Consider the following 287,147-nt stretch of genomic DNA (forward strand, 5'->3'; position numbering starts at 1 on the left):
AAAGGAGGCCAAAGACCATCTCCTTTGCCAGAACAGACTAGAATGAACCAGCATCGCTTTCAAGGTCATCTGCCACCTGCCACTCTCTTCCTTTCTTTCCTTTCTTAATTTTTGTGTTTCTTCAGGAAGAGAAACACTTTTGGTCCAGTCTTTCTTTTGAATCATTTATAACGTTACAAATGTAATAAAAATCTTATAACAATATAACAATAACTCCAGTTCAGGTGGAAGATTTTCTTTTCTTGTTCTTCTTCTTCGGTTGACTTGAGGCTCAGTTATACAAAGTCTTGGTCATTTTTAAGCTATTCATTTTTAAGGTTCGTTTTCATGACACAAGTTATTATTTTTTTTAAATCTGTCTTGGATAAACTTTCTCTAGCATCCCAAAAGACTGTCAAAAAGAATAACAATATTGTTTTCATTTCAGAATTTTGGCCTTTGTAGTGTTTGGTATTCAGAACTTGGAGTACAGAATTGGTAGATACCACTCCCTGCTCAACTCTGGTTAAATGAAGGCTAGGACGGGCACAGAGCACATGATTTAGGGGCTGTCAACGCATCAGCTGTGCTTGAGTCAGACTCAGGATAAGATGTGAATGAAGCCAAGGCATGCCAGCCTCCTGAGATGCTGTGGACAGCTAGCCACACACCCACAGGTCCTTGCTGTAAAAAGTTCAGGCTAAGAAAAGACAGGGAAACTTCTGCGGCCTTCTTTGGCAGTTGGATTTCTCAGGGTCAGTGATCTCCTACCACCATGGTCCCTGGCTGCTATTTAAATGTGCATGTAATTGTAAAATACATATTTGCTGGGCCTCTGGAAAGCCTGGGTCCCTTGAACACCAGGGTCCTGCTCCCCAAAGCTCTTGCACCTCAACACACAATCCCTTAAAAAAAAAAGTGCTGGACATGCTCTAGCCACCTCGGAGCTCATTCTTAAGGTATTCTGACCTACAGGAGCAGCAGATGGCACACACATGAGATTTGGATGATTTTCTTGCTGCCAGGGGAACCTAGAATGCAATGTGACAGGAAACCCACACCGGGCCTTCTGGGAAGGGCGGACATATACAGAGCAGGCAGAAAACCACCCAGCCTCAGGTACACCCCAAACCAGCCTAGAGGTCATCGTGGAAGCCTTCACTTGCTACAGGTGGGAAGGAAGTGGTCATGGCGGTTGTTGTTTGAGACCTAGTCTCACTAGGCATGGCTGGCCTGGACCTCATAAGAGCTCCACCTGCCTCTGCCTTCCAAGTGCTGGGATTAAAGATGTGCATCACTATGCCTGGCAGCTGTCTTAAGGTCTGTTTGACTGCATTTGTATGACTAATTTTTTTTTTTTTTTTTTTTTTTTTTGGTTTTTCAAGACAGGGTTTCTCTGTATAGCTCTGGCTGTCCTGGAACTCACTTTGTAGACCAGGCTGGCCTCGAACTCAGAAATCCGCCTGCCTCTGCCTCCCGAGTGCTGGGATTAAAGGCGTGCGCCACCACGCCCGGCTGACTAATTTTTAAGAATGACTTGGACATACAAGTGTCGTTATACCCTTCCACAGGACACGTTCTCCCAGAGCAGACTTCCTTCAACATCTGGTCTGCCATACTGGTTCCCAGTTTCTGGTCATGGCCATAGATGACTCTGTGTGTCACGCCAGCTGTCCTGGCACTGGCAATCCCAGAACCAGAACAGCAACAGAGAAGAGCACAGGCAGAGAAGGCACCAGACTGTGTCTAGAACACTAAAGGTCGAGGAAGGTGTCTGGGAGGGACATCCTGCATCATCCAAACCAGGTCACGTGGATCTGAACCACATTTGCTTTAGCTGAAAAGCAGTGCATGCCTCACTACTGGGGATCTTTTGCCAAGAGCTCACGGGTCATGGTTTGGGGAGGCCATGACTCCATGCTGCACTCTGTATCCATGCTGCTTACAAAGTCTCCTTGGCCACAATTTCTTTTATTATCTGGCTATAGAATATGGAAGTCTTTTCATAACTGAACAACAACAGCATTTCTGGTATTTTAAAGCTCCTGCCCTCCCCTCATCTACAGGGGAGAGTGTCTCCTGGATGGACATGGTATCTTAGCAGAGCACCCAGTTTCTGGAGAAGCAAGGATACAGCTACAGCCTTTACTCTGAAAGCCCAAGGCAGGGAGGTGCTGGGTAGAGAGTCCATATTGACACACAGGCTGAGGCTTGATGCTGTCTCAATGGCCTGGCCTGGCCTGGCTGGGGAGGCTCTGCAGGGGGCCGCAGGCTAAACAGGATGTGTGTTTTTCTGAGACAAGGGTTAAGTCACAGAATCCTTCCAGAAAGCTCTTCAGCATCCCAGGGAGGACACAAGGCCCCAGCCTCCTAACACCATGGTCCCTGGCTGCCATTTGAGTGTGGATGTAATTGTAAAATAAATAAACATTTTTTTTCCACTGTAAACACAAGGAAGTAGTTCCTAAGTATTTCTGGCATTGTATCCTTCCCTTCCAGAGTAAGGGGAAAACACAGCCAAAGATGGAATAAACCTTCTGTTCCAACTGAGAAGGAAATTGAAACTCAGGAAAACTGAGTATTTCTGATGAACCGGAGGGTCATTCAGCCTCTAGGAGGGTGGTATCCAAGATGGGAAGTTGCTGCTGTGGTTCTGGGTCAGAGACATCCCAGTGATGGGAGGATTTCCACAGGGACACAGGGGCAGTGTTATCTCTCATGTGGCAGTAGTCACAGGATGGCTTTGTGTCTCAGGAGGGCATTGTCACTAGATGGATCTGTCTCTGATGGGAGCCGTCGCTGTAATCACTCTGTGCCCTAGAGGGAACTGTCACTACACAGTGACTCTGTCGCACCTTTCCCAGAAGCCAGGAGGAAGCTGTGTCTCTGAGGCTCATGAGAAGTCTTCTGGTGTAGTCCAGCATCTGGTTTCTCAGTGAGCCTCATCTTAAAATGCCCAGGGCTGCGCCAAGCCAAGCCTTACTCCATGTCTCTCCTCTTCCTTCTCCTCGAGCTGCTCCCTTTGAGTCCCTTTAAATGAGAGGCGAGACCCACAGTGGATTCCAGTAAAGAGTGGAACAACGTTCTCCTCTCTGGCCCTTCACCAATCATTTCTTATGAGTTTACTTATTGACTAATTGGCACAGCTCCAACCAAGGCAACCAGATAAATCTCTAATGCCGAGTTTCTTTTTATTTTCTTTTTTATGCGTATGAATATTTGTGTGCATGTATGCCTGGCCGCAGTGCCTGTGGAGGCCAGAGGACGACACAGGATCCCCTGGGACAGGGGTTACAGATACTTATTTTTATTTTTGAGACAAGATCTCACTACATAGCTCAGGCTAGCCTGGAACTTGATACGTAAATCCTGCTGGCCTTAAACTCACAGAGTTCCACCTACTTCTGCCTCTCCAGGGCTAGGATTAAAGGTGTGCTTCCTCATGCCTGGCCAGAAATGCTCGTAACGGCTAAACCATCTTTTCAGCCGAGATACTGGGTTTCTGAACTTCAACACTGTCAGCATCTTTGGGCCAAGTGATGGTATAGAGTGCCCTGCAATATGTAGGATGCTTGGTGTAGTCTCTCCAGTCTACCAGTCTATGCAGGTACTAAAGAGCTGTCTGGGAGAGGGAGGCAGTCTCCCAGTCTACTGGTGACTAGCCTGGATGGAATTCCAAAGCAGCTCACTCACACATGTAGCAAGACCCTCTGCTCAGAATGGCTCCAGATGGGGCCTGGGGAAGGCTTGAGGGGGGAGGGAAAGGTGGTCTACATGATGTGCTCCTCAGAGTGAAGGGCTGTGAGGATGTGCCAAGCAGAAGATGTACAACACATAGGAAACGATGTTGTGACTGCTACCCACCACTGTTAGATCCTCAGCAGACTCAGTGAGCTCCTAGCACCAGACTACAAGTGGGTGTCCTTATAGGGAATCAGTGTGGCTGCAGTTGGAGGCCAGCAGACCGAGTGTTTATAGCAACAGTACCAGGGACTATTAGGAATCATATTGGGGCTCAGGATGCATATAAATTCTGCTTTGTATGTCTGAGCCAAGAAGATTGCTGGGGACCAGCTCAGTTTTGACTGTCAGGCAAGAATATATCTTGTCTGAATGTGCAACAAAGATGTCTAATTCTACATCCTACCCTCTACTCTAACCTGATGCTCTTGGGGAGATCTCTCACCTTTGGGCCATTGTCTCCTTTATGGAAAGACAGACACGTCTTAGGGGTGTTGGGAGAACTAAATAAGCCCAAAGCTAAAAGCACATTTAAAAGAAAGTGCCCCTCCCCACCCCCCCAAATCGCAGAATCGAGGGATGCAGGGCCTTGTTACCACCTGCGTCTATCTTCTTGATTCAGATTCTTGATAAATAAATTGCCACATCATGGTGAAACTCGGCCTATCAAAAGAAACACATTAAATTTAGGGGCATCTTAGGCTTGGAAACAATATAGATGGGCTGTGTTTATAACTCTATCTATTGCTGACCCAGAAAAACACAGGTGCCCTTCCACACAGGCGACCCCGACAGTGTCAGGCAGCAGTTGTGGTGTGGAGTCTCCCTTGTCTCCTTCCTCAAGCTAAGCCATCTATCTCCTTTACTGTTCCTTGTGCAGTGAATGAAGAGTCTTTTGAAGTAAATTCTTAAGTGAAAGTAGAGGTGGTGTGCATGTGCGCGAGCGCGAGAGCACACACACACCAGGGTTTGTTTGGGGGTCTGATGGGTATTGGCCTTTGAAGAGGAGCTTTTATGTCCTAGGAGGAGACGCTGGGTGTGGTTTTCAATTCACCTTCCCCTCCCTGTACACAGTGAGAACTTTTATTAGTGGATGTAGTTATTCTTGTGTACAGCATAGAACAAGGGATGTTGCTTAGAAGTACAAATAGAACCTTGCCTCATTTCCCATACAGAATATGTCCCAGCAGTGGAGGGCCAGTTATCTGGCCTCTGGGTTTAGTGGGAGCCAGGTTTCTCCAACTGGGACGTCTGCCTCTCCTTCTTTGTGGCAAGCTTGTCTTCTCTGTTCCCTTTCTGTCATGTTCAGTGTATCTGCCCAATTCTCAGTCCCCCCGCACCCCTCCCACCCCCACCCCCCCCAGGCTGCAGGCAATTGAATCCATGCTCTGTAGTAAACTAGACCTGTCTCTGGAACTATGATTGGCATTTGGATATAGTAACGCAGATTCACATGTGCTTGGCTCTGAGGTACTCATAAACCTGGGGTTGTGGGCACTGTCCCCAACTCTGCACAGCGGTTGGGAACAACGGCCTTCAGAGACAGTAGGGACCTGGGGGTAAGAAGCTGACTCAGAAGGCTGAAAAAGCTCCTAGTGGCTTTCCTAATACTGGCTTCAGATATGTAAGAAACCCCATCCCCTTGTGTTTATCACAGATCACAGAATCTTTCATTGAATTCAGTCTTGAACAGCCTTGGATGGATGGAGACAGACCCTATTCATGGAAGGCAGCAACACCCACTGTTTCCATCCGGGGTCAAACATGGGTGACCTGTTGACTTTCTGCCTCCCCTCCCCTAAAACAGTACCACACTCCCTAATGGAAAAATTCAGATTTCTAGTGATGAGTTTTCAAATACTCCAGAGAAACTGGGGGTGGTTTTAAAGATATTTAAGTTGACTTCCTGGCTGAAGAATTCCAAAGGGCCCAGAACTTCCTAGAGTGAGTCTCTGGACTGCTTGATAGTGATACGGCTTGGATAGAGGTGGAAGTCACTGTAACCTCAGATAAGAACCTAGTTATGTTTGGCTTGCAGCCACAGTTGGTGGGTCTACACAGTCGCCCTGAATTTAAAGACAGGGCTGTTGTCTCTCATGGGATTTTTCATCCTTCCCTACTGTTTGCCTCTTTGTGAATGAGGGGCTTTTTTTCCCCTAAAGATTTATTTATTATGTGTAAGTACACTGTAGCTGTCTTCAGGTACCCCAGAAGAGGGCATTAGATCTCACCAGGGATGGTTGTGAGCCACCATGTGGTTGCTTGGATTTGAACTCAGGACCTTTGAAAGAGCAGTCAGTGCTCTTAACCGCTGACCCATCTCTCCAGCCCCAGTTCTGACCCTTGATCCAGTAGTGTTCTCTCTACTCAGGCTCTGTGTGTGTGAGAGATGAATGCATGGGGGGCAGGTCAAAGGTGAGCTTTTAGTTTATTTTGGTGTCAGGACATGACAGTTAAGGGGGTGGGGGTGGATGGAGGGGTTTGACAGGTCTTCAGCCTAAACCAAGTTGTTGCTTTCCTTTGAGGTGGGAGGTGGAGGGACACCTGTGCCCCACTGACCCCTGGATCTGGGAGGGGAGTTGTGGGTCTACAGATCTTCCTTCTTCTTTGAAGGCTATTGGGAGCTACAGTGTCACCCTGACAACAGAAACTCACAGGGCCCTTTCTAGCCATGTTCTTGACCTCTCGTCTCCATAGGGACCACATTGGATAAGACTGGCAAATATACCAGGCATGGTAGTCCGTACTTTCAGTTCTAGCACTTAGGAGGCAAAGGCAGGCAGATGTCAGAGTTCGAGGCCAGCCTGAGCTACATAGTGAGATTATGTCTCAAGTGAAGGAAAAGATAAAGATGGCCAAATACTTCCTAGTAGTTGCCAACCTAAAGACACCCCCCCCCTTCCCCACTCCTGGCTGGCCTTTGCTCTCTTGGGTTCTGTCCTTTTCCTACCTGTTCCTGGCATACAGCCCAATTATGGGAAAGACTGTGACTTAGCAAGAAGCTGAGGAGCCAAAGTCCAGAGCCCCACAACCCTGAGTATTTTCTATTTCCTTGATGTCTCTGAGTCTGGCAAGCCTCCACAGAGTGAAAGTCCCCACTGTTTTTTTTATCAGGGCAGCTTTCCTTGATCATATTTAATATGTTGGCATTGCACTTAGCTTTATTGGAGAAAACATCTCAGAGCTAAAAGACGCTGCTCTCCACTCAGTGTGCCGGGGGCAGCGTTTGTTATTAGCAAAGCCTGTCGGGGTTTTACTTATACACGAAGCGTTCTGCTTGGGATGAAGCGGCCACATGGGCGTGTGAAGCACAGTGAGTGGAAGCCAGCAGTGCCATCACCTTCAGAAAGAAGGCTCGAGTCTGCAGGGCAGGACCAGAGAATAATGTATCTGTTTACATCTTCCGATACTCCATCTATTGCAGAACATGCCTGTGTGGCACAGCTGAGTATCAAACTTTTCTCCAGAAAGCAAATTCACTCAAAAACAAGGTGACTCAAAATGCCCAAGCCTTCCTGTACAAGCTGGGAATCCCGAGTAGATGGGCGAGAGCCAAACCTGATGGCATACAGAAAAATACAAGTGGCTGCAGCCAAAGAGGAACTGCTGGAGTTCTTGGCAGAGCCCCATCAAAGGTTGTGACCAAACATGGGCATCACTCCCACGTTCGGAGAACTCAAGTCGTCCAGTTTTGTCCCTGTTCTTTAAGGGCATTGGGGATACCATTCCAGGCCTCCTGAGGTTGAAGAATGCCCTCAGGTGCCCAGCACCAGTTCCAAGGGACAGGACAGTCCTCTGAACATCCATGTGTCCTACTCCTTGGCATGGAGAGTAGCCTCACAGAGAAAACATAGCTGGGACAGGCAATGTGACCTGGCCTGTGGGAGGCCAGTGTGGCCTCCAAAGTGGAAAGGAAGGAGAGAGCTGCGGCTCGGCTGGCAGTCAGAGCCAGGGCTGCAGAGGCCAGTCACTGAGGCAGGGTTGCTCTGCCAAAGGAACTCAGAGGGACAAACTGAGGTAGGCCCAGACAAGAGTGAGCACACAAGTCCAGTGGCCAGAAAGCTCGATTCTGATGGCCAAAGCTTCTTATTCCCTCACCAGGAAGGGGCCAGGAAGCAGACAGAAGGAGCCATTTCTCCCTAGCAGGCAGGGCCAGAGCTTCCAGCATGGACCTGGACCCAGAGAAGCTGCATTCCAATTTGAATCCATGCTCGTTGAGTATAGGGGAGGGGGATTTCTTGCCTAGAGCCGAACACATGGCCATCACCCTCAACAAATCACATCTGCAAGCAGAGACGTTTACTTCCACACTTAGGAGACCGAGGAAGGTCTCCTCAAACTGACTCCTGACTCACCTGGGCAGCCAGCTACCCAGAGCATCGATGAGAAACATCAGCACAAAACAAGGACCTACCTACTGCGGAGAAATCAGCAGAGCTGAAACACAACATTAAAAGTCAAGATTGTCCTCATAAAGATTGTTTTTTTTTATTTGCATATCTACCAGGCAAGGACGGGGGTCTTAAGTGAGAGGCAAGTTAGTCTCCGCCCCTCCCCAACCCCCCCCCCCCCAACCCCATGAACTGAACCAACTGAAGCTGAATTAATGTATATAAAGGCAGGCTTAATGGGAAGCCGCTGTAGGGTTAGTTCACTGGTCCCAAAGAATGAGGTCAGGGAAGTCCCCATGAGTCGGAGGACAGAGACAGAACTTGCACATGCAGGGAGAGACAAAATTCAGAGAAAGGGAGAGAGAGGAGAGAGGGACTAAAATGTCTGCATTGGATAGGTAGGAACTTTGTGGGAGGGGAAGCCCAGCCCCTGGGGTGGAAAGTTCTGAGTAGAGGGCAGGCTTTGCCAGCCATACCCGTGTAAGGTAGGAACTGAGAGATGCTGGGAGAACCTGGAGGCCAGATCCACTTTGGTACATTAAATAGGCAACTCAGCCGCTTGTCCTGGGCCTGAGACCCTATTGTGAGAACAGGCAGCAAGGGGGAAGCACACTTGAAAGGGGATTGCTAAACTTAAGCTCTCACAAGGGGAAAAAAATGGCGTCCGGAGTCAAACACAGGTCCCACCTCAAGAAACAGCTGGAGAAGCACGGGGAAGACTAGGGGCCAAAGGCGGGGAGAGCAAACATGGGAGAGTGAGTCTGTAAAACTTTCCCAGGGACAGAGATGTGACTCATCAGACCGAAGCCCGCAGAGGAAGCAGGACAAACTGTGAGCCCCATGAACCCCTGGGGAAGAGAGGACACCTGCAGACACCAAGGATTTGGCCTTGGACCCTATGATCTGGGAGAGGGCCTGAGTCTGGTGAACTGGTTGAGGAGAGCTGACATTTAACCTCCTTGCCCTTGCTTGTGGGAAAAGAGAAGTTCCATTGGTACCAGGTGGCAGTTGCTCCTATTTACAGTAAGTGGGAAAGTGACTGGGTGGGGGGAGATGATAGCACAAGCCAGAGGGGCCAAGAGGACCCCAGGACCCCAGAGAGCATCACCTACTTAGGGAAAGGCTGCAGTGGGCCAGCACGGGGAGTCTCCTGGGCTCTCTGCCATGATGAAGAAGCCCAGCTGGCCTGGGTCATGGAACAGTGACAGAGCACTTGCCTAGCATGTACGAGATGTGGTTTCATCCCTGGAACCACAGAAAGAAAATGGAGCAAAGAGGAAGGAAAAGAAAGAAAGAAAGTAGAGAAGGGGAGCAAAGGTCTCACCAGAAGAGACGCATCTGAGAGAAGATGCATTGTCAAGAATGGAGGAGGGCACACACCACTCCGAACAGCCCAGACCTGTTTGTTCAGGACTTTGTCACCATAACCACTCAGTCCTCCTCACAGGGACTCCTGCAAGCCAGGTGTGCCACACCATGTCTCCCAGAAGCTCCATAAACAGCTAATCCGAGTGAGGCTTTCCTCACTCTGGGATGAGTCACAGCGAGAAAAGAACCGGCGCAAGATCTATGTAAGTATAGAATACATGGAGGAAGACGTCTCCACATGAGCTTCTAGAGGAGCAACAGACAATGCTACCCAGCTATGATGACAATGCTACCCAGCTATGATGACAATGCTACCCAGCTATGATGACAATGCTACCCAGCTATGATGACAATGCTACCTAGCTATGATGACAATGCTACCCAGCTATGATGACAATGCTACCCAGCTATGATGACAATGCTACCCAGCTATGATGACAATGCTACCCAGCTATGATGACAATGCTACCCAGCTATGATGACAATGCTACCCAGCTATGATGACAATGCTACCCAGCTATGATGACAATGCTACCCAGCTATGATGACAATGCTACCCAGCTATGATGACAATGCTACCCAGCTATGATGACAATGCTACCCAGCTATGATGACAATGCTACCCAGCTATGATGACAATGCTACCCAGCTATGATGACAATGCTACCCCGCTATGATGACAATGCTACCCCGCTATGATGACAATGCTACCCAGCTATGATGACAATGCTACCTAGCTATGATGACAATGCTACCCAGCTATGATGACAATGCTACCCAGCTATGATGACAATGCTACCCAGCTATGATGACAATGCTACCCAGCTATGATGACAATGCTACCCAGCTATGATGACAATGCTACCCAGCTATGATGACAATGCTACCTAGCTATGATGACAATGCTACCCAGCTATGATGACAATGCTACCCAGCTATGATGACAATGCTACCCAGCTATGATGACAATGCTACCCAGCTATGATGACAATGCTACCCAGCTATGATGACAATGCTACCCAGCTATGATGACAATGCTACCCAGCTATGATGACAATGCTACCCAGCTATGATGACAATGCTACCCAGCTATGATGACAATGCTACCCAGCTATGATGACAATGCTACCCAGCTATGATGACAATGCTACCCAGCTATGATGACAATGCTACCCAGCTATGATGACAATGCTACCCCGCTATGATGACAATGCTACCCCGCTATGATGACAATGCTACCCAGCTATGATGACAATGCTACCCAGCTATGATGACAATGCTACCCAGCTATGATGACAATGCTACCCAGCTATGATGACAATGCTACCCAGCTATGATGACAATGCTACCCAGCTATGATGACAATGCTACCCAGCTATGATACCTATGAACCACAACAACCATGATGGCACAGGAACGCTAACGGCCCAGGAGTGGCACGTACATTGGGTGTATTCAACATTTTCTAATGAGATGTAAGGCCCACTCAACAAGAGGGAGATCATGTCTGGTCCTGGAAGCCTTGCCATCACCTCAGCGCTGTTGAAGTCATGGGTCCTGGAGGAGAACCACTACTTTACTAAGTGAGCCCCATCCTTAACTAAACTCTTAATGGCTGTCCTCACCCCACAGATGACACAGTCCTCACCCCTCGTCTAGGGAACTTTCTTTTTCCAACATACAGAGAGCGGTACAGAAAACCACAGCCAATAAAAATGCAGAGTTGTGGAGCCCAGCCCCGACAGATACCCGAACAATACAACTGCTGCACCTAAGCTCAGGGATCATTTACAAAGGAGGGAGCAGAAAGGCTGTGTGAGCCAGAGGACTGGGGAGTTTGCTCTGAGATGGTGTCTCCTAGTAACTCCAGAAACTAAACCTGAGAAGTCTCGCCCACATAATGGCTTAGACAAAAATTGAACAAAGTCAACAACACGCATGCTAACATTGATAGGGAAAGCCCAGGAGGTTTCAGCCCCACACAACGAACTACAGGCCGCTGAGGAATGTTGAGATCAGGGGAAATAGTCTTCCCTGGGGATATATATATATATATATATATATATATATATACATATATATATATCACATACATATATTGTATACATATGTATGTAACAACAATTTAAAAGTGATCATTAATTTATTTAAAAGACAACATGGAGGGATACCTGGGAGGGTTTGGTTGGAGGAAAAGGGAGAGAAAAATTATGGAATTGTAGTATAACCTCAAGAAATAAGTTGAAAAGTTAAAATGAAAGAAGAACCAGAGGCAAATAAGAGTGCAGAGAGGGAGAAGCCCAGAGAAGGAGAGAAAGGCAGCTACACGCCCCTGAGGTACAGACATCGCCTCCACATGAGGCACAGCCAACAAGGGCACACAGACACACTGTGAATGAAATCCTTTGGAGAAAAGCAAGCATAACCAGAAAATATGGTGCAAGAAATGATGGCGAAGTTCAGCCTTGCTGTGGGGTGTGCTGAGTGAGCTCAGCTCCCTGCCGAAGTGAGACGACACCGTTCATCGTCCTTGTGTAATTAGCAGAATACTCAAAATACGGAACACTTCTGTTACCCACAGTAAGCCCTGCTTTCTCTTGCCTTTCATGTCTCCCTGCTCACACAGCCTGGCACAGCCGTGGGTTTATTTCAATGACCTGTAACACTGCCGTTGTGAGGCACCGTATAAATAGAATTAGGAGTGTGGAGTTTTCATGTCTGGCTTCATCCACTCGCTGTGCTGCTTTCGAGTTTCTCCTTTGTTGATGTAGACACATTTAGTCTTGAAGCAAGAGAAACGCCTGCGGGTGACCTGGCTGTGGCGGAACCCTGTCATAAGCAAGGAATCATGGGAAAGTGTCAACCAGCCCTTTATTTGTTTCTCAACTAGGTAAGACTGGATCAGACAGTCACGGGGGTGACTGGTAGAGACCGTGATGAGGATGGAGCAGGTGAGCAGGTGAGAGTCTGGATGTCTAGCTTGGTTTTTGTTGCTGTGATAAAATGCTGACCCAAACTGAATAAGATAGGAAAGGGTTATGACTTCGTAGTCAAGGATCAAGTGACCATAGATATGTGGGTTCATTTCTGGGTCTTCAGTTCTATTCCACGGATGACCTGTCTGACTCTGTATCAATATCATGAGGTTTGTATCACGGTTGCTCTGTAGTACAGCTTGAGGTCAGGGATGGTAAGTCCTCTAACAGTTCTTTTATTGTTGAGAATGCTTTAGCTATCCTGAGTGGTTTTTTTTTTTTTTTTTTTGCTTTTCCATATGAAGTTGAGAATTGCTCTTTCCACATCTGTGAAGAATTAATTGTGTTGGAATTTTGATGGGGATTGCATTGAATCTATAGATTGCTTTTGGTAAGATGACCATTTTTATTATGAGATCTTTCCATCTTCTGAAGTCTTCTTTGATTTCTTTCTTCAGGGGCTTATGGGTTACAGTCCATCATCTAGGGGTCAAGGACTTCAGGCTTCAGGTATGGTTCCAGGTGATCTTGCAGGCTCCAGGTGTGGCTCCAGGTGACCTTTGCAGGCTCCAGGTGTGGCTCCAGGTGACCTTGCAGGCTCCAGGTGTGGCTCCAGGTGACCTTGCAGGCTCCAGGTGTGGCTCCAGGTGACCTTGCAGGCTCCAGGTGTGGCTCCAGGTGACTTTGCAGGCTCCGGGTGTGGTTCCAGGTGGCCTCTCAGGCTCCAGGTGTGGCTCCAGGTGACCTTGCAGGCTCCAGGTGTGGCTCCAGGTGACCTTGCAGGCTCCAGGTGTGGCTCCAGGTGACCTTGCAGGCTCCAGGTGTGGCTCCAGGTGACCTTGCAGGCTCCAGGTGTGGCTCCAGGTGACCTTGCAGGCTCCAGGTGTGGCTCCAGGTGACTTTGCAGGCTCCAGGTGTGGCTCCAGGTGGCCTCTCAGGCTCCGGGTGTGGTTCCAGGTGGCCTCTCAGGCTCCAGGTGTGGTTCCAGGTGGCCTCGCAGACCCAGAGCTGCTCCTGTTTTATAACCGACAGTCTCCATCTCACTAACCCCCTCAATGTCTGGCTTCTGATCTGTCCATCCACAAGCATCTCTTGGAACCTGACAACTGAGCACCCTCGTGCATGACAACATCACTGCCAAGTAGTCCTTTGGCAGCCCAGTCATCTGTGTTATTGGGTGGTAGTTGCACAGTGGGAGATAGGTGAGGGCTAAGGAGCTGCTCCTCAGGCCCTCATCCATCTGAGAGGGCTGATAGTATTGCAGTGCCCTGTGCCCAGCCTCTGCCCAAGCCTGCATCTTCCCTGTACTCTGAACACTCCTCAACCTGCACGATCTTCATTGCGACCTCTTCCAGACACGACTACTCTGCCAGGATGAGACAAGAGTCCTAATCAGTGGCTGAGGGCCTGGAAGGCACCTGTTCGGTATGGGCCAAAGGGCTGTGTCCTCCTTTCCAGCAGGCAACACAGGCGTTCTGCTGTTAAAACACTAGAATGGCACTCGGGGGTGGACACAGCTACCAAGGTGTGATCCTCCACAGGGACAGGAGGCCAGATGGCCTGTCGGCAGCAATCAGCTCCAACTCACTGGAGTGCGGCAGTGTGTAATTAAAAAGAACAGCAGGCTCTGGCCAGCAGCACTGGGAGCAAGCGTTTGGCTTTTGGGAGGGGAAGGGGGGAGAGCAGGATGCAGTGATGGATGATCTCCTTCAGCCAGGCATTGTTAAAGATGCTTTGCACTGTGTAGAAATAGTGCAAGACTGGCCACATGAAACCTCTGACATGCTTTCTTCCAGCAGGGATGCCTGTGAGGTAACATCGGATGTATGTATGTATGTATGTATGTATGTATGTTTGTATATATGTGACCAGCGATATACTTTTTCTGTGTGTCATTGTCTCACTCTTGTTTTGTTTTTTGTTTTTAGATTTATTTATTTATTTTATCTATACAAGAACACACTGTAGCTGTACAGATAGTTGTGAGCCTTCATCTGGTTGTTGGGAATTGAATTTAGAACCTCTGCTCACTCTGGCCCAAAGATTTATTTATTATTATGCATACATTAAAATCAAATTGAAACACTGGGGAATCAATCAATAGTCTGAATGAGATAAGTGTTTTCTATGACAGAGTATCATATGACTTGGAAATGACTATATTTACTAAGCTTGGAGAGAGACACACAAAGTAACCAAATTGATACAAAACAGACCAGGCAGTGAAACACATAGGAGGGTGAGGGAGTAACAGGGACAGTTTGGTGTTAGTAGCCAATCAAAACTCTTTGACAGGGATGGTGGTAACCGAGTTTCAACAGAAAAAGGGCAATTGATGTGCAGCTACCTGGGGACATCACTGCCATGGACAACCATGAATGACGGCACTGCCATAGACAGCCATGAATGACGTCACTGCCATGGACAGCCAATGACAAAGTCCTTGGGTTGTGGAGAATCTCCTCTGCTCACGGAATGCCAAAGAGCCACGTAGACTGGATTAGTAAGAAGATGGGGAGGGGAAAGATGCTGGAAGAGCATCAGCTGCTCAGACAGCATCCATCTATGTGCGTGGGGGACAGTTCAGGGTCTTTGCAGAGGACTTACACTGCCGGTGGAACACTTACATCCTACATCCCCTCTGATGTGAGTCTGAACCTAGCAAATGTTATAGAGTCCCAGCTGATCCTTGAAGTCCCTTGCCACTGTCTACACTTGAACATGTAACTCAATGTGCTGAATATGGAACTGTGGTAAAAGGTTTCTAAACATATAGCAACAACAACAACAAAATTAATTCAGAGTTAGATATGCAACAGATGTGAAGTGTTTTCCTTTCTATTTTTTCTTTTTTTTTTTTTAGGTTTTCGAGACAGGGTTTCTCTGTATAGCCCTGGCTGTCCTGAAACTCACTTTGTAGACCAGGCTGGCCTCGAACTCAGAAATCCGCCTGCCTCTGCCTCCCAAGTGCTGGGATTAAAGGCGTGCGCCACTAGCATGGCTACTGTTGCTCTTGACATAACTGCAGCCTTGGTTCTAAATGCACAGCACTGTGCACCAAGCTTCTCACTACGCCACACAACACCCGTGCATAATGCTCACAACACAGCGGATCAGAATCTAGACCGTTGCTGTATTCTCGCTATGCGTACAAAGCTTCTTGCTCTTCTAGGAAAATAATGATCTGGTTATGGAGAACAGGCTCAGTATTTTCCCTCTGCCATGCTTCAACACATCTCAGATTAGTACAGTTTGGGATTGTGTTCTATTGGGATGTTTGCTTTTAAAAATTGCTGTTTTCTTAGGTGGGAGAGATGACTCAGTGGTTAGGGGCACTTGCTGCTCTTCCAGAGGACCTAGGCTTGATTCTTAGCACCCATAGGGTGGCTAACAACTGTAGCTTCAATTTTAGGAGACCAGACATTCACTTCTTCTGGCTTTCTCGAGCACTGCACATATATGGTGTGTGCACACACACACACACACACACACTCACACACACAAAATAAGAAAAATGCTGTTTAAGCCTGTGGTAGCTCATGCCTTTAAATCTAGTCCTATGAAGGCAGAGGCAGGGCCATCTCTGTGACTTTGAGGCCAGCCTGGTATACATTCTGAGTTCCAAGTCAACCAGGGTTATGTAGTGAAACCCTGTCTCAAACATCCAAAGGTTTGTGGGGCTAGAGAAATAGATCAGAGTTGAGAGTGTGTGGTGCTCCTGCAGAAGACCCTAGTTCAGTTCCTACGACACCCACAGAGCGACTCATATCCTGTGGGCACTAGCATTGAATATGCACCCCCCCCCACCACACGCAGGCCCACACCCATAGAGTTAAAAGCAAATCTTTAAAAATTTCCATTCAAAAGCCGGGCATATGGTAGCGCACACCTTTGCCTTTAATCCCAGCACCCTGGAGGCAGAGGCAGGTGGATTTCTGAGTTCGACGCCAGCCTGGTCTACAGTCCAGGACAGCCAGCGCTATACAGAGAAACCCTGTCTCAAAAAACCAAAAAAAAAAAAAAAAAAATCCATTCAAGTTGATGATCCATCAAAAATTATGCAATGAATGTTGGTTTGGGATTAAAACAAACTTTTTAACAATTTCTTAAATGGTTCTAAATGTATTTTTGCTATTTTGTACTATACATTTATGCAAAGTAATTCCCTCAGCACTTCTGATTCTAAGATCAAAATATTTATTAACTCTGAAAGGCACTAAAAGTGTCCTGCATCCTGCTGGATCAAATATTCAGTCAAGGCTTAATTCTTTATGTAAAAATATAGACGCCCATGCATCTCATTAGCATGCAAATTTGTCCTTTATCTTTAATAAATGGTAACATGTATATGAAAAAGCTATTTTAAGATAAAATTCCTTATGATTGATTCAATGTCCTTATGTTTGCTTGTGTATCTGTTTCATATACCTACAACACCTGGGGCCGTGTAAAATTTTCTCAAGTTACAAGGGACAGCAAGTGTTAAGACTCAAGAAGCCTCAGTCTGGAGGGACACTCACTGCTCATTCATCAAAGCAAGGCAGGAAATGGACACAGCTCCTCAGGGGAGAGCCAGACACATTTTGCAAGAACCTAGAGGACTCTAGCCAGCAGGCGTGCTTCCCATGAGGAGGTGGCTGGGGCAAACTTCTAAGAAGGACCCCCCTCCCCCCCCCCCCCCGACGCTCTCAGCACACTCTCCTTTCAGAAATTTCTCTGGAGTATTTGAAAAGGACAAACAAAAGAAGCTTGGGACTTAAGCAGGAAGCCACCCCAGAAGATCAGGTGCCAAAGTAAGACTTGTTCTGCCCTCTTCTCCCGGCCAGGGAGGAAGGTTTCTAACCAGCAAAACAGCACCCAAGCCTCTTATCCTGGCCTTCAGTGGGAGTCCTCGGGAGCCCGTGGGTGCCTACAGGAGCCCCCAGCAGCCTGCAGATGCCCATAGGAGTCCTCAGGCACCCACAGGAGCCTTCAGGAGCCCACATGTCCCACTTGAATGCATTTTGTCTTAGGACAGGGCACAGCAGGCCTGCCTCCTCCTCTAAACCACAGGCTGCATTCTAAGACAACCACCTCCTAAGAGGTCCTCAGGGGCAGAGGCTGTATCTTGGGGGCATCGCTGTGCCCCACTAGAGGGCTCTCCCACACCTCCTGTATTAGAATCAAAGTGGATGAGGACAGGTTCAAGAGACTAGGGTGGAGCAGGGCACACTGGAATGACATGTGGCTGTAGGCATTTTTCCACAGTTGACATCCGTAGCCTCAAGAACACAAGGTGTGGAATTCTCAGGCATCTCAAGAGAACATAATTCAATTAAAAAAAAAAAGAAAAAGATTTATTTATTTTGTGTACATGAGTACCCTATCTGCATGTACACCTGCATGCCAGAAGAGGGCATCAGTTCTAGATCACACTACAGATGGTTGTGAGCCACCAAGTGGTTGCTAGGGATTGAACTCAGGACCCTCTGGAAGAGCAGACAGTGCTCTTATCTGCTAAGCCATCTCTCCAGCCCCATCAACTTTAAAATAATGGCTCCATTTAACCGTCTGCTCACAGAATTCCCAACAACCTAATTATCATCTCTCGTGAGCATGAACCTTCAACAAGCTGGGGGTTCACAGTCAAGTCTTGAAATCACTGTTCTAAAATTAAACAAACCATGAGCTAGAGAGATGATGGCTCAGCAGTTAAGAGCACTTGGTTGTTGTTTGCTGAGTGTACCTGGGTTTGATTCTCAGTACCTATGTGGCAGCTGTAACTATTTGTAACTCCAGTTCTAAGGGGGTCTGGTGCCCTCTTCTGGCCTCTTTGAGCACTTTAAGCAAATAGTGCACACACATGTAGGCAAAACACTCATAAAATTAAAAAAAAAGTATACTTTAAAAATTAAATACAGCAGATTTCCCTACTGAAACTAGACTAGGCTGTAAAACACTAGATGGTCGGAGTTACTCAGTTCAACTTCTGAGTGCACTGGGCTGTGGCTTCACTATACCATCTGCCTTGTGGTCCTTGAGTATTTTGAGTCATTCTGGAATGGAAACAACCGGCTCCTTTCATCCCACGGCTGGGTTAGGAGACTGGTGAACTCACTTCTATGGGGCAAGGTCTCACCTAGAAGACTGTGACTTAGTGCTAAAGTCTATGGCTTCACAACACCCTGTGATCAGAAAGTCCTGGGAGATAGAGATGGGGATGGGGATGGGAGGGACATGGGAAGGGGGAGGAGGATGGAGACAGAGATGGAGATAGAGCTAGACAGAGAGACAGACAGAGACAGAGAGATAGACAGACACAGAGACACACATAGACAGAGACAGTCAGAGACACAGAAAGAGACAGAGAGATAGAGAGACAAACAGACACAGAGAAACACACACAGAGAAACAGAGAAACAGAGACAGACACAGAGACACAAAGAGAGACAGAGAGACAGACACACACACACAGAGACAGCACAGCATTGGGGGCCCAGGCAGTTCTATGCCAGTGCAGCCCTGGCCCTGGATTCCCCTAGCTGTGTCTTCATCTCTGGATCCCACCCCTAACAGTCAAACCACCAGGGCAGTGTGATGTTCAGTGTGAGGTCTTGAGTTTCCCCGACCTCAGCTTTCCTCCTGAGACATCAAGGGCTTGGTTCTACAGAGGGCTGTACCCTGCTAGGTGGGTAAACACCGGTCACACCCTTCCTGTGCAGAGGAGGTTTGGGTTACTACTGAAAGGGCTTGGTTTCTGGAGCTGCTGTAAGAAGGGGAGACAGCAGTGAGATGACAGCTGCCCTCCGTGTCAACTGTGGCTCTAAGAATTTCAGTCTGTGAAAAAAAAATGTAGATTCCCATTCAGTTATAGAATTCAGGTTCCGTGGAGTATCTCCCATTTTCTTCCAGTGGTAACATCTTGCAAAACCAGTATTGGAATTGCCTCTAGTATTGCAATGGCCAATGACCACTGTGCTCGCCTTGCCACACATGCATGTGTGTATGGGTGTGTGTGTCTGTAAAGTATATGAACATGTATTTGTATAAGTACTGAGTATGTGTGTGAGCATATGCTAGCATATGTGTGCTGAGCATATGCACGTAAGCACATATGTACTGAGTATGCGAGCATGTAACTTCCAACACACATATATACAGAGTATACGACCATGTGGTATTAGCCTGTACCAGTGTATATGTGCTGACTATGTGAACACGTGTCTAAGCATGTGTAGGCATATGTGTGGTGATGCGTGAGCATAAGCTTTTCAATGCTACGTATGTGATCAGGTGCATGGGAACATGTGTATGTAGTCTAATGCAGTTCTATTATGTATGTGGATTCCTGTCAAAATGCAGGGCATCTCCAGGCATCAAGGGTTTCTTCTATTTTTTTGTCAGCCGCAGCTTCCTCTTTCACTAGCTGGGAGACCATCTGGGCCTGCAGCGCGATGGCGTCGTCATTGGAGAATGTTGTGTAAGCAGAATACACATGGTGGCTGCCCTGGAGACTCTACGCCTAGATGGATTTCTTGCACGTTCTTGAAGTTGCCACAAGCCATCGGTATCCCTTGTGTGTCTCCCACGGTCTGCTTGGCACATGCCTAATGAGGAGAGGTCAAAGGTCATTTTCGGTTTTTGCATTTAACCTTGTTTTGTGTGTCTAACATCTTTAAAAAAAATTCTCCTTGTAGATGGAGGGACAGATCATGGAGGTCCTTGTGATGTGAGGGAGTAAGGTCCCAGCTGTCTTCTAGCACAAAGCCGCAGAGCAGGGGACGCTGGGATCACCCAGGGCTTTTGCTGTCCACGGGAGGAGGCTTAGTCTGACAGGATAGCACTGCTCTGGAGATGTGAAACCAGGAGAACATTACTCACTTCTCCCTGTGGCCTGCTGTGAGGTCTGTAAACCCTCCAGCACTCAGTCTATAGCAGCATCGAGGTGAGAGGCCACTCCTTGCTCTCAGGGAAGATAGCCAGTGCCGGTCCAGGGGCTCACAGCACGCACTAGAGCCTTCCGCACAGCCTGAGCTCTGTCTGACAGAGATTTGGGGATCATCTAGGGCGAAGAGGAATGCTCACCTCAAACTGGAAGACAGGGGAATTGGAGAGTCGCAGACAGACGGTGACTTTCCATCACTTTTCCTGGCCAAGGGCTCTAACTTGGAAGGGGAAGCAGAATTCAGTGTCTTTGCTGTGTCTGTCCCAGAGGCTCAAAGCTGCCTCTACTGGGGGTTCACATTCTTCACTGCTTGGCCCCAGAGAGTGAAGTTTGTGAGGTGTGTGCTTTTTAGCCAGTTCAGCCTCAACAGGCTAAGTAGCAGGGCGGCTCAGTTTGGGGGAGGGGAAGGGATGTGTCAGGCCTGATCGTGGTGTGGCTAGTGTCTTTAGTGTCCCCAAGGCTGTTTTCCGTAAGAGCGGGGGCTTAGATTCTTCCATGGGTGGCCACAGTAGCTATGCAAGAAGGTCTCTGTGTGCCTCTCATCTTTTTACAAGGCTCTGTCTCTCTGTAGAAGGACAGCTCACTAGCACCCAGGGAACCACATAGGAGGGAACACTGGGGCTGGGCCTGGCTGGGTGTGTCTGTTGTCTCACAGGCTGGCAGGTTCTAGACACAGCCAAGTGCTTAGGAGAGATTTGTTAAATAAACAAGTTTCTAAACAGAGCCAAGTGTATATAAACCTTCAAAGAAACAGAAGAAACAGAAACCCTTGTGCTGAAGTGGTGGACATACACGTATAATTTTTGCCCATTTAGAGTTTTTTGCTGTGCAACTGGGTCCTTTACCAGCCATTGATAACATCACCCCCCCTTCCCCGATTTCAACAGCATTCAGCAATAGTTTTACTCGTTTTTGATTCATTGTATCTCTGGCACCTGGGACAGGAAACACCTGTCTGTCCATGGCGGACTTCCTACAGCTCTAGAATTCTTGTGCTGCTTTAAGCCCATGTGGGATTCTCACAGGAAGTTCCTGTCCTGACCTCTAGCAAGCATTTTAAACCCCTTTGGGTAATTTCGTGGAGATTTTAAATGGGATAAAAATACATACTTTCCAGGCTGTTGTTAAGGTGGTAAGACATAAAGTCTCGTTAACTACTTTCCAGCAATTTCAAAAGCTATTTGGCTAATTAGGGTAAAAATATCAAGCTAATTTCATTAAGATGAAAACCATATGGTCACCCCGAGAGAATGTTTTTATGGTCACCAGAGAGACGTGGCACACTATCCCACACAGGGGTATCCTTAAACACCAGCTAGTCCTCCCAGCTCAAGGTAAAGATGTGGGCGGGTGTAAATGGTCAAGGCTTGTCTCAGGAAGGCAGAGCCTGCTATACCCAGAATGCCTGCATTTTAATGCTCTGCACAGCTGAAGCACACTCTCACATGCAGAGGCACACACAGCTGCAGCTGCTCTTGGAGCAGGTAAGGCTATTCAATCATCAGGGACCGCCATAGGGGATCCAGGGCACTCTGTTTTCGCCCTGCGTTTCAATGTGAGGTTTGAGGCCCCAGTAAGAGAAAACAGGGGAATGCACCGGGACTCTAGGTGTCCAAAGTAGGGGAGGGGCCTCACCACCTTCATTTATACTTTCAGGTAGAGTCCCTGGCCTGGCTATGATCGGGAGATCGAGGAGTGACACCTTCACAAACCCACACAGTCCCATTCCTGCTAGTGACAGAGAGCACGGAGCACCAAGAAGGGCTGTGGTGTAGACATATTCCAGTCTCTTTTAGCTGTGCTTCCCGACTACCATAATCTGGAGGCTGTTCACCCTCTAAGACCATTTCAGCAGCATCTCCCCCATGGCCCACTAGAAGCAGCATTCACATGTTCTTTCAAGCTTTTCATGAAACGCTACAAGAAAGTCAGACTTGACTTAGAGCCTATAACTGTGTTCCTACGCTCCAGTGCCATTTAAGATGGAGAGTGTATCCCCCTAGCCTGTTGAATAACCTTTTGAATATATTTCTTCCCTTCCCACAAGGTTTACTTCTGACCTCTCTGCTCAGTGCCCCAGCTTTCCCCACAAGCTGACATCACAATTTCTTCCTTTGAGCCTCTTTTTGTAGCCTTTGAAAATGACTCTCAATTGAGTATGTTGGTCATTTATCTCATGTTGACTCAAATACTTTGGAAGTAGACTGATTAGGTATGAATAACAAATGGTCTAAGTAGCTCCTAATGTCTTCACACGTCTTAAGAATTCTCTTTAAGCTTTTTATTGATTCTTCATGATTATCACATCATGTACCCCAGTTCCATTCATCTCTCCGTCCCTTTGTAACTGCCCACTGCCATTGCAACCCCCCTCCCTACCCACAAAGAAAATAAGATAGAATTTAATAAAATTGTGTCATGGAAGCTGTAGTGTGTCATCGTGTGTCACACAGCACACCCTTTTGTTCTCACATCTTGCAAATGCTCATTGCAATGAGTCATTGATCTTGTTCAAGACTTCTGGCTTCTGCTACATTATCTATCCTGTCCCCACGGGTCTGCAGGCCTCTCAGATCAGCATGTGCCCCCTCGGCAGCACAGTCCTCAGATGTCCACATGGTCTCCGGTGACAGCCCAGACCAGGGACATCCACTTTGCCTTTGGTGGTAACTTGGGCTACAGACATCGACAGGGACCCCAGCTGTAGCAGGACCATGGATCTAGACATGACCCTGGGACCCAGGACCTCACTGTGACCTCCTCACCTCTGACTGTTCCTCACTGCTGATGAGTCTCCAGTTCCACCCTTCCCCACGGAGTATGAAACCCCCGGGCTTTGGTCTCGTTCATCTCCCCATCACATATTTGTCTGTCATAGTGGTGCCTGAGGCAGGTGCTTGGGTATCTTTCTTCAGGCTGCTAAGGGTTCAAGAAATATTTTTGAGGGGAACAGAAGGGTATTCTATCAGAGAACAAAAAAGAAATAGCAAAAAGGAGTCATAGGGCCAGGCAGTGGTGGTGCATGCTTTTAATCCCAGCACTCAGGAGGCAGAGGTAGGAGGACTCTATGAGTTCAAGGCCAGCTTGGTTTACAGAGAGAGTTACAGGACATCCAGGGACCCTATCTCGCAAAACAAAATAAAACAACACAAAATGGCTCTAAAATCCCACCTCTCATTCCTTTAAAGCAACAGGTCTCAATCTGTGGGCCTCAAGCCCCTTGGGAATTGAACAACCCTTTCACAGAGGTTGCATGTCAGATGTCCTGCCTATCAGATATTTACATTAAGATTCATAACAGTAGCAAAATTACAGTTATGAAGTAGCAATAAAAGTAATGTTATGGTTGGGGGTCGCCACCACATGAGGAACTGTATGAAAGGGTCGCAGCACTGGGAAGGTTGAGGACCACTGCCTTAAAGATTCCTATTTCCCTATGTGCCACTTCCATAGCTTGGTGTCTAGGATGTGGATTGGGGAGGCCAGTGGTGCATGACAAAACTTTTCTGGGGAGATGTAAAACTCTCTCTCTCTCTCTCTCTGTCTCCTACTTACTGAAGGTAGGGAGCCTACAACAGACCAACTTGGGGAATTATGCGTTTTCCTGTGGTTTCTTACAGGGGTATTAGTGAGGGGTTATAGGAGCAGAAATGACTCAAAGACAGCTGCATCACCAAAGCTCACCCCAGCTCTGGTGACAGCTCACAAATTTGGGAACCTGGAGCACACATAGAGCCTGCAGGCAGCTCAAGAGGTTGGAGAATGTCCTTTCCAAGTGACTCTGGTCTAAACCTCCTGTAGGCAGCTCTGCAGGTTTCTGCTTCTTCCAGAGAGCTGGTCTGGTCTTAAGAGTCTTCTTTGTAGTTTGGCTCTGAGTCTCTGAGAGGAACTCTCGGGTTTTATTGTTTACTCTGTCAGGAGTAAGGAGGGGCTTAGTGAAGCTGGTGGATTTCAGGGACTTCCTGAAGTTATTTTGAGTCTTTTACCTTTCTGCTCAAGAGTCTTCCCTGCAAGATAAGAATGTTTCAGTCTTGGAGGAAAGGGTTACGCAACACCAAGATCCACATAGTTCTTTGGTGGAGAAACCTAAGACACTCTCCATAGGCACCTGTGCTTCACAAGGGGAAGGGGTCTATTCTCTGTACGACAGACTTGTGTGTCTGGTTAAGCATGATAGATAGTGAGGGCAGCTTTGAGAGCTATTGGTCTCTCCTTGGTGACCAATCTGGGGTTCTTTGGAGTCTTGTGACATATGTTCATGGCACAAGGCTTTCCCATCAGTTCTGTCATGTGGCATGGATAATGAACACCAGATGCCAAGTTTGTGGTGGGATCCAGGAATGGAACCCTGAGACACAAACAAAGTTACTGTCACTTCTGCCTAGGTGGCAGAAGCCTCGGGTTCTGGTAGGAAGACCAAGATCCAGTCCCATGTGGTATAAGTCCTGCTGTCACCAGCTGACATAGATGCTTGTGCCCCAGCCTTGCTCAGGGCTGTCTGCAGCCTAGGATGGATGGCAGCTGGGCTTGCCTGGCACTCCTGGAGGGTATCATCGACTTCTGCTTGTGATGGCTGATAGCCTTATGGCTACATGGCTCTACTAGGGCTGAGCTGGACTGACTGGCTGTTTGGTGAGCATCATTCCTCTTTCCTATGGCGGTTCCCTTCAGAACCTGGAGGACCAGTCTGTGCTCCTCCAGCCAAGCTGCAGCTTAGAATTTTCATCCCCAGACCACCCCGGTGTTCGCTCCCTGAGTCTCGAGGGTAGTGTGAATCAGACAGCACGGTCATCTGCCATGTTGGCAGATAAGCTACAGGGCTCTCTTCTGTGTCTACCTAGAACTTTCAGCCTGCTAGAGATGGGCCACAGAAGTGACTCCAGTTTCACAATGAACCTGCTGGCCTCAGGCCCTTCTTCACAGAGGAGGGTGGGAAGTGAACATTGTCCATCTTTGTTTATGAGGGATTTCCTGAGGGCTTTGGACTCCTGGACGCTTCAGCAAGTAGCCTTCACAAGTCTGTTAACTTGCTTCTGGGCGCTTCTAAGCATGCCTCAGCAAAGTCAGCTTCTCTCTTCCTGCCTGACAACCTTTTGCTAACTACAGTGTCAACTCATGAATTAGGGTGAGGTAGTGCAGAAAAGGGCTGTGACTGGGTAGGGACAAGCTATTCCTGGAGTCTGCAGACAAACTACAATTCCCTCCATAGCAAGGGGCAGCTCCTGGCAGCCTGGGCAGATCTGACCTGGCACCAGAGCTGCAGCAAGGAGGCTAGTGGTTTGGGTCTGTGGTGATTTATTCCCCTTCAAAATCTATCTGCCTCTTCAGGAACATGTCTACTGAACCACATTGACCCCCTGTGTCTCTAGGGGCAGCACAGGTCTCTCTCCTGGGTTGTGTTATTACCATTCACCTTCTATTCTGATACGTTGACTGGCCTTCCCAACAGGGATAGCTCTTAGCCTACAGGCTGAAGGCTTGTATGGGTGTTTGGATGTCTACTAAATTTGCCTACACAAACTTCATACTCAACACAATAGTGCCTTCATGAAGCTGAGTATGAGTTGGTCTATTGTGAGCCAGTCCTATGAAGGGCTCAGTTGGTTTTTTAGCTTTACAAGTCTGCATTGCATTGGAGCATAATGACCTTGGGACTGCAAGCCCTAGCCATCCTGATCTAAGTGAAACCCTCTGCTAATCAGCTGCCTGCCCTTGGGATGCCCTTGATCATTCTAGCCTGCACCTGTGTGGAGCAGGCACCTCCCGGGTGTCCTCCTCAGAATTCAGCTTCATCTTCGGTAGCAGGCCGTCGGTGTGGAAGCTGCTCACTCTGCCTGATTGCCGTTGGTTTTATTAATTAAGCCAGGGGCAGCCTTCTCCTGGGAGTGTCTGTCTCTCTCCTGGCTGTCCTGTCCTGTTGGCCTTGATGCTACTACATCCTCTTTGATGCTGATGGTTACCAGCTTTCCTCTGTCTGCTCCTGGACCCCTTTCTGCCCCTGTCCTCACTTTTGTCAGGGCCTAACTCTGAGGCAGCTCAGGGCTAGCTCGTCTAGTCCTTCTACGGGCATCTGTCCCTGTGGGAAGAGCCAGTCTTGGTCGGGTGGTCTGGAGTGAGTAAGAAAGAAGGCTGCACAAGCCAACAGACAAGGCAATTAAGTAGCACTCTCCAGTGGTTTCTGCTTCCGTCAGTCCTTGCATCCAGGTTCCTGCCTTGACCTGATGATGAACTCTGAGAAAAATAAGCCAATTCCTCCCCAAGTCCTTTTGTTGGAGAGGGGTATACTACAGGGTTTTTCTGTGTACTTCTGGCTGTCTTTGAACTTACTCTGCAGATCTGGCTGGTCTTGAATCCAGAGATCTGCCAGTCTCTGCCTCCTGCACTGAGATCAAAGGTGTGCGCCACCACCTCCCAGTCTTTTTTATTTATTTATTTATTTATTTATTTATGATTTCCAAGTTGTTTTTGGTCATGGTGCTTTATCACAGTACAGCAGCCCAGCTAAAGCAGTCTTTTGGTGATTTTGTGTCGTCCCCCCCCCCCCCCCGCCCCCTTACCTGTCCAGTCATGTGCCTCCTACCCAAGTTCTCTACCACTAAGCTGAATTCCTGAGCCGGAGATTCAGGGTTTTAGATGTGTTAACCCAGAGGGGCTCCCTCTCTTCCCAGTCAGAGCCTGTCTATGACACAGCAGCTTCTGGAGGGTTCCAAATCAGCTTCTCTGGAGTTCCAGTACCTTCCTGGGTGTCCTGCCTATACACTGTATATCTGCTCTCTGGTTGCTGGTGAGAGAGCTACCGTATAGCACCAAGGGATTTTTGTGTCACACAAAAATCAGTTGGTGTATCAATGACCTAGCCTCCTGACTCCTCAGGCTATGCCACTTCCGTTTTCAGTCCTACTGAAAGGCAGGCCGCCTTCAAACCCACTGCAGAGGCTATCTCTACCGCCACTCCCCACCCACCAGGGCATCTGGGAGACACTTCTGTGACTACTATAAGGGACGAGTGACTAGAGCTCTTGGCCCTCTAGGAAAGCTGGGAGTTATGACAGCTGCAGGAAAAACTTAGTGGAGGGATCGGGGATAGGACCTCACAGTATCGCTGTAGAGACACAATTCTAAAGTTGCATACCAATCAAATTGCCAGTAAGCTCCAGGTTTGAAGGTTCTGGAATGCTAAATTCAAGGGCCGCGTTGAGGCTGCCCAAGCACACCACAGGGTAAGCAGGGTCTGCTTGCTGGGCACAGAGTCCACTTGACCTCACTTTGACAGCATTATCACCTTCTGATTTCTTCAGAGCGATCGGCAGGTGTCACTTTTCTCAGTCGCTGAAGCTGGGGCTAGAGGAAATCTTTTCCTTTCATACCTTTGTTTGAATATAGCTTTTTAGATTTTAAGTGCGAGTCGGTCTTACGGGACCTGGCGGTTAAAACACAGATCAATACTCACGACCTCTCTTTGTCCCAGGTCCAGAGAGACCAGACCAACCGGGGCTGTGAAGAGGGACCAGACCGCTTCAGGGGCACTCCAAGGCAAGTCCCTTCCGATCCCGCCTTAGAGTCCGCCTCCGCCTCCTTACAGACCCGACCAATGGAATGCAGTGTTTGACAGTAGGCGGAGTCGTACTACCCCACCCCTTGCAGAGCCTTAGCCAATGAAGATCGGGGCTCTGGCGGAGGAAGGCGCCCGCAGCCCCGCCCCCGAGCTCTGCCAATGGAAGGGCGCGAGGCGGTGCACCCGGGCAGAGCGCGGACCGCAGCGCGCGGGGCTCCGGGGGCATCCGCCGCTCGGCTCCGTCTGCGGGCTTCTTCCCCTGTCTTGTCCCGCTTCTGCGGCCGCGCTGCCGGGCCCTCGCGCGTTGGCGAGGTCGACAAGCAGCATGGCGGTGGAGGAAGAGGGACTGCGGGTCTTCCAGAGCGTGAGGATCAAGATTGGTGAGGACCGCGGTGGCGTGGGCAACTCCCCAGACCCCTGTTCTTGGTATCCGGCCCCGCTGGACCGGCTCCTCGTGTTTCCCCGCCTAGACTGCCCGGTTCTCCGTGGCATTGCGGGGGAGGCGGGACCTGTATTAGGGGGCGTCTGTTTGTGGGAGTGAGCGCGCGTGGTTGCCTGCGTGTGTCTGTGTGCGCAGCGCCGCTCCAGATCTCGGGCGCCTGACTTTACATGCACGAGCACGCGCGGATCCGTCTGGGTGCTCCCACTTCAGGGATCGGGTCTACTGATGTCAGTCTCCTGATGTCCTCTCCACAGTTGTGCGCAGCAACTTATTTCCCAAGGAGGGGGCGCCCCTTCACCCTTTCTCCTGCTGCAGGCTTTGAGGCCGTGCACGCGCGCGACCGTGTGTGTGTGTGTGTGTGTGTGTGTGTGTGTGTGTGTGTGGTGTGTCTGCGCGCTGCAGGCCTGGTGATGGAGCCACCAGCACCTCCCCCTCCTTTCATTGAGAACTGGCCGTGGGAGCTGTGGCTGGCAGGCCTGGCATTCAGGCTGCCCTGGACTGGTCCGGACTTCGGGACTTCGGCAGCAACGCTAGGAGCAGGGAGTGAAGTGGAACTGGAGAGATCTGGAAAGGACTTCCTGATTTTTTTTTTTTTTTTTAACCTGGAGATTTCGGTTTTCCCAGTTGTTGATTTTTTTTTTTTTTTTTTTATCTTGTGAGTGATGTGTGAGTCTACTTCCTTACAGTGGTTTTCTGAAGTGACCGTTACACATCAAGTCATTAACACACTGGGCAGGGGCCAATTTTCTTGGAAGGAATTCTGGGTCCTAGTGCACCGTTCCTGTAGTCTTTTCCCTCTGAACTGCGCCCCACATTACTGGCTTGTTCCCATGTGAAAAGGCCCCTAGTGGGTGGCAACAGTCACAGCCTGGTGTCAGTTGTTGATGACATTCGATGCTGTCTGAAGAATGCCAGCTACTCGCAATCAGCGTGTTGCTTCCTGTCCTCTTTATTTTGCTTTTGAATCATCGCCCGAGACAGTTTGATCTTTGGTTCAGAAGCGCTGCAGAGAGCATGTGGTGTTTGGGCTGGAGCAGAGGGCACGGGAGGGATTTCTCTTGCTCTTATGCCTGGAATTGCTGTCAGTTTCCATCTGAGGAAAGGGGCTGCTTTCTGTCCTCTGTGGGCAAAGACTACTTGTGTGAGGGTGGCCAGCTTCAGTTTCCTTCAGCCAGATCCTCTGACCAAGTGAGTCCACCAGGCTCCAGGGGTGCTGTGCCCTTTTGCTCAAGGATCTGGGGAGGTTGCTGTGGAATACTGCTGGGGCAGAATCAGGTCAGTTGGTGACAAGGGTCCAAGACTTTCTTTCCCTTTCAGTACAGTGTGCTTGCTTCAGTCCTAGCATCGGCTACTGCGCACACAGGGAAAGGCTTTAGTTCCATTCAAACAAAGAGGATTTATTTTCCAGAATGACATAGTAAGTAAGACAGGAGGGAAGAAAAGACTCCAGTCTGTCTGCCGGAATCGGGTCTTCACTAGGGTAGCAGCAGAGGGTACAATTCAGAAGGTCCCTCCTCCGTTGCTAGACGTTGAATAAGGGTATGACTGGAGCCTTCATTGCCTCTGACTGCATAGGGGGATGGTAGCAGTGAGTGAGGTTGGGTAGAGGCGTCCCTGCCTTATCTTTCCCCATCATTTTTTCTCAAGGGTATTTACCTGCAGGGCTGCTCAAGAGGGGTGGCCCTGTGCTCTCCGGATGGTGTATGCAGGGAACATTGTAGCTCTGCAGATAGATCCTGCCCTCTCTGGATAGAGTATGCAGGGAACATAGCTCTGCAGATAGATCCTTCCTTCTGTGTCTGAGCACAGATGTGTGCTGGGTTCACCTTTTGGAATGCAGAAAACATCGGTAGCAACTGGATTGGGTTTGGTGTTTCTTGGCTGCCCTGCTTGTCTGATATCACTGGGGTCCCCAGGGAAATCCTATCAGAAGAACAGGACTCCTAGCCAGGTGGGTTAGGTAGCTGGGCTTCCAGTGTGCTTTATAAAAAAGCCTAGCAACAGAGGAGGGACCTCTTGGGTTTTCCTTTGCATTTCTGGTTTGTGGTCATATCACTCAATGATTTACATCTGCCCGAAGTGTCACTAGTCGTGACACTAGTTGACTTGAGGGCAGAAGTATTCACCCTTTCTGACCCTGATTTTCCTTCTCAGTTTTTGTCTCTGTCTGTCTGTCTCTGTCTCTCTCTCTCTCTCTCTCTCTCTCTCACACACACACACACACACACACATCACCAGAGTCACTCCTCTCTGAGCCTTGTCTCCAGGCATGATGGCTTCCAGCAAGCCTTCTGGTGACTTCCAGGCTGACCTAGATGAACCTCTTTCATGTCACATCCATTTCCCCATCTGAATAAAGCAAGAGTCCAAAGGGGTGGCTGCATCCAGAGGGAATACACAAGACTGTCATCTGTCCTAGTCATCACTCTTCCCCCACCCAGAGAAGTTCCCAAGAAGGAAAGAGAGACAATTGCCCCGAAAAGCTTACATGCAGATAAACACCATTACCACGGCTGTGGCTACGAACGCAGGGAAGGGGCTGATGTTATGAGGTCTGCCCTCTACTTGTTGGTTTTAGAACGGAAGGTAGTACTTGGTTTCACCAGAAATGAATCTCTCTGTTCTCCTTCCTCTTTCTCATTCCATCTACATTTTGCTCATACAGCAGACAAAGCCACATAAAAGCATCCTAGTAAGAATACTGAGCACCTCCAGTCTTGTCTTGAGGGATCTGTTGCTTCTCCTTTGAAAGTTGCGTGGTTATTTAGATGTGCTCTCCCATGCACTTAGAATTGTTAAGCATCTTTGGTAACAATTACTGCTTTGTTACAACCATCTTCAGCCGTCACATGGGACTGACCCACGCTTCCTTGAGGCTGCTGTATTGAGGAAGTGTGTAGCCCAACTCTCTAGAGCCAGTGCTGGCCTGTGATTGGGCGAATAGCTGTGGCCAGAGCTCATCTGCCCAGCAATGCTATTTTGGGCCTGGTGTTCCCTAGGGTTGCAATATAGCTTTACTTCCCAGTCGCGTTTTCCTTTCTCACAGTATTTATTATTTGTTTTTTAAAAAGTGCTCCCTTGATAAAAATGTTTAGTGCAAGAGCTAATTATCATCTGTCAAGTAATAAATAAAAATTTAAAATTCCGGCTTTGTATTCCCAGGCCAGAAATGCTCTCTTGCGCTGTCACAAACAGCCTTGCTCATTTTCTTTCCGTCGAGGTCTCTACTGAGCTCCCTAAACCCCCAGGAAGCCAGGCCCTGCATTCTGCTCTCCCCTGGACTCTTGGGTGACTCCGAACTTTCTGCCTGAATAGCCTAGCAGCCATTCTGCATCCTCACTGAGGCTCCATGTTCTGGCCCTAAAGTTAGAGTGTGACTGTGGAGAAGTACAGGGGCAAGCAGGGCATAAAAATGGTAGCTCCTTCCACTGAGCAGGGTTGGGTTGCTGTGGACCAGGGCTAGTTTCCTGCCTAGGTGTTCTCCCTAGGTGTTCTTCCCTGGTGCTCTCGCTCAGTGCTCTTCCTCAGTGCTGTCTGTCAGGGCTCTCCCTCAGTACTCTCCCTCAGTGCTGTCTGTCAGGGCTCTCCCTCAGTACTCTCCCTCAGTGCTGTCTGTCAGGGCTCTCCCTCAGTGCTGTCTGTCAGGGCTCTCCCTCAGTACTCTCCCTCAGTGCTGTCTGTCAGTGCTCTCCCTCCGTGCTGTCTGCCAGTGCTCTCCCTCAGTGCTGTCTGTCAGTGCTCTCCCTCAGTACTCTCCCTCAGTGCTGTCTGTCAGGGCTCTCCCTCAGTACTCTCCCTCTGTGCTGTCTGTCAGTGCTCTCCCTCAATGCCAGTGCTCTCCCTCAATGCTGTCCCTCAGTGCTCTCCCTCAGTGCTGTCCCTCAGAGCTCTCCCTCAGTGCTGTCTGTCAGTGTTCTCCCTCAGTGCTCTCCCTTAGTTCTCTCTCTTAGTGCTGTCTGTCAGTGCTGTCTGTCAGTTCTCTCCCTCGGTGCTGTGGTGCTGTCTGTCAGTCAGTGCTCTCCCTCAATGCTTTCTGTGAGAGCCTCCCTTGCCTTTCTGCTGACAACAAAATCTAACCAGAAGCAGGAGGAGCCAGTGAAATGAGGCTGTGCAGAAGTGAAATATGGCAACAACAGGGGCATGCCCGGCTGGTCAGTCGTGAGGAGGCAGCAGATGCCAAAGCCCCAGATTAAGGGCTGGAAGCTCAGGGCTCCAGTCAGCCCACTGAGCAAAGTCACCATCTCCACTGGCCACAGTGTATTGACACCAGGGCTGCTGTGGGTCACAGCAGGCCATGGACCTGCAGGGGGCGGGTGTGCTTCATGGGGCTAATACAGTCGTCATGGCTGGCCCATGCTGGGTTCCAAGAGAAGAGGTGTTTTGTGAGTCGTGACCACGGCCTTTGTGTATAGTAGTTTCTGGGTCTGGCTTCAAGAAGATGCCACGTGGGCCAAATGTGGTTATTGGCATGAGAGACTTTAGATTCTCTTGGGCTCTCTCATGCTAAATTTAACTTGGGTATTCCATTAACCGAGCTCAGCTCAGCTGCCTGTGGTATTTTTGACTGCCTGGGACTAATGTGCAGATCTAGGCTGTACCTGTGGAAGACATGAAGCTCAGGCTGGACCCTTCACCTCACTGAGGTGGGTGGGGCAGAGAATGCAGATCCCAAGGGAGGGCTTTGTGCATGTTTCTCTCATTAAAGGTTTTTTAAAAATACTATTTTGTGTGTGTGTTTTTGTGTTTTTGTGTGTTTGTGTGTGTGTGTGTGTGTGTGTGTGTACACATGCATGCCATACCTGCAGAGGGCAGAAGAGGGTATTGGATTTCTTAGAGATATTATTGCCTGCAGTTGTGAACTGCTCAGCAATACTGGAAACTGAACTCAGGTCCTCTGGGATAACTGCAAGTGCACTAAGCCTCCCAGCCTATCTCGTTATTTCTAAATTCTCACAACCTTGTGACATGGGTGTCCATGAAGGGAGAATGAATATGAATATATATATATATATATGTACAAGCATATCCAGCCCGTGTCACCCCTGAGCATTTCCTGTCAGCTCACAAGGCTAATTACTTAAACTATAATCTTAGATTTGATTGGTGGCTACTGGAGGGCTGAGGAGGAGCCTCGGAGGGAGGAGCAGCTGCTGTTGAGGGTGGGGGATGCAAGGGGCACGGGTCCTTGCTGTAGCTACCAGGGCTGAGCTGATTTCAGTGAAGGCTGACCAGCTCTGAAATTCACTGACCAATGGCTTCAGGACTTGATCTTTGAGGTGCTGTAAGATTGAATAAGAGAGACCATCTGAGGTGACACGCAGTAGCCCTAAAGTGAGGATCCGTGGCGGCCATTACCCGAAAGGCAGAAAATATTTTGATTTGATTCCCCGAAGCTGATTATGTATTTGAATGCATAAGCTATGCATGTGTACACACACTGAGGAATTTGCTGCAGTTGGCTGAGGGCAAGCCATGTTGACGTGTGATTATGAAAATATTTAGTATGATGCATAAATTCCACTTCCTGGTGGCTACCAGTGAAATGGAAGCTGACTTTGTTTGTGGAACGCAAAAAAATAAAAAATAAAATAAAATAAAAAAGGACATTTGCAAATGGCCTTTGAAGCCCAGGTGGCTGAATGACCTTGGAGATGGGCCGGCTGAATTTTAGGACCAGGGCTGCAGACAGCCAATGAAGAGAGGAAGTGATGGTTCCATTCTTGGACCCAGAAACTCAAGATAGGGTAGTGGCTGGTTCTTGATACCACTGCAGTTTTAGATGAAGTGACATTTATCTGAGTGGAGTGTGACGCTTCTGTGAACCCAGCTTACTGACAGCAGATACACTAGGGACTAGAGCATTGAGGACAGAGGCGGTGTTTCCTGTATAAGCTGAAGCTGTTGGTTCTGTTAATCTGTATGAGTTAGAGTGCGGCCTACGCAGTGCACAAAGAGAGGACTAGACTTGATTAGCAGATAGGCTAGCAGTATGAAGAGAGGTGACTTTGCCCTTGAAGAGAGGACGCCATGCATACATGGGTCCCAGCATCTCTCCCTGCCTCTGATATTGTGAGGCATTGGCTGGTAGTGCATATAAAACTGGGCACAGATGACTCGCCTGGAGGTTCCAACATGGCGAGTAGATGGAGCCTCCCAGCTCTGACAAGACGGTGATTGCGTACAGATGAGCTCTCTGCCCATCCCCGTAGCCAGCACTTAAATGAACAGATATAAAAAGTAGCTAGTTGAAAGGTTGGCATATCATGGGGCATCCACTGAGGGACAAGGGACGTTGTCTCTGGGCCAATTGAGCACCGTATCTTGTTGCCTGGGGTCCCGCTTTGGTGTCTCCTCATCGTGACGAGGCCATGAGGGGGTGACCCCACAGTAGTAAAGCTCTTCTTACGGTTGAAGACTGTTGCTCAGTATTCCAGTTGGGCTCTTGTTAAGAAAACAATTCACTTTCATATCTCAAAGCGGTTCAGAGCAAGGCTCTCCTTCCGTCCCCGAGTCAACTCTTGGGGTTTGCTCCGATGCCAAGCCTACCATGGCAGTGCCCCAGTAGCAGCCACTGCCCTTAGAGCTTTGAGGAGCTGAGGGCACACGGATACACACGGAGGATGGTTGTGGTCCTGCCAGGTGTTTCTCACGTCTTATCCAAGGCTCAGAGAAGCCAGAGAGCCTCCCACTCAGTTGTTCAATGCTGAGTATCTGCTTTACAGGGTCTGGGAGTCTTCATGATTGGCAAGGAGTGAACCCTGTGAACTTGCCCTGCAAACAAGAGTGGATAGCCTCCCAGTGGCATGCCCTTCCTTCTCAGTACCTTTTGTCAGCAGCCTTCATGGGGCTAGTCCGTGGAGAATAGTCTCCACTGTGACCAATACTGGCGTCAGCAGGTGGCATGGAGCAGAGAGAGAGAGCGCCGAGGAGTCGATGTCTGGGGTGACCATTTGCAAATCCTGCCCTGGCCAAGCAATGTCTTGTCCACTGGAAAGCTTCAGACCAACATCACAGAACATGACCACTAAGAGATGTCTCTCTTCTCAGCCTTGGCTTCCAGGGTGCTCGATCTTACCCTCTTACCCACTCTCTCCGCCTGCCCCGTGCCAGGAAAACCCATCTGGAGAAGAAAGCATGGCTTTGGCAAGCGGAAAGCGGGTGGAGCTCACAGTTCAGTTCAGGGAGAGGAGGTACCTCAGCCCCAAGACCCACGTCTCTCTGGGCATCTGCTCTGTTTTGGCTCTGGCTAACTTGGGATTTTCCAAGGCTGGGGTCAGACTGGGGCACAGGGCTTTTAGTCCAGGAACATGAGGTGCTTCCGGAAAATTCATCCGGGTAGGCCCCGAAGGTCCTGGTCAGCCTGCACTTTTGTCTTGAGGATGGGATGAAGACCGTGGAGGGGCTGGTTTTCCCACGGCCTTTGGGGTGAGGGCCGGGCTGGGGAATTCCAGACCCTCAGAGCTGCAGATGGCATACTTAGCCTCCTTGGGGAGTCTTGCTGAGCTGGCCTGAAGCCCTCCATGCAGGCAGACTGCTGCAGGATGGAATTCTGGGAAAGCACAGCCACCACATAGCCTGGAGAGGACGCCACCTCTTGTCCCTATGGCTTATTTCCAGTTCAGAGTCTGTAACAGATTTTCATCTGTGCAGCAGCCTCAGCCGGCTCCCTGAAGAGAGAACGCGGTTGTGCTTCACATCCCTTGAGCCAGGACCTAGACTGGGGTACGGGAAGAAGGAAGCAGGCTGCCAGCCTCCAGCCAGAAGGGACAGTGAAGATATCCATTCCCGAGTGTCAAGGCTGTCTCTTGACCATCAGATCAGTGAGGTTGTTGACCTGGGAACACACAATGGGGCACTTCCTCCACCCTGTAAAGTGGAGTCCTAGTGGCTGGAGCCGTGCCCCTGGGCTTGTGTCTCCTGACACTTGACACCACTGAGGTGGGAGGTGGGGATGGAGAACTGATCTGTATTCATGAGACCAGCATCCAGGTTAGCGCAAAGGGCCATTTTGAGGTGTCATCTTATGATATAGTTAGGACCCCATTTACATATGCATGTGTGTGTGTGCATGTGTTTATGTGTGTGTGTGGCCACCTGTAGGGCAGACCGGCATGCCCCAGTATGCACAGTGTAATAATTGTATTGAGGGTTTGGACACTCAGTCTGCTTTATGTTGGTTTATACTTTTCCCCCAGGATTCCTAACAAGAGTGAGTCCGACCTGGCACTATGACATTTGCAGAGTTTAAAGTAGTCCTTATTTTCACACAGTCCATTATTTTTCCTGTCACCTGCAATGGGCGGGGCTTTTCCACCTGTGGGCAGGGCTGAGAGCCCTTCCTAGATAGAGCTTGCCTCCCATACTATGTCTTTGATGTTTGGATGCACCTGCCAGTTCTTCCACTGCCCACACCGTGAGTTCTTTTCCCACAATTGTTTTGGGATTTTACATATTTTATATTTGTGTGGCACACTCATGTTTCTTCTTCTTCTTTTTTTTTTTAAGATTTATTTATTTATTACATGTAAGTACACTGTAGCTGTCTTCAGACACTCCAGAAGAGGGCGCCAGATCTCGTTACGGATGGTTGTGAGCCACCATGTGGTTGCTGGGATTAGAACTCTGGACCTTCGGAAGAGCAGTCGGGTGCTCTTACCCACTGAGCCATCTCTCCAGCCCCCACACTCATGTTTCTAGGCTCACAGCTTAGTGGGGTTTTTTGTTTTGGATTCCTTCTGTTGGTTTCTACTCTCTTATATGGTCTTTGGCGGGCAGGAGCCAAGACCCAATCTTCTAAGCAGCTTGCTCAGGAAGCCCTAGTGAGACCCGAGTAACTGTAGGGCAAGCCTGAATCCTTAGCTCTGTGAAGGAAGCCACGAGCAAGCCATGTCCAGGGATCCCAGGCAGATACGAGCCATAGCCTCTTGGTGAGAAGCAGGAAATGGTTGCCTGCAGATCGCTGGGTTTTGACAGTCATTTTGGGTGGTGCGTGGACAGTTTCTACCCATAGGTTGTTTCAGGCAGAGATGGTGCAGACTCCTGGGTCAGGTGGACTCTTAACTCTTAAGAAGATGAATGAAGGCCCAGCCTGGACACCCGGCCTCTTTGAGCTGTGCTGGACGCACAGGCCCCTGGCTATTTCTGGGCTGTAATTCTGCTGCAGCAGTTCCCTTGAGGAGTCCCGCAGGCAACATCTGAGACATTAGTGTGGCTGCCGCGCTCCCCAGCTGGTCCCATCCGTCTGGAATCTGTGACATTCCTTTTGCTCTTCATCACTTCCTGCTCCGGGCAGCCCTGCGTTCAGTGTTTGGAGAGAGCTGCTCAGTATTGGAACCCAAGAATGTGTTTATGCGTGTCCTGACTGGAAATGAAGGGTCACGTGGAAAGAAGGAAAAAAATTTCACTGTTTTTGCCTAGTGTCTTGATTCAAATTTTTGTTCATGAAGTATCTCTCATGATTTCTGTAGGGAGAGTTTTTCCTCCTTTCTGGGTCCCATAATTTTCTCCAGAGGACTAGAGGAGCATGTCAGGAGGGTTTGGCAGGCAGAGGACGCCCACAGGGTCTCATGCCCCGAGTCAAACACCCCTTGCTTATTTCTTGTGGCTGTCACTCTCAATAGTGTAGCTCACCCTGCCCTCCCAGGCCCAGCTCCCACTCCATGGAGGCCACCCACCTCAGGGCTGGACTATAGCATCTCTGTAGCTACCCTGCCCCTAGTGGTGTTGTGGACATAAGAACAGTTTGCTGTGGTTCTGTTGCTGATAGGCCGAGAGGGTCTGGAAACTTATGGGCTGGGCAGGGTCTCGAGGCAGATCAGCTGCTTTGGCTTGGGAATAGGATGAGCAGGGTTACAGTTGTAGCTTTCTATGTTTGGATTCTGGTGCGTTTCAGACTGCCTGGCTACCTAGGGAATGCAGAGCAGGTGTTGCCTGGGAAGGTTCTGACATCATCAGGAGGCTACCCACAAGCATCATGGTTTGAGCTCTGATTCCCGCTAAGATGCCTCCTCAGCGTGCATGGCCCTTGCCGTCAGGGCAAATGAAGAGTGTAGGGCAGCCCTTCTTCCAGAGTGGACATCAAAGAGAGGGTTCAGAGGGAGACCAAGAGGGCACGGGGGTGGGGAGGGGTGGTGGTGAAGTGGAAACTTCTAGTGTCTTTGGAAAGTTAGTTATGTCAAATGATGTTTTGCTGGGGCACACAGGTGAAAGGATGTCCTGCTACAGCACACATGGGAAAGAGTGTTTTCCTGAAGCAGTCACAGGTGAAAGATATTTGGCCATGGCAAACACGTGAAAGGACATTTGATGAAGGAGTATAAATAAGACCCATCGGCACAGGGAGAAGAGCACGGAGATTTGGTGTGCTCCACCCCAATATTCTTTGCTAAAGACACACATGCATTGGTTTGCCTTACATAGCATTGTTGAACTCAACTGGTGGTAACGCTGCCATTAAGAGAAGCTCACCCAAGAACTGCGTGCGAGGTTCCTGTTGCAGCTTGGTGCTTCTGAGGCCTCACCTTAGGCCGGTTGGCAAGCCTGGCAGTTTCTTCAGGATTGAACTACATCTGCCTGGTGTTTGCTTGCTGACAGGACTGGACGGCAGCTGTAGATTCTTGCTTGGTGTCTGCCTACCTAGAGGCCTGGTCTGGAGCTGTTAAGTCGTATTTGGTGTTTGCTCAAGGACAGAACTGCTGCCCAAGAAGATTAAGCTGGCCCCCCAGAGAACTATTGCTGAACTGGTCCATTTCCCCCATAGCCTAATAACTTTTCTCTCCCACTGCCTCTGCTGGGTGGGGCCTAGAGGAGAGGCTGAGCCCTTCCTTATTAAAAGTAGGTTGCAAAAATGTATGCCTACCATGGGGTTTCCCTAGGACCTTTGCCTCGCTGATCATAAGCTGATGTCTAGGGCCCTGTCATTCTTACCTGCTGGCTCTAAGGTGTCCTGTTAGCCCCAGCTTTGCTGCACATGGCTGAGAAAGCTATGGCTTCCATCAGGTCAGACTGAAAACCTGGAGGAGAGGGCTGTTTTGGTGTCTTGTGTATACTTGTCCTTTAGCACCTGTCGCCTTATTCCCACCCCAGGAGCAGTTCCACCTAATGCACAACAAAATTGGCGCTGCCCTCTGTGTCTCTGCTGAGTACCACCCCAGTGAGTTTGGAAGGAAGCGCATCCCGAGGGGAAGTCTTTCTCTGATGCAGGGGTTTTATCTGGGAATTTTACCCACCAATTTTCACTTGGTGATGGCTGGGACTCCTGATTGTTACATGGGCATCCATGGGGCCTGGGGTCCTGAGGTGAACAGCATGATGGGAGAAGACTGGTATGGGGACATTGTTGGATGTCTGGTGAGCACCAGAAATGTATCAGACTCCAGTCCTCCTCAGGAAGTGGAGTATCACATTACTGTCAGTCATATTTTGGGAGCAGGGAGCGAAGGTCTCTCTGCACACTGTGCTGGAGAAAAGACTCCAAATCTGTGTACTATGTAACTGACACTTTGCAGTCTTGGGGTGTGGACCCAAGTGAGAGAGGTGTGTGAAGTGTCCCAGCTGGGTGACCTTCGCGTGCTGCTGGATGGCGACCTTTGCATGTTACTTGAGCTTTCTGTGCCTTGGCTTCATATCACACAATGAGAATCCTAAGTGCTCCTTCCTAGTAGCATTGCAGACTGGATAGTTTGCGAAGTGCCACTTCCGTGTGGGCACAGAATAAGTTGAGCCCGATGTTGTCATTGCTCTCTTCTGGTTTCTTATCTCACCCAGGAGCCATGTGGGGGTTGGTGAGGGCCAGTGTCTGCTCAGGGTCACAGGACTACGGGTGAGCTGAGGCCTGGGCTGTGGGTAACCAGGCAAAAAGCTTCCTAAGAGTACAGAGTTTTCTTGGTGAGTGGGCACTGTGTGTGGGCTTGGGGTGGGAGGGTTAGGGATTTGTGAGCCCCCTCCCCCAAACCAGAACCTGTCCTGTCTGCCATGCAAATCCTCTGTGTCCTACATTAGCTGACCTTGTTCAGATACCTTCCATGGTGTGCTCTGACCTACCATGAAGTGCTAACCTCAATGTGGCCTTGTGTCTATGTGCAGTGTCCGTAGAGTGTCTGTTGCAGTGCAGAGGCAGGGTGTGGAGTTGTGCATCAGGCTGCTTTCCCAGTAGCTGTGACTGGACTCCTGGACACTGGTGAGGAAACAGTGGCAAGGATACTGAAGCTGAAGGAAGCACTTGAGTGCATGTAGCAGGTAGCACACAGCCACTTAGCATGCCTTTAGATTGATTTCCTGGACTAGCCTGTCGCCATCTCTATTATGTAGGCCGTCACACCAACAGATGCAGTGTGCTATGGTAAGAGTGTCCCTGAAGGCCTGTGTATCAGACGCATGATCTCTAGGTTGATGCACCAGGAGGACAGATCTTTAGCGAGTGGGGCACGGAGGATGCTAGGGCCCTGAGTCCCCTTTTCTTGGCCATTCTCGGCTAGGAGGCAAACAGCTCTGCTTCTTCACACGATCTATCCATGGTGTGCTAACACACACCCAATGTGCAGCAGGAACCTCCAGAATGGAGCAAAGTCAACCTCTCTGTAAGGCGAGGGACATGGAACACAGTTTATTTTGCAGAATTTCAGAGTGTTCTCAAGTTGAGCCTAGCGTAGAGCAGACCCTGCATGCCATATAGCCTATGTGGAAGGCAGGGTCAGCTCTCAGCACCGGGTCCCAACATAGCTTAGAGCAGACCCTGCATGCCATATAGCCTTTGTGGAAGGCAAGGCCGGCTTTCAAAACCGGGTCCTAGTGCTGCACTGAGGCTCTTGCCTGCTTTCTCGTTTTGGCAGTCTTGCCCCCAGCAAGGCTTACTTCAATGGCTCAACCAGGATACCCAGTGACACTCCTCCACAGGGGTACAAAGGCAACAGATACCTCAGTGCCCACAGACAGGAACACAGTGCCTTGGCCACCTACAGTGAAGGCTTCAGGGGATCTGAGGAGATTTGGAGTTTGCCAGACCTTGGCTCTGTGCACCACATAGCAGCCTGTCCCTGGAACTTGTCTTTCTTGCCCAGGCCTGTAGCTGCCCACAAAGACTGGGTGACCTGCTCATAACACTTCAACTCCAGAAATACCAGGAACCTCCCTGACTAGTGTCCCTAACTCTCCGGGGCAAACTGGGTCATTTTGTCATTGATGATTTTAGAAGTAGGGCTGCTGAGAAATTGACACGGGGGTGGGGCGTGGGAGGCAGTGTGTTCCATGTGGCTTAAAGGCCACAAGAATAAACTATTATATTTTTCAGGGTAAAATAAGGTCTGGGTTCATCACGGTCTTAGCAAGCAAATGGCCAGTTTTTAATGGGTGGTGTTCATGCGGGCTGTCAGAGCTGGGAAGTGCTGAGTCCTGGCCCCTTCCCTCTTACCCTCAAATGCATAAAACCCATATGTCCCTTAGCTCTTTCCAAGATAGTTTTGGACTCAAGTCTAATAAAGGAAACCTCAGGAAATCCAGAATAGAAAGCACATGGCTAGAGGAAGTTCATCTTAAGCTCCACAGATGAGTTAGTGGTTTGTCTTTCTAATAGTGCTACACACCAGTCAGGTCGCTGAAGTCAAGGGGTGTCTCACCCACTCAGGGAGCATCCACTTGGAGCCTGGAAATGCAGGTTAAGGGTTTATGGTGTTTAATGAGCTCATGGGTATCTGGCATCAACTATTTTTCTAAGCTGGGCCTGGGTCTGTCTCTCTCTCTCTCTCTCTCTCTCTCTCTCTCTCTCTCTTTTTCCCCTCGGCTTCTCAGCAGTGCGCCGCGCTCTGTGTTGCGTTAGTACCTCCTTTTCTTCATGAGCAGCAGCTTACAGGGACACCGCTGCTGGCATGCTTGCTTCCCAGGGTGTCTGCCTGTGGCTGGAGCCTGTGCAGTAGCCCCCCGGCCCGAGTCTCCACGCCTGGGTGCCAGTGCTTCCTGAAAGTGGAGTGAACAGCCTTGTAGGAGAACGCAGTGGAGGAAGGAGCCTGAGGTCATGGAGGTGATGGCTTTAGGACAAGTGACCACCAAGAATCATTCATGGGGCTGGTGAGCTGGCTCAGGGACAAGCGCACCCGCTGCTCTTCTGGAAGTCCTGTTCCCAGCACCCACATGGTAGCTGACAACCATCTCTAAAGGGGTCTGATGCTCTCTTCTGATGTGCAAATGGACATGCAGACAGAATGCTCCGACAATAAAAGAGAACACAAAAAGCATTGCTTGTATTCTGATTCCTGTCTGCTAGATAGTAGGGCCCAGTATCCTTGTCAGGCTGCCCCACTGTTGTAATGGGTCAGCTGTTACCATAGCCTGGCCACTTGGTGCTCTTAGGGCTTCATGGCATCCCTATGCCCCTCCAGTCTTCTGTCTTGCCCTGGACACCCTCCATCTCTCATTTCTTTTTGGAGTACGAGGAGAGATCCTACTCTTTTCCTGTAACACCTACAAAAGAGACCTGCTATTCTGGTTTGCATTGGAATGACCCCCAGTGGCTCAGTGACCCTCTAGAAACACATCTGTAGCTTGTCCCTGATGGCCGACTTACAGTTAAGGTGTTTGGAGGAGCTATGCAGTTAGAAGTTATTTGGGATAAAAGGCAGTGCCTGCCGGGGTTACATTGGCGTGGTACTCTGACAGGCTGGATGCTCTGTGGGTGGGAGGTGGCATTTCCTCTGTGAGAGCATCAGCCAGTATAACTCAGTTTGTGGTCCAGTGGTGGATGGCATCAGCAGGTGCTAGTCTTGGTGGTTCTTGCAGCCCTAACAATGATGGTGTCTGTATGCATGGTGAATACATACTCTTGGCTTGTGGCTTGATCCCCCTGTGCAGGTCCTGGTCTGGGCTAGAATTTCATCCATATGGATGAAAAACTCCTCAGGTGGTCCCCCACTCTCCAGCAAGCATGAGACAGACGCGGATGTGTTGAATTCAAGTGGTAATGCTTCTGTATAGACCCTCCCATGGCTGAGCAACCATTGCAAGCGCTATCTGTGTGGGCTGGGGACTGGGACACTAGGAGCCTGTGGCTCCTCAGCCTTACTGCTGTAGCGCCATGTAAGCAGACAGTATGTCACCGGGGAAGGGTGATGATGTCTGTGAAACCTTATTTATGGACACTGACATTTGGGTTGTATGTAATTTTCAGATGCTCTGAACTGTCTTTTTGATAAGGTTATTTTTGAACTCTAAAAGCCATGTCTGGAGAGATGGCTCAGTCAAAAAAGTGCCTGCCGGGGCTGGAGAGATGGCTCAGCGGTTAAGAGCGCTGATTGCTCTTCCAAAGGTCCTGAGTTCAAACCCCAGCAACCACATGGTGGCTTACAACCATCCATAATGAGATCTGATGCCCTCTTCTGGGTTTCTGAAGACAGCTACAGTGTATTTACATATAATAAATAAATCTTAAAAAAAAAATGCCTGCCATGCAAGTATAAGGGCTGGAGCTTAGCACCCAGGGGAAGTCTGGACACGAGAGCAGGGATACTCAGTCCTACATGGGATGTCTCCATCCTCTGTTCACGGCTCAGGGAACCCCATGGAAGAGACGGTGGAAAGAGCCATTGAGGATGGAGGACATCAAGGAAACAAGGCCTTCTGCACACACCAGGACATGTGCGCACGCGCGCGCGCACACACAAACACACACACACACATACACACGAACACACAGAGTCTGTGGCAGCATGCACAGGGCCTGCACAAGACCAAGCCAGATGGGGTCCTAGAACTGAGAGGAGAGGTAGGCACAAGCCCCACCCACAATCCAGAAGCAACCACCAATTGATAGCTGCTCACAAAGGAAGAATTCGTTTTCCCCCATGGAGTCCTATTGAGTATACAGTGTATAAACCGCACTTAAAGGCAGACCCCATACCCAGCAGATGGCCGACACCTAACAAACTTGATGGTAGTTTTGGAGGAATTTTGTTGTTATTTTGTTTTTATTTTTGTTTGTCTTACAGTGCTTTGCCTTTTTCTTTTTACCTTAGAGACCTTTTGCTTATCTACTATGTATGGTTCCCTATTCAGTTTGCATGGGTGTGAGTGTGTGTGTGTGTGTGTGTGTGTGTGTGTGTGTGTCTGTGTGTCTGTGTCTCAATGTCCACGTATATGACAAGTGCTTTTTCTTTGACTTTTCTCCTGTTTTGTTTCCTGTAATAATAATAATTTATTAATTAATAATAATTTATCTTATGATTTTAGGTGCCCCTTTGTATTTCAGTGAGAGAGAGGGGGAAGGAAGGGCTATGGATTTGGATGGATGAGGAACTGGGGAGGATCTGGGAGGAGTAGGGAGGGGAAACCATGATCAGCGTATAGTGTATGAAAAAAAATCTATTTTTAATTAAAAAAAAAAAAGATAACGTCCGGGCACCGTAGGCCACATCTGTCATCCTGGTGCTGGCTGAAGGAAGACCTCTGGGCTCACTGATGGGTTCCAGGTTCAGTGAGAGACACCGTCTCATGACATGATGTGGCAGGGACTGAGGAAGATGCCTGGTGTTGACTTTAGTCCTCCACATGCATGCACATACATGATTAGGCATACCCATTCTCTCTCTCTCTCTCTCTCTCTCTCACACACACACACACACACACACACACGAATGTTTACCCTCCACACACATACACAAACAAATGAAAAAAGCCATTTTTATGTTGCTTTGGCAAAGACAGTACTTGACTTGGGGCTTCTGTCTGTCTTGCCAACCCCAGCACTAGAGTCTAGATGTAGGGCAGCCTGTGACCTGAGGGTGGGGGCCCTGGACTCCATGCTTCTCAGCCCCCGATTCTCCAGGATCTGGGCCACTGGTTTCTGCTTTCATGTTGGATTCAGGTCGTTTCTTTTTCTTGACTCACTAATATTTCTGGTTAGAGAAGGAATGTTGTTCCTCGGTTCACATTTAGACCATGGCTAACGGGAGGCCACTCAGTGTCTTGTGATCATGAGAGTCTGGCTTAAGGGCTTGTACCCTGCCCTGACATAGGCCTCTGCTCTCTCAGAGTCTAAACTTTTTTTTTTTTTTTGGTTTTTCGAGACAGGGTTTCTCTGTATAGCCCTGGCTGTCCTGGAACTCACTTTGTAGACCAGGCTGGCCTCGAACTCAGAAATCCGCCTGCCTCTGCCTCCCAAGTGCTGGGATTAAAGGCGTGTGCCACCACGCCCGGCTGAGTCTAAACTTTTTAAGGGAAGGTTCCATGCCCTGTTCTATAAGCTTTGGGACCCGGTTGCCCTTAGCTATGCCGTGAAAGCAAAACTTGGAAAATCAAAGGATTAGGGAAAAACCAGAAGCAGGGGGCAAACAATTCTGTGAAGTATGTCGGCTGGAGTTCTTGCTGCAGAAAAGTTGTGAGCCAGAAGCATGAAGATTCTTGGGCTAGTAGGAGGTGAAGCTGTTTATTTCAGTCTGGTTAAGAGGTGGGCAGCCCTGGTATAAACTCTTTGCTACTATGGTGTAAGCTCCTTGCCACGTCACCAGTATGTGGTATGTGAAGCCACCACCCACTTCTTTGCTTTCATCTTTTAGGGGTAAGTCACATGGCTCCTGAGACTGAGTGTGCTTAGCAGAGCTCAGCTTGTGAGACATGGATGATTGTGAGATAGAGTTATTGCAAAGCATGCTCAGGCCTTCCCAGAGAGGACTGTTCCTCTTTAGTACTGGAGTGAGCTGGTGGTTCCCGGGCAGGGCCAATGCTAGACAACATACTCCGCTTGGCCTCGCCTCTCCTCGCCTTATGCTGCGCGTGTTGCTTGCTGTCTTGATGCTTGCAGGGCAGAAGGCTTACAAAGCAGGTAGAGTCATGCAGGGATGTCCCTGTGAGGGTGCCATGATAGCAACCTCAGGGAGGACTCAAGTCCCCTTGCCTAACATCAGAACTACCGGAGACCCCCAAACAGCCCCGGAGACCCCCAAACAGCCCCAGAGCAGAATCAACTCACCATATCCCTGAGCTGGGCTGGGTCGACTTCCATTGAGAACTTTTGGAAAGCTGATGAGGGATCAGGTGGGAGGGGGAAGGGGGGAGAAGCAAAGTGTGTTTCTTTCCTCAGGTTCTACCCTGAGTCCTCCCTCAGTCCTACCCCAGGCAACTGTTGCTCTAGGTCTTTGCTGGACGTCTATGTATGTATATGGGGCCACAATGGTAGGTGAGGTTTGCATGATCACTGTAGAAAGTTTAGGGGAAGGCAGAGAAGCAAAGTTAAAAAAGCATAGAGCTGTAGTTCCACACTGGGGTGCCTTGTGCCTAGAAGCCTAACACTTTCTTTTGGAGCACCGGGCATTGTTTGTGGGTGTCTGAGAGCTGGGGTGTGTTCACTGGGTGGTTTGAGCCCCACTTACGGAGGTTGTCTTGTGCATTTCCAAGTTAAGCATAGATGATGTCCCCAGCTTGTGTTGAGGGAAGACCCTCTTATCTAAGCACCTTCTAAATGCATGTGTGACCTAGCTACATGCTGACCTTGCATGTGGCCAGGAAGGTACTTGCAGAGATCTAAGGCCCTGTTACTGTTCAGACAAGGACCTGCCAGGGTTTGTTTTTGGTTTTTGGTGGGCAAAGGATGAGTAAGAAGTTGTTGCATCCTTCAGTTCGTTTCTTACTTTGTCACACTGGCTGCGGGCCATAAGAGCCGTTTGGGTCATCGGCCTAGTTGCCTGTATCCCTACATCCTCCTAGCCATAGGAAGGTGAAATTGGAGTTTGTAAGCCAGCCTGGTGTCTGCTGGTTTTATTGTGTTATTCTCTGCCTTGGATGGCAAGTGTGTGGAACACTGACTAAAATTGAGCTTTCAAACCTCTGTTGATGTCTCTGATCCTGGGCCAGGTAGGTAAAGGAAGGAAAGGTTCCTGCTGCTATTGGAGTGTTCCTTCTGCTTATGACACCTCTCCCCCCAAATAAAGCCTCTTGGGCTACTCTAGCTCTAGGCTTTGAGAGAGCTCACGGTGTAGGTATGGGCTGCATATCAAACCACACTGCACCATCACCAAGCCAAAGTCTTGAGACCCTGGGAGCCTGTTTGTCAGAGTGAAGAAATCCTTTGTCCTGGAACTTAGAGTTTTACTAATGTTGCTTCCTTGGGAAACTCTTGGGATTCCGACTTAACCTAAGGTTACCACAGTTGGAGTTGGATGTAGGGGAGGTCTTTGTGACCCAGAACGTCTGTACCTTGGTACCCCAATACCCTGAGTCCATTATTTTGCATTGGGTTGGGGGATATCTGCCTAGGCTCCTGGCTTTGCCACCCTGGGACATTGCCCTGTTATACTGGGTAGTCGTTGTGTAGAGCCCAGAGGACCAGAGCTTTGCAGGAAGGCCATCCTGAGCACAAACAAGGTGCCTCTGTGTTGCCCAAGAGCTGAAATGTAAAAGGAGATAGTCTACCCTCTTGAAGTGACCCTTGACTCTGGTGCTGGCCGGAGGGATGCATAGCCCATTCCAGTCTTGCAAACCTACATTGTTGAAAGTCTGCTAGCTGTAGTTGGAAAGTGGAGGGCAGCAAGGTTGTTCATTTCATGCACAGTATGTCCCTGGAGACCTAAGCAAGCAAGCAAGCAAGCAAGCAAGCAAGCAAGCAAGCAAGCAAGCAAGCAAGCAGAGTTGGTCTACTTAACTGTTGGGAAAACTGAGGCTTGGAGCAGCTCCTATCTGTTCTGAGCTTGGTCTTCTATCTTGGGATGAGGGTCCTTCGACGATACAGGCCTCTGTTTCCAAGGACCCAGAACGGTCCTGTCAGAAAGGACAACTGTAATGTGAGCCCTTCTGCAATGGCCACTGACCCAGCCTACGTTGCTGAGACCTGTTAACATCGACTGGCTTATACTGGCTTTTGCTGCTTCTATCATAGGCTTTTTACCTTCTGAGCTGACTGGGTGCTATGGATGGTGATGGGGGGTGGAAGGGAGAGATGTTCTTTAAAATGGGGCCCGGAGCCCACCTGAAAAGGCATATAACAGAATGCCAAGGAAACCGTCCAGAGCCTCACACTGGGTATGGGGAGGAGGAGGGGAGAGAAGACACGCACCACCCTCTCCTCCAGCAGGTTGACAGGTGAGAAGATCAGATTCCACAGCCTATGCAACAGGTAAGATGCAGGAAAACCCTTCTACACCGGGACACCTTTGACAGAGCACGGTGTCTGCCGCTGTGAGCCCCACGTAACCATGGCACTGTCTCCTTATACATACTGACTTCTCTGCCCTCTGCCTTTCTTTTTGCCTGGGCTTGGTGGGATTTGAGGTCCTTGGTCAGGTCTGGAGCCCCAGACCTTCTTAGATGGACTGGTGGACGTCCGAGCTGGGGTTTCCTGTTCAGTTGATTGTAATTCACAGAAGAGTAAGGTCACTTGCTGGTTGGACAGTAGATGACAGTCTCCACTGGGCAAAGGCTCCGGTTCTGCGAGCTAAAAATAGAACCGGTGTCGGGGAGAGAATCATTTCGAGAAGGATTGAGATGAAGATGAAACCCCAGGGAGCAAGATTCAGGGCGAAATGGTTCTGTTGGCGCAGAGCTGGAGAAGATGGCCACCCGTGGGCTGCGGGACTCTTCTTTAATCAAGCAGTGTACAGTTAGGTAGATGTGATTACCTTAAATTGCAGTGTAGTGAAGAACACTCTAAATCTTGATTATTAGTTCTGTTTAAATGTTAAAAAAATGTTGAGAACCTTTTTTTTTTTTTTAAAAAAGATTTTGTTTTCATTTCCTGTGCATGCATGTCTGTGCACCACGTGAATACATTGCCCTTCGAGGCCAGGAGAAAATATCAGATATCGAGGAACTAGAGTTATAGACAGTTGTTAATCACATTGTGGGTGCTGAGAATCAGCCTGGTCCTCTGGAAGAGCCAGTGTTATTAACCATGGAGCCATCTTGCCAGTTCAATTGTTTGGACTCGTGCTGATTCTGATTGGAAGTTGGGTCTTATAGCCAGAAGCTCTGAAAGGTGACACAGTTGCTCTGAAAGGTGGACTTTGTGTTTTGCACACTGTCTTGGGATGTACCTGTGGTCAGTTTTTCACGTTGGACATAGGGGTCAGGCTTCCTGATGGGCAGGAAGTGATGCAGGAATATACCACAGTGGGTTCGGAATCCCCTTGATGGTTAAGAAGGTATTTTAATTACCTGAGAGATTGGGGTGGGCTTAATAAAGGGGGTGGCTTCATTACCTAGTTACCTTAAAAAAGGAATTACATGCTAGCTCACTCACACTGTATGAACTTTTCTATATTATTAAAGGTTACATTGTAGGGAAAAACAACAACAACAATAAAATTGGCAAGCCACCAGAGTGTCCCGAATAGCCCCAGAAACGTGGGAGAAAGTTTATTAACAGGGGAGCAAACTAGAAAGCTGAGCTGTCACTCAGGAGCCTTACCATCTTGGAATAAAAAAAAATTGGAAAACAAAATGTGCTTCTACTGAACACACAGAGACTCGACTCTTGTTGTTGTTCCATAGGCAGTGCAGTAAGACAATCACTTCCATAGATGGCACTTACACAGCTAATACAGCAAGTCACCCAGGGAGATTTAACATGCAGATGAAAACATGCATAGGCTACATATAAATATGGCACCATTTTCTTTAAGGGACTTGAGCATCCATCTCTGGAGGGATACTGGGACCAGTCCCCATGGATGCTGAGAGGACTGCATGTAAGAATTTAAATGTCTGTATGACAAGATGCTGGTAGCTGCAGATTGGAGTAGACCCTTACCCACAAGCAGCAGACATCTCTACAAAGTAGCACCAAGGCCCACGGGAACACAAAATGCAAACGGTGCTGCCTGTCATCTTGCCCACCCACACTTCCGCACACAATCAGGGAGCTGTAGTTACAGCAGGGAGCCAAGGGCTTTCTCTCCTCAGACGCCCCACCCTTTGAGGGCTCAAGCTAGTGAGCATATGAACTCTGGCCCAGGGTTGCACTGCATCTGTGTGTGAGCTCCTGTGTGCCTATGTGGAGAGGGACGCTGTAAGGAGATCAGTAGTGACGGTCCCCCCAGCATCAGTAGGTTTGTAGACAGCGGTTTCCAGCACAGCATGAGGTAGGAGCCTCTGGAGAGATGGGAGGAACAGCAAGAGCAAAAGCCAGGTGGACAGGTCACGTACTGTCTCTGGACAAGTCATGCCATGCCTTATGTCAGCCCCGTACCTTAAAGTGGATTGTTAGTCCATAGCTAGGACCATGGGGGGTAGCCTTCTCAGTAAAGCAGAGGGTGGGAAGCTAGTTTAGCACAGTGTGATAAAACTTCAGTAAAAGTAGGCTGGGCATGGTGCGGCATGCCATTAATCCCAGCACCGGGGAGTTAGAGACAGGCTAAATCCTATGAATTCAAGGCTAGCCTGGTCTACATAGTGAGTTGTGAGCTAGCCAAGGGTATATAGGGAGACCCTATCTGAAAACAGACAAACACCTGACTTTAGTAAAAGCTCAGAGCACCCTTCCCGTCCATCCATAAATACATTTGTGCCTTGTATGGTTGTATGCTCAGAGAGACAGTATTCAGAGCCACACGTGTCCACACTGTATGATCTGCTTGGTCATTTAGGTGTAGGGCGAGGTAAAGGAGATTCTGTACTGAGGCTTATGTGGTACTTACATATGTATCTTCAAAATATATATTGAATAATTACATTGACATGTAATTAAAAGTCTTGAAATACAGGAAAATTGTTTTTGTAAGATTTAATTTTGGACCCACACCAGCATGCATTGGGCTGGATCTGACCAGTGGTAGTGTGAGCCTCTCAGGACGTTAAGTGCAGTTCTTTCTTGAGTTTTCAATGTGGATGATACAGCATCCCTGCCTTCCAGGAGGCCATGGCCTGTGGCCTCTGTCCACCGTCACTGGGTTTCCTTGCTTGGCCTAGTCATCAGCACAGAGTGGGCTCAGGCGGCGTGCCCAAAGTGATTACAGAGTGAGTGGGAACTGCCTCGTTCTCTGTCCTTTGTGGGGAACCACAAATCCAAGCTTGAGCCAGCCCTGCCCCTTCTGAAGTCTTGGGGATGATTTTGGAGTAGGAGGAAACATACAATTAGAACGTTGGCTTTCTTTCCCAGATTGTATTTCACATGTGTGTTCTTCTGGGATGGTCTTCTGCCCTTGTCTCCTAATGTCTGAAACCCCATCGAAACAGTGGGTGGCTCTTACTGAAGTGGTGATCACAGAGCCTGCATGGGCCTGGGCTAGGTTTTCTGCATACATGCTATGGTTGTTCAGCTTGGGTGTCTGTGGGACTCCTAACGTGGGAGTCGGGAGTATCTCTGACTCTTTTGCTTGCCCATCGGACCCTTCTCCTCCCCCAACTGGGTTGCCTCGTCCAGCCTTGATGAGGGTTTGTGTCTAGTCTTATTGTATCTTCTTATGCTGTGTTTGTTGATATCCCCGGAAGGGCTGCTCTTTTCTGAAGGGAAATGGAGGAGGAGCGAATCTGGGGGAGAGGGGAGGTGGGGGACTGGGAGGAGTGGAGGGGGGTGGGGCTGTGGTTGGAATATGTGGGAGGGGAAAAAAAAACCCCAGTGGCTTTTTATAGAACAGATTGGCCATGTGTCTTCCCTCCAGCCTCAGCTTCCTCTGGGACCATATCTGCCGCAAGTCCTCATCTTGTCCCAGAAACCCAGAGAGATGGCTCTCTGTACCACCCAGAACCAGTGCAGGCTGCTTGGGGCTTTCCTGAGAAGAGGGGCCTGAGGGGGTGGGGTGGGGGGATGTTCGAGCAAGGTTCTGACGAGATATCCTATTCTGATGAGGTTCCGGCTGGACCTGTCAACCTGGGGCAGCACTGGGCTCGCTTGGTGGATCATAGGAACTGGTGAAGGCTGAGAGTCAAATAGCACAGAAGCAGCCTTGGGTGAGGAGCCCTTTGCCCAGAGCTCTCTGGAGCCTGGCTTTTCATGCTGCTGGTTGCTCGAAGGTTCAGCTCCATCACAGGGTCAATGACTGCTGGGCAGCTCTAGCCCCCAACTTGTTTCCCAGAGACCGGATCATTATCGGGGGACAAGGTGAGGAAACACCTCCCTGCTCAGCAGTCTCAGAGCTTTCCCCGGGGCCAGAGTCTGCTAAGCTGAAGTGTGTAGAAAAGCAAGCTCTGGCTCCAGCTCCCTCCTTGGTTTCTCCCAACACTGGCTGGGTTTCTTCTCAGCCTTCAAATAGGACACGTTTAAGAGGCCATGTAGAAGCAAGTTAATATTTTGACCCTATTCTTTAGCAGTAGTACACCAAAGTTGTAAATGATCATGTTTAGTATAGAAAATAGCATGTTACAGGATGCAGAAAGCCATGCCCTCTCCAAGGGCCAGAAGGAGCAGGGCCAGGGAGAAGCCTGACCCCGGGCTGATCTCCAGTCCTCTAGAGGTGGATGGTCTGGGGTTGGGGAGTAAGCCTAGTTGGTAGAGTGCATTGTTAGCATGTTTGAAGCTATGTGTTCTAACCCTAGCATTACATAAACCATGTGTGGTGGTTCCTGACTGCAGTCTGACTCTGGGAGACCGAGGCAGGAATACCAGGAGTTCAAGGCCATCCCCAGTCAGTTCCAAGGCAGCCTGGGATACATGAGCCCCCAGCTGGAGGAGAAAATTCAGTATGAGAAGGCTGAGAGAGAAGGGGCAATGCTGGATGGGAAGGTTGGGCAGAGAGCACAGTCCGTAGAAGACTGGTCATGTAAGCATGAGGACACAAGTTCAGTTCCCAGAGCCCTTGTATGAAGTTGAGCATGGTGCCTTGTGCTTCTGATTCCAGCTCTGGGGAGGCAGAGACGAGGAGATCCCTGGGGATCACTAGTCAGCCACATTAGCCTCATCAGTAGACCCCAGGTCCCAGCGATGGCTCCTGAGGAGCAACAACGGAGATCAGCCATGTGCCTTCACAAGCATGTGTGCATGCATGCTCAAACGAGCACACACTCTCGCACTTGCACACACAAACACGCACAGATGTACACACACTCACAGACACACACACACACACACACACACACACTTGGAGGGGTGTTGGGGAATCTAATAAGAAGATTAAACCAGAGTTAAGATGTATGCATATCCTCCGACTCTTCTCAATGCCTACCTTCCTTACTCTAACAGACTAAAGAGAAACTATGCTCAGGTGTGTGAGTCTGGTCTCCAGCCTGATAACCCTTGCTCCTTCTAATGCACATAACAATGCAGAAACCTGCTGGATTTTGTTAAGAGAGTTTAAAAAAAAAAAAACAAAAAAACCTTGGAAATTTGCTTTAGTCAACAGTGCTTTGGTCAAGTGGAGTTGGCTTGAGTGTGAACATGGAGGAGTGGCTGAGCTGTATATAGAGGTAGCAGCGGGTTGCAGTGGGCTGCAGCTATGCTGTGTTGGGGCAGTGGCTTTGTACTGTTCGGATCTGCTTCCCCAGACTCGCCCTGGGATGGGGAGACTGGGCAGTTACAGCAGTGGTGTCCCGTGTGGGGCTCAGCTAGTGGGTTGCTGAGAGTTACTCTGTAACCTACATCCGGATTTTATTGCTCAGGTAACTGAAGCAGGAAGGAAAAACCTAAGGTCATTCAGGACTTTGACCCCTAAGGTCACTCAGGACTTGACCCCTAAGGTCACTCAGAACTCTGACCCTTAAACAGTTACTGATTGGCTCTGGAGCTGTTCCAGTGGGCGTGTGATCAGAAATGCTTGGTCTCGGGAAGTGATGTCAGTGCCTAGAGATACAGCTGTTCTGTGCAGGAGCAGTGAGAACTGAGACAGAGGTGACAACCACATTGCTGAGGGAGCTTGGAGACCAAGGCTGCTCTGGTTCTGATAAGTGCCCAGGGAAGCCTGCTGGACCAGAGGACGTGAACCCGGGGTGGGGAGGTTGTAGGTATCAGCAAGAGGGAAGGGGGTGTCCAGAGGTGTGTGAGCCGCAGAGCCGAACATGTGCAGGAGAGTCCAGGGAGGAGCCAGATCAGCTGGGCACAGATGGCCATGTGGCAGTTGGGGCTTCCATGTTGGCTGCGATTAAGCTTGACTGAGACACCAGGAGAGGGGCGGGCCCTCCTCTGAGTCAGTGAGTGTCTAGGAACAGCTACATGGTAACAAAGGACAGTCCCATCAGAGACATGTGGGGTGCAGTCTGGGAGCTAGGTGTCCCACAGAAAGCCATGTCAAGTGTCTGGCAAGAAGCAGGTGACGCTGAATGGGGAGAACAATTCATAGATGTCACTGGAGGCAGGGGGATGACTCTGATCTGGCATCCATGAGTAAAATAGAATGGCTGGGTACCCTTTGGGCCTGAGACTCTCAAGGGGGTGGGGAGGAAGTCTGGGCGCTCAGGAGACAAGCCAGGGGTACTTGGTGGGAAGTGTTGCTCATGGTGTTTTCTCCCGAGTCTACTCTGAGTTCTCTGCTGCGGCAACTCTGGCAGCAGTGGAGTGAAGCCTGAAATAGGGCATGGCACGGCAGGGCCTAGAAACACAGTACTGTTAGAGAAGTTGGCTACAAAGGGAATACATTTGTCCATTTATGTGAAGCATCCGTGGTATTGGTAGCCCCACAGACATGAAGGAGTAGGGCTGATCTCTGCTTTCTCGGGTGATGAGGCTTCTGTGTGAGGCTCCGCTGCTCTGTGACACAGTCCAAGGGACCAACTTGAAAAGGGAGAGTTGTCTCCTAGTGAATTACATCTCCGTAAAACATAATTGAAAATAAATCTCAAACTAGCTCCTGTCTTTGACTGACCATTGCTCTGCTGAAACTGTGACCAGAAGGCAGTGTCTTGGGAAGGAAAGGGTTTGTTTGGCTTACAGTTCTGTGTCATAAGCAAGTAGGGCAGGAGCTGAAGCAGGGCAGGATTCTGGAGGCAGGAGCGGACACAGAGGCCATGGAGGGATGCTGCTTACTGGTTCGCTCCCTATGGCTTGCTCAGACTTCTTTTTTATAGAGCCCAGGACCACCAGCCCAGGGGTGTCACCACCCACAGTAGACCAGGCACATCTCCATCCATCAATAATTAAGAGAATGCCCTACATACTGCCTACAGCCTGAGCTTATGGAGGCGTTTTCTCGATGGAAGGTTCCTTCCTTTCACATGGCTCCGGCCCGTGTCAGGTTAACATGAAACTAACCAGCACAGATACCTTCTGAGGGCCATGGTGGTGGCGGGGTCAGTGTGTGTGTGTGTGTGTGTGTGTGTGTGTGTGTGTGTAGGGGGGTGTCATCTCAGAGGACTCAGGAAATACAAAGTAATATTTACTTGGCTCCATGACTGACTCACCAAAGCAGATGAGGGCTTCTTGCCAATTTAGTTCAGCTTATTATCATTGGAGATGAAGAGAAGCCTGTGTGTGCCTCATACTCTATTTCCATGCCTGTAAGAAGAGGCAAAGGGAGGCTCTAGAATCCTGCAATGTATGTGCTGAGCTGGGAGGGGGTGGGGTGGGGTGAGAGGTAGGTGAGGGTACTAGAGGTGGTGTCCATCCCAGCTGGAGTACTGTGAATGTATGGGAGAGTGCTTGAGCCGAGCTTACCAAATGTTTGTCAGATTCCACTGGGTAGGTGAGAGAATAATAAAGCTAATAATAATAAACCTGCTTCTTTCTTCACTTTCTGGCTCCTTACAAAGATGAGGGATAGAGTGTGAACAGGTACAGGGAGTATGAAATCGCATGTGGGTGGCGGCCACTGTCCATATGGAGGTGACTGCATGTCACACGAGGTCAGGGAGATAGCTTAGTTAGCAAAGTGTTTGCCTTGGGACCCAAGTTCGAACCCCAGAACCCACATCAAAAAGCTGGACATGGTGGCTCACGCTTTTATCCCTAGCACTGTGGAGATGGAGACAGACAGATTCCTGGGACTTTGGTCAGCAGCCTAGCTAAGTTGGTGAGCCCCAGGGAGAGAAAGATCCTGTCTCAAAAATAAGCTAAGATGGCTCCTGAGGAACGACACTCAGGATGGATCTCTGACCTCTATGTGTATGTACATACACATCCACCCACCTACACATGCATACAAAATAAAACTATAAAAGAATTTTTGCAAATGGCCCACAACATAGAATTCAGAAAACTGTGGCAGTAACCCATTCATCTTAAAGTGTACAGTTTCCATTAATCATCTGCTGCGATGGGCCGCTATGGGTATCTAGTTAATCTTTTAAAAATTCACTCCCAGAACACCCTGTCATTTTAGGTAGCATCATGCATGCCTGTCCAGATGATTGGCTGTGGTTTGTCAACTCCTGCCTCCATAGGAACGTGGGCCATTCCCACCTGCTGGGTATTATGGCTCAGCATAGCCACAATTTCGGTTCAGCATTTATAACCCTTTCTTCTTCTCTCTCCCTCCCCCTTCCTTCCTTCTCTCCCCACTCTCTTCTCTCTCCCCATCCCGTACATTTCTTTCCTTATTCCTCCATCCCTCCCTCTCCCCTCCCTCTTCTCTCCCGCCTCTCTCTCTCCCTGCCCCCTCTCTCTGTCCTCTATCTGTGGTCCAGGGTTGGTACTCATGTAACTGAAGCCCTGCGGGACCATTGTCTACTGCAACTTTGTCTCCTTTTGTCGCAGCAACAATACTCAGGTGTTCAGTTTCTCCCCATTCTCTGCTTTGCTTGTTTGTTTGTTCTGTTTTTCTCTTTTAAACTGTAGCTGCCCTTTGTGCCCTGTGTGAAGTGTGATAGCTTGTGGTTTTGGGTTGAGATTTTGTAATGACTAATGACATTGACATTTTCTGTTTCTTTGAGGAAGTATTTGTTTAGGTCCTTGGGTTGCTCTCTCTCTCTCTCTCTCTCTCTCTCTCTCTCTCTCTCTCTCTGCCTCTCTGTCTGTCTCTCTGTCTGTCTCTCTGTCTCTGGTTTCCTTTGTTGAGTTCCAAAACTGTTTACAATTGAACTCTAGGGCTAGGAGTGTGGCTCTGTGATAGAACACTGCTAAGTTTGTGCAAGGCCCTGGCTTCTATCCACAGTACCAAACAAGCACATATACTAAGCTTCTGTCAGGCATGTGACTTGACAGTCACTGTTCTCCTGCTGTGGGTAGCCTTCCTATAGCCTTTGTACTGTGTGAGGTTGTTGTTCCCAGACACCAGTGCCATTGGCTGTTCTTCACTTACCACTGCTTTCTGTGCGTTGGGGGGCAGGGAGAGGCTGAGGCTGAATATATCCAGAATGGGGGCAGCTATGCTGACATACCCTGTGTGTATGGGGGACAATTGTTCTGAGTTTCAAAGATTATAGGGCTTCTTGGGATTGTGACAACTAGGTCCTTCTTTGTCACCAGAGCCGTTTGTCTGACTATTCCTGCCTCAGTCTGTTGACATCAGGGAAGGGAGGAGAGGAGAGACAGGGGAGGGGAGGGGAGATAATTGTCTGACTATTCTTGCCTCTGTCTGCTGACAGCAGGGAAGTGGGGATAGGGACAGGAAGGGAGGGGGAGGAAGGGAAGGAAGAATTTTATTGGCCCTTAATGAGAGCGCAGCCTCCCCCTCTCTGCAGATGAAGGTGTGGCTGGGACAGTGTGACTGGGTAGCTACCCCTGTGTCTTCACCAAGGTTACACATGCATGCTGTACAGGAGTTTGGCATTACACTGTGTCCTCTCTGTGCTCAGAAGTCTCCCAGGAAGTGTCCAAGATAGCCTAGAGTACCCACAGGATGCCTGAGAAGCCAGACTGCCTTGTGTTTCATGAAAAAAACCCTGGCTTTGGCTGGAGCAGTCCTCAGGGCCCCTTAAACCTGAGCAGTATGTGACTGACATCTAGTTCCATAAGAGAGCATTCTAGTTGTGACGCTGGGACATTTTGTCATTTGCCAGTAAATATTTAAATAGGTTTTCCTTCTTGTCAGAGGCTTATGATCAAATAGAAGTCATCCATTTAACATTGGTTCTAGATTTTTCTTTTCTTTTTCTTTTCCTTTTTTTGTTTTGTTTTGTTTTGTTTTGTTTTGTTTTGTTTTGTTTTTGTATCAGCTGAATTGAGGCCAGGTTCTGATGATTAGAAGACGGGAAAAAGTTTTGCTAAATCCTCTCGACACATCCAGTCCAGGACTCCTTCAGCTAATGATGTGGAAAGGAGAAAGAGGAGAAAAGAGTTCCCCAAAATTAGAGGGTGAATGACCTCCAAGTGAAGCAGGCTTGTCACAGGAGGAAGCCCTTTTCCCCAGGTCAGGACTGGTGGTCCTGGCACTGTTTACAATGAGCTGGATGTTGGTTTTACTCTCCCCAGAGAGTAGACAGGTGGATGAGAGGCTGGCCCAGGGCTGGCCTTTGGTACCATTTGTATGGCTTGGCATTTGTCACCAATGAGGGCAGGCCAGACAGGGATCAGCCACAGGCAAGTGGGATCTGTAGCCTGTGTGCACGGAGTCTTGCACAGGCTTCCGATATTGGGACCTTTAGCTCCCAGCACTCTGGAGACCGAGGCAGGCGAACCTCGTGCCTTCTGATTTTGAGTTTGAGGCCAGCCTGGACTACATAGTAAGTTCCAGGACAGCCAGGGCTACACAGAGAAATGCTGTCCCAGGGAAGTGGGGGGAAGATGACAAATTTTTAATCAAAGGGAATGCTTACAATATAAACTACTATATACTATATATGCACATATATGTATATTATATACTATATGTGTGCACATGTATATTTTATATACTATATATGTATATATACATGTTATACCTTATATACTATATATGTGTGCATGCATTATATATGTATATATACATTTTATATATTATATACTATATATACATATATGTATGCATTATATATTATATGTATATATGCATTTGTATATTTATACTATATATGTACTGTATGTATACAGTACATATATAGTATACAATAGAATATATAATACATATATACACACACTATAAAATATACTATTAGCAGTGCTTTGACAATGCTCTGTACTGCCTTGGGGAGGTAAGGGCTTCTAATTTGTCTTAGTCTCAGTGCCTCGTGGCTGGTTCCCCAAATGCAGTGTTTCCCAGATCGGCTCCTTGACTCAAAATCAACACTGCACATGGCAGAGGAGCTCTTGCTGCATCTTTGTGATATCTTGTCTGAGATCTGTGGTTCCTCTAGAGATGGCTGTCAGGTCAGGGAGGGCTCTAGTGACCTCATAGCCCCAGGAAGGTTGTCTAGGTTGACATACACCTGGGAACTTCAGTAAATTAGAAGTAAGGGCCACAAGACGCTGGGGAAATGGGGATTTTGATAATGAGGCTGATGTAGATGTCCCTAAACTATGGCTTCAGGGATCTCATTAGACAATTTGAACGCAGTCCCTGGCTGTACCTGTCCCTTGTCCTAAGTGGGAAGAAGAGCGAGTTGGGGAGAAGTGTTATGTATAAGTAGTTTAGATTGCTTACCAGGAAATGGCTTTAACTTTTGAATTAATGGCCTAGGGTTAGAGATCTTCAAAAAAATTCTCTTTGTAATAAACAGACATATATCATAAATGGACACCATAGAGAGGCCATGGGAAACTGGTGCTTTTATCGGTCTAGCAATGTGGTCATTTAAATGAATTTTTCATCAGATTTTAATTCTAGGAATTGATCACACAGAAATGGAATCTATAGAAGTCTATTTAATTACTGCTTTTTTGGTAACAGCAGAAGATAGAAAATAACCAAAGTGCCCTTTACTGGAAAAGGTTAAACCTCGGACCCCTCGGCGGGCTCTCTGCTGCAAGTGCTTACAGAAATGCGAGCCACTTGGTGTTTTTAAAGAGCCCTGTAATGGAACATTGTATGCAGGAGTATGAAAGGAAGCCAGTGTAAAACTGGAATTCAAACAGTGTGAAGCTAGCAAACGGGAGCCCCAAGCCAGGACCTGTGGGTGGTGGGGGTCCCAGTCTCCACCCTGGATGTGGTGGACGCTGGAGAAACAACTGAGAAAGGGGGTGGGCAGTGACGAAGTCAGGTGGATGGATGGCAGTGGCTGGCCAGAAATGTAGTGAGTGACTCGGACCACATCCCAGAGTGACACTTGGGTTTAAAAAAATGTCAATACTTTTTGTGTGCAGGTGTTTTTGCCTGCATGTGTATCTGTGCATTGCGTGCACTCCTGCTGCCCTTAGAGGCCAGAAGAGGCTGTCAGAGCCTGTGGAGCACAGACAGTTGTGTAAGCAGCCTTGTGGGTGCTGAGAATCGAACCTGGGTCTTTTGGAAGAGCAGCCGGTGCTATTAACTAACGAGCCATCTCTCTAGCCCACATGTTTGTGATTTACCTTGGATTCCAGGGACCCCTGACCCAGAGTAGAGCATGACACCTGGTTTTCAGCAGACAGACGGACAGATGAAGCTGATGTTGTAGATGGCATTTTATGGGGATCAAGATATGTAATAGTTGATTTTGAAAGAAAGCAGGCACTCAGTTTGAGCAAAGTGCCCACTCTGACAGTGAAGATGGCAGCTGGCTTCCTTCTCTCTCTCAGCAGGGAGCCAGCAGACAGCTTGGAGGAGATTTGCTCAGAAATGGCAGGGAGGCTGGGCTGTTGAAGAGGCAGGAGTTGGCTCCGTTGGTTGAGGGTGCAGGAGTGTGGCTGCACTTGGTTTAATCTTGGACCCCACTAAGTGTTTCCTTCCCCTCATTCTGGTGCCGTGAAAGCATGGATGCTGCTCCAACTCCAACACCCGTCACAGTCACTGTCACCGTGGTCCATTCACAGTAGAATATCACCCAACAAGAAAAGTGGAGAAGCAGCTCCCAGTCAGGAGCCACTAAAATGTAAATGAACCCTGAGAAGAAATGTCACCACACGGTGTAGGGTTCCGGGCTGGAGGGACAGAAGGGGAAGGGACAGCAGGACTGGCCTCCTCCAGGGGACAAGAATGTTCTCACATTGGCTTTGGTGACACTTGCGTAACTCTGCTGCTCTCCTGGGAACTAGTCAGTTGTGTGCTGTGCAGTGTTGAAATGTTGTCTCAGTAGAGCTGTTAAAAAAAAAAAACCCAAACACCCAAGACAAGAGATATACAAAATGTGTCCCTCACACCTCACCTCAGAGAACAGTTGGCTGCTGCAGCCTGCCGTGCTGGGGAGCGGCACCCCCCACCCCCATTCTGCTTTCTCTCAAGCAGGCAGGTGTTTCTCTATTGGTCCCTGCACAAGGAGACAAGGAGAGAGTTCTCTCACTTGGCACTTGCCCTTGGTCTGCATTATTCTGATGCCTCCTGTCACCTCCCTGCCCTCAGGTCATTTTTGAAGGGGCCACAGGCTTCCCCAGGAAAGCAGGTTTTATTCAGATGGTCTTCCTGGGCACACCTCCCAGGGGCTTTTGGGAGCTTAGAGAGAGAAAGAGAGAGAGAGAGAGCATGAGAGAGAGAGAGCGAGAGAGAGCACAAGCTGGCCTTAGCCTCCCCACACCATTCCTTTTTTAGCCTTGCCATCCTCCAGCCCCCTCTGTTTCCTTTTATTTCCTTCCCTTCACAGCTACCCCGAGCTTCCCACCCCACTGGCTTAGTGACAACTCTCTAGAAATGACTGTGCTGGGAGTGACTAAGACCAAAGTGTAATTGCAACAGGAGCCTGGGAGACAGGAAGGGCCTGCATCCCAAGTCTGACTGCCCCTGGCTGCGAGAGCTGCAGCTTCCCAGCCTTTGAGTGACAGTCCCTGGTGATGTCCAGGCCTCCTTCCTGCTTTGCTTTTTATTCGCTGATTTAAGGAGCAGTGTAACAGCACAGAGACACAGATGGGTTAGGAACCCACAGATACAGAGTCACTTAGCCTCCTGTTCCTGAACTCAGGAGTGTCTGGCTATAGGGTCTCCAAGGGGTTAAGGGGGTTAAGCTCTCCAGAGCTTCAAGGGGTTAAGCTCTGAGAGGGAAAGAGCAGTTTAGGGTGACTCAAGAGAATGACCTTAGAGGTGGCATGGGTTGGAGGGCTGTGAGAGGAGCCACTTAGCTGGGCTGGGCCGGAGGGTGGAGGGGGTAGCTGGAGCTCAGCGTGGCTGGACGCCGTGGGTACCCGCATGGGCTTTGGATGGCAAAGCATCACAGAACTCAGCAGCAGCAGATGCTTTGCATGGAGCTCTGCAGCCCTGTCCTGGGTATGCCCTGTGTGTCCATAGCAGTGTTGACACTTCCTAAGTGTAGCACAATGATGGTGACACCTAATCTTAAATACTATTTAAAATGTACCCGGATCTACTTTGAGGGTCTTATTCAGCTAGAGGTCAGCAACCCAGGAGCTCAGATTGGCTTGCTCATTCTCGGTATATAATGCAGGTGCCTAGTGCCCAGTGAGCTGATCACAGCCCTACCCAGGGAACATCATCAAAGACCTGCTGTGGCTGCACCTTTTGGACTGTGTTGGAAGCCAATGACACCTGGGACCTAACTACTGTACATTGTGGCTGGTGGTGGCTGGTGGGTGCTGGCGGGGGTGTGGATGGCTGGTGGTGGTCATGCTGGTGACTGGTGGGGGCTGGGGGGTGGCTGGTGGTAGTGGCTGGTGTGGGGTGGGAATGGCTGGTGGTGGCCTGTGGGTATCTGGTAGGGGATGAGGTGGCTGGTGGGAGGGTGGAGATGGCTGGTGGTTGTTATGGTGGTGACTGGTGGGGGCTGGGGGGATGGATGGTGGGGGATAGCTGTTAGTGGGTAGGGTGGATGGTGGGGATGGAGATGGCTAGTGGTGGTCATGGCGGTGACTGGTGGGTGTTTGAAGGTGTGGCTGTTGGGGTCTGTGGGTGGCTGGTGGGGGTGGGGATGGCTGGTGGGGGTGCTAAGCAGAGGTGTAATGAGACCAGAATCCAGTGAAAGCCTGTAGGTGTTTATGTTCCTTCATTTTTATTCAGCAAATGCAGGAGTTGGGAGAGAGCAGAGTCATTCTGACAACAGTCATGGGTCCAGGGTCAGGACAGGCTCCCCCATCATTCCAGATTGAGCTTATAGAGCTGAATGAGCAGGTCCCATCTGTGGCTGCTGCAGCGTAGATGGCCCCTGAGGGCTAGACAGGATGTGATATACGGCTATTGGGTTGACATGTGCAGACAGCTGGAGAGAGCCTTGTCCCGGCATCTCTACCTGGGGCTGTAGTTTGGGGCAGCTGTGAATATGAGCAATACCCGCACATATCTGGGGGCCTGAAGGTTGGCAGCTGGTGGTGTGTTACTGGAGAAGCCGGTATTCTAATCCTCTGGGAAGTTGGTGGCAGAACAAGGCATTGATCCCTCAGGGGTGGTCTATCCTTCACTAAAGGGCGGCTCTGAAAGAGGCTCCCGAGCGTTCAGTACAGTGACTGGTTAACGGTGGAGCTGCCCCGTGGTCCTCCATCATAAATCAGACAGAAGATAGTGGAGCAGCATGCCTGCGTTCTGTGGGTCCCCGTGTCTGCTTCCACAGTGGCCCATGTAATTCTTACCCCATTGGTCTTTGTTATGTAGCTCCCACCTCAGTTCCCAGGCAGGTCCTGGCACACATTAAGATGTGCACACAGGTAACTGGTCTAACCTGCCATGGCACCTCCTGCCATGCCAGGATCTAAAGGAAGTTCTTGATGTGCTGACACACACAGTTCTGTTTAAGATCTGCAGTATAGTCTCGAATGGAATATGTTGCACGCAGAGGGAGTGTGGCAAATACCCAACTGTCTTTCCCTGGATGCTTCACCTGTTGCCGCCGTTGTGTGCACTTGGAGTGTATCTTGCCTTCCTGACTTGGGCCCAGTGGCAGCTTGAGGGTGGGTACATTGGGCTCTTTGGTGGCAGGTTAGTTTATGGTCTGGGCTTAGAAAATTATGGGGAAAATGTGGGTGTGAACGAGATCTGATATCTGAAGCTGTCACATTGTGACTAGCAATACTTGCATTCTAATATATATAGATATATAGATATAGATATATATTCCCATACATATATGTGAAATTTATATAAAAATTTTCAGGATTTAATACTTTGACCCACCAAGCCACTTGGGACATTGACAGATGAGGGAAGTGTTACTGTTCCCAGCATGAGGCTGGAAAAGGTTTGATGGATACAACTTGAAGAAGAATCTAAGGCTAACACACTCCATGACACTCCTGTTGAGAAGCGGTTTTGTGTGCTTAACAGTCCAACCTCAGCTTCATGGCAACCAGAGGTCCACCATGGGGACAAGGCAGTGGAGCCACTGAGGGGACCCATCGGCTTTGTAAATTTATCTGCTTTTCAATGAAGGGGGCTCCGCACTTTAGTATTTTTGGTGTGCTGTGTGCTGCATTTAATGCCCGAGTGATCTATGTCGAGCCCGCGTGCATTTTCCCTGGAGAGCCTGCAGCCAGCACTCACTGCACCCCAGATCAGCATGATCCCTCCCGTGCTGGCTTTGGCTGGAGTTGGGCAGCATGGAGGTTGGGATTGCTCTGTCTGCCTCCCAACGCTTGATTCCATAGAGACAGTTCTTTCCATGTCTCGTAGGTAGAGGTTCTGTCCCCTGGCCCCCCAGCTCTTTGTCCACAGCTTCTGAACAGCTAGATGCATGCATGTCTCAAGCATCCCCCCTCCTCTGCAGATGTGTGCAGGCAGCACTGGTGTCCAGCTGCTCCTCGCTCGGTTTAGAGTATTAAACGCAGAATCCCTTTCTCTTGGACCAAGAGTCACTGGCTTCCTGCTGCAGCTGTGAGCTGGGTTGTGAAGAGTAGCTCTTGACAGAAACCAGTGTCTCTAGACTGGGCTGTATCCCAGAGCCACCCATGAACATTCTTGCCTGGGTCCTGAAATCCTTAACCCACACCTCCTCTAGGATTTGGACCCTGGGTGTTCAGTGGGTGTTCGTCTCCGGAAAGACCTCCAGGGATAGTACTGTGGGGGAAGTTTCGAACACCCCTATTGTCCGCAAGAAGCAGAAACACTTGGGATGGAGTCTTGGGTTCTGACTTGGAGGTGTTGCCATAAGTTGTCTGTGCACGTGGCAGATACTCAGCAAGGCAGCCTTCAGGTGCATAGAGCCTGTGACCAGCGGTGTATGACGATCTCTATACAGTGCAGTTGCTTCCTTGCCTGTTTGTGAATTTGAATGGATTCCCGTGGAGCCCTGAGTTTTCGCTTCTTTCTACCTTCCCCCGTGTCTTTGGCTAGCAGCATGGTGGGATGTGGACCATTCGTGGGCGCTTCAGTCTGCCGATGATGTGTCTATGGAGTATTCTCTTCTTTTGTGAATATCCATCACTATTAGATTAGTTCATGTTCCCTGGCTTGTAAGATTGCCCCTCTCATTTACTTTGTATCTCAAAAAGTTAGAAGCAGCCACACTAGTTCCCTGACGAACTCCCACAGGGCTTCCCCTTCCACATCTCAAGGGTTTGAGCGTCTCTGTACTAGTCTCCCACGTGCTGCTCAGGACTCAGAACGCAAAGACCAGCGGAGGCCCGGTCTTGTCACTGGGATTCAGGCTTCAATAGAGAGACCAATAAGTAGAAGAGATGGATGGGCAGCGCCTCCAAGGCACAAACCTACAGGGAAAGTCCTTTGCTGCAGTGGTGGGAGGGGCCTGTTCCACAGCTCACTGCTGACCTGGAAGCTCCTCCCACCGATGTTCTCAGAGCCCAGCGGAGAGATGAGGCTCCAAGGACGCGTTTATCAGGATTCTTCCAAGCATGGGTGGAAGGATGGAACAGCCCAGAGTTAATCCCCCTTGATTAGTACCCATCTCTTCTGCTGAGAAATCTTGTCTGGGAACTTGTAGTTTAGCCATGCTGTAGCTGTTCTTAATGGGGTACAAAATAGGGCGTCATTTCTGCATCTTTTGAAAGTCTTCACGGAAGACTCATCATTACTGTGTCTGATTCATTATTTAATATCACCTACATAAGATGTCTGGCAAATCCCTCCTGGAGAGTTGGTGCATTTCATTTTTAAATAAAATCAGAAAATTATGTTATAACCACATTTCTCAGAAGCCCAGTGGAATGCTATTCCCACAAGCTAGGGACGGGTAGATGTAATTTTCTTTCTCTTTGCAATTCTCAGCTTCCTTATTTCCACACAACAGTCTTATTCTATGCTCGCTTTTCTCACTGTCAAGAGCTTCCTGGCCTTTGTGGAACTGGAAGGATCCGGGATGTGGCGTGGGCCTCTTCCCAAGGGCCAGCTCTGTGTTGGAGGCTTGTGGTTCCCGAGCTGTCTAGCTCAGCATGCTCACGGACTGTGTAATGTGATTTAGAAGTCCGGACTCACTAGAATAACAAGGCAGTAAAAACAGGTTCCAAGAATAGAAAATTTTAATTGCGAAAGCCTTCTTTTCAGAAAAACACTTCAGTGTTGTTAAAATACACGATCTTGACAGATGTAAACTCCAAAGCCCAATTTTTGATTCAGAGACTCTGGTTGGCAGAGAGCCTGGGTTCCAGGTGGCCCTTCCCACCCTCCTCAGTTTAGAGGAGACTGGGGGGTGGGGGAGAGAACAGCATTCAGGCCAGTCCTTCCCAGTTCCTTAAACTCAGACTCGGGTTAGGCCAACTAGTCTATCTTACTGGTTTTCAAGCTGTACTTTGGGTGGTGTGTTTTCAGAGTCTAGGAAATCCCACGGCAGGGAGCAACGCTTGGAGATGTGGTTCCTGGAGCCGCAATGGTGAGCATGGTTACTTAGGTGGCTCCTAGAATGAGACCTGTACCTTGCCACTGTCACCCACCTATTAGGACAGCTGTACCCCAGCCATCTCTGGCTTATCCCCAGGGACTGTAGCAGTCCATGTGTGAGTGTCACATACCATCTTCAGGCAGGTTGACCTCTACGCAATAATAGTGGTGGACTTCAGTAATCTGCTCTTCCTAACAGTGTGGACAAGCACAAACACACACACATACACACACGAATGCCCACACTCAATGAAGAGACATTAGAGTTTAATAATATTAAAAAAGTGAAATAGGGGCCAGGTGTGGGGGTGCACCTCTTCAATCCTAGCACTTTGGCGACAGAGGCAGATGGATCTCTATGAGTTCAAGCTCAGCTCCATCCACAGGGTGAGTTCCAAGGTAGCTGGGGCTATATAGCAAGACCCTGTCACAAAAGAAAACCAAAAAAGGATAAAATACACCTGCTGGCTGTCCACAGAATATTCTATGCAAACACTATGACATACACATTTTTCTCAGCAGCTTGTGCAATTTTCTGTAAAATTGACCACATTTTACAGCACATAGCAAGGATTAATAAAGACAAAAACCCTGAAGTTATTGCTTGTGTTCTCTGTGGTCACAGTGAATAAAACCTTGGAATCAGCAGCAAGAGAAACTACAGGACAGACTCATGGGTCTTGAAAACCATACCATTGAACAACAAGTCATCATTGAAGAAATAAGGGGTGGAGGGGGGCGGTCTATATTTCCAGAATGGAATGAGCACACAGCACCATGGGTGCAGTGTGTCCGATAAGATGCACAGGCTCAAGGGTCTTAGAAAAGCAACAGTCAAACCTACGACCACCCATGGAAAGAAATACTCAAGATCAGGAATGAACGAAATAGAAACGGACAGAAGAAACGATGCAATGGAGAGAGGGTTTTGCAAAAAGATGGATAAGAGTGGGGAGAGGTGGGGCGTGAGAACGGAGACACTGCAAAAAAAAAGAAAAAAGCCCGTCAATGAATTTCAGAGGATTATCAGGGCATATTTTGTAAGCCTACACGCTAATAAACTGAAAAAAATCTTAAAACTGCTAAGTTTCTAGGCACATATTTCCTACCAAATTTAAGCCAAAAACAACAGAAACAAACCATAGTAGATATATGACAAGCAGTAAAGTTGACAGAGTGTTAAAAAGGCATTCGGGGCCCGAGAGATGTTTCAATTGTTGAGAGCACTGGCCACTCTTCTGGAAGACCTGGGTTTGCTTAGGCTCCCAGTACCCAGTGTAGCTCACAACCATCTACAGCTCCAGTCCCAGGGGATCAATCAATCCAACACCCACTTCAGGCCTCCAGGGGGCATACACACATGTGATACATAGACATACACGCAGGCAAAACACCCCCCCAGCCACCCCCCCAACACACACAACCTTTAAAAAAGACTCCCTACTAATAAAACCCTAGGCCCTAAAGATTCTCAGCTGAATTACAGCATTGTTAAAGAGGATCTGACATCAGTGCTCCTCAAACTATCCCATAAGACAGACAGGGTACTCACTCTGCTGAACTCGTTTTTATGAAGCTGATACAACACTGGACAATAACAAATAAAGCAATAAGCCAGTCTCTCCGAGGGACGCCAATGCAGACAATAAATCCTTCCAAACTGAATTTGCCTATATATTCAAGGTATCACTCACCATGATCAAGTGGGCTTCATATCAAGAATGTACGGGTGCAGAGAACTCCTAAACCTGATAAACAGCTTCAACGCAGTAGCTGGATATAAAGTTAAACAAATCAGTGGCCCTTCTCTACACAAAGGATAAACAGGATGAGAAAGAAATTAGGGAAACAACACCCTTCACACTAGTCACAAATAATATAAAATACCTTGGTGTGACTCTAACTAAGGAAGTGAAAGATCTGTATGACAAGAACTTCAAGTCTCTGAAGAAAGAAATTGAAGATCTCAGAAGATGGAAAGATCTCCCATGTTCATGGATTGGCAGGATTAATATAGTAAAAATGGCTATCCTGCCGAAAGCAATCTACAAATTCAATGCAATCTCCATCAAAATTCCAATTCAATTCTTCACTGAGTTAGAAAGGGCAATTTGCAAATTCATCTGGAATAACAAAAAATCTAGGATAGCAAAAACTATTCTCAACAATAAAAGAACCTCTGGGGGAATCACCATGCCTGACCTCAAGCTGTACTACAGAGCAATTGTGATAAAAATTGTGTGGTACTGGTACAGTGACAGACAGGTAGATTAATGGAATAGAATTGAAGACCCAGAAATGAACCCACACACCTATGGTCACTTGATCTTTGACAAGGGAGGTAAAACAATCCAGTGGAAAAAAGACAGCATTTTCAACAAATGGTGCTGGAACAACTGGCAGTTATCATGTAGAAGAATGCAAATTGATCCATTTTATCTCCTTGTACAAAGTTCAAGTCTAAGTGGATCAAAGACCTCCACATAAGACCAGAGACACTGAAATTAATAGAGGAGAAAGTGGGGGAAAGCCTCAAAGATATGGGCACAGGGGAAAAATTCCTAAACAGAACAGCAATGGCTTGTGCTGTAAGATCAAGAATTGACAAATGGGACCTCATAAAATTGCAAAGCTTCTGTAAGGCAAAAGACACTGTCAATAAGACAAAAAGGCCACCAACAGATTGGGAAAGGATTTTTACCAATCCTAAATCTGATAGGGAACTAATATCCAATATATACAAAGAGCTCAAGAAGCTGGACTCCAGAAATTCAAATAACCCCATTAAAATGGGGTACAGAGCTAAGGAAAGAATTCTCAACTGAGGAATACCAAAGGGCTGAGAAGCACTTGAAAAAATGTTCAACATCCTTAATCATCAGGGAAATGCAAATCAAAACAACCCTGAGATTCCACCTCACACCAGTCAGAATGGCTAGGATCAAAAATTCAGGTGACAGCAGATGCTGGCGAGGATGTGGAGAAAGAGCAACACTCCTCCATTGCTGGTGGCATTGCAAGCTGGTACAACCACTCTGGAAATCAGTCTCAAGGTTCCTCAGAAAACTGGACATAGTACTACCAGTAGATCCAGCAATACCATCTCCTGGACATATACCCAGGCGATGTTCCAACTGGTAATAAGGACACATGCTCCACTATGTTCATAGCAGCCCTATTTATAATAGCCAGAAGCTGGAAAGAACCCAGATGTCCCTCAACAGAGGAATGGATACAGAAAATGTGGTACATTTACACAATGGAGTACTACTCAGCATTGAAAACAATGGATTTATGAAATTCTTGGACAATGTATCTGGAGGATATCATCCTGAGTGAGGTAACCCAATCACAAAAGAACTCACTTAATATGCACTCACTGATAAGTGGATATTAGCCCAGAAACCTAGAATATCCAAGATACAACTTCCAAAACACAAGAAAATCAAGAAAGAAGACCAACTCGTGGATACTTCCTTCCTCCCTAGAATAGGGAATTAAATATCCATGGAAGGAGTTGCAAAGACAAAGTTTGGAGCTAAGACGAAAGGATGGACCATCCAGAGACTGCCCCACCTGGGGGTCCATCCCATAATCAGTCACCAAACACAGACACTATTGCATACACCAGCAAGATTTTGCTGAAAGGACTCTGATATAGCTGTCTCTTGTGAGACTATGCCAGTGCAAGTCTCACAAGAGAAGTGGATGTTCACAGTCATCTACAGGATGGAACACAGGGCCCCCAATGTAGGAGCTAAAGAAAGTACCCAAGAGCTGAAGGGGTCTGCAACCCTATAGGTGGAATAACAATATGAACTAACCAGTACGCCCAGAGCTTGTGTCTCTAGCTGCATATGTAGCAGAAGATGGCCTAGTCGGCCATGATTGGGAAGAGAGGCCCCTTGGTCTTGCAAACTTTATATGCTTCAGTACAGGGGAATGCCAGGGCCAAGAAGTGGGAGTGAGTGGATAGGGGAACAGGGCGGAGGGAGGGTATAGGAGACTTTCGGGATAGCATTTGAAATGTAAATGAAGAAAATATCTAATAAATCGACACATATATATCACATTAACTGTCACAAAGAAAAAAATGGTATGACTTTATCAATAGATACAGAAAAGATCCTTGATAAAGTCCAACATTCCTTCTTGATGAAAAACCTTAAACAAAGAGTAGAAAGACAGTATAGTAAAGGCTCTTTGTTATAAGCCCATATAAACATTTTACTAAACAGGAGACCTCAAAGCAGTTACACTGAAATGGGCAACAAGGCAGGGGCATTCACTCGCTCCACTCTCGTCAGTGTATCTCCCATGTCTCAGCTAGTGTAATAAGACAAGAGAAAGGGTACAAGGGATTACAATGGGAAACAAAATTTATCTCTATTTGCAAACAATGTGATCCTGTACAGAAGAACAGAAAAGACTCCGCTGAGCTCTTGGAACTGGTGAACACTTCCAGTAGGGTAAAGATCACAAAATTAACACGCAAAAATCAGTAGCCCTTCTACATAATGATAACATATATGCTAAGAAGGAAATGTAAAAGGCAGTCCTATTCACAATAGCATTGCAAATGCCGAGGGATGAGCTTGACCACGGGTAAAAGGTCTTTACAACAAAACCCTTAAAGACACTAATGAACAAAGTTAAAGAAGACACAAGATACAAGGGCCGGCCTCCCGTGCTCATGGATTAGCAGAATTAACATTGTGAAGAATGGCTGTATTGCCAAAAGGAACCTATAGACTCAATTCAATCCCCATTGAAATGCCAGCGAGGGACTGGGAAGCTGACTCAGCAGTTCAGAGATTTGCTGTTTGATGATGGGGGACCAAAGGTCAGATCCTATCACCCATGGCTGTCCCTTACATGCCTATGCCTCCAGCTCTGAGAGAATAAGATACCTTCTTCTGGCCACTACATTTGTGCACACAGATTCGTTCAGCCACATGTGTGTAAACACACACACACACACACAGAGTTAAAACTCTCTTAAAATTCCCAATGACAATATTAACCAGAACTAGAAAAAAATGGCAAAGGTGCCAAAGATATATATTATAAAAAAGACAGCTCTTCACCAACCGTGCCAGGAAAACTGGAAATCTCTAGGTATAGAAGAATGAAGGTAGATCTCTCATCCTGTTAAAAAAACAAAAAACAAAAAAACAAAAAACAAAACCAAATGGGCCAAAGGTGATCACATAAGAACTGAAAATCTACAGCTTAACAGCTGTTATAGGAAACCACTTTAAGATCCAGGCATAGCCAGAGGCTTCCTGAGAAGGACTACGATGGCTTGTTAAGTAATGCCAAAAATTGATAAATGGAGTTGTGTGAAATTAAAGAGCATCTGCACAGCAAAACAATTATCAAAAGAAGAGTCAGCTATCAGAATAGGAAATAAAAATCTCCATAGGATAGAGATCTGATAAAAGATTAATATTTAGGATGTATAATGAATTAAAAACACACACCAGAAAACCAAACAGTCCAGCAAACTAATGGGCTAATGAAGAAGTGAGCACACGGCTCTCAAACCGCCCAGTACTAATGACTAGTAAACATGAAGAGATGTCCCCCAGCCATCAGGGAAACAAACCAAAACCACGTTGATACTTCACTCTACCACAGTCAGACTGCCTGTCACTCAGACAAGCAAATTCTGTCCGGGACACGGAGGAAAAGGAACCCTTATCACTGGCGATGGGCATAAAGGTTTGTCCAGGCTTTGTGGAGTTTCCCCCAACAAACTAAAATGAGAACCATCCTGTGATGCAGCTGTCCCACTCCTGAGCATTTAACTAAAGGATCATGGGTCACACTGCAGGGATGCCCTGCTCACATCCAGGTTCATTGCAGCACTGTCCTTAACTGTCAAGTCATGGGCTCAGCCTGAAGGTCCATCAGCAGTGAATGGATAAAGAGATTGCATGTATGCACAGTGGGATTTTATTCAGCCTTAAAGAAGAGTGAACTTCCATCAGGTGCTGGAAGATGGAGACCTTCACATTAAGTAAGACAGACAGAAAGATGGATGCTGTCTTAGTCAGTGTTCGGTTGCTGACACAATGACCACAGCAACTCCAATAAAGGAAAACATTTAATTGGGGCTAGCTCAGAGTCAGAGGTTCAGTCCATTACCATCATGGCAGGAATCATGGTGTCATGCAGGCAGAAGTAGCTGAGATTTCTACATCAGATCCATGGGCAGCAGGAGAGAGAGAAAGGCCCTGGCTTGAGCTTTTGAGACCTCAAATCCTGCCCCGAGTGACACACTTCTTCCAACAAGGACACATCGCCTAATCCTTTCAAACAGTGCCACTCCCTGATAAATGAGCATTCAAGTCTCTGAGCCTGTGGGTCATTCTTATCCAAACCTCCACAACTACCACCTTTTCTCTTATTTGTGGGTCCAACAGTATATTTTATTTTACTTTATTTTTAATCTGAGACCAGGTAGACTGTGTAGTTTCAGCTGTCCTGTAGCTATGCTGACCTGGCTGGCCTTGTACTTACAGAGATTGCTGCCTCCTGAATGCTAGGTGGGTGCTGAGACTAAAGGCTTGTGCCACCATGCCTGGCCCTGCGAGGATTCTGTGTGTGTGTGTGTGTGTGTGTGTGTGTGTGTGTGTGTGATAAAAACAGAAGGTAGATTGAGAGATTAAATAAGACTAATGGGAAGAGCAGAAGGGAGCACTAAGGAGAAAGGGTAAAACTGGGATGAATATCATATACATATAAATTATATACATATAATTTATATATATATAAATTGTCTTTATGAAAACCAATGCCATGCACAACAAATATACGCTATTTTTTTAGAAAGGAAAAGAAACCTATGTAGTTTGGCAGGAGATGAAGAAGGTACTGTAGACTCAGAAGGGTACTTGTAGCTTAGCTCAGCGTAGAAGCTGTGAACCTTGTTCTTGCCTGTGAATTCCTTGTGGGCCCCATGGATGATGTATGTAGTCTAAGGCCACCATGTCTTGGGAAGCCAGCAGAGCTTGGTCTCCTGAAGTGTGGAGGCTGGGCTCAGTGTTACCTCAAACATGTTGGCCATGTCTTGAGTCTACCCATGAAGAAGTGGACATTCTGGGAAAGCTGTGTTTCTTGGGTGAGGGTGACTGCAAGAAATATTCCTTATGGTTTTTCTCTGAACCACTATTGTCCATAATTGATTCCACAGTGGGCCTTTAACTCCAGGGTTCATTGGGCTTGGTGGTGAAGAACTGGAATCCAAGCTACTCAGGAGGCTAAAGTGGATGATCACAAACTCAAGGCTAGCATGCACAACTTACTTAGCAAGACTCTATCTCAAAAAAAAAAATCTAGGAATGGAGGTTAGTGGTAGAGTATTCACCTACTAGAGTGAAGCTCCCCCACAGACCCACATGAAAAAACTCCAAGATCTTTGAACTGGTCAGATTTAGAGCACAGTGTCTTGTCTTCTCAGGGAAGAGGTAACTGAGGCACCAAATAGACTCTATCCACCCACTGTTGAAACAGCTTCATGCATGTTAAGACCTGTGGGCAGCTCCAAGAGATAACATGTATTGATATAGGTCATCAGAAAGAAAATGCAATATAAAAAATATTGCTTGTTAGAAAAAAACTCTTGCTAACCTTCTTCATTTCATGTCTCAGAGAACAACCTTAATGAAAAGTTTAAAAGTGAGCTAGATGCTCTATGGACTTTTTAGTTGACCATTTTGTAAGTTGGTATATTTCTAGTTGAATTCTTTTTCTCAGAAAAGCTGAGGAGGATAAAATTTGAGGAGGGTAAGACTGGTGCTGTCCGACCCAGCCTTGAGTGTAGAGCTTTGCTGTGGCTTAGCTGATTGTGTTGCTTGTCAATACCAACATAAAGTGGTATTGAAAGGTGCCATTGTGTAACTTCATGTTTTGCTGGCTGTTTTTAGCACTGCTCCAGGGAAGACATGAACAAATATTTATTCACCTAATAGCTAACTGGCACTGATATCACCAAAATCCAACTTAAGTTTCCTGGGGTTACTTACAGGAGTATAGATGAGGAGTTATGTACAAGAGCAGGAACAACTCAAAGCAGCTGAGCCGACAAAACCCACCCAAGCGTGGGTGACAACTCACAAAAGCAAGAAACCTGAAGATTTTTGCAGGACTGGCAGTTCAACAACTGGAGACCTCTTTTAAGCAGACCTGGCTATTTAAATAATCTTGGGAGACTTGGTAGGGACTGTGTAATTCTGGTAAGTTTCAGGGACTTCCTGAGACTTTGAGTTAGTTTATTTCATGAGTCTTAAGGAGCATCTTTCCAGGATGGAAGCTTTAAACTTATAAGAAATTGCTATGCAACAGTAGAACCTTGGAAACTGAATCTTCAACCTCCCTTCTTCTCTTATGTTGATGTGATGGAATGGTGTCCTGTCTCTCTCTATTCCAGTGAACTGCCGTACGTGGACATCTGGTGCCAGGTTCCTTTAGAACCAGTACAACTCAGACAGTTTTAGAAGGCAAGGGGGTTTCAGAGGTATTTCTTCACCTGGCTGCGCTTAGATGGGTGCCAGTGTCTAGGATGGAAGCTCCTACTCGTGTTGTTCACCCTTAGACTGCGCCATGTCTAGAGCTGTTCTGTGCTTCTGACCCAAGAACTAATGGGTGTGTTTGGAAAAAAGCCTAGACTTATCTGTGGGCAGAGAGCTGCAGGATGACAAGAATGTTCTGCAGTGCATGCTGGCACTGGCTGTCTCAGAATCTCCTGCAATCTCCAAACACATTCAGAACTTTTGTAGGGCTTCTCAGAGGAAGAAGGGCCCGAGGTAGGGAAGCAGGGGCCATAGCAGGCTTCTCCTTCTAGACTTTTTCCCAACTGGCAAATCATAGTTGGAGTTTATAGTTTAATATTGTGAATGAAAAATGACTCCTTGTGGTTACAGCTATCTTGGCCATAATGAAACAATTAAACATAAAGAGCCACTTAACACACGAATGGACAAAATGTTTTCTGTGCAAACATGGGTTGGTATTTAGCCTTGAAAGAAAGAAAATCATAAATTGCTCTGCAGTCTTGGAGATTACAGGTTGAGACCGCGCGGATCCGTGGCTTTAGGACTCTGGGGAGATGGCCATGACACTGGTGACACTTACTGCTCATCTCATGGCCAGGAAGCAAAAGAGAGAGGGCAGACCAGAGTCCCACAACCCTTCAAGGGCACAATCTCAAAACCTATCCAAAGCCTCCCATCCCTAAAGGCTACACTGTTTCCCAGTAGTGCCACCCCAGGGACCAACCCTGTGTCCTATATGAGTCTTTGGGGACATTTGCATCTGTGCCACAGCATCCTGCAGTGTGGATGCAGGCTAAGTGAAGTAAGGTAGTCAAAGAAGATACTCATAGTTTCACAGGGGCAGCTGCTAGAGCTGTCAGAGGCAGAGCCTCAGCAACACAGACAGGAAGTAGAATGCTGGGAGCTGGGAGGTGCAGGAGACACAGGAGGGAGGCGTGGCAGGCCCTGCTGAAAGGGGAAGATGTCCAACATGAGATAAAGGGGACCATGGTGGGTGGAGGCATTGGCGCACCTATATTCTATATAGTATAGAATATAGCTTACCCTATATTCTATGCTTTGAGATGGCTACGGCACTGCATTCTGTGGGCCTTTTACCTTGATTAACGTTTTTATAAATGGAAGGGACCAATGTGGGAAAACACACACACAACAGTCTTCCATCCTAAGGCAGGGATTCTTGTTCCGCAATGGTGCCTGGATACACCAAGGGGAAAGGCAGACTTGGGGTGGTGTGTTCCCCTCATTTGCTCTAGAGGAAGATAGATGTGTGACAAACATGATTCTAAACAATGTTTTGACTTTTCAGAAGACCAAACCACACAAAGAGCGAGTGAGTGTGCAAGGTGAAGGCACAGGTCTGCTTGTGAAGTGACGGGTGACGGCGGTGCTGACTGTTGTGTGGTAGCTTTACAGTATATGTGACTACATATATGTGTGTGTGTGTGTGTGTGTGTGTGTGTGTGTGTGTGTGTGTGTGTTGAACAATCTGTGCTAAGCTGGTCCGTGTCTCATTGACTCTTTAGGTGAAGCCAAGAATCTTCCTTCCTACCCGGGGCCAAACAAGATGAGGGACTGCTACTGCACTGTGAACCTGGACCAGGAGGAGGTTTTCCGGACCAAAATTGTCGAGAAGTCACTCTGGTAATGTCCATTTCTCCTTTTTATTAGATTCTTACTTAATTGATTTTTACTTTTATTTATTTATTTGATTCTGAGTGCCAGGCTGCCCATGTGAGGTTTTCATGTGAAGAAGTACCCACTGGATTCGGGCTATAGTAGGCATCTCTGGCCTGATGTTCCTGCTCTCCAGGGCACTGAAGTATGAGAAACTCTTGAACCCACATCTTCCCCCTACCCCCCCCCCCCCCGGACCTGAGAAGAACTTCTTGGGAAAGCTTGAAAATGAGGCTGGAGAGATGACTAAGCAGTTAGGAGCTGTCGCTGTTTCTGCAGAGGTCTTGGGTTTCATTACCCACAAAGTGGCTCACCACCATCCTCACCTTCAGTTCCAGGGAATGCCCCCTTTTCTGGCCTCTGCGGGAACTAGGCATGCACTGCATCTGTGTAGGCAAAACATCCATATCTGCAAAGTTCTCATTTCTTAAAAAGTCTGCATTAAGAGTTCAAGTGAGAATTTTAAGGGAGGAAATATGTGAAAGCTTCCTCTTCCTGCACCGTGTTTCTTTTTAAAAGTTTAAGAGACGCATGCTTGGTACACAGAGCTGTTAACTGAGGAGAAAGGTCCAGAAAGCCTTTATTGGCACATTTTGAGCAAGGGAGGGTCAGCCAAGGAGAATGAGAATATAACAGGACCTGTAACTCGTGTGCTTGAGGTCCAGGACAAGAGCTTTTGCCTTTAGCATGAATTGTTAGTGTGGATATCTGCCCCAGCATCCTGGGGCTCAGACCTTGCTTTGCCAATAAGCTCCCAGTCTAAGGAGAGTCTGAGCTGTGTCTAGGAGCATGTGGGGACAGGAAGTGACACTGTAGAGCCTTCAGCAGTGATCTGAGCGTAAGTGTAGAAATAGCAAGGAGGCTGTGTAGTTACTGTTGGAGCTAGTAAGGGAGCCAAGAATATCATCAAGGCAGGCGTGCCAGCCTCCCTTGCGGTTCTTCAAGATCAAAGGAGACAATCTGGAGCCAGGGACTCCACCTTTTGGGTTTAGAATTATGGGTTGTGTGGTCTCAAAACACTGCTCTGATTTTAAGAGCATTTTTAGCAGACGAATTATATCCTTGCTTAGTGGCAGCAAACAGCGTGTCTTGATGACTTAATGAGTTGAATTTTTGGAAAACCACTAATGTTGCCTGCCCCAAGGGAGGTGGATGGCGTATCCATTCTGTCTGCCTTGAAGCCACCCTGCCGAGGTCCCATGGTTACAGCTGTTTGTGTTGTTATTTATGCACACTTTAGATTTTTTTTTGTAAAGAAAAAAACAAAAATAAACCCTGAAAAATACTGTCAGGAGACAATTCTGCTGAAGAATGCTTGTGAGGTTGGTGAAATTGATTCTGGGATGGTAATTTTTTCTCTAGAAAAAAATGGTGTTGTGTTACCCTCCCGTCACCTGTGGCGGGGTGAATGAATGAATGGTGGTCAGAGGACAACTGGTGGGGACTGGTTTTCCCCTTCCACTCTGTGGGACCCAGTTTTGAACTCAAATGGTGAGGTTTGGGGAAAGTTCTTCCCTGCCCCCCCCCATCCCCCCGCCCCAGCCATCTTTCTGGTCCTGACTGGCTTTCTTAGTTGATTTCCTATCTTAGGTGTCAGTAGCAGTTGGGTAGGGGCTGGAAACAGTGCCCTACTTTTTCCAGTCGCCTAAGAAAACCTTTTCAGAGACTTCTACGTGGGTCAAGGAGGGACTTTTGACTTTGTTGTAGAATTCTCAGGCGAATCAGTATGAAGCAGGATTAGAACTTAGTAGAAAGAAGGGGGTTTTAACTTATGTGTCAGTGCTGACGTTGACAGAGACATACTTGGGGAAAGGGTAACATGTTCCTACCTGTAGTGTAGGCTTCCCAAGAGAGTCGTGTCAGAGTGGCTTTGCAATGTGTGTTTTTGGTGGCTTCTACAGTCGCATCTCAAAAGGTTGTGTCCTGAAGATGCTACTTCAGGGACGTATACAACGTAAGAGAAGTAATAAATTCAGACAGGTTTTGGTGACAACAATTTACTATATAGTTCCACTTAGCCCTGATAGAGGTGAACACAGATTCTTTTATTATAATCTCAATAACTAATATTAACTCTGAGATTACTCATTACAAATCACTCAGCATATATAAATATGTAGGTATGCATGCATACACGTATGTATGCACATATGTATCTACACTGCAGCAGAGCTCATGGGATTTCAAAAGTCTTGAGAACAGTGAAACTGATAAAAAGTAAAAATAACTCTTTATCGGTATAATAACAAGCCAGGGTGAAGCTCAGAGGGCTGGAGGAGAGTCAGGCTGCAAGATCAGATTTGAGCCTCAGGAATGAGGTGACAAGAAGGGAGTGCCTAGTCCAGGTGAGTGGACGTGGGGACAGATGGACTGTGCAGGCCCAGACTGGTGGACAGATGGACAGCAGTCCTAGTAGGCCATATCACCAGTGGTGATCAAGCCAAGACAGAGTTCCTGGGGAGATTAGAAAGTCTCTCAGTGCTTGATGCGCACCAGGGGTCAGGTGATTGCTCCTGGGGTCACCACCATGCTTGGCGTTCTCACCTTCGTGGGAGGGGCTTGCATCCTTCCATGGTCTGATGTATCCAGTAAGTCCTTGCACCCTGTTTTCCTGATAAGATTTTTAATGTGACTGTGTGCCCCTACAGTCCCAATTCACTGGTAAATTTACTTGGTGGTGCCCTTTCTACTCAAAGTTTGTCACTATGCAAATGTTCTTATTTGAGATATCTCTATAAGAAAGAAATATCGTCTCTCTTTTTGCAAAGTTTTAATGATCCTGGAACTTTTGGTTCTCATCTAGTGAGAGACTTCAGTCAGACTCTGGGGTGAGGGGCTCTTTTCCCTTCCCATCCTGCTTTAGGCGGCTGATGGAATATGCCAGCTGAGGGGTGGCTCCTGTCTCTATTTGTTGTTCAAATTGGTAGTCCCAGAAGAGAGCACAGGCAGAACTGGCAGGAGCTTCAGGTATGGGTCTGTGTGGCTACTTCACGTGTAGCCGAGCAGTCCTCCTTACATTAGCAGGCCTTCAGACTGGCACCCGAAGCCCCGCACTGGGCCACATATGTATGACAGTAGCTTTTGGAAGAAGTGAGCTGTAGCAGGTGCTGCTCGTGTGCTGCTCGACCTGATGCTGTGTCCCCATCTGTGGTCTGAAAGCCACAGTCATGTGATCTAGGTCAGCATTGGGTCAGCATCCACCATGTGGAGGGCAATGATGTGCCCACCAAAGCAAAACCAGTCATCTCTGTCAGTCTGAAAGAACTTCCCTAAATAAAGATCCAAGGAGTGCGAGCTAAGGGGGCCAGGTGTACAAAGCAAGCCTGCTTGCGGGTGTGTGTGTGTGTGTGTGTGTGTGTGTGTGTGTGTGTATGAAGGGATGGCTGGAGTGATAAAACTACGGAGTCAGGGTGACAGATGGGGACACACTGCAGGAGGACAGAAGGCTAGGAAGGACATTTTTTTTTTAAAGTAGCATCTGTTGGAATGAATAGTGTGACAACCTCAGTGGACAATTTGGTGAATGAATTAAGTTGCTTGTAGACATCGCTGAAGAGGAAACTGAAGTTTGAAATTGGAGGAAATGGGAAGTGCAAGCAGTTTAGAGAAGTGGGGGCTGGCGCTTACAACCGGGGCCCAGCTCACTGGGGAACACAGCAGCCAGACCTGAAAGGCCTCAGTACCTACTCTGGTTCTGGCACGGCCTTGTTGGAGGGGGCGGGACCCAGCAGCTGATGTGAGGCAAGAGATGGGAGGAGGGGCAGATCCAGTGGCCCCTGAGATGGTGCTGAGTAGCCGGAGCAGAGCAAGTAGGGCCCACCGGTCCAGACTGAGACCTATAGCTAGCTCCCACCCTTCCTATAGCATGGCTGCGGCCCCACAGACCAACGAACAGTTTTCCTGGCATCCATCTGAAGGAACAGATCCTTCATGGCTTCCCAGTGCCCTCCAGCATCAGCATCACCCTGTAGATTAGATATAGATTTGGCAGCAGCGTTGTTGCAGGAACTGAAGACTCACATAACTGCAAGTCTGAACAGGAACACATGGAAGAGTGTTCTGACTGTGCACACACAGCCTGGCAGGGCTGGGGTGAGCCGCAGAACCATCAGTTCATGCTCACACGACTGAGCCAGTGATGCCGACACCCCGCTGCACCCTCCCTCCAAGCCCTCCCTAATGAGAGTAACATTGTCGAAGGTTATGTCCCACCTGGTTATGTCCTCATCCTGTAAACAAAAGGTCTTAGTTACTGCTTTATTGCTGTGAAGGAAGAGACACGCGACCAAGGCGACTCCGCTAACAGATAGCATTTATAGTTTCAGAGGGTTTGTCTATTACTATCATGGTGGGAAGTCCACAGGCAGCAGGCAGAGGGGGAGAGAGAAGGAGAGGGAGGGGGAGGGGAAGGGGGAGGAGGAGAGGAAGAGGGAGGGGTGCTTTTGAAACCTCAAAACCCAGTGACACATTTCCTCTAAGGAGGCCACACCTCCTAATCCTTCTCAAACAGCCTCACTCGCTGGTGACTAGGCACTCAAACTTTTGAGTCCATGGGAGCCATTCTTATGCAGACCTCCACACAACCCTTCCTCCCTCCTGACCTAGGCAAGTCTTCTCCATGAGAATACCCACTACCTCCCCTCTCATTTACTTAAGTGCTCAGGACCCAAGTCTGAATGGCTGAAGAGCAGCCCAGGGCCATATCTGAAGGCAGCTCAGGGCTGCCACTTTGAAAATTCCCAGAATGCTCTGCACCAGAAAGAAATAACTAGAAGGAAGGAGGGGCTTGTAGAGGGAGTTACTGTCGGAGCAGTAAAGGAGTGCGTTGCTGTCACACAGAACAGCCATTTCAAAAGGACGAGCCCTCTCAAAGCCACAAGAAAATTCTGCCAGGAGGGGTACCTTCCTGGAGTTGGTCTACAGCTGGAAGCACTGGCTGGGAGCAGTAGCTACTCAGGGCAGTTACAGTTGTAGCTATAGTGCCGGCAGCTCTGGCTGTAGGGGTGAGGTGTCCAGGGTGGGGTGCCAGGAAGTTAAGAAAGGCTACTGAGTAGCAGGGATCTGTGACCCAGAAGTCTTGGTGACAGTAACAGCAGATGCTCATGGAGACTCTGGAGAGTGGGAGACAGGGTTGCACCCGGCGTAGGAAGGCCTTTGCCAGCCGTGCCTTCCCGCTTCTGGGTCTTCTTGATTGTGGAGAAGGGTTGTGCACATAAACACTATCCTGTGTTAAGGAAGTGACTGTTTTTCTTGATCTTGAAATGGTTTAGGTCTGTGGTATCCTGAAGGGAGTTACTCTCTTTAAAAAGCCAATTAATTATTCGTGAGAGCCATGAAACGACTGGTGCCTTTCCACAATTTTGGCTGTGCCATCTCTCCAAGGGTCTGGCCCACTTGGAAGTTCTTGGGTCTTTTAGACAGAGCCTAAGAATTCCCTGCCTTTATAATGACCTCAAGGGAATTCTCCAGGCCCAGGGTGGGCCTTTAACACCTCAGAAGGCCACTGTGCATTCCCATGTGGGTGTGGCCACCCAATCTACAACACTTTTGGCTAGTTTGTCCCCAACTCCTGTAGGCACATTTTCCTAGCCAGGAGCACACCTGTGTCAAAATGTGGGGTTCCTTCTGCACCGTGGACAGCAGCTGACTGGGAACATCAGTTTGTTTCTGTGTCACAAACTCTCTGAGCAGCTCCCACACTCCTCTTTCTAGTCATCCAGGCCATGTTGAGGCTCAACAGCATGTGTCACTGATCAGCGTGTGTCACTGATCAGCATGTGTCGCTGATGGGGACCTCCTGGTCCCCAGGAAGCTGCAGGGAGGAACTGTGGGGAGATGGACCCAACACTGACCCCCCTTTCTCTGTCCTGGGCACCCCTGTTCTTTTGGAAAACTGTGGAGAGCATCTCCAAGGACTGCAGTTCCCTCCTATGCCCTTGTCCGCTCCTTATGTCATTGGCTTGAAACATTTCAGTCCCACAGCTGGCCTGGTGTCTGACTTTGTGGGTTTTCCTAGGAATTGTGTTGTGACAGCATCAAGTTCCCATGGACTTGTGGCTTATGCGGGCACCAGGGGAGTCTAAGAAAAAAGGCATGGGAACGAGAGGCTTGCTTTATCCCAATACCTGCCTGATGCCCAAGACTGCAGGTGACACAGGTGGCACGTGCTTCCCAGTCCTAGAAGACAGGTCCGGGCAGGAACCCAGCTCACATTTCCCATCCTCCGGCCTCATGCCATGAGTCGTGAGCCACCCCATCTGTTCTTCTCACCAGGTCTGTGTTTAGTTTGAAAATGAGCAGATCTGTGTGCCAGAGTTTCAAGATAAACAATCCCAGCCCCGTGTCTTGACTACATGTAGGTACCCTGCAGCCAGTGTGCTGCAGGCTTCCTGCCAAAACCCTGGGGTGTCAGGCGCCAGGCAGGAAGTTAGCCTGGTATAGAAAAGCTCCATGACCTGGCCTCAGGGTTACTCTGTTCCCAGAATCCTCTGCGGATGTGTGAATGGTCTGAGAACCCCCAGTGAGGGTTTTCCATTTCTTACTGGATGACATCGTAGTTGGTGTTCTGTCTCTGGCGCTCTCACTCCCCTTTCTCTCTGGACTGTTCTGGTAGCAGTTCCCCAGTTTGTCAGGCTCAGCACCAGTGAATTCCCTGTCATCCTGGCACCTTTGATGCCAGTTCCCAGGAGCTTTAAGAATCCCAGTTCAGGGGACTTAAGAGGTAGATTTGGGGGGAAACAGAGAGGCTTCCCTCGGACCTGAGCCCCTCTGTTACCTCAGGTCTTCCTGGAACTGACTGCTGCCCTCACAGGACCCTTCTGTGCCCCACAGCTGGGGACACTGGATATACTGTTGGCTTTAATGAAAGTTTAACGTAGCTTTTAATTAGTGATTAGCCCAGTGCCTATTTCATAGCTGAACACAGCCTGGAGTCTTCATAGAGAGCTGTTTCCAGCCCTTGGGGCTACCACCAGCTTAGAGCCTGAGAGTCACATGGCTTCTGCCCTAGGTCCTCTTGGAGACTGGCCTCCTCAGACTGGGACATGAGGCCAGGCCTGTGGAGATGCTGATTCCTTTACTCTTCCTCACAGTCCTGCCCCTCCTCTCAAGTCCCCATCCCAAGCTCCCCATCAGAGGTTGGGAAATAGGTCCAGGAACTTGCTCCAGGCAGGGCACTGGGGACCCAGCTCTATCATTTCACATGACCAGTGTCGCTTGTCACGAGGTGCACACGGCAAGCAGCAAACAGCTGGGATGGGGTGGGGCGGCATCGATGTCGGGAAATGACTCAAGGAGGACTTGGTGGTTTCTCTGCAGGTCCCGGCGAGGCTTCTGTGCACCCTGTGCCCAGTCCTATGGGCATGGGGATAGGAGGGGGAGGCTGGGGGGCCTGTGAGAGAAAAGATTCAGAGGGCTCATGGAGGAGGGGCTGGGGAGAAAGTGGGGAAGGAGAAATTAGGGAAAGGAGGAGTTTTGAGACGGTTCCTGCCAGAGGCCGCACTGAGAAATAATGGCCCCTTGTCAGTTTTTCTTTTTCTTGATGAAAGTTCCTTGATTCTGTGAAACTCCTTTGAGCTCTGGCTTCATCCTTTTTGATGAGGTAAAAAGACAGTGTGTCTGTCATTCTGGTGGCCTCGGGGCAGAAGTTGCCGGCTAGATTAATTTCTTCTTGTCAAACAGCAAGAGAAGAGAGAGGGGCCCAGCCCTTCCCTGGGGGTCTTTTCTTTATTGGGAAAGAGGTTTCTGGAGCCCTTGGGCTGGAATGGGGGCTTCCTGGCTTGCAGTCCATGCCTCTCCTGCCACTGGCTGTGGCCTGGACAAAGGCAGCCTGTGTGGACACAACTGTGGCTAAGCAGTGCCTGGGAAGGGAAGCACTCTCACTGTGGGCCCCTTTGAGGGACACAGAAAGGAGGCTTTGTCCACGGGGAGGCTGTGGGAGGGGGTGCTAGAAGACCATCCTTCCCCGGGTTTAGCCTGCTTCCTTTTTCCTTTGAAAATCTGTTTTAAACTCTGATGCCCAGGAAGGGACACAAGCTGACTCCCATTGATGGGAGAATCCAGTGCACAGGGTGGATTGGTCCTGGAGCTGCATGCCTAGTTCTTCCTGCTCCTAGCCTGGTCCTTAACATCTGACCCAGGAGGAAACTTAGCATGCAACAGCTCATCACAGCCTGGGTGTCTCTGCCTCACCCGGAGGTCCTTGCTGGGAGCACTCCTGCAGGTCTCTGTCATAGGCACTACGTTATTACAGTTGGGGCAGCCATGGCTCCGGACATAAGAGGTCCTGTTGATGAAGCTGTTCAGAGCTGGGGGTGGAGCGTCTCACATTAGCCACTCATAAATCCACAGAGGCATCTCAAATGCATCTGTAACTTAAACATTTTAAATTAAATAGTCTCTTAATTTCTTTTTAACTACTATCAATTGAGCAGATTTATTTTCGATGTTCGGAGATGAATATGTGCAGGGTCAGAGCCACACTACTGTGTGAGCAGACTCTTAACTGGGTTGGGGTGAGCTGGCTTCGTGAGGTGTGAGCCAGCTCATGCTCTCGGCCTCCAGAGCTTTAGAGCATCCTGCACCAACAATCCGATCTACTGAGTGTCCACTGCGACACTGCTTCTTGTTGTGAACGTTGGGGAAAGCTAGTGGTAAGGGAATCTGGTGGTTGTGTCGGTGGCCAGGGGACACTTGGCCACTGGTGGTGTGTTTGCTTCTCCTGAAACTGGCTATAGGCTAAGGAAAATTGGGTGCTAAGGAAAAGTGAGCTGTGTCAGAATGTGGACAGAGTTCCCACTTTCCCTTTAAGACCCACCTGTAACCATTTCCATGTTTTGTCTGAATATATTTAAGGCAAAGTGTTCTAGGAGGGCTTACCCCAGAATGTTAATTCTAGCTTCCAGTTGTCTGACATGTGGCTGTATTTTTGTTCTAAAAGTAGTTTTATTGACATATGTAATTGACAGCATTCCATATCACTCAGTGTTTTAAAATTGTAACTCTGTGGCTTTGGAGGCTTGTCCAGCCATCTCCACAGTCACTTTTCCAAAAGGTGGTTCTGTCACTGTCACCTTATGCCTCACGCTGTCTGGCTCCCCAGGCCTCTCAGCTGTGGACGTCTCCTCATCTGGTGTTCACCTGCCTCTATCTCCTGAGTGCTAAGATTAAAAGCATGCACTACCATAATAGACCAGGCCTTAGAAAGAAATGTTTTTTTTATTAGATATTTTCTTTATTTACATGTTTTTAACAGTGTATCCTCAGTAGATTTTCATCCTTTTTTAAATTTTATTTTTAATTTATCTTTATTTCTCATTTTAAAAAAATGATAGTTTTTAATGTTTATTAAAAATGGAAGGAAATATTTGTTCCTATGAATGTCTCCTGTTTTCAGAAGTGCCCCCAAATTCAGAGTATATAAAGGAGTGAAACATGGGAATTCTACAAATTTGCACATAAATTTGCATATCGTGAATCAATTTGTCACCCCCCAAAAATGCTTTCCTGGCTAAGTGCTGACTTTGAAGAGTGGGTTTGCTGACCTGTGAGGCCTGAGGGTTGCATCTGGCCCAGTTTGGCTTCAGTCCCTATCATTCAGCCTAGAGTCCCTGCTCCCCACACTGTGATCTGCCTCTCAGCCAGAGCTGAGACTGGGCCACCTTTCTTGTGCCCAGTGACTGTGGCATGCTACATGCAGAGGCCTCTGTGTTTCTCTCAGAGATATCCAGCACTCGCTGAGGAGAGCGCTGGTGCAGGTCTCACACCACCTTTGGCAAAGACCAAAGAATTGAGGGCCATGCTCTGTGACAGGAAACTTACTGCAGGATTTATAGCTGGTAAGCTCATGTCCACTGGTTCTCTGTTTGTGGAGCAGAGGCAGGGTTGTGGTGTTGGGCCACGTCTAACGCACAGTTCATCCCACCAGTAGCCCAAGCGAGCCTCCGTTTCCTGCTCCACAGATGAGCCTGAGAGCTTTCTCAGGTGCTCACCTGAAGGGACAAGGCAGTGGGCTCTCCTGTGTGCCCATGGCTTCTACGCTCTCTGTTGAATCTGGTGGCCACAGGTCACATGTGGCTATTGAGCAGCCAGGAACTGAATTCTAAATGTAACAACTGGAACCACTTGAGACTTAGTGTTAGCAGCATGTCAGTTGCTTTTACAGACTATCTGACCTACCTGGGGTGGACTGTAAAGAGTGGGTAGTGTCCCCAGGCAGCAGAGGTGTCATGATGGGACAAATGGTGCGTGGTATATATGTGGGAATCCATGTGTGTGGTCTGTGCCTCTAGCCAGGGCTCTATCATGGCCTTATCTAACCAACCTACCTACCTACCTTCCTTCCTTCCTTCCTTCCTTCTCTCCTTCCTTCCTCCCAACCTTCTAACCTTTGTCATTGCCTTGCTATGTAGCCCAGGTTGGCCTGGTACTGATAACCCCCCAAGTAGCAGGGATTACAGGCAAAAGTCACAATACCCATCATTTTTTATCCATTCCTGATCATAGCCAAAAGGCCCCGCATCTAAACACCATAGTTAGATTGCATTCTTCTTTTTTTTTTTTTTTTTTAAAGATTTATTTATTTATTATTATATGTAAGTACACTGTAGCTGTCTTCAGACACTCCAGAAGAGGGCGCCAGATCTCGTTACGGATGGTTGTGAGCCACCATGTGGTTGCTGGGATTAGAACTCTGGACCTTCGGAAGAGCAGTCGGGTGCTCTTACCCACTGAGCCATCTCGCCAGCCCCTTTTTTTTTTTTTTTTTTTTTTTTAAAGAAGATTGCATTCTTCTTAATACTTCATAATAGGAATGAGTCTGCAGTACATGGAGTTCCAGGAACACTCAATCCAGATGTTTTGGAAATCTCAAGTTGATTGTTGCACAAGAGAGTGGCTGGGAGTCCAGTTTGTGAATACATTGCCAGGCTGGGGCGCAAAGGAGGTGGGCAGTTGGCTGCATTTATGTTTCCCATTTATATGTGTATTTATTTTCCCATTTACTCTCCCTCGTTTATATTTCCCATCTGGCATGTGGATAGCAACACTGGTTTGTAGCAGTCCTAATGATTAGATGTGGCTCAGGGCCTGGGTCTACTTAGTAATGCTCACAGCAATACCATGGCTAGATATCACTGTGAGCACTGTGTTTCTAAGAGCTGACTCACGGCCCTGGAGTCTCATCTACCTCATTGCCCTGCCCCAGTGGCCAGGCATGAGCGGGAATTCTGCCATGCATACCCCAGGGAATGAGCAACTCACTGCAACTTGACCCGCTGACCCCCACGTCCTGCCGTCCCTTGGTCCTGAGAAACTCTTGTATCTGCAGCATTTGCTTGTGCCTTGAAGGTGCTTGTTAGCCACAGATCGGGGTCCCTATTGCTCTGCAAGCCTCCATGTTCAGTGAAATCCACTCCTGCTGGGTTCTCACTGGGCTGAGACCACAGGGCAGGGTGATAGGGAGTGGGGAGGCTTGCTGGTTTTGGTTTCCTTTCTTATTCTTCACAAAGACGTCATGGGTCTAAAACCCCGAGTGACCTGTGAGTAGGGAGGGAGTAAAGGTGCTGACCACCAAGCCTGATGACCTAAGTTTGATTCCTGGACTGACGCCAGGTTGTCCATTAATCTCCATATGCTCACCATGACACATATATACATGCACATATGTGCACATATACATATACATGTACATGCACATATACATGGATATACACGTGCGCATGCACATGTACATATACATGTACATACACATACACATATGCATATACATGGACATACACATACACATATGCATATACATGAACATACAAAAAATAAATATTAAAGCAAAACCCAGCCCAAACTGTCTTTAAAGAAGGAAAGCCGAGGGTATTATATTCAGGATGTGGGATCTGTCTCTCTCTGAAACCCTTGCCTCCTGTGAAAACAAACACCAGCTCTGCCAGGTCAACCTCCCTTGGTCTCTTCCCTTCAGCAGTGCTCAAACCTCAAAGCTCCATGGGCAGCTGCTAGGCAAAGAGCCCCTCCCTCCAGGCTCTGCAGCAGGAATACCTCTCCATGTGGGCTCCATTCCCCTCAGATATGGACTTAGATTCTCTCTCTCTCTCTCTCTCTCTCTCTCTCTCTCTCTGTGAGTGTGTGTGTGTGTGTGTGTATGTGTTTACTTTTTGATTCAGGTTCATAAGAATTAGCCTGCACACAGTAGGTCCCTTTATTAGCAAAATCCTTCCCTCACCTCCCATTGTCCCACCTCACAGGAAGTAAATATAACTTTAAAAGTTATACAGAATGGGAGAACATCAAGCATGGTAGCACAGACCTATAATCCTAATGCTCAGAACACTAAGGCAGGAGGATCACTGTGAATTCAAGCCCCGATCTGTGGCTACAAAAGTGAGCTCCAGGCCAACCTGGGCTACATTGTAAGACCCTGTCCCATACAAACAAACAACCAAAATCCCACCCTAACTAAAAACATATTGCATGAAATAAGAGAAGAAAAACATTTGTGATGATTGACCTTACTAGAAAAAAATTACAGAAAGATGTGAGACAAAATGCCCACTGTCAGCTGTACTGGGCCTACTGGGCGTCCTTAGGTCATTGCAAGCATGCCCCGGGTGAGCAGCCCAGTGTGAGCAGCCCAATGTTGAGTAGCCCAGTGTGAGCAGCCCCATGTGAGCAGCCCAGTGTGAACAGCCCAGTGTGAGCAGCCCAGTGTGAGCATCTCAGTGTGAACAGCCCAGTGTGAGCAGCCCAGTGTTGAGTAGCCCAGTGTGAGCAGCCCCATGTGAGCAGCCCAGTGTGAACAGCCCAGTGTGAGCAGCCCAGTGTGAGCATCTCAGTGTGAACAGCCCAGTGTGAGCAGCCTAGTGTGATCATGAGACCCCGGTTCTTTTCTGTTTCTCCCTTTTGCTTTCCTGACATGAAGTAAATGTTTGCTCTGACACATGTCCCTGCCATGATGTGTCTCACATCACCCCAGGACAACGGGCCAAACAATCATGGCCTGGAATCTGCAAAACCCTGAGCCAAAATAATCCCTTTCTCTTTGTAAATTGGTCATCTCAGAGATTTGCTCTTGTAATGGGGAGCTAGGTAACAGATCTTCTGAACCTCGCAGTAGGTGGGTTACAATGGGACCTTAGATGTGGCAAGATTTGCTGTGACCAAGGATTGCACTGCAGGTCGGTCTCAGAGGACTTCCCCACAGGCCTCCTAAAAGGGACAGAAATGTCTGATGATCTGGGGGATTAGATATTCAAGAGTCTTAACCCAAATAGTCACTTCAGCATCAATCCCTGGGGTGTAATCAGAGGAGCTATTTCATACTTAAAAACAAGACAGACAGACGAATGTTTTACGCTTGGCTATTAAACAAAGCCATGTAGTAGCTCTTGTGGCTGTTAAGGTTTTCTAGTGGGTGACCAAGTGACTGTCTGGGCTGTTCTCACTCTGTGCACTGTTCTTTGAGTCTCTGGATGGATGATAGTTTTCTGTTGTTGGACCTAAGCCTATGAAACATGGGCCGTTTCCACAGTGACGCATCTTGGAACCGTCATAGACAGAAATGAAGAGGTGTCTTGTTTTTTTTTTTTTTTTTTTTTTTTTAAATCCCATTATTTTCCAGCATCTGTGGCTTCATGTGGAGGCAGACAGGCCTCACTCCACACTACAAGGGCAGTGCATTGTGGGGAGACATGCAAGTCTGTGGCTCCTGCATGTACTTCATGGGCTCATAGATGCATGTAGGTAGACACCCAGCCGTGCCCAGAGTACAAGTACGTAGTCGCATACATATGTATTCATGTGTACTCATACACGTCTGCACACATCTGTGTCCACAAGCATGTGTCTGTTGGTGTAACACACCCCCCCACACACCTGCACCCACAGGCATGTGCATACACACTACACCCAGAGGTACACACATAGGATTGCTCTCACTTATGCAAACATACACACACACACACACATCCATACACACACGCGAGTGCACGAGAGCACACTCGGCCTCCTGACCTGGAGGTTCCTTCTCCATTGGTTTCAAGAGTTAAGTCTCATGAGCACGGAGGCTGAGGAGTGGAGATTCACACAGGGCCTTGCTTCCTTGTATTTGTGTCTGGCACCCACAGGAGAACCAAAGGCTCACATGAATGCAGGGGCTGAGTACAATTTCCTTATAAAGCATCGTTAACCTAAGAAACTCTGGACGGAAGTACTTGGGCACCCTGCTACCATACAATGACATCGCTTGTTGTCTTTAATACTTCTCGCTACCCGAAACGCTCAAAGCAGCGTCAGTCTCTTAGATTTTCACTTTGAGGATTTTGTTTTTATCGCAGAGAGGTAGTTTCTTATGTAACTTTCTGGCAGGTTATACTGTAGTGCTACTTACAAACGGAGGCGTGTGTCCACAGCCCTGGCCTGAGAAGGCAGGTGTGCTGAGCTCCTCTGAGCCCAGGCTCGTGGACCAAGCAAGCAATGCCGTCCCACCCAGAGGCCAGGCTGGAAGGCTCACCTGCATCTCCTGCTTGAATTTGCATTTCCCCACCATGGTCTCATCACTGTGACAGAATACAGATAGAAGCAGTCACCGTTTCTCACCGTCCTGCAGATCAAGAAGCAGAGAGCCCAGTCCACAACTAGAAAGAGGCATCACTCCAAGGCCCACCTTCAGGAACTCACTTTTGCTAGCTAGGAAATAGTCTCAAAGTAGCACCGCCTGCCAACTGGGAATCAAGTGTTCAAACACAAGCACCTGTGGGGAGACACCACACATTCAGATCATAACAGCTAATGGTGCTTGGCACTTCTTGTGTGCTTCTTGGCCATTTGGCTTAAGTGACATGCAGTGTTCCTCTTGTGGATACAAGCCCATCGTCCAGCAACCGAGTTACAGATATTTTCTTCTGTAGGCTCTCATTTCTACTCTCTTATGTATTTTATTTTATTTTTATTGGATATTTTTCTCTATTTACATTTCAAATGTTTTCTCCTTTCCAGGTCTCCCCTTTGCAACCCTCCTATCCCATGCCCCCTCCCCCTGCCTCTATGAGAGTGTTCACCCACCCACTTGCCCACCCACTCACTCACTCCTGTCTTCCTACCCTGGCATTCCCCTACACTGGGGCATCGAACACCCTCAGGCCCAAGGGCCTCTCCTCCCACTGATGACCAACAAGGCCATCCTCTGCCACATATTCGGCCAGAGCCATGGGCCCCTCCATGTGTCTTCTTTGGTTGGTGGTCCAGTCCCCGGGAGCTTTGGTGGGGGGGTCTGGTCTGTTGACACATTGCTCCCTCCATGAGACTGAAAATCCCCTCAGCTCCTTCAGACCCTTCTCCAACTCCTCCATTGGGGACCCCGGAGCTCAGTCCAATGGTTGCCTTTGAGCATCTGCCTCTGGCAGAGCTCCATCAGCAAGCACTTCCCGGCTTCCACAATAGCATCTGGGTTTGGTGGCTGTATATGAGATGGATCCCCAGGTGAGGCAGGCAGTCTCAGGATGGCCTTTCCTTCAGTCTCTGATCCACACTTTGTCTCCGTATTTCCTCCTGTATTTTGTTCCCCCTTCTAAGAAGCACTGAAGCATCCAAATTTTGGTTTTCCTTCTTCTTAGGTTTTATACCCAATACATATTTTAAAGTGCAAAGTTTTCAAAGACTTATTTTTATTTATCTATTGTGTATGTGCGCGAGTGCGTGTGCATGCAGGTGCCCAAAGAGACCAGAAAAGGGTGTTGGATCCTCTGGAGCTGGACTGGTAGGCAGTTGTGAGCTGCCCAGTGTAGCTACTGAGAGCTGACACTCTGGAAGAACAGCAGGAACTTCTAAACCCGGAGCCATCTGCCCAGTCCTAGCACAGGCATCTTAAATTCATGTTTTACATTTTGATGGTCTGAGTTAACCAAGTTTTTTTTAAAGCAGTCTTGTTTCTGATATCATAGCTAAGAAATCTCTACCTAGGTCCAAGTCACAGCTTTGTCCCTGTGGACTTGGGAGAAGCTTGTAGTTCTAGCCATTAGGTTTGGTGTGCGATGTGTTCTGAGTTCATTTTGTATGCAGTGGTGAGCAGGTGGTAGGTACATGGGTGCCAATGGTCCTCCCTGCGTGTGCTCTCCTGCCGCCTTCTCTGACAGTGGTACACTGCTTTGGTACCCTCTTGAACAGTAACCCTTCCCATGTTGGAGCTCAGCCACGGCAGAGCATGGATTTGGAATCACATTTAAGTTCAAGTTAGGCGTGTGTGTGTGTGTGTGTGTGTGTGTGTGTATGCTGAAGTCATCCATGGGTTTCCTAAGCACTTCTCCGCGTCTGGTGTCCTCTTCCTAGTGTCGTGAGCAAGTTTTTCCTAGCCCAGAACAATGGGAAGTTTGTTTAGTGACAAAGCCCTCTGGCTTTCTGCCCCTTTAATTAGGATGTCGGTTTATTTTTAAGTTTCCATTTGCAGGGCTGCCACAGCTGTGGGGTGACTCACGAGGGGGCTAATGAGCCTTGGGAACAGTGGGAGTCAGCTATGGGGCTGGGTCCCCCATACAGGAACCAGGGACAGGCAGGTTTGTGGGGGAAGGAGCGTGTCTGAACCTCATGTGAGTTTTCGTTTTGATGCATCACTGAGTACCACCCCCAACTCTCAGCTACAGTCAGGTCGCTGTAACAGTCTTGGGGTTGGCTTTGCATGTGGATCCATGTGCTAGAGATTGTTACCGACCAGTGTTCCCCCACCCCCAGCCCCTGCATTGAGCTCTCTGATTTGTTCAAGTCGATCCCTTGGGTGGGTCAGCCATGAGGGACTCAGCCGCAAACACTCTAACCATGTGCGTTTTGTTTGTTTGTCTAGCCCCTTTTACGGAGAGGACTTTTACTGTGAAATCCCTCGGAGTTTCCGCCACCTGTCCTTTTACATTTTTGATAGAGATGTTTTTCGAAGGGACTCCATCATAGGTAGGTACTTAAAATGGTAGGTACTTAAATGGACATTTTCTTCCTTTCACAAGCAGGGTCTCGTCCTGGGAGAAATGACAAACCTCCCCTAAGCACTCTCCTGCTGTCCTCAGGACTAGGAGATTAGCGCTTAATTTGAAGCCTTCCTGGACAGGACCATATATGGCTCTGAGTCACTCTTGATGGGACCAAGTTGGAGACTTGCCAGTGTGGCCTGGCCTGATGGTTGTAGCCTCTCGAATTGTCCTTTTGACCCCATAATGCAGAATGATGTGCAGATAATGACCTGGTATGCAGACGACCGTAACACTGGAATCTCATATCCAGATCACATTGATCAGGGCCTCTGAGCATCACCTTAAGGCTACCATGCCGTGTGTCCCGAAACGTCCCTAGACAGATCTCAAGAGCTCCTTCCTGGGTACCACAGGGCAGTGGGCTGCAAACCTTCCTTCTCCACTATCTCTAGGCCGCACTCACCCCTAACTCCAGCATAGTGGTAGGGATAAGAAAAGGCCGGTGGGAGGGTTTGAGGCCAGTCAGACATGTTTGAAGTCCACATCAACCCTTTACTTCTCTGAGCCTTGTTTTCCCCATGGCTTCAAGAAGGTAGTAACCCCGATACTCTCCCTAGACAGTAGTTGTGTGAGTCTAGGTGACAGACCAGGCCAAAGGGTAATCACTATTTTGGTACTCCCTTGAACCCAAGATTATCCAAAGTAGGAGAATGGGGATGGTGTGGTACCAGAGTTCACCCACTACAAGTGGGCAGAGGGGGCCACTGCTGCCTGACCTATATTGTTCAAGGTAGGAAGTGACTGACTCCCTCTGTGTTGTCTGAGGTCCTTATTGGTTGAGATGAACAAGTCACAGGGATGCAGAAGATAATACTGCTGAAGCCAAGAGGACACTGAGCCTGGACAGATCCCGGGGAGCCTTTGAGCCAGAGTCTCAATTGGGAGCATGTCAGTAGAGCTGGAGAAGAAACAGAATGTTGCTTTATCACCACATCTGACCACACCCTTACTCCTCATTCTTCAACCTGTCACCTATCTCATGCCAACCGTCACCACCACTTCACCCTAAGTCTCACACAAGGCCCACCTTCCTCTACCATGCCTCGCCCTTCCATCCCATCTAGCCTCACCCTCATGCCCCACCTGACCCATTCCTACATGCCCACCTTATCTTGCTCCTCGCCATGGACAAACCCATTTTACCTCATCCCCTGCACCCATCTTCCCTGAGGCCCCACATATGACTTCACGCTTCTCTTACTCAGCCTCACACGCCATAGTCTTCAAACCTTGCCACTGTTGTGTCAAACCTTGTCTTCGTCACTGTTGTATTGCTATGAGGAGACACCATGCTCAAGGCGAGCATTTAATTGGGGGCTGGTTTGCAGTTTCAGAAGGTTAGTCCATTATCACCATGGCGGGAAGCATGGCAGTAGGCAGGCAGGGCACTGGAGCAGTAGCTGAGAGCTTATATTTTATCCAGAAGTTGCGGGCAGAGAAAATAAGGGGAGGAAACTAAGAATGGGCCTGGTGTGGGCTCTTTGAACCTCAAAGCTCACCCGCAGTGACATAGGCCACACCCCCTAATCCTTCCCAAACAGTTCTACTAACTGGGGACCAAGCCCTCAAAACATATGTGCTCGTAGGGGCCATTCTCATTCAAAGCACCCCACATATCTCCTACTTGCTTTTCACTCCACTTAACCTTGCCTCTCATATGACACTCACACCCCACCCCACTTTCTCCTCATGCTTTCCTGTCACGCCAGGCACACCCCCTCTCAATCCTCTTCCCCCATGCCCCCCCTTGGACCTCACCTTGCTTCACTTTTCATTCTGGCTTCTCCTCATCCCTTACACCCCACATTAGCTCCTTGCCCATCCTACCTCACTACTTGACTCTGACCTCACACACTGCTCACACTCAACCTCACAGACACTCCTCACACCTGCACAGCTATTTTTCACATCTCCCATATGTCATCTCCCCAGCCTCGCATCATTTCTCACTTTTCTTCACACTTCATCTCACTCGACCTTGATATGCACCCTTCATACCAGCCATCACCACCCTGCACCTCAGCCCTCACACAGACCTTCCCTCCATCAGTGCCTGCACCTCAGCCCTCACACAGACCTTCCCTCCATCAGTGCCTGTGCCTCAGCCCTCACACAAACCTTGCCTTCACTGCACTGCGCCTCAGGCCTCACACAGACCTTGGCTCCATCAGCACCTGTGCCTCAGCCTTCACTCTTTCTGCTCCCCTCACCTTACTCATCACATCTTGCCTCACCCTCCTCATGCCCCCCCTTTATTCCACGGCTTCATCCTTCCCTCATACTTGTCTCTCACACCTTCCCTCACACTCACCTCACGCTTCACACAGATCTCAACCTGCCTTTCACATCTAGCTTCATACATGTTTCTCTCCTGTGTGTCATCTCTTTCCTCACACCCGACCCCTTACTCCCTTGCACCCACATGATGCCCACTTCTTACGCCAGTCTTCGGCTTGCTCTTCATACCTAACCTCACCGTCTGCTCACAGGCAGCTCACGCTCACTCTGCACGCAGACCTCGGCTCATTTCTCACACCTACCCCCACACACTCTTCCTCCTCTCTCTGCTGTTTCTCTGAGACTATAGAGCCTTCTCTGTCTCATTGCCCCTAGAGTGCCTCCACATCTGATATCGGGGTCACTCCTCTATGTGTGTCTGGATCCCATTGTCTGTAAGATGTCTGTAGACAAGGATCTGTATATTGTATTCATTCCTTGGGTGCTTGCTTGGCATATGGTCGGGGCACTGAAGGAACGTATAAACATATGAATAAATCTGTGCATATGGAGAAACTTATGTATAGGTTTAATTCAAGCACACAAAAAAGTGTAAAATAGAGAAGCCAGGTGCACCTGTAGTTCTCCAGCACAGCATGTCCTACTTGTTTGGACATCTGTGACGTTCGTTAGTTTCTTTACACATTTTGCAAGCATTTAATGAGTCCTCATTATCAACCAGGTCGGTGAGTTTGGTTCGCAGGGTCCTAGATGGTACCAGCCCTCAAAGATTCTGTCCTTCCAGACTAGTTCTCACCCACAGAGTTTATGTTGTGCGGTCGCAATTGCTAGTGTGCAGCTTTCGTTTCCCATCTTGTTTCTCTGAATTTTCTTTGAGTGGATTGACTCAGTGTTCATTTGGTGTCCGTGGCCTCCTGTGTCTTCCTTCAGGGGTCGGGAAGCATGGTGGTATGCAGATTCTTCCGGACAGTCAGACTGTTACTGTGACTACCAGATAGTACCAATTGGGATCGACCCTAGAACTCAGTACCCTGCATCCCAACCTGTCCCTGTCAACTTGACTAGTTGCTTGTCCATATTGGCATGACATAGTTTGAGCATCTGATTTTTTAATTTATGCCCAACTAACAATATTCATGGATGTGACATGGGGTAAAGAAATTGAGTGGACTTGGTTGTGTGTAACTGGATCCGGAATAGCCTATTTCTGTACTGATGACAGGAGTCCACCTGAGGGGAACACGACACAAAAAGCCCTGAGTCCTGATCAGTCTCTCTCTAAAGGGGCCATGATGCTCAAAGCTTTGTATATCTGCCTTCTGGGGGCTTCGGGGTGTGAGCCACCACTAGTTGGCTGTTATTAGGGGTGCCCGGGGCCACCTAAGCCACTGTGGGGATGGGGAGCTGAGTCAGCTTTGGGGCTAAATTTTCACTTTGAAAATCAGCTGGAGAATTCCAGTTTTTTCACCAGTTGTGTTGCACCATCACAAATAGAAAATAGACGTGAACTATTATTAGGGAGACATTAGAGGACCCCAGTTTGCAGACTGTCTTGACCTTGTTCTTGCAGAAATTATGGGTGGCCAGGCTCTACCTCCCTTTCCTGAGCACCCTTCAAGAAAACTATACTCTTCTTCCCTCCTCCTCCCACACAGATCTCTGTGTCTGTGTAGGGAGGGTTTCCTGGTCTCTGCTGTAGGCTTTCCTTATTCTTCCCTCTCCTGCATAGGCCAGTTCAACCATGACTCACAGGACCCTCGAGCACCCTGAGCACCGTCTGTGTAGGACATTTCTAGGCCTGTGGGTTTTTGGTTGGCACCTCATTTTCTTTTCTTTTTCCTGGACAAGGTCTCATGAAACAACCACTTCAGACTTACCATGGTGAACTTGAACTTCTGGCCTTTCTACCTTCACCTCCCAAGTGCAGACACTGATAAGATAGTAGATACTGTTGTGTGTGGTTTATGCGATGTCAGAGATGTACTCTGGGGCCCTGTGCATGATCAGCACTCACTCTGCCAACTGAGTTACATCCCTACCCGGTTATGACTTTCGTTAGGTAGAATGGCAGCTGGTGGAAGACTGAACCAGGGTAGCAGGAGGGTCTGCTTTTCTCTGCTTGTTTCATATGCCTGAGCCAGCTGAGGCTTCTGTTAGCAATGGACAGGAGAACCCCAACTCTGCCACCGCCAGCAGTCTCTCCCCCACGATTTCAGTGTCTCCTGGAGAAAGACTAGACCACAACTGTCCCTCAGCTCCAACAAGCCATGTGCATCCCAACATGCCAAGGGAAGATTAGGTCATGGTTTCCTAGAATGAGTGAAATGTGTTAATCCAGGTGTTTTACAAGGGAGAAACCAGGGCAGGTGGTTTTCCTCTAGGTGGGCAGGCACTGTGTGTGAAAACTCCCTGTCGGGCAACTCCTCATGGAGCCATCTGCCTTTCTAAGTATGAGCCATGAAGTTTAGTCATCCTCAGGGCCGGGTCCTGTAGTCTCGTGAGAGCGTTGGGCCAGGGCTCTTCTGCTGGCAGTTGGCTTGTAGTTTGTGACCTGCCCAGGGCTCCCTTGGACCAGCTGATGCTCAGGCACAGCCTGGGAAGGTCTGCTCTGAACGAGACTCTTGATGACAGCGCAGTTGACTGGACTTCATTTGTTTATTTCCTGGGGACACTGTACCTTCACTGTGCTGCTGTCAGCCATTTTGAACTGATCAATCCCCTCCTTACTCATGGCTTCCACCTGGCACAGGGCTCTAGGTCCTGAGTCCAGCAGACAGTGGGGAGTTTGCCCTTCTCTGTGTGGAATGCTGACACCCCAGAAGCCAGTTCTTTCTGACAGACCTTGGTTGGCCACTGCCAGGCTCCATGAGAGGGGTGCTCTCTTGAAGATTTGGGGCTCTCTAGGGGTGCTAGAGGGCTTCCCAGAATCTAATGCTACTCTTGGGTTTGCGGTACCTTCTTAGACATGAGTGTCCTTCTTAGATCTGGTGTTTGAAGTGTTCGGTTTCCCTCTGAGGTCTTGGGGTGGGGTTTTTCTCTCAGGATGTAGCGCTGCTGGCTTGGGTCCTTGGGTGCTATCTGAGGTATTATAGATACTGTCAGGACCTCAGACACTCTGTGAGGCATCTGTCAGCCCTCGCTACCCCCAGTGGCTGACCTGATGGTCTCTTGCTTTCAGGCCATGAGAAATGGGGACCTCTAGGTGACAGGTTTCTCTTATCGAGGAGTAAAGGGCCTGAGGGACCCGGTCGTGTGTGTTCTAGAAGTCCAAACTGAGGTCACTTTCAGTAGAAGCTTCTAAAGAAGAGGGTAACAGACTCTGTTTGAGGAGGCAAGACCCCGACTGTCTCATAGGAGCTGGGGGGCACGGGCCAGGCCTAGCAGACAATGCATGAATGGATGAATGTAGCCTCTCCTCCTGGGGTCCAGCATCTCCCTCAGACAGTGAGGAAGATTGCAAGTGGAATTCTAGCTGCACCACACAGTTCTTTCTATAACCGTTTTCCTCGAATGACTACATAAGTATGTCTCACAAAGTAGCCCCACTGGAAAAGTCCACAGTGAGAGGAAACATCAGCTCATGCATGAGTCGCTCCATCTTGGAGATGGGGAGGAGCTTTGGTTGGATTCGCGCTTTCTGAAGCTCGGGTCACAAGCTCGTGTGTATCATGATCTGAGCTCACCGTCCTCCCTAAACTGCCACACTTCCTCCCCAGTGCCTGGGTCAGCAGTGTGGGTGCCAGGTGCTCCGGTTCATCTAGGACCTTATAACAAAATGCTTGAAGTGAGGACTTCTGTTGTCAAGAAGCTGGTGTGAGTTCTGTGGCTGGGAGGGGTCAAGGAGCCTGATGCTTTTGTCTGACAACACAGAAGAGAGGGTGACGTCATGCAGATGTGCAAGCCCATGGGGAGAACTAGTCCATTTCACAGCTGGGAGAACAAGAAGAAGCTGTTAAAGCCCCCTCCCCCCATGTGGAAGCTGGATGCCAGGAGGGAAATGCTGGGCCGCTGGAGGGAGATGCTGGACACCAGGAGGGAGATGCTAGGCCCTAGGAGGGAGATGCTGGACCCCAGGAGGGAGATGCTGGACCCCAGGAGGGAGATGCTGGACACCAGGAGGGAGATGCTGGACCCCAGGAGGGAGATGCTGGACCCCAGGAGGGAGATGCTGGACACCAGGAGGGAGATGCTGGACACCAGGAGGGAGATGCTGGACACCAGGAGGGAGATGCTGGACCTTAGAAGGGAGATGCTGGACACCAGGAGGGAGATGCTGGACCCCAGGAGGGAGATGCTGGACCTTAGAAGGGAGATGCTGGACACCAGGAGGGAGATGCTGGACACCAGGAGGGAGTTGCTGGACCTTAGAAGGGAGATGCTGGACACCAGGAGGGAGATGCTGCTTTGATGTTTCTTCCTTCTGAATGTTTTGAGTCTTGTAAAAGTTGAGTGAAGGACTTCAAAAACAAATGCTAGTAGCGATGTCTAAGGAATGGGAGTCAGGATGAGTATTCTGCATAGGCCAGCACCCCCTATGCCGGCATCAGCCCCGAAAGCACAGGGTAGCAAGGACATAGATAGGTCTCCCATCCTCGAGCTTCAGAAGTTAGCCTGCTGTCCAGAGAGAGCTGAGCCCAGAGCCGCAGGATTTGTTATCCTTCTCCACAGACATAAGCTCGACTTATGAAACTTGTTTCATGTGGGATAATTCACTAGAGACTTACAAAAAAAAAAAAAAAAAAAAAAACACCTCCCACTGTAGGACAAAGGTCTGTTTTGCAAGAGCCACACAGTAGCTGCCTTCAGCGGTCAGAGGCCTCAGGACCTATAGTGGAAAAATCAAAGGAACACCCACCAGGTGGGGGAGGGAAGGAGGGCCCCTGTGGCAGCCACTGTCCTTCAGGCACATGTGCATGGCCACACGCCATGCGTACATATGCCACATGACATATAAGTGAAAGATTGCACATTTGCGTCCCATTCAGTAGCTTTTATTAGAAGGCACACATTCCTACCACATTAACATGAACCTATGTAGTGTTTCGTTCCCATCTACATTTTGTGGAAAGGGTGGCAGCAGAGGTGGTAGACAGCCAGACCTGCTGTGTGGGAGCCTGACAGGCCAGTAATGGCTGAAAATAGACTGGCCCCTTTCTCTTATAGTCAGCCTGCTGCAGCAACTTAAATACAGGCGAGGTGGGAGAATGCTTATCTGTAAAAACTGTCTCTTCTGCCATATAGCTTGCAGGAAGTGCTGTTACGTGAACAGGCAAGTCTGCAGCCTTGACCAAAGCCAGTGTGAAGTGCGTCCTGCAGCTTGGAGTATCCGAGTCTTAACCTTACTAAGGAGTGGGGTTCCAGCCTCCTTGACCTCTTGTGGGTTTCCACAGCTTCCCCTCCATGACCTTTACTCTCTTCCTGTGTTCCAGGCAAGGTGGCCATCCAGAAGGAAGACTTGCAGAGGTACCACAACAGGGACACATGGTTCCAGCTGCAGCACGTGGACGCGGACTCGGAGGTGCAGGTGAGACTTGCACATGGGTTGGGTTGGGGTAAGATAAGCTACAGGCTGTGGGCCTGAGATGGAGAGGTGCCAGCAGGCTGAATCTTCACCTCTGTGGCTGAGCTCTGCAGGCCTGTTCCTCGGTCATGTTTGTTGCTCTGGCTGCTGGTGTGCGTTGTCAGGCAGATGGAAGCAACTTTAAAATACAGAAGGTGGGGAAAGAAGAGGCAAAGAGCGAATCGTAAACTTGGGTAGCGTGCTCGGTGCTGCTATTCCTGGAGAGAGTAGCTGAGCCACAGAACTGCCAACCTTCCCATGGCGTGCCTGCATAGTGTGTCCTCTGGGACTGAGCACCCAGCTTACAGGGATAGAGAGATCATGGGCACTTAGGTAGGTAGGCCTGGCATGGCCGTCCCTTGATGAGCAGCATAAAACCTCCTAACCTGGCCTTTCTAACTGTCTTAGTTAGGTTTTTACTGCTGTAAACAGACACCGTAACCAAGGCAAGTCTTATAAAGGACAACATTTGATTGGGGCTGTCTTACAGGTTCAGAGGGTCAGTCCATTATCATAGGGGGGGGGGGACAGGGCAGCATCCAGGCAGGCACAGTATAGGAGGAGCTTGAGAGTTCTACATCTTCATCTGAAGGTGGCTAGTGGAAGACTGACTTCCAGGCAGCTAGGATGAGGGTCTTAAGCCCACACCCACAGTGACACACCCACCTCAACAAGGCCACGCCTCTAATAGTGCCACTTCCTGGACCAAGCATATATAAACCATCACACTGACCTTAGCATGGCCACTCTTAAAATTGCCTGTAAGAGGGGATGGCAGGCGTCACATGCCCAGGGTGCAAACCTGTTTATGACTGTGGCCCTTGTCATGAGCCCTGGTTTTAGATAAAAGACAGCTGCAATGACCTTTCACTTTGCCTGCTGTGTCCATGTTATGGCTGGGAGCTGGGTCACAGAATTCAGCTCTCCTGTTCAGGAGTAACATGGGTAGTTAGTCAGCCTCTGCAAGCCTCATCTGTATAAATAGAGGTTTTGTAGGCCATGGAGACTTACATGTAGCCTAGCAGTGCTAGGTGCATTGTGGGATATGGGGGTTTATGCTGGTTTTATTTAGATAGAGTCTGGGGAAAGTCCATGAAACAGACATACTGTAAAGAACTCAGTAGAAAGAATTTACTAACAGTTAACGGGGGAAGCTCTGAGTTGTGCATCCTTGTGTCCTAGGACTACAAGACTACAGGTGAGGCTAGTCTGCCTGCCCCACATCCTCAAGGTTTCTCTTCCTCAGTCTGGCTTTTCAGAGCGCAGGGCAAAGGTGCCAAGGCCAAAGGTCATCCACCCGTAGAGTTGGCAGTGAGATCAGCACAAGAGAAAGTGAGGCACTGAGTAGAATCTCATGGCCACGGTGCAAATGAGCATGCAGAAATTTCACTCATGGAGGGACACATGTAATTTCCAATTCATTGACCCAGCCTCCCAAGGGCCCACTTGTGCCGAGGGAGCTAAATAATGCAGCGATCACCTACAGAAGCAATCATGGTTCTCCGGCTGGAAAGGAGAGCCTTTGTGAAGGCAGCAGCCCCCTTCCCTTCCTGGCTCAGGAAGCTTCCCCACGGCTGAGTTTCAGCCTTATTCCTCCTGAGATTCCCAGGGCCAAGGTCAGCTCAGCACCTGCACAGAGCTGCAAGATCCCTTCCAGGCGTAGTCTTCCTCAAGTTAGAGTTCATTAACAAGTCTTTGCTGTTTATTAGGCATTGAATTTTTAAATGGCTGCAGGTTCACAGGATGCTGCAAACAGAAGTCCACAGGAATATTGCCAGGAAGTTTGGATGTTATCTTTTTCCTGTCTAAAGCCCCCCCTAGCCTGGCCTTTCTAACTGTCTTAGTTAGGTTTTCACTGATGTGAACAGACACCATGACCAAGGCAAGTCTTATAAAGGACAACATTTGATTGGGGCTGGCTTACCGGTTCAGAGGGATACCATTTGTGAGCACCCAGGCATGGCTGGTACAGGTCACATGACTGTGTACTTATCCTGCCTGATCTCACCAGTGTACGCACAAGCACACATGCCCACGCAAGCACACACAGACATTTACATATACATACACACACATGCACACACAGGAACACAAGCATCTGTATGCACATGTGCACACACATGCACAAGAATGCACACACACATGCATGTACACATACATGCATGCATACACATGCATGCACACACATGCATACACACATGCATGCAGTTCATGCACACTCTGTTCAGGGTTTTTAGCGTCTCATACACCTTGCCACTCTAACCATTGCTAAGTACGGCTCAGTGCCATCGTGGGCATCCCTGTGTTCTTCGCCATTACCCTTCTCCAGATCTCTTTCTTAAACCCAGGTTCCCAGGCTCAGAATCTACCACTCTGCTGGGCCAGGAGTGAGGGCGTGGGTGGGTGGGTAGGCAGCGACTTTGCTTAGAACTCAGGTGAGTTCATCTCTTGGGACGGTCTTGTTAGATGAGTGTTACGTCGCAGGTCCATGAATGTTGTACTGTGTCCTGTGTCAGGATCCCTGCCTTCCTTAGGCTGGGGGCCTGGACCACATTTTACATACCTGTTAACCATGTGAGTTATTGATAGTGCTGGGCTAGTAGATGTCTTTGCAACTTTAGCCCTTGTACACATTTGTGTCACAGCTACTACAATCAAGACTCAGAACATTTTATCACCACAAAGCTATCGGTATAGATGCATATGTCAATCTCATGTCTGGAGGGGGATTTCTTATCAATGCTGGAAGGTGACTAAGGCATCATTGGGGCAGCTTTTTCTCTCTTGAAGCTTGGCGCGTATGTCAGTGAAAACAAATCTTGACCCCAGCCCTCTAGTCGCCTGAGACCTAGGATCCTGAAAGGCAATTGAAAGGGCCAGAGAGATGGAGCAACAATTAAAGAAAGCCCAGCATCCCCTTGGTAGTCCTCAACCAACTGTAACTCCAGTTCCAGGAGATCCAACGCCCTCTTCTGGCTACCGCAGGCACTGCATGCACATGACACACAGTAGTGCATGCAGGCAGAATCCCCACATACATAAAAAGAAATAAATCTCAAAAAAATAATTAAAAAAAAAATAAGCCTTCACTGCTGTTGCTGTTGCTCGGTCTCTCTCTGGTAAGTGTGACGCTAGAACTTCATTCACAGAGGCCGAGATAGGGAGGCGGCACCTCCCCTCAGCCTGACCTTTAAATGGTAACCGCCATCTTTGCTCCGCAGCTGTGGCTTGTTTTGAAAATGTCACATTTACAGTTTCTAGAAGGGCAGAGAGAGTGGCATTTGGGTTCTTGGATCCACCTGTTTTGTAATTTGTGGGAAGGAATCACACATTACGGCAGAGGGAACGGGGCCCACAGAGAAACCATGTGTCACTAGAAGCGGAGAAAAAGACAGCTAAATGTCTTGCTTCCTTCTGGAACCAACGCTGTTCAGAGGCCTTTGATGAGCCGCTTTATTATATAGAACCAGCCACTTCTGCTGCTCCCTTCACAGACTCGTCAGCTACGGGGATGGCCCTGTCAGGAAGGCAGGGGCTGCAGCTGGCGAGGCGCCCTACAGCCTCCAGCATCCTCTGGTTCTGAATGGCATGGGGAAGGATGGCACTGGCCCCTCCCCTACTGTGACACCCCATATCTGTCTTTCTGAACTGGTTATGGACATGTAATGTATTCAGGACATATGGTATGTCACCCTAGATCTGCCATTCATACAGGCAAATACCATCTTGGGAATATGAGTTGACCCTGAAGGTCAGAGAAGAGGTGGGCATGCCACCACTCCCAGAGTGTTTGGGAGTGTGTCTTTGGTGTCAGATAATACAAAAGGTTGCCAGTGGTTGCCCATGGTCAAGGGCCACTTTTGCCTCTGGGGTTTTTGAAAGCATGGGAGCTGAGAGAAGTGTTGACTTCCTTCCCTGGCCCAGTCCTGCCTCTGGGTTTGTTTGCGTTTGTTTGTTTGTTTGTTTGTTTGTTTGTTTGTTTTGTGCGTGCCTCATCCTGTCTTGGCTACACAGTCTCACCTAGAACCATCGCCACGTCTCTCCCTGCCTTGGCCTAGCGACCACTCAGGCTGGTAGGGATGGTTTAGAGGGCAGTGTCCCTTAAGGAGCCACCCTCTCATGATGACCTGGCCAGGAGTCCTCTCTGTTTCATGAGGCAGCAATACATTCGAAATTTTGTTACCAATTAAGTTTATGGGGACACTAAGCAGAGATCTGAGCTGTGTCCCTCTTCCTGGAACCTTGACAGCCCCCTTCATGGCAACGTTGGCAGTCATTGTTTCCCAAAGTACACACCCTCGGTGTTAAGTGGGCCACAACCTGCTTGCTGCACAGGCGGCGTCCCTTTGCACGCTCAGGTTGGACACACCCTCACTGCGGTCTTGGGAAGTTGCGTCTTTCTCTTTTCGTTTGGGTAACCTGACTACAGGTCTATCGCTTCAACAATCTCTTCAGCGGATCTGATTAGGTTTTGATTTCCTCTCACTTCCTGCTTTCAGATTTTGCTGTTTTTGTTTTGTGTGTGTGTGTGTGTATTTGGTTATTTCTGCTTTCGGAGGATAACTCTGTCCTAATTTACTGATTCTGGGTCTTTCTCCCAGAACAAGCATCCCACGAATTCTGCTAAGCTGTACTTTCATTTTCATTTATTTAAAAATACTTTTAAATTTGCCTTAAGACTTCTCTAACCAGAGTGATATTTGGAAGTCGTAATCTTCGTGTATTTGGAGGGCTTCTTTTGGTTACCAGTTTCTAGTCCGTTCCCCTGAGTGCTGAGAGTGGAGTCTGGTTTTCCCCCATGTATCTGATGAATGATGCTGAAGGTACTTCCCTTGTCCCCAGCAAACTCAGTAGGGTAGTCCCTGCTGTATAACAAGGTCTAGGAACTCCGATTAGCTCCTCTCAGGACCTCATACAGTGGAACGGGGCCACCTGTCACCACCTTTGTTCACGGACATTCTTGATATTCATCTCAAGGCTGGAGGGAAGACTTGTGGCACTTCCTTTCCAGACCATGAAATAGCGTTTCTCTCTCAGATCAGGGTGAATTCGGAGCCACCTGTCTGTCCTTCAGTGGGTCTTGAAGAGATGGAAGGCACCTGACCCTGTGCTGTAGGAGCTAACTGAACCAAGATATGGGACCTGGGAACAGAAAGTATGACTCTGAGGGCTGAAACACAGGTGTAAACCTGATGGGCTGCTGTGCGCCACCTGACCACAGGGCAAGAGGCCCCTCCCAGCCTCCACCCTGACACCTCGCCCCATAGGCAACGCCCATCATGTGCAGGGCTAGAACCAGAGAGACTTCTGGCCACAGGCTTGCCTAGAGCAGCTTCATGGTGCAGAGGGGTCATGGCGGAGGCGGCTGTTTCACCTCCTCCTGGCCTCTCCCAGACCTCTAGAAACGGAAGCCGCTGCTCACTGAGGTGGGAGCCGCCCTTGTGAGGAGTGTTTGTGCTGAGTCTTGGGGGCACCGCTAGTGTGTGGGAAAAACAGGAAACAGGAAGGCAGCTGCCATCAGCTGTGGGAGGTGGGGTCATCTACCTCACCCCAGTGCTTCTGCCTTTGAGAGGCTAAAAGATGAACTGAGCTGCATCCATCTGAACAGCTCACAGCTGGGTCCTAAACATGGCCTGCTGGTGGTAAGGCCAACTTCAGGGGCCGGGGATGGCCACTTCCCCAGCCAGCAGCCACTCCAGCGCCGGGCAAGCTCCACCAGTCATGGAATATGGAGCTACAAAACTCACTCGATATTGTGCTTCTTAGTGTTTGAAGGTTTCCTCATCACTAAAGAGCCGAGGGCAGGGACACGGCGTGGGGAGAGCTGGTACCCACCTTCATGGTCCTTCTGTCTTAGTTATGGTTCCTATTATTTTGATTAAATGCCACGGCAGAAAGCAACTTGGGGAGGAATAGGTTTATGCTACCTTACCACGTGCAGTTCATCACCCAGGACAGGAGCCTGGAGACAGGAGCCAGTGCAGAGGCCATGGAGGGATGCCGCTTACTTCTTTGTGCTTCATGGCTTGCTTGCTTAACCTGTTTTCTTGGGTCAGTCAGGGACAGCCAGACCCAGGGATGGCATGACCCACAGTGGGCTGGGCCCTCCTCCATCAATCACTGATGAAGAAAATGCTCCACAGGCTTGCCTACAGCCCAGTCCTGTGGCGACATTTCTCAATGGTAGTTCTCTCTTCTCAATGTGTATAACTTTGTGTCAAATTGACCAAGACAACCCAGACACCTTATGTCAGCATTTTGGGGTGGCAAAAACAGGAGATCCAGAACCCACTGTCACCTCAGAAGCCTGAAGGAGTGTCCCTAGACATTTAGAGACCTCAGTTCAAGTCAAATCAGGATTTGTGGCGTCTGTGCAAAGGAGGATTTCATTTCAGGACTGGCTAGTATGAAGTAACACTGGGATTTAATGAAGATATTTGAATATAGACTTAAGAACACAGGTTAAGGGAAAGCCTTCAGAAGGAAGACACGGGAGAGCGGGGGTGTGACCCTCTCACATGTGAGATGTTGGTGTGATCCTCACACTCCTGAAAGCATTTCATGTGGGGATTTCACACCCACAGTCACAGAGAGCAAACCACCCAAGTGTAGCTACTCTCTCTATTAGTAGGGTAAGAGTTCATGACTGTCTTCGAAGGGATGCTACACCTAACTGAGGTCACTGAGGAGTTCCTGGGGGCCTCCCCACAGAATGACACTTGATAAGGTGAAAGTCTAGCTCACAGTGACACAGACAGATATGATGTCTTCACTGTGAACCAAGGTATCAGTCTTGGGCTCTCCTAGGCAAGGCCTTGTTTGAAGGCTCAGGAGCCCAAAGGTTTCAAACACAAGAGGCCTTGGAGACTCTCTGGTTTAGCCTCCTCTTCTCTAATGACAGGCACCGTGGATTAACATTTGTGTGCGCCTAACCCACATCTCACGGGAGGTCCTACATCCCACGTGGGTACTGCTGAGGAGCAGGGCCTACTCTCCTGATGCCTTCCCTCTTCATCCTCAGGGTGTGACTGTGTAGAGATAAACAAAGGAGGTGGGGGTTGCCCTTCTGAAGCATTCGTGAAAATTAACTTCATGGAGAATGAGGCTTGGGTGCTCTGGCCTCCCCGTGGAGATCGCAGCCCTCTTGGGAGAGTCTTTCCTGCTCGGTCTCATTATAACATGCCCTGGACATATGCATTCGTAGCACTTCTAGGGGCCACATGTCTGCGTGTCCTTTTTTATGCTTTTAAGCCCATTACCTCTGAGCCAGTATAAGACAGGTGTCCTGCACCCACTCTCCAAGTCTGAGTTTCTAGGTCTGTCACCTTCTGGCACAAGTACCAGCCACTTGAAGGGCCACAGATTTCCCACAAGCCTTGTCTGCTTGTGACACCATCCTTGTGCCTTACAGGGCAAGGTCCACCTGGAGCTGAGACTGAGTGAGGTCATTACGGACACTGGTGTCGTCTGCCACAAACTCGCTGCACGGTAAGTCACCTGGGGAGCTGAGGACATACTGCGTTTCTCCAGAGGTGGCCTCTCTCATCCCTCCTGCCCCCCTGGAGGTGATGCTTACCCACCCCGGGCATGATATGCAGCTCCTGCAGGTAGCCTGACTTATTCAATCGTACTTCCTACTAATACTTCATACTTCATACCACACTTCAGCTGAGAAGGGGACCCTGCTTTCCAGAGCTAGAAATAGAAATGAGCAGACATGCAGGGAGACTGGAGCAACAACAGTGAGGTCACGTGGGTGGGTATGGACACATGAGGTCACTCCTAGCTAAAGTTAATCCCTGGACTTTGCAGCAGAGCACTCAGCAGCACCTCTATAAGGGTAGCAGGCTCTATAGCTATCTGTGGCTCCAGGGGAATGTAGATAGACACATTCCACTTTGCATTCAGACTTCAGGTCGGCCCCACCCTGGCACTGTACACCAAGTTGAGACCTGCCCTTTCATATCATGCCCCTAAATATACAAGACAGATTCATTGCCTCCTCGTCCTTCTATCAAGTGCTACTCCACTATAACAAGATGGCTTTCAGGTCTCAGAGGCCCCCCTCTCCCTCCACGAGGGACCCAAGCTGTGTCTTGGAGAGTCTTCCATGTGGTTGGGCGAGTAGAAGTGAGCTCTGGTGGTTAAGAATGTCGCCATCTGTTTTTCTGTTACTGTAACAAAATACCCGAGGCCAGACAACTTACAAAGAACAGAGACTTGTCTGCCACAGTTAAGGCCTTGTGCTGTGTCCTAATACAGAGGAACACCCCACAGTGAAGCTGACAACAGGCTACTGGCTGAGCCTTCATCTCGCTACCCTGAGCGTGGTGGCTGTGTTTCAGGAGCTGTAAGAAGGCCTCAGCCAAGAGAAAAAGTCTGTTTGCAATAAAGATATAGGAGAGTGATCCTGAGAAGGAGGTCAGAGACTAATCCTGTCGTGGCCACTGGACACACCTAGCCGCCTTCAGCTGTCCAGTAAAGATGGGAAGGGAAGGTTAGCAACCCCACCCCCTCAGTGCAGCAGTGGGACCCAAGATGTCCACGTAGGCTTGGTCAGGAATTAGTGTAGATGCCACCTTCTGAGACATCTCCGTATACTGTTTCCCTGGTGCCATAACTCAACATTTCCGCACCAACTCAGCAAAGGCACATCTTGAGGGCTCAGGTGAAGAGCAAAGCCCATGACTATTAAACACACATCGCCACAGTTCTTGTACTTTAAACTCAAAATTTGGGAACTTACTGGGTTTCCAATTCTTCCTTTATAAGGTTCGGGACTGGAGACTTGGTGGACATTTTCTTATCATTTTCATTCACACAGATATGTCCTTGTGGCAGAACCTTCCCCAATGAGTAAAGATTTCAAGGGACCAATCACTGGGCGGGACAGAGGCGGGACTTCCGGGTAGGAGAGAGGAAGATGGGAGGCAGGAGAAAGATACTTTTCTGCCAGTGCCATGGTGGCAGTAGCATGGATTACCGTTTAATTTTCCACGCAACATGCCCTGTGTTCGTGAACCTTGATTCCTGAAAAGTTGGACTTAGACAAGTGCACAGTGTGGGGCTATCCCTGAGTCTAAGCCAGATAAACATGGCTTCTGAATCTCAAGGATCCCAGATTTGGGCTGCAGAAGGCTTGGTGGTTAAGAGCATTTGCTGCTCTTGCGGAGAACCAGCGTTTCATCCCCAGCACCCACTCTTGGCTAGGTCACCAGCTCCATAGCCAGGGAACCCTAAGTGTTCTTCTAGCCTCCTAAACTTCACAGAGGCTAACATCCGCCTCAAAGGCCGGTATCAATGGAGACGGGAACTAAAAACCAAGAGTCAGCCGAAAGCCTAGATACGGAACTCACAGGCCGGTGTAGGCAAATACTGGTGTCAAAATACATAGACAACCGTGATCCGTCACTGTAGATCTCCTGTGTAGGCAGTTGTGGGATTCCAGGCTGAGAGCTTGCACTCCCAGGAGACAAAAGGGGACCCATGAAGGAGTTATCAGTGCAGGCCTCTGAGCAGCAGAGGGCAGTGCTGGCCCTGGGTGACACGCTGGTACTTAGCTGTCTGTCACCTAGGTGCTTTGGAGGGGCTATGATGGTGGTAGCCAGAGGGCTCGATACCCTAAAAGGTAGTTTGATGAAGGCCACCTGCTCTGCCCCCTGTCCTTCGGCAGCGTTTGGTAACTGCTGATCCACATTCTTGCCAGAACTTGCCAGGCTATAGAACACCTGGCCTGGTAAGTACTGGCTTGGCACATCCTTTCCCTGACCACTGTCTTCTGTGTCTCAGCATCTTCGAGTGCCAGGGTCTCCCCATTGTGAACGGGCAGTGTGACCCTTATGCCACAGTGACGCTGGCCGGACCCTTCAGGCAAGTTGTCCCTTTGATGCCCTGCCCTGTCAGTTTCAGTTCTGGGTTGTGGGGGGGTATGGGGGGTAGCGGGGTAAAGCCCTGGAGCCAAGAGGTTGGCACCTTTTTTTAACGGGTGGGCAGGTATACTTTGAAGTGGAATGTGTTTTATAGATTTATAGGTTTATTGCGGTAAACTGTCTTTGTTTCCCGGAAAGCCTTTGTGAGCCTTGTACTGGGTATTTTGGGCTCAGAAAAGGTCCCTGTTTTACATACCATCTGGAAGTGGAGAGAGACAATACTTGCAAGATAAATAAAGGTGGTAAACAACTGCATGTTTGACAGCTTGGTTTCAAACCCATCTGGAACTGACGGCCATTGTTTTTCTTTCTCCCAACCAACCCTTCCTTTCTTCACTACAGGTCTGAAGCAAAGAAAACGAAGGTGAAGAAGAAAACCAACAACCCCCAGTTTGACGAGGTGTTTTATTTTGAGGTCGGTGCTTCGGTGGGAAGAACCTTGAGCCTCAGCAGAGACCCGGAGCAAGTCACATGACGGTGACTCGGGTGCTGTCCTGGCCCAGCCCAGGGAGCCTCAGATCTGGATGGCATTTGGTTCCCTTAGAGATTCCCTCAGTCTCAGGAGACCAAAGCCAAGTGTCTCTTCCTGAGCCATCTGGCTCCATTCAGAAGAGGCAGATGGAATGGCCGAGTCACAGTTACCAGGACACAGGGTTGGGTTGTTTGGCTTTGAGGCTTTTGCTTCACCACAGCTTCCCCAAGCAGGGCGAGGTTCGTTTCTCCGGAAACTTGAGGGTTTGAGCGAAAAAGGGGAAGTGATTCATCCCAGAGCACCCTGGGGCCTCTCGGAACCAGAGCGGGCGAGTCAAGAAGGGTGAGGCTGGAGGCTCCTCTCAGCCTTGGTGCCTGTTGTTTGTGCTTCAGCACCAGGTTTGGGGGGTTGGGGAGACAAGCAAAGCCTCAGTTCCTACCTTCAGAGCCTACCACACAGGAGGAGGGAAAGGGAAGGATGGAGGTGGCTCCTAGCCTCATGCTATGGTGATCTGTGGATCGGCACGCTGGTCCAACTCTGTAACTCCCTTGCACTCAGAAAAATCGCCACAAGTTTAAAGACAGACTGGTCTATATAGCCACTTTTAGATTAAGGGATGTTAAATAGCTAGACCTTAATTTTTAAGAAGTGTGGGATGCCTGAGGTTGGGGGAGGGGGTGCCTCAGTCACTAAAGTATTGGACAAGCAAACACAGAGACCTGAGTTCAGGTCCCCAAAACGCACTAAAAATCCAGGTATGGGCGTGCACGCCTGTAATTCGAGTTCTTAGGGTGAGGAGACAGGTGGGTCCTTGATATTCATTGGCTAGCCAAAGAAGTGAAAAGAAACCCTGTCTCAAAATAACAGTGAGGATCAGTTGAGGAAAGACATCCTACAGCAACTTTTGACCTACACACATACACACACACACACACACACTGCACAGATACACAAACACAGTTAATAGATTTAAAAAAAAAAAAAAAGCCACACAGCTTCAGTGGCATGGAGGCCTGCTATAGTGCTGCAGAGGGTGGGGCTTCTCAAGTGTGGGTTCCTGAGTAGCCTGAATGGGGCTCCCGACCTGAGACTGGTACAGTCAGAGCCATGGGGACTCTGTAATTCTGCATAATCAAGGGTGCTGTGGGATCAAGTTAGGAGTCAGAACAGTGGACAATCTTCAGAACCAATCCCATGAACTCCTCTGTAATAGAAGCTAGGTGGAAGCAGGGAGCAAGAGGCCTGAAGGCAGGTCTATGGCCTGAGGGGTGCGGGGAGCAGTGGTGGGGAGTAGTACCCCACCACTCTGCGGCTAGGAAACCCTTTCCATACAGGCAGGCAGAGAGGTCACAGAGCAGAACAAGGCAGTGGGCGCTCACTCCAACTGCAGGCTCTCCCGCTAGGCATGAACTTGCGGTCAGAAAATATCAGTTTAGTAGGTTTTGAAAATCAAAGCCAGCAGTGTCTGTCCTTGTCTGCAGCCCCTGAAGTACCTCCACTGGGCTGTTAGGGTATGGTAGGAGCGAGGGCAGACTCTTCTAACACCATATCTGCTCTGGTGGCAACCTCATTTCTACAGTGTACCTACCGGGTGAGCCCCTGCATTTTGGCACTGTGTGTGGCCAATTTACTTGCTAGAGACATGAGCTCCAGCGCATAGGAGTAACTCAGTGTCCTGGAGAAGCTTGAGAACCACGGCGTGGGCACTTATAAGACTGCCAGAGGCAGGCGGGGCCCCTGCCCCTCCCATTTCAGACTCCAGGTGCTGCTGTTGCTGCTGTCAATCTTTCTGTCCTGTGACTCAGCAGCTACACCCAGCTTACAAGACTTAGCAGGGCTTGAAATCACTGTTTGACTTAAGCTGGAGACAGATTTGGGGGGGGGGGCATGGGAGGAAAGTTAACTGCCTGACCGACTGTGTAGCCCCTCATAGAGTGCATGCAAGGAAGAAGTAGCTTCCCAATCAGTTTTTTCCTAGACTTCCCTTAGGGGTCCTCCTTGCTGGGGAGAGAGGGTGGTTGGAAGCCCAGAGCCTGCCTGGGGAGGTGACACTTCAGGGATATCCAAGGCTGAGATGGGACATGCTTCTCTGAGAGTCACTGTGAGCCGTGCTGACATCTTGAGAGAGGAGACACGGAGGAGGTAGGGGCAGATTGGTACCAGGTCAGGTTGGTGTAGGAAGACCACTGCATCCGATGGGTGTTTCTGAGAGGAGCAGTTGAGACATTTAGGGGTAGTGTTCAGGAAGGAGGCAGGTGGCTGTGGTGTTTGTTCACCATCCAGTGAATTAAAGCTCGTGACTAAGGAATGTCAGTGTCAGTTTGAGAGTAGCGCTTTGAGCAGAAAGCTTCCCTCCACTCCTTGCGAAGGACGCTGTGCGAGGCAGCATCGCACACTAAATGGTCAAAGCAGAGCCAGCCCCTTGGCCGTTACTCGTGGCCCGAATTCCAGATCCGGCCCTAATTATTATTGTCATTACTAATTCTAGATAAGGTCTCTGTGTAAATCAGGCTGGCTTTGAACTCACTGTGTAGCTGAGGAGACTCTGAACTTATGATCCCCCTGCCTCCACCTTCTGGATGCTGTGGTCACGGGCCTCAGTCATCACGATGTGTTAATATGGTGCTAGGAATCGAGCTTTGTGCGTGGGGCAAACATGAGAGGTCATCAGGCCTCCTCTGCCTGTTATGCTCCAGGTGCTTGACAATCTGAACTGTCAGCTAGCTGTAAAGGGTGTTATATTTCCAACCTGTCCCAGAGTGTAAACTCGCCAGAACGTCTTGCTGAGGTTGGAAGACAGGTTGAACCACTACAGTGAACTGAGCACTGTTGTAGGACGGTGTGTGTGTGTGTGTGGGGGGGGGTTGCATTGTCCATGTTTTCTTGAGAGTATAAAGGAAACTCTTAAGAGCCTAGGTTACTGCCCTGTAGACCTAGCTTACTGCCGCGTGACATTAGGACAAGAAGCCTTGGGGCCTGCAGGGTCATGAACAGTTTAAAGATGGAAGAAGCTACCTCCACTCACAGGTTCCTGCCTTCTCCTGAGAAATCAGCCTCTGCCACAGCTCAGTATGGCCTTGGGGCAAGTTTCCAGTCTAGAAACTCTCAGCTCCGATTCTCAGGGGTGGGCAAGGAGTACGGTCCTTCCCAGATATGGGATGCCAGACTGTGTGCTCCCAGCTGCTTGGCCGAGGAGTCTGATGTCACTCGTTCCCATCTGACTGCAGGTGACCAGACCCTGCAGCTACAGCAAAAAGTCCCACTTTGACTTCGAGGAGGAGGACGTGGACAAACTTGAAATCCGGTGAGTGCCTTACAGAAAGTGATAGCATCCAAGCAGCGAAGGTCAGTCACTTAAACGGGTTCCAAACTACGGAGATAGCCCCAGCACATCACAGCAACAGCCGCCTGGGGGTCTCATCCCAGTGCTGGTTTTACACCCCCTGTACTTGCTACCTGCAAAGGTCTAGGATTAGTTTTAGAAACAGCCACGGGACAAGGCGGTCCTCTTCCTCCTCCTCCCTCTTCTCCTTCTCCTCCTCCTCCCCCTTCCTCTCCTCATTCTCCTCCTCCCTCTCTTCCTTCTCCTCCTCCTTCTCCCTCTCGTTCTCTTCCCTCTCCTCCCCCTCCCCCTTTCCCTCCTCCCCCTCCTTCCCCTCCTCCTCCGCACTGCCCTATGGGAAACTCTGCTGCCACCCAGCAGACTCAATCTTCCAGGCTGTTTTCTGAGGAGAGTCTCACATGAGTCCCTAAGGCTTTGGTTACCCCTGCAGAGCCATCTCCTCTGATGTTACTGATTGCTTTTGGGTCCTGTATGGGTCCTGTGTGGGTCTTCATGCCCTGTTGCTATAGAAACCAAGTCTTCTGCCAAGGTTGGTATGCACCACATCCTCCCCCTGCGGATTCCTAGATCCATCTAAGTTATTTGGGGGAGCATGCTGGCCGTCATGTGATCAAGCTTGCCAGCAGGACCTTTCATCATAGGGGGTGGGTTCCAACATACATGTCTTCAGTGAAGCCAGCGGCCATGCAGGTGTGCTCTTTAAGACTGGCAAAGATGACTGAAGAACAGCTCGGTCTTCTACAACGTCCTTTTCCATAGCAGTGCCCTAGTAGCCAAGGCATGGTAGAACCTTATGAGACTTTCAGCTCTCTGGCTGTGAACCCTGCTGAGCCATTACTGGGAGTGGATACCATGCGCCCAACCAGCTGATATTCCGGTGCAGGTTTTCAACCCCTAATCTGAGAGAATAAGGAGAATTCTCTTGGGGAAAGAGGATCCCTGAGTGACCCATTCTCCCCAGAAGCAATGGACACTGCCATGGCTGCAGACTGTGTAGCTTGTGGTCCAGCTGCAGGCTCTCCAGAGGGTAGACCTTGATCATAGTTCACACCCTACAGTCTAGTGGTTGTTGGAGACAAAGGGAGGGTTCTTAAGTTTTCAAAGAAGGACTATCGGGTGTCTTAGGTATAGCATCTGCCCTGGCTTGCTATTTTGTCTTGTGGGCAACTGCTCAGGCCTGTGACATCTCTATTACTCTGTGTGCTGGGCCCACAGAAACATCTAGGGCAGAGCCAAGGCCTTAGCAAATATCTAATGCTTGCTTAGGGACCTTGGGTTACTGCTAGGTGAAAGGACCCAGGTCATAGCCAAGAATGGAACAGCTATTTGGCTCTGCCATTGGTAGTGACCCCCAGTAGTTCCCTCCTACAGACTGAGCTGGGGGGGATCCCCACTGGCTCCCAGACTCAGGTATCCTGTCTGCCCACTGCTAGTGCCTTGCACTGAGAATCAGAATCTCTGCTCCATACTGCATCCAGGTTCACCTGCTCTCAGTGAAAGCCTTCACAGGCACACTCTGAGAACAGGAGGCCTTCGCTGCCTGCCCGCCCCAGGAAGCAGGGTCCCTCCGCCCCTGCCCACCAGGTGACCCTGCTTGGGGAGAACTGAATGGCACTTGCTGATCTCTTTCAGAGTTGACCTCTGGAACGCCAGCAACCTGAAGTTTGGGGATGAGTTTCTCGGGGAGCTGAGGCTCCCTCTCAAGATTCTGCGACACTCTAGCTCTTATGAAGCCTGGTAAGTGTGCAATCCAAGGTACAAGGCGGGGAGGGCAGGGTAGTTACGCAGAGGACCCCGGGCCACGCCAATCTTTGACCCTAACCGACCACTGCCTGCTCCTACTTTGCTTGGCTTGCTGACCAGCTTCTGCTCTTACAGTGGGTAACACTCAGAAGACAGAGCTGACCATACCGAAGGGAAGGGCATAAGAAGGGTTAAAAGCAAGTTTTAGAATTTGGAGCAGCTTTGGGCCTCTTCTGGGAGAGCGTGTCAGCCATCTAAGTGGATGCTTTGCTGGGGATGGTCTTCCTCACTGTCCAGGGTCCCTGCTCAGGGCCGGTTTGCAGGGTGTTGTGGGTCTTTCTAGCTCTTCAGACAAACTTCCTCTTGTCTTGGAGTCTGCCGAGGCTCTCATAAAGCTTGCTTTCTTCTACCTTCTCATGACTTTATTTTTGGTTCCTCCAGACACTCTGCGTCTTCACTGTATCCCATGTTTGTTTCTTTAAAGACGTGAAGCACGTGGGTCCCAGTGTCCTGTTGTCCAGTGTCTTGTTGTCCTGTGTCCCATGCCAAGTGTTACTCTGAGGGCACTAAAGTAGACTCCTGTCCCAGGAAATTGACTTCTAATTCTACAAAGTTCCCTTGCGAGTTCCATGGCCAGGTTCTAGGACACAGGGCTCCACCTCAGCCAATGACAAGCTGCCTGGCCAGGAACACGTGGGTAAAGAGCGATGGCCAATGTGAGCCGACACAGAGACAGAGACAGAGAGAGAGAGAGAGACAGAGAGAGACAGAGGGGGGGAGGGAGAGAGGGGTGATCAGAATGTACTGTAGTGACAGACTACCAGCACAACCCAGGTTTCTCTTGTGAGAACCACACTTGTGTGAAAATGGTCCCCATTTGTTCTGAGCAACGCCATGGTATGGGAGCGCTAACCTCTGAGAATGCTGACTACAGAGCTCTTGGCCTCCCGGCCTTATCTTCTCCTAGCAGCTCCTCTCTTTCCCAGTCCCTCCCTCATCCCTCCTGCTTCAGTTTCCGCTCAGCCTGTATGTCTATGGTTCTTCTACAGGAAACACTCTGGTGGCCATGCCCCCATAATATCCTGGAGAATAGCCATGGAGCCTCGTCTTTCTGCCTGAGACCCACTAGTGACAGCAGAAGCTGTCTAGGGGCAGGGCACTGGGCTTCCCTGGGAGGACCCTGCCCTTACCTGCTGACCCATGTCCTTCCTTCCCAGGTACTTCCTCCAGCCCCGAGACAACGGCAATAAGAGCCTGAAGCCAGATGACTTGGGGTCTCTGAGGTTAAATGTCGTTTATACAGAAGACCACGTCTTCTCCTCTGAGTACTACAGCCCACTGCGTGACCTGTTACTGAAGTCTGCGGATGTGGAGGTGTGTGTCAGCCGTATTTACTGGCCCAAACTCCGCTCCACAGACCTACTCTGTATGCCACCTGTCAGGTTCTGCCTATTCGAAGCATACTGAGCTTTTGCCACCCTGTTTCCAGTGTCTGGGCATGCCTGTGCCCATTTTGCTGTGCATGTGACACTTAACCCTCTCAAGTTATAGCTGCAGGGGCCTGGCCTACTCAGGCTGTTCCAACTCTAGTGCCCTGCTGGATTGGGGATGTGGTGGGAGTGCGCTTGTGCCACACTTGCACTGGCAAGGGCACGCTAGAGCAGTGGTTCTCGACCTGTGGGTCGTGACCCCTTAAGGATCAAATGACCTTTTCACAGGGGTCACATAACAGATATCCTGTATATCAGATACTTACAGTTCGCAACAGTAGCAAAATTACAGTTAGACGGAGTAGCAACGAAAATAATTTTATGGTTGTGGGGAATCACCACAACTTGAGGACCTGTATCGAAGGCTTATAGTGTTAGAAAGGTTGAGAACTTCTGCACTAGGGGTGTTAACACAGATTTTCATGCAAAGAGCCATGGGTTATTTAGTAGATGGAAGGGGCGAGTCCCTCTGCAGGGTGGCCTCCCTGTGCTGTCATGCATGTGACCATAGAGTGAAGGTCTGGAGTCACCAGGTGCCAGCCTGTGGATGGGACCCAGCCTGCTGAGGGTGGGTACCACATCATGTGCTTACTGCTCATCCTGCCCCTCTGCCCAGCCTGTCTCAGCCTCAGCAGCTCACATCCTGGGTGAGGTGTGCAGAGACAAGCAAGAGGCAGCCATCCCGCTGGTACGGCTCCTGCTGCACTATGGCAGGGTAGTGCCCTTCATCAGTGCCATCGCTAGCGCAGAGGTGAAGAGGACCCAGTGAGTTCGCCCTGCTGCCCCACCCCTTCATGCCCCTCCCCCTCGGACCCCTCCCACCTCCTGCTCCTCTCACCTCTTGCCCCTTCCACCTCATGCTCATCCCATGTCCCTCCCACTCCATGCTCCTCTCACCCCATGTTCCTCCTACCCCATGCCCCTTCTACCTCATGCTCCTCTCACCTCATGTCCCCTTCCACCTCCTGCTCCTCCCATCTCCTGCTCCTCCTACCTCATGCCCCTCCCACCTCATGCCCCACCCACCTCATGCTCCTCCTACCCCCATGCTGCTTTCCCTGTACCCCAGCCTCATACAGAGATCCACTCCCATTCTTTGTACCTTCCACTTGACTCAGCTGCCCCCACCTGTCTATATCCTGGATGGGAAGCTGGGCCCCTGGGTACCCAGTGGTTAGACTGGAAAGTAGCCGTCCTAAACTGCATCTGTGCACAGCATTGGTAGGAAGTGAGGGTGTCAGGCTCTTCAGGAGCCAAACAGGTCTCTGACCCTCTTTAACAGATTCCCTTATTGGTTCTCTCGGAAGGTAGCATTTCTGGAAAGATCCAGAAAGGGTGGGGAGGGGGTGGACTGGTCCCAGGCTTCAAGGACCAGTTCTGTCAACCCTGGTGAGCTCCAAGTTTTCCTGGAGATCCCCACTACTGGGTCAAAAAGGTTGAGCCTGTTCTTCCCCCTGCCCCCCGGAATAGCAAGGTTTATCCTAAGATGCCCTTGATAAGGAAGGAACCAGAGTGAAGGGGTTGCGCTGATCAGCAGCCAGTGATGACCTGGCTTTGCAGCCTGGGGCTTTTGCTGGTCCATCCAGCTCTGCACATCAATAGCAGAAGAACTGTTGAGATAGAGCCCCAGGCCTGCCAGCCAGCATCCATGACCCACTCAGTGGCCCCACTCAGGAGACTTTGCTCCCTTCGTGCTGTGACAAGGCAGATAACACCCCATTGCTGTCTTCCAGGGATCCCAATACCATCTTCCGAGGAAACTCACTGACATCCAAGTGCATAGACGAGACGATGAAGCTGGCGGGCATGCACTATCTCCATGTGACCCTGAAGCCCACCATTGAGGAGGTGAGATAGCCCTGGTCACTTCAGCATGGTGATCAGGGCTTCTATATGAGACAGAGCTACCCACGGGGATCACGTTAGCTCTCATAGAGGACATGCTGTATGTATCCCAGAATCCTCTCTGCCTTCGAATGGATTTATGGATGTAGATGATGTAGATATGAATAGATTGATGGAAGGATGGATATAGATGATTGATAGATGATAGATAATATATAGATGAATAGATAGAGATGATAGATAGGTAATGTAGAGATAGATAAATAGAGATGATTGATATGTAATAGATAATATATAGATAATAGATAGGTATAGATGATAGATGGATAGATAGATAATATAGAGACAGGTAGATATGGATGATTGATAGATGATAGATAATGGATAGATAATAGATGATAGATAATATAGAGATAGTTATAGATGGTTGATAGATGATGATAGGATAGATATAGATGATGGATAGACACATAGAGATGATTGATAGATCATATATAGATGGGTAGACATAGTGTCTTTCATGTCCAAACTCCCTTCTCATAACTCCACCCCTCACATGACTTTTGTTGGATGCCTTTCCAGTAAGGTGGGTTGTGAAAAGCGGGTTCTTTACTTTGTGTGCAAATGTAAACTAGAACAGTGATTCACCTATGAGCAGAACCCTTGCAGCACTCGAGAGGAGCAATGTCCTTAAACCTCTGAAGCATCTCTTCACCAGTAAACCCTGTGGGTGGGACCTCACGGGACTCTGGGATCACATGGGGGCTCTGTGGGGTCAAGGATGGTCCTTAAGGCAGCTGCAGCCCAGCCCAAGTCTAGCGATACTTCCCCATGCCTGTAGCTGTCCAGCAACCATTGTGGAAGCTGCCTCCAGGAGGGCCAGCTTCCCCGGGAAGCCATCCTCGGCTCCATCTGCCCGCCTCGTGCAGCACCTCTTAACGCTCTTCCAGATCTGCCAGAGCCACAAGTCCTGTGAGATCGACCCTGTGAAACTGAAAGACGGCGAAAACCTCGAGAACAACATGGTAAGGCACCTGCTTTGTTCTGGGACACTTCCCAAGGCCGGTCACCCGATGGGGGTTCTGCTCATGGCTGTGTGGACACTGTTTGAAGATCCCAGTCAGGGTGGGGATATCTGGGCCCTAAACCGCTTACCCGACCCTTGGCTGTGAGTCCAGTGTTGAGCTCACAGAACCGTTGTCATCGGATGCCCTGTTCCTACCTGTCCTCCACTGCCTCTCTCACTTGCCTCTTAGAAGTTCTTACAGCTCCCACTGTCTCCTGAGGGCCCAGACCCACCCCACCCCATGAACTCCGCCATGTCTCAGCTCGGGACAAGCAAGCATCTTCATGTGAAGTGTGTCAGACTGCCTGAGGGACTGTCATGTGTTAATGTCCTCTTAGGAGTTCTTACAGACCAGACTTTACTGGGTTCATGCTTTCAAACAGAAGTGCAGGTTCCTTGGGTCCTAGTGAAGTTCAGTCTACATTCACTGACACTGGGCAAGAGAACCCAGGGGATGGGTCACTCTACTTACCTGATGTGGATCTTTCACAGAGAGGGTGTTTGCAAGCATCATGGAGGGCTGGGCTCCACTATCCCGAGGCATGGCCAAGGCTGTCTCGGCCTTGGGGAGACATGGGGTCTAACTGTCCCATCTTGCAGGAGAGCCTGAGACAGTATGTGGATCGCATCTTCACTGTCATCACCAAGTCCGGGGTGAGCTGCCCCACCGTCATGTGTGACATCTTTTTCTCTCTGCGGGAGGCGGCTGCCAAGCGCTTCCAAGGTGAGCCAGCCTGGCCGAGCTAAGGGATGGGCTGAGCTAGGGAATGAGCTCAGCCACGCCCACCCTCTTGGCTCAGAATCCCCCAGTGTAAACATGGCCTCCCAGAACTAACTGCCTTTGTATGTTTTCTCGATGGGGTCATGAATTCTGAGTTACTGCCTTGCTAAGAAGACCAACCCCTTGGGGGCCTTTCCCTTACCAAGAACTTCAAGTGTCAGGGATCTGGGAAGAGGTTTCCTGGGGACCCTCTTCTTCAACCTGTTCCTCATGCTGGCTCCTGGAGAAGCCGAGATGCCCTCCCCACAGCCCACCTTAAACTGAATGCCTTACCTCCCCCAATACCCTATCCTCATGGTAGCCTCCCTCCACACCAGGATATTCCTCAGAGTCCTTGGCCTGTCCTGTACAGACCAGACTAGACCTCTCAGGCTGCCCCTGCTACCTCCAACCCCATACCCCAGTATCTTTCCTATCCTAACCCCTGCCCCACCTACACCTCTCTAGGCCCCACACCTACCACTCTGAGCAAACAGCCCCCATGACTACGCCACACAGGCCGGAGCTAGGTGTCTCAGGCCAGAGCACCTTGCTCCCAGGTTCAGCCTCTAGGAGACAGGAATCTTCAGATGTCCTGCAGACCCCAAAGCTCTGAGATCGCAGGACTCTGAAGGCTGGGGGTTGGGGGGAGGAATTTCCAAAACAAAAAAGTTATCATTTCCATATGGGAGCAGACCTCCCAGCAATGATCTTCAGGAGGCCTTGGTGAGTGAGGTTACACCTATGACTTTCAGCTGCCTGACTGTGTCCTCTTGTGACATAATGAGATTACCAGATCGGGAGACAGAGAAATGGGCAAAGAGATAGACAAAGATACAGAGACAGAAGGGTGACCGAACACAGAGATGTATGGACTGAGGAGAGAGATCAGAAGATATAGAAGAGATACAGAAACAGGAAGAGAGACAGAGATAGAGTCTCAGCCAAGTCTATGGGGCCCTTGAGAATTGCCAAGCAAGATGTAACCCATATGCCATGCTTCTGTTCCTACTGAAACTGTCCCCTGTCTGCTTCAGATGACTTGGATGTGAGGTACACCGCTGTGAGCAGCTTCATCTTCCTCAGGTTCTTCGCCCCTGCCATCCTGTCCCCAAACCTTTTCCAGCTGACACCCCACCACACGGTAAGTGAGTCGTCCTGTAAGCCAGCCAGCCAGTCCTTGTCAGCTAGGCAGCCCACCTCAGCCAGCCAGTCCTTCTTAAGTAGCAAGTTCCCCTCCGCCAACTGGTCCTCCCTCAGCAGCTGTGCTTCTGTGAGTGGGAGAGAGGGTGGGCTGGGCTTCACTCTGATGGAAGAATCAACACTACTTTATCTTATTGTGCATTTCTGTACGTGTAGGTATATCTTGGTGGAGGGATGCACAGTCAAGCTCGGATCTCTTTCTTCATGCCCCAGCTGTTTTGTTTTTGAGGCACAGTCCCTCACTGGGATCTGGAGCTCGCCAGTTAGGCTCGACCAACTAGCCAGTGAGCTGCAGGGTCCTGTCTGTCTCCACCCCTTCAATACAAGTGCACACTACTGTGTTCCACTTCTCACATGGGCCCTGGGGATCAAACTCATGCTTGTATGACAACACTTTACCAACTAGATGTCTCTCCAACCTCCATTTAATACTATTTTATATAGTAATTCATATCTGTCCAGGGTCTTAACTGATGCTCTCTATTAGTGTCCCCCGCACCCCCATCTACTTAGGGTGCACATGCCATAGCTAAGCCCTGTCTGGGCAGGGCATAGATTTCTAATGGGGCAACAGATAAATGCCTGACAGAGGCAAGATGTAGGAGAATAGCCCCCTGCTAGGGCATCACAACAAGACCTGCTGGAGCTTTCTTTGGTTTAAGTTAAACCCTCTGTCTTAGTTAGTGTTCCATTGCTATGAAGGCACACCATGACCAAGGCAGCTCTCATAAAGGAAACATTTAATTGACTTTGGCTAACAGTTTCAGAGGTCCAGTCCGTTATCATCACAGTGGGAAGCATGAAGCATGACATGGTGCTGGAGAAGGAGCTGAGACAGCCGGGACAAGACTGTCTTCCTTAGGCAGCCAGGAGGAGGGTCTCTTCAGCACTGGCTGGGGCTTGAGCATAGGACCTCAAAGCCCACCCCAACACACACAGTGACACACTTCCTCCAACAAGGCCACTCCTAATAGTGCCACTCCCTGGGCCAAGTGTATTCAAACCACCACACCCTCCAAGCCATAGCAAAGCTGCAGACATCCCTAGCAAGGTTTGTGGGTCCCCAGCTAGGGCTATAGTGATCTGCAGGACTGCTCTAATTTGAGAGAGCCCTCGTCATATCAGGCAGAGATTCTCAGCTAGCAATACTAGGAAGCTGGGGTCTTGATGAATCAGGCCCCAGGCAGCACTGATCTTCTCGAATCTTTACTGGTGCATATATTCCACACCATGGTAGGTTTTAGACAGTGCCATTCAGTGTATTACCTTATTCTGGGATTAACAGTTGCTCTTCTACAGAACAAAACCCACATCTCTCTCGTCCTGTCTCTTCAGGACCCACAGACTTCTAGAACCCTGACACTTATCTCAAAGACGATCCAGACCCTCGGCAGCTTGTCCAAGTCCAAGTCTGTAAGCCTACACTCATCACACTCTCTTTATGACTGCTGGAGGGTTTGGGTTTGGGGGTTTTCCCTCTCTGTAGAAGCCATAAATGAAATGTTTTGCGTACAGGGGAGGGTATGTTTATCACAGTTAAGAGGATAGCGAAGATAATTAAAACCTGTGTCTCCATCTCTCCGTTGCAAAAATAAATGGTCCAGCATGTCCTGCTGCCAGGACAGAGAGCCTTTAGCCATGTGACTGCGCTTACCAGTCATTGTGGGGAGGCTCACTGACCATGGTGATCGGATCAGGCTCATCCCACTCTTTAAACGGACAAGGTAGCTGAGCCGCCTCAGCTTTGTCCCAGGACCTTTAGCCATAGTAGGCCAGGCATATGATATTGACCTTGCTGTCCTGGGATGTTGGGGCTGAAGACATAGACCCAGGAAGGGTCTGCAGCTGCCCTTCATCCATATGCAGCCTTTGTATCTCGAACAGCAGCAGATGCCCTCTGGCCCCTTTGGTCATAAGCCTCCATTCCCCTTCATCTTGTGCCCCAGACGAGGTTGGTGCTGAGGTCTCTGGTCTGCCCTGAACTCCCATTCTTCTAGACTTACCTTAGCTTTGATCCATGCCCACCAGGCTTTGTGACCACATCTGTAGCTATTTGTAGCCAGCCCATTAACCCAGTTCCCAGGTGTCAATGGGTGTGTAAAGATGTGCTTTGTGCCAGAGGCTTCAACGTAGACTCCCTAGCAATCTCTGTGGCTGGTGTTTTAGCTTCCCTGCTGTATGTTGAAGCCTCTAGGTGGGGCTGCATGCGTTCACCCATGTGATCTGGAATTGCCACACCTGTCACTGTTACAGCTTTCAGATGATCTGGGCCATGAGCATCGGTGCTGGTGGCTCTCAGCAGTTCACCCGTTTCCTTTTAGGCCAGTTTTAAGGAGTCGTACATGGCGACATTCTATGAGTTCTTCAACGAGCAGAAGTATGCAGACGCTGTAAAGAACGTAAGTGTCACCCGCTTGAAGGCACAGAGAGTCTCCCACACCCTCTCCATGGTCATTCCCACTACCTGTCTGCCCACTTTAACTGAGGCTGGTACGCCAGCCCTAAAAGTCACCATTGACTCTCTTCAGAGTCTAATACGGAGGCTCACCCTCAGTTTTTTGCACCAAAGGCCTTCTATTATTAAGTTACTTTCTGTTGCCATGATAAAAATTAACCGCAACCATCTTGGGGTGGGGGTGGGGTTATTTGGCTGACACTTCTACATCACTGTCTGTCACTGAGGGGAGTCGGGCCGAGAGAATCCATAGGGGAATGCTATTGGCTAGCTCATTTTTCATAGCTTGCTCCGCTTGCTTTCTTACACCACCCGAAACCACCTGCCCGGGTTGGCATCGCCCACTGTGAGCTGTCCCCTCCCACGTCAGTCATAGTCAGGAAAGTGTCCTAGAGACACGCCTACTGGTGAGTCTGATGGAGGCAGTGTCTCAACTGGGGATCTCCCCTTCCCAGATGTGTCCAGGTTTGTGTCAGGCTGACCAAAACTGTCCAGCACAGGTCTCACGTTGCCTGTGTGCTTAATGCCCATGTGTGCTGCCCGAGCCCCAATGCAGTAAAAAAGACACTTCAGGACCCTGGGCTTTGCTGCCCGAGCCTCGACACAGTAGAGAGAGACCCTTCGGGACCCTGGGCTTGTCTTTTGCTCTGCCGGTCAGAAGCAGCTTATACAACTTCTCTCTTGGAAGTCATAAAAGTCCCGGACAGGGAAAGGGTAGAAGCTTAGGGTGGCCTTCAACTGATGGAGGGAATCCAAGGAATAGAACGGTCACACACCAAAGCTGGGGACCTCAGCCAGGCCAGGCGGAGCTAGTGGGGTTCCAGATGGGCTAACACCTCCCTCCCATCAGGACCTCAGGATGTACCAATAGAACCTGCCTTAGGCCCACGAAGCTCTAGTAGCCTCCTCCCTAGCACACATGTGGCTCCTGGTGACAGTCCCAACAAGGTCACAGCAGATGGACAAGACCTGGAGGGGTGGACTGGGCTAATATACTGGAGACAAGAGCAACACCCCCCACCCTCACCCCCCGCCCCAACTCTCCTAGGACTCACATCCCCAGATCTCTCCACTGGGTTCAGGGGCAGTCTATGCATCCCAGCTAGGGCTCCGCAGCAACAGACACTGCCCACACGTGTCCTCTTCTAATGATCTGATCTCCTCCTACCTCAGTTCCTGGATTTGATCTCATCCTCGGGAAGAAGGGACCCCAAGAGCATAGAGCAGCCTATCCTGCTTAAAGAAGGGTAAGGAGTTGACAGTTGAGATCGTTGTATACTTGACTTCCTTCTCCACGCACCCCCCCCCCCCGTCCCTTCCACCCCACAGTCCTGCCTGAGGGGCCTGGGGATTGCATCCTGCCCTTGTTTGCATCAACTTTGACAGACATGCCTGCTTCCCATGAGCCCTGCCCCACACCCCAGATCCCAGCCCCTAGTTGAGACTGTTTGGCTAGGTCCACGTCCCCTTGTGTCTCTTTGGTTCAAGCTTAGGCTATCTGTAGGTAACCATTAAGCTGTCCTACCTGCATCTGTTCCTTTTTAATCACCTTCTACTTTAATCAGGTATTCAACAATACATTCATGACACCATGTGATATGCATTTCATTCACAACCTCAAAGCACCAGGTTTGTCTCATAGTACTTAGCACAGTGTGGAAATGGCTTACAAACCTTATGCTGGCGGTAACAAACTTGCAGGGTAACTGGCGGTTGCGGGAGAGGTGCGCCCTCTCCAGCTCTGCCAACACACTGTCAGGCTGAGGTCTTAGACTTTTACCCAAGACGAAAGCACTGCCTGTTCCTCTTGAGGGTCACATCCTCAGGCCGAATGCTGCCCTACACGGTTAGCTGCAGCATCATCTACATCCGTGTGCAGTGGTAACTGTACCGTGCCGTGATTAGAGAGATTCACTCCCACCTCTGCCACGGCACTCCTCTGTCTGCCAACACAGAGCTGTGAGGTCAGCTCTGCCCATTTCAGCATGTTCACTGGGTTAAGTCAGTCCTGCTCAGGTGAGGCCAGAGGGCCTGATTGCAGCCTCAGCTGATCTCTAACCACCAGGAATGAAGACTGCCTCTTCCACCTCATAGGGAAAATGGGTGGCCTTAGAAAAAGTCACCGCTGCAGGTGGTGCTTGGGTCAAAAAACTGAGCATGAAGATTTATGTGAATCCATTACCAAGGAATCCGCAGGTTCTTCTCTGTACAGCCGCCTAGGGCCACACACACCCGTTCCTCTATCCAGTAAAGTCCAACATTCCAAATGATGCAGTGTTCACAAATTCTACACAAACCCCTTATGTTTATGGGTTGAAGAAAGTTGTGTTTTCTAAGAAAGTACTAGTACAAGGTAAAGCTGCTCAAAAAAACCCAGAGCGTGAGCCCTTCATCATCCGTCTTAGCACTAGGAAGTAAAGTGACAGGGTTCTAGTACCACTGCCCACCTGTGGCTTGTGAGGACAGAGGATTGTTTTGACCGTGCATCTGGAGGTAGCGCGGGCCCTGACCTGAGAACACTCAGTAAGTGCCATGTGCCCCTTGTGTCAGGTTCATGATCAAGCGGGCCCAGGGAAGGAAACGGTTTGGAATGAAGAATTTCAAGAAGAGGTGGTTTCGCCTGACGAACCACGAGTTCACCTACCAGAAAAGCAAAGGTAAAGAGGTTTTCCATTCCCTCCCTCAGGGCCCAGTAAGGCTGGGAGGCTCTGCCAGTTAACAGTGCAGGCCGACTGTCACAGGAGCCTGGGTAGCAGAGGAGACCTAAGAGAGACTCAGCCTCAGGCCTCTGCTCTGCCCCCTCCCCATAGAACCAGAGGGTACAGAGCTGACGTGGTACCACAGACCCTCCGCCCCTTTTATCTCCTCAATTGTAGCTTCACAGCCCCAGGCACCCTTCTTGAGTCTATCTTGCTCCTTCAGAGCCCCAGAGTGGTGATTCAATAAAGAAAAGAAGGGAAGACCTAGGGGAGATGCTACTTAGCCTGGCCTCTTTGTACCTTATCATGCTAGAACAACAGAGTCCCAGGTTTCAGTGACAGGGAGAGTGCTGAATGGCTCTGCCGTGCCCTAGGTCTAAACTGGATGGTGTGCCACAGTGCTGGAGATGGTGTGGGCCATGTTCCTGTGGGCCCGAGTGAGTGAGACACTGTCACCAGTTAAATATTAATGTTAAATAGTCCCAGGGTTCCAAGGTCCTGCCTTTGTGTATGTGCTGTGCTCTGAGAGCCCAATGCCTACCCCAGCCCCGCATCCAAGATCTTCCTATCTTCCCAGCCTTTGAGAAGGACAGTCACCGCTGGGCCTTGGGGAGCCTCACACCTGGGGTGTGCATCTGAGTACATCTGAGCCCGGCTCTCACACCTTCTTTGCTGTAGGTGATCAGCCACTCTGCAACATCCCCATCGAGAACATCTTGGCTGTGGAGAGGCTAGAGGAGGAGTCCTTCCGAATGAAAAACGTGAGTGATGGCCCCTTCCAACCTGACAGGTGGTTCCTCCTCCTCCTCCTCCTCCTCCTCCTCTTCTTCTTCTTCCTCTTCCTCCTCCTCCTCCTCCTCCTCCTATTGGAGATGTACCCTCCCCCGCCACCCTGCATATCCAGGCCCTGGGGACTCTGTCACCTGAGCACTCATACACCCCACCTCCTTCTCTATCTGACCCAGTGGTAGAACCTACCAGAAGCTAGGCAAACGGCTTGGCACCGGCTGGACTAATAGCCCCTGACCCTATACTGTGTGCCCAGATGTTCCAGGTCATCCAGCCAGAGCGTGCCCTGTACATCCAGGCCAACAACTGTGTGGAGGCCAAGGACTGGATCGACATCCTCACCAAAGTGAGCCAGTGCAACCAGAAGCGGCTCACCGTCTTCCACCCGTCGGCCTACCTGAACGGCCACTGGCTCTGCTGCAGGGCCTCCTCAGACACGGCTGCTGGCTGCACTCCCTGCACTGGGTAGGTCCATGGCTCCACAACCCTGTTTATACATAAAGGCCCAGCTGTTGGCTTTTGCACTGCATCAGGCGAGTCAGGTTAGGTACTAAGATGCAACAAACACCTACTCAGAAACCACGGGCACAGAGCTGTTCTGCAGGGAGCCCTTGGTGTGGTCCTCCAAAAGGCTCTGCCTAGGCTGGTGGGAGCTACAAGCCTTCAAGGTTACTAAGTCCTGCCTGGGGCAGAGATGTCTTCAGGAGTGGTAGGCTTGTGTGGAGGGTCTGAAGATGGGGCAGGGTTCTCTGTCTCTTCTGCCAAGAACATGAATGGCTTGTGCATCCCTGAGAACATGCTCAGCTCACAGATGCCTCAGCCTGGTTCCTCTGCTTGGACCACAGCATATATCCCCTTCTTGGAAACTGGGGCAGGCATTGCCTTCCTGGCCCTGTAGGTAGCCTCTGCCATGAAGATTGGTAGTGCCCCTTGTTTGACTCTTACATGGCTTGTGCACATAGAAGAGGCACTGTCAGCCTCATGTGACAAGCCTGAAGTGGAGGACTACTCAGGGTCACCTACCCTCAGGCTGTCATTTAACCCTCCCAGAGCCTTGGCATCATTATATCCAGCTTCATTAGTATAGAGCCCAGGTCCCAGGAGGGCCTCTTCTTAGAATCTCAGATCTGTGTGTGTGGCCCTGTATTCCCAGAACCCTCCAGGGAAGGGATCAAGGGTTCCCTCCATCTTTAGGCTGTGACAGGAGCCAGAGCCTCACTCATAACCTTCAAGGATGAGAGGACTCATAGACTCATTGTGAGGCTATTCTGGGTCATTCCTACCCCATGTGTCCCCAAAAGACCCTTTCCCATATCACTAATGAGTTCAAAGCCCCCCCACCCCACATAAAACCAGTGTTTAAGAAAACATTCACCATTTTTTCTCTGCTGTCTTTGGACAGTGGGCTCCCGGCCAACATCCAGCTGGACATTGATGGGGACCGTGAAACAGAGCGCATCTACTCTCTCTTTAACCTGTACATGGGCAAGCTGGAAAAGATGCAGGGTGAGGATGGGCCCCACTGTGGGGAGTGGGAAGTGGGGGTGTCAGTCACCACAGCAGTGTCCCTCGGGAGCCTCTGGGGTTCCTTGGTCCCTGTGGGCGTCTGTTAAGCCACTTAAGGACCCGGGAGCTTGGCACGGTTTTAGGAGCAGTTGGTACGAGAATAGTCAGGCTGTGGGACATTATAACATTTTCAGATAGAACTTAACATGCAAACTGTGAACTTCCAAATTCTTTAGCCTTTCTCAATGGCATCTACACAACCAAAAGATTTCATTCTCTTGTGCTCTCCAGAGAGGGGTGTGTGTGTGTGTGTGTGTACGCACATGTGTTACATATGTGTGCACACATGTGGATACACACACAACTGTGTGGGCACATGTGAATACGCCACATGCCTAGCAGCTTGTGATACAGGCATACTGCATGTTGTTTCAAGTATCTGTTACTTTCCCACCCTTTAGATTTAATTTCTTTATAGAATTAAAGCAAACAATGTAGGCAGGATGAATTGGATGTCACCTGAGCAGAGTTTGAGGTCTGTACCTCAGAGAGGCACAGGTGCAGAACCCACCAAAGAAAGTGAACCAGTCACCCACCCCAGAGTCTCCCATCTGTCCTTAGGGATTATGTGATGGGCCCCGTGCACCACTGAAACTGTCCAGTAAAGCCAAGAAGTGGGCCTGCCAAGGTCCTTCTCTTTCTCCTGCTCTGGCCCAGGAGCACTGGTACACGGGATGTGGGTGGATCTCCACGGACCTCATGCCAGTGCCCACACGGGAGCCCAGCCACATCTGCTCTCCCGGCACCACCCCATGTCGACTAGCCTTGGGGATACACAGACAGTGTAGCAGACACGTGCACACATCTGCACAGACAGCACAGGGCACCTGCACGTGCCCAGCCTTGCCTGGGTTCTTGAACACAGCATGGACTCACATTCCTTCATATACATACCTGTCACATCTTCATGCCCAGCAAACCTGGCATTCACAGTACCTACTGTGAAGATGTGTGCGGCCATGGCCTAAGGCCGCTCAGTGACTCAGTAAACATAGCCAGCTGTGGGCAGCTCCAACAACAGTAACTGAAGCAGGGTAAGAGCCTTGGAGAGGATGGGGCCTCTGCAGAGGTCTCGATGGATACTGAGGGTGATTACGCCTGTGTGTAGGTGCCTTCCTGATACTTCTAGAGTTGCTGCATAGCCTGGGGCTCCCCTGCACTGTGGAGCTCCATTCCTGTCCCAGGGTCCCCATCCTCCCTCAACCTGGAAAGCCTGCCCTCCTCAGCCTGGCTGGTGCCTGCTCTCCCTGTGCATTTTCCCCCAGCCTCTGCTGCTCAGCAGCCTGAGCTTTGCCTCCATCACTGCAAGTACAGCTGCCTCACAACTGTTTGCTATATGCTGTGACTGTCTTTGAACATAAGATGTTTTATCTGCACCAGAGCCCAGTGCAGAGGAGATGCCAACAGCTGTTGGTTGGTTGGTTGGTTGATTTGTTTGTTTGTTTGTTTGGTTGGTTGGGTGGGTGGGTTGGTTGGTTGGTTGATTTGTTTGTTTTTTGGGTTGCTTAGTTGGTTTGGTTGGTTGACTGGTTAGTTTGGCTGGCTGGTTGGTTGGGTTGGGTTTGTTGTTGGTTTGGTTGTTGGGTTGTTGGGCTTGGTTGGTTGGATTGATTGATTGATTGATTGATTGACTGGGTTGGTTGGTTGATTTGTTTGTTTGTTTGGGTTGGTTGGTTGGTTGATCTGTCTGGTTGGTTGGGTTGCTTAGTTGGTTTGGTTGGTGAGTTTGGTTGGTTGGGTTGGTAGGTTGGTTGGTTGATTGGATGGAATCATAGATAGACAGATGGGCAGATGTACAGATAGATGGATAAATGAACAGATGAAAGGACAAATTGATGGGTAGATAGATGGACAAATGAGTAAATAGCTGATAGATGGACGTACAGGTAGCTAGACATATGGATAAATGAATAATGCTGATGGTCAGTGGAATAGGCAGATATCTGTTTATAAACAAGCAAACAGGTAGGCATGTGGATTGACCGGAAAGTGGATGGATGGAAAAATAGAAGAGAACTGCTCTCATATTCTCCTTCTTCTTGACTGTAAGGGATTGGCCTAACAGTAAGGGCTCATCTAGTGCTGTGGCTGAAACCTTGGCTCTCACTTCATCTAGCACCACGCCCTGTGAAGGTCAGAGGCTGTGAAGCTTACAGGCTTCTGCCTCACGACTTAGTGCTGTCCTGGTGCTGTCATTGTATTGGTAGACAATTTGTTTTTGTTTTATTTAATCAAAAACCTCCTCCCAGTTCCTCCCCACCCATCCAGTTCCACTCCTTTTTTTCCTTTTTTCTTTCTCTCTTTCTCTTTAGAAAACAAACTGTAGGTAGGTAAATAAATAAATAAATAAATACAGGATTAAAAAAGAAAAAGCACAAAAAGTGTATGCATGCATGCACACATACACACATACCCATCAGACCCAGGGATTGATTGGGGTGACTTCTGTACCTGGTACCAGAATCTCATACAGAACATCAAAGGTGAATCTTTCCAAGTGTCACTTCATTCCACTTGGGTCAGCAACAGAGACCAGAGCAGACACTGACTGTATGTCTCATAGTCTTCCTGCATACAGCGGTCAGCCAGGCTCTCTGAGACTTGCTCTCATCATGTCTCCAAATGTCACGTTCACCTGAGTCAGAGCTCATCTCTCCTTTAATTTTTGTTTTTTGGTTTTTGGTTTTTGGTTTTTGGTTTTTGATTTTTTTTTTTTCTTTCAGAGACAGGGTTTCTCTGTATAGCCCTGGCTGTCCTGGAACTCACTTTGTAGACCAGGCTGGCCTCAAACTCAGAAATCCGCCTGCCTCTGCCTCCCAAGTGCTGGGATTAAAGGCGTGCGCCACCACCCCCCAGCTTGGCAAAAGCATCTTAAGGGAGAAAATGTTTATTTAGCTCAGAGTTCCAAGTTACAGCCCATTATTGCAGAAAATCAAAGCAGTGGGAACTTAAAACAGCTAGTCACGTTATAGCCACAGCAGAGAGCAGTGGATCAGTGAATTCACACCAGTGCTGAACCCACGTTCCCATGCATTCAAAATCTCCTGCATAGGGAATGGTGCCACCCATAGTGGGTGGGTCTTCCCACCTTAGTTACCGTAAACATGGAATTCACACACACACACACACACACATACACACACACACACACACACACACACACACACACACACGTCAACCTGGTCTACATTATAGCTCATTGATACTCTCATCCCAGATGACTTTAGACTGTGTCCAGTTGACAACTAACGCTGCCCCACTCCAAGCGGGTTCCATTCCCTTACTTGATTTGTTCTCATTTATACCAGTTTTTTTCTTTTTCTCTCCTGGGTCAGAATCAATTTAATAATGCAGTCAGGGATTCTGAATCTGATGGCTGGCTTAAGGGCTGACCTCTCGGAGTTGAGGGCAGCCTTGCTCCTCTCTGATTTGCTTTTCAAGTCCTCTGTCCCTGTTTTGAGAAACATGTATAGCAATAGCCGGTGCCTCTCTGATCCAGTCCTGTAGGGCCCAAACTGTCATGCAGCCTGCCTTCCTTCTACCCTGTCCACTGTTTCCTTAGTCACTGCTGGCAATTTCTGTTGAGCCCTGCTTTGCCCCCCAGACTCTGTTGAGCTAAGGAGGTGAGTCTATAGCCAGCACCACCCTGATCTTGCTGGGTGGGGGTTGGACAGCCCCTCGGTGTGCTCTTCCTTCCACATGCAGGATGGGAAAGCCAGGCATTTCCCAGGTCCTTTTTGTTTAACAGCTCAGTTGACCTACTTCCCTCTTCCCCGCTTTCGCAGTCAGGAGCAGCCTGCTCCTCCTACACCTCTTCACTGAGAAACCTTGGCTGAATATCCATGTCATGAGCGAGTTCTGTCTTGCACGGAACGGATCACAAGCCCAGTTCAGCCGAGTTCTTTGTCACATTAAGATCGCCTCCTCTCTGTCTGTAACTCCTTAGTCTCTGTGTGAGACCTGAGCAGAATGGCTTCGACCATGGCTTTCTCAGTGTTATAGCAGCATGGCCCTGCCGCTGCTCTCCCCTCACCAGAACTGCCTTGCCTGTACAGCAATGTTCCCAGCAGTTGCCAGCCCCTTCTGGGCAGGTCCAAAACTGCTCATGCACTTGGGTAGCTCTAGGGCAGCTCTCATCTTTTGTGTCTTCTGCCTTGGTTGCTTTGGACTGCCATAAACTGGTTGTTCATGGTCATGGTGACAGAGACCTCCTTCTTATTGCTCTGGAAGCTGGGACATCTGGAATCCAGTCATCACACTACTAGCTCTGGGGAAGGCAGTTCTGATTGCAGACTGACTTTGCACTATGCCCGAAGGTCTAGAAGATGTTCCTTTTTACAGAGGGACTAGTCTCTTCCACAAGGGCTCTGCCCTCGTGATTGGACCACCCCCTAATACTGAACTTAGGAGTTAAGACTTCTGTACACAAGCCACACATGTGACACATGCCTGTAATCCAAGAACTCAACAGACAAGAAGCAGAATGACCTCAGAAAGTTCAAGGTCATCCTGATTTACATACTGAGTGGAAGCCAATCACGGCTATACAACAAAACTTTAGCTTGGCAGTTCCCAACCTGTGGGCTGAGCTCCCCTTGGGGGTCCAACAGCCCTTTCACAAAGGATCCCTAAGACCATCAGAAGATAGAAACATTTACATTATAATTCATAACAGCAGCAAAATTACAAAAAATTACAGTTATGAAGTAGCAATGAAAGTAATTTTTTTGGTGTGTGGGGGCTCACCACAACGTGAGGAACCGTACTAAAGGGTCACAGCATTAGGAAGGCTGAGAACCACTGCTCTAACTCAAAAAACCAAGCTAACCAAATAAGCAAAGACTTCAACATATAACTTTAAAGGGAAACAAGCTTTCATTCCATGGCATATGCAAAACTGTAGGTAGGGCCTGGGTACCTTAGCCTGGGCACTGGCCTAGCCTTGGACAGTGAGGCAGAATAGCATACTAACTCAGATATCCAGGGTCAGGTGAGTAAGGGCAGCTCTGGTGCCTGGGTAGTCCTTGTTGATGGCCAGAAGCCATAACGTGGCTGCCGTGGGGGTGATCAGGAAGGCAGTCTGGGGAGAAGATGAGAACAGTGGAGAACAGAGATCCTTGGCCACTGCTGGACACGCCTTCTCTCCTGCTGCCCTCAGAGCTGACATGTTCTGGCCAGAAGCCTCTGGTGAGTGGCATGTGTCAGGCTCTGTAGACATGCAGACTGGAAGTTCATCCCGACAGCCCCTGCCCCCCAGAGAGCTGAGCCCAGTGTGTGGGTGTGGACACCTCTCTTGGCTTGACTGGTGGGCACACCGGTTCATGAATGTGAAGCTCACATCATGACCGGCGGAAGACCATCCTGAGGCTTGGGGTATGAGGTCTCAGAACATAAACTAGAGAGACCTTGACTATGCAGCTCACCTGAGGTCCTCCAGGCTGGACAGTGTTTGACTCCCAAAGTGGCCCCTTTCTTTTCTGAGGGGAAGAAAAAGCTTTCTGGGGGAGGGAAAGCAGAGACGTGGCATGGCTAGGGACAGCAGAATCCTGAGCTACACCCCATACTGACACTCCCTTCTACGCATACCCCTTTGCATGGCAGAGGCCTGCGGCAGCAAGTCTGTGTATGATGGCCCTGAGCAGGAGGAGTACTCAACGTTCGTCATCGACGACCCCCAGGAGACGTACAAGACACTGAAGCAGGTCATCGCTGGGGTGGGGACCCTTGAGCAGGAGCACGCACAGTACAGGAGAGACAAGTTCAAGAAGACGAGATACGGGAGCCAGTGAGTGTTGGGGTGCTCCCTAGCCACTGGGGTTGATATAAAGATCGGGACCTTCAGTGAGCATCCACCTCATTTGGGAGGGTCCTGGGGTCCCATGGAGTTCAGAGGCCTGGCTTGCCTTAGCCTTTTGTCTGCTGCAGAGCAGGTACCCAACTCTGTGATATGCAGGGAGCTAGCTCCATCCCACCAGCAGCCCAGTTTGAGGCCTTAGAAGGAGCCTGGGGCCACCCATCTGCCATCATACACACCCTTTGCCACCTCTTCCAGCCACCAGGGGCTCTGAGTGCTGGGTCACTAAGCCGAGCACATTCTTGTTCCTGGTTGAGGTAGGAGAGGTGTAGCTAGAGGACTCAAGCCAGATTGGGACATTCCGCCTCTCCCGCTCTGGTCATATGGCCCCAGGTGGGTCAAGCTTTACAGCTGAAGAGTTGGAGATGAAGCTCAGGTCCATAAAGGCTGGGACAGCTCCTGACCCACATTCAGCAGGTGGTGTGGTACTAGGTCCACCCAAGGACTGCTCAGGGACTTCTCCCAAAATACATGTGGGTGACCCACAGGGCGCTCAGAAGCCTATATGCCCTCAGTTGATGCTCAGAAACAGTAAGAGGATCCAATCCCAACTGTATTAGAGGTGGCCATGGCCCACGTCCTGACTATCCCCATATACTCACAGGGCTGAGGGTTAGCATCTGCAGATGGTGCTAACTCTGACTTACTTGCACTGGATCCCAGCCAGTCTCATCATGATTCCTGATCGATCCCTTTGGACACACCTGTGGTGGCCCACATTTACCTTCTGAAAACATTGCTTTGATCGTATTAAACATGCATGTCAGCCTCCTGGTCCATAGCATGCCCACATCCTGCAAGTGATGCACACTTCATGCAGTATGCATGTGTGTACACAGCCCACATATGTCCACACTAACATGTGCATATGTCTGTGTGCACGTGCCACATGTGGTTAGAACCCACAGCCCGTATGTATGTATGTATGTATGTATGTATATATGTATAGTGTGTATGTTCTAAATGTGCTCCAAACACACACACACATACATGACATGTACACATGTGACATACCATCCGCAGGAGAACCCTGAGTCACGGTGAGTGCTTCCTTGGAGTTGGCGCTCACTGTTCTTTGTGGATCTGCACTTTCCATGTGTTTTTATAATGAATGGGCGGCACAGTGACAGACAACACAAAGACGATTAAAACTACAGTGGTTGTTGGGGTGTCAGGAACAGGTCCTCACTTTCTCCTCTCTGCTCGCTCTCCAGGGAGCACCCTATTGGAGACAAGAGCTTCCAGAACTACATCCGGCAGCAGTCTGAGATCTCCACCCATTCCATTTAAGGTCACAGCACCTCCCAGAACAGCACTGTTGACCCGCACCTGGGGGAAAAGCAGATAAAAGAAGGCAGAAGGCATACGTGGAGAGGAACCATGTTCACCCGTTCACACAGGTCCTACCAAGCTGGTGGGACCACCACGAGTCACGCATGCTCTTCCCCGGCAGGAACTGTTGCCTGGGCTGTGCGCTCCCCTTAGCTGCCAGCACAGGTGGTCTGAGCCATCCTGGAATGTATGCTCATCTGTCTTTCTACTCCTTCAGTTGTATGGGGATCCAGGGATCTGTTAAATATTAGGGAAGTGTGGACTTTGTCTAACCCTGTTCCCTCCAGCCCGGTCCCCCTTCACAAAGGCACGCCTGGTTCGTTCATGTCAGGGCGCACCTTCTTCAGTGTGCACTCTCTTGTCCCTTTCCTGCTGGTCTCTGTGGCTCTGTACACATGTAGCAGTCTGGCCCTAGCCTTAGACGTACACACAGTCCTGCCGTTCGTTCCACTGAATCCCTGTCTGGACCGTGAGAAGCAGTATTTCCCTGGCAGCCAGCAGGCAGGCAGCCTTTCTCCTTAGCTTATGTTGATTTGTTCCTGGCTAAAGGGACATTTTTGTGGCTGGGATGGACAGGATGGTACAGAAACTCTTTTATCTTTGAGGACATGGGGGTCCTTTTCTTAGAGTCCCTGGAGAGGGAGGCCTGTGAGCCCAGTCTTCTCTGGGTGACCATCACCCCTCAGTTTGAACACAGGTCTGGATGCTGGGTAAGGTTTCAAACTAGAATCCACAGGCTTGCTGCCTCGATGAAAGTTTGGGAAAGATTTTTAAAGGCTGTGCATTTTTCAAGCTGTCTTTCTTAATGTTTTTAAAGGACTGTTTTTAAATAGCATTTTGATATAAGGCAGTGTGGAATACCAGCATCTATATGCATTAAAGGGGGTGACCTAGGGAAATCCAAAGGGAACAGTATTTGATTTCTCACAAAGCCAAAGGGTCCTCAGGGACATAGCTCTGAGACGGAGCCTGCACCGTCAGCAATAAAGGCCAAACGTGGTATTCCACATGCCTGTGTCTCTGTGAGCCCAAAAGGCCACACATGCCAATGTCTGGAACCACTTTTGATTGGGGTGGGAGGGTCCTGAAACAGACAAGACAGACTGCACCAGCTTAGCCCCCACAGTACTGCTGGAGCCTTATGCCAAACTGCATTTCCAGAGGCTGAGAGAGGGGCGCTCTATGGGCAGATGTTGCTGAAGGACACAACCACACATTCTGGTACCCTTTTCTCTTCATTCTTGTTGGGAGGTTTAATCTGTATCTAGAACCCATAGTAGCAGAGGATGGAAACAAAAGTCAGTTTGGACACAGCAGGCCCCTTGTATTGAACTTCTTTTTAACTTGGATTTGTAACTTAATGTTTCTGTTTATAAGATACTAACGATTTGCAATGTATTTTACTGGGCAATTAAAGCAGATGTTTTATTCTTTCTGTGGAGTGATTTGGATTCCCAGAGGGGAGCAATGTAGGAGGTTCCCTACAGGTAGAGTGGCAGATAAAGGTGGATGGCATCAATGTCAGACCAGACATGTGGTGGTGCTCATGACAGGTGGCATTCCTGACAGCATGGCATGGAAACCCCATGCTAGGATGAAGGATACTGTGGAGCACCTCACCCCCCTCATCTTTTCTCCTTTGGTTTTCACTCTTTTCTTTCCCTTTTTAATTGCAATGGGTTAAATGGGAGTCAGGCCCATTAGAAGAAAAGTCTGGAGTTTGGCTTTGAGAGCAATGAGTTTTTCTCTGGGGACTTTCTGGGGCCAAGAACTCAGGCCAGGTGCTTCCCAGGACAGGGTGAAGCTGGCTTGGGTCACTGGTTGGTCTCCACTGGCCACAAAGGAGTATGGAGTGGACCAAGGAAGATATGACCTTGCTCCTTGGCCTCTTGTCTGACAGGGAACTCCCAGGAATGGAGTATGGGATGTCTACTGCCCTGACCACAGGCATCTGGAAGCAAAACAACAAACAAACAAATAAACAAAACATAAACAATTGGACAATACTAAGACAGAGGGTTGACCTCATATTCCAGCACACTAAATCTGAGATCAGCTCACACTGGAACATACCCACTCAGGGCTCCAATTACACCCAGGCATGCCTAGTTAAGACTCAAGTTTACTCTAGAGTATGCCCAGCTAAGGTCCGACTCACACTCCAGCATGCCTAGTTAGGACTGGGATCATTGAGAGTAGGAAGGTTCACAAATTGATCTCGTCAGGTTAAGAACTGTGATGCTAGGAGTAGACCAGTCCCTGTGGGGAGGAGATACAGAAAATGGACCACGGGGGATCTTCTGTTTAGCTGTGTTAGTTCAAGTTGTGCCCTAGCACCAGTCTGCTAAAGGCATCACACCAGAAACCTCAGGCACGCCATATTTGAGAAGGGGGTCTTGGGCAGTTATAAAACTGAAATAAGGTCACCAGTGTGAATCCAAGTTTCCAGAAAGAACAGCAGCCTACACTGAACATCTGTGGGGCTGATGAACTGTTAAGACTTTCTATGCGTGTGGCTAGGTTAGAATGTTGCAAGGCCAGAGCCTAATTACAATTTATATTGGGCCATTTTTGTTGTTGTTGTTGTTTCTGTAGGATACCTTAAATACTTCAATAAGGAAACATTTGCACTTAAGATGAAAGTATTATTAGAGTTTTTTTATCACTGTTACAAATAATATTTGGTCCGTGGGAAAAGTTTTTTTTAAAGTTTTTATCTATTTATGTATGTATTTTGAGTGCCTGTGTGTATTTTATTTGCATGCATGCCTGTATGACAGAAGAGGATATCACATCCCATTACAGATGGTTATGAGCCACCATGTTGGTGCTGGAAATTGAACTCAGGACCTCTGGAAGAGAAGCCAGTTGCTCTTAACCTCTGAGCCATCTCTTCTGCCCCAGGAAAAGAAAATCTTGTTAAAAGAAAATTTAAAGGAATGTTACATTATCAAATCTCTTCTGTAATGTGATTTTTCACTTACCTTTCCAAGGTAAATCTGGTAGGGTGCCAATGTAATAGTATCCACAGGTGAGAACTATGATAATTTAGATATTAAAACCACGTTTTTCCCCCTTATTAAAAATAGATTCTTGGCCAGGCATGACACACGCCTTTAATACCAGCACGTGGGAGGCAGAGGCAGGTGGATCTCTGTGAGTTCTAGGACAGACTGGTCTACAAAGCAAGTCCCAGGACAGCTAGTGCTACACAGAGAAAACTTGCCTCAGAACAAAAAACAAAACAAAACAAAAGGTTTTTTCTTAATATATCCTGATTTCGGTTTCCCCTCCCTCTGCTCCTCCCAGTTCCCTCCCCTCTCCCCTCCCCTCCGGATCCATTCCCTTTCTGTCTCTCATTAGAAAAGAACAGGCTTCTAAGAGGTAAAAGCCAAGCATTACAAAATGAGATATAATAAAAGAAACCATCACATCAACGTTGGATAAGGCAAACCACAGAAGGAAAAGAACCCGAAGAGAAAAGAATCAGAGACCCTCTCATTTGTATGTTCAAGAGGCCCATAAAAACCCTAAACTGAAAGCTAGTAGATACCCAAAGGACCTGATGAGAGACCAGTTCTTCTTAAGAATTCGAGCTGAACATGCCACACAGCAGGTTAGCGCTGTAAGTCTGGCTGGAAGAAAAACTAAAATTATGAGATAATGATCTAAATATTCCAAGTACAAAAAAAAAAGTTCATAGAGTATAAATAGCTGTAGGAGAAACACAGAGTCAATCTAGGAAATTGTTTGTTTAAAGGGCCCATTTTCCTCATTGGTACCTTCACTCTGAGATAATGTTCTGGGTTATTTTCATTTTAGATATGCTATTATTAGATGTCCCATTATGTCAAATACAGACGATTCTTTTAAAGAAAGCATCAGATCTTAGTCATGATGGCTAGTAGATTTTAATAATATGATCCAGGAGTTTCTTCCTTAACAGCTTTACCAACTGCTCAAGCCATCCCCACATCAGGCCCTAGGAAGTCTTCCCTGTAGCCACCGGACATTCATAATACTTAATAAACGATATGTGATACTTGGCCAATAGAGAGAACTATAAACAGGGGGCCCTGGATGGACCAACACCTTGCTCCGAGCCTTCCCAGGCTATAACTAATAAAAACATCAATGATTATGGAGGGGTTGGAATGTTGCAGGTCTGGAGCCTGATTACAATTCCTCTTAGGCTCTCTTTAGCCACCTTAATAGCCATTCCTTGACAACCTCACAGCCTGTGGCTAACTGGAGCAACCTTTTGGAATGTATTAACAAAACTCTAGTTTCCCCCAACCAAAGGGCTATGAATGCCTTCAGACAGCATCTGCGGCCCAGAGCCGAGATTCTCTGCCTTTCTGTAGACATCTATTTACAATGTCCAACAGTGTATTTGAAAAGTGCTTTTGTTCCTGACTTCCTTTGTCCTGCTAATATAAAAACTTCATGGGCTGGAGATACTTCAGTGCTAAGAGCACATCTTGCTATTAGAGTTCAGTTCCCCACGCTCAAATCGGATGCCTCGTAACTGTCTGCACGTCCGGGAGATCCAGCACCCTCTTCTGGGCCACGCCAACACCTGCACTCACATGCGCGCATACCTAGAAATCCAGTTTAAGAAACTATAGATATTAATATGACACAGCCAGCCCCCCCCCCAATAACCGAGGCAGAGTCCTATGGATTATTTCATTCTCTCTTGTACAATTATTGGGGGATTACCCCTAATCTATATTTCTATAGATTATTATACTTAATTTCCCAGCTGCACTCCCCCAATACTTGTGGTTTGACTCTTCTCCAGTCGTATCTGATCCTTATTGATCTTTATCGATTTGGAAGGACTCCATAGCTTTTCTTTTCCTATGGAACAAATGTAAAATCTCCCAACATAACATACCTTCTTTTTTCCATCTGGAGTTAGGATTTTTATCTGCTGATCTAATTAATGCAGTAATCCTTTCTAACATCACGTGGCTGCCTGTATTGTTCTCAGCTGCTCTCCTCCAAAGCAAAAATTGACTGTTCGAATCCCACCCCAGTTACTTCTGGTCCAGAAGTCTGTCCTGGGGTTGGGGGTGGGGGGGTGCGTTTCATTTGGGCACCTGTTCCTGCTCCATCACATGTAATGGGAATCTCCTGTTCCCTCTTCATCCACCCTCTTTCTCCTCCTCGTGGTCCCCACCTGCAACCCCCAACCCAGTGTCTGAAACCCCATCTTTCATATTCTCCCCAGTAACTGGCTATAGCCACCTTTATTTAGCCAGTGGTTTTAAATTGGGGAGCAAGGTTTACGTAGCATCACTGGTACACATAAGGATCTGCTCACTGGGCACAACCAGATCTTGAGAGCCAGTATTTAGCATTTGAATACACAGCAGCACCAGACCAATCCCTAACACATATCCACATGCAGACATACACATATTCATAATTTAAAAGAAAAAAAATTGTCCAACGGTTACTAGGTTGGAACATTGAGTTTGTGTTCGTTTGAATGTGCTCTGAGGCAGTGGTCACTTGTATTTAGCTGTAAAACAAACGTCTATCCCCTCAGGGGATAGTTGTATGCTATGTTGGCACCAGGGGGGAGCCCCAATCCACTGTGTTTGCTGTCATAGAGGAGATGAAGGAACAGATTAGGGGGATAGTCCATGAAGATGACATCTGTAGACCCTGGGAGAGGCTGCAGGGGAGACATCCCTGCCCCTCCTTGATTTCTAGCCTTCAGCTGGGAGACATTTTCCCAATTGAGGCTGAGGTCCTGTATGGGCAGGTTTCTCTGTCTGTATAAGTCATCAAAATGTCTTCCACCAAGCCCTGCTCTCAGTGTAAGTTCTGACCCACAGGCCTGAATGTAAACCGGATCACACTGCCCCAGGGCCATTCATTTATTTTCCTGACTCTGCTTCCTGCCATCCTCACGCCCATAGAAACAGAAAGATTCTCAAATGGGAGAGAGCACTGGCTTCAGGAGCACACATTTGTGAGACACTGCCATCTAGAAGCCCCTCGCTGTTAAAGAATACAGAAGTACAGGAAAGTGGCAGATAGCAAACTCAAAAAAACAAAGCAAAAAACCTAGAGCCAACATGACCTCTGGGACAGCCCTCAACAACCATTCAGCTCTATCTTGTGATGTCACAGCAGCGGCATAGCAACAGTGAGTGAGATGGTGCTGGACCGCTTTGCTGGCAGAGAGGCAGGGAGAGGCTGGCAGAGATGCCTTTGGTCTGAGGCTGTGCTAGTGACGCCCTCCTTCCCTCTGGGTCAGGATGGAGAAGGACCCTACCACTCACAGGAAGCACCGGCCTGGGCCTGGAGCCCTGCCCTCGGGAATAACCCCTGCATACCTCAAGGTGGCCAGTGAAGGGGCGGAACTCCAGAGGAGCAGGAGTGTGGGTGGCTTGCACCAGAAGGGGGATCCACCAGTCTGCATCAGGAAGCTGCTACGCAAGGAGCTAGGTAGGGGATGGCTCCCTCCTAGAGGACTGGGAGGGCAGGCAGACCTGGCCCAGCCTTAAGAAAGTACAGTTTGTGGACATCTGGACATGGGCAGTAGGTGTATCATGCAAGACACATTGCCATTAGGAGAAGGCAGCTGGTTTCTAGCTCCAGAACTGCACCAAGCAATGGAAACCCTGCCTTTCTTTTGACCGCTCTTTGCTTGGGGCACTTAATAAGAAAGATCAGGACTCTAAGTGTCTCCTAATAGCATCTTCTGGAACACAGTCACATGTGCACATGTTTCTGGGAGTGTGGGGAGCTTCCAGTTCTTTTATCTTACATATGGGTGTTTTGCCTGCCTGTGTGTATGCACACCATGGACATGCAGTGCTGCAGAGACCAAGAGAGGGCCTTGGATCCCCTGGCATTGGAATTAGACTTGAGTCCCATGTGTGTTTTGGAAATCAAAATCGAGACCTCTGGAATTATATTGAGCACCGTTTCTCCAACCCTCCCCGCCCATTTTTAAATCTTCTGAAAATATTTAAGTCACCAGCAGACCTCCTATCAGGCACCTTCATTATTTGACCCTCTAGACTGTTATCTGAGGCTGGGATTGGACTGAAACCTACCCTTTTTTCTCCCTGGGGCAGTGAGAACTGCCAAGGTCTGAATTACAGTGCAGAGCTGTGTAACATCCCTCAGCCCTGGCTAGAAGGCCTCAGCCTCCTGCTTCTCACTGTTGGGACATCGACAGATGTCAACAACTCTGAGTTCAGCACTTCAGACAACGCAGAGACAAGCACGGGGTCTCCTGAGAAAGGGACACAGGGTACAGACCAAAGCCAGGTGTGCTAAGTACAAGAAGGGACAGGCTCCTTTCTGGAAAGGAGGCAGGTGGCTAAGCAGCCGGCATCTCTATGAGAGAAGGCATGGGAGGTTGGGGTGAGGTTTGAAATGGATGAAAGACTAAGAGGATCAACTGGCGAGGAAGTTTGTCCTGTACTTTCCTCAACTAGCCTGCAAGTTAACCCCCAGGAAAGGGCCAGCCAGCTCTGTAAGGGAACCCTCCAACTCACGCTCTGGGCTTGATTTCTATAAGAACTCTTCTCTAGCACTTTGGAATTTCTGTCTGAGTCACAAAGCCACTGTGGGGAACAGGTAATTCCAGCTGAGGTCTGGCCCAGACGGCAACTCTGGGGGAGAGCCCAGAATATAGCCTCAAAGACGTTATCTGTGCACAACTCTTCCCGTTGAACACTATGCTGAACCACCAGGTCCCTGGAAGTTGGGGGGAGGAAGTTACATGCAGAAGGAGTACGCCAAGTTGGAAGAGCTCACAGACCAGCTAGCACTCTCCCTACTCCCACTCCCCCAAACCAGGATCACCTGGCACAGCTCCCTACAGTTATTGCTCTAAAGCTAGGGAATTCATGTCAGCTTGTTAGGGTCCCCTCAGCCTTGAGCACATTCAAGGCACCTCCTGCCTGATAGGATAGAGGATAATTAAGATCACCCCAATGATGGTCCTCAGTGCTATGAGGCATGGGGTCCGGATGTTCCTGAACAAGTCATCCCATTTCAGCCAGTGGCCATCTTGGGAAGGTCCCTTCTTATCTCCTGTTCTGCCTCTTCAATAATCCACACTGAAATAAGGACATTTGCAGGCCCATGAGTGTGTCCCAGGAGGCCAGGGATGCCTGGGCTGGGTCACAAACATATACTAAGAAAGCAATGGAGGTTGTGCTTTTACAACAATGCATGAAGTGGGCTCAAAGTGCAAGCTCGGTCATGGAAGGTGTTGGGGCAGAAGGAATGGACGTATCCTTGGAGCATGGCCAAAGAAGCCAACAAAGATGAGAAAGGGAAGTCTTGCTAGCTATGGCTATTAGTCTCAAGCTGGCCTTGAGTCTGTCCTGAGGAAAACCAGGCAGGACAGTGAGCCTGTGAGATAGCAAACTGTGGGAAGTCCTAGATGCAGGAGCCATCGTATCTTGTTTAGAATACTCACATATTAACCAACTGCCCTTGCTCCTCAGACTCTGAGGACCAAGGCAAAGACCCAAGAAGTGACACGGATGACGGCACCTAGTAAGTGGAAGAGGCCTTCTTCTGAAATGTGACAATTGGGGTGTGGGGAGTGGGCTTGGAGCCCTCCGTCGGGGGTCAGGACTTAGGTGGGGATGGAGGGGCCCAAAGGAAACGGAATCCTTTGAATGAAGGGATGGTTGGTAGAGTTGAGAAGCCTCTTTATCCAAGAGACTTGTCATAAAAGCCGAAGCCACCGTAGTGTGTCTCTAAACCGCAGATAGCACTCTTTACTTCCTAGGCAGCCCTTCTGGCTGGTCCTTGTCTGCCATCGAGCTGACTTGGTGGTAGTATCTCAACAAATATCTCCATGTGCCTCTCCCAGAAAGGAATCTGTACCCTGTCTCATGTCAGCTGGGCCCATTGAGGTCTCCTTGCTGAGCAGGGAGGGTGTATAACCAGCCTCAGTATTGGTCAGCTAGAACAAGATGTCTGGCCACCTAACACAGGGGCCATCCCTCAATACTTCCCACCATCTTCCCTCTAGAGGGCTTAGAAATCATGGAACCCAAGGGCTTTCCTCAGTTCTCAAAGTCCATTCACTGTGGACCAGGCACAGGCCAGACCACTTGTTTATAAATGACTTCCCATAATCCAGTACCAGTGAAAGGTACTAGACTAGGAAATCTTGAAATAGAAGGATGTTGGCAACTAAGAAGCCACTGAAGGTGTCATTGGTTGCTGGAACTAGGTACCAACATGTCACATAGGCCTATGACATCCGTCTAGACTCAGACAGGGACTTTGGGTAATGTAACCCCAAATATGTCAAAGGCCAGCAGCTATCTTGAGTCTTTCCTCTGGCAACATTAAGGAGGTACCTGCATTCCCCGTTCCTACTCCAGTCCCCCAAGCTACACTCAACAAAATACATGGGGGAGGGGAGCTACTAAGGTGGTCATAAGTGACAGGCATGGATCCATCCAGTGGTGCCCTAACTAAAGTCTCTACCTGGAGGGAGTGGGGCTGGTGTCTCCAGACAAGATGAGGCGTTAGGGGGAATAGGAGGGTCTTTCTTTTTGCCTCCAAAGGGCCCACAGGTATACCCCACTCCTAGCATTAGGGGAGGAGCCAGAAAGACAGCAAGTGACTCCTGTCCTGACACTTATTCTAAACTGCTTCTTTGACGCCCCTATCATACTTACCTCCAGTCGGGCGAGCCTAGAGGATGACAGGAAGAAAGGGAGCCAGGATGAGGTGGAAAAAATGGACCTCAAGTGTGCAAAAATGGACCCAGAGAAGAGTGACTCAGAGGCCAGTGCTACAGGGGAACAGGACGATGCCTGCAAAGGACGATGTATCTCTGCAGCTGAGGTCAGGCCTTGGGTGGCTCTACCCACTCTGTCTGTCATCCTGTGAGGTGTCCCTGTACTTAGCTATTGGTGTCTTCTTGGGTTTACAGGAGCAGCATTCAGAGTCCACGAAGCTGGATCACCTTCTAGAAAAGCAGGCAAGAGCTGCTTACTTTAGCTACAGGAGTTAAGATATTTAAGTCTATCTGTAGGCAAATTCCAGTGGGCTATGAGCACACTGTAGGCTTTAGCCCATAAAGCCATCTAAGCAGGTGCTGTGCTGTCCAACTGGGCTGGTAAGGGGTTGAGGGATCAAGCTCTGGACCAATTTGCCTGATCTTGCAACATCCTGCAAAAGATTCCACCTTCCAGTTGAGCTTAGCCCACCCAGAGACCCACACCCAGGTGTGGTGACTGAAGGCACACCTGACCTTGGCCACTGAGGTGCATCTTCTGTACATCATACTGAATCATAAATCTCGCAGTGACCTTCATGAAGGAAGGTAGCTTTCTCCTCTTTCCCAACCCGTGTCAAATGGAAAGGTGGCAGTCGAACCCATTCTTCACCAGGACTTTACAACAGATAGTCCTTAGTAAGATTCTGGGCCAGCCAGAGTGCCAAACAGAGACAAAGGTGGCATGCCCTGAGCTGTTGGATCATCTCATCTTGTGGAGTAGATCTCATGTCAGTGAATGTGACTCTAGACAAGTGTATGGAGGTGACCCATGTGCTCCCAGTAGATCAGGGATGAGGAGAGATCCCCAGGTCTCAGGTACCTTGTCACCTGAAGGCCCTAACAATCAAAGTCAAGAAGGAAGAAACCCCTTGGAATATCAATAACTTGTTTCCAATAGGTAGCAATGAGGCAGAAGGGCATACTCCTCCCTCTTCTGCCCAGAGCTAACCCTCTGGACACTTTGCTGTCTGTTACCATGGGGCCTCTGCCAAGCTTCAAAGGGCCTCTGTAATCACCAGAATCTGGTGGAACCACGTAGACCCAGATGTCTAAAAGTCTGCATTCTGTCAAGCTCGCTCATAAATTATCACTTCCATCCTTAGAAACCATCTGTGTTTGTGGAGATCGACCTGGGAGACCACACTGAGGAGGAGGTACAGGCAAAACCCTTCAGCCCAGAAATCCAAACTACCCACTGGGAAAGCGTCTGCACTGTGGGTTGGGACATAACTGACACAAGATGAAGGGGGAGGAGAGATCCAAGGCCAGACATTCCAGGGACCCTCCATGGTGCTGGTGCTGAGGAGCTGCCTTTGGGGATAGAATGAGAACACCTATGTTCTCTCTCTCTCTCTCTCTCTCTCTCTCTCTCTCTCTCTCCCCCTCTCTGTCTGTCTGTCTATGTCTGCCTCTGTCTGTCTGTATGCCTCTGTCTCTCTGTCTCTATCTCTGTCTGTCTGTGTGTTTGTCTGTACGTGTGTCTGTCTCTGCCTCTGTCTTTGTGTGTGTGTCTGTCCCTGTCTCTATCTGTCTGTATGTTTCTGTCTCTCTGTCTCTCTCTATCTCTGTCTCTGTCTTTCTGTGTGTCTCTGTCTCCCTGTCTTTATCCCTCTCGGTCTCTCTGTGTGTCTCTGTCTCTGTCTCTCTCTATCTCTGTCTCCCTCCCTTTAGCATCACCCTGTGCCCTTGAGTACCCAGATCGTCTGTAGGAATTGTGCTGTGGGGAGGAAATGGTGCACTTGGAGCTGGGAGAATAGGAAGTGTATGGCTTTGTCAGTGACTGCTCAAACCATTCAGACCCTCTTGTGCTTGGTGCTCCATCATGGAATACAAACCATAGTAACTTCAGCATCTTAGGGTTGTTTCCTAAAGCTCGCAGAACTGTGTTCCAAGGTCACAGTTTTGTGAGCTTGGAACTAAGCATTACCGATATCACCACCATGATCACAACACTGCTGTCTCACCATCTCTACATCACCATCATCACCGCCATCACCACTGGTGGGGGCCACCATTAACATTAACATTATCACTACTGTAACGACGATTGCATTTTTATGTCTGTCACCATATTTTCATGCTCATTATCATTGTCACCATCAACAACAACAACAACAACATCACCAATATCTCTGTCATTACTATCACTATCACCACCACCACCACCACATCACCATCACCACCAATATCACTGCCATTATTATTATCTATAATAACGTCTATATCACCATGACCACCACCATCATTATCCATAAAATTATGAGGTTTTCTTAGTGGCTTGCCAACAGTTATTTGGTGTCTCTTCCTCTGCTTCTCTGCTGTAATGAGCAGAAGTCTTTTTGGGTGATTCCTGAGCATCTCTGTTGACAAGTTCAAAGGGTGCCTGAGGGTTGGTTATTTTCCAGTTTACACCTGTTATACCTTTAGGTTTTGAATCACACACACACCAAAAAAAAAAAAAAAAAAAAAAAAAAAAAACCTGGCCATTAAATCTCTGAGGCTACTGCTCTATGAGGCCCTGAGTTCTAAGGACTCCGGAAAGGTCAACCAGCAGAAGAGCTAGACCAAGGGGCCAGCCAGGTTTCCCCATCCTACCCCAGGGGCCATGGAGGGTCACATAAGGAGCCAAGGTCCCTGATGGGCATTCCCACTCTCCCACTCAACAGAGTATAGTTTGGCAGGACATTGAGGGTCCCGGGGCCTGGCCTCTGCCCCTGTCTGTCTCTTGGGTGGGTTCCCTAGGTTGTTGTGCTGCCTCCCTAGGTGATCACCTGTGCCATCAGAGAAGAGAAGAGGCTCCCCACCATAGGAGACTTGTCCGAAGATGAGTGAGTATTGTGGAGGGCACTACTTGAATAAATGAATGAATGGGGGTGCTTATCCAGAGTGACATCCCCACCACCAACTCCTATGGTGGCAGCACCGTGCCTCCTGCCTTTCCTCCATCCCCGAACCATGCATAAGCCAAGTGATTCGGGGAGCCAGAGAGGCTAAAGAACAAGGAACAGCAGGGTAATCTTTCTCAGAGCTGGGGGACACATTTACCAGGCGCCACATTTCACTCCACCACCAAACCACAACTCGGCATCCCATCCGCCAGCAAAGCAACCGAGAAGGAGAAGGGAAAGGTTGTGGAGTCAGGGTCTCCAGCTTGGGGTTGAGCTAGAGAAAGCTGGGTTGGAAAGACCCTTCACCCATAGATGCCATCGGGGAGAGGACAGCCCTTCACAGCTGGGTTTAGCCCTCCAAGGCTTTGCACACTGGTGGACCAGCAAAGCTTCAAGACTCCCTGAGGTCCAGAGCCATTAGCCACAAAGAAGGGCACTGGGTTCCAAGGACTCGCCTGCCTCTGGTCTATGGATACAGTTTACTTCATTTCTAACAACACAGAGAAATACAAAGAACACAATAGCAGTTGCTCAAATTCCCACCTTTCAGAATTAGTGGCTTTGTTAGTATGTTGCCTCTGTTAGACTAGATGTGTAAAACTGACATGTGGTCTCCAAGGAACTGACACCGTGAGCAGGAAAGGGGAGGAGTTTCAGAATCACCCCTAAGCCAACCTTATAGAACCAAGACACTGCTAGGCAGCACAATTGTTGATCTCATCCTCAGACCCAGGCTGGGTTTGTGCAGGCTAGCGGGTGCCTTCTGGACCACAAGCCACCCAGACTCTCTGCTCTTCGGTCAAGCAGTGTTAACACTCCGCCTAGCCCTCTGCTTGGAGGCCAGTTGATGAGTTATTGTTACAGCCATCACTACCTTTTCTCCAAGCTTGTATGTCTTGGCGGAAGCAACTCTGAGATGTCTTGTTCATCCTCACTGGGAGGTGACCTTGACTGACCTCCATGACCAGGCCATGACAAGTGATCACATCACACTTACCGAGATTGTCACGCTCCCTAGCCCAACTGACAGAGGCAAGTTTTCCAAGTGATTCCTTTTCTCTCTCGTCTGTGCATGGTTTTGGCACAGGCACATGGCTATGTGGCTTCATTCTTTGTCTTGAGGACTGGAAAAGTTAAATCTGTTGTCTGGGTTTGGGTTCCAATCCCTAATACTCTCTACCCTGGGTAGGGTAGAAACCAGTGTCACCTGAGAGCTGGTGGTTACTTGGTAAGGACCTACTAAGATCCTTCTACATGTTACCAGATGCAAGGACATCTGTCTGTCGGCACCTCTCCCTTGACTACCTGCCTGACTCATTGCCAGTTTTATGCCCAGGAGTAAGATGAGCCAACCACACCCCATTGCAGCCCAGTTGGGCAGCTTTGACCATGAGCTGAGTGATCACCTTTGTATTGTAGTGGGAACCATTGCCTCCTATGAAAGGAACATAGATGGGGCTCACCTTTCTCCACCTCCAAGCTTGTGCCTGGAGGAAGGCTAGTCCCAGTTGGCTTCCCATGTTTTAAGAGTCCCTCTACCAGCACTTGGGAGGCAGAGGCAGGCGGATTTCTGAGTTCGAGGCCAGCCTGGTCTACAAAGTGAGTTCCAGGACAGCCAGGGCTATACAGAGAAACCCTGTCTTGAAAAACCAAAAAAAAAAAAAAAAAAAAAAAGAGTCCCTTTAGCCAGAGGATAGGAGACCTAGGTACCCAAAGGACAAAAATCAGTAGCTAGCTATGAAATCTGGTCTGAATGGCACAAGTTGTCTAGGTCATGGGGAGAGGGAAAGGGGAGGGGGCGTAAACATCACGTCCCTGGGATTTTGTAGAGTGGGAGCTATGGGGTTTGAGAGAGCAGTCTGGAGAGCCTGGGGTGGGGGCTGCTAGCTAAGAGGTTGGCACATTACAGGGCAGGGAGGGGGTTCTTACTTCCTCATGCTTTTGACCTCCAGGATAAGGACCAGCTGGGTATGTTGCATCCCGTACCACACAAAGAAGAAGGCAAAGGAAAACACCAGTGCTTTGGAGAAGGTAGTGGAGGCCTGGAGGGCAAAGAAGGGTGGGGCTCTGTGAAGCTAGGGCAACAGGGGTCATGTGTTCACTCCAGATCCCCTCTCACCCGTTTCCTGGGGTTCCCATTTGCATCTTGTAAGATTAGCCATAGCTGAGAGAAAGGCCAGTGATGCCATGATGCAGAGATAGATCCCTAGTCTGTTGTATCCTGAGGATGCTCAGGGGGCATGAGCACCATCCACGTGTGCTCTTGGCTACCAGAGGCATGATGAGATGCTGTTTGTAGATCATTTTCTTCCTCCATGGGATGTGGACTGAGGCAGGAGGGTGACTCCTGTCAGTAATATTGGGCAATGTTGGCATGCCCCAGTCCTAGCCTGCAGGTCCTGAAAACAACACCTAGAAGCAGCAGTTGGCCCAAATACATAGTGGAACACAGTGCTCTGAGGAAGGCACGGTGGGTGCCAAGGTCCCTGTAGGGTAAGTTCCAGGGATGCCCAGCAGCCTGGTCACCCTCTGTGCTTGTCGCTGGAGAAACTAAAGTCCAGCATTCCCATATGACCCTCATCACGGGGACTTCTACCTTTGGATCTGGCTGTGGTCATGTGCTCCCAGCCCAGAGTAGACAGCCCTTCACTGGGTATAGGAAGGTGTGATATAATGCCTGGTCTTCTCATTTACCCAGCATCCCTAACAGAGAAACAGGTTAAAAGTGCAAGAATAACACGGTTCCAGATGCTGTTCAGTCAGTGCTAGAGGCTTCCTGTAACAAACCCCAAGCCCTGATAAGTTGGGGAAGGGCCTATCAGTGTCAGTCACAGCTGTCTTCCCAACCTGGTGCTAAAACCACCTTCTTTCTTGGCAGTCACCACAGCCATGGTCCTGAGGGAGAGGTGCCAGGGTTGTCAGGGCCTCTGGAATATCTAGACATTTTGACCTGCAGCCAGGGAGCCCAAGTTCCCTGGGGACCCTGCTTAAAACTGATGAACAGAGTTAGGAACCAGGACAGCAACGTGGGAGCAGAAGGTAGATGGGGACACTTCTCGCTTTTTTAACCAGTTGGATGAGAGAGACGGCCACAGTCCATCAGTTGCAACGCATGTGGCCTCTGTCTACTTCATCCTAAGGATGAGCTTAGCTTCCCTCTCATGAGACATGTTCCAGAGAACTCTCATATGCTCAACATCCATACAGGTATATTCCTATGTACATAGAGCACACATGTACACAGCCATGTGAGTATGCGGGGCTGTGCTCCTCAGATCCTCATACACATACCACACACATATGCCCACACATTGTACATTCATATGTATGATACATAGTGCACACGTATTTACGCTTGCATGTATATTCCTAGTGCACACACCCCTTACATAGCACAAATGTATGGGGTCACATATATACATAGGCACACAGAGCAGGTGATGAGATACCTGGAAGTCAAAGGTCAGAGGTCACAGGCCACAGACGAGTACTCTGTATGAGTCTCTTCCGTTTCCTTTGGGACATATGGAGACTAGGGTGAGAGTTGAGGTCATTTAGCTATAGAAGGACACATTTCTAGAGCTGCAGTCTCTCAGAGTGAGAGTCATGAAGGACTTCCTTTCCAGGGAGGCCACACTCTAGGTAGAGAGGGGAGGGAGGCCCATCCATCAGTTTCCACCTAGACCCCTAGCTGAAAGGGTAATTCCTTCCCCATATCATTCGCTGGCAATAATGGGCCCAGATGGGCCTCTAAGTGGGTCTATATGGTAAACTGAGGCAATGCTTTGGGCCCACTATGGGGTTTTGAATCAGGTCCATTCTCCAGATGCCAACAACAAGACAGGTATCCAGGGTCACTTGAGGACAAACAGCTGGTTGGCCCCTCTGTCAGGATGGACGAGGAGGACTTGGCCATTGCTTTTAGACTCTTGCCATCAGCATGAGTCTGTCTACCTGTCTGTCTTTGGTGGGTGTGTCTGGATAGCAGTTCTGTGTTGGCCACAGCCAGGCACCTGGGTAGGAGAACGCTTAGGTTAAATCTCAGCAACATGGTTGCTTCTGTGAGTCTTTGTCAAGGGTCACAGCATCTTCCAGTTCCAGGGACTGATATCAGATTGAAGAAATATTTGGGGTTTTGGTTCTGAGCATTCCCATGTGCCTGAGAGCTAGCTCACACTCTCCTGTCTCTATGCACCTATCTCTCTCTGCACAGTCTCAGAGCCTACGGCTTCTGAGCATTATTTGTCCCATCAAAGAAGAGGTCTGAACCGGGCAGTGGTGGCACACACCTTTAATCCCAGCACTTGGGAGGCAGAGGCAGGCAGATTTCTGAGTTCAAGGCCATCCTGGTCTACAGAGTGAGTTCCAGGGCAGCCAGGGATACACAGAGAAACCCTGTCTCAGAAAAAGAGGTCCGGGCAGGAGCTGCTCAGAGCACTTGGCAGCTCAGCACCCAGAAAGAAGGAGGTGATCATCTATGTGCTGAGGACTCGGGGTCAGGGCAGGAGCTCAGTTATACTTAGGCCGCAGCCAATTTTACTGGAAGGATGAAACAGACCTGGAGCTTGAGGGACAAAGGGTGCCTGCCTTGTGTCCACATGTCCATGGGCAACCAAAGCCATGGGCTTTCTTGTTACTGCTTCCGATGGCCAGAGGCTGTTGAAGGATGCCTACCATTATGATCCAGCACAGCTTCTTGGCTCCCCAGATTCAAGTAATGTTGAAATTTGGGGAGGGCTGACAACCCAGTTTCTAGGGTTCTCCATTCCACTACCTGGTGTTTTCCAGGAGCCCCAGTGACTCAGACCCCAAAGACCCCATCGTCTTTGGGCCCGATCGTTCCAGCCAGGGCACTAACACAAGCTTGACCTTGATAGAACCATCAATCATCTCAGGACAAGACCCCTCTGACTCAGCCGCTAGTAGAGCTCTCTGGGGACTAAGGGAAGACAGCCTAGGCCTGGAATGGCTCCGTGACCCCCCCATGGGCAGGGCCAGAGTGACAGCACCCAACGGATACCCAAGGCAAGGGACCCTCTTCCAATCCAAGGCCAATCACAGGTAAGGTGACAGTCGGTGTATTCATCTTCCAGCAGATGGTCACTGCAGAGAGAGGGAACAGGGACCTCTGCTTAGGTCACAAGTAGATTGCCCCTGAGGAGATCGGGTAGCACAGGGACCAAGTTGGTGTCCCCATGGGCCCCGCCTATAGTGGGACAGACTACTTAGACACTACTTATTTTATCTACAAAGAGTTTCGTAAAAAAATGGACTTTGGGTAAATATTAGGCAAGTTTAGTTAAGACATGAAGACAGGAGACTGAGGGAGCTGAGAGGCAGAGGGGAGGGTGCCCTGTTAGCTGTGCAGGCTTGTGGTAGCTGCTCTGCACCAGTCTCTTCCTTCACTTCTGCAGAGTACACACTTCGGCAGCCAGCCAGCCTTCCCACAATTCCCCTCTATCCTCCACCCACATTGCTGCTGTCCCCATAGGCTTATTTGTCCAAACACCAGGACTAAGCAGTGGCCACTTTCGCTGTCTGATGGTGCCCTCTGGTGGTCCAGATTCTCCAAACAACTCTGCTTTCAGCCCTAGGAACCAACTCTTCAGGACCATCAGGCACTCCCGCTTCCTGGCTATCACAGAACTTAAGAGCCAGCTAATTGTTCACTAAAGGAAACAACACAATATGAACGCATCGCTGGAGTTACAATGTCATATGTAGACAACTTCCAGGCCACAGCTGGAGAGGAGAGGGGACAAGGTCACCTCAGAACTGGTCCTCCCTGCACCCCACATCCTTAGACCTCAGGTCCTGGGCCATAGTCGTCCTTAGTACCTCTACTGGAAGCCTAGTTCTCTCAGGATGCTTGGGGAGGTGAACTCCTTCCCATGTGACCCCACATACACCAATCAAAGCAAAACAATTCCTCAAACATCTGAGGCCTAAGTACCTGGACTCATCAAGGACATGGTAGCCATAGTGAGTCCACTGAATGGAGGGTAGGATGGCTGAAGCTTGATCTTCATGGGCTTCTGGGGTTGCCATGGTCACTAGGAGGCTTGGGACGGGGTGAAAGGGTCTGCTGCCTCCCCCACCCAGAGCAACGTCCGATTGGGTTCATAACTGACGGGAGTCCAGGGTATGTGCCTGCAGAGACCCCAAGCTGGGATGGGAAGGTCAAGAGGAAGGGGTGGTTCCAGGATGGTCCTGATAGGATTCAGGCTCACGTTTGAAAGGCTGAGAAATCCCTAGGGGTCACTGGGCAGCTCATCCTTTGTGGCAGGAAGTCGCTTAGAAGAGTTAACTGGTGCATCTACAGACACAGTATCATGGGTGGCTGCTCTGATAGGCAGATGAGCTCTAATAAGCACTCTAGCCCATGAGGCAGAGTCTGGGCGGTCCCCTCTACAGGTGTAGAGGAATGGGAAGTTCCCAGGCAGTCAGACTGCGTTACTCCCTTCTGTGAGGCTGAAGTGGTGAGGAGTCTTGCATAGCCGCAAAGAGCATGCAACTTTAGGGACATGAAAAGGTGTAGCCTATTATGGTCCATTTGATGTCCTGGAGTCTGGCAACCTGTAAGCTTCATGGGAAAATAAGAATGGCACCCGTCATTCTCCTGGGTCAGGACACCTGGGGAGTTTGCTAGGGGAATAGGGGTGCACTGAGGCTCCAGTAGGTGGGTCTGATCTGAATTCCAACAACTTTCTCAGCATCTTCCCTGTGTGAGCTTAGCTTTGGGGGACATTGTCAGAGCTCAGCACCCTGTGACCGCAGCTGACAAAAGTGACCTGTGTCATCAGGAGCCTCCCCAGGGGTGAGCAAATGTTCTGTAAGGTTAAGACAAGCTGTCTCGGTGAAGGAGCCCCCAGTTTCAGCCATCTTGTTTGGGTCTGACAAAGCTTAAGGCATCTTAAAGGGTGACCCCTGCTTTACAGATGGAGAAACTGAGGCACAGGGAGAGGACAGGAAGCTGAGGCAGAGCCCAGAGATTGAGCAGCACTGGGGTGGAAATACATCCTCACGGGGTACTGACGGGCTCTCCCCACCCTTTTTCTTGAGTTGATGATCTTTCAAGACAACTCGGGCCCCTCTCATAACCCATCCAGTCCTGGGGAAAGATCTAGCTCTTCTCTCAGCGTCCATGATGAGGAAGACTTCCTTCTCCAAGGGCCTCCAGCCCACATTCAAGAACCCTTGCTTCCAAAGAGACCTTGCCCGTGAAACTAGTGCCCCTCCCAACCCAGCACATCTGTTCCCAAGGAGTTCTGTCTATCTACCAGCTCACTTTCTAGGGCTAAAAGTCACATCCTTCGGATCCCTATCTGTGGCCTCAACTAGCCTGAGGCTAAAGAGTTCAGGCTCAGCATAACCCCAGGCTGTCGGAGGGTGGATAAGAGGACATAAGCCCCTGGGGAACACCAAGCTCTCAAGGCTGGAGCCACTTCACAAGACAGTTCCATATCTGGTCAGTCTGACTGTGAGCTCAGTCTTCCACCTTTGTCTCCTACCCCACCCCTGGCATCCAGTCAGGCGACAAAGTTCCCTGAAGTCCCGTGTCTGTCCCTGGGAAAGAGGGGAGCCTCAGGATTGAGAGCCGCAGCAGGGAAAGGCTCCAGTCAGCAGCTCTGCAGAACCAGGTTGTGGGGCAGGCCCAGGCATGCTGAGACATGCCTGCAGCTCTCCACAAGCCTGCCTGCCTCCCCTCCCACTCGGGTCCTCTGAGGACTGGCTGGCTGATCCACCCGAGTTTGCTGCCAAGTTTCCTGCCTGAGGTGGGAACAGTCACAGATTCCAGGAACAAAAAGGGGACCTGAAATGCTAGTTAGACCTGGAAAGGACAGGAGTTGGAGGAAGCCCGAGCCCCAGAACTCACCACCCTGCCGGGTACCTGCCAGGGCTTGAGGGTCACGACTCTGCAGGTCCTCATGTTAACCTGGCTCAGCATCTGCTTAGCATGGCTTGTGGTTTCCCAAGTAACCAGGAGAAGGTAATTTTTCTTTCCAGATCTGGAGGGGTGTGTCTCACAGCTGGCTTTGTAAAATGCTGTCCCCCAGTCTGCAGCTCAGACACCCATGACATCAGAACCACTCACGCCTCTGACTGGGAAACACCTTGAATGTCTGCAGCCAAGAATATGATTAGTGTTATAGGCCAAACATCCACTGTCAGGATGGCTACAGTGAGCAGGGTGAACCGACAAGGACGTCACTCCATGCATGCATGGGGGTCAAGGGATACTAGGTCCTTCCCTGGTCCCACAACCTCCGGCTGGCAGATGGAGAGCAGGGAGCCCAGCAGCTATAGACTCTAGGTGGCACTGTCCTCCAGGAAGGGGGTCCCCTGAACTCTCCGTTTGTCATGAGTGTGCTACGCCAGGAACACAGTGAAAGATCTCAGTTTTGAGATTAGGGGACCCTGACATAGAATGTTCTTTTGGGCAAGAATTTTATTAAAATTAACATCATGGACATAGGACAGGGGATCTAAAGAAAGCCACTGACATGGGTGTTGGCGACAGAACTCAACTCCTCTGCAAGGATCCTCTCTATGTGTTTCCAATAGCTGAGACATCTTTCCAGACCTTATTCCAATCTTACTTACAAATACCTTCAAGTTACACATTACATATCACTCACTGAACATATCGCTATCATGTAGAAGTGTAGGTCACAGGCTACAAAGTGTTAAGAGCTCAAGCAGCTAAAAGAATCCTCACTGAGAGGTCTCAAATTTCCTAACACTGTGACCCTTTAATACAGTTCCGCATGTTGTGGTGACTCTTAACCATAAGCTTATTTTCGTTGCTACTAAATGACTATAATTTTGCTACTGTTATGCATTGTAAATATTTCTGAAGATAGAGATTTGTTGAGCCCGTGGGTGAGTAGGTTTGTCCTAGGCAGCTGCAGATTGAGTCTGTGCAGAATTAGATGACACACCGGGTGGAGGTCTGTTGAGGGCATTGGGGTTGAAGCAAGCTTCTGGAGCAGAGTTTAGCTGCCTGACCAGGTATGGAACCGGAAGCCATGGATACAAAGTATAGAACTGGCTCGAGACAATGAGGAAACAAGGCTAGTTGAGTATTCCATACCAACTGTGGTGAGCAGGCAGAGATGAAGCTCCTGAGACTGTTAGGCACTCAAGTCCTCTCAGTTCTTTTACAGAATGCGCAGGTGACAAGCAGGTGACCGTCCAACTGACACGTTGCTGACTTAAGGTGTCTACCATGGGCCCATTGAGTTGGTATGATTTTAATACATGCGTTTACTTCTACAGTGCCAATTTGATGAGTTTATTCAGTGTCTTTTTAAATTTTAAACAAGTTATGAGATGATGCCTCTCAGAGGTAAGGGACAGGTGGCCTTAAATGCTAAACCAGGGGCAGGGACATCCTAACTCTTCATTGTACTGCAAATGGAGTCTCGGGAGTGCTGGCTAGTTTGGGGTCAACTTGACACAATATGGAGTCACAGGAAAGCAGGGAACCAATTGAGAAAATGCTGCCTTGAGATTCAGCTGTGAGGCATTTTCTTTTTTTTTTTTGGTTTTTCGAGACAGGGTTTCTCTGTATAGCCCTGGCTGTCCTGGCACTCACTTTGTAGACCAGGCTGGCCTCGAACTCAGAAATCCGCCTGCCTCTGCCTCCCGAGTGCTGGGATTAAAGGCGTGCGCCACCACGCCCGGCTTGTGAGGCATTTTCTTAGTGATTGAGTGGGGAGGGTCCAGCCCATTGTGGGTGGGGCCATCCCTGAGCTGGTGGTTCCGGGTTCTAGAAGAAATCAGGCCCAGCAAGCCATGAGAAGCAAGCCAGTAAGCAGCACCCCTCCATGGCCTCTGCATCTGCTCCTGCCTCCAGGTTCCATCCCTGCTTGAGTTTCTGTCCTGAACCTTCAATAATGGACTACAGTGTGGAAGTGTAAGCCAGAGAAACTCGTTCAAGCTCTCTAACTTTTGGTCATGGTGTTTTATCATAGCATTAGTATCCATAAGATAAGTTGGTACCAGGATAGTGGAGTATTGCTGTGACAGACCTGACTGTGCTGGGTTTTTTTTTTTCTGGGGCGGGGGGTAGGTTATGGAAGGGCTTTGGGTAGAAAAGCCACTGGGTGTTGAGAGCTCAGTGAGCTGTTCTGTGGGAGCTTGGAAGATGAGATTGTTGAGAGCAGTGCAGGTGACGGAGGCCTGGCTTGTGAAGCTTCAGAGGAAGGAAACACTCCATCCATCAGGACTTAGTTACCAGCAGCTGGAACTGAGGAGTCGGCGTGACTGGGTCCAGAACAATAAAGGAAAACCGATGTTTTGCTGAGTCAAAAAGATGCTGGTCAGCTGAAGCCAAGAAATTGGCAGAGATTAAGAAGAGACCAGCATCACCGAGGTGCAATCTTCTGGGAAGTGTTTATACAACGTCAGCACACAGTTGTGCTCCAGAGTCAGCCAAGGTTGCATCTTGTGCTGGCTGCTAGACTTGGTAGCGTAAGAGTCACCCAGACGGTGCTGGCTTTGAAGGGCTAAAGAGGTCATGGAGAACAGCTGAGACTTGGCATCGTGAGAGGCCACAATGGGCACTGAAGTAGGTGGTGTCTCGGTGTCAAAGCCCCAGAATTAAAGGGTCATGAAGAGAAGTTGAACTTGGCACCATGAACCTAAGAGAGGCTGTTGGTGAAAGCAGGGCCCAGTTGCAGCATAAGACCCCAGCATTTTGGAGATGCCAGTATCATAGGACGACCACCAAGACAGCAGCAGTGGTGGAGTGGAGCTGGCTCGAGCCTAGAAAACAAGCCAGGTATGCTGCAGAGGGCAGAGCCAGAGAAGTGACCCAAGCCCATTGGAGAAGCCTGGAAGATTGTAAGTGAATCCCAGATATATTGGGCATTTTTATGTACACCTTGGGGGGTTGGGCTTGCTTTGTAACAGTGTTCTGCTTCTTTCCTCCTGGTCCTTAATGCTGTGGTGTGAACCTGCCTCTTAGGTCTGGTTCCTCCCTCTTGGCCATTAATGCTGTGGTGTGAACCTGCCTCTTAGGACTATTCTTCCTTGTGCTCCATAGTTTGGGTGCATAGTAAATTCATTTTTGCTCAGCTCTAGAAAGTCTTTAATTTCTTCACTTCTGTCTTGACCCATTTTTTTCATTCAGTAGAGAGCTGTTCGGTTTCCACGAGTTTGTGAACTTTCTGTTGCTTCTGTTGTCGATACCCAGCGTTAATCCATGGTGGTCAGATAGGATGCAGGGTGTGATACTGATTTTCTTTTATCTGTTGAGACTTGCTCTGTGTTGGAGTATGTGGTCAGTTTTGGAGAACGTTCCATGAGGTACAGAGAGGAAGGTACATCCTTTTGTATTTGGTGAAATGTTCTGTAAATATGTTAGGTCCATTTCATAACATCTATTAGCTCCACTATTTCTCTCTTTAGTTTTTGTCTGGATGACCTGTATATTGGTAAGAATTGGGTATGGAAGTCTCCCACTATCAGCATGTAAGGGTCAATATAAGATTTAATCTGTAGTAGTTGGAGTGTTTCTTGTGTTTGGGGTATAGATGTTAAGAATTGAAATGTCCTCTTGGATTTTTCCTTCCCTGTCTCTTCTGAATAGTTTTGGTTTGAAGTCTATTTTGTTAACTATTAAAATGGCCTCACTAGTTTCTTCTTAGTCCATTTGCTTGGAGTATCTTTTTCCAACCCCTTTCCCTGAGGCGACTGATGTCTGTCCTTGGTGTTGAGATGTGTTTCTTGTATGCAGCAGAATCATGGGTCCTGTTTTCCCATCTATTCTGTTAGTCTCTCTGTTTTTATTGTGGAATTGAGACCGTTGGTATTAAGAGATAGGTCAATGACCAAATGATTGTTGGTTCCTGTTATTTTGTTGCTGGTGGTGGTGGTGGTGGTAGTGTGTATAATGTGTGTGTGTGTGTGTGTGTGTGTTTGGTCTGGAATTATTTATTCCTTGTGTTTCCTTGGGTGTGTTGGAGTCTCCTTCCAGCACCTTTCCTTAGGGAGGTCTTTCCCCCACCCACCCCATCTATGGTGAGTGAAAGTTTTGCTGGGCAGATTAGTTTCACCTGGCACTGAGGTCTCTGTGGTGTCTACAGCGCATCTGTTCAGGCCTTCTGGCTTTTAGGGTCTCCATTTACGGTCAGGTGTAATTCTAGTAGGTCTGCATTTACTTGGTCTTCTTCTTCTTCTTCTTCTTCTTCTTCTTCTTCTTCTTCGCCTTCTTCTTCTTGTTCTAGCTTTTAGTAGTCTTTCTTTATTCTATGTGTTTTGATTATTATGTGCCAAGGGGATTTTCTTTACTGGCCCAATCTATTTGGTGTTCTGTAAGCTATTTGTATCTTTGATAGGCATCTCTCCTTTTAGTTAGGGAAATTTTCTTCTATGATTTTGTTGAAAATATTTTCTGAGCCTTTGATCTAGGTCTCCCCTCCTCCCTCTATTCCTATTATTCTTAAACTTGGTCTTTTCATACTGTCCCAGAGTTCCTGGATGTTTTGTGTCAGTTGTTTAGATTTAACATTTTCTTTGACCAGGGCATCAGTTACTTTTATTGTGTCCTCAATGCCTGAGATTGTCTCTTCCATCTCTTCTTATATTCTGTTAGAGATGACTGCCTCTGTAGTTCCTGTTTAAGTTCATAAATTATTCATTTCCAAATTTCCCTCATCTTGGGCTGGTCTTCTTTATTGATTCTATTTCCATTTTCAGGTCTTGAACCGTTTTCTTCATTTTCTTCTACTCTGTGTTGTAGATTTTTTATTTTTCTATTTTTATTCATTTCCTCCTTAAGAACATCTTATGTTGACAATGGCAGTTTTAATGGTGCTTCAGGTATGGTGGGATACCGATGGCCTGCTGTAGTAAGGCTGTTTGTCTCTGGAGGAGACATTTTGTCCTGGCTGTTGTTGGTTATGGTTGTTGCTGGTGTCTAGGCATCTGAGATTGGGAGGGCAATAGTTCTAGGTGCTAGCATCTGGTTTTGTCTTTGTTGGGTGTGTGTTTTGTTCCTTGGTTTCTGTTTTCTATTATTAGAGTGTGGTTGCTGCAGCCCAGTAGGACATTTTCTGTGGACCTGATTGGTGCTGTCACTGAGGGTTCTGATTAAAATGTGTTTCCTGGGCTGGGGGTTGACACTTAGGAGTAAGGGCAGGCTCCAGGGGTCACAGGTCAGAGGTCAGAGGTGAGCAGAGTTCTCCCAGGATCTGCTTATTTAGTGTCCTGAAAATGGGGGCAGAGGGTGACGTGAGGTCCCTCCAGGTCTTCTACAGAGATGGGGATGGGGCCAGGGTGTCTGGAGGAAAAGAAGGAGAGGTGAAGATCTGGAGTAGCCTGCCTTGTTCTCTGGATGGAGTGTCCTGTGGGTTAGCAGGGGGCACCTGCTGGAGCTGGGAGCTGGTATAAAGCAATGAGCCAGGGGTCACAGGAGGAAGGTTAGGAGGGGAAGATCTGTGGGGTCCACAGGAATGTGGGTGTAGGGTAGAGGTTGGGTGGCTGCATCAGGTGTTCTGTTGTAGAGCTACGGATGAGACTGGAAGGAAGGAAGGTGGAGCAGATCTTTCTAACCATTGGCGATGGGGGCAGAGAGGAAAGGGAGACCTCAGCAGGTGTTCAGCCACAGAGCTGCGGATGAGAATATGGGATTGGATTGGCAGGAACAGAACAAGAGGTGAGGGACCTGCAGTCAGTCCACCTGCCGCCCCAGCAGAAGCAGCCTGTGGGTTGGAAGGAGTTTCTGTTAGAGTTGGAATGAGACTAAATGTTTAAGTGTTAGGATTTTAAAAGACCAACAGACTTTTAAAATGTAGATGTTTTATATTGTGAATCTATTAACGTGAGATCTTGAACATCAGTAAGAAAGGAAAGTTGTGGCTTGATAATGACATAAGTGTGTGTGTGTGTGTGTGTGTGTGTGTGTGTGTAGCTGACAAAGGGTCAGCTGTGCTGGCTAGTTTTATGTCAACTTGACACAAGCTAGAGTCACTGGCTTAATTAGTTATTAAGTGGGGAGGGCCCCATCTATTGTGGGCGATGTCACCTCTGGACTGGTTGTCCTGGGTTCTATAAGAAAGCAAGCTGTGCAAACCAGGGGGAACGAGCCAGCAATCAGCTCCTGTCTTCAGGTTCCTGCCCTATTTGAGTTCTTGGTAAACAGTGATGTGGAAGTGTACACCAGATAAGTCATTTCCTCCCCAACTTGCTTTTGGCCATGGTGTTTCATCACAGCAAAAGTAACCCTAACTACGACACAGGGTAAGACACAGCCTGAAGAAACAGCGGTTTTATATGCTGTGGAGAAACTTGGGGCAGACCACAGTCTGATCTCCATACCATTCTTTCACTGTCTTGGTGAAGGGTTGGGTTCTGCAGGTCCCCGGAAAGGACACAAGGTGCTCCTTGGCAGTGCTCTGCCCTGCCCCTCTCAGGCTTTCCAAACTGAGTTCTGTGGAAACTGCCTCCTATACGGACCATCCCCATGAGTTTTATATTGGACCAAAGGGCAGATCAGGGAGAGATTTTTGGTGTGTGCTGGGCACAGGAGATATGAGGTGGAGAGGAACTATGGTAGTTTGTCATCTCCAGCAAAGAGCTGTGGCTTCCAGAAACAGATGAATGCACTATGCCAGAGCACAAATGGCTAAGTTTGTGTTTTCTCACAATGTCAGAACTTACTGAATCAAAATAAACCTGCAAACTCAGCTTCTTGGAGGAGGGTGCAATTTTCCAAGTGTCTTAGTTTCTTTTCTTGTCGCTGTGATAAGACAATCTGGGAAAATGGAGGAGGGAGAAAGGTTTTATTCTGGCTCACCGTTCAGGTGTACACTCCATCATGGTAGGAAGCCGAGGCAGCAGGAACATGGAGCTGCCGGGCACATCACATGTGACTGGGTACTGCTTGACTCTTTCTCACCTTAAGCTATCCGGGATCCCAGGCACAGAATGGTGCCACCCACCTCCATTGACATAAGCTAGTCCTCCCCAGGGAAGATCAGAGACCTCTCTTGCAGGACATTTGAGATCTCAAATGTGTGTTTAACCATCACACCAAGTAATTCTGAGTGCCCTCAGTACCATGGTCATTGGCAATCAAAGGATCTTTTATTACAATCTTAACTAGCAATGCTCACACCCATATCGCAAAATAAGGCATACGTAGGCACACATCACACAGTATGACATGTATGTATGCCACAGAGTATATTAAACAGATTAAATAGGGCATGGTTTCAAGAGGTTCACTGGAGGCAGACACTGGGAGCAGACACACCCAAGGACAGATACTGCAAGTGCTTAGAAAAGCTGTTAGTGAACCCAGCTGGAGACCTGGAGGGTACAGAGACCCTGGTGAGTGTCAGGGACACAAGCCTGAGTCAGACAAACAGATTTGAATGAGCCATGGCAACCAGTGGGAACTGTATTGAGCAGAAGCCCAGGGCATTGGAGGGTTTTCCCTCTTGCTCTCTGATGCACATACCAGACTGAGGCAGGACAGGAAGAGACCTTAAGGATCTATGGGAAGGAAGGGAGCCCCAGGCCTCTGAGAGTTGGGAATCCCAATTCAGATGCTATTTACTCTGAAGACTGCTGACATAGAACCTTTCTTTTTAGAGAGATGGTTTTGAATAAGCATGTTAAAATACCAACGAGCCTTAAGACCTCTGTGTCTGAGTTTGGCCTATTCCTTTCTCAGATATTTTCTGGGAATTTCACAGAACAATAAACTTCTCTGTACAATAAAAACCATCTCAGCTTCCCATGAAACCATCCAGATTTCAGGTTTCCTGGTCAGCTGTGATCCCACCGGGTGGACCATGATCTCATTTAAATCCCTTCACCAACTTTGAGGGAGGCGTCTCTTGAGAAGCTCGCACACGCGAGCTGTGAGTGCTACAGCTTGGTACTTCCTTTACCTGACATCTTTCTATAAACTCCCCGTGCTTCTGTCTGTCCAGATCTCACCTTTATTTTTAAAGGGGCTTTTTGTTACTTCTTTGAGAATTGTATACAATGTATTTTGGTCACATTTAACTCCAGTCCTCTTCCTAACTCCTTCCAGACCTGCCCCACCTCTCTTCCTCAGAAACTTTGTGGTCTCTTTTCAAAAAATGTATCATTTTTGAGCATTTCATATACTTTATTTCCCTTCCTTCTCCTCTAATTTGTCTCATGCCCCTCTGCCTTAATCACAGCCTCTTAATCTTTATTACTGTTAAACATGCATGCACAATATACATGTGTGCATGTCTATAAAGCCTGAGTGAGTGTATCTGGTAGGTATATGTCCATTTCCTATGCGTGTTTAGCCTGCCCATGAGCAATCAATCATCTTTCAGACCCTTCAGTGATTCTGGGGATGTGTTGGGGGACCCACAAGTGTCAGCAACTAGAACCTGGACCCTGAGCTTCATGGAGTTTCACAATCATTCAAGAAGAAATGACTGACCTGTGAGACAGAGTTCACAAACTATAGCCCCCATCAGTGCTGGATTTGGAATAGCCAGACTGACCCTGGAGGCCAAGGGAGATGGCACAGATCTGTAATCTCTGCACATGAGATGTGGAGACAAGAGGCTCGGGAGTTTCAGGATCAGAACTGTCTCAAAAAGAGAGCAAAGAAAAAAATATAAAGAAGCCCTCACATAGGCCCTATATGGGTGGTGCCTTGTTAGCCACTAAAGCACAGTGAGCCTAATGTAGGAGGCTGAGATCCGGAAGAAGAGACCTTGAGTATAGGGTGCAGCAGCATGCCTGGCACACTTGAGACTGTGAGAGCTCTCCCTCACAGCCAAGGGGACTGGACTCTGGTGGCTATCAGCAAACTCCAAACTGGGCTGAGCACTGAGTCATACATTGTATCTTTTGGGCTCCTAAGCTGTACCAATCTTTCACACTCTAGACACAGTGATAGAAGCAATTCCTTAAACAAGAAACCCCACATTTAGTTGGGGGCTTGCTAACAGTTTGAGAGGGTTAGCCTATGAGTATCATGGGGAAGCAGACAGGCATGGCACTGGAGCAGTACAGCTTTGTATATTGATCCACCGGTAGCAGGCAGAAAAGGGGAGAGATCCAGCAAGATCTCAAAGCCAATGACACACGCAGTGACACACCTTCTCCCACAAAGCCATACCTCTGAATCCTTCTCACACATTTCCACTGCCTGTCGACTAAGCATTTATATATATTCAAGGCCTTCACACTCAGACCATCACAGGGAGTCTGGTGTGAATGAGTGGCCTTCTGTCTAGCACTACAGGACCGTGAATTTGATGGAATCCTTGTCATTTGCAGCTCAGTACTGCTCAATTCTGGATTCTAAGCCAGGGTTTCACTTGCTGGAAGAAGAGGGGGGGGGGAGTTGAGGGATGATGCAGCCGCAGTGGTGTTTGATGTATGCAGGGCATATGCAGTGTGTGTGGATAGTGTGTGTGTGTGGCATATGTATGATATGTGTATGGGGTGTATGATATGGGATGTGTGTGTGTATGCATGGCATATGTGGTGTGTGTGGATGGAGTATGTGGGGCATGTGTGTGTGTGTGTGTATGATATGTGTGTGGGTGGTATATGATAGTATGTTGTGTTTAGTGTATGCAGTGTGTGTGGATGGTATGTGTATATGTGTGTGGAGGATGTATGTTGTGGTTTGTGTGAGTGTGTGTGTGTGTGTGTGTGTGTGAGTGTGTGTGTGTATGCATGTGTGTGTTGGGGGGAGGATGGGTGTTAAGATGGATCTGGGGCCTGTACAGCCTGGGCCAACCCCAAAGTGTAGATTTTCCTGCCTACCCTTTTCCATGCCACACTAAGATTACAGGTGTGAGGTTTCACACCCGATCATAAAGTTTTTTTTAGCAGGCACTTGGTGACTACTTCTCATACAAGCTCCGGGAGCTGCCTCTGCTGTGCTTGGTGCTGCAGGCTGGTGACCAGGAGCAGAGGGAAGCAAGGGTATGTAAACATGAAGGCTTCCAGGAGAAAGCTCTCATCCTGCCAGCTGGAGGAGCGCTTGGACATGGTTTACCCAAACAGTCATTGCCATGGAGACAAGGAAGTCTGAAGTGCTGTTGCCAGCAGCATCCAGCATGGCTCCAATGTGGGAAAAGACTTGGCTTCATGGGTCCTCAGAGAGACGATTTGAAACGCACCGAGAGCGGGGAGCTGGAGCTGAGGGGCTGGCGGACTCTCTCAGCCCAAGCACAGCCAAGCCTCATGCAGCTGCCCAATTCTGGATCCCTGGGCCAGCCTCTCGCAGCAGGGGGTAGAGAGGCCAAACATTTTTGGTTAAGCAGGCCACAGCCAAGTTGCTCATAAAAAAAAAAAAAAGTCTAGGACAAAGGGCCTCTCTGCAGGCTGGTGTACTTGATCCTGAAAATGGTTTCTCAGAACTGGGTCCCACTTCTCTAAGCTTGGAAGAGTCAAGGTAAGGCTGAAGCAGGATGCCAGTTGGAACGTGGATTCCTGTTATACCAAAAACAAAACAGCCTTCCTGGAGACCAAGAGGGTGTAGTTTCTAGGAGTTGGTGACAGATCAGAAAACCAAAATGTCCCCAGTGATCTACCATTGTAATCAGAGTGGTTAGGGACACAACCTAGCATCTCTAACAAGTTAGATTCAGCTACCCATCCTTACCAAACCAATTTAAGAAACACGTCATCACAAAACCATCAAAGAGATTCACTCAATGTGACTCTATTGGAAAGAAGAACGAAGAGGTCTGGTGGTCCCAAGTCCATCAGAGCTCCAGCCTGATCTTTAGACACAGAGGGCAGGAAGGGCAAGCATGACGCTGCCCATCCTTGAGCTCTCACTGTCTGAGCTCCAGTCTCCTTTAAAGTAGTCAACACTGTGAAATCTGTGGGAATCAATTTCTACTCTGGCTACAGAGATTAGACTCAACAGAAAGATTGTTGAGATTTGTGCCCTGCTCAAAGTAATGCTTTGTAAAATACTTTTTTTTTTCAAATTTTTCCTTTCTCCAAGAGACTCCCAGTTTACACGCAGCTTATGACACCATTTTGAAGATGGAATCTGGCTGTGAACTTGGGCAGACAGGTGAATGGTACCATCTTTCTGGTGCTGCTGATGTAGTAGAAACTGGCAAATGGCTTATCCCTGGGAGTAGAAAGAGTGCCACTCTATAAACTGAATGGGGTAAGTCAGGGCTGTGATGCCAAAGCCCTGCCTCAGCTTGGTCAGGAGTCCTGAAGAAGGGCAGAAAGAACTCAAATCGTGGGTACAAGCTGACAACCTCATAGTCTGCTCGAGAGGGCTCCCTAGACAGCTTTCTGTAGATAGCTCTTGGCTCTGTCGTTGCTCGGGACAGCTCTCTGCATGAGACAGCTCTCTCTACTCTAGAAGCTCTCTGGATGATAGCTCATGAGTTTTCCAACCAAAGTCAGAAAAGCTGCTAGAAAAAAAATTGTTGGATTTTTCTAGGAAAAAACAAAAACAACCTAAAAGCTGTTAGCTCTCCAAGCAGTTTTCTCTATATAGCTGCTAGAAAAAAAAAAAAATCTAAGAGCTGTGTTAGCTCTCTAAGTAATTCGTGGAATTTCCAACCAAAGTCATATATCCTGTTAGAAAAATTCTAAAAGAACTATGAAAATTTTTAAAAGAGCTGTGCTTGCTATCCAGAGATCTCCAGACAGCTCAGCTCTTGCTAGAAAATAAGTCTAAAGAGATGTTAACACTTTCTGCTAGCTCATCTCATACAGATCAAAAGCTCAGTCTTTTATCAATTCAGTCATTTACTCCAGGTTTCCTCTTGACAATACCACGACTCAGCATTCTGTGACCTTAGCCCCTTGATTATTCAAAGACAGCAAGCACCCTATTTTTTTTTTCAATGTGACAAATGAATTCAGAGATCTGCCTGCCTTTGTAAGCACAAACAATAAATTTAGCTGGGTGGGATTCTGTCCTGAGATTAACATTCCAACCATGCTCTGTCCCAGTCCCAGGCTGACCTTGAAGTCAGAAATCTGCCTGCCTTTGTATCCTTCTGACAAGCTGGCTCATGGTGCAGCTAATTCTGTTTTTATAGGTCCATGAAGCCCCTCATATAATTCATATTGCATCCTTATATTTTGCAAAAATAATGTATTTTTTAACTCATGTCTTTAGAGTTCTTTCCCACAGCCTTAAGGGCTGTCCTGAATGTCATAACATTTACCATTATTGCTAAGGATATAGGCACACCCTTGCCTCCTAGACTCATGCTGTCTCTGATTATCATGGAGTCATTAGCTTTGGCAGAAATGACATTCCCCCGAAGTAGGAACATAAAGTAAAATATATAAACAAGCGTTACACCTAGAAAGCGACACTTGTGAAGGCCCACACGCTGTTGGCTCTGTTCCAGGGACAGGAAACCATGTCACACAGTCCCTTCTGCATGACCAAGCAGGACTCAACACTGTTAGCACACATCAGCATCTTAAAATCATATTAAGAAAGCCCAAGAACTTAGACACATTAACTGAGGAAAGAGTACACATCTCATGTGGACATTATAAAGAGGAAGACATCCAATATTGTGATGGTGGTACCCTCCAGAACCATCACCTTTGTCTCTTAAACCCTTTGTAGTCCTTCTGAAACCTTCCTTAATGCATCAAGACAGTGAAGACTTAATATTTTCCATGTCACACAAATCACAGCAGAGATCCCTCAAAACCCTTGTTTTCATGTCTCAAAGGTTGAACCAAACCCCTGTAGTCCAACAGTGCACCCAAAGACTAACACAATTCAACTGTCCCTGCCATGCAAGATGACCAAATAGATCAACACACTACAAAATTGTTCAAAAAACAAACTTCTAAATTGACAAAGCCAATCACATCAACATTGCAATGCCCAAATAGTTCAACAGTACCCCAGTGGCTCAGAATAAACCAAAAGACAAAGACAGTCATTAAATGACAGTCATTGAAATGATTCAAAGTGAACAGCAGCTCCAAAGAACCCTGAACTAAAAGGACATAATAATGCTCCAAGTGCCCCCATCACAGAGACGCCCCAGGGCCAGACTCTCCAGTCTAAAACCAAGCCCACGCTCTCATTTCTCTGCATCTCCAGGCTTGATGGAGCACTCCTATAATCTCAAGGAGGCTAAAAGAAAAGAATTGCCACAATTTTGAGGTCAGTATAGGCTACATAATAAGTTCAAGGCCTGCTTGGACTATTGAGCGGCAAGGTAGGGAGAGGGGAGGGAGGAAAATAGGTAGGAAGCTAGCTGGACATGAACAAAACTGGCAGAATAAGTTGTGGAGCACAGGCCACAGGTTTGAAATCAGCCTTGGGCAGATCAGGAGATACTTTGGCCTCCCCAGATGACTTATAAGAAACAAACAAACAAACAAACAAACAAAACCAGACATGAGTGGATTGTAATTAGATGATCTAATTGTGAAGCAGTAATTTGTGCTTTTTATTGTTTTTTCATTTTGTTTTGTTTTTTGGGTTTTTGAAACAGGGTTTCTCAAATAGCCTTGGCTATTCTGGAACTGACTCTGTAGACCAGGCTGGACTTGAACTCAGAAATCCTCCTGCCTCTGCCTCCCAAGTGCTGTGATCAAAGGCATGCACCACCACACCCAGCCCAATCTGTGCTTTTTAATACGTTGAAATAATTATATAAAATGAATGAATGGGAAAATAGTATTAACCATATGTATGTTAGGAGTGCATACTTGCATGGCTTTGGATACTCGGTCACTGCTATCAGAGACAAAACTGTAGCAAATGTGGTTTGAAGGTATCATGGGCTCAGCTCTGAGGCTCCAATCAGGAATTCCTCCTCCAAGCAAACAGGAAGTTTCCTATGAGTGGTGGATCAACAGGCCTTTGAGGGCTGAGGACACAGAACAGACCATGAGAGGTCACTCCAGGGGCTGCTTTTCTTGCAGAATCAGGTAGATAGTGCCTCTTTATCACCCTGACTCTGGTGGGATGTTTTCTCTTGGTCTCTGGAGTTGACATGGTACTTCATTTAAGGTCTGCGCTGTAGTCTACTCTGGTCCAAGAGCCTTGCCCAGAAGGTCTGCTCTAAGCAGACGCCTTCTTGCCATAATAGCTTAATTCATGCCCTCTAGCCATGGCTCCCTCTCTCTACCCCTCCCCAGAGGATGGCTTCTGCCCTGGTATCAGTGAAGGACTCACAGGTTAGGAATCCCACATGAGAAGAGCCTTGGCCGTGGTCTCTCTATGGTGTGGCCTTTTGTGCACAGCACAGAGATTCTGGGCTCTTTTATGATAGTCCATGCATCTTTACATTTCCTGACATTGCCTTGAGCCATATACTACCTTTTGTGCACAGATCCCTAAATGGTGGCCATTTGGTACGACATTGACTGTCTCAGGCAGAGAGCCTTGCGTACACATCCTGCCATTAACGGGGGTCGGGTGGGGGTGGGGGTCATGTTTTGTTCCTTTGGGGCAATCATACAGATGTTAAAAAATATCAGGTATAGAGCAGTTATGCTTAACTTCTTAGGATACAGCTGGTTTTCCAGAGCAAGTTGCATCTGAGGCACCTGTTGCTACGTCCCAACCTAGAATGATGAGTGTTGCTTAGTCGGGTGTTTCTGTTGGCAGTGATGGCACCACACATCTCTTTCTGAGCATGTAGAGCATCCTTGTGTCTTCCTAAATGGGCATCTGCTCAAGTGTGAACAAACAGGAGATCCTTGTTCATTCTGGTTCCAGCGGGTTTGCTTCCACAGCGATAAGCCTTTTCCTTTTTCTTGGCGATTTGTAAAGAGAAGATTTTAGTTGTAATGTGTGGTGCTTTGTATATGCTTGGCCTAGGGAGTGGCACTGTTAGGAGGTGTGGCCCTGTTGGAGGAGGTGCAGCCTTGTTGAAGGAAGCGTGTCATTGTAGGGATGGACAACAAGACCCTCCTCCTCCTAGCCACCTGGGAACCAGTCTTCTACTATTTGCCTTTGTAACAAGATGCAGAACTTCTCAGCTCCCCCAGTGCCATGCCTGCCTGGACGCTGCCATGCTTCCAGCAATGATGATGGTGGCCTGAACCTTAGAACCTCTAAGCCAACCCCAATTAAATGTTGTTCTTTATAAGAGTTGCCTTGGTTATGGTGTCTGCTCATAGCAGTAAAACCCTAAGACATAATGAAATCCAACCAATTCTCACGGGGTGTGTGCACTAGTAACCTTCTACCACTCCAAGTAAAAGGTCTTATCCTTTGTTTCCTTATATAATTTGTATAGTTTTAGAATTTATATTTTGCTTTATAACCCATTTTGAGTTTCCTTTGTATATGCTGCATTAGATGAAAGCCAGCGTCTTAAAAGTAAAATCTGAATCTAACTGTTGGAAAGACCTTTTTTTTTTTCTTTCCAGTTGAATTATTTTTGCTCCCTATCGAAAGTTAGTTTACCAAGAAAAGGAGCCTGGTGATAGGCCTGCAATTCTAGCTACTCAGAAGTCAGGCATGAGAGACTCTTGGGTTAGAGGCCAGCCTAGAGGACATTGGGAGAACTTATCAAAAAGCAGGCATGGGGGAAGGGGAAGAGGAAAATGATCTACCAAATACGCGTGACCTATTTGTTTGCAAAATGATTTTTTTAAAGAAAAATTGTGAGATGTTTTCTTTTGTTTCAAGCCCATGCCCTGCTCCATTCTGTCTGACTGGCCAGTGCACATATATAAATAAGCTCTTACTTTACGACCTAGCCAGAGCAGCTGAGGCATTCATCTTCAGGAAATAAGGCTTCATTTACATGCTCCCAGAGGCTCTATTCTTTATAACTGAAGCACCTGGCACTGGCCCCACTCATGGGCAGTGCACCAGCACTAAAAGACACTCCTGACAATAAAAGGACGTAGGGCACGACTTGGAACCTTCAGAGAATCATGATGAGGCAAACCCGGTCACACACTGGATCTCATAATACCCTGAGATGATCAGTTATAGCTGTGCAGAATAAGTCAGTATTGCCAAAGGCTGCAGAGGAGCCCAGCAGGTGTAGGGTCTGTGTGAATGACACTTAAAATAAGTTTAAGGTAGGCCTACAACCCATGAGAATGGCCACTCTGAGGGCCGACTATGCTATGGAGCATATACCTTTCAGAGACTCTTGGCCAGTACATAAAGCAGTAAAAACCAATTGAGAATTAAACCTGGCTTGCCAGGTTTGTTTGTTTGTTTGTTTGTTTGTTTGTTTGTTTGTTTGTTTTAAAACAAAGTAGATATGAACTCTTCTCCAATCCACTCATTCCTTTTCTCTATATGTTTGGGCAACAGTTGGAATACAAATGCTTGAAATAGCTTATCTTTCTGCAATTGCATGACCCAGGAGCAACCTAGATGCCCTTCAAAGCACAGGAGATGAACAAAGTATAAGAGACTCACAAAAAAAAAAAAATACCATTGGCCATCATTGGGCAAAATTCAAAGTAACCATGCTACATAAACAAATAATGGGCAATAAAAGTGTCTCCCCACTTGTATCAGATCCCAAAGTGTAAAATGCACTGCTGGGAAGACAAACACTCTCATGGGAGTGGGGTAGGAAGGGAGAAAGCTTTGGGGTAACCAGTGCATTCGTGATCTTGACCGTGGCTATGCATCCATGCACAGAACATACAGGACCCTTTAGGTACATCTGAAATACAGATGCTCCACTGCATGCCCAAAATACATGAACAGAGATAGAAACGGTGCTAAAATGCATGACAGAGGACAGATTCTAATGAGAGGACTGAGGTCAGCAAGCAGAGAATCATCACCAGGGGGCATGAGCTCTGAGGAACAGTGGCACTACTTAGATGTGTTTAAACTTAGGACCAGTGGGGACCCTGAGATATAGTCTGCTAGGCATGCGAACTCCCATTCTCTTTTGTATAATGTGCAGGAAGAATGGAAGCAGGAGTAACTGGCCAGAACTTTAAAGGCTGCAGCAGCGGCTTGTACAGCAGCTGGAGGATTCCCCAGTGAGGCAGGTACCCATTCCATCTACTCTTTTTCTCTCACACCCATCTCCATGGATTCGAAGCCACATCTTGTCTCACTGAAGAGTCGACAAACTGGGAAGAGGAAAATGTCATCTCCACCCACTGGAAACCTTTCCAGGGACCACTGAGAGCTTTCATGGACATGACGCCAAGCGAAGAAGCCAGACAAAGAGGGAGTATGCTGTGCTTCATTTATCTCAGCCGTCTAGACCAGGCTAAGGAGCCCAGGGTAAGCCAGGAGTTGAGTTTGCCTCTGAGAAGGACCAGAGGAAACCTGGAGTCTAACCACATCTGTATCTCTATCCAGGGAGCCTGTCAACTGTGCAGAAACATCTTAGAGATGTTAGATAAATATATGCATGAGCACGTGAATGCTGCAGCCCTCGTTCCCCAGTACCCCAACCAGCAGGGATGAAGTCATCCATTCCTAGCCTTGGACACTCACGATCATCCTTCCTCCTGGTCTGTAACCAGCTTCTCCCAGACACCAATGCACAGGACCCTCTCTGCTTCTGACACTGCCACCTGGTTAACTGGTATGCCCTAATTGCTTCTGGGGGACATGATCATCCTCACGGTGACAGCCTGTTGTCAAAGCTTACAGCCACAGCCACCTTTGAGGTCTCCTTTGAGGTAGACCTTGGTGGCTTCTATTTGAGAATAAATAGCATCCTGAACCCCAGCACCACTGAATCCAAGAGGCATGGAAGCTTTAGGAACATCCAGAGACACTGAGCCCTCAGACATGGGCATCTTTAGATAGAGGCCAGGACATTTCAGGTCTGCTTGGACATTATGTTAGGAATTCCAAGGAAAGGACTTAGAAACAGCGCCTCTTGCTCATCTGTCTGGCTTAAGGGGCGAGCCTTTCATGCTTTATGTAACATTGCAGAGGTCTGGCAGCCAGCCGACTCATGGCCAGTGACACATTTAAGAATGGGCCATGGAGCAGAAGCAGAAGCCCAGGACCTCTGCTCCTGAGCCTGGGCTGCATGCCAGATTCCCCAGGAGGTTTCCTTCCTCTACCCTATGATTTATCAGGCCAGGAGGCTGTGTCACATGGCAGCTTTAGTGACTGAAGCCCAGCCTGGGTGGCAGATAAACGGATATGGCATAAAGCCAGAACACTGCCTCCTGAGCCTGGGACTCCACTGTAGCCTAACACTGTATACTTGTACGTCCAGCATGGCCACAGGAGCTCATGCAGGGGACATCCAGGATGGCCCCAGGGCTATCTCAGAACCAGTCATGATTTTCTGTTAGCCAGCAACCCAGGGATAAGGAGGGAAGGCTCTGCATGGAACTCAGCTTCCCAGAGAGAAAGTCAGGATGCTAAGGGCTCTGGTGACATGAGAAGAAGATGGCTTGGCTGAGCCCCCCAGGGGCTTGGTTATGGGACCATTGGGATGCAGTTACCACTTAAAGCAGAGTCGTTGTAAGTGGCGGTGCATATGTGCGCTTGTGGGCTGTGCCATACTATTACACACTAGCTCTCAATAACCTGCAATGCAGAGGGCTGCTTCAGCCCCCACATGTCCACTCTCTGCCAATAGGCTGAGGAACAAAGACAGGATTCAAGCAGGCCAGAGCACTCCTGCAAACAAGGCCTAGTGGCAATCTCACCATGTTTTTCCTATCCCCTGGCTCAGGAAGCCATAAGCTTGTGGAGGAATCTCTAAGACTCACCATCCTGGGATAGTGGGGGTTGAGTAGTTGACCATGATGACTCCCTAGTCATCTGTGGGAGTGGGGCATTCCTGGAGTTCACTGTAAATATGGGCATAGCATTTTCCCCAATTCTCTTACCACCAATCAGACACCCAGGACCTTATGGTCCTCACTTCTCATTACCCTCAGCATCTGGAGGCGATAGAGGACAGGACAGAGGGTGGCTTCGGGGGCTCCATGCGTGGGACAGGAGCTTCTCCTCAAGTCTGTGGCAGATATAACCCCTCTTTTGGCTGAGTGCCTGGTAGTTGGATCCTGTGGATTCTGGCGAGGATATTCAGGGCTTGGCTCCCTCCGGCCTTGGCTTAAGTCCCAGCCTCCCAAGCCTTAGCTCTGAGTCTCTGCCTAACCAAGAGCACAGTAAGCCCCACACTGGGCCAGGCAGAGGGACACAGTGACCAGAACAGAGCACTTGATGTCAACACAACCAGTGTCAACAAGATTGGAGACAGGCCCTCGTGGGCACTGAGAGTGTGAAACCCTTGGAAAGGGACAAAGTCGCCTGCAAGAAACAGAACAGAGAGAACGGTTCTCCCATGCCAGGAACACAAAAGTGTTTGCACATGACCTGAGAGCACTTTTCATGTCCATGGATAGGGAGACTTCTAGCCTATAGGTGCCTGCCGTGGGCTCACTTCTCCCAGCCTTGGTGAAATCACCCAGGTATGTGGAGAACTAGCTCTGTAGATGCTGGGCCAGCTGCTGTCCAAGGAGTGCTGAGACCTCGCCTCCTCTCAGGCTCAGGTTACTTCTCCCTGACTCTTGAGCTCCACTTCCCTCTGTCCTTCCACGAGCTGGCTCACATTCAGGGTCCAGGAAGGCTCCAGCTAGTCTATGAGTGGATGAGACCATGGGTGAAGCTTCTCCCCTGTACAGAGCTGAGGTCCCAGTGCGAGTGGGTCCAGCCCACTCCTCTGGCAGACCAGGCTGTACCCACAAGAACATTTTTCCTGGCCACAGGGCCTCCACAGAGCCCATAAAAACAGCCCTCTTGATGGCCCCACATCTCAGGAATGCAGTTGTCTTCCCAGACAACAGAATCTCAGGCTTGGAGGCAGTCAGACCAGAACCCCGTGCCTCACGTGTTCTGGAATTGACAAGATAAATAACCGTCACTTCCAAGGAAAAACAAAAATTCCACTTTCCTTTTAAACACCCTGGCTACACATGTCTCTAAATCTGGAGGAACACAGAGTTTCTCTTCCAGGAATCTCCCTGGGCTTTGTGGGCTTTGAGTCTGCGGCACATTCCTTCACCAGCAGAAGTGGGCCCAAGTCTGTATCACTCACGTGGACAGACGGCCCTTGTTAGTGATAGGAGCATGTGTGCTCAACTGGAAGGGGTCCTGGGGTCTCAAAGAGCTGGAGGTCTACAGCGGGAAAGTACAGAGGGGAACCAGTGAGAGTGCACTGTGAGGTAGACTGCCCCCAAGCCACTAGTGAGGTGATCTGCACCTGGCCGAGGAGCTGGGAACTCTGTCAGATTTAGATACAACAATCCCTGAGTCATGATTATGAACCATTGAGCTCCTCCTGAAGCAGGGGGCATGGGGATGGCTCAGGGCATCCACCCAGTGATAGGAAAACACTGGGCAGGCTGGGGATAGGAGGTCTCTACAGTGAAGCAGCAACCATGAAGTGAGGGATAGATCTCTGAGGAAGACCCACAGGCCTTGACAGGGCAGGAGGAGGGGCCGAGTGAGCAAGGTACTTGTAATGTCAGCGTTGTGGGACAACCACACAGCATGCCCACAGCGAGATGTCCAGCCGTTGTCCCACTGAGGGCTCGGTGACAAGAAGATTGCACTATTCCAGCCTCAGTGCAGGAACCAAGGGTCCCTTCCAAGAATTGATGTTTTCTTGCAGTGTAAGGCCCACCAGGGTGGTACTCTCCTCTGCCAGCAAGTGGAGCTATGGATTTTTTTTCTCCCTGCTAGCATCATTTTGCAGTAGAGGCAAACAGGAAGGCTGAAGGCTCTGAGACGTGGGCTCCTTGCAGAGTGTATGGGATGAATGGGAAGGGTGAGCTGCTACACTTCTCTGGCAGTCGTTAAGATCCGCTCCATAGAAAAGAACAAGAGCACACACATCGGGGGCTGGAGAGCCACTGGCTGTCTCGGTGACTTTTATCTGCAGTAGTCACTCATTAAACACCCTGCTTTCCCAGTACTTACTAGTACTGAGGTGACAGTCGTGTTGCCTAGCATCCTTCTACAAGGGCACCTCGAAGCACCACCACATCCTTTCTAGAGTTTCAAAACATTTTCATCACTCCAGAAAGGCACCACGTGTCTCTCAAGTATGCAGCCTCCATTCACTTCCCTGGCAATTATTACCCTGCTTCTATGTCTATGGACCGGACTTCTGTCTCAGCCACTGTTCTATTGCTGTGAAGAGACACCATGACCAAGGCAACTCTTATAAAGAAAGCCTTCCATTGGGGCTGGCTTATTGTTTCAGAGGGTCAGTCCATTATCATCATGGTGGATAGCATGTGGCATGCAGGCAGACATGGTGCTGGAGAAAGAGCTGGATCTACAGGCAGTAGGAAGAGAGAGAGAGAGAGAGAGAGAGAGAGAGAGAGAGAGAGAGAGAGAGAAACAGACCGACAGACAGACAGACAGACACACTGGGCCTGGCTTGGCACTCAAACCCTCAAAGCCCATCCCCAGTGACAAGCTTCCTCCAACAAGGCCACACCTACTTCAACAAAGTCGCACCTTCTAATCCTTTCAAATAGTAAAACTCGCTCTCTGCTGACCAAGCATCCAAGCATATGAGCTCATGGGGGCTGTTCTTATCACTCTAGACATTCCACAACAAAGGAACAGTGTAGCACACAAGCTCATATGTGGCTTCTCTCAGTGAGCGCAGAGCTCTCGTGACTCATTACAGTTCTGTGCATCAGACCTCCGGTCTTTTTCACGGGTGAGTAATATTTCTAGTACAGTATAACATTATCTCTACCCATTCCTCTGTTGCTGGGCACTTGTGATATCTCCTCCCCTGGTCAGTAGTGCAGTTGTGAACATAGTATCTAAGTCTCTTCAGGACATGTTTCCATTTCTTTTGGGTATAAGCACGGGAGTCAAATCACTGGGTTTGACGATAATTTTATATTTGGTTTTGTGGGCCTGGCAGCTGTACCACATTGCACTTCTGCTAGCACAGAGTATGAGGGCATCTGGATCTCATGCCCTCACCTGTCATGCTGAAAGGAAAACCACAGCCAACTCCCTGACAAGGGGCAGTGTTTCTCTGTGGCCCTGATTGTTATTCTAATGACAAACGTCACTGAACATCTCTCCGCATTCCCGTTGGGCATGTGTAGCTCTTCAGAGGAATGTCTGTTTAAATCTGTTATCTATTTCTGCATTGAGTTTTGTCTTTTGTGTAAGAATAATGTGTATTCGTGTGTATATGTGTACATGTACAAGTATATATATATATCATAGAAATGTATAGTAATGATTAATAGCCAACTTGAAAGGATATAGAATCACCTATAACACGAACCTCAAGAGCAGCCAGAGCAGCCAGCGTTCATTTCTCTCTGCATCCCGACTAGATGTAATGTGACTGTCACTTCCCACTCTGATAATAACTGTGCCGGTGATGGATGTCCCCTGCAACTGTGAGCCAAAAGGATCCTGCCTTACACTGTGTGTGTCAGATAGTTCATCACAGTAATAAAGGTGTACGTACATGTGTGTGTGTCCGTGTGTGTGTTCGTGTCTGTGTGTATGTCTGCGTGTCTGTATCTGTGTGTGTGTGTGTCTTGTGTGTTCATATATGTGTTTGTGTGTCCATGTCTGTCTGTCTGTCTGTCTGTGTCCCAATGTGTGTCTGTGTCCATGTGTATCTGTGTGCCCGTGTCTGTGTGTATGTGTGTGTGTGTGTCCCCATGTCTGTCTGTGTGTCTATGTCCACATGTGTGTGTTACTGAGGACTCAGTCCGGGGCCTCACACATTCTAGATAAATATTTTACTACTGAGCTATATCCATACCTGGTTTATACATTTTTGATGCTCAACCCTTATCAGAAGTTTTACAAGTATTTCCTTCCATTCTGTGGTTCTTTTCTTCTTAATAATGCTATCGATGCACAGAAGTCTGAGTTTGTATGCAGCCCGATGTACGTAAATTCAATGTGTCTGCCTTTTGGGACCAGATCTAAGATTCCATCAAAAACCCAATGTCGTGTGTGTTTATCCTTATTATCTTCTGAGAGTTTTATAGTTTGGGGGTGTCTTAATTAGGGTTTTACTGCTGTGAACAGATACCATGACCAAGGCAAGTCTTATAAAAAACAACATTTAACTGGGGCTAGCTTAGAGGTTCAGAGGTTCAGTTCATTATCATCAAGGTGGGAGCATGGCAGCATCCAGGCAGGCATGGTGCAGGCAGAGCTGAGAGTTCTACGTCTTCATCCAAAGGCTGCTAGTGGAAGACTGACTTCCAGGCAACTGGGGTGAGAGTCTTAAGCCCACACCCACAGTGACACACCTACTCCAACTAGGTCACACCTATTCCAACAAGGCCACACCTCCAAATGGCGTCACTCCCTGGTCCAAGAATATACAAAGCATCACAGAGGGCTTTTATATTTGGGTCCCTGAGTTTTATGTTTGGATCCATTATGAGTTAACTTTTATATGAAATTAGAGGATTCTAAATCCATCCTTTTGCAAACGGCTATCCAGTTGTCCCTAAGCTATCGAATCAATCGCTCTTACAACCACATGGTCTCTGTACCCTCATAGCCTTGATGTTTGCCTCGTCTGGGCTCCCTGTTCTGTTTGTATGCATGTATGTATGTATTCATGTATGTATGTATGTATGTATGTATGTATGTATCCATCCATCCATCCATCCATCCATTCTTCCATCCATCTACCCTCCGGGAACCCTTCACAGTTATCGTGAAGCGGGATGTGTGAGTTACCTGCTTTGCTCTAAAAGTCTTCCTGAATTCATAGTGATGTTGAAGTCGGCATTCAGAGGTAACTAGGTCTTGAGGGCCCTGCTTATCCCTAGGGAGCTCATTGTCCCTCTGCTTGATGTCACTCAGCAGGTAGCATTAAAAGGAAAACGGCTCAGCAGATACCAGATCTGTTGATTACATTCATTGGGTTTTGTGTCTTCAGAACTGTGTGCAATAAATTTCCCTTGTTTCTAAGTTACCTAGACTAAGGCACCTCTAATGAATGAAAGCACTGTTTAATATTTTTAATATTGCTTGGTGAGTTGGGGTCCTACAGTTCTACATGAAGCCAAGAACTAATGGCGCATTGAGTCAGGAGCTATCCTTAGAGAAAAGACCCGCTCAGCACACAGTTCTAGGTTCTCTGCCCCCAGCACACCTTCCTGTACTGTCTGGGCCAACCCTGGTGCAGTCTTGTCAGGTAGTAACTCTTAGCCTAGCCCTTGCTCCGAGATCTCTCCCCTCTGAGCCCAAGGCCAGCATCCCTAGGTCCTGAGCATACCACAGTGCCCCCTGGGCAGGAGAAGAAGGAACCTGAAAGCTTGCAGGGTGACTATGCTGCCAGCCCATGGTGACACCCAGTTTTGTAGCCTGGCCCTCTGCTCTGGAGACAAGGTACAAGATGCCAACAGGAAGTGGGCCGTTTGCCCACACAGGGTCCTGAAGTTAATCCCATTATTGCCATTGCTTAGACAGAGGATTGCTCTGACATCTCGCTCCCTAGAGCTGGGTAAGCAAGTGGGAAGCTCAGACAGAGCATCAGGTCACTTGTCTCATTTGTCCTGACACCCAAGACTGCATAGCACGCAGCAGTGTGGGTGACATGTTCCCTCTATGAAGCTCTGCATCGAGGTGTCAAATAAAGATGTCAGATTTCACTGGTGAAAGATTTAGTATAGAAAAGGACCTAAGAAGGGGATCCCAGCAGCCTGCAGACCAATCTTCCCCTGGATGGCAGAGCAAGTCATATGCCACCGTGAAAGAGCACTTTTGTTTCTCAAAGCTAATAACTACTTGTGGAGAGCCAGCTACCGACAGCCAGGGCAAGTCAGATAACGCACGGAGGCCTTGCTGGAGAATGAAGGCTGAAATTACATACAGATCCTGTAAGAGCCTTGAGGACGTCTCTAAGCCTAGCTTAAGACTTTGTGTGTGTGTGTGTAAGGAAGAGATTTATACAGCAGATCTTTTCATACAGGGCAGAGCCAGCGGCGACACAATTTAAGTCGTAATGTTGGTTTCTGTACTGTCTGGGCATCACAAGACCATAAGCAGCAACAAAGGTTTTGCAAATACAGGGCACATTGTCTGCTCTGCTCACGGTACTGCCACAGTGGGTGCTCAGTGCCTGTATGCAGTGCTCATGGGGAGTGGAGGGGACGTCTGTATAACAGAGAACAGTGCTCTCAGAGCGAGTGTCGCCGTCAGTCTAGTTGTAAGAAGCAATGACTTAAAACTGTACCAGGAACCGCTGGTTGAACAGGAACGGAGAACTATTTTGGATGCTTGTCTCTTTGGCTGAACTTCATCCATCCCCATAACAGACAAAAGTCTTGACTCTTGTTTTCGTTGTATTTAAAGGTGGTGGCCTTCTAATAATAACTCAGTTTAAGTGAGGTTGGGAGAATGGAGCTCCCACGGGGAAATAAGTATCTTTATCACGAGAGGCATGGGGCCCCATCTCTACCATGTGCAAAAGTGCAGAAGGTGCATGTAGGAGAAATGTTGCACTCCTTAACAGCATCTACAACACCAAGTGGAATGTTTGAGAAATTCAGTGTTACCTTCCTAGAGCTCAGGTCAGACTGTAAAGCTAGGTCCCGTGTGTCTGGCTTCCCATTGGATGCCCCATGCTACATCTGACCCCAGTGTCCTTGTGCTTGACAGACAATGGATTTGCCACAGAAGATGGATGGCACATTGCAGACTCCAAAGCTACTAAAGTTCCTGTGTGTCAGTCTGAGTTTGGAGCACAGTTCAGGAAAAAGGACATCACCACACAACCAAGTCCCATAGTACACCTGGAGGACAGCACAAGTCATCCCCTGGAGGAAGGAAGATGCAAAGGGTACAGTCCCCGGGAGCACACAGAGAATGTGAAGGGAATCCCTTTGCCAGCCCCTGAGCCCTGGAAAGCAGAAAGAGGAGGCAGGATCTGCAAACATGTGCAGGTAAGTAGAAACGTCGTTCTGTGGCTTATTTCGTGATCCAAGGGCCACACTGATAGGAGGATGGGAATCATGCGGGAGACCTCCAGGCTGGCTGGCCACACTTAGGAGTTTTCCTCTGTTGCTTGATACTCTGCTTGTTGTCTCTTTGAAAATCTTTTTTAGATGTGTGTATGTGCGTGTGCGTGCGTGTATGCATGCCTGTCTGTCTGTCTGTCTGTCTGTCCGTCTAGTGTTCAGCCTGAGGAATTTAGAGGCTTTAGATACTCTGGAGTTGGAGTTGCAAGCATTTGTAAGCAGCCTTACAATTGGTACCCCTCAGCAAGAGCAACCCATGATTTTACCACTGAGCCATCTCTCCAGCCCCATGCTCCTCCTCACCAAAGTTCTCAATAATCCAGGACAAGCATCCTCCTACACAAGCCCCACAAACCCTGTTGGTCCTGCACCTGCACAGCCTACTTCAGCCTTGAGGACCCAGAATCACCTCCTTCTGCCCATAGACACTCAACTCTCTGCCCCTGGATACCTACCAATTGCTTTAGCTCCAGCATGAGGCCAATGCTGCCATAGAAACGGGAGTCATACAGCTTTGTCATGTTCAGAGAGAATATTAAGTCATGGACGTGGACGACCGTCATCTCTGCCACTGTCCCTCATTCCATCTGGAGACTACTGGTCTCTGAGAGGATTCTGCTTCGTGAGGAGAGAGAAGCAGGTTCTGAGCCTCTGGCTTGGTTTCTCTCCCTGCTTCTCTTGCCTCTGCAAAGAGGAGTCACAGTGGCAACCCTCTTGGATGGAGGGAAGTCCACAGAGTCCCATCACTTCTACCAGTGAGGGCTACCCAGTGACTGTACCTCCTTGCTACCCTGCCCCTCATCCTGGTCCTCTTGGCATTGCACTACTATTATGGCTGGCTAAAGCCCTCATCCTGTTTGAGTGTGACTCTGTTTGGGAATAAATTCCTTGCAGATAATGGAATTAACAGTGTCCACCCTGAAGTAAGGCAAGCCCTGACCTAAAAAGACAAGAAAAATCCAGCTGAGAAATGCTGGGACCGAGAAGGGCAGATCTGCAACATCAGCCTACAGAGGGGGCCAATTCCTTGATTTTTTTTGCTCATCTGGTCTCTGGGACTACAAAATGATGGGTTTCTGAAGCCTGAGGCAGGAGAATTGAAAGGTCAAGCCAGTGTCAGCTACATATCAAGATCCTCTCATTAAAAACTGAAAAAGTTTTCAAAATAATATCAAGCAGTGTTCAGCCACATAGTGGGAGAGTAGTCCACCAGACCAATGCACGTTCATCTTAAGATGGCTAAACCAAATCAATGTTAGAAACATGGCAAGCCATTCACCAAAGGAGATGGTCAGAGAAGAAAACTGGAAGGACTTTTGTTGGTTGCTAATACTGAAAACAGATAGAAATTTTGTGACTTTACCTGAAAAATGTTACCTGTGACTTTATGTAATAGTAAAAGGAAACTTGGTTTTGCTCTTGGAACGTGGTGGGAAACCGGCTTAAATGTGCCCGACGTTCCAGCTTTATCCACCTCTTCTGGCAGAACATCCAGAGAAAAGCCATAAATCCCTGTGTGGTGACAGCTCTCTGCCTGGAAATGCTCTCTGGCTGGCTTTGCCCAGTGCATTGCAACATTTAAACTTTAAGATAAAGTGGGGGCAAGGCACCAAAAGAGTGTGTGGAAAGGTCTCTCTCAGGCATTGCAGACCAACCTCAGTGGCTGAGAAGAGGAAGGACTCGGGAAGAGCGTCTATAGGAGAGTCACGGAGGCAACAGATCCCTTTGCTTAGGCTAAACTCTGCAAGACCCTCAGATACCAGGGCTCAGCCCCCCTCAGGCACCCTGACCCCAGTGCCTGTCCATCCAAAACACTTAGACCTCTGTACTCAGATTTATCAGTTCTTTGGATACAGTATTTTTTTTAAGTAGCTAATATTGTTACCTTAAGCAGAAGGAAGAGCCCAACAGGTCTGAGGACAGGAGAAACTGTATCAATGTGGGGAACCATACTGCTACATTCTTAGGAGTCTGTGTGTGAGTTGAATATTTAGTTACATAAGTGAAGAGTGAAGTCTGGCAGGGAATCAACAATGATAACCTGTGAATCTAAAGGCTTCATTATAACTTAGTAAGTAATAGTGGAATATGTAGGTTGACTCACTATACTTGGGAGACCGTCTCTGTGAATTCTTTTTGATGGTACGTTTGCCTCTGCCTGGCAAAAGTATAGATTCTGTCTGAGTTCTGAAACTCAGCCCTTGTGACTGCAGGGTTGATTTATCTGTCCTTAGGTTGAAGCAGTCCTTGGATGCTTTTACGGTGACGCAAATGCCACATCCTTTGGAATCTTCGTGTTTCTTCCATCTTTGTCATATTCCTGCATACCTTTAGTTTTATTGCACTGGGAGACAGTTTGCCAGTTTAGCTCCACCAAGTGTCTCTCACAGCAGCTATATTTGAAAATCGATGCAAGCATACGCAGCACAGACTGATTGGGAATGACACTGTGGCTCCTACTGAGCCCTCAGCTCAGCTACAGACCGAGGAAAGCGGGCAGAGAAGGAAACAGAAACTAAGCAGGTCCAGCACAGCTACCTGAGGGCCCTGGACAGGGTGGTAGGGTTGCTGGTGAGCTGTGTAGGGGCTGGCTCAGGGTAGACTGCTAACTCAGCATTTTCCAGGCCTACTTTGATCCCCAGCACCCAAACAATTCCAAAACTGTAGAATTTCAAGTTCTCCACCTTGGTCACTGTTGAAGTATTTATGTTTTTCTAGTCTCTTTCTTTCTTTCTTTCCTTCTTTCTTCCTTCCTCCCTCTCCCTCTCCCCCTCCCCTTCCCCTCCCCCCCCTCCCCCTCTCCCCCTCTCCCCCTCCATCCCCCTCTCCTTTCGTTTTTTTCTATGTAAATCCAGATTCTTTTCCATTTCCCCTCCGCAGTTTAGGGTATCTAAAGCTTCTGACTTCCTCCCATTCCCAGCCAGAGTCCTGAAGCCCAATCAGGTACTGTGGGCTCCAAGACCATCGGAAGAGTGGGGGCATCTCCCCCCCAATTCTGCAGATGTGCTTCATCTGTTTTAGCAAGAATTCACAAACATCTCCCAATTCTAAGTGCAATCTGCCTGTGCTTTGAAATTGAGGACTGCCTGGATAGACACCAGTCTTTCCTTCCTCCAGTGGCCAACAATACCCTCATTTGTGATCTCTCTGTGACGTGTCATCCGGAGAGGTTGCAGCCCACAGATAAGTTGCTCTGGGCAGCACACACAGACTTCCTAACAGTTTCTAGTTCACCTTGGCAGTGTGCAGCGAAACAGTGAAACCGGTCTGTACCTTTCCATAGGTGACACCAAACACAATTAGAGTTGAGATGTCAGTCTACTGAAGAGAGATTAATCACATGGTTAAATATAGCTAGACAAACGTCATGTAAAAGCTTGGCAGCAGCACACCAGAGGGATGCGTGGGAAACACTGCAGAGATCCACACTTGAGCACACAGCCTGTGCTGTGTTCACAGCTCTGAGCTCTGCTCTGATGCTCTCCTTAGAAACGCCACTTCTGTCTTGCCTCACAGAAGAAGATTGTGTCTGGATCCTTAAGCTTCTTTTAAAGGATCATTTCTCCTGTTGTCTCAGTGTTACTGTGATGGGGTGCATGGAGGATTTTGTTTGGTAGTTGTGTTTGTGTGTGTGTGTGTGTGTGTAGTATGTGAGAGGGGTGTGTATGTATGTATGAGAGAGAAACACATACAGAGAGAGGTATGTGTGTAAGAGAAAAAGAGAGAGATTATGTGTGTGGTATGTTTGGTTTTGTGTCTGTGTGGTATGTGAGAGGTATGTGTATGTGTGTGTGTATGTGTAAGAGAGAGACACATACACAGAGTTATGTTATACATATGTGTGTATATATATATACATATATACATACATATATATCATGTGTATGCGTGCATGCATGTGTGGTGTGGGGAGGGGCATAGATGTGTGTGTTCATCTGGAAGTCAGAGGATAACTTTCAGGAGTTGCTTCTCAGTCTATCATGACCACTGAGAAAGGATGTCCTTGGTTGTATCTGCTTAGGCCTTAAGCAGTTCATTGCTGTTGTGACAATCCTCTTTGAAATATCTGTATAAAAGAATATTGTCTCTGTGAAGGCAACTTTCACAGGTGAATTCTCTATTTGCTTTTATCATGTGTGGAAGAGAACTTGAAAGAGTCAGATCTTTCCTTCCATTATATAAATGTGGGGTATCACACTCATCTTGTCAGGCTTGGGAGCAGACACTTTAACAAAGCCCCCTTACCAAGTGTACTGGCTAGTTTTGTGTATCAACTTGACACAGCTGGAGTTATCACAGAGAAAGGAGCTTCAGTTGAGGAAATGCCTCCATGAGATCCAGCTGTAAGCCATTTTCTCAATTAGTGATCAAGGGGGAAAGGCCCCTTGTGGGTGGGACCATCTCTGGGCTGGTAGTCTTGGTTCTATAAGAGAGCAGGCTGAACAAGCCAGGGGAAGCAAGTCAGTAAAGAACATCCCTCCATGGCCTCTGCATCAGCTCCTGCTCCCTGACCTGCTTGAGTTCCAGTCCTGACTTCCTTTGGTGATGAACAGCAACATGGAAGTGTAAGCTGAATAAACCCTTTCCTCCCCAACTTGCTTCTTGGTCATGATGTTTGTGCAGGAATAGAAACCCTGACTAAGACACCAATATATGTGTGGTCTGCATATCTAGGCAGCTGCATGAGACTCTCCCTGAGGTTGCTTGAGTGGCACGCTAGTGGAACACTCAGCAGTCATACCCACCCTGTGCCCACTGATGCCTCTCCCTCTGCTATGCTTTGAGCTTAGCTAAAGTGATTCAGGGTTCTGTGCTGCCTAAAGGACTCTAGAACTCTCCTGGGCAATGGGCCTGGGAGAGAGCTAGATATGGGAACTCTTCAGGCAGAGTGGGCTGACAGAGGAGAGGGGAGGAGAGGAGAGGGGAGGGAAGAGGAGAGGGGAGGAGAGGAGGAGAGGGGAGGGGACAGAAGAGGAGAGGACAGGAGAGGAGGGGAGAGGAGAGGGTGGGAGGAGAAGGGAGGGGAGTGGAGAGAACAGGAGAGGACAGGAGGGGAGGGGAGGGGAGAGGAGAGGAGAGGAGAGGAGGGGAGAGGAGAGGAGAGGAGGGGAGGGGAGGGGAGGGGAGGAGAGGGGAGGGGAGGGGAGGGGAGGGGAGGGGAGGGGAGAGGAGAGGAGAGGAGAGGAGAGGAGAGGAGAGGAGAGGAGAGGAGAGGAGAGGAGAGGAGAGGAGAGGAGAGGAGACGGGAGGGGAGGGGAGGGGAGGGGAGGGGAGGGGAGGGGAGGGGAGGGGAGGGGAGGGGAGGGGAGGGGAGGGGAGGGGAGGGGAAAGGAGGGGAGGGGAAAGGAGGGGAGGGGAGGGGAGAAAGAACACTATTGTCCATCTACTCCACAGAGTAGTTGGTGCTGTTTTGAGGAAGAGCCAGGTTGGTTGACTTGCCTTGAAATATCCACTGGGCTATAACATTATAGATGGATGACAAACCATCACATATCCCCAAAGTGGTCCATCTCCGAGGGACAATTTCCCATATGTTTAGCGCCTGTATCAGTTACTTTCCCACTGATGCAATAGAATGGCCTGACAAAAAGCACGCTGGGGAAGACAGGTGTTTATTTTGGTCTACAGTTCCTAAGGGAAGATAGTCCCCTGTAGTGGGAAGTGTTGACGTGGCTGTCAGGAATAGAGTGATCTCCTTTCATGCACACATGGGAAGGGGAGAGAGAGAGAACAAGGGAGAACAGGAAGTAAAACCCTAAAGCCCACCCCTAGTGATGCACTTCCTCCAGCAAGGCTCCACCTCCTAAGGGTTTAGTAACCTTCTCAAACAGTACCACCAGCTGGGGACTGTGTGCCCAACTGTATAAGCCTATGGAGAACATTTCTAATTCAAAAAACCCCACCGCAATTATCCCTGTATCCATGGCTACTTTCTTCTCTTAACATCTCCAGCTCCAGTAAACCAATGCCAAGAGGGCAGGTTCCCTGCAGAGCTCCTCTGGGTGGACTGCTGTGCACATGCCAGCCACATGGATGCCAGGACCCCCTAATGGTCAGAGAACTTTCTGGAAGTAACTGTTGGGTAATTCATTTCCACGCGGCCTGTAAGGACTTGGAAGTTGTATCTGGATTGTGAACATATCCCAGCTTACCCACTGTGCCAACTTATGCTTGGAAATCCTGAAAACTTTGCTTGCAACACAATTATCTTAGGAGGGAGTGCGACCGGGCCAGTGGAGGTATTTGGAAAGGATGTGCACTGTTTCCATGAATCCCATGGGTAGAGATCAAAAAGATTAGCCATGTTCTGACAGCCTGGTTCTACCATGGTGTGAGCACCTCCTCCCCAGCGGCCCCTTTCTTCAACTATGTGAGTATGTACGAGTAAGATGCCTCACTACTCTGACCAGCCAAAGTCCTGCAGCCCAGTCAGGCACTGTGGGCTCCAAGGCTGTAGAGCAACTCATTTGTTCAGGAATGTTCAGGACAAAGAGGGAGTGCACAGGCAATGAGGTATCAGGAGGGTAGAAACCACACAGACAGAAGCAGAAAATAATGTGCTGGCTAAAGCCAAGGCTCTTTGGAATTTTCCATTACAATATACTCAGCAGAGGAGATTGGGGAAGGGAGAGGCAGGGAGTCACCAGGTCCCTACCACCCAGGGAAAATCACGAATGTAATTTACGACATACACTCTTTGAGAGCTTTATATCATCATTAAAACCATTGTTCTTACATGTCATACATACAATTTGATATTTCTGAGAACAGAGCTGCTGCACAGACCCTGCAGCCATACACAGGGGTAGATAAGAGTTGACTGGAGAATGTTCTACAGCCATTTACCTCCTGCTGGACATTGAGATTGTTAACATTTTTCACTGTGATTAAAAAGAAAAAAAAAATACCAGGTTGGAAGTGAATGTTTGGGAGCATTGAGATGTTTTCCACACTTTAAATTCCTTCCTCTAGCTCTGTTCCCAGAGCAAAGCCCTAAGAGAAACATCCCAGAGACTGTGGTCTACTGGACTGTGACCTCACACCAGCGCAGCCTCCTAGTTGGTGAAATGCATTCGCCACAGGGGCATTTTTACTTGGTTAGTGTTTGAGGAAGACGTTTGTTTCCATATTTTGTAGAACAGTGGGAAAGATCCTAAGATGTGGCTAAGAAGATGGGTTAAGGTGGTTCCTCCCGTGGTTTGAGGGGCACCTGTTCCCCAAGGTTTGAGAGAGAGGAGATAGAAGAGGTCCGACTCCGTGGTTATACTACATCAGCTCCTAGAGTCTTAGTCAGAGTGAAGGAGGTTCCGGGAGTCTGCTGGGGCGGGGGAGGTCATGGGGACCCTTGATTCCTGCAGGATAGCTCCGTCCTGCTGTGAGACATCGCAGTGAGTGCTCACTTAGGGTTTGCTTCTCTCCGGGCCACATGGAGTGGGAAGCAGGCCCTAAAGGAAAGCAGGCCCCAGGGAAGCTTGGGCCTCATTCTCAGTAACTTATTGCTTCTGGGTCGGGAGGCTGAGCACACTCTATCTGGAGAGATGACCCCACAGGTTCTATAGGAAGGGAAAGGGGTGGGTGAGGAGGGCAAGGAGGGGCCACCTGGTTGGTGGGTGAGTGGCTTCCCTCCTACCAGGTCAGATTCTGATCCAAGGGCTGGCTGCCAAGAGAGTGCCTGGGAGCCGAGCCGTGCTTGGCCCGTGGTGCGGATCTGACGGCAGTGGCTTTCATCTTCCTCCAGCAAGTGCCTGGGTGGTTCTGATAAAGCAGTCGTTGCTGCTTTGCTGAGGCTTAGATCCAATTAACTGTTCTCACTCTAGGGCCTTTAGGGTTTGGAACAGGAGTCCAAGGCCTCACTGATGAGCTGCAGCCTTGGGTTTGTTGACAACAACTTAGAGCATCAAAACAATGGCTTGGCTTGAGGGAAAACAGAACCTCCGCAAGAGTCTAACCGCAGGCTATGGAGGAGAAACCGCAGCCTCCTTCAGCCTATGCCACCATCACCATCACCAGGTAGCCATCGGTGTGATGCCTGTTAACCCACCTCGAAGGCCAGCATCTCACCACTGTGGCTGGATGCAGGACAGGTGCTCATGTGTTCTTCCCATGCTACCCAGGGCTCGACTTGGTTGTCACTCACTTGAATGCTCCTCACTGCTACAAACCACCAGAACTGCTCTTTGGAAACTAATTTCTCTAAGACAGTTTCCCTCCACACAGTCTTCTCATTCTCCTGGGATGAATGGAAGGCCCTAGAGTTACGGCCGTGCCACATGAAGACAGCTCTGGGCAGGTGAGAGGCTGTGCTCACTCTTCTAACACAGTCTTATAAAAACCACTTCTGTGGTCGGGCCACACTGACCGGGAGACCAAAGATCTTTTTGTGTTGGGTAACCTGAGGTGGACCCAGAGCACTTCTGTGTTGTAGGCTCTCAGCCTGAGTGAGGAGCTCTCAGTCTCTGTGAGCCTGACTTACACAGGTGGTTTATAGCAGGGATGGGAGAGACACCAGGTATCTGAACTCTGTCATTCTAAGCTGTGTGACCTGGAGCGATGTCTCACTCGACCTCAGATGTGTCCGCAGTAAGCACTGAAGGACTCAAGGCAAAATATTAAATGATAAACTATTCAGTAATCAAAAGAGCCTGCAGGGCTGGACCCAGACCCCCTACACATTTACAGCAGATGTGCAGCTTGGTCTTTATGCTGGTCCCCTAACAATGAGCACAGGGACTGTCTCTGACACTGTTGCCTGACACTGAATACCATTCCCCTACCCAGACTGCCTGGTTGGGCATCAGTGGAAGAGAATGTGCTTTGTCCTGCTGAGACCGGATATCCCAGAGGTACCTGGGGGTATGTGGGGACTTCCCTTTTTTTGAAGAGAGGGGGAAGGGGTAGTGGGGAGAGGGATTTGTGGGGGTAGGTCTGGGAGGAGAAGAGAGAGGGGGCTGTGATATGGATGTGAAGTGAATAAAAAATAAATTATTGAAAGAAAACCTTCTTGGTAATTGATGTGAGGACAACCAGTTTATCCACTTTGGTGAATACAAAACTCCTGTTGTGTATTTTCATCTCATTTATTAAAATTTCAAAATAAATACAGGATTAAAATATGAACGAAAAGGAAGGAAACAGACAGACAGACAGAAACAGAGAGAAACAAAGATATCCATATCTGTAATGTTGGAATGAGGGCCAGGCTGAGGAAAATCTAAATATCTTTCTGAGATACAATGAATATAGCTCACTTGTTAAGAGCAGATCTATAGGCGAAAAAAGTGATGTATTAATTTTTAAAATAACACTCCAGATGACATGAGAGTGTGGGCAGGTACTGAAGAGGGGTGACCTTATCTTACAATACAAGTTTGTCTTGTGAGAAATCATTCCTACCAGGCAGTGGTGGTGCATGCCTTTAATCCCAGCACTTGGGAAGCAGAGGCAGGTGGATCTCTGTGGGTTCGAGGTCAGCCTGGTCTACAGAATGAGTTCCAGGACTGCCAGGGCTATTCAGAGAAACCCTGTCTTGAAGAAAAAGAAAGAAAGAAATCATTCATGCCACCCACAGGATTTCAGGATAAAAGACTCGTTCATAAAGGAAATCGTTGTATAAAGGACACTTTGGCAGCTCTGGAGCTAACATGATATGGGGTATTAGGGTTGTCTGAAGACAGGGCAAGGTGAGAAACACTTGCTGCATTTCCCCATCCTGTCCTCACGTCCTGATCAGGACACAACAAGAATTAAATAAGGCCCTTAATCCAGCTAAAGCCAGTTCATCTCGGTTCCTTACCCACACACGGGAGGGAGGGAGGGTGCTGCCTGGGCTAGAGAGACAGGAGGGAGAAGCCAGCATGATCACGCTATTCAGTGAGTCGATCCTCTGGATGCTGGAGCTGGCACCATCTTCCACTACCCACACATCCCAGAAAGAAGGGACTGTCCTGTGTGACCTTGAGCCTAGAGCTCCCCAAGACCAGAGCAGAAGCAGAGGCTAGCCAACCAGTACCTAAGCATTTGTGTTCTGCATGCATGTGAACATACATGTTCAGGTTTTCTTGTTTTATGCTTTCTATGGCTGGCATAGCTAACGGCTTGAATGGGCTTGGTTTTGAAACACGTGCTACAACAGAATCCCAGTAAACTGTCCTGGGGGAGCAATCAATAGTGTCTGCCCTTGCACCATAGAGTTGTGTCTGGTCCCAGAGTGTCAACAGACAGCATGGTCCCAATGTGCCCCCAAGCCCTGGAACCTGCTTGTCACACTATAGCATGGAAAGGTCCTTGCAGAGATGGCTGGATGAGGAACTGAGATGTAGGTTGTCTAAAGACTTCAAAAGACCCCAAGTAAGCCCAGGTCCTTCTGAGACACAGACAGACAGACAGACAGACCACCTATGCCTGTGCTAAGCAAGCAGCACCTCTAGAAATGGGAACCACTAGAGTCATGCCCGAGCCTCTATCAGTCATGTCCAGCCCTTGTACCATGGGCTACGTGTATCCAAAGATGACCAAGAATGTAATCCAACACAAGCTCTCAAGCTTAGTTAAAACACTGAGGGGTGTGTGTGTGTGTGTGTGTGTGTGTACACTCATGTGTGAACGCTCATGATGAGCGTGGCTGATCATATGTATATATAGATGTGGGGACCAGAGGCTGACATTGGAGTCTTCCTCGACTATCCTCCACCTTAGGTTTTGAGACTCTCTGACTGGACCTGGAGCTTGTGGACTAGGCTAGACAGCATGCCCTGTAGGGATCCTCCTGCCTCCTTCATCCCCAGTGTCAGGACTATAGGCACATGTAGCCAGACTCTACTTCTATGTGACTAGTAGGACATAGACACAGGTCCTTATGACCATACAAAAAGTACATTTGCTTCTGAATTGGAAGATAATAAATGTGGGCTGTTGGGGGGGGTGCTTCTTTCATTCAGTAAATATTCAATAAATATTTGTTGAATGTTGGCCAGGTTCCAGACTCAGCAAGCACCAGGAGGCACCAGAAGGAAGTGGCTGTGGAGTACATCATGAACATATATCACAGTTGTATACAGACATGCACATTCTCCAACCCTTTCCTCCAGGTCAAGAGGAATTTCCTCATCCTACTTAGTCCCTGGGCCCACATAGGCATCACGTGGAGAGTGACATTTTTACATGGAGCAGATGGCTCGTAAGCACTAGGCAGATGGGGCCTGAGTGTTCCAAGAGCAGGAGACATGTCAGACTCACCAAAGGACCACAGACTCACCACCACAGGTGGCTCAAGCTGTCTCATTCCCTCACGAGGAGTTTTAAGCACGGATTCCAGAGAAGAGCTTTGGGCTCTTCGTCAACATTCCTGGGACTCCAGACCCTGGGTTTCCTATCAACGCTGAACAGGAACAAGGCAAGCTTGGCTGTCTTCTCCTGGGGTCCAGCCTCAGAGGATGTTCAAGAGCCTGCTAGGCAGCTCTATCAAACCAGGCTCAGCCCCACCCTTAATACACCAATTAAATGAGCAGAGATAGTGAAAATTGAGGAAGGTGGGTGATTCAAATTGGCCACATTGGGAAGAAGACCACATAAAGAGCCCCAGTGGCTCCCTGTACCCCCTAAGGCTACCTTTGGGGTGCTGCTGTGAAGCATAGGCTAAAAGAAGGCGAGCAGTGTGTGTAGTTTTAGTCACAGTGCAGTCCTGCTCATAACCAGTCCATTATTGTCTCGGCTCTGTTCTCGCCTATGTAGTCTGACAAGTCCTCAGAAGCCTGCTGTGAAGCCTCATCCTGAAGACCAGCTCACTCTCCAGCTGGCACCCGACTTCAAGCTTTCCCTTCTCCCAGCAGGAGATTCCTGGGGAAATCCCAACTTCTTGGGAACCAGTGTTTCAATTGTCTGGTAGTGAAAGGACAAATGTCTGCTGTCAGAACGTCTCTGTTCAGCCAGGAGCAATTTCTGGCTCTTTGCTTTTACACCTCTTTCTTTTTTTCTTCCTTCCTTCCTTCCTTCCTTCCTTCCTTCCTTCCTTCCTTCCTTTCTTTTTGTTTTTGGTTTTGTTTGTTTGTTTGTTTGTTTTTTGTTTGTTTGTTTGTTTTTTGTTTGTTTGGTTGGTTGGTTTGGTTTTTCGAGACAGGGTTTCTCTGTGTAGTCCTGGCTGTCCTGGAACTCACTCTGTAGACCAGGCTGGCCTCGAACTCAGAAATCCACCTGCCTCTGCCTCCCAAGTGCTGGGATTAAAGGCGTGTGCCACCACCGCCCCTCTATCTTTCTTTTTAAAAAAAAGTTTTAACATTTATCAGTCTATTTATTTAGAGAGAGCATGTGTGTGCATGCCTGTGTGTGTGTGTGTGTGTATGTGTGTGCATGCATGAGCTCACATGCCAAGCTGTACATGTAAGAGTGAAAGGACACCTTGCAGGAGGTGTCAGCGGTTCTGGGGATTGAACCCAAGTGTCATTCTTGGGTGACAAGTGTCCTTACCTGATGAATCATCTTACCAGCCCCACATCTCAAGCTTGAGGGATTTGGTATGAAACTTCCTAACACACGTCTGTGTCTGAAACATCACAAACAACACAAGCAGGAACCGACAGTAGAAGACAGCGTCAGGTGACCATGTGTAAGAACCATTCCTCCATGACCCCTTGTGTAAGAACCATTTCTCCATGACCCCTTGGACTCAGCTTTCTTTGGAAAGACTGGCACAGGTTGCCTGGTGTTTGTTGTTGGCTCTGAGATGGAGCCTTGTCATGAAGCACAGGCTGGCCTCAAACCTGTTCTCCTGAATCAGGCCCACAGCTGCTGGAGTTAGAAGCAGGCATCAACTTGCCCAGTGCTGCTTTGATTCAGAAAATGTCCTGCCCTTTCTCTCAACGGTTTTCTCTAAAGACATTGTGCTGACTATCATTGTGCTGACTGTCGTCTGTCTTGTGGTTTATCTGTCTCTTGTCACCAGGATGAGGTCAGTTCTGGTCAGTCTGATCTTACCTGATAGGGTGTGTGTGTGTGTGCGTGTGTGTGTGCTGAAAGGTGACAAAGAGTTAGTACCAATAAAGCCTTTCTGTCCAGTATTAAGCAACTAAGAATTGTAGATGAGATGGCTTTTCAGTTAAGCCTACCCAGAGTCCATTCTTGCACTTTAATATATTAAACTCTTATTATAATAAATGTAACAATTTTACAATGTTATATTATAAAACAATATAAAATATTACAAAATAATAAATATGATAAAATGCTGTATTAATATATCATCATATAATATATTAGCTCTACAAACTTCTACACAGTGCATAAAGCTCGTGTGCACATTTCTATGCATTTCTAGTCATAGGGTTAAACTTACTAAAGTCACCTAAAAATAGTTGTTTACAAAGTGGTCATTTAGAAAACTTTACTATAGACCCTTAAAGAAACCTTGACTCTATTAAGATACAATCAGTAAGAAGGAAATAATTGTATTAGTATAACATAAAATTGGGATAACTAAACTAGATACTAAAACATCTAATCTGATACCATTATTTACAATAGCATCTCTCTGCAATGAACTAATGTTGAACAGTAACTATTATCCCAGTAGCACAGTTAACCCTTCTCAATACTGACAAGACGTATATATATATATGTCATGTGGGGCAAAGCCTAGAGACTATTAAAGTGTCTCTAGAAATAAGCCTTTCTTAAAATTAATCCTTGAAATTCAAGTTTGCCTTTAAAAGGCAATTTTAAAATTTTTTCCGAGCCTTAACAAAAGCATAATTTAACAATGTAGTTGCCCTTTAGGTTTAAGATATGAGTTACGTATTTTGTAATTTCTATGACAAAATTTTTCTCAGTTTTAGTTTCCAAAATTAATATTGAAAGTACCAGACACAAACCATTTCGCTAATAACCTCAAAATTAACATTTCAATTAGTGAACATTTTAGTTAGGCCTGACTGAGATATTTATTTATATAAATGAATATATAATATATAATTAGATATTATACAAATTAAATATATATAAATATGCCATGCATATTATATATGTTACATAATTATGTGTTATATATTACATAATATATACCATACACATACTATGTAATATATATTATACATAACATATTTAATATATAATTATATATAACATTACATATTATATATAATGCATAAGCAATAGTTTCTATATATTATGTTGCTCCCAAACACTCATGCATAAATAAATTATATTCACCAGTAATGGTGCTCTTGCCTTGTACTAAGTTCAAAGAAATTTTAAATGATGTGTTATCAGAGGTCCGTTATTTAGTTACTTTCAGGAAAATGAGGGATAGATTGAGGGTTTTTTTCCCCATGTTCTTTTAGAAACAAAATGACACAAAACAACATTAAACCATCACACGCTCGTAACAGCCTCATCAACTAGCTGTCTCCCTAGGGAGCATCCCCAACTTCATGTTATCCATGTCTGCACAGGTCACCACAGAGATTCCCTCAGCTTGGTTTCCTGTCAAAGGCTCAACAAAACCCCTGTGACTCAGCAGGGCTCCAAAAGACCAAAACCAGTTAGCCTTCCCTGTCACGCAAGGTGACCGAATTAGTTCAAAAATCTTGCAAACTGATAAAGCCAGTCACATAAACACTGCAATGCCCAAATTCTTCAACAGAACCCCAGTGGCTCAGAATAAAACAAAAGACAATGACAGTCACCAAATGACAGTCGTCAAATTGATTCAAAGTGAACAGCAGCTCCATAGAGCCCTGCACTAAAAGGATGAAGTGCTCAGAGTGCCCCACCCACCACAGAGACTCACCAGGGCCAGATTCTCTCTGGTCTGAGACCCAGCCCCAATCCCATCTCTGCATCACCAGGCGTTGGCTGGGTGGTAGAACAAATGATCTCACCACTGTGGGAACTTTTCAGTCTTTTTCTGTCTACTCAGGGTCAACTTGCTACAAGTGACTGATACCCAGAATGTGACCCCTCTCCCGGCTGGCTCATCAAAATTCTTATGAGCATTGATTGCCTCAGAGACCGGACCCTGGAAGCCCAACAAGCTAAACTCAGCCTCACATCCTCGGTACACCGATTAGACAGACAAGTCATGGTGAGATGCAGAGAAAAGAGAATTATTTAATGTGGCCCCATTGGGAAGAGGAATAAATGAAGAATTCAGTGTCCCACTGACCCCAAAGCCCCTTCCCAAGTCCATCTTGAGCAATCTGTAGTGAAGTTCAGGTTTAAATAAAGGGAGGTTTAAATCCTGGTGAGGGTGTGGTCCACCCCATCATTTGCATCAATGTCTAGGCTCTAGATGTGCCTGCAAGGTGCTCTGAGAATTGTTTGAAATGTCTTCTGAGAGACAAATTCCTCCTCTAGCTAAACACAGGCTTCCTCGTCTCCCTTGTCCCAGTGTGAGATTCCTGGAATAATTCCAACTTCATGGGATCGTTGTTTCAACAATCTAATAACCCCAGGAGGGGCACAAGTGTTTATATTCGCTTCCAGCCAACCGTATACAAGGAGAAATGTCAGCACACCCCTCCCCTGGTCTGCACAGGGCAGGCCCAAGCCTGGAGACCAAAATGACACCTGTGATGTGCACAGACACAGTGTAGAAATCCAGGTAGTGATGTGGTAGCAAGAAGACAGGGCAAGCATCTGTGTTCTATGCCTGGGGAGTTTGTTTTTGTTTAAAAAGCATTACTGTTGTGGGAAAATTAGCTTCCATGATCACTCATTCCTGGAGTTTTATCCTCAAAACCCCCAGTCATGAGCATCACTACATATAAGAATCACCTATTAAACTCTATGAGGAACATAGACCAAGTTACACTGAAGGCTCTCATTGGCCAAAGCATGTAATGACCTCCTTCCCATCAGTAAAGGAACCAGGATAATGTCTGCAGTGAATAGAGACATTCCCGGCACTGCAAGCCTCATGAGTTCATGACAGTTTTGAAAACAGCATCAACACGAGTCACCACTGGGGATGCTAAGAACTTACCTTTGTGAAAACTGGTAAACAGAGGACAGCTGCTGAGAAGTACTACAGCCCATAGGACAGAAGAGGAAGGACAGAAACCAGCCTTGCTTTACACCTGTGCAATGGAGCAATTGCACACAAAGGATGCCCTAGGCACTGTAACCAATAGGAACAGCTGATGCGCTAGCATAGGGCTTCTGGCAAACAAGCCAGACCACAGGCAAGACACAGGACCCATGCCAGGCCCAGAGCCAAGACAAGAGTCAAGGCATGCTCAAACACAAAATAAGACATAGCTGCCCTGAGGTAGGAAGCCGCTGACCAGACTTCTGGGGCACACACACACACACACAAACCTGCTCCATTGCCATGTTTACAGAGAAAGTGCCTTCTTAGATCCCCACAATGCATGGTGGGAAAAGCAGATAAAAACTGGGCAAGAGCACCTTCTGCCAACATTCCAGTTCTGCTATAGCCAGGTACCTGTTTGTTCTCAGGGAAGCAAGAGAGAGCAGCCAACAGCCTTCTTGCCTGGTAGGTTCTATAGCAGTACCAAGACTCCCACAGTTTTTTCAGCACAAACACATTTGATCCCAGAGACCACTCCCTCAAGGTATAAAGGCCAAACCCACAGTGTCAAACAAATGTAAATCTTTACTATTGTCCTCCTCCTTGGTTAATGCCATCCTCCTTCCTTATATAATATCCTGCAGTGTTGCAGGTGCCAACTGCACTTGTGCTTACTGCCCCTCTGTTAGTTTTTCCAAGTTCAGAGTCAGAAGCAAGAAGCCAAATCTGTGACCTCCATAGTCAGGATTCAGCTTTTGATTTTGCAGCCCTGGCAGACAAATACACACACACATACACACACACACACACACACTGTCCAGGATGGCCTAATACCAGCCTTGCTGAGTCAGGATAGCACGTGGTAGGGCTGGCGGGTGGCCAAGGGCAGGCTGAGGTGCCCTCCTGAGCCAGCCAGCAAGGGAGGCAGTACTGGGGCACTGGCTGTCAGAGGTAACGTGTGAGTGGGAGCCCTGGGCAAGTCAAGGTCGCCATAATCCATCCTGTAGCCTCTCCAGTATGTCCCTGATATCAAAGCCCCTATGACAAACCTTGCTTGGTAACAGAGAAAAGCCAAGCACAGTGACTTCAGGAAATATGGAATTGATTTCTCAGTATCTTTACAAGGTTGCCAACCCCACATGGTCAACCTGACCCAGTCCTTCATGTCTTGCTGCTCTCCCATTTTTAGGGACACTTCTCAGTAGTGCTGGAGGCTATGAGCATCTGGCTCATTGTAGAGGAGTTGGGTGAGCCTGTGGCTCAGCCTTCAGTCCATAGCTCCCATCCCTTCCAGTTTGTGAGAACTAGGTATTGGCCATAACTCCCTGCAGCAGGAAGAAAGGACAGGTGCCAGGTCTAGCTCAAACCACTACTGTATCCAAGTTGCATGTCACACTCCCTGATGACAAAGGCTGACTGTTCAAGGACCAAAAAGATTGATGGGCAGGTTCCATTACTGGTCGGATCTGCATCTACTGAGTCCCATGATCTGATCATTCCTGTGTCCTTCATTTTATAAATTGTAGGAGTTAGGCAGTGACAAGGGACATTCTGCCTCTGAAGGGCACCAGGATACTGTAGCCACCTTTCTCTTAGAGAAAAGTCTCAGAATGAGGAGTTCTACAAAGGGAGCTAGACCTAGGTAGCATGCTCCATTGGGGCGGAGGATATGTGAGCTTAGAAAATCTGGAGTCAGGCTCTCCTTCCCTGCCAGGAGATGAGAGTTCCATGTGTGCTCTGCAGGGTGATGACAGGGGAGGCTTGGCTGGCTTACCCTAAGAACGTGACCAAATTAACTTGTCAAGCTAGATTTTGGACACAGCCTTTTCCATGCCTGCCCTTAGCTTCCAATAGCAGTTTTAACAGGAATCCCTGATTCTCCTTGAAGATCAAATGCAGCCCAGGGACCTGGGGAGAAGAGTGGTCACCAGTGTTATTTCCACGCGTACCTGTATAGAATTCACCAAGCACATCAGCACATTTTGAAATTTGTAGATCAAGAATTGGGTTGGGTCCGGAAGACCCTGTTCTGATCCTCAGCGCCCACATTGGGCCTTATGGCCAATTCCTGGGTGTTTGATGCCCTCATCTGACTTCCATGGGCACCAAATACACACATGATACACAAACAAATATGCAGAAACAAAACAAAACAAAAAACACCTATATACATAAAATAAATTGTAAAAACAGAATTTGTAGTTAAGGAATAAAACATGAAAATAGTATCTTCATGCCAGGAATTAAAAGTTCTTTCACCAAGGGTGCAGAGCTCATCCAACATTATGAAAAGTTCCCCAAAAGTCTGTGTGACAGGGACAATGGCCTCTTAGGTAGTGACACCCTTGTCTGACTGGGAAAGCAGGCACAGCCCTGTCCCAGCCCCACCAGGATGTTTGTCTCCTGGCAGGTGCCCTTGTTCACCTTGATACTTGCTATAACTACTTGCAAACTTTAAGTTACACATTAATCCACAGATCTTTTCCAGTAAAGAGTCGCTTAATGTTTGCTCTCAGGAATAAATAAGCTTACAGGCCATGTCTCTATACATCCAATGTCACTGAAGGACAAGAACCCCTTTTGTGCCTAACCAAGTGATCTGGATCTCATATTCCTTTTTTGAATCTGGAGAACAGCCATTCATGCCTCAATTCACCTCTGGAACTATTTCTGTCTGCTCTCTGCCTCCTTCATTATCCAGCAAGTTGATAATTCTTCCACACCTGTTCATGCTATGTGCTTGAGGATCATAAACATGTACTTTTGTCCCTGAGAAGGAAAAGCAGACAAGAGCACAGCAATTCCCGGGCAATAGTGCCCAGAGGACCATCCACATCCATCCCAGCCAACCCCAGGAAACAGAGTTATGGATCACATCTTTGAGGCAAGCAAGGTGAGGACCCATACCCATGAGTCCTAGACCCCGCAGCAGGGTCCTTTCTTTTTTTTTATTACGTATTTTCCTCATTTACATTTCCAATGTTATCCCAAAAGTCCCCCATACCGCCCCCCACTCCCCTACCCACCCACTCCCACTTTTTGGCCCTGGCGTTCCCCTGTACTAGGGCATATAAAGTTTGCAAGTCCAATGGGCCTCTCTTTCCAGTGATGGCCGACTAGGCCATCTTTTGATACATATGCAGCTAGAGACAAGAGCTCCAGGGTACTGGTTAGTTCATAATGTTGTTCCACCTATAGGGTTGCAGATCCCTTTAGCTCCTTGGGTATTTTCTCTAGCTCCTCCATTGGGGACCCTGTGATCCATCCAATAGCTGACTGTGAGCATCCACTTATATGTTTGCTAGGCCCCTGCGTAGTCTCACTAGAGACAGCTATATCAGGGTCCTATCAGCAAAATCTTGCTAGTGTATGCAATGGTGTCAGGGTTTGGAGGCTGATTATGGGATGGATCCCTGGATATGGCAGTCTCTAGATGGTCCATCCTTTTGTCTCAGCTCCAAACTTTGTCTCTGTAACTCCTTCCATGGGTGTTTTGTTTCCAATTCTAAGAAGGGGCAAAGTGTCCACACTTTGGTCTTCGTTCTTCTTGAGTTTCATGTGTTTTGCAAATTGTAACTTATATCTTGGGTATTCTATGTTTCTGGCTAATATCCACTTATCAGTGAGTACATATCATTTGAGTTCTTTTGTGATTGGGTTACCTCACTCAGGATAATGCCCTCCAGGTCCAACCATTTGCCTAGGAATTTCATAAATTCATTCTTTTTAATACCTGAGTAGTACTCCATTGTGTAAATGTACCACATTTTTTGTATCCATTCCTCTGTTGAGGGGCATCTGGGTTCTTTCCAGCTTCTGGCTATTATAAACAAGGCTGCTATGAACATAGTGGAGCATGTTTCTTTCTTACTAGTTGGAACATCTTCTGGATATATGCCCAGGAGAGGTATTGTGGGATCCTCCGGTAGTACCATATCCAATTTTCTGAGAAACTGCCAGACTGATTTCCAGAGTGGTTGTACAAGCTTGCAATCCCACCAACAGTGAAGGAGTATTCCTCTTTCTCCACATCCTCGCCAGCATCTGCTGTCACCTGAATTTTTGATCTTAGCAGAAGATGAGAAGATCTCCCATGCTCATGGATTGGCAGGATCAACATTGTAAAAATGGCTATCTTGCCAAAAGCAATCTACAGATTCAATGCAATCCCCATCAAAATTCCAATTCAATTCTTCAAGGAATTAGAAAGAGCAATCTGCAAATTCATCTGGAATAACAAAAAACCTAGGATAGCAAAAACTCTTCTCAAGGATAAAAGAACCTCTGGTGGAATCACCATGCCTGACCTAAAGCTTTACTACAGAGCAATTGTGTTTGAAACGGCATGGTACTGGTATAACAACAGAAAAGTAGACCAATGGAATAGAATTGAAGACCCAGAAATGAACCCACACACCTATGGTCACTTGATCTTTGACAAGGGAGCTAAAACCATCCAGTGGAAAAAAGACAGCATTTTCAACAAATGATGCTGGCACAACTGGTGGTTATCATGTAGAAGAATGCGAATTGATCCATTCCTATCTCCTTGTACTAAGGTCAAATCTAAGTGGATCAAGGAGCTCCACATAAAACCAGAGACACTGAAACTTATAGAGGAGAAAGTGGCGGAAAGCCTTGAAGATATTGGCACAGGGGAAAATTTTCTGAATAGAACAGCAATGGCTTGTGCTGTAAGATCAAGAATTGACAAATGGGACCTCATGGAACTGCAAAGCTTCTGTAAGGCAAAAGACACTGTCAATAAGATAAAAAGGCCACCAACAGATTGGGAAAGGATCTTTACCTATCCTAAATCAGATAGAGGACTAATATCCAATCTATATAAAGAACTCAAGAAGATGGACTCCAGAAAATCAAATAACCCCATTAAAAAATGGAGCTCAGAGCTAAACAAAGAATTCTCACCGGAGGAATACCGAATGGCAGAGAAACACCTGAAAAAATGTTCAGCATCCTTAATCATCAGGGAAATGCAAATCAAAGTAGGGTCCTTTCTAATGTAATGAAAGTGAACTCATACTAGGATAAGATGTCACTGATCCAATAGAACTGTTGCTTTAGGAAGAGGAGAGACAGGTGCACTTGGAGAGAACACATACAAAAAGAGGCAGAGACCAAGTGTGAAACTAAGAACACAGAGGCACTTGGATGGTGGATGGATGGAGATGGAGAGGCAGAAAGGACCTCCTAGGAGACGTGGATTTTCTTGACTTTAAGCTTTGGGGCTACAGAACTGACAGAACAAATTTTGACTGTTTAAATATCCCCTACTAAATGCAGCACTTGACTGTTCTAGGGCATTGGCATACCCAGAGCCTGTGTCCTCAAGGGTATAGGTCTAGTTAGCAGAGCAGAGCTGCCCTTGAGCAGCCTAGCATTGACTGCACATTCTAGAAGAAAAAAAAACCCACTGCTACACCAAAGTAGCTGTGTCAGTTCCAAAGATGTGTAGAGTTTCTGTAAATACCTTGGATACTCTCCAAATAGTATCTGTAGACCTCTTCCGGCTCTGCGTGGAGCCAGGTTCCTTTTTCTAAACCAACGGATGCAAAGCTCATCACTTTGTTTTAACATGAGATGTCAGCAAACCACGGCCTCTACCAGGAGATGTCCACTACAGTCAAACAGCTTTCCTTACAGCTGCTCTGTGTACATTCTCCCAGCATTCATAAGCCACGGCTTGATTCCTGTGGGCACTGGCTCTACTGGGCAACGTGGCTTAGTCACTGCAGACTCAGTTCAAGCCAGGATGGCCTCCAACTGGCCATGAAGGGCATTTCAGACTCAGCACAGCTTCACACAATGCCTGTGCTGGCTGCCCCGAGTCCTTCCCCAAAGGACGGATGACATGACAAACACATCGTCATGGGCAGAGAAGACCAAGGCCTGACCACATGGCCTGTGGATGCCCCTTTCTTCCAGATCACAAGGGCAGAGCTGAGCACAGCTGTCAGCCTTCCCTTCCCAGACAGAGGGAGATATCTGGGCCAGAGCCTGGATGTATTCTTTGTAATTCTGTCCTGTATTCCTGTTATGCAAACTGTAGATTAAAAGCTGGCTTTTAGTCCATTGATCTATTCAAGGAAACCTTCACCTGAGCTCCTGTCCCACAGACTCACAAGTGACCTTGATCACCAGGTTAGAGCTCAGAATCCCTACTCTGTAATGCTTTCACCAAAAAAGCCTCCAAATCTCACCATGGGAGCAACATGGCACACCTGATCTTTTCCACAAGTGATCTCCTTTCCTACATGGTGAGTCTCCAAAGACCTCTGAGGTCCACTGCAGCAGGAAAGCGGTGCAGTCTCCACCAGGTGCACACTCTATCAGGTGCACTCTCTACCAGGTGCAGTCTCCACCATCTCCAGCTCGCCATCATTGCTAGGCCTCTTCAGCCCAAGACCAGACACACCAGCCACCTCAGCCCTAGAGAGCTGTGGGCATCTATCTCCCTTGAGTTTCTGTGGGATACTTGGGGCTGAGGTCCTCTCTGCTTCTATTGTGACTAACATGCCCTCATTTCTCTCAATATCTCTTTCTGCAGGAAACATCAAAGCTTACTGCTGAGCTGCCTGGGTCTTTTTAAATCATGCTCATTAAAATGAAATACTTGGTCATTATAAAATGAATCCAGATGAAAGCATGAGAAATGTCATAAAAGTCCAGTTTCTTCTCCCTGGTAATGTGGGTGCAAGAGGTCTTATTAGCTCTGTGAGTGTATGGGAGTCAGAGCTCTACTCCCCAAAGGACCAGCAGAGACAACTTGTTTCTGCCCCTTGCCTGTGGGGCCACACACAAAGCTCCTTCCATATCCACAGGGGTTACTTTTCCTGTACTGGGCCCCTGCCTTGAGGGCAGGTACACTAGTCTGAACTCTCCCTTGCTCTCAGCTGTAATCAATGCTTCTGTGTTGGAGGTACAGCCCTGGGTAAGTCTCTCAGGCAGCTCTGGGAGGCACACCTGACTTTGAGGAACTTCAACAGGGTATGCTATGTCTCACCTAGGCTGAGCCTCTCCCTGCCTGCTGCTGTCCACCCATCTGCCTTTGGCTAAGAGTTCTGCCTGCTGCTCTGCCTTGGCCCCAGCCAGTCTGTGTTTGAATTATGTCCCTCTGCTGAGGCTAAGGCACAATTATTTTCATAAATCCTCTCCCCAGATCGCCTCTGGCCTCTATTTACAATATTTTGATGAAGTGACCAACACAAGGAGAAAACGTTTATTCACATTCACTGACTCCATTCTTCCAAACTCTGTAGAAAAGGAGACCTTGGCCTTTATTCTTTACATATTTGCTTCATCCTTGGCCAGGGCTCCAGACTTGATAGTCCTTAGAGGAGGCCCACCCTCCTCTAACCTCTGAGACACAGAGCTCCTGAGGTTCCTGCTTTCTTAGTATGCTTGGACCATTGATGCAAATTATCACAGACCACATGGTTCAAATGTCACTTCTCATGATGCTTGGGCCTTGAAGTCCAAGACCAAAATGTCAGGAGATTGGGTCTGGAGGCTTCCTAGAACATCTGGGTCTGGGTTAAGAGGCTACCTGGTTCAAAGCGGGAACTTTTTGGTATGTCCTCACATGATGGGGGGAAGTTTCAAGTTTCCTGTCTCCTCTTCTATGACATCGACCCTACCAGGGACTCTACCCTCATGACTTACACTTACCCCAACTTGTTACCCTGGTGGCTCCACCGATTGGCACCATCAGTTTGGGTAACAACTGAATATAAGCATTTATTTGAAGAACACATGTATTCATTGCACAGCATTATTTTGATGTTATTTTGATGCTATTCAATAAGGACATTTTCCTGGACAGACCAGTTATCCTGGTTATCATATCTCCCAATAGAGAGCTGCTGGTCCTTTTCTAGCCTGAAGGCAATCTAGCACTGGGACCCAACTGTGCTGATGGTGAAGAGTCCTAGCTGCATAGGAGTGGGGAGTGGGCATAACATCTCCCATCACTGTACATCAAGGAGTTCATGTTTGCCATCTCCTCTAATTATCAGACTGAAACCTTAACAAGGACATGCCTTACAGCTTTCTTCATATAAGGAAATTTGGGTATGAATAGGGAAAATGGCTTTTAAAGTCTAAAACAGTTCCTACTAGAGCCAGGACACCCCCACCTCCCGTCTCAGTTGTCAAGCACACAAATGATTATAGCCTAATCATTACTTGCACACAAGCAGACAGAGGGAAGTGGAAGATTCCCTCCCCACTGGGAATAAGCCTTGTGAAGTGGAAGTTTCTGGTTGTGTCACATGATGCAGACTCACGTGGTGTTTTGCTGAGGCAAGACCCATGGGAGGACATGTGGTGTTTGGAGAGAATATAAGTAGGACTCAACAGATGGTGACACAGTGACAGGGCACTTCCATAGCTAGCTTTGCAATGCTTCATCAGTCTCTCATCTTTGCTGATCTTCACTGAGAGAATCATGGCAGAGAACTCCTGGTGTCCTGGCTGATTCAGTGGAGGCCTGGCAGTTTCTGCTGGATCGTGCCACAACTGCTGATTGTGTTCAGTATCCTGGCACTACTGAACTGGACTGCTGGTATCCTGACAAACAGAGATTGGAATTACCCCCCAAAGAACCACTTCTAAACAGGCCCATACCCCCTATTAACCATCCTATTAACCATCGTTTCTCCCCTACCTTTGGATGATGGGCTAGAAAGCATTTGGAAACCCTTAGTAAAAGTAGGCTTTAAAAATATCTAAGCCTGCAGCCCTGTGGCTCTGCTTTGCACCTTAAGAAACCTATTGGTTAAGGACCTGTCGAGATGGCTTAGCAGTTAAGAGCACTGTCTGCTCTTTCTGAGAACCCAGGTCCAGTTCCCAATACCCACATGGTGGTTTATAACTGTCTGTAATTCCAGTTCCCAAAGATCTAATGCTCTCTTCTGGCCTCCCTGGGCACCAGACATGCATGTGATACAGAGCTGCACATGCAGACAAAACACCCATGCACATAAAAATAAAATGAAATTATATTTTAAAATTACCTTTAAAATTCTACTGATTAGTAAAACACTAAATTAATTTTTATAGTAGGCTGAGAAAACTGGCTGGGAAATGTTTTTCATTAAAACATGACATGGGGGGGGGGGGTTCAGAGGTTAAGAGTTCAAGACCTCTGCTCTTTGAGAGGTCCTGAGTTCAATTCCCAGAAACCACATGATGGCTCACAACCATCTGTAATGGGATCCCATGCCCTCTTCTGGTGTGTCTAAAGACAGTGTACTTACATAAAATAAATAAATAAAACCCATGACTGGGGATTTTTGCCTCTAGACAAGAGACAATATCAGGGTCTAGAGCTGCCTTTAAGTAGGCAGTCACAGGAAAGGACCACGATTCAATTCCCTGCAGTCTCATGACAGCTCACAGGCATCTTTAGCTCCAGCTCCTAGACGTCTCAGTAGCTGGTGTCCATGGCCACCAAGCACACAAGCAGTGTACATAAACACATGCAGGCAAAATACTCACATACATAAAAATTAATTCTTTAAAATCCATGCTAGGCATGGTGGCACACACCTATAGTGCCAGAACTGGAGCAACAAAGGAGGATCAGGGGTTTAAGTCTGGAGACACAGCTCAGCAAAGCGTTCGCTGGGCAAGCACTAAGACTTGAGTTTGATCCCCCAAACCCGTTAAAAAGTGGGGTTTGTTTGTTGTTTTGTATTTTTAATCCAGGCATAGAGTCAAATGCTTTTAATTCCAGCTCTAGAGAGGTGGAGATAGGAAGATCTCTGGGCTTGCAAACCAGCTCAGCTATTGGAAAATAAAAGACCCAGTCTCAACAAGTTAGACCTCTCCTGAAGAGGTTGACTTCTGGCTTACACACACACACACACACACACACACACACACACACACACACAAGACAGGGTGGAGGTTTTTGAGGTCAGCCTGAAGTGCATAATAAAACCCTGTACTAGGACTAAAACCCACTGAAACAGGATGAAACACCCAGGAACAAGTCTTGCTGAATACGTGCCACTTCTGACAATGAGCACTATGAAATGTTGCTGGGATAATAATAATATATTAATAATAATGTAATAAATATACGATGCTGACCACATCTACAGATCAGGAGATGGGAAACTGAAAAATATTTTCTCTCCAGAAACAATTTATAGATTCAATGTAATCCTAATTAAAATTCAGCATATCTTTTTAGGAGAGCTGTTCTAAAAATTCATATGCAAATGAGAAAGCAGACTAAACTAGCAGTTTTGAGGAAGGAGGGAACATTTAAATAATCATACTACCTGGCTTCAATTATTATCATAAAGAAGTGTGGTATTGGTCAACTGTAATGCACACCTTTAATCCCAGCTCTCAAGAGGCAGAAGCAGGTGGATTTCTAAGTTGAAGGACAGCCTGGTGTACCGAAGTGAATTCCAGGACAGTGAGGGCTACACAGAGGAAGAGGAGGAGGAGGAGGAGGAGGAAGAGGAAGAGGAAGAGGAAGAGGAAGCATGGAACGAACTTTAAAGAGAAATAAATTGAATAGAACAGTCAATGAACAGAGCCACACATGTAAGATCAGTGGGTTACTGGTAACACAAAGACTAGTCACTAGAAGTAGAATAGTTTTCAGTAAACAATTCTGGGACAACTGTACCATCACCACACACACACACACACACACACACACACACACACTGAAATCTATACCTCAGTCATCTATTCAGAATGCTACATAATGGGTCAACATGATTGATAACCAAATGACTATTCACCTGAATAAAGTCTCACTAATTTAAAACAGATCATGTTCCTGAACACAAAACTTACCTTTGCAATAATTTCTAGGAAAAAACTTTTATGACATTTGATTGGACAAATATAACACCAGAAGCATAAAAGGGGGAGCCAGTAATTGACAAAGACCAGCTTCGAGAACGCCTTAAAGAGACAGACAGACTACTGCTCTGGTGGCAAGTAGCAAAGCTTTACTGCTTTCTACAGCTTAAAAACATGGGGTATGACTTTGCAACTTTTGCTCAAAAAATAACATTTTTACTTAGTTGCATGCACCTGGCACACAATATTATCATTTTTGGAGTCATTTTCTCATAACAAGAACGAACTTCAGAAGAAGAAACTGTTATCTGCAGACCCAAGGACATCCTCCTCTCAGGGTAAATATTAACTCTTGACTAGGAACAAGGAAAAACTAAGGCTCACAGAAAGTCGTGTTAGGACATCCCTCCCTTTCAGGAGGGATGACCCCTGAACTTTCTCCCAGTTAACGACTCTGACCCTTTCAGGCCAGAACCAAAGGGAATCCATTGTTCTCCTCAAGTAATCTCAAACTTAAGACACCTGCTCTTTGAAAGACAGTTTGATAGAATGAAAACACAGGTACGGGCTGGAAATAAATATTTACAAACCACACATCTGATAAGGACCTTTTATCTGGACTATTTAAAGAATTCTTGAAACAATGATTAGAAAAGCAAACATCTCAAACAGGAAGGAAAGAGGGAGGGAGGGAGGAAGGAAATTTTAACATACACTTCAGCAGAGAAGCTATTTGGATGGCACAAGGCACACTAAGCTCTACTCAAAATCATTAGTTATTACAGAAATGTGATTTTAAACAATAAGAAGGAGAAAGAGAAATTCCTACAGGTTATACACACACATACATGCACACACACACATGCATACACACATGTACACACACATGCAGACACACACTAAACAAACAAACAAAATGTTTAAAAACCTTCAAGCTGCCCCTTCTGCTGCTGCCTGTGTGCGCCGTCAGTGCAGACCTGGTGCCTCTCTTGTGAAGTGGCAGCTGAGGAGACTATGGTGCTCACCGTGGCTGACCAGAAACTTGAGGAAAGAATCTGATTTGATCGGCAAGCAGTCAATGAAATGGACACACCTGCACAGCTGGAAATGGGGGGGGGGGTGAAGATGTGATTGATGTGTTTCAGCAGCAGACAGACGGCCTCTACTAAACAGGGAACCTGCTACTTTCCTCCAGAATTTCGTTATAGACCAAATGCAATGGGAGCCACGGGAGCCACGGGAGCCACGGGAGCCACGGGAGCCACAGGAACTCTCACTCTCAATTAGAAAGCTGAGATTTGGTTCTGCCACATCCTGGCTACTACAGTATAGCTTTCTTTATTCCTCCATTTCCCTGTCCTCGTTTCTTTATTGCACATAAAGTAACTGGTGTGTGTGCACAAGTATATTGCTTTTTTTTCTTTTTTAAACTAAGTGGCCAATGTTGTTTTGATTGACATCAGATGGGGTAAGGTACTGGGTCTGTGAAAACATTCCCCTTTCTCCATTAGTGGCTCCCTCATTCCACTCCTTATGTTACAGTAAGTTATTTTCTTCTCATCGTTTTGACAAAAGAACCCAACAACATAAAATCCTTGCATACCTTGTCTGATGGGAGAATTTTAATGTTTTTTCATCTACCATTGTAAAGCCAAGTACACTTTTATAACCTTTTTGTACATTGTTGTTACAAGCAGGGCAATTTGTCTTTAAGTAGGGATAAATTACTCTTGGACAAAATCATCCCTTCAAGTCAATCCTCTTGTTTAAATAAAGTTTTTATTAAAATAAAAAGAAAGTTCAAGAGAAATGAAACCATATCGGCACGTGATAATTTATGCATAAATGGTCCATAAGTGTTCACAGTCTATTGTCTGATTAAAAAAAATAAGACAACTTGGGCTAGAGAGATGGTTTAGTGGTTAAGAGCACCAACTGATCTTCCAGATCACAACCATCTGTAATGGGATCCGATGCCCTCTTCTGGTGTGTCTGAATACAGCTATAGTGTACTCATACACATAAAATAAAGAAATAAAATTTTTTTAAAAACCTCCAATGTTCATCAATAAGTATATCCATATAATGGAATATAGTGAGCAAAAATGAAAATATGCTGGTTGAAAAGGCCAAGCAAAAAATGTGGTTAATATAGATTTATGTAATGCTAGAAATTATGAGTTACTCTGTAGTAGCAGAAGCTGTTTTCTAGACTATGGGAACACAGGGGATGGGAGGAACATTGGAAAGGAAGAATTAGCAAAGGGACAGGCACTCTTTGGATCCTGCTGTGTCATCTTGCTACACAGGTAAACACCTGGGCCTCAGGTACATCAAAAGCTATCTTATAGACACAATTTAAAGGCATTTCCATATATCGATAAGGCTATTGAACCCCAAACAGAAACCAAACTGAATGTTGGTTTGTTCCCAGGACAACTCATTTTAAAGAAGAACAAGAGCATCTCAGTTCAAGTGTATTGCACAGAGAAGTGGCCTTGGGGACTGTGCAGAACTGGTTCCATCCAGACACAATGCTTCCACCCAATCTCCACAGCCCACCTGAGCTTATTCCTGACAAGAGAAGCAACCAGCTTTCCTTTCTGTAGCCAGATTGTTCGCAACACCCCAGATGGCTCCAACCTCCTGCCCTGTGGGGCCAAGCCTCACCATTTCCATTGCAGGGCACATCAAATGTGAAATATTTACCTGGGTCGTTTCTTACAGGTTTCCCATGGCTGCCTTGGAAAGGGAATTGTTTGTTTGTTTGTTTGTTTCATTTGTTTTGTTGGTTGGTTGTTTGTGTTGATGACTCGGTTACAGTGCCCTCCATCCAGCCTTCCACTTCCCCCCACATTTGCTTCCTCTTTGCTCTGTTTTCTAAGCCAAATCCAGGAGGATGCTCTTCATTAAACCAACGGTCTGTATAATGTGAGGCGTCTTTACTGGGATACCCAGCAGAAAGAATGCACTGGGAATGTAGGGGAGACTGAGGTCGAGGCTAAAGGAAGCCAAAAGATCTGGATAACTCCATCTAGCTGAGTTGGTGCTCGGTCCTGGTTATCTGAGTCACGACCACACCATAGAAGCCAGAGAAGCTGTCTCTCATGGGGGCGAGGGATTCAAGTAACTAGAACAATCATCTTTCCTCCAACCTTCCACAGGTGTACAGGCGGCAGCAGCTGCAGACATGCAAACCACCTGACCTCCACCCATGCCCGTTCCTCAGAACCCTCAGAAATGGCAGACCTCTACTTGGCTTGCAGTGAGTGTTCGTGAATAACCAACACTTTTGAAAACAGTGTTCCTTCTTAAGAAAGAGCAGAAAATTAATACGGCAAATATTCTTCCCAAGCTCACGGTGTCTGTAGGCCTGGGGCAGCCTTAGGAAATTCGGGGTGCTCTCTGGCTTCTGAAGCTCTTGGCTTGGTTTCCTGGGAGTGCCGTGATTCTGGTCTGGAAGCAGGCACAGCTTATCCAATTTTTAATTCCCTTTCAAGATGATTCCCATGGCAGTCATTTCTCTGAAATTAAGATATTTGTTAGCCCCACCTTTAAACGGATGACCTTAAACAGGAATTCCACCAGTAATGACCTTGTGTGCTCCCAAGAATCTGGGTTGCATTCACCCAGAAAAGGGGGGGTGGGGTGGGGTGACTCCCTATCCTTTTCTATCAAAATGCTGAGGTAAGGATGTCTCAGGAACATCTCCCCTATTGGGTTTTGGCAGGCTGCTGCATATCTGCATTCTGTGATTGGTCTGCAAGGTGTGTGTGTGTGTGTGTGTGTGTGTGTGCGCGCGCGCGCGCGCGCGCGCACGCACGCACACACACACACACACCTATGACCTTGCAAAGTGCCCTGAGACAAGAGCCAGGAAGCTTTGGTACTGGAAAATAAACAATGCTGCTTTCAGCCTGTGGTGTGGAAATCAGATTACAGAAGGAATAACATCTTGCACCGTGGACCTCCATGCCACTGGGTGTGGCCACAGTTATTGTTTCCTTAGTGGACGTTATATCTCTTTAGAAAATGTGCCCAAGAATGTAGATTCCGAAAACGATGTCTGCAGAGGAGGATAGAAAACGGTCAAATTGTATCTGGGCAGGATGCCCAGATACAATTCTCCTTTCATTTTACCGCATTCTAGCAGTGAAATTTTGAGGATACTGGAGTCGAACCAGTCAGCCTGCCTTGCCTCACCCAGCTCGGCCCCGCCCCCAAAGGCCCCGCCCTACTCGCTTTAGGCCCCACCCCACCCGCCCTAAGCCCCGCCCTCACCCGCTGCCTCCTTCACGGCCCAGAACCGCAGCGAGCGCCGGGTGCGGCGCTGCCGCCGCAGGGATGTGACCTTCACCGTCGCTTAGCCAGGATGACCGGAGCCCGAGTCTCGCGGCGTCCGCGCCTCGCTTCAGCCTCCCGGGTGCTCTGACCGCACGCTCCCGGCTGCTAGGCTCCCCGACCCGGGCCTCGCCATGCCGCCACCGCCCGGGCCCGCCGCCGCCCTGGGCACTGCGCTTCTGCTGCTCCTGCTGGCTTCCGAGTCTTCTCACAGTGAGTACCGAAGGGGTCCCCCAACCCCACTACCCCGTGGTGTGGGGCTCCAGGCCTGTACCCCAGCGCAGCATCCTGGTGCTGGGTACCCCAGACACCCTGGCATCCTGGCCCCGGACCTCTGGGCTCTAGGCATCACGGACCCGGAGCATCCCAGACACACAGGCATTACGATCCCCAGCATCCCTGACCCCCGACATTCCAGCCCCGAGTGAGTGTAGGTTGACTGCACACCCTTCTTTCTGCAGCTGTGCTGTTGCGGGCGCGTGAGGCGGCGCAGTTCCTGCGGCCCAGGCAGCGCCGCGCCTACCAAGTCTTCGAGGAGGCCAAGCAGGGCCACCTGGAACGGGAGTGCGTGGAGGAGGTGTGCAGCAAAGAGGAGGCCAGAGAGGTGTTCGAGAACGACCCAGAGACGGTGAGCGGGCGCCAGGGGTCGCGGGGTGGGGCCTGGGCGTCCCAGAACCCATACTTTTGGGGGCCACAAGTTCCAACTCCCACCGTATGGAGGTCCAGGAGACCCGGGGACTGTCGAATCCCAAACATCCTTTCTGGAGATTTAAGGATCCTTGTGTGGACCGCACCACCACGTGCACCCCAGAACTCTTAGACACTGAGCCTTCTTCGCACCCCCTTGCACTTCTCCATTCTTGAGCCCCAGTTCCTCAGTTGACCCCCAAGTCCTCTCTTCTTCAGGAGTAGAAAGCGTATCCTTGAGTGGGCTCCACTGAGATCCCTTCAGTAGACTCTGAAGGAAGCCCCTCTCAGTATATGTTCAAACTAAACCTTCCCCTACCCTCGAAAAGAAAGTACCCGTGGGAAAAATCCGCAGTGATTTGAAACTCAAAGGCTTCCTAAGACTGCCAGTCCCTTGATTGGATTGGAGGTAAGGGGTGGGGCTCCTCTTTGGTTTTCCTCTGGAGGGACCCAGGGTTTTCCTGAAAGAGGAATTGAAAGATCTCAAAGCTGGAATTGCTTGCTGCAGCAGGTCCAAAAATACGATGGCTGGAATTGTGCTAAGAACATGCATACGGGCGGGTGGGGAGCAACGTGAGGAAGAGGGCCGGCACCTGCCCCTGCAAGGGCTGTGCTGGCCCAGGACAAACTTCTATTAATAATGTCCTTGGGGAATGGAGCAGGCATACAGCCAACTGCAGCCAGCAGCCTATGTATGCACAGGACTCTCCCCAGAAGGTGCGTGTGAGGGCTGAGTGGATTCATGGGGGAACACACCCCAGCGTAGGGCATGCCTGAGGTTGAGATCTGTACTGGCGCATAGTGATGCAGAGCCCCCCCACTCCCGCCCCCCCCCACCTGCCAAATCGGTATGGTTTCACAATGTTGGGTTCCGCTGGCATTTTCCCTTCAAAGAATTCTTCTGGGGTGAAGTAAGGATCACGTGATGTGAGGATGGCGCTGTGTGAGCCATTGGGGCCTTTGCTTTGACTTGTGTCTAATCGGCTGACTGGACAATCCCTGTCAAAGCTGCTTTCCTGATAGCGGTGCTACAGCTGTTGAGTGTCACCATAGCTGCTTTGGCACTGTTACCCAGTGTGGAAGCCAAGATCAGGTGACAAGCTGTGCCCCACCCCTGCCCCCCTCCCCCACCCCACCTCCCACCTTCCCCTTGCCATGGTGCTGCCCCAGGCATCTACAGCAGGATGGGGCAGATGGCTGATCTTTTTATACCCTTGCTGCTGCTTCTCTGTTTTAATGATTGCTCTCGACCCAATGAGTTCTGCTATCAGCATTCTAGGGTAAGTCCCAATCCTTGGTCACCTGGGCTGTGGGCTTAGGTGACTGGTTCTTTGTGTTACAACTCCACCCTCCCATGAAGCTTCCTGCCATTCAGTGTGGACAGGGCTTGTGGTGACAAGAGTTGAGAGAGAGCAGCAAGGCCACCACCCAGCTGTGGAGTCCCGCCCCTCTGCAGCCTGCCTGCCAGGGCAGACAGGCCCAAGCTAGCCCCTCCTGACTGTCTGGACAGGGAACTGCTTTTCTTAGAGTCAAGTCCCTCTGGTTTTAATTGCTTGTACGTTTTAATTATGATCTTATTTGCGAAGATGTGAAATGAAGACATGGAAGAGAGCAACGTCCTCAGGACCCCCACCTCCTCCAAATAACTTCTCTTCGGGCCAGGGGAGGGTTTCCCTTTTCTGTCAGCTTTTGGGTGAAACTCCTGACTATAATGCTCCGAAGGGCAGTCCCCTCTGGTCCTGTCAGAGCCTGTCTCCTTCAGGGCTTGGCGAACACCTCTTCCCATCAGATCTATCTAAAACTGTCCCCTCTGTAACCCCTACACCCTAACACATGGACTTTCCTCCCATGAGTCAGCTTGGATGCCTGACCTGTGCCTCTTGCCTGCAGTATGGAAACTGTTAACCCCGGCGTCCAGTCCGCACGCACCTCACGTCACCTTGCAGAGTTCCAAATCAAAGCTCTTTCCTAGCTGCTAGCACCTTGATTTAGCTGCTAGTCCCTTTTCTCCTGGCGCCACGGATACCAGGCAAGCCTCAGGAAGAGGTAGTACCAAGCTGTGCTCTGGAGTCCCCGTGTTCCTCTGCAGGGACCCATGGCTGGAGCCTCCCCTACTCCATACCGCTGGGGAGACCTGAGACCCGCGCCAGTAGATATGCAAGCGCCAGTCACCTTCATAGACTCAGAAGGAAGAGTGGGAAGAGACTTAACCTTCCTGTGAAAATGCTAGGTCAGCTTTCCTGGCCTTGAAATGTAGCTCATTGTAGGATGCCACCCATGAGAGGGTCTTGACAAGAGGCGTGGCTTCGGTTTACCTGCCCCACTCTTTGTGACAATGAGAAGCTGTGGTCTGCAGATCACCTACCAGACCAGATTCTCACAATGGTCCTCGGGAATCCTTACTGGGCTGATCTGTGAGTGAAATTTTAGGGTAAAAGGACCAGGTCTGGGAATGCCAAAGATCTAGGCTTGGCTGCCTGGGTAACTCTATCCATAGAGACTAGAAGCGGTGAGAAGCAGAAGGCAGGGATATAATGAGTCAGTGCACATTGAGGAAAGGAACAAAGGGTCCAGTGGCCTCACCTCAGGGTTGCCTTTGGGACATGGATGTGAGCTTTAAATTTAAATAGAAGGAGTGGGCACAGGGTATGAGATATGCCGAGTTAAGCAGGGCTTGTCAAGTGTGGTCCAGCTAATGCTGCCTCAGTACTGGTACTACAAAGTGATTAGAAGGAGTCCTTATTCCTCAAGGGGACAAGGGGGTCCTCAGGAGTGCAGGTTCCTTCATAATAACAGTTCTCAGTGATCTCTAAGACTCTGTTGTCCCTCAAGACTGTTAACTTCCCTTGGGGATCTGGGACAAGACAGAATGTTAACACATCCTTCCTATCTGCTTATCTTTGTGTGGTCAACCCTGCAGGGGGATGAGATGGGTATGCGTCTCCAGTTTTATTGTAGACAGTGCCCGAGGGATTAGCATGCCTCCATTGCAAAAAAAAAAAAAAAAAAAAAAAAGCAAGTGACAGACTCATAATGCAAATAGAGGTGCCAGGCTTCCATCCAAGTCCTCTTGTCTCGTGTGGGTCTGAATGAGGAGTCAGTGTGGCTTTAGTGAAAGCTCTCAGTACTTGTTAAAACCCTGTTGTGTGTTCCCTGATGTTGTGGACATACGGTGCTGGAGTAGACCAGCCAGGCTCCTGTGGTTCTGAGTGGTATCCTGGCCAACTGTAGCTGATGCACACCTGCACACACACCTGCTCCTTATATCTGCTATTTCCAGGGCCCCCAGGGAGGGGATGACAGTGTGGTCCTGCCCTCCATACTGGGTGGGCCTAGACCGCTGGAAACAGGCCGACTCCCGCGTGATGAACCATGTGGTTGTTTTGTTTTGTTTTCTCACTGTGTCTGGGAAGAGTCTGGCTCTGTTCAGTTAGCATTTCTTCTGACATTAGGAAGAAAGGGGCCAGATCTGAGCCCTCCAGTGGGCGGATACTGGTAGCTTCTTCCTGACTTTCTCTGGGGAAGAAATGCAGGATCCCCCCACACAGTTACTGTGTACCTCCACCCACATTCCTCAGTGGCTGTGGCAGCTCCCCTGTGGTGGCAGCCCTGGCCACTTCTAATCTCTCTGTCCCTTCTCTCCTCCACAGCCTCTCTGTTATCTGGTTTCCCTTTTTATTGTTACTGTCCCTTCCGGGCACTTCCTTCTCACTGGCTGGGTTCCCTGTCCCAGTTGCTAATTCCAGAGAGGCCCTGAGGTTGTAACTCTGCCCCAGGTGATCCCTTCTGCAGAATCTTCAGTAAGATACCTAAGCCTTTAAGGCTGCTCCCCCAGCTTAGGATGCTGGCCTCTAGAGGTTCCTAATCAAGAAGTTAATCCCAGCTGGAGCCTCTACCCCATACTTTGGTACGAGGAGGAAGACCTCAGGCCTGGTTGCTGATTCTCACCTTCTTTTTAAATTTTAAGATTCATAGTGGGTTGGCTGGCTGCGAGGATTAATACTTCGGAAGCTGAATGAGAGACTCCCTCCACCCCCTCCCTCCCTGACTGTGTCTCAGCTCTCAGTGGTGGCTCTAATTCATTCTCCCTGCCTGCCCCCAGACCCTTCTCTGCTGCTACTGCTGTACTCTCATGGGACTTTGGGGCACTGTTAGTTCTAAGGGTCTGGGACCTGGGTGATCATGTTTAAACCATGTCTACCCACTAAGGACATTTGTCCTGACATGGTGGGTTCTCCAAGGACAGCTCAGGGAAGGCCAGTGCCAGGGCAGGTAGAACACCTCCCATCCCATTTCCTCTTAGAATACTAGACAAGAGGAACGAGGCCCAGTGTGGGGAGGGAAAAATAAGAAAGGGGTATCTCAGGAAAAGAGACCTGAGACTTGGGATTTGGACTCTTGGCAGAGAAGGGACATCTAGGTGAAATACCCTGCCAAGGTGTCCCCAGAATTTGCCAAGGTGTCTCCCTCGAAACTATGTCTTCTTGTCTGTGCTTAGAATGTTCCCCAAACTCAGGTGAGCAGTACTGTCTACATCTTCAACTGTAACACTCCATATGCAGAGCTGGTGAGGCAGAACATGTGTTCCCTCCGCCCTGAGCATCTGATGCTCAGAGTTCCCTGGGAGTGTGCACTCCACAAAGCCTGTCTATGAAGCAGCATCCCAGCTAGGTGCCCATGGCCTATGAGAGTCAGCATCCATAGGGCCAAGGCATGGGTGTGAGCATTCTGTAGGGCCCGATGCTGCCTGTGGAAGAGAGTTTGTGGTGGGCTTGTCTGATGAGAAGTCAACTGAGGATGCTTGTAACATGCTCCTCCGACTACAAAAAAGCCATTCTACTGCCTCATTTCTGCTAGGCAGAGATGTCTTGGCCTCTAAGAGTCTGAGAGGACTTACAGACAAAGGTGAGAATGGTGTTCTGCAGGTGGCAGCCGCAGTTTACTGTGCAGAATAATCTAGAACCTTCCCAGTTGTGTGCCATGGGCTGGCAGTTGGGCCATCCCGTTTGCAATCACAGGAAATGATGTCAGTTCACCTGCATCCTGCTTTGGGCTCAGATGTTTCTCCGTCTTGATAATGCGTGCATCCAGCATTGTCCTCTTGTGTGGGTTTTGTCTTTGGGGCATGAGCTGCCTTCAGACATAGTCTGATCAGGCAGCCATGGAAGCTATCCAGCTTCAGCCCGACTGGTGAGGTCCTCCAAGGAGGCCTGAAAGAAGGATTGATAGCTGGAATCCAAGGGCAGGATCCTGCCTGGTCCTGGGCAGGGGGACAAGGAGATCAGTTCTGATCTGTCACTCTCAGGCAGCTGCAAAAGACACTGGGTCTTTCTGAGCTGGGTGTTAGAATTGCTACATCCTTCCAGGAGTCAAGTTGGCTTGTGCTGGCCTCAAGACAGACCTACAGCAGTACTACTGGAGTGTGGTTGATGCTGTTACCTTTGACCTTTCCATGTGTGGCTATGAAAGGCTCTTCCTGGCCATGTAAACACCAAACACATGAACTCCACCTCACGCCCACTGGCTGCATCCCCACACTTGACTCTGTAACATGGAGGGCATTTGGTCATCTAAGTTCCTTCCAGATATTCTTTCTAAAACTGTAGAAAAGCACACCATCACCCCCTAGTCATGGGGACCTTCCTCCCACATGCTCTGTCCCTGTTACCTCTGTTCTCACCCACATAGCCCCTCACTAGTGAGAGAGAGGTGAAAGAACACAAACGGGGATGTCTGTCACATTGCAGGTGAGGTGGGCGCTCTGCTGGGAGTCTGTAGCATTGGCCTGTTTGGCTGCCTGTTGCGTATATCATTCCTGAACAGGCTTCTATTCATCCGGTCACTGGCCTGGAATAGCCAGAGGGCTTGTATACACTGTACAGTGTGGGGATACAGAGACAGGAAAGAGCTCTTGTGAACAGATTTGTGCCTCAACTAGAAAATGTGTTTTTCCAAGATACTGTATGAAAACCAATGACTGGGGGTGGGGGGGGCGCATCTGAGGATGAAGAGAGCTGTGCTAGATAGTTCTATGTCAACTTGACTCAAGCTAGAATCATCTCAGAGGAGGGACCCTCAATTAAGAAAATGCTTCCATAAGATCTGGCAAGCTTGTAGGGCATTTTCTTAATTAGTGATTGATATGGGAGGGCTCAGGCAGTCACCCTGAGTTCTATAAGAAAGCAGGCAGAGTAAGGCACAAGGAGCATGCCAGTAAGCAGCATCCTTCCACGGCCTCCACGTTAGTTCCTGCCTCCAGTTCCTGTCCTGTTTGAGTCTCTGTCCTAGTTTCCTTCAATGGTAGATTATGATGTAGAAGTGTAAGCCAAATAAACTCTTTCCTCCCCAAGTTGCTTTTGGTCATGGTTTTTCATCACAGCGACAGAAACCCTGACTAAGACAAATTGGTACCAGGATAGTGGGATATTGCATTGACAGACCTGACTGTGTGTTTTGGGGAGGAGTGTGGAAGGACTTTAGGCTGGAAAAGCCATTGAGTGTTGAGGCTCAGTGAGCTGTTCTGCGGGAGCTTGGAAGATCATACTGTTGAGTACAGTGCAGACAACTTGTGAAGTTTCAGGGGGAGGTTAAAGGCTCCACTGGGGCCTCTTGTTATTTTGAATTAGAGTCTGTGGTTCTGGTTAGCTGAAGAACTACCAATGTGAAACCTTTGCTTTGCTGGGATACTCTCTTGATGCTGGTCAGCTGGTGCTGAGAAATTAACAGTGATTGAGCAGAGACCAGCATCACTGAGGTGAAATCTTCTGGAAAGTGTTTCCTGAGAGTCAACACACAGAAGCTCTGTTCCAGAGCTGTGCCTTGTGCTGGCAGGAGACCTCGGTAGTGTAAGAGGCAATGGGTGGTGCTGGTGTTGAATGTGTGGCAGGGACATGGAGAGCAGCTGAGGCTTGACAATGTGTAGTAGAGTTGGCGTTTCTGAAGAGAGCACAGGAGAGGCTATTGGAGATAACGCAGCCCAGCTGCAGAGTAAGACCCAGCATTTGGGAGATCAGTACCCCAAATCACTTGGGATGACCACCAAGAACAGCAGCATCGGTGGAGTGCAGCCAGCTGGAGCCTAGACAATCTAATCTGTATGTGCTGCAAAGGGCAGAGCCAGAGAAGTGACCTAAGCCCCTAGGAGAAGCCCACAGCTGAAAAAATTTCAAACATTTTTGGATTTTTAAGAGTCTGGGTATTTTAAAGGGACTGAACTTGTAATATCTTTGAATTTGTAAATACTGTGGGACTTTTTAAAGTTATTTATGTTTTTAATGTGAAATCTTGGGGATGAATGAGAAAGAAAAGGTCGAGACTTAATGTGATGTGTTTGTGTGGCAGTTGACAAGGGGTTTTATGTCAAGTTGACACACGCTAAAGCCATCTGAGAGGAGGGAACCTCAATTAAGAAAATGCCTCCATAAACAGGGCTGTAGGCAAGCCTTTAGCACGTTTTCTTAATTAGTGATCCGAGGTGGAGGGCCCAGCCCATTGTAGGTGGTGCCACCCCTGGGCTGGAGGTTCTGGGTGCTGTACGAAAGTAGGTTGAGCAAGCCAGAAGGAGCAAATTAGCAAACACCCCACCATAGCCTCTGCATCAGCTCCTGCCTCAGGTTCCTGTCCTGTTTGAGTTCCTGTCCATGGCATGTAAGCCAAAAAAATCCCTTTCCTTCCCAACTTGCTTTTGGTCATGGTGTTTTATTACAGCAACGGAAACCCTGAGCTCCTACCTAGTCTGTGTCTATCCTACAAGCATTTTCCCCGAAGACATGTTGAGAGGCACCCTCTAATTAGGTCTAGGTGACACCGATTTGCCTCCTCCTGAAGGTGACTACACAGTCATGCTTTGCAGTCATCTTGCAGAGGCTGAGTCAGCAGAGGCCTCTGGTTCCTCTGCTTCTTTCCGTGACATCCTTTCTGGACAGTGGCTTCCAAGCCCTACCTTTGAGGGAGCCACAGTGCAAGATTCGTGCTTCTGGATTCCTGTCTCCAGGCTTGATGAGCCAGTAATAGCCCTTTTCAAAAGGCCTCATGCTGTGCTGGTTAACTGTGTCCTTTCTTCTCTTTCCACAGGAGTATTTCTATCCAAGATATCAAGGTGAGTTAAAGTTACTATAGTAGCTTCGTTGTCATACACACATATTTCATGCTGGGGAAATCCCATTACCATGTTACTTCTAGAAGAAGGGAGCTAGGAGATTAGAGCTGTCAACAATACTCATATGTGAGGAATTATACATGAGTGTGTTTTTTATGCCATCATTTTATTCCGAGTTGCCTGAGCCTCAGACCAATGCTGCTGTTTTGCAGATATCTTCAGTTGATCCCAGGCCCTGCCCACATCTGGAAATATGGCTAATTGAGTGCCCTCCAACTTACTGGTGTCAGGACTTTATACTTCTGAGATTATTGAGGACCACACACACACACACACACACACACCAAAAAAAAAATAGTTTTACTTGTATGTTGTGTGTTTATCAACCTTTGCTCTATTATCAGTTAAAACTTAGAGCCTTGCAGAAGGCTTTGTACATAGTTTGATGAACAGGAGCACACATGTAACTCTCAGCCACTGGAACAAGCACACAGTGACAAGGAAAATATCATAAGTTCTTTTGTTTGTTTGTTTCTCTCTGTGGTTTCTCTGTATAGCCCTGGCTGTCCTGGAACTCATTCTGTAGACCAGGCTGGTCTCAAACCCAACAATCCACCTGCCTCTGCCTCCAGACTGCTGGAATTAAAGGCAGATACTACCACTACCCTGCTCCAATATGCTTTTATAGGAGAGACAAAAAAAAAAAAAAAAAAAAAAAAGATCCTAGTCACTTTGCTTCTTTAAGAAGCTCTATATTCCCCTCTGAGCACTGTTTGTCTGGTGAACACCTGAAGTACTTTGGATCTATATTGCTTGTAAGAATTGTATATTCTTGGACTTTGGAGTTTTTACCACACATTTGGGAAAGATACTGACCTTCTGTTCCACAGGCACCTGCTTATAAAATTCTACCTGGCAACAGCACAGGAGACCAGTGACTAGCCTGCTGTGACTCTCCAGGCTTGGGTACCAGAATATTGGCTAGAGGAGGCAAGAAAATAAAGAAATGACAGACATATACAGTCAAGCTGGGATTCATGGGGTTCTCCAAGACATAGACTATGACCCAGCACTTCAATCTATTTATTAGCTAAAACGAAGGGGAAGGGCTAGCTAATCTCAGTAGGAAGTCTCTGTAGATATCAGGCTGTAGACATGAGAGGAAGAGACCACAGTCGCTAGTCTTTATACACACTGATCCATCATTTGTAAACACTCGTTTTCAGAATCCCAAGAAAGCTTTGCCATTCCTCTTGATCCTGGCCCATGGGGGTAATGGCTTTACCAATTTCCCATGGGTCAGTTGGCCTTGTAGTCTTCAGTGAACTGTGCCCATGTCACAATACACATTCACTCAGGGTGTCCTCTGAAGCCCCACACCAGCCCAAGAGCCTTGGGCCATCTCTCTGTCAAAGCAGAGGAGCTAGTTAACCTACACATGCATCCTAACTGTGCTTATGTTGTCCATGCTGCCTTCCCACATGTGGCCTACTGAAGGATCAGATAGAGTGGCTGAGCACACACAGCCATCACGTGTTGTATCTGTTCCAATGTCATGCTCCTGGCTCCCCTTGAAGAACACACGTGTGTGCCAGATCTAGTGCCCTCCAGGCTTAAGGTGCCTTCAAAGTGTTTCTGCCTGCAGACTAAGAACAGTATCCTTAGTCCTGCCTGGACCATTGTGCTCTTGAAGCTCAGCTTTGGCCCTAGTCACACTAGCACTGTAGCTTTTGCTGGTCTATGTGATGGGAGATTCCAGCACTTACCAGTTCTGGGCCCGGTGCTCGGTCACACTGGTGCACCTTCCTGCTGTCCCTGCCAGGTACTCCGTACTGACAGGTTGGCATGCACTCACTGGAGATCCATGGTGTCCGCATGAAAAGAAACTGTCATCTGGCCCCAATTTGGATACCTGCTCCACCCCAGGGATGAAGAGTGACTGTGTTGTCTGTTTCTTGTAGACTGCATGAGAAAATATGGCAGACCTGAAGAAAAAAACCCAGATTTCGCCAAATGCGTTCAGAGTAAGTGTGCCCTCCTGCCTCACCTGAAGCATGTGCTGGGGAGCCAGGGGTAAGGCTGCTGAGGGAGAAGCTGTCCAACCCTCCCCAGTCAGCTTCTTGCGCTTTTAACTTTCTTTTTAACAAAGTGCATCTCGGTTTTGTTTCTAATGTACACATATAGAGTTAAATAGTCTGTGGGGTGTGAGGTGTGTCCCCTACCACACATCATATGGGCAAAACCCTCTTTCAGCTCTCTACCTGCACCCGGAAATGCAGATATGGCTTTTGCACACCTGTGTCACCCTGTCCTTAGTCACCCTGATAGGAGTCCCTTCCCAGGCAAGTACAATCACATCTCCTGTCAGATGTCAGCTTCTTTGGCTCAGCTTAAAGCAAGTTGATTGACCAGCGTTGGGGATTTGTTCCTGTTATCACAAGCTATAATGATGTCCTATGCATCTGTCCACAGTTCTGGTTCCTAAGAAAGGGTCAGAGATGATTTTTTTAATTAATGAATTTATTTATTTACTTATGCACCTTACATCCTGCTCACAGCCCTTCTCCCAGTAAGCCCGTCCCACAACCCTTCCTCCACCCAAGGATGGCCCTTATACTTTCTAATTTGTTGGTACATATGAAATTATTGTCCCCAGGCATTCACTTTTGCCCCCAGTGCTCTGAGGGATTGTTCTATTGCTTTGGTTGGTGGCTAGGATTATGGCTTTGAACCCTCTTAAGATGTTTTGGATTGCAATGACACCATCCGGTGGGAGGGGCACATGATGTTCTGCTCCTAGGTGGTAGGTGGCCTGGAAGAGGAGAATGGGCGTGTACTTCCAGAGCCTGTCCCTGAACTGAATAGAGAAGAAAACCTCTGTGTTTGCTGGTGACAGATATGTTAAATTCATTTGCCAGATGCCTTGCCAGATCAGGGCTAACACAAAACTGCCTCCTGCCTGGCTCTGCTCGTCCGTCACAGGTCCCATGGGTGCCCACCTCAGCTGTCATTGTCTGTGCCCCTCCTGGAAGCTGTGCAAAAGTGCCCAATGACCCACATATCCTCCTGCTGAGGCATGGGAAGAAAAGGCCAAGGCCAAGCCTACCAGCTCTGCAGGCTGCTTCTCTTTGTACCTGGCTCCTCACCCTGCTGCCCACAGCATGTCATAGCCTGAGTTCTCTGGTTACCCGTTTTCTGTTAAAAATTAAAGCAAGAGTTTTTGTAGGCCATCATTCTGGCAATTTCTAGAGCTCAGACCTAGCCCTAAACAAACTCTGGCCTTAGCAGGTCTTCTGGAAACCCATTACCTCACCTCATGGGAGCTGGTCACCATGCCAACAGCAACTAGAGTGACAGAGAGAAGCCATAGTCTAAGCATGGACTCTGCCCACTTGGTGCCAGGAAGAGCATTGGCTCCCATTCCGTTCCTTTCTCACAAGCCATTCCTGGCTCCCTGTCATGTCCAATGTGATCCTCTGACAGACAACATCAAGCAGTGGTGGGTGAGTCAGACCGTTGGGATTTTCTAGGGGTCTGAGCTCCTTTCTGGGCCCACAACATAGGACCTGGATTGGACAGGATGGGTACCCAGGTCCTAACTTGCCACCTAGTGAGCCAGTTCACACTTCACACTCCTCCTACAGCCACACAAAAGACCCAGGGTGAACTGACAACGTAAGAATAGCTTGCCTGTGGAAAGCTAAGGGGGCTCCCTCAGGGCCTGCAAAACAGTGTCCACTCTTTCACCTTTCTGGAATGTGTCTAAGGAGAAGCTCTGGGCACCTGCCAAGGGTCAAACATGGGACTTGGTAAATTCCCAACAGGAAAAGAAATGACATGTCGTGGGTGGTATTTCTCTAGGGACAGAGGGACAAAGGTTTTGGTATTGGCTCTGTGTTAGGACTCTCTTAAAAATAATATTACTCCATTGGAAGTTGGCACAGCATCATCCCTCGGCCTAAGGACAGATTTTGCAATGGGTAGATGTGGCTCTCTTGGCCAAGTTAACCAGCCCTTGTGCCAAATTTACCAGTGTAAACTTTAGAAATAAATTTAGGCCTCCAACCAGATACTTGAGTTAGCCGAGCACCACATCTTGGCCTCAGGTGGGCTTCCACAAGTCCACAGCAGTTGTAGAACAATGAGGCCCTCCAGTCCTGACCCCTCACTTACAGGCCACTCTGACTTTACCCAGCCAACACTTGCTTAAGGAAAAATGACATTTTATAATAATCTGCCAACAACCATTCTGAAGAAATCAAAAGTAGTTGAAGACTCACAGGCACACTGTTGGCTGTAATTTGTGCAAACCCAGCAGACTTTGGATGTAAACGTGGAAGGGCCACAGCGGGGGAAATCAGATCGTAGAGCTTCCCTGAGAAGCCTAGACTTGCTTCCCATGCCTGCCATGGGCTCGGCACCCAGCCCAGCTGGCTCAGGACAAGTGGAGGCTGCCAGGAATGAAGCTGACCTGAAAAGCCTGGATGAGCTCCTGCATTGCATCTGGGAAATCCAGAGGTTGGCCCCTGCCTTATCTTATGCCTGGTGCTCCCCCGTCCCTGCCAGGCAGCAAGATTACCCCACTGTCTAGAGTTTAGGTGTGGGAGGCAAGAGAGCACCTGTGGAGAAGGCCTCCAGGAATGGAGCAAACATGATGTGGGTGACCTATAAGACTTCTAGCATCCTGCTAGGATGACCTCCTGGAGACAGTGGCCAGTGTTTCCAATCCCCCTCTGGCTTGGCCCGAAACTGCTTCCTGTAACTCAAGAAGGAACAAATGCTGGCTTCAGACCTACGTCGGCAGAAGATAGGCTAGGGATGCCCAAGAGCTGACACCAAGAATCAAAGTCAGAGATGTGAATTGTTACGACTCTCAAAATGACTGCCCACTAACGGAAAGCAGAGGAAGACCAAGGAAGCATCTCAAGGCTGCCTCCTCAGAGAGGGGCAGTTCAGGCTTCCTATTGGTCCTCAGCTCTGGGGACAGCTCAGGCTTCCTATTGGTCCTTACTCTCGGGACAGCTCAGGCTTCCTATTGGTCCTCAGCTCTCGGGTCTCAGCTTTTCGTGCACCACAGAGGGCCCACCCAGCCCAGAACTTCCTGTTAGATACCCTTAGAGTGTAGCATCTCCTGCCAGTGTGAGGCATGAGCTGATGGCAAAAAAAATTTACAAGTACGGCTATGCTCCAGGAGTGATGGATCACGCGTGACTCCTGCCCTTGGATGCAGCTCCTGCGATGGGGGCTTGGGTGGCCCGCTGATGCTAACCACACTCTTGAAGACAGACAGGAGGGAAATGGGGTTGGTTACCCTCATCCAGTCAGAGTTCAGCATGTGCCATCTGGAGGCAGCCCTATTTCATATCTTCTACTAGTGAAACTTTAGAGCCAGTCTTTGGTCAGGCAACAGATAGGCATTACATACATCAAGGAGAAGGAATCGGGCAGCATGAAGATGCTTACCAAGTGTCATAAGATCTCTGGGTGAAAGAATGCCAGTTCACGTGGGTGACTAGTCTGGACTGATTGGGGCTAAGAAGTGGCACCCCTTGTAAGAGTGATAGGAGCTGATACCCCCATGTATCTAGACCCTCAAGAACAGCAGTTCTCAACTTGTAGGTTATGACCCCTTTGAGGTTGGATGACACTCTCACAGGGGTCACCTAAGACCATTGGAAAACCTAAGTACACATATTATGATTCACAACACAGGCAAAATTACAGTTATAGAGTAGCAATGAAGATAATGTTATGGTTGGGGGTGGGGTGTTCACCACAACGTGAGGAGCTGTATTAGAGGGTCACAGCATTAGGGAGGTTGAGAAGCGCTGCTCTAGAATGATCTAGCTTGTTGGTAGACAGGAGCCACCCCCACCCACCCCATCCAGACAGACTGTAGACCCCTTCAGATGGAGCAGAGTGAAGGGCCCAGGGTTCCTATCCTCTGGGTCATGCCCACATCTGTTCGACCTCTGAAAGGGTTCTTTGAGAACAGGATATAATAATGGCTCTCTCTTCCCAACCTTGGGGTTGAAGCACACGCAGAGTTTTCCTGCCTCCACGCAAGGCGTGGTGCAGTCTGTGTCCGGAGGTCTCAGCCTAAGGTACTCTGTGGAGGGCGGTGACGTTGTAAGATCTTTTAACTGCAGGCTAGAGCTAAAGACTGACACTCTATGGCTCAGTCAGCCCTGTGTCTTGTCTGGCTGACCACTGCACACCTGATGTGACGCCCCAGTGCTGTGGAGAGAATGTGCCCAAGTCCTTCTTGGGGATCTTGAAGACCCATTTCCTGGGAGGCAGGAGCCAGCAGTCTCTCTTTGCATAGCTCAGTAGATCTGGGTGGTGGTACTGGAACCGATCCCAGGGCCTTAAAAGTTCCTCATATTTGTTTCTGTCCCAAGGTAGGACCCTCCATCACAGCTCAGCCTTTTTGGAACCCCTGGGAGCTTCACTGCCCCCCCAGGCTCTGACCACCCCCAACTATATGAGGCGGTGAGGCTTTCAGAGATATTCTGAGTGGTTTTCGTTTTTGTATCCTCCAACTCAGATTTGCCTGACCAGTGCACCCCAAACCCTTGTGATAAGAAGGGTACTCGTATCTGCCAAGACCTCATGGGCAACTTCTTCTGCGTGTGCACAGATGGCTGGGGAGGCCGGCTCTGTGACAAAGGTGAGTCCACACCTTGCCCTCTCTCTGCCCCTCTACCCAAGACTGGGAGCTTAGCCATCCCTACAGTCTTTTCTGTATCAACATCCTTCTTGGGACCCCTTTGCGGGTCCAGGGTGGGATGGTGCTCTGCCTGAGAACCTCCTGAATTCAGCAGCCCCGAGGTTCATCCTCTAGAGCTGCAGGCTCCTCAAGAATTGGGGACCAGGATTAGAGTAAAGGAAATACCACATGGCTCTTAGCACCCCAGCTGATGGGTCCCACCTTGATCTACTCTGGAGCAGGTGTGAGGTATTAGGTAAAGCTGCAAACAAGATGGCAGAGCCTGCCAAGCTTCTCACTCAACACAGCCCTGCGGTGTCCACAGGTTGTCTGGATAGATCTGTTCAGGGTTCTAGACTAGGCTGTGCATTGGTCTCATGACTGCTGGGCACTGATTGGTGGGTCCATTTTGTCCTTCACCCTGTCCCCTTGTGCACCTAGGGACCTCTAGAACCAAGTCTATGGCTTTCCCCACCAGCAGCAGCAGTTCATGTATTTACCATGAGGCCAGCAGGGAAGTGCCCGGGTAGGAGCCCCTCACTCTTTCTTCATGTCCAGATGTCAATGAATGTGTCCAGAAGAATGGGGGCTGCAGCCAGGTCTGCCACAACAAACCAGGAAGCTTCCAATGTGCCTGCCATAGTGGCTTCTCGCTTGCATCAGACGGCCAGACCTGCCAAGGTAAGGCCCTGGCTGTGCAGTGATACCTCACCTGACTTCCTATCCTGGGGAGGGGTGGTGGGATGAGTGTCCTTTGCAGATGGTCCAATCCAGCATCATGGGAGATTCCCTACATCTGAGAGCAAGGGCAAGAGCTGGAGATGCCCATCCACACTTGCGCTTCCAAGGCACCTTCCCACCCACAGAACCTACAGACAGCCTGTGTAGTCACAAGGCCTAGACCCCTGCATGTGACTGCAGGAAACTCCAGGGGTGACAGTCCCCAGTACCTCTGTGCATCTGCCATACCTCCCAGCTCCCCTTACTCTACTCCCAAGAACACAGAAGCAGATGGGACCTCCCCACTGTATGGTCCCATTTCCATTCAGTCCAGATCACCCAGAAAAACCATCTCAGTTGTCCATGTTTTAACCCTGTATTGATTTAGGATCTAGAGGAATGACAGTCAACACAGATAGACCCAGAGTATCTGAGTCACTGAGGCTCACCAGGACCAGGCCACAGCAACCTTTGTGGGTGTTCCAGATGGATGCCTGGGGGTGAGGGGAACTCAGGATCTGAACACAGACATCATCAGACAAATGACGATTTCCCAAACCCAATGTGGGAAAGGGGGAAAGGTTTTATTTTTATCTTCCACAGAGTTCACCTCTGACCATCCCAAAGATTATTCTTAGGAGGTGTGATTGTAGGAGAACTCTCAATCACTGTGTCCTCGTAACTATGTGTAATATACAGGAGATGCATCTGGGGAGGTATAGGCCTCCCCTCCCATGTCCTCTTCATTCAAGGAACAGAGGTCCTCTCATTGTGGCTCTCATCCCTGGCCTTGGCCAAGGGTCATAGCTCCCACACTTTAGTAGCAGGTTGAGGATACCTGCCTTGCATTGTGAATCCTGAGCAATGACGTCTACAGTGTACACAATGTGGGTGAGCAGCATGTGGTCCTTGGGCTCACTATCACTTGACACCCGTGGTGAAGGCATCGTGCCTTCCTCCCATTCTCTACCCTCCTGCCCCAGTGGCTGCTGCAGCTGTCCAAGACCGACCTGTACCGCCTTGGCCTGGCTGCCTTTGCTTGCAGATATCGATGAATGCACAGACTCAGACACCTGTGGGGACGCGCGATGCAAGAACCTGCAGGGCTCCTACTCTTGCCTCTGCGACAAGGGATACACATACAGCTCCAAGGAGAAGACCTGCCAAGGTACCCAGGGTACTTCCTTCTTTGATGCTTAGCCTAGGACACATGTTGGTCACTGCCTGAATGTAGACCACCTTGCTTCATTAGTGGCAATCATTGGTCTGGTGTTCCAGGAAGTCTTTGTACACAGGAGGGTTGGGAAAATGTCAGAACCTCCTAGGAGAGTCTTTGTAGCTTCAATGAAGAGGACCCCTAAAGTGAGCCCTCTGTCTCATCCCCTGATCTGGCCCTATTGTATCCATGCATGTATGCACACAGACCATGCTGTCATGTGTGTGTGTTCCCGTGTGAACTCAAATGAGCACACATCCGCGTGCCGTTAGGCTTCTCTAGCCTGCAGTGGACAAAGGGAAGACCTTGGTAGACTTGGGTTGCACCCACAGTAGATGGAGAGTGATGTGGTCCTCTGTTCTCCTCCCACTTTGGAGGTTCACCATGTCCCAAGGGCAGAGACTCTCCCTCCACAGTCACTCCTGTCTGGGAGCTGCAGGAGACTCCAAAAGATTCCCTACAGGAGCCCTGGAGAAGGGCTGAGCCCTCAAGGAAGGGAGCACGGAGCTAAGAACTTGTGGGGATCCTGGCTCTGTACCACTCTCCACAACCTTGGTCCTCCCGTGTCTGAGCTGGTCAGTCTGAGCACAGTCCTCAGACATCTTCAGTTCTTCATTTCTCTCTAGAAAGTAGGGGCCTAAGAGATAGGCCTCCATGATAACAGGCTGAACAGTGATGTCTACAGAGTCTCTAGGAGGAGTCAGGGGGTTGCACCGAGTGTTTGGCGCCTTCCCATGCCTACTGTGAGTCCCTTTGTCGACAGATGTGGACGAGTGCCAGCAGGATCGCTGTGAGCAGACCTGTGTCAACACCCCAGGCAGCTATACCTGCCACTGTGATGGGCGAGGGGGCCTAAAGCTGTCCCCAGACATGGATACTTGTGAGGTAGGTGACCGTAGTGTCCACTAGATGGCGTCGTGAAGCCCCAGTGCCTGGCTTTGAATAGGACCCTTTGTTAATAATGGGTTATGGGAAGAAACTTTCTAGAGACTTGGTTGACTGAAAACTCCTACTAGCTCCTAGGACCACACAGCTAGCAGAGCCTCTTTTGTTGTGTTGATGAAATTTCCATAGCAACTCCCCACTCTCAGCCACCTGGCCCACTGGTGTAGATCCAAGGTGTGATGTGTTCATACCAGGATATGCATCATATGCATACACACACACACTGTTCAGGGCTCTATATCAAGTAAACTGCGGGGCAGTTGTTCATTGGTGGCATTTGCTGAACAACAGCAGCAAGGACTCTGGGTGACCAAGTACCAGTATAACTTTGCAAGTCAGAGAGACCTATGAAGCTGGAGAACCATTTTTCAACTATGAGCCTGAAGTCCAAATCATTAAGCTCAGTGTGGCAGTTCAGGGCCATTGTGTCCCTCAGGCTCCTGGAAGCCAGCTCAGCCTGCTTTAATTCCATCCTCTCTCTGGTCAGTGGGAAAGCCTACAGCAGAAAGCAGGGAAGACTTCAAGGTCTTCGTGTTCTGTTTGCTTTGTAATAGTATACTAAAAATGATTTTATTATTCCCTGTGTTCCTCTGTGAGATTGACACATTTCATAATTCAAGCTCCAGTAGCAAATAAGAATAGATGAGACAAAAGGGTGATAATGGAAGGAAGAAATCAGAACCCTGGTCCCTGCCTGGAGGCACCGACATGAGCTGGGTCATATGGACTCTGTGATTTCTGGGAGCAGGCTAGCCTTGGGATTCTAGAAGGTCAGAGGAGATCTTCTAGACACCCAATGTGACCTAGGACCTCAAAAGTTACTTGAAAGGCATCCACGGGACATCCCCACCCCCACCCCCAACACCATCCTATCTCATGGCAGGACATCTTACCATGTGTGCCCTTCAGCATGGCCAAGAGCGTGAAGTCCTTGTACCTGGGCCGCATGTTCAGCGGGACCCCCGTGATTAGACTTCGCTTCAAGAGGCTTCAGCCTACCAGGTGAGAAGCGAGGCACACGGGACAGCAGAGCCCAGGTGAGAGAGCTGATCCAGGAGCCCAGCTCCACTTCTGAGAGAACCAGCTCCCCATGTGGAAAGCACCACAGGGGCCAAACTCTACCTGGGCCCAGGGCCCAGGCAGCCCTGCACCACCTGCCTTGAGCCTCAGTTTGTCTCCTGGGTCTGTTTCCAGGCTGCTGGCTGAATTTGACTTCCGCACTTTTGACCCTGAAGGAGTCCTCTTCTTCGCTGGAGGCCGTTCAGACAGCACCTGGATTATCCTGGGCCTAAGAGCTGGGCGGCTTGAGCTGCAGCTTCGGTACAATGGCGTTGGGCGCATCACCAGCAGCGGGCCAACCATCAACCACGGCATGTGGCAAACTGTAAGTGGAAGGCCAAGGCTATCCCTAGCATTTGGGGATGGGTGTGGCCCATGGGCGGGGCACCTGCTCTAGTTAGCCCAGAGCCTCTGCTTCATTGGCTGAGTGTGACTTACTCAGAAAGGGAGATATGTTGATGAAATCTCCATAGCAACTCCCCACTCTCAGCCACCTGTCCCGCTGGTGTAGACCCAAGGTATGATGTATTCATACCAGGATATGCAACATATGCGCGTGTGCGCGCACACACACACACACACACGCCGTCCAGGGCTCTATATCACGTAAACATGCAGCTTTGGCCCAGAAGATACTGGAATAACTGCTTGAGGAGGGCCAAGCATTGTAAGATACCAGAGGGCATAGATAACCAACTCAAAATACCCATGGGCCTGAGCTGGTGGGGCCAGACTCCTCCGTTCATCTACTCATAAGCAATTCTTCTGCCCTCAGCTCTGACGGCTGTACCCACCAGAGCTGGGGTGGTGCACACACGCGTGCGCGTATGCACACACACACACACACATCCTATACTCCAGGCAGTAAAACAGGCTTGGAAGAAAAACAGATGAGTTTTCCTCTTAGCAATGAAGACAAAATGTTCCACTTTGTCGACAAGTAAGGACCCCTGCCATCTCTCCAGTCACCAAGTGCTGTGTGTTCTTCCTAACACTGAGCGATCGGTGTCTCTGCAGCAGAGGAGGAAAGGGTCCACAACGAAAGAAGCTTGGGGGGGGGGTCCCTCTACACAGCCCCGGGGACAACCCTGGAGTAGAACCCAGCTCCCAGCTGTCTGGGAGCAGTCACTGTAACATGGTTCTGTCTAGGTGGCAACTCACACACCGTCACTCATGGCTCAATAATAGAATGGCCCAGGAGGCCAAGGTCTGCCCCTTCCAGTGCTCCCTGACCAGCCATTCATAGCACACTCTGCCCTTCTGATAGATGGGGGCAGATACTAAGTATGCCTCCACCATATCGTATATAATTTAAGTTCCCACACAGGCTTCAAATCTTTCCTATGTGCCAAGTTTCTGAGGAATTTGCTTGATTATTCAACATTACTCCATCCTAGACACTAAATTGTTAGGGGGTTAGAAAACTTAAAACTATGTATGCTCTTCTAACTACAGCAGTCACATGAGTATTGTCGCTCTATAGCCAGCTCACGGGCTGAGCAGAGGTGAGGCCAGAGGTGTTTAAGGTTGGGTACCTCAGGGCTGAGAGGATGAGCTCTGCTTCAGTAGGCATCAGAATCTTGTGAGTAGCAGAGATGTCGTATAAGTTGAGGCAGGAGGTTACATAGGCCACAGTCGTGTATACCATGGAGGTAGACACACCAATGGGAGAGCCAGAGTGAACTGACATTCAGTCCTAGGCTGCACTGAAGAAATATTGGGGTTTCTGCTATAGAAATCTGGAAGCCAGTGAAGGCTGTGGGTGGGTACAGGAAGTGATAGCTCTTCTTTAGCAATAATTGTCCCATTCCCTTGGGCCATTATGGGCACCTAGCCACAGTCACCTGTGCTGGCCTGGTAGGCCTACAGACTGGGTAAGCAAAAAGGTGAGACCGTGTCCTGGATACGGGATTTACCTGACACCTTAGTAGTGAGCGCAGTAAACACTCGATTCTCATCATTATCATCAGACGACGACAACAAACACAGCATCTACCATCTAGACACAGTGCACACTGGGGTCACCTTGGGCACAGCCAACAGTGCCTCATCCACTTTGGGATAAAAGTCTTCCAGATTGGGATTCTCTGCAATGAGGGGCTATTCCTAGATCCCAGAGTCAATGTCACTCTTGGGTGGAAATTTCTCATCTGCATGACACTGGGTGAGGGGCGGCCAGGAGCTTCATTTTTTGGTTCTGGTCCTCTAGAGCCTAGACAGCAGAAGACCCAGGGCTGAATCAAATGAGATTCAAATGTTAGCTTAGGGCTGACAGTACTGACATAGGACACACAGCCTGTGTCCAACCCATACTGATATCCTGCCCACAGCAGCTGTACTGGTGAGGGGGGTCAGAGCTGAGAGACCTGAGCTTGTTTAATCAGGGAATTTTAGCTTGGTGACAAGCCTCTACAAAAGCCAGGGTCATAACGCCCTTCACAGTGTGGTCTGTGGCGTAGGCCGCAGGGCCTGGGCTGCAGCTGTTGGCTCTGTGAGGCTTCGCTGGGCTGTTATCTGACACCGTGTTTGTGTCACATGTGGTGAGAACAGTTCAAACATGAAGCTGGCATTAGGTTCAGTCTGGCTCTGACCCAGCACTCGGCTGCCTTCAGGTTCCCCTTTGTAGCCTGGAGGTTCTTCATGGACACACAAGCCACCGAGGACAGCTCTCTGTGCCAGTCCACAGTGTCCAGGGTCTCAGGTGTGAAGGACATCTTCCTTAGAAGAGAGGCTGAGTGAGCAGGTCTTATCTCACTTTACCGGAGATGAGTTGGACTGCGGTTGGTACCCTGTGCTTGTCTTAGAGCAGGGACTGTATAGACAGCCAGGCTCCAGTTTCTTGTGAGGCTTGTGCCCCATCAGACACGACTCTCAAGTTCTTATAAACCAGAATAAGCATCAATAGGACCTTTCTATGACTTCCTTCTGGAAAAAGCCGTGTGTTGTTTTGGCTTTAATGCCTAAGGTATTGGCGAGACTGGCTTTCTTCACGGGATGATCTTGCCTCCACTTTCAGATCCCTGACCTGTGAGCTTGTGAGGGGAGAGCCACAGTAGTGACTTCCTCTTTGGAAAGAAGGGTGTGGGGAGAACCCAGGACACAGTCTGAGAAAGGCTTAGCTCCTCCTGGACACAGGTGACATGGTGTCGTCTTGTGAGGTCAGACTTCCTAGACCAAATAACTTGGACATTGTTTCCCCTGAGGTCAGGTACCCTTGGCCCTGGAGACACCAGCATGGTCTCGTGGGTCAGGCTCCTTAAACACAGATAACGTGGGGTGCCCGGCACTGAGGTCTGGTGCACTTGATCCAGGTGATACACTCTGGGGCTTTACAGAAGTGACACTTGACTCCCTCCCACCCCCGCCTGACCCCCTCCAGATCTCCGTGGAAGAGCTGGAACGTAACCTTGTCATCAAGGTCAACAAAGATGCTGTAATGAAGATCGCAGTAGCTGGGGAGCTGTTTCAGCTGGAGAGGGGCCTCTATCACCTGAATCTCACCGTGGGCGGCATTCCCTTCAAGGAGAGTGAGCTCGTCCAGCCGGTAAGTCCATTCCCGACACGGGGCAGGACGCAGCTCAGGCTTGGCAGGGCCTACAGGGGTTTGTTTGCCCTGTGGCTGAGCCCAAGTCTTACAATAGTGGGGTTCCACAGAATCTTCCTGCTGGCAGCCATTCACTGGACAGCAGTAACTACTGATGTATTATGCATCACTCGCTGGCCACCTCTCATGATACTCGTTTAAGTTTTCGTCTAGCTTGATAACAAAAAAAAAAATCTATTTTTCAGTAAGATAAAACATACCATTTTGACAAATGGAATAATAAACGCTTTGGATTGCTATCATTTTAGGTTGCTAGCCATACCTAGATTTCTAGTATGCTCTAATGTTGGGCTTTTTTCAAAGTTCTGCTTTGGTCCTATGCCATGCCTGGCCTTTGTTCTTCATCTGTCTCTGAGCCCCGTGGTCAGAACCCTCGTTTGGGAGATGACAACACACGCTGCAGATGGAAACCCGCTTAGTAGCTCATAGTGACTTGGTCACCAAGAGAGTCCCAAGGGGGTAACATCCACCACACGGTTGCAGATCTGTGACACGTAAGGGTGGCCTGATTTGATGGTGCAACAGTTTGCACACCGTGAGCATGTGGTTAAGCTGGGACTGGCATCCCTTCCCCTGGGCTGACTTTTCTACCTCTGCTTTGTCCGCCCGAGTAAGGCAGAGGCAAGGTACAATCACAATAAAATGCCCCCGACTTACAGAGTCAGGTGGCAGGTACCTTGTCCCTCTGCCCACAGTGACAGACAGAGCAGGTGGCTGCCTCACTGTTATGTGTGCCCCTGCCCTGCATGGATATAGGTGTCCTGAAATGTTCTGAAAACTGAAGAGCTCTCGTGAAAAACTCCCTCAAGTTGTGTTTACAATACAGACGCACACACACACATAGAAGCCAGAGGGCCCTGCCTGTAGATCCTGTAGTGCTAGGCTCGAAGCCTCTCTTGCTCTAATCTGCCATTATAGTGTCCTAGCTCTGGAAGCCACCAGGAGTCGGTCACCTGTCTTTCCAGATTAACCCTCGCCTGGACGGGTGCATGAGGAGTTGGAACTGGCTGAACGGGGAAGACAGCGCCATCCAGGAGACAGTCAAGGCGAACACAAAAATGCAGTGCTTCTCTGTGACAGAGAGGGGCTCCTTCTTCCCGGGGAATGGATTTGCTACCTACAGGCTCAACTACAGTAAGTGGGTGTCGCCCTGCCCCTACCCGGGGCTGGCCGTGGTGGGACCGCTAGACAGCTATATGCTGACGTATAAGATGCTTCCTGTCTTCGTGAGTACCAGTGATGAACTGGTTACCTACAGGCCAGGGCAGGCCTCAGCAGGGCCGGCAAAGCCCAGCTCCCAGGACAGCTGCCTGGACCTCACATGTTAGCCATGAAAGAGAAAGTGATGGAGACACGGTCCAATGGTTAGAAGTGGATGGGGAAGCCTAAGGAGAACCTGGACAGTCAACCTTGAACATGTCCGAACACATGACATGTGCGCAGAAGTATGCCAAGCCTTCGCTGGCCGGGGACTTCATGAAGGTTGTAAATCAGAGATAAGTTTAGAGGTGGAAAGAGGATGTAGCATGAAGACAGGAAGGAGGTCAGTCTTTATCACCCTTGGAAGGGGCCTGCACGTGCGCTCAGGCCCACAGGGAGACAAAGCAGAAAGGGCCTGCAAAGTGTATCCTGCTGTGCTTCTCAGGCATGTGGCTGAAGAGGGGGGATGCATGGGGCCTGCAGCGCTTTGGTGAGTGGGCCTGCCGTGATGGAAACTCTGTCCACCAGGCCTGGGCATGACCAAGGAGGGTCAGGTAGGTCTGGTACTCAGCTCGTAGGCTCCTTTATGCAAGAGCCCATAATTTCTTAAAGTAAAATAGCCATTGAGGGTCATTTGGAGCCGCCCAACCTTAAATTCTGAGAGAGAGTAACGATGCCTGGTGACTCGCCAGGCTGAGAGAATGCACCAGACAGGCAGGGTCTGGTGTCTTGGTCTAGCGCCTACTAGGTGAGATACACTTGGCCTCTTCTGTGAGGACAAAGTGTTTTTATTCTTTTTTTTTTTTTCAATCTGTGTTCATACACTCGACAAACTATTGAGAATTAATCCTGTAGATGTCATCTAGTACAGAATAGAGGACTTGATTTGACCATGGTGGGTGGGGAGACCAGGCCAGCTTCAGCACCCTCTGGTATACTACAGAGGGCAGTGAGGTGGAACAACCCTGATTCGCAGCGGCTTCCTCTACTACTGGATTTTGTGAGGTACAGATGTAAATATCAAGACTAAGGGTAATCAGGACTTGCGTCATGCAGCTGCGCCAGCACCCACATGTGTTATATGGGAATACGTTCACGAGGCTCTGGAACGCTCAGCCAAGGCACCCAGACCACAGACATACATAGGGCCTGCTGCAGCGATGCCTCCCACAGCATCTGTTCTCAGTCACCCACAAGTATGGCCTCAAGTTCTCTAGCCAACTTGCATGCTGTAGGGTCTCCTAGAGCCAGCAGAAGGGAGGCTAGCGCATTGGCTGAGGCTGTGGACGGTGCTTTGAGAACAGCAGGGGGAGACGTGGGAATGAGGAGGAGGCAGATGGCCCTTTCTGCTGGGCTTGTAGCTCCCTGGATAAGTTGTTACCCAGAGGACACTTTGAGGTGAGGAGCAGCCATACTTAGGCATCCCCCATGCCCATGGGTTGATAGTCTACATTCAGTGCTGGAGTTCTTGACCCTGTTCTGCATTCTGAGGAAATAAGGGTTGTGGCTCCAATTCACCTGACCGACACAGGCGTGCTGCTAGCACTGGTGGGGGGACAACGATGTCATCCCCCTCTCTGTGGCCCTGGCCGAGTACCACTCAGCAGGCATGTCGACACCCTGGCAGGTCTTGGGGTACAACCTGTTGCGTGCTCCCCACTCGCCTTCTTACCAGGAGGTGCCCTCCCAGAGCGTGCAGAGCTGTCGTCCCCTGTGGTCACTCCGGTCCGAGCTGCCACTCACTCTCGCCTCTCTGCCACTTGGATTGCCTTGTGATGGGCCGCTTTCATTGCAGCTCGAACATCACTGGATGTCGGCACGGAAACCACCTGGGAAGTTAAAGTTGTAGCTCGGATCCGCCCTGCCACGGACACGGGGGTGCTGCTGGCGCTGGTGGGGGACGACGATGTCGTCCCCCTCTCTGTGGCCCTGGTCGACTATCACTCTACAAAGAAGCTCAAGAAGCAGGTAGGATTGAATGAGGCCAGCTCTGACTAGGACACGCTGACCACCGTGCAACCCCATCTCCACCCCCTTTGACCTCAGTGAAAGCCCTGAGACACACCCATTCATCCCTGGCACCAAGTAGCAAGGAAAGGTCCCCAGGCCCCCACCCACTCTCTGGGATATTGACTTGTTGAACCCCGCCCTGCCCTGGAGACTCCTTCCCAGACCCAGGTCTGAGTGCACACAGCTAGGTGTCCCCTCTGGCTTTGGGGACAAGGTTGCAATGCAGTCGCACAGGCACAACTGTACTGCATGGGCCAAGGTGGCTGGTGGGGCAGTGAGCTTCTGTGGGGCTGTAAGCATGGAGTGTCTCACAGGGAGCCATACATACAAGAGTCACATCACGTCACTAGCACTCTGAGATTTCCATATTCTTCTATGAGTCAGCTGCCCCTCAGGCAGAGCTCTGCTTCACCGCAGACTATGTCCAGTGGCCCCCCAAGCCAGGCAACTATATGAAGCCTCTGACTCCAACTATTTGCTTATAGGAAACGAGGCTATTGAGAAAGGAAAAACCTTCCTGTCTCCCATGTTCCTAAGAGGGGTGTGCGTCAGACAGGAGGGTTTCTCTTTCCATCTGCCCAGGCCATAGAGCCGGGCTTGCTACTTATATTGACCAGCAACAGGGTTAATTTCCATGATGCATAGCACCAAGGGGTCCAGGCTTCATGCTGCCCAGCATCTCGACCCACCCCTAGCATGTGTGATCAACAGACCAAGGCCCTTGCCAGCAAAGACTGTTCACCCCAGAGAGGGCAGAGTGTCTGATCTTTCCCAGTGCTGGTACCACGGCGCTACAGCTGTATCCTCTTACATCCTTTTGAGAAGTCAGCTCAGGCTGGGAAAGGGTAACCCAAGCCCTTGGTTTTCCAGGGACTGCAAAAGGTTTTGCGTGTATGGGTGTTTGGCCTGCACGGCATGAATGGGCACCATGTGCCCGTGGAGACCAGGAGAGGGCAGCAGATCCCCTGGAACTGAGGTCAGAGATGGTTGTGATCCATATGGATGCTGGAAGAGAACTCAAGTCCTCTGTAAGAGCAGTATGCGCTCTAACCACTGAGCCATCTCCTCCTGTCACCTTCTGGCTGCTCCCTGCTTTACAAAGAAACCGAGCCCAGGGGAGAAGGCACAAGGGTTCCTAGATATCCTCAGAGCGAGGGTTACCAGACACCCTAAGAAGGGACTAGTGTACAAAGACCGAGACTAGTAAGGTAGAACAGCTAGCCGACGGGGCCAGCCTCGCCCAGGATAGGCAGACCCCTCTACAACTCCTCTGCCTCTCTATCCCCGGCAGTTGGTGGTCCTGGCAGTTGAGGATGTTGCCCTGGCACTGATGGAAATCAAGGTGTGCGATAGCCAGGAACACACGGTCGCTGTCTCCCTGCGGGAGGGTGAGGCCACCCTAGAAGTGGATGGCACGAAGGGCCAGAGTGAAGTGAGCACTGCCCAGCTGCAGGAGCGACTGGACACACTTAAGACACATCTGCAAGGCTCTGTGCACACCTATGTTGGAGGCCTGCCAGGTAGGAGCACTCTGCCCGACTTGCTTCACATAGGGGCTGTGGTAATGACTGGGAGACAGGGTTCTTGTCACAGGAACTATAAATGCAGGTTGCCCTATACTAAGGTTAGAGTGAGGGGTCTTATCAGTTCAGTCCCTCATCTGGCAGACATGGCTCTAAGTCATCCATCCTAGAGTGTTGTCCGAGAACCCAGGAGCCCAAACACAGAGGAGAGGCGATGCAAAATGAGGTACCTGGATACTGGCAGGCATCTGTAAGCTTTAAGTAGCTGGCAGTGTAACTGCCTGCCCTTCGCACACATTTACCAGAAGCTAGCAAGAGCAGCCAACAGCATCCTGCTTGCTTACACAGGCCCACGGTGGGACAGGGGTAGCAGGTATGCACGGGACTTGAGTTTTAGCAAACAGCAGACTCTCTGGCCCGCTGGGTAGGTATTTAGTTTTAACCATCAGAATCAAAGGCATGGGGACTCACAATAGAAGATATTCACGAGAACATCTGCATGCCTGGGGGTGGCGGTGGCGGTTAAGGGATGACGATGTCTTATGCCTCTAAGATCTGTGACCCCATGGGATAATAACAGAAAGGGGACACACATCCTGCAGAGTCCGGGCAAGGCTGGCCCTCAGCTATATGGAGGGTGGGGAACATGGTGTGGCCAGGATCGAGTGCCTTTGGTTCAGTGTTTGCCCTCCCCCTGCTCAGAAGTATCAGTGATTTCTGCGCCCGTCACTGCGTTCTACCGCGGATGCATGACTCTGGAGGTAAACGGGAAAATCCTGGACCTGGATACGGCCTCGTACAAGCACAGTGACATCACCTCCCACTCCTGCCCGCCTGTGGAGCATGCCACCCCCTAGACCGAGCTGCAAGAGGGCTCCACACCTAAAGACAAAAATGAAGCAGGGTTTGGACACACAGCACTGGCTCCTCTCGCATGGTCCTGCAACACTGGAGCAGGTGGGCTACTGCCCTTGTGGGTTTTTTTTTTCCTTGAGATCTTTCTTTTTGCCTTGTAACATATCTGTACATAATGGGATGGATGTCGGGTCACCGGCTGCTCAGAGAGCCACGTGACCTGGTGGGAGCTGGCTGGAAGGGGCTGGGCTGGAGGGGCAGGCAGTTTGCAGCAGAACGGGTGTGAAGAAAATAATTCTGTATTATTTTTATTACTACATGCTTCTTTCTGACTCTAAAATATGGAAAATAAAATATTTACAGAAACCTTTTTAACCCCGTGTTGGTCACTGTCTGTCCTAGAAGATCTGTTTTGGGGGTAAATGCACTTTGAGAGAATTTGGGGCATAGGCCCCACAGCTGGATGTGTCTTTCCTGGGACCCCCAAGTCCCAGACCAGGCAGCTGTGGACTACCTAGAGCCTCTCCTCACATGAATGATGGAAAGAGGTAAAGTCAGTGTTCACAGCAAACTGCAGACCCTCCATTTACTCTGCAAATGGAGACCAAGTTCTGCCCGGCTCTGTTGTCAGTCCCACACGCAGAACCCTTCTGCCCCTGACAACCAGAATGTGGGGAGGGCACCTGCATAAATTCTCCCCATCTTTCCCTATACCAGCCATTTGCCTCTTGGCTGCCCCTGTTCCGTTTAGTCTGTTTCAAGGCTATGAGCACTGCCGAGAGAGCTAAACCCTCCCCAGGCTACAGGACACACAAGAACACAATCGCTTTCTCAGTGTCTCGAAGTTGCAGTTTTTCTGAAAAGTTTGGGGAGACTGATTTTAACCCTAGCACCCTGTAAGCTCTGGTGAAGATAGGGCAGGAACAACATTGTTGAACACAGCTCCAAAAAGCACAGTCCTGCCCAGAACCCTGAGCCTGTCTGCTTGTCCTCAGGCAGCCTCAGAAGCCTACAACCCTCTAGAGGTCAGCTCTGTCTTCAGCTGGTGAGGTCGCATCCCTCTAGACCTTCAATGGTTTCCCCTTGCGTTGGAGGCAACTCTGGAATGTTCTCGTGGAATGTTCTCACGAATGTCCTCCAACCACCCCCAATTCTCTCCAGGTCATGGGGGCAAGAAAGAGTAGGAGACATGCTGGTTTGGAACTAGACCACACAGACATGCAGGGAGCGGGGCACATACTTGGCATACCTTATCTGCCTTGGGGAGGCACCACTGTGGGAAGAACACAGACACCTCTCTTCTCTGATGGGGCATCCTCAGCTGGCACTAAGCCTTATACCAAAGAAAGCCATAATACGTCTGCCAGCTGCCTATCACTGGCATCTCTCTTCCCTAAGTCCAGGTGGCCAAACTACGGAGCCCCAGAGGGAAACATCAGAAACCTTTGAGGAGAGATGATGCAGACTTTGAAAGAAGAAAGTAGACTGAAGTGTGTGGTCTTTGTGATCTGAATTGGTTACAAATTTGTCTCTTTTTCTACAGAAGGGCTTTTATTGTCTCCTTTGAGCTATAGTCATTGTATCCTTGAGGTTGCTTTCTTGGGCTGGGGCTCTCCCCATGCAGGCAGGACCTTTGTCAGCACCCCATCCTCCCCTGGGCTCCATTACCCCTCTCACAGATACTCTGATAAATATGTCTCCAATTTTTTTTCCAGATGTACCCAGGGCAAAGTCACCTTTTAGGAACCACTGCTGCAGGGACGACCATTTTACTGTGTTTTCCAAAACACACAAAACCTGCAGATCATACATTGAAACAGAAGGCTAAGTGATCTCACTGGAAGATACTGGAGACACCCAAGATCACATTGTCCAGAATAGACGATGACTTCCTACAGGTAGAGGGGCCAAGAGAGAAGCAAGTAGAGAACCCAAGCAGGCCCAGTAGAACAGCCTCGGCTGATCAGAAGGGACACGCACACAGAGGCATGCCCTCAGACCAATGCCATCCATTGCCACACTATTGCTCCTGGGTCTTAGCAGAGCTATTATGGCAAAGTGACCCAAGGGAAGATAGATGGTCCAAGTGGAACCCCAACTCCAGCTGATCTGGTAAGGTGAAAGAATTCAGCTCAGTGTCTTTCACCAGTGGAGCATGGCCCACCCCATACTTGCCCTCCACTCTCTCACTAGAGCAATCAGCGGGTGCCATAGCACAGACCCAGAAGCAACCCCATCTCCCATCAAACCAAGAGCAGCTGCAACTGATAGATTTGGTGACAAAATGAATGGCCATGAGCAAATCTTACCACCCAGAGCAGAAGCCAAGCACAGGGCAGACCCGTGAGCAGTATTGGAAGAGGCAAAGCCATGGAGGGATGAGCCATTTTACATGCAGGCTCCAGCTGGCTTTCCAGCCTCGTCCACACAAAGGCAAGGACACTGTTGGCGTATCTGGCCACACTGTAGATTAGTGTAGGTTGGGGAGGGCTGCTCTGGAGACTGGGGTGCAGGGCCTTACATTCTCTGTGGCTGGAATGAAGGAAGGCAGACATATTTGTGGCAAGGAGCAAGACTGTTAGCCTTGGGAGTTCAATGTTTCTTAATAGTTCTTGGCTCCAGTGGGCACAGGCTATATACCCAGACATGCAGTTTTGTTGGTCTACAAAAGCCCTAGGGCCAGCTTTATGACCTTCAGAGGTAGAGTCCCTTGGGCCCAGAACACAGGACTACTGAATACAAAACTAGGGAGACAGAATATAAAGAGAGCTAGAGAGTGTGAGACCCTGCACCAGGGAGGCACTGATGCCTTACAGACCCTCGCTTTTAGCAGCCTCCAGAGCTTGGCTCTTCTCTTTACAATCACTACATAGATGAGGCAATCTTCATCCCAGTCCTGGGGGGTGGGGGGGGGAAGCAGCCTACTGTGTGTGTCTTCATCAAGGATACCTCTCTGTACCTCTGGCTACCCACATCTTCCTGAACCTCACCCCACAAGGAAGAGGAATCTTGCCATTGCCGTGTAGAATGCGTTTGTCCTCAGCCAGCACTGTAGCATGTCCCCTGTGAGAGCTACTTAACTGTACACACTCTGGATAGATGCCAAGGCAGGGGCCAGAGCCAACTGACCCCTGACCCCACTGAGGAGCAGTGCCCGAGGCGCCCTCCAAAGTCCAGGGATGGTTTTGGCCTGTTGCCCTCAAGTGCAACTCCAAGGAAGCTTTCACAACAGCCTCTGAAACTGTGCTCCTGGGAGGTATTAAATATCTTAGTACATACAGTGGTGTAAATATAAGCTGGCAGATTATTATTGATATTGATCCGGGGTCCTAGGGAGGCTGAGGCCAGGCTCCTGGAGGGTGCAGGGAAGCAACTGTGCTGGATCCAAGGTCAGTCAGCATCAAACAGAAACCAAGACTCTCTCATCCTCAGGCTCCAAGGCCAAACTCAATAAGAAGGGCCGTGCACAGTTAGCAGTCCTCAGACCAGTGACTGTCTCAGCACTTCTGGGACCAGTGTGCAGCTCTTGGGTTTGCAGCACAGCTTCTGCACAGACAGACTTATCACCTCTCTGCTTGGAAATTGTGTTGTGGGTCTTTTGTAGGAAACTGTTTAGAAAACCTCTTCTAGCCTGCTTTGGTAAGATCTTCTGTTGGACAGAGTGGACTTGGCCAGCAGGGGGCGCTGGAGCAGGTCCTCCACCCCAAACTGCTAGTTCTGTCCAGCCTTAGAGAGGGAAAGGCAGGCTGGTGAGGTAGCCACACAACAGCTAATCAGTGACTAAATCAGTGGCCACAAAGCAACAGCGCATTACAGGGAGAAGCAAGTGTGAGATCCGGAGTCTACCAAAAGGGAGAGCTTGCACAGAGGCAGAACTCAAAAGCTAGTTTCCTTCTCAGAGACGTGCACACAGAAGTCTGTCAACCTGTAACACATGTCCTGAGGGAACAACCCTCATTGAAAGAAATGCCTGGCTATCTTCTCTTTGCAGGGTGATAGCCATCACCATGGTAAGGGCGAAACGGAACTGTGAGCGATGGTCCATGCAGAGAAGTCCTTCCAGATGAGGAGGCTGCTGGGGTCTAGTACGGTTTGCTGCTGGTCTTCACATGGGGAGAGGCAGTGAACAGCAGAGGTGGCATGGGGCCAGTTGGCTAGCTAGCTCTGCTCCTGCCTCTGGCCCTGACCTGTGCTGGAGAGGGTGTGCCCAAGGGAAGGCCAACAGCTTTGCGATCCTTTCGGAATTCTCTACGAGGCTGGCTGCAGAAGCCGGCTTTCTATATGCGGCTTTATTTTGTTGTTGTTGTTGTTGTTGTTGTTATATTTTGGGAAAACCCAAACCACATTACTTTTTAGTCTACGACCTCCTCCGTGTCAGGGTGCGTAGGGGGGAGGCTTCTCCCCTGGGAGGAAGTAGGCTGGTGTGCAGGGTGAAGGAGCATGGGAACACCCACGGCTGGGCTGGCACTGGGAGGGAGACTCTGTGTCCTCAGGCAGAGAGAGGTCAGCAGAGGCCGAGGCCGGCGGGGCACTGGAGGGCTGCAATTAAACAGAGAGGCGTCCTCGATCAGCAGGTGGGGGGACTCAGCTACGTTGTCCAGAATATATGCCAGCACCACCTTGACCCAGCAGCTTACCAGACCAGGAGGCACCGGCTCATTGGGCCTCTCAGGAGGCCTCTCAAGTCTAGAACAGCCTAGAGATGTCAGATGTCAGCCTGGACAGCATCTGATTGGCACAGACCTGGCTTCTAAAGCTATTGGGGACACAGGAAGGTCTCCAAACTCCTGTCTTGGTTGGCCTGCTTAGCCCAGTCAGCTTTCAGTAGCACTAACTAGAAGATCCAGGGACAACTACAGCCAGGACTTGACACTCACTAAAGACAGCAAGACCATTAACATTCCCAACACAGCATGGTGATTATTGTGGTAGCAGCCAAATGTGGTCAGCCATAGTCTAGAAGTTTAAGGAAGTTATTTTTCAGATGTAATTAATCAGTGACTTTGAGTAAGCTGGTACCCTACTGTCAGGGCTCCTAGTCCAATCAGTTGCAGACCTTAAGAAAAAAGGCAGAGACGCTCAAGGAAAAAGAAACTCTTGCCCAAGTGTGACCATGAGTTACAGTCCCAACAGTACTTCCTTGGTCCTGAGGTCAGTGTACCATTGGACTGGAGAGATGGCTCAGCAGTTAAGAGCACTGGCTGCTCTTCCAGAGGTCCTGAATTCAATTCCCAGCAACCACATGGTGGCTCACAACCATCTGTAATGAGATCTGAAACCCTCTTTTCTCATGCAGGTGTACATGCAGGCAGAATGCTGTATACATGATAAATAAACCTTTAAAAACAATAAGAACAAATCTCTCTCTACATTTGCTGGGGTTGTATCTCTGGCATCCCAATAAACACCCCCAAGATCAAAGGTAAGTTAATATGAGAAGAAAACTTGGGGGAACAGGACTGGTCTGAAGGAAATCTTTTCTAGTATTTTCTTTTCCCGTCTTAAGTACCAGAAGTTTAAAACTTAAAATCAGTGTTTGAATAAAGTAAATTTGAAGTGAGTTTCTAAAGTGGTTCCTGTGTGCTGTATAGTGCTCTACCTGGCTGCATCTTGGTCTCATGAGCAACTAGCTAGCCATGTTTTCCTGATACTGGAGTCAGGATCTGACAACCTGTTGATCCCAAAGCCACTTCCCCCCAGGGAAGGGAGACTGGAAGCTGAGAATGTCCCCCTGACTAGAGACAAATGTCACAGAAAGTTCCACCGTCGTATCTCAAACCTTCTCATTTCTCCCCGAGACTGTGTGTGCATCCTTACGAGCACGGGAGCAACGTATTCCTAGAGATCGTCCTCTTAGGTCTACTAGGATGGGCTTCTCACGCTGTCCACTCTATTTTCTGAAAATAGTCAGATGCACAAGCCATGGAGCAAGCCCTTAGAAACCACAGAGCAAGCCACCAGGAACCTCAGGCTAAACCACCAGGAAACTCGGGTTAAACCTCCAGGAACCACAGAGCCAACCACTGGGAAAGTTGGATGAAAGCGGCTCACTAAACAAGGCCCCATGAAGGTAGTTCCTGCCCATACAGAGGAGGCCAGGACTGCTGCCCCAGAATTGCCATTCAAGCTAACCTCTGCTGTCATTCTGGGCAAGCTGCTGGGTTAGGCATGGCCCCAATGTTTGCAAGCTGCTAAGAACTTCAACAGGACACTTAAAATATCTCCTTCGGGCTCTGTTGGTCTGTAGAAACAGCATTCGTTCCATTGTTCTGAGGGAGCACATGGCTCATCCAATATGCCAGTTTCTACAGAAATCTGACTGCTAAACATATATGCAATTGTACTCTCACACTTGCCACCATGAAAAGCTGCTCAGCCCAGAGGGCTGAAAACACAAAAGTCCCAGAAGGTAGGAGATGAGCAGGTGTCCATGGAACCTGGCAGGTCATCTTCTAGGTTCCCAAAACTGTATCTGTGGTGACGTTGTCTCTTATGTGCCACCACGGGGGTGGAGGGGTATTTGTCCTTTTCCATGTGGAACAGGGAAGAACATCACATGGGGAGTCTCACATCCCATGAGAACAGGCCGGCAGCTCTCCACAGCTTTCCATTCTTCCTTAGGCCAGGCCTTCGAGACTGAGAGGCAGGAGGGCACCAGGACAGACTCCAGGCAGGAGGAAATGGAACCACACCTTCTGCATTGTTCATCATCCCCTGTGGAGCATCAGGTACTCATTCTGCCTGCACCCGCTGTGCTCTGGAATTGTGTTCTTGGCATCTATGGGACTTCGTGGGTCTCTGTGTCCAAAGGCAGGTAGAGCAGCTAAGGGAACCCTATCAGGGCTACCAAGAGTAGCAACAAACAGTCTTGCATGTGGATTTGACAAAAAGCCAGGAGAACAGAGCAGGGTTTCAGGACGAGCTGCAGCCCGAGGTGATAGCATCCTTCCTGGGGTGGAGACCAGGGAGATCCTCTCAAAGCCAAAACTGAAGTTCCATTGAAAGGCAGAGGCCTTGGAGCTGCAGCTGCTTCTGCTGGTGCCACCTGCCCTTGGAGTCACCACCAGGATCATCTCCTTCCCTGACCCTAGACATAGCTGCCTCCAGTGTTCCAGAGAGGAGAGAGTCAGTTCCAAGCCAGACTTTATCCCAAAAGGCCTTATGTCCCCTGATTAGGGGTCCCTGTGGCTCCAGCAGATGAAGGTCCAATTCCCTTTTGGGAAGCCCCACTAGCAGCACCTGGGGATGTCACACTGAGAAACCAGACCCGCTCCCCAGCATTGCAATGAACCACTGCAGCAGCCCTTCTCCAGAGCCTAAAGGACCCAGGGGTTCAGCAGTTACAGTCCCAGCTTCGTCTCTAGGCAACCAGAGGAAACTGAGGTACAGAGAAAAGGGGTGGGGTGAGACAGCAATACAGTGACCTCACTCTCTGAGCCTGGAGCACCAGTGATCCCTGGAAAACAGAATAAAGCTGCACTTTAAGGTCCCAGACACTGGGGGGGGGGTGTTCCCACGCCTTCTTCCAGCTCTGTGTGCTGTCAGTCCCCACTTCACAAATGTGGACCCCCGATGGTCACAAGACTCCCAAGTGCTGCTCACACATGGTCACAATGTTGGGTCAGTCCTAGGGCTCTGGCAGCTCTTTCTATCCGAGATGGTCAGAGGTGGACATTCATGTCCTCCCCAAAGTGTCATTTTGCTTGGCGAGGCCTCGTACTTCGTGTCAGTATGGCTCATTAGACAGAGGTCTCCTGGGGGACATACCTGAGGACCTGTGACTTCAAACAAATGATTTCATCCCATACAGCAGGCCCACAGGTCAAAGAGACTCAATTCAACATTTACTCAGCACAGCTCTGGGCATCTCATGACTGCCTCTGCTGGTGCTGTAAGACAAGCCACCTACCAGCCAGGCTGCAGGCCAGCCAGGCTGGATGAGCAGGCATCGCTCCACTTAGAAAGGTCTGTCTAGACCTGGGATCTCAGTCTCCCCACAGGAGACACTGGGCAGCAGTTACAGATGATGCGTTTGTCACGACGAGGGGTCTCGACAGGACATAGCTAACTAAAACACAAGCCAGGAGGCTCACAAACCCCACAAGTCCACAATGGCAGGTCCAAGTCAGTACAGTACCACTGGACAACTGGGGCCATCTTACCCGCAGCCGGCAGAGCTTCACGGGACATGAACAAGCCAAAGCCAAGAATGGGAATAGGAGAAACAAAGCCCTATTCAAACAGGATCTCACAGACCTGAGGTTCGCAGGGTCTGCAGCACTGGACACATGAGCCCTATGGGGTCGACACCTTTGTTGGCAAGTACCTGGCTCCATGTAGAACACTCACTGGTGTACAAGTATTCAGAACCCAGGCAGCTGTTGGCATCTTAAGTCCCCCTTACCAGTATGATAGCTAAAGTAATCAGCTTCCGAAATAACTCTCATGAGCCGTGAATAGCAATGAGCCTTGAAAATGGCATGACCCAGCCCATAAGGGTCCCCTTCCTTCCCCATTACTAACTATATCAAAGTCCACCCATCTCTACCCGCAGCCCTACTACCCTGCCTACCTGGAAGCCCACAGAAATAACACCAACTTCACAGCACACCTACCTGTAGTGGCAGAGGGTAGGAGGAACAGGTTGGCACACCCATAGACGGAGGACACAGGCCAGTGTAGGCGAGGATCTGCTGTGCAGGGTTATAGAGAATCTGAGGTGGCGGTGACGGGCCATAGGCCAGCTGAGACAGAGGGACCTGTGGAGAGAGACGGGGGCATAACCACTCGACCCTCACAGCCACTCGACCCTCACAGTCACTCCATGGAGTATTCAGACCTGCACTTGGCCTTCTGGGGAACCTAAACCCAAGCCACAAAGAGTAGGCCTGTCTTCTCTTAATGACCTCACAGAAAGGCCAGCATCCTCTACACATGGTCTCTAGATTGGAGTCACCACCTGGAGCTGCCACCTGAAAAGGCAGCCTGATAGAGCCCAGAGACCAGACTGTGGGAATTCGGGAGGTGCCAAGACATCCCCTAAATTTCCCTAGCAACAAGAAACCTGAGAAGGAAGAGTTGAGCAGTGGTTCTGGGGTGGTAGTGAACAGAGCAACCAACGGCCAATGCCCCTGGGACCACAGGACAAGCAAAACAAGAATGGCCCAGGCGATGGTTTTCAGCCCTGTGGACTTGGAAGGGACCCTAAAGGGTTTCCCATGGGCCCTGAGAGGACAAAGGGGAGGTTCTACCAGTGGTATAAGACTAGGGCTCAAGGGCAGATTCAATAGGGCTGGCTCAGAGAGAAGGAGGTAGGGGTGAATTTCAGGTTTCTCATTCAGCTTGTTAAAATGGGGTCCAAGCCCTACCCAGAACCACCCCACCCAGGCAGCCATGAACCCCACAGTGACAGAGTGACATTTTGCTCTTAGATGGCAACAAGGTCTTCCTGCCTAAGCGGGTGGGAGAAGATTCACCCAGCGGGTTGTCAGGTGCTGGAACCAGAACCAGTGATTGGTGGTCCTAGTTGCCACCTGACGTGCAGGTGACTTGGGAGTTTGGATCCTCCTTCATTGAGAGAACCACTGAGCTCTCCTGAAGGGGAAGGCCCTGAACTCTGGGCTAGGGCTGACCGGCTGGAAACACACAGAAGCCATCACTCACCATGTCCTTGAAGGCCCCTAGGACTGCAGCTGTAACAATGCCCAGGCACAGGCCCAATACATTCAGCACTGTGGATACCCAGAGCAGCCGGTACAGGTGGACCACGTCCTGGCAGCTACGCACGCCCACAAACTCATAGTAGGCAGGCGAGGGCTCAGTGCTGTAGGAGGGAGAATGGTTACTGCCCTCATTGCTAGATCATGGCCAGGTGACAGTACAAACCCTGGGGCTCCCAGTGCCCGAGGCCACCGGCTCTAATAGTGCTGGTGTCCTCTTACACAGGTGAAAATGTAAGTTAGACAAGTTAGAGTCCTCTGCTTTTCTATGGACTGGCCAGGGAGGCTCCACCAGGCCTCACAGTGAGGCATCAGATGGGCACAGGATGTCCCAAATTACTAGCTCTGGGCCCCTAATGGCCAACTGGGACAGTGGCTGAGCTACCCTCCACGCCAGAATAGTAACCAAGCATTTTTGTGTTTTCAGTTCTCCACATGTATCCCAAGAAAAAGCTGTAGGTGGTTCTCTGCTCTGAGAGGAACAGCCCACAGCTGGAATGTGCTGGCTGCCACCTGGTGGCCAGCTGTGGTCCTCCCTGGACCTTCAGGTACTTCCACACACTGGGCGCCCTTGGATGGAAACCCAACCACTCCGAGGACCATTGTGACGCTGAAACAAGATCCAGAGGGAAGAAGCAGGAAATGCAAGTGGATACAGGAAGGAAGAAATGGGGCCCCTCTGGCTCACAGACAGATGTCCTGTGCAGGGTCTTTCTTGTGCTCATACACATGCATGTGTGTTTACATGCTGGTCATGTTTACATGTGTGTGTACACAGACTCCTAACGCAGCCTTACCTCCCACAGGCGTAGAGGTCACAGCAGTAGCACGTGTTGCTCCTCACCTTCAACTGGCATCGTCCATTCAAAGAGTAGCAGGTGACCTGGGGTAGAGTGACAGTCAGGCTCATACCTTATCCTACACAGGCAATCGGCAGTCTGTGTCCAAGACCTTCTCCTGCCCAGGAGCAGAGCTTCGTTGCCAGGACCTTCACTGACCCGTGATAGGGTGGGACAGGGTGGGGCTGGGTGGGTGAGGCAGAGCAAAACTAGGCAAGGCAGGACAATATGAGACTGGACAGGACTAGGCAGAGCCGAGCAGAGCAGAACTGAGCAAGGCAGGGCTGGCTGGCAGAATCTCACCCCATCCCCCACAATATACAACAGCTCTTTTCTGGACTGCCCAGCCCTTCTGCCAATCTGAAGACCCCAGAACATATCGATAAGAGAATCTGTGACCCATTTGCCTTCCTGACTCTTGCCTCACCCTGGCCTGGGCAGTTGGTGTGAGCAGCCTCGTTCAGCTGAGCCAACAAATCTCCACAGCGCTAGTGTAGAGCATCTGCCCACTGAACCACACTGCCAGTGCCCACCTGGGCCGGTCTCACGGGTCAGCTGCTGTGTGTGTGCTTGCTCTTCCTGGCATCTCACTCAAGAGTGAAGTCATACTTCAGCTGCCCCGGCCCAGAGAGCCAGAGAATCCCTTGAACACTGCACATGTGTTACCCCAGTGTTTCGTGGCAGTGATTAAGTTAGTGAAAATGCTAATGGGAATGCTAATTGGCCAAGAAGGACTGGGGAGATGAATCTTAACACTGTGCTAACACTGTGTCAAAGAGGAAGGCGTGCAGCTGTGATCCCAGAGAGAACCCCAAGCATTGAACTCTCAAGGTCAGCTCCTGGCTCTCAATGCCTTCGTATCCATACAGCAGAAGATCTGTGTGAATTAATACAGCCATTTTAACTAGACACAGAAGGGGGATGCAGAAGGCATGCTTGCTGAAGGGACTCACCTCTGTCTGATAGACGTCATACAAGTACCCAGCCCCACTGGAGTAAAACTGGCATCTTCCAGCACTGAGAGGCCTTGGCTCCTAAAGAAATAAATGTAGATCGGTCAGACTGGTCATCCCCAACCAGGAATGGCCATTTCAGACTTGCCTTCCATGGACTAGGGCAGAACTGAGGCCACACGAGTTATTGCTTGCTATAGCAATTGTATGTGGAGTCCACAGGGGAAAGGATTACAGACACCCTCTACCTGTCTGCTGGGCAGACATGGGCACAAGGACAAGGGTGTGCTGCTGAATGGGACAAGGGGTGTTCTACACCTCGCCAGGGGCACCAGGCTTCTGTCTTTCTAAAAGTAAAGCAAATTTCTCTTTCTAGGAAGGAACAAGGAAGATTTGGACTGATTCATTCATCCATCCTAAGTACCCATATATTCATCCAATCACTCAGTCACCTATGCATCCAGTCATTCAGTCACCTATGTATCCAGTCATTCAGTCACCTATGTATCCAGTCACTCAGTCACCTATGCATCCAGTCATTCAGTCACCTATGCATCCATGCATCATCATCAATCATCCATGCATCTAGCCATTCAATCACCTATGTATCTGATCAAACACCTATGCATCCAGCCATTCAATCAGCCATGCATCCAGTCACCAATCACCTATGCATCTAGTCACTCAATCACCTATGCACCCAATCACTCAATCACCTATGTATCCAGTCATTCACCAATCACCTCTGCATCTGGTCACTCAATCACTTATGCATCCAGCCATGCATCCTTCCATCTGCCATGCCCCACCACTTGACATAAGCTCATCAATGTCTTATCTCACCATGTTCCCACCCCTGTGTTTCCAACAGTCATGGAACTGACGTAGTGTTGAACCATGAGGAAGCCAAGGTAAGCCAGAGCTGTAGGTGAGTGAAGAGGGCAGATTAATGAGCAGGCAGTTGCTAAGGCAGCAGAGAGACAGCGGGTTCTGGGACTTGTAGAGTGTCATAAAGCCATACAATCTATAAATGCACCTTTGGGGTCTTTACTATGCATCAGTGACATTTCTCAAAGCACTACTTCTGACCTAAGAGGAGTCTAGAAACCACCAGTAATGCTGGCAGCAAAGACAGGCATGAGAACCAGACAGCATAGACCATAGCACCTGTGTGCCAGGCTCGGTGTGGATGGGTCAGTGGGAGGCACTGGCCCCAGGTGGTACATGACGGGAACAGGTGGGATAGCGGCGCAGGGCAGGAGGCTACAGTGGAGCTGAGAGCCGGCTCACACGCTCTGAGGATGCTTCAGGGATGTCAGAATTACTTGCCCTCCGTCACAAAATGGCAAGACACCCCAGGGGACTTGATGGTGTGAAGTGGGAGTCTTCACACCATCCTCCTGCAGGATGGCAGCTTGGTGTGCATCTGCATGGTACCAACTCTCAACGACACTGGTCACTCTTCAGAGGCCCAAGACTGACCCATCAGGCCGAGTAAGCAGGTGCACGGGGATGGGTATAAGTGGTGGGCATTGATAGATGGGCATACTCAGATGGATACAGACAGATCGGTCTCCTAGGCTCTTCTCATCAATGAAGCCAGAAAGGATGAGTGAGGGCCTCTCACACCTGTGGCTGCAGACAGGCGACTATGTGCCTGGAGTCAGAAGTCTCTGGAAGGTGACTTCTCTCAGCCAAGTGCTGAAGAGCTGCGAGGTTATACACTACCCAGGGACAGAATCTCAAGGCAAGGTTGGTACATACCTTGGGGAGCACTATAGTCTATATGCAGATGGCCAGATGCCTAAACACCCAGCTGTAGGTACTGGGGGAGCTACACATGCTTGTACACTCATACACTGTGTTCATACATGCAAACACACATACACAGAATTCCCACCAGGTTATAATGGTGCATATAAAGTCACTCCACTATGTTATAATAGTGTTCCTCTGTGTGAGCACACCATGCCATAGCATGCTACATTCATCTCCCGTGTCACGGGACATCACACCACACCACACCATGGCATAGTGCATATCATTCAGATCACATTGTACGTTCGTCCCACTACACATCACAACATGTCATATCACGTCACGTCCTCTGACATCCCTGGGCATGTATTCTCTGCCAGCCACCGTATCACAGTGCACACATGTTCTACTGGGCCTTTTATATCGTGCCATATCACGTCACAGCACGTGTCACAGCATAGTCTGTCACGCGACACCCTGGATGTACTTGTTTCTGAATTGTTTCCATCTCCTTTCCTAGGCCAGAAGCCTGGCTGTTTCATCATTTGTCTGTGGCACCAGGGGGCCTGCCTGACCCTGCAGCGGTTAAACAGGTGAGTAAGCATGACTGTTCACTGTGGGGGCAAAGTTCAGATTGGCTACCAATGAAATGCAAACACAAGCAGTGTCATCTTCGTCTCCTCCTCCTCCTTTTCATAATTACCTCACTAGCAGGACTGTCTATAGCCTCTTAAAGTCCTTTTATAGATAAGGAGGTTTCTATTTTTCATATACGTAGCCCCACATTAAGTAACAATCTTTGAAGAGAGACCATGACACTGCACACACACAAGAGCAGAGTCTGAGATTTCACGGTGCGGTAAGTGTGATGAGAGGCTGAGGACAGCCCCTGGACACAGAGCTCCAGAACTGTGGAGTGGGAACAAGGGTTCCCTAGTGCTGGGGGGTGGGTACTGAAATGATAAAGGATGCTTGCATCTGTTATGTGATGTGTATGTTTCTAGCCGCTATGTGTTTGTGTCTGTTGTGTATGGTGTGTGTTGTTGTGCCTGCTAAGTGTGGTATGTTTGTACTTACTGTGTGTGGCTGTGTATGTTTCTATCTGCTGTTTATGGTATGTGCGTGTCTGCTGTGTGTGGCTTGTGTGTTTGTGCCTGCTGTGTAAGGTGGGTGTATCTGCTGTGTATGGTTGTATTTGTGTCTTCTGTGTGTGGTACGTGTGCTTGCCGTGCATGTGTGGCCAGTGGGAGGCAGAGGATTTGGGTTGCTGGGGCCAGACTCAACAAGAGGACAGCAATGGCAGCTCACCTGGAGCCTGTGTGAAGATGTCAGAGCCCAGCTGTGTGATTGAGATGTTTTTCACATGGACACGGAGCCCTAGGGACAGACTGTGGGCCATTCAAAAGCAGTACTCACAATGTGCCGCGCTGCGAACACGCTGTCGACTATGGCACAGCAGAACGCCGCCACCACCCCAAAGCTGAGGAACACGATGGCCGCCACCAACTAGGAGAAGAAGAGAGAGGAGTGTGGAGTCTCAACCCAAAGAAACCCAGCCTTGAACACAGTCAGCCTGGAGTTAATGGCCAGACAATCGCCGATTTACTTCCATCCACCAGTGACTCCGCCCCAAGGGGTGGAGCCACACACTCACCCATGTGATACACTCTGTGGGATCTGTACCACAAGACCAAGAGGCAACCTCTGCACAGAAGTACACTGGGCGCCTCTGCACCCTCACCTCTGCACACCCACCTGCACCGTGTTTCCACTTTCATACACACATGAGTACTTGCCCTGGGCTTCTAACATAACTGGATTAATTCTGCACTATCCCTGCCCGCAAGGGTCCAGCGTCACATCTGCCTCAGACCATCCATTACCTACCATGATGTTTAAACTGCCTGCTCTAGAGATTGGAAATGCTGTTTGTTAACAAACGGGTGTTTCTATAGGATAAATTCCTTGAACATGTGTTATAACCTAGTTCTTCAGCATGCATATTTAGGTTCTTTGTACTTTAACATTCTGAGACAGAATGCTACACTGTCCTATAAACATATCTAGCCACTGACCATAGAATATCTACTTTCACTTTTTCGTCACTATAAGTCCAGTGCGCTATCCATTGCACCACAGAGCCACCTGAATGTCTACTTTCTTGTATCCACAATGACATGAAATTGGTGCTTTAAAATGTTTGCCTGAATTTATGTTACTAATTATTAATTATTTCTATTTACATTTCTCAGACTACTAAGAAGGCTGAAAATCTTCTTATAGTTGTTGGCTACATTTATTTTCAGTTTTTCTTGTGACACGGTTCCAGATTGACCAAGCAGGCACACTGCTGCGGAAGATTTCCTGTTCAGGGGTGTGAAAGTGAACCAAATATCAGAGCTCAGGAGGAAGGAACAGAAGGCTCATGAGCTCAAAGCAGCCTCAGTTGCACACTGAGATCCTAGCTCAGAAGAACAAGCCAGCATCTCCTGCCTGATCGCCTGTGAGCAATCACACCTCCTAAACCCCATGCATGGGTGCTCTCCTTATCTGTGATTCCTCCCCAAACAGGGGACATCTGCCAAGTATACAGGTTTGGCGCTCAGTCTTGGGAGATACATAAGGTCATCGGGATTACCAGTCACAGGGAAGAAAGGCGAGGGGCAACCATTAAGAAGAAGCAAACAAGGGCAAGGCATGGTGGCGCACATCTATGATCCCAGCACTCGGGAGGCAGAAGGTGGTGGATCTCTGTGAATTCAGGGGCAGACTGGTCTATATGGTGAGTTTAAGGCCAGACTGAGTTAAACAGTAAGATCCTGTCTCAAAAACGAAAGAAAGGCAGACAGACAGAAAAACAAAAAGAGACACACAGAGAGAAATGAAGGAAGGAGGGAGGGAAGGAAGAGAAAGGAAGAAAGAAAGAGAGGCAAGGGAAGGGAAGGGGAGGAAGGAAAAAAGGAAGGAAGGTAAAAAGGAAGGAAGAGAGAGGGAGGGAGGGAAGGAAGGAGGGAGAGAGGGAAGGAGGGAGAGAAAGAGGGAAGGAGAAATAGCATGTACAGTAAGCAGCTCTCTCTTTAGCCCCAGTGTAGAGTCAGAGCTCTCCGGCCCCATGCTGGGCCATGCTCTGACAATGTGGTTGCTCTCTGGTGACAGTGTCACTGCTCCCTGGTGTCCTCTGCCTCTCTGTCCTCTCTCATCTCAGTTTTTTGTTTGACATGAACCCAAAAGTGAGAACTGTGCTGTGAGGAAGGCAAAATCAGAAGGATCCTGTCAGCTTGCCCCAAGCCCTGCTATCTGTGTGACCTATATCCTGAATCTAGTCACCCAGCCAACCTGAACCATGGCTGCAGCTGGAGTGCTGGTCACACTCTCCTCTCCTCCCCAGAGGAGCAGGCCAATTAATTTAGCAGTCGCCAGAGGCCAAGAGCCTTGGAAACAGATCCCAGCACCTTGCATTGTCAGTGCTTAGTTCAACATCAGAATTCACAGCGTGGTGAAAACCTTGACATCCACCAAGGTGAAACTACACTCCTCTGATAGGGAGCTGTCCACACACCAACGTCCACCACATGTGTGCTCAGCACACGACCCCAACACAACCTCTCACAGCTGTCTTTTCTCAATCCATGCCAGTCACACACTGATGGAGACCCTTCCTCTTCCCCCACATTGCCACCCACCGATCACAGCCCATCCTAGCTGGAAACACCTCCCAGGGACAACATGGAGCCTTTCCTAATGGGAAAATCTCATCTCCAAAGCCTTTGGGGCTACCACACTATCCTTGGACAATGCTGACCACTCTCCTCCAGTCTCTGCCAGCCAACCAGGGTGGATCTACTCTGACTAGAACTCTACCCTATTTACCCTCCAGGTTGCCAGTCATCCTGGAACCTGAGGGCCATGTCATTAAGGCAGGAGGAAGTAGCAGTGACCAAAGAGGCTAAGTTCAAGAGAGGCAAGCGGCCAGCACACAGAGGCTGAGGGCAGGCGGGTTACCCACACCCTTGGGAAGAAAACACCATCCTCTTATGAACAAGGACCATAGATGAGTTACAAAGTATTGGTCCCTAACCTTAATCAATGTCCCCAACAGAGGCACTTGTCACCCTGCAGCATTGGGGCTGTGTGGGAGCTGTTCCAGGTGCTGAAAACGCACACATGTGACCTACTCTTTGCAGCAAGGTCTGGAGAGCCAAGTCCTTCTAAAACACAGAGCCACAGCTGGGCACACCATGTGTCCCATGTGCAGGAAGTCACCATTTCTGCTCTGGCCATCATGGTGCCTGGAAGTCCCCTAGCATGCTGAGACAAAGTAGATCACAGAGCTGATGTATGGTTGAGCTGGGTCTGGGTCTGAGTCAAAATGCATTAGACAAAAAGCCAGAATCCCCTCCCCTCCCCTGACTCCATGGACGTGTGTAAGAAACCCCTCAGTATGTCAGTCTGACAGACAGACAGACAGACAGACACAGAGACACAGAGAGAAACAGAGACAGACAGAAAGAGAAAGATTGGGAGAGAGAGAAAAATTAAGAGACAGACAGCCCCTGTAAGAAAGAAAGGGCCTGGGACTCACAGCTCCAAGCTGATGGGACCCCCTCAACATCCTGGGATTCAGAAGGGACAACACACAGGTCGCACCTGTATCAAATGGAGTTCTACTGTTGGGGGAGACTTAGTTGCTGTGTATACTTCTTGTGACAAATTGCCACAAGAAATTTGATAGTGCTGTTCCTCCCAGACATAGAAGTGTCATCTTTGAGTCAGCAGGATGCTGAGAACCCCAAGGGAGGAGAAATGGGAAGGAAAGAGGTAATGCTTAGACACTGGCAGGTAGCAGGAGCCCTCTCCAGAGAACATGATTTGTTCTCCTGGTAGAAGAGCCCTCCCTCTCCCTCTGAGTCGTCCTTTGGCTTCTACTGGATATTGTCCTAATAATAGGCAGAGATAATGGGTGAACTCATTCCTAATTAGGTTTCACCCTCAGAGTGAACAGATTGGAACAAGCACAAATCAAATAAGTGTCCGGGATTTGCCTCAAGCTCCCGTGGGAAGGAAAGTATAGAAGGAGACCAAAGGTTAGCTCTGAACTGAGGGATAGGTGATGGGTACCAATGGACTCGGGTTTAAAGTGCCCAATACTAAAGTTTTTATTTCCTTAGTAGATTTCTCATTGGCCCCATGACCTATTCAGTCTCAGGTTCTGGGCCAGTTTAGAAGTGTCAGGTACGGATTCTATCCAATTTTAAAATAATGGTTGGTTATTCCCACACCATTTGTGCCAGTTTGCGCCACTGTATCTCACAGGCAAGTCACCATTGTAAGTCACAGCATTTATAGCTTGGCAATAACATTGATTAATTTTCTCCCCTTGTATCATGGGGAGTACCCTCTACACCACGGAAGCTAATTGGAGGGGTGAGACTCCCATCTGGGTATCAGTAAGGAGCACTACCCAATGGTACATTAATATTATAGTGAAACGTGTGCTTGTCATACAAACAACCCAAACAGAGAGTTTCCTAAAAAGGAGAGAAGAAAGATCATGCAGGAATCACAGGAGGCTGGTCAGGGACAAGGACAGGGGCACACAAGGACACACTTGTCCACTGTGGACATGCTTCCCTCATCAGTAAATCAACAGAGTCTTTAGCATCCAACTGTCAAGGCCAGAGTAGTATGGCCAGGGTTTCTGTACTCCACCAGGAAGGGTAAAGCTGCTATCTGTAAGGTAACACAGTCTTGCAGACCCAGTCTCAAGGAATCCACTGGAATTCCACCAGAAGCAGCAAATGTGTTCTGTGGCTTACAGGCTTGGAATGAACTTGGCACAGCCGGTGGTAATGATTCCACCAAAATAACGCCCACGCAGCAGCCTCAGAATGAATAAAAACCAGAAATAAGGCTAACAACAAAATCACAAAACTTATACTCAAACCTAAAAACATTTGTGAAAGACTTTTTTTTAAAAAAAAAAAAAGAAAAGAAAAAACATGCTAGACAAATGGGGACTGGTTGTATTTCTGAAGCTGAGCCCTCAGCACCTCACTTAGCACAGTCCCTACCAGAGATCCTGGTGTTGACATTCACCCATGATGATCACAAGGGATCTTACTCAAGCCAAATGCAGAATAAAGCTAGAAGACTCACATAATCCCAACTGTGGAACTTACGGCAAAGCTGCAGAAACCAAGCTCATGGTGTGGCTCATGGGACCAGTGCAGCAGAACTGGGAGCCCAGTAACCAGTCACACATTTATGGTCAGATGACTGGTTTGATGGAGAGAGAACAAATCCCAGCCTCTCATGCAGCACATCCAACCACTCAGCTCACGTCTGGACACCTTGCACAAGGGCCAAGAAAGACAGCTGGCTCCCAGCCATCGTCAGAGAAACTTGTTAGCAACAGATGAACAATGGCTCAGAGAACAAGAGATAATGAGGGTGCCAGCCCCAATTGACACGGGTAGAGCTCAAGGCTTGGAGGACAGCATGAAAGAGGAAGAAGAAAGACGGAGAGCCAGAGGACCAGAAAATCTACCGTGAGATTGTGTCTCTGAAAATGACAGGAAAGCTTCACCCATGGTAAAACAATATGGATACTTAAGTGAAACTCAAAGAGCACACTCATGTGGAGGAGGAAAATTTCACTGGGCCCCACAGACAAAGAACTCCAAGTAGCTAAGTGTCTTAGGGCTTTTATTGCTATGATGGAACACTATGACCAAAAAGCAAGTTAGGGAGGAAAGGTTTAATTGGGTTACACATCCACATCATAGTCATTGAAGGAGGTCAGGACAGGCGCTCAAACAGGGCAGGAATCTGGAGGCAGGAGCTGATACAGAGGCCATGGAGGGTGCTGCTTACTGGCTCTCTCAGCCTGCTTTCTTATAGAACCCAGGACCACCAGCCCAGGGTGGTGCCACAGTGGGCTGGGCCCTCCCATATCAATTACTAATTAATAAAATGCCACAGGTTGCCTACAATCTCATCTTATGGAGGCAATTACTTAATTGAGGTTCCTAAGCTCAAATGACTCTAGCTAATGTCAAGTTGACACAGAACCATCCAGCACACTAAGGCATTCGGGAAGAGAGGTAATCAGCCTTCCCTAGGGATGAGCAATCTTACTAGTTATCCAATACCAAACGGTCATCCGTGAAACCATAGATATACAAGTAACATGACATGGACTCAGCAGGGTGTGTGTGTGTGTATGTGTGTGTGTAAGAAAAAAGAGGCCATGATTTCAAGAGGAAGCAAGGAGGTGTAAATGGGAGAGCATAGAGGGAGGAAAAGTAAGAGATAAAATGATGTAATCTTATTTTAATTTTTAAAAAAATAAATAATATTTTATAGTTACTTTAAAAATGTTCTCTAACAAATGGTGTTCAGAGGAGGAAAACACGAAGGGATACCTGTAAGTTCTGCTTCACATCATTCATGCAAACTAAAGTGGGTCAAAAGCCTGAGAGAAATGGAAACACTAAAACGCCACCAAAAATGAAAGCTGGGGCTAGGAAGATCGCGCAGGCAGTGAAGTATGTGTCATGCAAGCATGGAGACCTGAACTCAGATCCCCAGCACCCATGTAAGATCAAGACGTGGTGATGTGTGTCTCTAACCCTAGCCCTGGATGGTATGGGGGAGGGAGACTCCCAGAGCACCCCAACAGGACCTACAAAAGTGAGCCACTTATATTTTACAGCAACAGTCCTCAACACTGCACCAACAAAAAGAGTCCATAGTCCCCTGTACTGCACAGCTATTGATACTCTGTCAACTTGGACAATCAGCATCGTCTAAATGTCTACTGTTGTGGTGGTCTGAAGAAGACTGGTCCATATACACTCATATATTTGAATGCTTAGTCTACAGCTGGTGAAGCTGTTTGGGAAGGATTAGAGGTGTAGCCTTGTTGGAGGAGGTGTGTCTCTATCCCCCCCACACACCCTCCAACAACCTTGTGGATCAGGTATAAGCTCTCAGCTACTTCACCACCTTATCTGTCTTGATCTAATGCCCTGCTGTCACTGTGATGATCATGGCCTCAATCTCTAAAACTGTAAGCGAGCCACCAATGTTTTAAATATTTTATAGGTTGCCTTGGTTACTATATCTCTTCACGGCAATAGAACAGTAACTATGTTTCTAACATCTGACCCCAGATCCCCTGCTCTGTTTTCATCTCTACCTCTCTCTGATCATCTGTGTGGTATGCTCAATTTGGCCAAGTTGTGAATGGCACCAATTAGGCCCGAGTCTTGGGTTTTATACAGGTCCAGGGGTTTCAGGTGAATGTGGAGAGGAAACCCTAACTGTGACTGTAGCGTCCTACATTGAGGAACTAAAACTCCCCACAAGCCCATTTTGCAATGGGCATGTGTCTTCTTACCATTTGTCTTCTATTCTCCACCAGGTGAATACCAATGATTCCCAGGAAGGACCCAAAGCCCAGCTGAGGCGAGAGGAAGAATGAGAGAAAGATGTTTGATTAGCATCATACTGACCCATCACAGTTAATAATGGCCCCTGGGCTGGTGAGATGGCTCAATATGCAAAGGCACTTGCTGGCAAGCACGATGACCTAAGTTCAATGCCCAGGACCCCACATGGTAGAAGGAGAGAACCAATTCCTCCGACCTTCACTCATGTATCATAGCATAATGCTACTCTCCCCTCAAGATAAACAAATCGAATTTTAAATATTTAATAATTCACCCTTAAATATTTTGTCCAGTTGAGTGCAGTAGCCCTTGGGAAGTTGAGGCGGGAGGATGGCCAACTTGGGCTACCAAATGAGACCCTGTCTTTAAAAAGTTAATACTTTGTCAGGAAGAGAGTGTGGCCACCCTCACCATGCAGCATGGAGTTACTGTCCCTAGAGAAGGACAGTTCCCTCCTGTCCCCTCCAATGCCCACTGGGGAGGCAGAAGCGAATGCCTCTATATCAGCACAACTTTTGATCACAGAAATCAGCTGCTAAGCCTTGGTCACCTTTGTAGGGACCTGGAGCCCTCACACTGATCTTTTGACATGCCCTCTAAGCCAGCCCAAGAAAGACGGAGAGAGATTTGGCAGGTGAAACATCTATGATGTTTCAACAGAAGGGATGTCAAGACTTTGCCTACACTAGAATCCAGATTGGGCAGGGCAGCAGGCAACCTGGGCATGTGAAAAAGGCAAGATGGAGGCTTGGGGTCCAGGAGGTCTCCCAGGCAGAGGGTCAGTCGGGTGCTAGCATCACCTCCTTGTGTCTGTCCTCATCCCAAAGACTGGGCATTGGACCTGAGCTCCAGAGATGCTCTGAACACACTTTCCCTGAGCCCATGATAATCTGAGGGGTCAAGCACTGGCCCATATTGATTCCAAAGAATGGCATCTCTCTAAGTATCGAGCTTTGAAGGCCACACTCCTTGCCCATAGTTCACAATCGTCAGACCCCATCCATCATAGAGATGTTAAAATATATAAGTTATACTAAGTTTAATTATTTTGGATGTGAAAACTTTTTTCCAAAAATGATGATTTTTTTTTCATGCCCAGGCTACTCTCCTGAGGTAGCCAGCATCCCTCAGCTCTGTTGGATACAGTGTCTCTCTGATCTGATTTTCACTATCACCTCCATGAAGATACAAAATCTGAAACAAAGCTAATTCTGGTTACTATATTATTATTTCATCCCCCATGGCAATATCTCCTTGTTTCCCTCAGAGATTCTCTATGGTGGAAGATAATCTTGTGGTGATGAGCTTTGCTATCAACTTGTCACAACCTAAAATCACTTGGGGAATCTCAAGGAAGGGTGGTCTACGTTGGGTTGGCCTGTGGGCATGTCTGCGGGAGACTTGCTTAATTGATGTGAGACGAGCCGGCCCACTGTGGGCAGCACCATTCCCTAGGAAGGAGGCCCTGAACTGTCCAGGGATGGAGGAGTCAAGCTGAACACAATCAGCAAGCAATCATCATGGACGTATTTATCTCTTTCTGCTCTTGATTGTAGATGGGATGTGACCAGCTGCTTCACGCTGCTGTTCCTGTGCCATCCCAGCAACAGTGGACTATACCCTGAATGTGAGTGAAAATTAAGCCTTCTCACCCATATGTTGGATTCTGTCGGGATGTTATATCACAGCAACAAAATGAAACCAGAATCCCTGAGGTGAGAATCTCAAATGAGTGTAGCTGGAGAACAGGCAGCGACTACCACTCCAGTCTGACCTTCACACTTTTCAGAGAATCAGAGATGCTACACCTTCACATAGTCTAGCTCACGAATTTCAGGATCCCCTCCTTGCCCTGGCAACATGGGAGAAGAGCCTTGTACAAAGGCCAGCATCTCTGGTATGGGCTTCATGCCATGTTACAGTAAAACCATTGCTGTGTAGATGCTTTATACACAGGGTTACCTGTGAATTCTATCCAGGCAGATAACATATAACTCATGTATCCAAACTGCATAAATAAGCAACAAAGATAAAATGAAAGTAAATATGTTTCAAGGGCTGAGGGCTGAGAGTCCTGTGTTGCTGAAATCATTAGCGCTGTCCCTACGGTCATTTAACCTTTTGTGGGAAGTCATCACACAATTCTCCTTCTTGTTTTCAATGGTGGCATCAGGAACAACAGCTTCAACCCATGGCCTCCCATAGGGCTCTTGAGGCCACCAGCCCATCTAAAGCCACCAGCCCATCTGCCAGGAATTATGCTGGGGCCGCTGTATGTGTTAATGTCCAGGGGCAGCAGGGCTGGTCCCTCAGGCATCTGGGGAGAATGTGTTACCATCCTTCAGAGAGACTCTGGCTCGCCTCAGCTTCAGGCCCTCCCCACCTCTACTGTGTAACCTTATGTGACCCTGAACCCTTTGCCATCACCAAGTCATACCCTTCTCCTGCCTGGTCTGCCTCCAAGGGGCCCCATGATGACACTGGCCTGCGAACATGGTACAAGACAATGGCCTATCTTAGGGCCCCTAACCAGCAGCCCTCAGCCTTCTTTCTTTGCTGGATACTTTCTCAGACACTAGGCATCAGGCTGGGGTCATTTTTCCCTAGGACTACGTTTCCTTCCCCCAGCAGAAGTTTCTAGCACCACAGACTATTAGGTAAGTGATGTATCTGTCCACATAGATCACTGAACATCCTGCCCAGCCCCCCATAGGCCTTTGACTCACAATAATCCCTGGGTAGTAGCCGCCCACAGTCACATTCTCTGTCCTGGTGGTTGCAGCAAGGCCAATGGTCAGGATGAGAGTAGACACCAGCAGGAGAGAGCCCACAAACCACAGAGAGATCTTCTTCCTCCTGGCAAAGCCCTCTATGAGGAAAAGAAAGGTATTGGTGAGCTGAGGGCTAATTACCCACCTACCCACTATGCTCCAGATCAAGTCATTTGGAATCCTGTGATCTCCAGGCCGGTCTTCTACCAACACAGGGAAAACCCGGTCTAGGCTGGACTAGGCAGGTGAGCAGCCTACCCACTCCTTCCTCCTTGACGTCCTGAGCCAAGCCAGGGGTCACTGCCTGAGGATGGAGAGTGGCTTGTCTTCATCCATCTCACCTCCAAGGAGAGAAGGGTTCCACGGGGTAAAGAAGAGGCATACAGGTGTCGTAAGTGTCGGAGGCAGCTGTGCCCCAGATGCTGGGCCTCTTTTGTCAGCTGCTGGGGCTTCTGGGTGTAGAGCTACCCACCTGGCCAGAGGTTGCGTCTGTAGCCTCAGGCTGTGAGACTGAGTTCTGAACATGCTACAGCCCAGCAGAGCTCGCTGGACTCGGGAACATTTCAGGGAGCTCAGGTTGGCTGCTGTCCTGCCTCCTGCCTGAGATACAAATACAATAGCCGGGCCCTGCGACCGCTTTGGAATATGAGACCCTGGAATGAAGTCACAGGTAGAGAAAATGAGAGGGAATACCACTGAGTATCCTCCAGCCGTTATCCGACAAAGCCAAGCGTCACAGAGTGCTCTTCTGGACACCTGCTCTATGCAGCCAACTCCAGGAGTTACACAGCTCTCACAGGAAAGCGCTCCACCCTCCAATGTACCCCCTTGAGCCTGACTCTACCCTGATGGTCTGGGGAGGATAGAACAGCTTTTCCATTGACCGCCACCTGCCTCCCTTAGTCACTACACACCCACACGTGAAACACAGGCTATGGCCAACGCCAAGTGAGAAGGGACATTCAACTCTGATCCAGTCAAGCATCTGACCACACTGCTGCAAACACAACTGGAGTGGAAGAAAAGTCTGGTGGCCTCCTCCTCCTCCAGAGTCCTACAAGTCAACAGTTTGAGAGTGTGCACACACATGCAAGTGTGTGTACTCATGTGTGCCTATATGTGTTCCACACAGCACAGTACCTGCATCACCAGAAGCAGCCTGCCTATCCATGTATACCTCCTTTCAAATGCCCACTGGAGCCAAGCATGGTGGAACATGCCTTTAACTTCAACACTCAGGAGGCAGAGGCAGGTGGATAGATCTCTGAGAGACAAGGTTAGCCTGGTCTACAGGGTGAGTTTCAGGACAGTCAGGGCTACACAGAGAAACCAGGCCCCCCAAAAAAACAAAGAAAATGGCCAGTGGCTTGAGAGGGTGGACCTTCACGCCCTGTTAGGTTCTCATCTGAAGATGTCACACGCCTTTGATCTCACCAGTGAAGCTTAACACGAGTCAAGGTTATGACACCCAAGGAAAGGACAGTTACAGACTCAAGACATAAATTTTAAAAGCACCACCGATGGCTTCTCACATCCCACATTTTTCAGCTGACCCGAGAAAGCCTTTTTTATCTGACCCAGCAAGGGCACATCTCCAGGAGCAAGACCCATTTCCAGAGGTCTTGCTCATCCCTCTTCAGCCTCTTCAACCAGAAGTGACAGGTTTCTCCTGAGAATCTCCTCTTAATCTCCCTCTGTCCCCACAGAGAGGTGACACTACCCATTCCTCAACACAGCAATCGCTGGATCCCAGGAGCTGGCAATGGCACCCTCTTTACCTCTGGCCTTACTGCTTCCAAGGTCCCCAAGGGTTGGTAGAAGATGGAGCTCTTTGCAAGTCCTGGCCTCCAATATTGGTTCAGTCTTCCCTTCCCCCATTCCCCACTCTTTTGCCTGAGAGGATGGTTTATGTCCAGAATCCACAGGACCCTTGTACCCACCTCAGATCACCCCATGGGCTCACTTCAATGTTGGCTGCAGAAATGTGGTCACACGTGTTTGCTCCCCCCACTCACCCCTCTGCTTTCCCTCCTCATTGCCACTCATGTCCCAGGTTCCCATCCCCCACTTGAGTTTTCATTGTGTGCAGATGCCTTCAGATCTGAGACTCACTGCCAGGTAAGATCACATTAGGTGATCTTCTACCCTCACTAGGAGCTTCTTGTTTTGGGATAAGATGAGCCATGGCACATTTAGACTTTATAAAGTGTCACATTCCACAGGGCCAGGGACAAGGAGAGTGCAGAATGCGGTATGGGAACACCACCCAGGAAAGGAGCCCCTGAGGTGTTTGGGGAGTGGCTCCAGCTGGCCCTGAGAAAGCCCTGAGGTTGGTGGGTGGTAGGTGGGTAGCCTGGGAGCTGAAGAACGGGGAGCCGGGGAGGAAACTGCAGCAGGATGAGCAGTTCCACTTTCTCCTGTGTCCACACCTCTGTGTAAATGTAAGGGAAGTGAGGCAGGCTGAATGGATGGCCCAGGCCAGTGAGATGTGACTCAGGCCAGTGAGATGTGACTCGTGCCAGTAGGAGCCAAAGACAATGCCTTGTTTTGAAAACAGCAGGAACAGGGCACAGAGCACCCTTGACAGAACATGGAAGGCCTAGAGCAGCCCCTTGCTTCTCCACGGTGCCCACAGCCCTAATAAGAGTGCACACACAGCCTCAGGAGTGAGCCAAGGAGGCTGGGGCCACCTGCAATAGCACGGGCATTGGTACCATCTGGTCATACCTCACAGTGCATGTCTGCAGAGGTACCAAGCAAGCACATGCTGGATTAGCAGGTAGTAACCAGCCCTGGAGCGGACCAGGCAGGTGCTTTCTCCCCTAAAGGATTTCACTTCCTCCATTTACCTAAGCGCATCGCACACCAACTACATACCAAACAACTACTAATGACCCAACGTGGCTGAGACCTGGATGAACATGGCTGAGACCTGGATGACCCAACATGGCTGAGATCTGGATGAACCTTTCTGCTGAAACTTCTTTCACCTTGGGTGGCGCCAGCGCACAGCAGCCTGGACCACGCACATCCTCTCTGTTGCCTCACTAGCGTGACATCCTAGGCTAGTGGCACTTGGCACTGTTAAAGGGCTATGGCTTCTGGCATGCAAAGACAGTTGGCCAAAGGTCAAGCCCTTGAAATTATACTGTCACCTATTTATAGCCATTCGTCCCTTACCAGTCCTTTCCTTAGTTTGACTTTCCCCTGGAGTGTTCTGTAATAAACCCCAGAGACATGAGCGAGGTCAGGGGCCAGCGTTTCTGTCCACAGTTCCCAGGTTAAGACAGGGTCTGGAAATTGTGTGGTTGCTGGACAGGCAGGGATGCATCCCTTTCTGACTACTTGGATTGGAGTTAATGGACTCCCACCGGAAATACAAGGAGAAAGAGAGTCCTACCCAAAGTGTCTCTTATAAATACATCTGAATATTCAGTATGGCATAAAGATAAGGGAAAAAACCCAAGACAAGAAGGCAGGGTGTCTGAAATCCCCAGATACAAGCATTTCCACATCAGGTTTTGGAGATAAAAGGCTCTTCCCATAAGACAGATACCTAGACAATTACCACACCATCTCCTCTGTCCCTTATCTCTTCAACAAGATGCTACTTTCCTGTGCCTAGACAGCTCCTAGCTGCTAATTAAACCACTGCTACCAGGTTAGTTACTGTGGGAGATGACCAAGCTCGGGCCCACAAGGAGGAAGAAGGTCAAGCAGGGCCATGCCTCTCACTCTCAGGGTTGCCAGTGTCCTGCTCACACTGGGAGGAGGTGGCACCTGGTGTGGTGTAAGTAATGAGACTTCACCTGGGGAGAGAGAGAAAAGACAGCAACTTGATAGACTGAGTCTATTAGACGGTCCTCAGGGCTGCTCTGTGAAAGCCCTCCTCATCAAAAAACCACAGGGCTGTTCTGAGGGTGCCATTAGGCGGCCAATGGAGACTCTCCTAACTGTCTAGTGTTTCTGTCTATTCCATCCCAGGTATGCCCTCCCCACACCTCAGCACACCACCTGGCTGCTATCTGCCCACCCATCCCCACCTCACCCCTCATTTTCAAATGCTGTCCTCTTTCCCAGGCCTCTGCCTATCTTGGCTACAACTGCTGACCCAAGGTTCTCATAGCTCCACTTGGTCAGCCCAGAAGGTGCAGGCACTGATGGGCAACAGACCGTCCTCTGTGCTGGACCATGGGAAGAGATACCCAGCCTGGAGGACAAGACCCAGCAGGGTTCTTCTTTATGACCTTGCTCTCTATAGGGCCAGAAATCCCGAGTGAGGTCAATCCTCTGGGTCAAATATAGCCTGGGTCTATAGTCTTGGGTACTGAGGATGCTGAGGGAGAAGGGTCATTTGAGCCTGGGGGTTTGAGACCAGCCTAGGAGATCCAATGAGGGCTGGTCCTGTAGTAGAGACCAAGCTAGGCACTGCTCAGTCACCAGGTTCTGATTTTATATATAGCACCACGCCAAGCTGTAAGCAAAGAAGGGTCGATATAAAATGGTCACAGCCTGGAGTCACGCAGACCTTTAGTTGCTTTTAAAACTCTGTCTCAATAAAAACAAACACCTCCCACAAACCATTTCAAAGTCTGGAGTTTCTTATCAGAAGAAAATTCAGGTGTAAACCAAGTCACCCTAACATAACAGCATTGGCAGCTGGTAACATAACAGCTGCCGGCCGACACTAGCTAGCTATCGGCTAGGAGAATGAACGGATGACCGCAGAGCAACTGGCCTTACAGAAGAGAAGGTACGGCAGTCTCTCAGAAAGAAGCCAGATTCATCATCATCATCATCATCATTATTATTTAACAGCACTAACCAATCAGACTTCCCAGAAGTGTCTCCACCAGGGTTTCCAAAGATCACCAGGGGTTCTGAAAGGATCATCAAGAGCCACCCCCACCCACTCTGACCTAATCCCTTAATCCCACAGCAGAGGGTCACCATGTAAATCTCCCCCACCCTCTGCCCTGCAGGAACAATGCCCCGCATCCCTCCAGGGTCAGGCTGCCTCCCAGAAGAGCACCCATGCCTAAGCGGCTGGAGCCAGAGCTTGCACCAGGTTTCCTGTTTTCCCAGACGAACCTGGCTTTCAGCTGTGTCGGGCTTGATTCAGGAAACGGAACAATTAGAGATGGAGAGGCTGGGGTGTGAGGCGGGTGGAAGCTCTCGCTGGTTCCAACAACTCTAAAATCCCTGAGCACCTTTCCCTGCACCCCTCAGGCAGGATGCGCTCCCTGGTTCTTTCAAACACTTCCCTGAAAATTTTAGAAACTGAGAGAAATGCAGTAGGACTGGAAAGGTGTTGGTCTGGGACTTGGGTCTGTTAACAAAAAGATAACACGGGGGACAGAAACAGAAGGGGAGAGTGGATAGATCAGTGTGGAGAAGGATGAGGCACCAATGGATAGGTGACCTGTACCACATGAAACCAGACCCAGTCCCAGCCCCAAACCCCAAAGGAGTCCTGTGCCCAGAGTCCTGAGCTGTGCAGGTAGTTCCCCTCTTAGATCTGCTAGAGACTTGTAACCCAGCTCCAGGGCCCCCAAATTGCCTGCCAGCGGCAGAGATACCAATGGTGCCCTTAGCTAACCTGTGGTGTCCAGCAAAGCCAGAGGGCCTGGCACGGGCGGTGGGAGCGGCTGCATTCCCGAAGTGCCCTCCACTGGGAGGGCAGTGCCCCGAGGCTCCTCCTGCCCGGTGATTAGGTTTCAGAGTCCCAGCAGTTTCAAGAAGTGCAGCCCTGTGTCCGCTCTCCTCTTCTCCACCGCGCTTCTTTCTACCTCTCCTTTGGTCATTTCCCTTCTCCCTCCACGACTCCCCTCTGCCCCCACCATCTCCTACACCTCCCTTCCTCCCTCCAAGGTCCTGGTGCCTGCCAGCCGCTCCTCCTTCTCTTCTCCCCCTCCTTTTTCTCCTCCCCCCTCTTCCCCTTCCAGTCTCTAGTCCCTGGAAATTAAGAGTCTAGGAAAAGACCCAGCAACCCACCCACCGAGCCAGTGAGAAGGGACGAACCTGAAGAAACACTGTAGACCGCTGACCTGAGCCAGAGTCAGAGGTGGCCCGCAGACCAAGGACTGGGTGGCTTAGGTGGAGGGAAACAGAAAGTCAGCAGGTGCAGAGCAGGAATTCTCCACACAGCTGGAAAGGACTCAAGCCCCACCTACTTCAGACCCCCAGCTGAGCCCTCCCGCATCAGTAATTAAGAAAATGCTCTACAGACTTGCACACAGGTGATGTGATGGACCGAGGCATCTTCTCAGTTGGGGTTCGGGGGAAGGGGGTCTGCATATAGCATGGAAACTCAGGTTCTGTTGTGAGCATGCCCCAACCCAGCAGCTAAAGTTCAGAGTGAAGGCTGCTATGGGAAGCCAGAGAGGGGCTGCAAGAAAACAGGCGAGCAGACTGGGCATGTCTTATTTAAGTTCCTGTTGCTTCATTAAAGACACCATGGCCAAAAGCATCCTGGGAAGGAAAGAGCTCCTTGAGCGTACATGTCTGATCACAGTCCACCATTGGAAGAGCCAAGGCAGGAACTGAAGCAGCAACCACGGACAGGCTCTGCTTACTGGCTTGTGTCTCATAGTTTGCTCAGCCTGCTTTCTTATACCACCCAAGACCACCTACTCAGGGGTGGCACCTCCCCCAGTGAGGCGGGCCCTCCCACCCCAGTCCTTAACTCAGAAAATGCTCAGTAGTCTTGCCCACAGGTGATAGGACAGAGGCAGTTTCTCAGGTGATATTCCTCTTCTAAGATTACTCTAGCTTGGGTCAAGTTGGCAAAAAACTAACCAAGACTGAGTACCATGCATGGCAGCAGTAGGGGAAAGTAAGTCTTTTAAAGACTATTAATGCATTGCTTAAGAGATTTTGAGAACCAGGAGTATAGGTGAAGTACTTACATAGCCCAGTGTTATAGTAGTTACACAGTTCCATAGTAGGGTGCTTACATAGCTCAGTGGTAGGGTACTTACACAGTTCCATAGTAGGGTGCTTACATAGCTCAGTGGTAGGGTACTTACACAGTTCCATAGTAGGGTGCTTACATAGCTCAGTGGTAGAGTACTTACACAGTTCCATGGTAGAGTGCTTACATATAACTCAGCTGTAGGGTACTTACACAGTTCTTTAGTAGAGTGCTTACGTATAACTCAGCTGTAGGGTACTTACACAGTTCCATAGTAGAGTGCTTACATATAACTCAGCTGTAGGGTACTTACACAGTTCTTTAGTAGAGTGCTTATGTATAACTCAGTGGCAAAGTACATACACAGTTCCATAGTAGAGTGCTTAAATAGCTCAGTGGTAGAGGACTTAAACAGTTCCATAATAGAGTGCTTACACAATTCCATAGTAGAGTCCTTACATAGCTCAGTGATAGGGTGCTTACATAGCTCAGTGGTAGGGTACTTACACAGTTCCATAGTTGAGTACTTACATAGCTCAGTGGTAGGGTACTTACACAGTTCCATAGTAGAGTGCTTACATAGCTCAGTGATGTTGAGTACTTACATAGCTCAGTGGTAGGGTACTTACACAGTTCCATAGTTGAGTACTTACATAGCTCAGTGGTAGGGTACTTACACAGTTCCATAGTAGAGTGCTTACATAGCTCAGTGATGTTGAGTACTTACATAGCTCAGTGGTAGGGTACTTACACAGCTCCATAGTTGAGTACTTACATAGCTCAGTGGTAGAGTGCTTACACAGTTCCATGGTAGGGTGTTTATACAGCTCAGTGGTAGAGTGCTTACACAGTTCCATGGTAGGTGTACTGAGGTACAAAGAAGCCTGTGTAACACACATCACTCCTCTAATCAGAAGGTTTCTGTGAAGTGGTTTTTGTTTCTTTTTTTGAGGCCAAGTGCAGAGAAGAGAGATTTCCAGTCCCATAAACCACAAATGAGAACAGTCCAGGAACAGAGCCTTTTCCCAGGTCACCAATTGTTTGCAGGATGAGAAGGGAGGTGACTTATTTTGCTCTGGGGAAGCTGGGCCCTCCCAGATCCAGAGGAGCTATTCTAAGTGCCAGTTTCCACGGAGCCAGCCAAGGTATTTGAAAGAAAAGAGAAATCTGGTAAATGTGAGCCCCACCCCAGTATCCCAGCCTTCCTTCATCTGCTACCCATGGGCACCCAGGGACATTGCCACAACCTTGCTAACTCTCCAAGGCCCCATGGTATCTAGGCCAACCAGAAAAGGGGAGCCCTATCTGTGGGGGGAAGTAGAAGGCGGCGGCAGCAGACAAGCAAGGTGGGTACCTTTGTTCTGAGCGCTGAGGGTTCAGACCTGGCTCTGAGTTGCTCACTGCAAGCAGAGAGATGGTCCAGCTTGGCTCTGAAGGAACCCAGACACTGGTAGGGATGCAGATGTGGAGGCAGATGGCCTCTAAAGAGACGCTGGGCATGTTTCCAGCTCAGCCAAGAACAGAGGACAGGGAACAGGCAGGTGCTCCACGCAGCTGCAGGAACCAGGCAGGCTCCACAGGGGCCTGGAGCTGGAGCTAACAGGAGCTTGCCTAGGGGGTCTGTGGACACCAGATGCCCGGTTGCCTTGGCCCAAACTCCAGGAAGTGGGAGAGATGCCAGGTATTTTACAAAATTGGCTGCAATCTGGCCATCCTGCATCTAAAGGGTCGTGTTTACTACACAGCTCGGTATAACTGAGTTTGGGGATGACTGGTGCAGGTCAGAGGCTGACTTTCTTATTATGTCTTAGGAGTCCTTGCAGACTGCAGTGAGGTGTGTGTGAGAGCACTCCTAGAAGCTGCCTTTGGCAAAAGCTAATTGGAATACACCAAACTGTACTTTTTGGAGTGGAGAATTAATAGATATTTAAATATACATATTTATGTGTATATGCATGCATATATACATGCAGTTGATTTATTTGTGAACGCATGCATATATATGTGCATGTGTGTGTGTGTGTGTATATGTGTGTGTGTAGTTGTGGTTTATTTGTATATGTGTGCATATATACATGTAGTTGTGCATGCATGCTCTTCCATGTGCCATGTCACAAGCATGGTGGTCATAGGATGGTTTGTGGGGCTTGATCCTCTCTTTCTACCATCCAGGACTTTGAACGCAGTTCACCTGCTGAGCCATATTCTCAGCCCCATGTCAAAGACACGAACACCCACAAAATCAACAGCACAGTAATGATGGGGAACATATCTGTTTACCACTCTAGTTGGCGGTGTGAACCTGGGAGAGCGGGGCCTAAAAATAAGGCGGCATTAAAGTCTCGTGCACTAAACTTCTTTATTCCAAGCATTAGACAACTTATACTCTGAGGGTTAAGTAGAGTCACCTGAGTAAAGTGTCCAATCACAAGGGTAAGCTGCACATGGCAAAACCATGTTTTTCCATGGAGCCACATGAATAACAACAGCTGAAGTAAATGCACTCCTGTCCCTGGGAGGGGCACCAAAACACACTCTAAGAATGTCCCTGTGCTCCGAAGAAACAAGAGGTCCCAAAATCCCTGCCTTGTTTTCTTGGCGCTTTCTCACAAGCACTCAGGATCTCGTCACACTCCTCTGTTCTTCAACCGTGTTCTAACGCACATCCTTTGTAGCTATGTTGGTAGAAGAGAGGACATTTTTAAAAAACAAATTCTCATGAGTATTAAATGAATGGACCCTGAGGAGTTAAGATTTCCCTGAGACTCTGGTGTGGGGGGAAGGGAAAGGCTGGGACCCTGATGCCAGCCAGAGAGGGAACTTTCTCCCAGAAAGAGACTTCATGCAGTTCTGTCAACTTAAGAGACCATCTCTCAGGAGAGACCAGAGCTGAGACACAGATCCGTCAACCCTGAGTAGAACCGCCTAGACCAGGGCTACTTAGCTAACTCGACTTGTGCTCTCTCGATAACCCTAAACCTCACAGCCACCCTGCAGACAGACTTGAGGTCGCTGGATATACTTGTTTGCTTCTCTTGCTTTGGCCCCATTGAATAAACCTTTTTCTGTTTTTCACATATGTTTCTTTAATTGCTGTACTAGCGACAGAAGCCAAACCAAGGTTGTTAGGACAGCCAGAGCCCAGGTTTGCACCCTAAAAACTCCAGCAATACCGTTGAAAGACCCACAGCGTGAGGACTCCCCCACGTTCTGACTCAGGAGAGGCGACACCCCAAATCACTCACAAGAAACGGTCTTGATGCAAACTGCCAGAGGTTTGTTCGGGAAAGACCAGTGCACTGGGGACGACTCCTATCCCACGCAGGGGTAGAGGAGTCAACCACGAGCTCAAGGGGTAAGGGGTTTATATAGATACACAAACCACAAACACCCAGCATTGGGCTATAAAGGCAAAAACCGCAAACACCTGGCAAAAACCGCCATCCTGGAACAATGGGGCTATTTTGGACACAGGTCTAGGGGCTTAAATAATTTTTTACTCTCTGTCAGGACCTTTTACCATCACTTCCAGGTTTCCTCCTGTGTCTTTTGAAGCTCCTTTCACAGCTGACTCTGTGCCACTGATAACTGCTGGTACTTAGCACAGCACAGCACTTTAGACCTGATTACAATGTGTTTCTTTGCTTGTGGTTTCTTCCGTTCGGCTCCATGAGCTGAAGCTCACAGGTGCAGTTACTGCCTCACATTGGACTGTGTCACTGCTCCCACTCACTCGGGGACAGTTAGGCGCTCAGCAAGGTCAGGATGTTCAACGCAGAGCTTCCAGGAATGGCTCCCGTTACATAGGAGCGGGCTCTTCCTTCTTCTGAGCGGTGGACTTGGTTGGTTAGAGTGTGTAGACATAATCTAACCGCACAAAACTGTGTATCTAGAAAACGAAGGGAGATTTTTAAGCACCCTTTTCATAATATTGAGGCTGCTGGTGACTGTTGTTTCAGATGTCAGCTTGACTGCAGTGACAGGTACCACCATAGCTCCAAGGACTTATTTATGGGTGCGTCTGGAAGGGTGTCCTCAGGAAAATTCCAGTAGGAGGGGGATAGGCCTTTAGTGTTGGGTATGGTGTACAGTGCACAAGACTTGCTGGTAGATGGCTATGCTGTTTTTATGTATTTATCACACCATTTGTTATTTTAGAACGTGTCCCTCTACCCACATGAAAAAGTTTACTGTACAGAAGTACATCACATGCTGCCCGAGATGGCCTCCTCCACCTCCCTCGTGCCATCATGATGCCCAAGGCCCAGCCCTGGCTGCAGCAGGCTTAACTCCACGGGGAGCAATAGTCTGGAATCTGGGTATTTTTAAAATGTAATCTAATTTAGATTTCCCAACAAGCAATTGTGAGGGCTGAAGAAATCTGTTTTCTGCCGGCCTGAAGTTAATCAGAGAGACCTGCACATTGCTTTGACATTTGGAAAGTAACTAAGCGGTTATGAGAGAGGCACTCACTTCCTCGCCAGCCCCAGATTCCTTCCTGTTTGCAGCAAACTATTTACCACAGCCCCAGGTTTCCTGCATTGACTTCCTTTCAGGGACCATGGGCTCACGGGTTACCTCAGGAACGAGGCTCCTAGCGGCTCCCATCCCAAAACCTTCATTAAAGGCAACCCATGCTTTCAGAGTGCCCTAGGAACCAAAGAGTCAGACACAGACAGGCTTCGCCCTGGTTGAGCACAGTGCCTGGCACTGTGACTACACTTTTCACGTACTGTCTATTTCATCAATGCCGTGGGATCATAGATGAGAAAACCAAGGCACTGAATAAACGTTTCCAAAGACAAGTGACTGGTCAGGAGGAGAAACACTGTATAAATCATGTAGGTCTGATTTCAAAACTTAACGCCATCTTCTGAGGAGAGCAGGTACTCACTTGATTTTCAATTCAATCTTGACTCATTCACCCAACAGACTAATTCTCTGCTCTCAATGGAGGAGAGTGGCAAAGAGAAGTCACACAGAGCTGCCCTTGAAGAACTTAGCTACAATTATAGAGGAGCAGAGGCCAGCAAAGCAGCTCATTCAGGAAGTGCCTCCCATGCCAACACGTTTTGAGAGGTTACATGGGGGCTGGTGCCCAGTACTAGGTAAAGTGTATGAATGGAGACAGTAATTGGATTCCATGAGCAGTCTGCTTCATGGTGCCTGCTTTTCTGGCAGGAGAACTGAACAAGAAGCAGGGAATCACAAGATCAGGCTCATGGGGTGAAGAGTGGAGCTGTTAGGGTACCATGCAGGTCTCCGGCTCTGAACCATGGCCACACTTGCGGGGAGGCTCCTGCCTTTGTTGTCCACAGCAGGGCCTTTCCTGAAGAAAAGGATCCACACACACACACTGACCTGGGCCCTGTCTAGCATGTGAAAATGGCAGGGGCTTGGGGTTTGACCCTGGCACAGGAACTTCAGTCAGGCTGTTGACCTTGTGGGTCTCCCACACAGGCTCACGTGGGTACCAGAGTGCGCAGGCTTACACTGCTCACACACAGGCTCACACAGGCTCACACACACACACATACACACATACACACATACACACAACATAGACATACATACATACATACACACACACACACACTGCTCAGACGCTAAGATGGCTTTTAGTTCCGGGTCTCCACAGAGCTGTATCTCAGTGGCGATGACAGATGGGCAGAGGCACATCTGACACAATCCAGACATTGCTTCCTGGTATCCAGCCTGGGCTCAGGAGCCCTGGGTGACCTCCCTCCACTCCTCCTGCTGCTGAGGCTGAGCCTCTCCTAGTCCCCATCCTCAGTCTCTGTTCTCAACTCCAGGAGAGTCCTTCCTTCCTGCTTTTTAAAGAACACTCTCTCTGCCTGTGATCCTTCTACTGTTGCTCACTGCTGCTCTGGTTTCAGGCTTTAGAGAAACCGAAAAGGAAAGACTTTGAAAATGTCCACGTTCCCTCTGCCACAAGCTTCCTCCTAGAGCCATGACCATCAGAGTAACAAAGTGCCCTGCACTGTGTCCAGCTGGACATGCAGCCTTCTCTCTTGGCGTATAGTCAGGTCCTCTAGCCACCCCAGGAGGAGCAGGTGAGCTGGCCTGGGTATCCAGGAAGCCCAGAGTGCTGGGACTCAAGGTTTATCTCTCATGAGTGAGAGAGGATGGTGGAGAATTGAGGAACATGATGGCCATCAGTCCTATAATCCAAGAAGATCTACTGGGAGGGACCTTTGCCCCATTTCTTCTCTTCTTAGGTGGACTCTGGATCAGGAGATAACCAACAATATGCCGGAGGATGACCCACTACACTTCCTCCAGACTTTGGGTTAGCCTCTGCCACCTGCCAGGTAAAAACTTAAGACCAACACTCTGAGCAAGCCTCATGTCAGTGTGATTGTTATACCCCCCACTGATTTGAGGAGACAGGTGGCAACTGGACCCTGAAACAAAGATATGGACTTCACTTGCTAGCAGCCTCAGCCACTGTCCTGAGCCACATCCATGGTCTGACTTCTCCCGGCAGCTCTTTGGATGGCACTTACCAGAGCCCTATGTCATCTGCTGGCTCAGAGCTGGAGAACTGGGTGGTGCTGACACACACGTAAACCCTCCTGAAACTAAATAGCCCGTGAAATGAATCTGGAGATGAATAATGCAGAACAGCAGCTGGGAGACAGGCCGGGCCACCCTCCTGCCTGGACAGGTGGGAAATGAGAACAGGAATAAAGTGTCCTCAGAGGCATGAATTTTTAAAATCAATAACATTTCAGAGCTCTGCTGGAAGATTTTGCAGCTGTGATACACTCCGGCTGAAAGTCAGGAGTCAGTCTCTCGTGGCTCACGTTTCCACAGGATGAATGACACCCATTCATCCCATCCCACTGAATGGGGTAGTTCCGGGCAACCACTGGTTTGTACAACATCTTGGTTTAGCCAAATGTCTATGTGTACCATGTGCAGCAGACCTATCCCATTACTGAAAGGAGAGAACATGCCACTGGCCAGCCGGGAAACAAGACCCAGCTACTCACCAGGCCCCGGGCACCCAGAGCATATCAAATATTGACCTGCCTAGGAGGAACAGCGGGTACAAGTTCTACATACAGCCAGCACCATGATTCTGGCTAGGACCTCTAGCCCATGTGTCTAGAAAATAACCAGGTTTCATTTTCTTAAAGAAATAGTGCTATGTGGCTAGAGCTTTAGAGTTGGTTCTTAAAACATCAGATCAAACTTCACCTTGAACATCTGAACATTTATTTTCAACATCATGTTTTCAAGGATATCTTCCTTCCCACCCTCCTTCCAGTGGCTGTGTGATACCTGGTTCCCGGTGGAGCATGGTGCACAGAAAGGAGCAAATGAGACAAACTCTGATATGACAGAATGGAGTGCCATAGAAAGATGGTAGTCCTCAGAGACTCATTTCAGCCAAGCTTGTGTCCAGAACACTGTGTGTCTGACAGACCCAGAGAGGACATTAACCAAAAAAAAGCCAGCAGAGTACCACAGCATAGCAGTCCCATGGAGGGGACTGAAGTGCTAATATGCCCATATTTGACTTGTGGGACAGGAACCCAACCTTACCCACAGTTCCTTGGGGTGGGGATCTGGCCATGCCCAGACTGGACACCAAGCTGAACAGTTAACCCTTTCTTGTTCTCCTCTACCCTTCCCTGGCAAAGGTTAGGATCCCTCCACCCAGCCACAAGGATGGGCTAAACACTTTGTAGACCCTATTGTCTATAGACCCCTGCTGACAGATCTGTAAACAGCCTTCCACACTGGATGCTACCAGTCAGAGATGGCTGCTTCAAGATGAAGGGATGGCGGCAGTAGAAGGTGAGTCCCCGAGTTTCCAAGCCATGTGCACACAAATACAGCCACTGATCTTCTAATCAAGCCCCACCATCTACAGTTATATCTTCTTAGTTTTGGAACAACTAGCATTGACCTCACAGACAGTTCCAGAAATGTGACACATTCATAGTGCTGAACATTTTCAATGCTGTCGATCAAATTGCCACACCTCTGGCCAAACTGTCCTGGGCAAATGGAAACAAATACAGCAGTTCCAAAGATGACGTTGGAAAAGGCAGTTCCAGCTGATATGCCTTACTAGAAATGCTGAAGGAACCCCTGTGACCATGTGACCAAAGCCCAGAACAGTGACACATGGCATGACTTAGCACCCTGCCTGCCCTCCCACCTTCCCACCAGGTAGCATCTAGAACCCAAAGAAGGAAATTAAAGACATGCCAAATGTTTAAAGAGGGTAAATAGAAGCAGGAATAGTGGTCCTCATGTCTATTTAGGAAACGAGCTTGTATGAACCAAAACCTGTACCGTGGGGTTGGCCTTACAGTGCACACATATGGAACATATGTGTCGATGTGTCATGGGTAGATGGGATGATTGGAAAAGCTAGCACAAAGAAGGGACCATAAAGCTGTGTGGTTTGCTTTTGCACTTCAGGGATTTGCTCTGGGCCAAATGCAGATTGCAACAAGCAGGTGAATTCAGTATTGGGCCATAGCTAAGAAATAACTGAAAACCATTAAAATACCAGGTGTCCCTTGTCCCTTCAGCTTCCAGTGGGCCATGATGCCAGCCCCTCCTCTCTGGATGACTTCCAATGAGTGGAAGCTGATGGAGAAACATCCCCTGGAGGCTTTGGAGATCTGGGCTTATTCATATGCACTGAGGGATGGTTGTCCAATCAGCTTGCATGACACCCAGCTCTGTCCTGGCCCTTCTTCCCAAACCGCAATCTACCTGAGACTCACTTCATGGGTGTCTTTTTTTTTTTTTTTTTTTTTTTTTGAGACAGGGTTTCTCTGCATAGTCCTGGTTGTCCTGGAACTCACTCTGTAGACCAGGCTGGCCTCGAACTCAGAAATCCACCTGCCTCTGCCTCCCAAGCGCTGGGATTAAAGGCGTGCGCCACCACGCCCGGCTTCATGGGTGTCTTGATGAGTCTTCTACTGCCATGAAAATAAAATGCTATGACCAAGGCAAGTTATAAGAGAAAACATTTAATTTGGGTCTCACACTTGCAGAGAATTAGGGTCTATGACTGTCACAGGGTGAGAAGGTCATCACAGGCAAACACAGTACTGGAGAAGTAGCTAAGTGCTTATGTCTGGTCCACAAGCTGTGGGGAAAGAGGGCTAACTGGGAATGGTGTGGGTCTTTGAAACCTCAAACTCTATCTCTAGTGACACACACCCCCTACAAGGCCACACCTCCTAATCCTTCCCAAACAGTTCCACCAACTGGAAACCAAGCATTCAAGTCTATGAATCTATGGGGGTCAGTCTCATTCAAAGCACCACAGTGGGGCTTTTAAAACTCCATGTGTTGAGACCAACCATGTCAGCTGTAGAAAAGCATGGATATTTCTAGAACATGGCTGTGACTTCCTTGTACCATCTTTTGTAGACCTCCTGATGAGCCCCCACCCCAGATCTTTCCTGAGAAGTGGACTTTCTATCAAGACAACCTAGTAGATCCAGTCATAACCTCTGCCTTCCCCCATTTCAAACTTCCTTGCTGGCTGTCTTATCTCTGCCGCACTCACTACCTACCACCTGATACTCTAGAAAACTACAAGTTACATGGATGCTTTTTATATCCCATAGAATCAGCCACACGAGCAGGATTTTGTCTGAACTCACCCTTGGCCATGGCCTAGGCTAGACACTACTTTGTGACACATTTGGTAGGAGTTGCTGGTGGAGAATAGTGGTTAACACGGGATGGTTACCCCAGCAGCGAGCTCAGCAAATCTTTCTCCATCTGTCTCTTGCCTGTGTGGACAACCTACCCTAAGAGTCCCCTTCATGGACTCCAAGGGATGCCTCCATCCTTCCTCACTCATCACCTGTCTTGGGTTAGCAGCGAGTTCTAGTCTAGTCTCCTTTGTAAAGTATCTTCATACTTTGGGGGCTGAAGAAAAGATACACGTGTGTGTACTTGACATCAGTGGATCCACAAATCTAATGCTCACCTGAGGGCTCCAGAGGCCACACCAGGCCCGAGGAATGGGAAGCAGTACCAACACTTCTTCCCATCTTCGTAGTCCTGCCAACTCTCCCCATTCACACCACTCAGGGGGTTAGCTGTACCTACTTGAAGAGACATGGAAAATGTGTATCTTAGCCAGTGTCCTTTTGCTGTGAAGAAACACCATGACCACGGCAACTTTTATAAAGGAAAGCATTTAATTGGGGCTAGCTTACAGTTCAGAGGTTTAGTCCATTATCATGGTGGGAAGTATGGCGGCGTGCAGGTAGATGTGGTGCTGGAGAGGTAGCTGAGAGTTCTACATCCAGATACACAGGCAGTAGGAAGAGAATGACACTGGGCCTGGCTTGAGCATTTGAAACCCCCAAAGCCCATCCCCAATGACACACTTCCTCCAACAAGGCCACACCCACTCCAACAAGGCCACATCCACTCCAAAAATGTCACACTCACTCCAAGACCATACCTCGTAATCTCTCTCAAGTAGCTACTCCTTAATGACCAAACATTCAAATATTGAGCCTATGGGGGCCATTCCTACTCAAACCAACACATTCCACTCCCTGACCCCCATAGATGTATAGATATAGTGCAAAAATGCATTCAGTCCACCTTCAAAAGTCCCTACAGTCTATTACAGTCTCAACACTGCTTAAAAGTCCAAAGGTCAAAGTCTCTTCTGAGACTCATGGCAATCTCTTAACGGTAATCCCCTATAAAATTCAAAACCAAAAAGGAGATCACATACTTGCAACATACAATGGCACAAAAATATACATCACCATTCCA

At 48.8% G+C, this 287,147-nt stretch overlaps 4 protein-coding genes across 6 annotated transcripts; 3 read left to right on the forward strand and 1 right to left on the reverse strand.

Moving 5' to 3' along the window:
* Positions 1 to 28,111: 28,111 nt before the first annotated feature.
* Rasa3 (RAS p21 protein activator 3) lies at positions 28,112 to 139,936 on the forward strand. 2 transcript variants are annotated; one of them, XM_085844165.1, is made up of 24 exons: positions 28,112 to 28,313; positions 76,988 to 77,105; positions 93,979 to 94,082; positions 101,827 to 101,921; positions 109,369 to 109,445; positions 111,747 to 111,827; positions 112,229 to 112,301; positions 115,586 to 115,662; positions 117,334 to 117,438; positions 118,662 to 118,818; positions 119,551 to 119,699; positions 120,668 to 120,782; positions 121,730 to 121,804; positions 122,446 to 122,569; positions 123,643 to 123,749; positions 125,144 to 125,221; positions 126,130 to 126,207; positions 127,437 to 127,510; positions 128,814 to 128,920; positions 129,641 to 129,723; positions 130,008 to 130,216; positions 131,154 to 131,257; positions 136,919 to 137,102; positions 138,386 to 139,936. In XM_085844165.1, the coding sequence occupies exons 1-24, from the start codon at positions 28,259 to 28,261 to the stop codon at positions 138,459 to 138,461; spliced, it is 2,505 nt and encodes an 834-aa protein (XP_085700291.1). In that variant the 5' UTR covers positions 28,112 to 28,258; the 3' UTR covers positions 138,462 to 139,936. The 2 variants fall into 2 exon arrangements, with proteins under 2 accessions (XP_085700291.1, XP_085700292.1); XM_085844166.1 differs by lacking the exon at positions 28,112 to 28,313 and adding an exon at positions 40,186 to 40,261.
* Positions 139,937 to 144,682: 4,746 nt separating this feature from the next.
* Positions 144,683 to 156,118, forward strand: CUNH13orf46 (chromosome unknown C13orf46 homolog). Of its 2 annotated transcripts, none has more exons than XM_085844359.1 (8): positions 144,683 to 144,968; positions 146,990 to 147,041; positions 148,190 to 148,352; positions 148,441 to 148,488; positions 149,391 to 149,441; positions 151,051 to 151,115; positions 153,128 to 153,206; positions 156,053 to 156,118. In XM_085844359.1, the coding sequence occupies exons 1-8, from the start codon at positions 144,779 to 144,781 to the stop codon at positions 156,116 to 156,118; spliced, it is 714 nt and encodes a 237-aa protein (XP_085700485.1). In that variant the 5' UTR covers positions 144,683 to 144,778. The 2 variants fall into 2 exon arrangements, with proteins under 2 accessions (XP_085700485.1, XP_085700486.1); XM_085844360.1 differs by having other exon boundaries at positions 155,964 to 156,084.
* Positions 156,119 to 216,253: 60,135 nt separating this feature from the next.
* On the forward strand, positions 216,254 to 245,316 carry Gas6 (growth arrest specific 6). Its single transcript, XM_021170760.1, has 15 exons — positions 216,254 to 216,528; positions 216,777 to 216,943; positions 225,076 to 225,100; positions 227,062 to 227,124; positions 231,648 to 231,770; positions 232,368 to 232,490; positions 233,575 to 233,697; positions 234,509 to 234,630; positions 235,574 to 235,692; positions 235,885 to 236,074; positions 239,129 to 239,293; positions 240,319 to 240,487; positions 242,349 to 242,521; positions 243,855 to 244,083; positions 244,789 to 245,316. The coding sequence occupies exons 1-15, from the start codon at positions 216,450 to 216,452 to the stop codon at positions 244,941 to 244,943; spliced, it is 2,025 nt and encodes a 674-aa protein (XP_021026419.1). The 5' UTR covers positions 216,254 to 216,449; the 3' UTR covers positions 244,944 to 245,316.
* A 3,999-nt stretch (positions 245,317 to 249,315) lies between these two features.
* Positions 249,316 to 275,198, reverse strand: Tmem255b (transmembrane protein 255B). Its single transcript, XM_085844361.1, has 9 exons — positions 275,034 to 275,198; positions 269,390 to 269,532; positions 266,612 to 266,674; positions 259,627 to 259,716; positions 256,453 to 256,533; positions 255,458 to 255,543; positions 254,605 to 254,764; positions 253,557 to 253,700; positions 249,316 to 249,480 (listed from the first exon to the last, which is right to left on the reverse strand). Exons 1-9 carry the CDS (start codon positions 275,086 to 275,088, stop codon positions 249,316 to 249,318), a joined length of 987 nt encoding a protein of 328 aa, XP_085700487.1. The 5' UTR covers positions 275,089 to 275,198.
* Between the last annotated feature and the right edge of the window lie 11,949 nt (positions 275,199 to 287,147).

The sequence above is a fragment of the Mus caroli genome, unplaced genomic scaffold (genome assembly GCF_978045245.1).
Source record: "Mus caroli unplaced genomic scaffold, Mus_caroli_1 scaffold_10, whole genome shotgun sequence".
In the NCBI taxonomy this organism is placed as follows: Eukaryota; Metazoa; Chordata; class Mammalia; order Rodentia; family Muridae; genus Mus; species Mus caroli.

Excerpts from the sequence above, each read along its gene's own strand:
- Gas6 (XM_021170760.1), top strand. The coding sequence starts at position 216,450 with ATGCCGCCACCGCCCGGGCCCGCCGCCGCCCTGGGCACTGCGCTTCTG. Across the intron at positions 216,529-216,776 it reads GGCTTCCGAGTCTTCTCACA|CTGTGCTGTTGCGGGCGCGT; the intron begins GTGAGTACCGAA and ends TTCTTTCTGCAG. Across the intron at positions 240,488-242,348 it reads TACCTACAGGCTCAACTACA|CTCGAACATCACTGGATGTC; the intron begins GTAAGTGGGTGT and ends CTTTCATTGCAG.
- CUNH13orf46 (XM_085844359.1), top strand. The coding sequence starts at position 144,779 with ATGGAGAAGGACCCTACCACTCACAGGAAGCACCGGCCTGGGCCTGGA. Across the intron at positions 144,969-146,989 it reads GCTGCTACGCAAGGAGCTAG|ACTCTGAGGACCAAGGCAAA; the intron begins GTAGGGGATGGC and ends CTTGCTCCTCAG. Across the intron at positions 147,042-148,189 it reads GACACGGATGACGGCACCTA|TCGGGCGAGCCTAGAGGATG; the intron begins GTAAGTGGAAGA and ends ACTTACCTCCAG.
- Rasa3 (XM_085844165.1), top strand. The coding sequence starts at position 28,259 with ATGGCGGTGGAGGAAGAGGGACTGCGGGTCTTCCAGAGCGTGAGGATC. Across the intron at positions 101,922-109,368 it reads ACGCGGACTCGGAGGTGCAG|GGCAAGGTCCACCTGGAGCT; the intron begins GTGAGACTTGCA and ends TGTGCCTTACAG. Across the intron at positions 125,222-126,129 it reads GCTTGTCCAAGTCCAAGTCT|GCCAGTTTTAAGGAGTCGTA; the intron begins GTAAGCCTACAC and ends GTTTCCTTTTAG.
- Tmem255b (XM_085844361.1), bottom strand. The coding sequence starts at position 275,088 with ATGCAGCCGCTCCCACCGCCCGTGCCAGGCCCTCTGGCTTTGCTGGAC. Across the intron at positions 259,717-266,611 it reads TGGAGAATAGAAGACAAATG|TTGGTGGCGGCCATCGTGTT; the intron begins GTAAGAAGACAC and ends TTCTTCTCCTAG. Across the intron at positions 256,534-259,626 it reads TGTTCGCAGCGCGGCACATT|GAGCCAAGGCCTCTCAGTGC; the intron begins GTGAGTACTGCT and ends TTATTTCTTTAG.